We start from the raw sequence: 243793 nt of genomic DNA, 5'->3' as shown, positions 1-243793 counted from the left end.
AATGTACTTAAAATAACATTTACTATTTTTTCTTCAACTTTTATTTTAAGTTCCAGGGTACATGCACAGGATACGTAGGTTCGTTACATAGGTAAATGTGTGCCATGGTGGTTTGCTGCATAGATCATCCCATCACCTCAGCATCCATTATTCTTCCTGTTGCTCTCTCTCCCTCCACCTCCCACCAATGACAGGCTCCAGTATGTATTGTTCCCCTCGAAGTGTCCATGTCTTCTCATCGTTCAGCTCCCACTTATAAGAGAGAATATTTGGTGTTTGGTTTTCTGTTTCTACGTGAGTTTGCTGAGGATGACGGCTTCCAGCTTCATCCCTGTCCCTGCAAAGGATATGATCTCATTCCTTTCAGTGGCATTAAGTACATTCACATTGTTATTCAACCATCATCACCATAAATCTATCTTCAGAACTTTTTCGTCTTCTCCAGCTGAAACTCTATGCCCATTAAACTATAATTATCCATTTCCCTCTCCCCTAGTCCCTGGGAACCACCATTCTACTTTCTGTCTCTATGAATATGACTATTATAGGTACCTCATATATGTAGAATCATATAGCATTTGTCCTTTTGTGGTTGGCTTACTTCACTTAGCATAATATCTTCAAGGTCTACCAATATTGTAGAATGTGACAGAATTTCCATCTTTTTTAAGGCTGAATAATATTTCACTATAAGTTGATGCCAAGTTATGTTTATACATCCATTCATCAATGAACATTTGGGTTGTTTCTATATCTTGACTATTCTGAATAATGCTGCTATTAACATGGCTTTAAAAATATCAGTTCAAGTCCCTGCTTTCATTTATTTTGGGTATATAACCAGAAGTGGTATTGCTAGACCACATGGCAATTCTATCTTTAATTTTTTGAGGAACTGCCATACCATTTTGCACAGTGGCTACACCATTTTACACTCCCACCAGCAAAGAAGGGTTCCAGTTTTCCCACATCCTCACCAATACTTGTTATTTTGTTTGTTTGTTTTTTCATAAGATACCCTAGTTGGTATGAAGTAGTATCTTATTGTGGTTTTGATCTGCATTTTGCTAATGATTAGTGATGCTGATTATCTTTTAATGTGCTGATTAGTCGTTGATATATCTTCTTTGGAGATATGTCTACTTAACTCCTTTGCCCCTTTTATAACCAGGTTGTTGTTTATTGTTATTGTTGTTGTTGAATTGTATTATTTCTTTATATATTTGGAATATCAATCTCTAATCAGATATATGATTTGAAAATATTTTCTCACATTCCATAGGTTGCCTTTTCACTCTGTTGATAGCATCTTTTGATGCAGAAACCTTTTTTATTTTGATGAGGTTCAAGTTATCTATTTTCTCTTTTGTTGTCTGTGTTTTTCATGTCATATCCAACAAATCATTACCAAATCTAATATGAGGCTTTTTCCTATGTTTTCTTCTAAAAGTTTATAGTTTTAGCTCTTATGTTTAAGTCTTCAATCCATTTTGAGTTAATTTCTATATATGGTATAATGTAAGGATTCAATTCATTTTCTTGGATGTGGATATCCAGTTTTCCCAACACTATTTGTCAAAAAGACTCTACTTTCCCCATTGAATGATCTTGGTACTCTTGTCAAAACTAATTTAGCCATATATGTAAACATTTATTTCTGATCTATATGTTTCTACTCTATTGTTCTAAATGTCTGTCTTTATGCCAGTATCATACTGGTTTGATTACCATTGCATAATGTACTGTAAGTTTTGAAATTAGAAAGTATGAGACCTCCAACTTTGTTTGTCTTTTCAAAGATTACCTTGACTATTTAATGCCTCTTAAAATTACCCAAGAATTTTGCAATGGATTTTTCTATTCCTGCAAAAAGCAAAAAACATCCATGGGTAAACAAGGTACCCTGGCACATGCCTGTTGTCTCAGTTACTGGGGAGACTGAGGCGGAAGGATCACTTGAGCCCAGGAGTTTGAAACTCCTGGACAACATAGCAAGACTCTGTCTCTAAAAAAAAATTAAAAGTAACACCATTGGAATTTTGATAGGGATTGCATTTAATCTGTAGATAACTTTGGGTAGAATTGACATCTTAGCAATATTACCTCTTCCAACCTATGAACACAGGACATATTTTCATTTATTAGTGTCTTCTTTGATTTCTTTCAGCAGCAATTTGTAGTTTTCAGTGTACAAGTCTTTCATCTCCTTAAGTTTATTTCTAAGTATTCTGTTCTTTTTGATGCTATCGTAAATGACACTGTTTTCCTAATTTCCTTTTAAAACTGATTTTAAAATTAAAGCTAATTCTGTACACTGATGTTATATCTTGCAGCTTTGCTAAATTAGTGTATCTCTTCTTAACACCTAGATTCCTAATGTCTATAGCCTGTAACATAGTGGGTACTCAATAAATGTCTATTGAATAAACAAAGAAGTCTCTTGAAAGAGCCTCCCTCTTGCTACTGCTAATGGTGCTTCTCATGAGAATGCTCATTCCAATGATGTTGTTTCACTAATGAGAAAAGCCTTCTCCCAGATATTGTAATACTCTTTGTTATTGGAGCCCTACAGTAGCATTACTCATTTCTAGAATCCATAGAGCCTCTCAGTCAGGATTCAAATGCAGCTTGTATGCACCAGTACCTGTGTCTGTTATTTAACAACATGCCTATTGTTAAAACATTGAAATACTTCCATACCTATTGATAAATAATGACTTCTTTCCATATCTCAAGTGGCCCCACTACTAGATTTATCATGTGGTAAATTGCTTCGGTAATGATGTGACTGATGAATCACACTTGTCTATGTTCTCTCTCTTATGTGGTTTCCTTCCACATTGACTCTGGGCTTGGCCATGTGACTTGCTTTTGCTAATGGGACATCGGCAAATGTGATGTGAGCAGAGGCTTGAAATGGTTTGTGTATTGGAGTTATTCATTGGAAACTAGCCACCATATGAAGCAGCCCAGGCTATCCTACATAAGCTATATGACCCAGACAACAGACAGAAACCAACTATAAGACATGTGAGATCATTTTAGACCACACAGTCCCAGTAAAGCTAATAGCTGACTGTAGCCACATACATGACCCCTGCAAAATAACTGCTCAGCCCAAATCACTCAGACCCGTAGATTTGTGAGCAAATAAACTAATCATGGCTTTAAACCACTAAGTTTTGGAGTGGTTGCTTGTGAAACCAAGCTAACTATAAATGAACAAAACTACTCCCTCAGGCTCCAAAGATGCGAAATAACAGGAAGTTCACAGCATGCAAATGCTGGTTACTCCATACCTGAGACAACAGCATTCACTTTTAGGAAAAATATACAGAAACATCTCCCAACTAATTGAAAATATATTCTGCCTGTTTGAAAAATTTCAATTACTAATCAGGTGGTAGATTTTTTCCCCTTGAAGGAGATGAGAAGTTATCTTCAAAGACTTTCACTTTATGATTTATTGCTTCAATCTCCCTTAGAAGACAAATAAATATTTAATTCTAACAGGAGCTTAATTCTTTTTGTACTTTCACCTCCTATCTTCTCAATTATAAAGAGAAGTAAATCTTACTTGCTAAAGAATTACATCTCTAAGGTCACCCTTTAAACTTCCAGCTAAAATAATTAGTACTCTACTTCTTTCATGTTTAAATGGTGCACATTTCTCAGTGTCTTCAAGGGGGTGACACAGCTAACGTTTCTTAAATCCACAATTCTGCTTTCATGAAATCAACAAAGGCCTTCTGTAACTTTCTATGAAGACAAAAGATTCAATTTCTAGCCACCTAAAGAAAGAATAGCTTTCCTGTGCCAGAGAGATTCAGAATTCCTTGAATCGATTGTCATGAGGTCTGGTAACTTTTTGACAACCTAGGTTTTCTTTGCTCAAGAAAATCTAAAGCTCTAATAAACCAGTCAAGTGACATTTCCCATAGAATACAATCTTTAGAGACCATAGAATCAAGTTAGAATGACAAAAATGTGACTTTTCTCTTCCATGTCCAAGATCTTTTATCAGAATTGAAACTGTTTTTGCTTCACCATTATTTTTCAACAAAATGTGTCATACTCTCAGGCTTTTTTTTTTTTTTTTTTGCCTGGGATCATTACTCAATTGATTTGTGCTTATTGCTAATGAGGCTGCAATCTTCATGTACTCAGTCCCAGTATGGGCCAGTTGGCTTTCCATAGAAATGGATTGCACCCTTGGCTTCAGTGCCAATCTCACCCCTACCCTCGGCCAGATCACCTTGCACTCAAGAAGGATAAGTCATATTACAGCTACATATGTGTGAACATTCCCATCATGAGAACAACTCAATCTTTGTTTAGGGGTGTAATGAGGTTTGCCATCACTTGAACAAGATTTAACTGGAAAAAAAAGGTTCTAACTTGAATTTGGTGTTCTGGTATGAGTCCATATAGAGCACATTTACAGTGTTTTAGAGCGATGATGAGCTGCTATAAAAAACAATACTAAAAATATAATGATTTTATTTTCCTTGTACTAAACATTTTTTAAAAACCAGTTTGTTAAGGTATAATTGGCATGTAAAAAGCTGCACTTATTTAATGTATACAACTCGATAAGTTTGGGGATAAGTAAACACCTGTGAAACCACCACCACCATCAAGGCCATATTCATATCCATTATCTCATGAAGTTTCCTCCTGCCCCTTTACTCTGTGTGTGTGTGTGTGTGTGTGTGTGTGTAAGAACACTTAATATCTACTCTCAAAAAATTTTAAGTATACAATATTGTTAGCTATAGGCACTATATGTATAGTAGATCTTGGAACTATTTATCTTGCATAACTAAAATTTTGTACCCTTTGGTCATCATCTCCCAATTTCCCTCTCTGCCAGCCCGTGACAACCACCATTCTACTCTCTGCTTCTATGAATTTGAATATATAGATTCCATATATAAGTGAGATCATACAGTATTTGTCTCTGTGTTTGACTTATTTCACTTAGCATAATGTCCTACAGGTCCATCTATGTTGTCTCAGATGGCAGGATTTCCTTTCTTTCTAAGGCTGCAGAGTATCACATTTTCTCTATTCATTCATCCATCAATGGATACCGTATCTTGGCTATTGTGAAAAATGCTGACATTAACAGGGGAGTACAGGTACTGCTTTGAGATCCAGATTTCCATTCCTTTGGATAAATACCCAAAAGTAGGATTGCTGAATCATATGGCAGTACTATTTTTAATTTTTTGAGGAACCTCCATACTGTTTTCCATAATGGCTATACCAATCAACATTCCTGCCAACAGTTTACCAGAGTTTCCTTTTCTCTACATCCTCACCAACACTTGTTATCTTTTTTTTAATAAGAGCCATTCTAACAGGTATGAGGTGATATTTTATTATGGTTTTTATTTACATTTTCCTAATGATTAGTGACGTTGAGCATCTATTCATATACCTGTGGCCATGTGCATGTCTTCTTTGGAGGAATGTCCATTCAGGTAATTTGGTCATTTTTATTATAAACTGACAGTTATAGTTGTATATATTTATGATATATAAAGTGATATTTATAAAGGCAATGTGGAATCAAGTTAATTAACTCTCCATTGCCTTAAATACTTATCTTTTTTTATGACCAGAACATTTGAAATTTACCTTTGTAGAGATTTTGAAATGTGTAATATACTATTATTAACTATATTTACCATTCTGTGCAATAGATAACAAAAAAAATTTTATTCCTTCTGTCTAATTGAAGCTTTGTACCCTTTAACTCCTCACTCTCCTTTTCCCCAACCTCTAGCCTCTGGTAACCACCATTCTACTCTCTGCATCTATGAGTTTAATTGTTTTAGATTCCATATATAAGTGAGAACACGCAGTATGTGTCTTCCTGTGCCTGGTTTATTTCACTTAGCATAATTCTCTCTAATTCCATCCATGTTGTTGAAAATGACAGAATTTTTTTTCTTTTTAAGGCTGAATAGTATTTCATTGTACATATATATCCCACGTTTTCCTTTTCAATTCATCTGTTCATGGAAACTTAGGTTGATTCTATAACTTGGCTATTGTGAATAATGCTGCAATGAATATGGGAGTACAGATATCTTTTTGACATACTGATTCCAATTCCTTTGAATATATACACAGTACTGGAATTGCTGGGTCATATGGTAGTTCTACTTTTAGTTTCTTCTTAGCAACCTTCATACAGTTTTCAATAATATCTATACTAATTTACATTACCACTAACAGTGAACAAGGGTTCCCTTTTCTCAACATCCTCACTGATACTCGTTTAGCTTTCAGTCTTTTTTTTCTACAACTTTTAAGTTCCCGGGTACATGTGCAGGATGTGCAGATTTGTTACATAGGTAAATGTGTGCCATGGTGGTTAGCTGCACAGATCAGCCCATCACCTATGTATTAAGCTCAGCATCGATTAACTATTCTTCCTGATGCTTTCTTGCCCCCCAGCCCCCATGACAGGCCCCAGTGTGTGTTGTTCCCCACAATGTGTCCATGTATTCTCATCGTTCAGCCCCCGCATTTAAGCGAGAACATGCGGTGTTTGGTTTTCTGTTCCTGCATTAGTTTGCTGAGGATAATGGCTTCCAGCTCTATCTATGTCCCTGCAAAGGACATGATCCCCATCCTTTCAATGGCTACATAGTATTCCATGATGTATATGTACCACGTTTTCTTTATCCAGTCTATCATTGATGGGCACTTAGATTGATCCCATATCTTTGCAATTGTGAATAGTGCTGCAATGAACAGTCACGTGCATGTGTCTTTATAACAGAATGATTTATATTCCTTTGGGTATATACCTAGTAATGAGATTGCTGGGTCAGGTGGTATTTCTGCCTCTGTATCTTTGAGGAATAACCACATTGTCTTCCACAATGGTTGAACTAATTTACATTCCCACCAACAGTGTAAAAGTGTTCTTTTGTCTCCACAGCCTTGTCAGCATCTATTATTTCTTGCCTTTATTGTGAATAATAATTATCATTCTGACTGCTATGAGATGGTATCTCACTGTAGTTTTGATTTGCATTTCTCTAATGATCAGAGATGTTGAATTTTTATTCAAATATTTGTTGGATGCATGAATGTCTTCTTTTGAGAAGTGTTTGTTCCTGTCCTTTGCCCACTTTTTAATTGAGTTGTTTGTCTTTTTCTTGTAAATTTGTTTAAGTTCCTTGTGGATGCTGGATATTAGACCTTTGTCAGATGCACAGTTTGCAAAAATATTCTCCCATTCTGTAGGTTGTCTGTTTACTCTGTTGATAGTTTCTTTTGCTGTGCAGAAGCTCTTCAGTTTAATTAGATCCCATTTGTCAATTCTTGCTTTTGCTGCAATTGCTTTTGGTGTTTTCATCATGAAATCTTTGCCCGTGCCTATGTCCTGAATGGTATTGCCAAGATTTTTTTCTCGGGTTTTTATAGTTTTGGGTTTTACATTTAAGTCTTTAATCCATCTTGAGTTAATTTTTGTATAAGATATAAGGAAAGGGTCCAGTTTCAATTTTCTGCATATGGCTAGCCAGTTCTCCTACCACCATTTATTAAATAGGGAATCCTTTCCCCATTGCTTATCTTTATCAGGTTTGTCAAAGATCAGATGATTGTAGGTGTATGGTCTTATTTCTGTTCCACTGGTCTATGTGTCTGTGTTTTTACCAGTACCATGGTATTTTGGTTACTGTAGCCTTGTGTAGTTCGAAGTTGGGTAGTGTTATGCCTCCAGCTTTGTTCTTTTTTGCTTAGGATTGTCTTGGTTATTCAGGCTCTTTTTTGGTTCCATATTAATTTTAACATAGCTTTTTCTAATTTTGTGAAGAATGTCAAGGGTAGTTTAATGGGATTAGCACTGAATCTATAAATTACTTTGGGCAGTATGGCCATTTTCATGATACCGACTCTTCCTATCCATGAGCATGGAATGTTTTTCCATTTGTTTGTGTCCTCTCTGACTTCCTTGAGCAGTGGTTGTAGTTCTTCTTGAAGAGGTCCTTTACTTCCCTTTGTAGCTGTATTCCTAGGTATTTTATTCTCTTTGTAGCAACTGTGAATGGGAATTTATTCATGATTTGGCTCTCTGCTTGCCTCTTGTTGGTGTATAGAAATGCTAGCAATTTTTGCATATTGATTTTGTATCCTGAAACTTTGCTGAAGTTGTTTATCAGCCCAAGAAGGTTTTGGGCTGAGACAATGGGTTTTCTAGATATGAGATCATGTCATCTGCAAACAAAAATAATTGACTTCCTCTTTTCCTATTTGAATACCCTTTATTTCTTTCTTTTGCCTGATTGCTGTGGCCAGAACTTCCAATCATATGTTGAATAGGAGTGGTGAGAGAGGGCATACTTGTCTTGTGCCAGTTTAAAAGGGGAATGCTTTCAGGTTATGTACATTTAGTATGATATTGGCTATAGGTTTGTCATAGATGGCTTTTTTTTAATTATTTTGAGGTACGTTCCTTCAACAGCTAATTTATTGAGAGCTTCTAACATGAAAGAATGTTGAATTCTATCAAAGGCCTTTTCTGTGTCCATTGAGATAATCATGCGTTTTTTGTCTTTAATTCTGTTCATGTGATGAATTACATTTATTAATTTGCATATGTTGAACCAACCACGCATCCTGGGGATGAAGCCTACTTGATCATGGTGGATAAGCTTTTTGATGTGCTGCTGTATTTGGTTTGCCAGTATTTTGTTGAGGGTTTTTGCATCGATGTTCATCAAGGATATTGGCCTGAAGTTTTCTTTTTTGTTGTATCTCTCCCAGGTTTTGATATCAGGATGATGCTAGCTTCATAAAAATAAGTTATGAAGGAGTCCCTTTGTAGGTGACCTGGTCTTTCTCTCTGGCTGCCCTTAACCTTTTTTCTTTCATTTTGACCTTGGAGAATCTGATAATTATGTGTCTTGGGGTTTATCTTGTCATGGAGCTTCTTACTGAGGTTCACTGGATTTCCTGAATTTGAATGTTGACTTGTCTTACTAGGTTGGTGAAGTTCTCCTGGATGATATATCCTGAAGTATGTTTTCCAACTTGGTTCTATTCTCCTCATCGCTTTCAGGTACCCCAATCAGTTGTAAGTTTGGTCTTTTTACATAATCCCATATTTCTCAGAGGTTTTATTCATTCCTTTTCATTCTTTTTTTTTTTTCTATTATTGTCTGCTTATCTTATTTCAGATAGGTAGTCTTCAAGCTCTGAGATTCTTTCCTCCACTTGGTCTATTCTGCTTTTGAAACTTGCAATTGCATTGTGAAGTTCTCATGTTGTGTTTTTCAGCTCCATCAGGTCAGTTATGTTCCTCTCTAAACTGGCTATTCTGGTTATGAGCTTCTCTATTTTTTTTTTTTTTTTTTTTTTTTTTTTTTTTTTGAGACGGAGTCTTGCTCTCTCGCCCAGGCTGGGGTGCAGTGGCCGGATCTCAGCTCACTGCAAGCTCCACCTCCCGGGTTTACGCTATTCTCCTGGCTCAGCCTCCTGAGTAGCTGGGACTACAGGCGCCCGCCACCTCGCCCGGCTAGTTTTTTGTATTTTTTAGTAGAGATGGGGTTTCACCGTGTTAACCGGGATGGTCTCGATCTCCTGACCTCGTGATCCACCCGTCTCGGCCTCCCAAAGTGCTGGGATTACAGGCTTGAGCCACCGCGCCCGGCCAATGAGCTTCTCTATTATTTTATCATAATTCTTAGCTTCTTTACATTGGGTTACATCATGCTCCTTTAGCTCAGTGAAGTTCATTATCATCTACCTTCTGATGCCTACTTCTGTCAATTTAGCCATCTCAACATCAGCCCTGTTCTGTGCCCTTGCTGGAAAGGTGTTATGATCATTTGGAGGAGAAGCCACTCTGGCTTTTTGAGTTTTCAGTGTTTTTATTTTGAGTCTTGCTCATCTTTGTGGGCTTATCTACCTTTGATCTTTGAGGTTGCTGACCTTTGAATGGGGTTTTTGTGGGCCTCTTTTGTTGATGTTGTTGCTGTTATTGCCTTCTGTTTGTTTGCTTGTTTTCTCTTAACAGTCAGGCCACTCTTCCACAGGGCTGTTGCAGTTTGTTGGAGGTCTGCTCCAGACCCTAGTGGCCTCAGTTTTTCTTGTGTCTGGAGGTATCATCAGTGAATGCTGTGAAAGAGCAAAGATGGAAGCCTGCTCCTTACTCTGGGAGCTCCATCTCAGGTGGGTACTGACCTGTTGCCAGCCTGAACACTCCTATAGGATGTGTCTGGAGACCCCTGTTGGGAGGTATCACCCAGACAGGAGGAACAGGATCAGGGACCCATTTAAAGAAGCAGTCTGACTGCTTTTTGGTAGAGTAGGTGTGCTACATTTGGGGGAACCCTTCCTCGTCCCAACCACCTGGACTCTCCAGAACTGGCAGGCTAGAACAGTTGAATTGACTGAACTTCAGAGATGGCAGCTGCGCCTCCCCCTGGGGCTCCATCCCAGGAAGAGACCAGAGTTCTGTCCATATAACCCTGGCTGGAGTTGCTGAAATTCCCAAAGGGAGGGCCTGCCCAGTGAGGAGGGATGGATTGGGGTCCCAATTAAAGAAGCAGTCTGGACACAATCTGGTACAGCAGCTGTGCTGCCTTGTGGGGGACTCCTCCTCATCCAAACCTCCTGGACTCCCCAGAGCTGGCAGGCTGGAATGGCTGAGTTGACCAAACCACAGAGATGGCAGCTGCCCCTCTCCCCAAAAATGTGGTTCATCTCAGGCAGTCTCCAGCCTGTTGCCACTGACTGACTGGAATTCCAAGCTAGTGGGTCTTAACTTGTGAGGCGCCCTGGTAATGGAGCCCACAGAATGATGCTGCTTTTCTCCCTGGTTTCAGTCGTCTTCCTAGGGGAATGTACAGACAGAGCTTCCACCTTGCTAGGATTCCAGGGGCCAAAGTATGTAAAATTCCTGGGTCTCTGTGTGTGCCTGAGTGGCTGCTCTGCCAAGACTCCACAGCTGTATGTATTGGACCCAAGGCCCTGGTGGCATGGGCTCATGAGGGTATCTCCTGATTTGTGGGTTGCAAAGATCTGTGGGAGAAGCATGGTTTCCCGGGTGGGGTCGCACAGTCACTCACCACATCACTTGGCTGGGGTTGGGGATTCCTTTGGCTCTGTGCCAATCCCAGGTGGGCCATTGCCCCACCCTGCTTTTCTTCATTCTCTGTGGGTCAAGTTATCCATCTAGTCAGTCCCAATCCAAGAACCTGGATATTTCAGTTGAAGGTGCTGAATTCACTCGCCATTTTCATTCCTCTCCGTGAGAGCCATGGACCACAGCTGCTTCTAATTGGTCATCTTAGTCCCTCCCTCAATCTTTTTAATAATAGTCATTCTAACAGATGTGAGATAATATCTCATTGTGGTTTTCATTTGAATTTCCCTAATAATTAGTGATATTGGGCATTTTTTCATATGTCTGTTGGCCGTTTGTATGTCTTCTTTTGAAAAATGTCTATTCAGGTCGTTTGCCCACTTTTTTAAATTGAATTATTTGTTTTCTTTCTATAGAGTTGTTTGGGTGGCTTACATATTTTAGATATTAACCCCTTATCAGATGTATGGCTTGCACATATTTTCTCCTCTAGGTTTTCTTCTATTAATTATTAGGTTGATGCAAAAGTAATTCTGGTTTTGCCACTAAAAGTAATAGTTGCACAGTTTCAGGTCTTATGTTTAAGTCATTATCCATTTTTATTTTGTATATAGTGTGAGATAAGCATCCAATTTCATTCCTCTGTATACGAATATCCACTTTTCACAATACCGTTTATTGAAGAGACTGCCCTTTTCTTGTTGTGCATTCTTGACACTTTTTTCAAACGTCATGTGTGGGTTCATTTCTGGGCTCTCTATTCTATCCATTGGTCAGTATGTCTATTTTTATGCCAGCAACATGCTCTTTCAATTACTTCAGCTCTGTAGTATAGACTGAAATCAGGTAGTGTGATACCTCCAGCTTTGTTCTTTTGAGTCGGGATTGCTTTTGCTATTCAGAGTTTCTTGTTGTTCCATGTGAATTTTAGGATTGCTCTTTCTTTTTCTGTGAAAAATGTCACTGGAATTTTGACAAGGAGTGCATTGAATATGTAGATTGTTTGGGGTAGTATGAACATTTTAACAATATTAATTCTTCCAGTCCATGAACATGAGATATCTTTCCATTTATTTATATCATCTTCAATTTATTTTGTTAAATGTTTTATAATTTTCAGTGTACAGGTATTTTACCTCGTTAACTATTTTCTTAAGTATCATTTTTTTTTTTTTTGCAGCTATCATAAATGGGATTGTTCTCTTGATTTCTTTTTTGGAAAGCTTTTCGTTAGTCTTTGCCCAATTTTTTTAATCAGGTTACTTGTTTGTTCACTAAACCGTAGTAGTTGCTTATGTATTTTGGATATTAACCACTTATCAGATATATGGTTTGCAAATATTTTCTCCCATCCCATAAGCTGTCTTTTCATTTTGCTGATTGTTTCCTTTGCCCTGCAGAAGATTTTTAGTTTGATGTAATCCCACTTGTTTATGTTTGCTTTTTTTTACTTGTGCTTTTGGCATCATATCCAAAAAAAATATTGCAAAGATCAATGACAAGGAGGATTTTCTCTATGTTTTCTTCTATCAGTTTTATAATTTTAGGCCTTAAGTCCTTAAACTATTTTGAATTTATTTGCATCTGTGGTATAAGACATAGGTTCAATTTCATTCTGTTGCATATGGATGATATCCAGTTTTCTCAACACCATTTGTCAAGATTATCCTTTCCCCATTTTGTGCCTTTGTCAAAATTGTTAACTGTATATATGTCTGTTTATTTCTTGGCTATCTATTCTGTTCCATTGTTCTATGTGTCTGTTTTTATGCCAACATCATACTGTTTTGATTACTATAGCTTTGTAATAGAATTTCGTCAGGAAGCATGATGCCTCCAGCTTTGTTCTTGCTCAAGATTGCTTTGACTATTTGGAGCCTTTTCTGGTTCTATATAAATTTTAGGATTTTTTTCTACTTCTGTGAAAAATACCATTGGAATTTTGATATGAATTTCATTGGATCTGTAGATTGCTTTGGGTGGTATTATTTTAACAATATTAATTTTTTCAATCTATGAACATGATAGATCTCTACATTTATTTTTGTCTTGTTCAATTTTTTTAGCACTGTTTTATAGTTTTCAGTGTACAGATCGTTCACTTTCTTGATTAAATGTATGCTTTCACATTTTATTCACTTTGATGTTATTGTAAGTGAGATTGTTATTTATATTTCCATTCAGATAGTTCATTGTTAGTGTATAGAAATTCAACTGATTTTTGTCTGTTGAGTTTGTATCCTGCAACTACTGAATTCATTTATTTGTTCTGTTTTTGGTGGAGTCGTTACAGTTTTGTAAATACAAAATCATGTCATCTGCAAACGGAGACAATTTTGCTGCTTCTTGTCCAATTTGGATGCCTTTTATTTTTTTTTCTATTTCTTGCCTAGTTGCTCTGGCTAAAACTTATAGTATCATGATGAATAGAAGTGGCAAAGTAGTCATCCTTGTCTTCTTCCTGATCTTAGAGGAAAAGCTTTTAACTTTTCACCATTGAGTATTATGTTAGCTGTGGGTTTGTCATATATAACCTTTGTTATGTTGAGATACTTTCCTCCTATACCTTATTGGTTGAGATGACAGGGGTGACTGGTGAAAGAGGCTGAGTAGGGTCGACAGAACGGGTCATTCTATCCACTTGATTATTAAAATTATCTTCTTCTGAGGTCATCCATTGGTGTAAGCTTAGGTTATTTATTTATTCTTTTTTCTTTTATAGGTGTTTATCACTATAAACTTCCCTGTTAGAACTGTTTTTAATGCATCCCATAAATTTTTGTATGTTGTGTTTCCATTTCATTAGTCTCAACACGCTTTTTTGTTTTCTAGTTTTTCCTTTTGATTTCTTCTTTGGCCATCGGTTGTTCAGAAGTGTATGGTTTAATTTCAACATATTTTGTTAACTTTCCTTCTGCTACTGATTTCTAGTTTCATACCATTTTGATCAGAAAAAAATACTTCATATTATTTTAATCTTCTTAAATTTATGAAGTCTTATTTTGTGGCTAATGTATAATCTATCTTGGCAAATGTTCTGTGTGAACTTGAGAAGAATGTGTATTCTTGCTGCTGTTGGATGCAATATTCTGTATATGTCTTTCAAGTTCATTCAGTCTACAGTGTTGTTCAAGTCTTCTATTTCCCTATTGCTTTTCTGTCTGGATGGCCTATCCATTGTTAAAAGTGGGGTATTGAAGTTCCCTACTAATATTGTATTGTCATCTATTTCTCCTTTCAATTATTTGTGTTTGCTTTATTTATTTATGTACTATGATGTTGGGTGCATATATTTACAATTGTTATATCGTCTTGTTCAAGAGACCCATTTGTAATTATATAATGATTTTCTTTTGTCTTGTGACACTTTTTGACATAGTCTATTTTATTTAATATTAGTATAGCCACCCCCACTCTCTTTTAGTCACCACTTACGTGGAATATATTTTCTTTTTTTTATTATTATACTTTAAGTTCTAGGGTACATGTGCACAACGTGTGCCATGTTGGTGTGCTGCACCCATTAACTCGTCATTTACATTAGGTATATCTCCTAATGCTATCCCTCCCCACTCCCCCAACCCCATGACAGGCCCCGGGTGTGTGATGTTCCCCACCCTGTGTCCAAGTGTTCTCATTGTTCAGTTCTCACCTATGAGTGAGAACATGCGGTGTTTGGTTTTCTGTCCTTGTGATAGTTTGCTCAGAATGATGGTTTCCAGCTTCATCCATGTCCCTACAAAGGACATGAACTCATCCTTTTTTATGGCTGCAGAGTATTCCATTACATAGAGTGGCTAAATAAATAAAAAATCAAGATCCAACTGTATACTGCCTACAAAGGACATACACTGACCTTAAGGACACACATAGCCTAAAAGTGTCTTTTAATTGGAGAAGTTAATCCATTTACATTTAAAAGTAATTATTGCTAGTGAAGGACTTACTATTGTCATTTTGTTCACTGTTTTCTGACTTGTTTTGTAGTTACCTTGTTTCTTTCTTCCCCTCTTGCTGTCTTCCTTTGTGAATCAATTATTTTTTAGTGGTGTGTTTTGATTACTTTCTCCTAATTTTTTGTGTATCCACCACAGGTTTTTTCATTATGATTACCATGAGTTTTACATAAAACATTTTATAGTCATAACAGTCTATTTTAGGCTGATAATTTTGATCTCATATAAAAACTCCACACTTTTACTTATCCCCTCACACACATTTTATGTTATTGATGTCATAATTTACATCCTTTTAGATTGTGTATCCATTAACCAATTATTGTAGCTATAGTTTTTTTTTAATTTTCTTTTAACTTTTATACTGGAATTAAAAGTGATTTATGTACCATTATTATAGTATTAGGGTACTATGAGTTTGACTATGCACTTACTTTACCAGTGAGTTTTGTACTTTCACATGGTTTTATGTTAGTAATTAGCATCCTTTTGTTATAACTTGAAGAACTCCTTATAGCATTTCTTATAAGGGAGGTCTAGTGGTGATGAACTCCACCAGCTTTTGTTTGTCTGAAAGAATCTTTATCACTTCCTCATATTTAAGGATAGCTTGGACAGGTAAAGAATGCTTGGTTAGGAGTTTTTCTTTTTATTTCAGCACCTTGAATACATCATCTCACTCTCTCCTGCATGCAAGGATTTTGCTGAGAAATCTGCTGATAGTATTATGGGAGTTCCTTTCTATGTCATGAATTGCTTTTCTCTTGCTACTTTCAAACATTTCTTTTCCCTTTTCTTTTTTTTTTTTTAATTATACTTTAAGTTCTAGGGTACATGTGCATAACGTACAGGTTTGTTACATATGTATACTTGTGTCATGTTGGCGTGCTGCACCCATCAACTCGTCAGCACCCATCAACTCGTCATTTACATCAGGTATAACTCCCAATGCAATCCCTCCCCCCTCCCCCCTCACCCCTCCCCATGATAGGCCCCGGTGTGTGATGTTCCCCTTCCCGAGTCCAAGTGATCTCATTGTTCAATTCCCACCTATGAGTGAGAACATGCGGTGTTTGGTTTTCTGTTCTTGTGATAGTTTGCTGAGAATGATGGTTTCCAGCTGCATCCATGTCCCTACAAAGGACACAAACTCATCCTTTTTTATGGCTGCATAGTATTCCATGGTGTATATGTGCCACATTTTCTTAATCCAGTCTGTCACTGATGGACATTTGGGTTGATTCCAAGTCTTTGCTATTGTGAATAGTGCCGCAATAAACATACGTGGGCATGTGTCTTTATAGCAGCATGATTTATAATCCTTTGGGTATATACCCAGTAATGGGATGGCTGGGTCATATGGTACTTCTAGTTCTAGATCCTTGAGGAATTGCCATACTGTTTTCCATAATGGTTGAACTAGTTTACAATCCCACCAACAGTGTAAAAGTGTTCCTATTTCTCCACATCCTCTCCAGCACCTGTTGTTTCCTGACTTTTTAACGATTGCCATTCTAACTGATGTGAGATGGTATCTCATTGTGGTTTTGATTTGCATTTCTCTGATGGCCAGTGATGATGAGCATTTTTTCATGTGTCTGTTGGCTGTATGAATGTCCTCTTTTGAGAACTGTCTGTTCATATCCTTTGCCCACTTTTCGATGGGGTTGTTTGTTTTTTTCTTGTAAATTTGTTTGAGTTCTTTGTAGGTTCTGGATATTAGCCCTTTGTCAGATGAGTAGATTGCAAAAATTTTCTCCCATTCTGTAGGTTGCCTGTTCACTCTGATGGTAGTTTCTTTTGCTGTGCAGAAGCTCTTTAGTTTAATTAGATCCCATTTGTCTATTTTGGCTTGTGTTGCCATTGCTTTTGGTGTTTTAGACATGAAGTCCTTGCCCATGCCTATGTCCTGAATGGTATTACCTAGGTTTTCTTCTAGGGTTTTTATGGTATTAGGTCTAACATTTAAGTCTATAATCCATCTTGAATTAATTTTCGTATAAGGAGTAAGGAAAGGATCCAGTTTCAGCTTTCTACTTATGGCTAGCCAATTTTCCCAGCACCATTTATTAAATAGGGAATCCTTTCCCCATTTCTTGTTTTTCTGAGGTTTGTCAAAGATCAGATGGCTGTAGATGTGTGGTATTATTTCTGAGGACTCTGTTCTGTTCCATTGGTCTATATCTCTGTTTTGGTACCAGTACCATGCTGTTTTGGTTACTGCAGCCTTGTAGTATAGTTTGAAGTCAGGTAGCGTGATGCCTCCAGCTTTGTTCTTTTGACTTAGGATTGTCTTGGAGATGCGGGCTCTTTTTTGGTTCCATATGAACTGTAAAGCAGTTTTTTCAAATTCTGTGAAGAAACTCATTGGTAGTTTGATGGGGGGATGGCATTGAATCTATAAATTACCTTGGGCAGTATGGCCATTTTCACGATATTGATTCTTCCTATCCATGAGCATGGTATGTTCTTCCATTTGTTTGTGTCCTCTTTTATTTCACTGAGCAGTGGCTTGTAGTTCTCCTTGAAGAAGTCCTTTACATCCCTAGTAAGTTGGATTCCTAGGTATTTCATTCTCTTTGAAGCAATTGTGAATGGAAGTTCATTCATGATTTGGCTCTCTGTTTGTCTGTTACTGGTGTATAAGAATGCTTGTGATTTTTGCACATTAATTTTGTATCCTGAGACTTTGCTGAAGTTGCTTATCAGCTTAAGGAGATTTTGGGCTGAGACAATGGGGTTTTCTAAATATACAATCATGTCATCTGCAAACAGGGACAATTTGACTTCTTCTTTTCCTAACTGAATACCCTTGATTTCTTTCTCTTGCCTGATTGCCCTAGCCAGAACTTCCAACACTATGTTGAATAGGAGTGGTAAGAGAGGGCATCCCTGTCTTGTGCCAGTTTTCAAAGGGAATTTTTCCAGTTTTTGCCCATTCAGTATGATATTGGCTGTGGGTTTGTCATAAATAGCTTTTATTATTTTGAGATACGTTCCATCAATACCGAATTTATTGAGCATTTTTAGCATGAAGGGCTGTTGAATTTTGTCAAAGGCCTTTTCTGCATCTATTGAGATAATCATGTGGTTTTTGACTTTGGTTCTGTTTATATGCTGGATTACTTTTATTGACTTGCATATGTTGAACCAGCCTTGCATCCCAGGGATGAAGCCCACTTGATCATGGTGGATAAGCTTTTTGATGTGCTGCTGGATCTGGTTTGCCAGTATTTTATTGAGGATTTTTGCATAGATGTTCATCAGGGATATTGGTCTAAAATTCTCTTTTTTTGTTGTGTCTCTGCCAGGCTTTGGTATCAGGATGATGTTGGCCTCATAAAATGAGTTAGGGAGGATTCCCTCTTTTTCTATTGATTGGAATAGTTTCAGAAGGAATGGTACCAGCTCCTCCTTGTACCTCTGGTAGAACTCAGCTGTGAATCCATCTGGTCCTGGACTTTTTTTCGTTGGTAGGCTATTAATTATTGCCTCAATTTCAGAGCCTGTTATTGGTCTATTCAGGAATTCAGCTTCTTCCTGGTTTAGTCTTGGGAGAGTGTAAGTGTCCAGGAAATTATCCATTTCTTCTAGATTTTCTAGTTTATTTGCATAGAGGTGTTTATAGTATTCTCTGATGGTAGTTTGTATTTCTGTGGGGTCGGTGGTGATAACCCCTTTATCATTTTTTATTGTGTCTATTTGATTCTTCTCTCTTTTCTTCTTTATTAGTCTTGCTAGCGGTCTGTCAATTTTGTTGATCTTTTCAAAAAACCAACTCCTGGATTCATTGATTTTTTGGAGGGTTTTTTGTGTCTCTATTTCTTTCAGTTCTGCTCTGATCTTAGTTATTTCTTGCCTTCTGCTAGCTTTTGAATGTGTTTGCTCTTGCTTCTCTAGTTCTTTTAATTGTGATGTTAGAGTGTCAATTTTAGATCTTTCCAGCTTTCTCTTGTGTGCATTTAGTGCTATAAATTTCCCTCTACACACTGCTTTAAATGTGTCCCAGAGATTCTGGTATGTTGTATCTTTGTTCTCATTGGTTTCAAAGAACATCTTTATTTCTGCCTTCATTTCGTTATGTACCCAGTAGTCATTCAGGAGCAGGTTGTTCAGTTTCCATGTAGTTGAGTGGTTTTGATTGAGTTTCTTAGTCCTGAGTTCTAGTTTGATTGCACTGTGGTCTGAGAGACTGTTTGTTATAATTTCTGTTCTTTTACATTTGCTGAGGAGTGCTTTACTTCCAATTATGTGGTCAATTTTGGAATAAGTGTGATGTGGTGCTGAGTAGAATGTATATTCTGTTGATTTGGGGTGGAGAGTTCTGTAGATGTCTATTAGGTCTGCTTGCTGCAGAGATGAGTTCAATTCCTGGATATCCTTGTTAACTTTCTGTCTCGTTGATCTGTCTAATGTTGACAGTGAGGTGTTGAATTCTCCCATTATTATTGTATGGGAGTGTAAGTCTCTTTGTAAGTCTTTTAGGACTTGCTTTATGAATCTGGGTGCTCCTGTATTGGGTGCATATATATTTAGGATAGTTAGCTCTTCCTGTTGAATTGATCCCTTTACCATTATCTAATGGCCTTCTTTGTCTCTTTTGATCTTTGATGGTTTAAAGTCTGTTTTATCAGAGACTAGTATTGCAACTCCTGCTTTTTTTTGTTCTCCATTTGCTTGGTAGACCTTCCTCCACCCCTTTATTTTGAGTCTATGTATGTCTCTGCATGTGAGATGGGTCTCCTGAATACAGCAGACTGATGGGTCTTGACTCTTTATCCAGTTTGCGAGTCTGTGTCTTTTAATTGGAGCATTTAGTCCATTTACATTTAAGGTTAATATTGTTATGTGTGAACTTGATCCTGCCATTATGATATTAACTGGTTATTTTGCTCGTTAGTTGATGCAGTTTCTTCCTAGCCTCGATGGTCTTTACATTTTGGCATGTTTTTGCAATGGCTGGTACTGGTTGTTCCTTTCCATGTTTAGTGCTTCCTTCAGGGTCTCTTGTAAGGCAGGCCTGGTGACAAAATCTCTAAGCATTTGCTTATCTGTAAAGGATTTTATTTCTCCTTCACTTATGAAACTTAGTTTGGCTGGATATGAAATTCTGGGTTGAAAATTCTTTTCTTGAAGAATGTTGAATACTGGCCCCCACTCTCTTCTGGCTTGGAGAGTTTCTGCCAAGAGATCTGCTGTTAGTCTGATGGGCTTCCCTTTGTGGGTAACCCGACCTTTCTCTCTGGCTGCCCTTAAGATTTTTTCCTTCATTTCAACTTTGGTGAATCTGGCAATTACGTGTCTTGGAGTTGCTCTTCTCGAGGAGTATCTTTGTGGCGTTCTCTGTATTTCCTGAATTTGAATGTTGGTCTGCCCTACTAGGTTGGGGAAGTTCTCCTGGATGATATCCTGAAGAGTGTTTTCCAACTTGGTTCCATTTTCCCCCTCACTTTCAGGCACCCCAATCAGACGTAGATTTGGTCTTTTTACATAATCCCATACTTCTTGCAGGCTTTGTTCATTTCTTTTTCTTCTTTTTTCTTCAGGTTTCTCTTCTCGCTTCATTTCATTCATTTGATCCTCAATCACTGATACTCTTTCTTCCAGTTGATCAAGTCGGTTACTGAAGCTTGTGCATTTGTCACGTATTTCTCATGTCACGGTTTTCATCTCTGTCCATTCATCTATGGCCTTCTCTGCATTAATTATTCTAGAGTTATCAATTCTTCCACTTTTTTTTCAAGATTTTTAGTTTCTTTGCGCTGGGTACGTAATTCCTCCTTTAGCTCTGAGAAGTTTGATGGACTGGAGCCTTCTTCTCTCATCTCATCAAAGTCATTCTCCGTCCAGCTTTGATCCATTGCTGGCAATGAGCTGCGTTCCTTTGCAGGGGGCAATGCGCTCTTATTTTTTGAATTTCCAGCTTTTCTGCCCTGCTTTTTCCCCATCTTTGTGGTTTTATCTGCCTCTGGTCTTTGACGATGGTGACATACTGATGGGGTTTTGGTGTGGGTGTCCTTCCTGTTTGTTAGTTTTCCTTCTAACAGTCAGGATCCTCATCTGTAGGTCTGTTGGAGATTGCCTGAGGTCCACTCCAGACCCTGTTTGCCTGGGTATCAGCAGCAGAGGCTGCAGAAGATAGAATATTGCTGAACAGCAAGTGTACCTGTCTGATTCTTGCTATGGAAGCTTCCTTTCAGGGGTGTACTCCACCGTGTGAGGTGTGGGGTGTCGGTCTGCCCCTAGTGGGGGATGTCCCCCAGTTAGGCTATTCAGGGGTCAGGGACCCACTTGAGCAGGTAGTCTGTCCGTTCTCAGATCTCAACCTCCGTGTTGGGAGATCCACTGCTCACTTCAAAGCTGTCAGACAGAGTCGTTTGCGTCTGCAGAGGTTTCAGCTGCTTGTTGTTGTTGTTGTTGTTGTTGTTGTTGTTTAGCTGTGCCCTGTCCCAAGAGGTGGAGTCTACAGAGACAGGCAGGACTCCTTGAGCTGCTGTGAGCTCCACCCAGTTGGAGCTTCCCAGCCGCTTTATCTACTTAAGCCTCAGCAATAGCGGGCGCCCCTCCCCCAGCCTCACTGCTGCCTTGCCGCGAGATCGCAGACTGCTGTGCTAGCAATGAGGGAGGCTCCGTGGGCGTGGGTCCCTCCCGGCCAGTCGTGGGATATAGTCTCCTGCTGTGCCCGTTTGCTAAGATCCTTGGTAGAGCGCAGTATTGGGGTGGGAGTTACCCGATTTTCCAGGCGTTGTGTGTCTCAGTTCCCCTGACTAGGAAAAGGGATGTCTTTTCCCTTTTCTTCCCTTTTTTTTTTTTTTTTTAAAGAGAGAGGGTCTTGCTCTGTTACCCAGACTAGAGTGCAGTGGTGAATTTGTTTGGTTATTTTTTATGGTTTCTATATCTTTGTTGACGTTTTTATTTCTTCATGTGCTATTTTCATAGTTCACTGCAGCCTTGAATGCCAAGGCTCCAGTGATCCTCCTGCCTTGGCTTCCCGAGTAGCTAGGACCACAACTGCATGCCACAATGCCTGGCTAATTATTTTTTTCTTTTTAGAGATGGGATCTTGCTGTGTTGCCCAGGTTGGTCTCAAACTCCTGGTCTCAAACAATCCTCCCATCTCAGCTTCCCAAAGTGCTGGGATAACAGATGTGAGCCACCACATATGGCCCACTTCTTTTCTCATAACTTTTGCTAATTTGATTACAATGTGTTTTGGTGAAAACTTTTCACATTCAATCTATTTGGAGTTCTTTCAGCTCCACAGATCTGGATATTTATTTATCTCCCCCTCCCCCACCCCAGATCTGGGTAGTGTTTTTGTCACTTCTCTAAATGAACTTTTTGCCCTTTTCTCTGCTCCTCCTGGAACTCCCATAGTGCATATATTTGGTTTTTTTGATAGTGTCCCATGGTCCTGTAGGCTTTATTTTTTCATTTCTTTTTTGTTTTGTTTCTGTGACTAGATAATTTAAAGTGATCTGTCTCCAAGTTCACTGATTCTTTATTTTGCTTGATCACATCTGCTGTTGGAGCTCTCTATTTAGTTTTTCAGTTCAGTCATTGTGTTCTTCAGCTCCAGAATTTGCTTCTTTTTTACATTTTTTCTTTGTTGACCTTCTCATTTGTTCATGTATCATTTTCTTAATTGATTTAGTTGTTTATCTGTGTTTTCTTATAGCTCACTGAGCTTCTTAAAAACAATTATTTTGAATTCTTTGTGAAGTCACTTGTAGATCTCCATTTCTTTAGAGCTGGTCCCTAGTGCTTTATTTTGTTCCTTTGGTGGTGTCATAATCATTGGATCTCTTGTGATCCTTGTAGGCTTATATTGGTGTCTATGTATTTGAAGAAGTAGGCACCTTTTCAAGTCTTTACAGACTGGCTTTGTCAGGGAAAGTCCTCCATCAGTCATTCTGGCCAGAAATTCTGGTTGAATACACAGGTGGGGACTGTAGGCCTTCTGCAAGGGTCTGCCTGTAAACAGTCAGGCCTGGATAAAACTGGTTCCTGGGTCTATGGGGCCAGCTTGGCACTGGGGTCCACTGGTGCAGGCTTGAAGCATGGATCCACAGGGGGAGACCTGGGTCTGTGGTGGCTTCCCTGATGCTGGGGCAGAACTGGGCTTGGAGTATAGGCCCACAGGGGCCAATTTGCCACTGGAATGTGTCTAAAGTCTGGGTCTGTGGGGACCAGCCTGCATCTGGAGTTGGCCTGTGGTCTCTGTCTGCAGAGGGCAGACTGGTGTTTGGGACCACTGGTGCAAACCTGAAACCCAAGTTTTCAGGGGTCCTCTTGATGCCAGGGCTAGCCTAGTGCTGTGGTGAGCCCAGAGCCTGAGTCAGCAAGGGTGGACCTGGAGCCTAGGTCTGCATGGACTGGCTTTTCACTGGATTGGGCATGGTGCCCGGGTCCATTGGGGTAGAACTGTTGCCAGAGCAGGCCTGGAACCTGGATCAATGGCAGCTGGCCTGGCCCTGGGGTGTATCTGGAGCTTTTGTCTACACAGGTTGCCTGGTGTCTGGGACCACTGGTGCAGGCCTGAAATGGGTTCGTAGGGGCCAGCATGGCACCAAGGTCCACAAGGGCTAGCTTGGAGCCTAGGACCATGGCAAAGTCAGATGCTCACTTCGCTCTCTTTTCCTGACAGGAGAGCTCCAAAACAGAGAGGATCTCTTTTAGCCCTGTGCTACACAGGCTATGGGGAGAAGTCACTTGGGTAGAGTAAAACTGTCTTTCCTACCTTTACCAGTGCATCTTTTCTCATTTCTGTGCTCTACCCAGGTGCTATAATCCCTCACATGGAATCCAGAGCTCTCATGAAGATATTTTTGTGCATGGATTTGTGAAAATATATATATCTCAATATTTGCAAGGTAAGTATTAATATATTATCAAGGTAAACAAGGCAGCTCTGCTCCATGATTATTTAGGAGTCTGGATTTCTTTCACGGGTCTGCCCCTCCATCCCTTAGATCATGGATGTGATCTGCTTGGTCAAAGTTAGGTTATCACAGGTTGCAGTGTGGAGAAAGAATATTCACTTTGTTAAGACCTTGAAGTAGAACACATCACTTCCATTCACTTTCCACTGGGGAGAGCATAGTCAAATGACTAAATCTACTACACAAGGGACTGTAGTAGCTATAGCTATGTGCTGTGTTCCTAGGAAGAAAGGAAGAACATATCTTGGTAGTCAACAAGCAGTCTTTGGAACAGATGGAAAGTCAAGAGCATCCCTATTTTGCTATTTGCATACTCAAAACATTCCCTGAGAAGAGTTATTCCCAAATTGCTGGGATAGCAGCACAAGTTCTATGATTGCATGTAATTTTTCAAGCCAACACTCATCACACAACCAAAGTCACAAACTAGAAAAAGGAAAGTGATCAGTCTACTCAAAGTCACAGACATGAAAAACATTAAGAATGAACAACTGCATTGTTTCATCCTGAATATATTAATGCCATGATCCTATGGGGGTACAGATTTTACTAGGCAGTGTTTGTACCTTTTCCTAGCTCCTTTGTAATAGCAAAAAGAGAAGCTATGGAGGAATAAAGAGAAGATTAGTAAGTTCTTCTTCTGACCCGACAAGGACATCTCCTATCATTAAGCTTCAGAGGTTCTGGCTTTATGTCCTCTCCAACATTCTTCTCCTTCCCTTATCTCCCACCAAACCGTAGCCTGTCATGAAAATGTGATTGGCTTATTAAACAAAAAACAGTACACTTTGTATGTAGCATTGGTTCAATTAAAAACATTTTTCACCATGTTGACTGTTCTCTTGACTAGTTCCCTTGCATTTTCACTCTGGTCGTCCTGTATGCCCCTTCATCCTTATTTCAGTAAGCAGAAATGGGGCCTTACCCACATGGCCAAGGCATCTTACCATTTTATTTGCATTCTGAACCCTGCGTGACTAAGTCAACTTGCAGTTCCACCAACCATCTGACCACTAACCAGTTGCAATTAATACTGAACACATCCCTGTAACTGGGTGTGTATTCCTCATTCACTAGGTACAAATAATCATTCATGTGTCAAAGTCAAAATATTGAGCAATAACGCATCCATGACTTGGGAATTCCTGAAGCTTCTCTGAGGCAATGCTTCCAAGGACACTAGCCTATTCGTCTCTGACCTCTTCTCCCTATACATTGGAGTCCTTGTCTTTATACTTCCGGTCCCTAGGAGGCTATTAGAAGAGACAAAAAGAGTTCATACCCATTCACTCATAGAGTTATCCCATACTAGCACCACAATCACTGAGGCAAAATGGAGGACACACCCTTCTCCAGCACCCTCCAGCTCAGCAGTTACAGGATGTCTCATCCCCTTTAAGGATGTTCTTTCCTGTTTTCTGGGCCACAGTGTCCTTATCTGTAAAACTGAGTATCAATAGCACTTATCTTATAGAAATATTTGATAATTAACAGAAACTTTAAATAATATTGATACTCAATTTAACCAGCTCCCTATACAAAAATGGTGCAGGAGAAAAAAGAGGGTCATTGGCACATATTAATAGCCACTTACACACTGGCATGAATCACTGAACCCAGGCCATCTGGCTTCAGAGACTAGGCTCTTAAACGCTGTACACTGTTTCTCATGAATTCATTCATTCAACAAAAAATGAGCACCCATTATGTGCCAGACATAGTTCTAGATGCTGGGAACGTAACAGAGAATAAAGCAAATTCCCTGCTTTCTCCGAGCTTCTGTTCTAGTGGAGGAGATAGGCAAGAACCTAATAAACAAATACTGTAAAGAAAACTGAAGTAGGAAAAGGCATAGAGGGTGACAAGGTTTTTCAGATTTATGCAACATTTCAAAATCCTTTTGAATTTACTCATTATTCCAGACACAAAGTCCATACAGGGTTCAATCAGCTTCAAGTAGGCTCAATGTGACACTGTCTTGCCACAGATGCACCTGAGGCTCTTGCTTCCTGCCCCGAGGCTTCTCTGATTTCTGCTACTGATGTCTTCAAACAATAATTTCTGAACAAAGGGCCCTTCATTTTCATTTTGCACTGTGCCCCACAATTTACATAGCTGCTCCTGCATCAGAGATGGTGAGCTGATGGAGAAATGCTTCCCTCTCTTTTTTCTTTTTTAAGACAAGGTCTCACTCTGCCACCCAGGCTGGAGTGCAGTGGCACAATCTTGGCTCACTGCAGTTCCAACTTCTCTGAGGCTATTTGGTGTGCACCTGTACTCCCTACTACTTGAGAAATTGAGGTGGGAAGGTTGATTGAGATGCCCGGCAAATTTTTGTATTTTTTGTAGAGACAAGGCTTCACCATTTTGCCCAGGCTGGTCTCAAACTCCTGGGCTCAAGTGATCCTCCCACCTTGGCTTCCCAAAGTGCTGGAATTACAGGCATGAGCCACCAGGCCTGGCCTGCTTCACCCTTTCAAATCACCAGAAAGTATACAGATGCTCATGTCATAAGTTGTCTGAGATGTCCAGCAGGATTAAGAAAACAGTTGCCCATAACTGTGGTCAACTCTATAACTCATCTTTATATTGGCTTTCTCTTCCTTGTTTCACCTCCCTTGTTCTTCATACATGCTTCCAGAGATGACGTTCCCAAATAAATGACCTGCACAAAAGTTGTTACCAACTCTTAAGCAGAGACCTTTAGATGGTGGATGATTTATGTAGATACCTAGAGGAAGATAATTGCAGTCAGTGGGAATACTAAGTGCAAAGCCCTTAAGGTAAAGCATATCTGGTATGTTTGAGGAGCAGTGAAGAAGTCACTGTGGCTGGAGTGCAGTGACAAATAATAGGTGAGTGTATGAAGATGTAATAGGTGACAAATAATAGGTGAGAGTAAGAGATGAAGTCAGTGAGGTCATGGATGGGCTTATAGCTCACATAAGAATAGTGGCTTTTACTCTGATAGAAATGGAAACCTGTTGGGGGATACAAACAGAAAAGTGATATGATCTAACTTAAGCTTTGAAAGGGTCATCTGGCTGCTGTGTTGATTGTAGAAGACAAGCATAGGAGCAAGGAGAACATTTGGAACACTATTGAAATAGTCCAGGCAAGAGAGAAGATGGTGGCTTGAATCAGAGTGGTAGCAGTAGAGGTGGTAAGAAGAGATCAGATTCTGAATGTATTTTGAAGCAGTGCCAAAAGATTTGCTGATAAATTGGATGAAGGCTGTAAGAGAAAAAGGGGAGATGAAGATATCTACAAGGTCCTAGGCTGAGTAATTAAAAGGATGAAATTGCCCATTAACTGAAATACAGAAGATTGCAAGAGGATCAAGTTTTCTGGGAGTATCAAGAGTTTGGACTTTAGATACAATAAATTTTAGATGCCTAGTAAGCAACAAAATGGAGATGTCAAATAGGAGCATGACTACATAAGTTTGAAGCTCAGGAAAAGACATGGCTTAGAGACATAACAGAAAGCAGGTCCCTGAGGGAATGGAAGACACAACAGTGGTGATGGTCCAGATAGAAAACAGGATAATCTGGAGAACAGACAAGAGTGCCCAGAGAAGGAGAGCAATAGGATTCATGGTTCCAGGTAAATCTCTCTATGTCTATTTTCCTTCTTTCCCTTGCCCCCCAAAAAATGACTAATGAGTAAATTAAAGTAGCCAGCTAAAGAAAGAGGCGTCAGTACCACAGAGGTAGCCATTCACTCTGTATACACTTGCAGTCAACCTTATAAAAGGTCACATCTGGTATCTGAGACTCTCTGATATGAGGATAGCCAATTATGGCAGGCCTATGTAAATAAGCCAAATCAGCTTTCTTGGAAAGAGCACAGCACTGCAAGACACATGCACTGGGCTATCGCAACCCATAGATGAGCTATTACCCATGAGCAGCATCCATTTTTGCCCACTAACCTTGATACTTCTTCACAACCCCACCCCACCCCCCGCCAACAAGAAAATTTGCTAACAAAGCATTGAAGAATGTACCAAATACTGCACAGGAGAGATGGAGAAAATACATTTACATCACGAACAACTTCATCAATCCCCATTTGACATATTTCCAGTTCTCAGTTTCTCTCTCCAACCATCCCACCAATGAGATATTTTTTCCTTCACCTACCTCTGCCTAGCCTCACTAAACTTCCCTACTCCTGGCCCTCTCATTCCTGCTCCAACTTAACTCCAGCTTCTCCAAACTTGTAACTCAGTTCATTTTAAGAACAAAGAACCATGAAAAGAAAAAAAGGATCATCTGGTTACCATGATCCCTTGGGTGTATTATATAGGGGGAGAGCATGTTCTCTTTTGCACTAAGGGCTGACGGCATGTCAAAAAATACAGTCTCTAATGTCCAGTATCCAACTGATATGTAAATGAATCATTGTAACTCAGTGCCATAAGTGGTATGATAGAAGTAAGCATAAGTACTATGAGACCATAAAGGAGGGTCACCTAATCCAGATTGAAGGGATAGTAGCCAGGGAAGTCATTTCAATTTTTTCTGAGCACCTACTGCATGCCAAACTCTGTACCAAACACTAGTGGTATCAAAATAAATCCTACACAGCCTTTGCCTCCAAAAAAGGCATTACTATTTGATGCCCTTTCTTTTCTGGTGCCCTATGCAGGTTCTTAATCGCCTATGGGGTATCTGTCTTCTGCCTCCTGAGGCTGTCCTCTATTTCTGCGCTCAGTTTCTCCATCTTTCCATTGGAGGAATCTGACCAGAGTTTGGCAGAAGCAGGATCACAACCTGGGGTTTTGGTTCTTACTATATGGGACTTAGAATGTCTTAGAAGCTGGGAAGTGTTGTTTCAAACACTTTGTTCTCGTTGCTAATTTATCAACCTAAATGTTTAGTAGAAATAGGAGGCCAGCGGCATCGTACAGGCCTCTAGACAATTATGCAGTTGGCTGGCTCATGCCTGTAATCCCAGCACTTTGGGAGGCCAAGGCAGGTGGATCACCTGCGGTCAGGAGTTCAAAACCAGCCTGGCCAACATGGCGAAACCCTGTCTCTACTAAAAATACAAAAATTAACCGGGCATGGTGGGGCACACCTGTAATCCTAGCTACTCAGGAGGCTGAGGCACGAGAATCACTTGAACCCAAGAGGCAGAGGTTGCAATGAGCTGAGATCACATCACTGCACTCTCGCGTGGTCCACAGAGTGAAAAATCTGTCTCAAAAGAAAAATAAGAGAGAGAGAGAGAGAATTCCAAAGTTGATTTCCCTGTTTATTTTTTCCTGCCCCAGTCTCTACAGTCAGTGCTGAGACCAAAGAAGTCTTATCTTCATTGCATTTCCTTGGAACCACAGTGACATTCAGTGGCCACAGGAGGTTGAAAAGAAGTGTCAGAGAAAGCACTTGTCTGTATGCTACAAGATGGAGTAAGGTGACTTTCCCAGCAATTTTCTCATTTGAACTGCCATGATCTGACCAGCTCCTGTTGTTACTGATGAAAATTTAGCATAGGGCTAATAAGCTACAGGCTGGACCCAGCAAAAGACAACTGCCTAACACAGACTATTTGTCTTGACTCAGTTGCCTTTATAGACAAAAGAATAAACCCAAAAAAACACTTTAATAGTAATTTTTCATCTTGCTTCCTAGATAATGCTTTCTTAATACAAAAGAATTGGGAATAAAAATCTGGAAAACACAAAATGCTAAAATCATTCAACTCCACCATCCAGAAATAACCCTCATTAATATGTTTATTTCCTTCCTGTCTCTCTCTGAATAATAAACTGTTTATTACTCAACACACAGTGATTTGGTGTCTGCTTTTTACACTTAGTGATATACCATGAACAGTTTCTTATGTTATTCTTTTATATCATTATTTTAAACAGTCAAATAGTATCCCAACATATGGATGAACTGTAATTCACTTATGGATATATCATAATTAGTTAACCAAGTCCATATTAAGAAATTCAGATGGTTTTTAAATTTTCAACACTATATTATAGGAGTTTATATATATATATGTGTGTGTGTGTATGTATATGTATGTGTATATATGTGTATATATATGTGTGTGTATATGTGTGTGTGTGTGTGTGTGTGTGTGTGTGTGTGTGTGTGTGTGTGTATATATATATCTTGTATCTGATTATTTCCTTAGGATCATTTCCTGCAATTGTAACAACTAGGTTAAAGAACACACACATTTAAGACTTTTGGAATATGTTGGTCATGCACGGTGGCTCACACCTGTAATCCCAGCACTTTGGGAGGCCAAGGCGAACAGATCACTTGAAGCCGGGAGTTCGGGACCAGCCTGGTCAACATGGCAAAACCCTGTCTCTACTAAAAATACAAAAATTAGCCTGGAGTGGTGGAGCACACCTGTAATCCCAGCTACTCGGGAGGCTGAGGCATGAGAATCTCTTGAACCTGGGAGGCAGAAGTTGCAGTGAGCTGAGATCGTACCATTGCACTCCAGCCTAGACGACAGAGCATGATTCTGTGTCAAAAAAAAAAAAAAAAAAATTCTGGAGTTGATTTCCCTATTTATTTTTTCCTGCCCCAGTCTTTACAGTCATTGCTGAGACCAAAGAAGTCTTATCTTCATTGCATTTCCTTGAAACCACAGTGACATTAAGTGGCCACAGGAGTTTGAAAACAAGTGTCAGAGAAAGCACTTGTCTTTATGCCGCAAGATGTGCAGCAACTTACAAGAGTGAGACCCTGTCTCAAAAAAGAAAAAGACTTTTGGAATGTTATCCTTCAGAAATATTATTATACTAATTTATTCCCCCAACATATAAATGTTAACATATGTATATAACTTTCATATACTCCAAAGTGTTTATTTCCTCATATCCAGGTCAACATAGTGTATTATCATTACGTTTATTATTTATCAATGATAGGCAAAAAATAGAAAAATTTTTAAATGGCATGATGTTGTTTAATCGTATTTTTTATTATCACTGAATCCGAACTGCTTCCATTTTTTCCATTGGCTATTTGTATTTGATCCTTTGTAAATTGCCTGTCCTCACATTTTGCCCATTTTTTTTTCTATTGGAATGTTTACCTTTATTCTTTATTGATTTGTAAAAATTATTCATTCCTTTGTCATATGATACACATTTTGTCAACATGTGATTGTCATTCTAGTTCTTTGATTACAGGTATGTGCCACCACACCAACTAGTTTTTGTATTTTTAGTAGAGACAGGGTGTCCTTGCAGGAAGAGCATTGTAAAATGTGGCACCAAGGACAGAAACCATAAAAGAAAACATAGATTTAAATATATTAAAAGAATGCAATCACATCATTCACAGCAACATGGATGGACCTGCAGGCCATTATCCTAAGTGAAACCACTCAGAAACAGAAAATCAAATACCATATGCTCTCATTTATAAATGGGAGGTAAACAATGGGTACACATGGAATAGAGGGGTGGAGCAATATGGCGGAATAGAAAGCTCCACTGACTATCTCCCCTGTAAGGATACCAAGTTAACAACTATCTACACAGAAAAAATACCTTCAGACTGGGTGTGGCGGCTCACGCCTGTAATCCCAAAACTTTGGGAGGCCGAGACAGGCAGATCACTTGAGGATAGGAGTTAGAGACAAGCCTGGCCCATATGGCAAAACCCTGTCTCTTCGAAAAATGCAAAAATTAGCTGGGTGTGGTGGCACATGTCTGTAATCCCAGCTACTTGGGAGGCTGAGGCACGAGGATCACTTGAACCCAGGAGGCAGAGGTTGAAGTTAGCTGAGACTGCATCACTGCACTCCAGCCTGGGCAACAAAGCGAGACTCTGTCTCAAAAAAAAAAAAAAAAAAAAAAAAAGAAGAAGAAGAAGGAGAAGGAACAGGAGCAGGAGGAGGAGGAGGAGGAGGAGGAGAGGAGGAGGAGGAAACAAACACCTTGATAAAAATAAAAAATCAGGTGAGCACTCACAGTACCTGGTTTTAACTTCATATCACTGAAAGAGGCACTGAAGAGATGGAAAAAAACAGCAGCAATCCCATCATCAAATAGAAGTGGTATATATGTGATCAGGCTCAAGCAGGTCCTGAAAGCACAAGTAAGTTAAATGAGGAAGTGGCTCAAATGCCAATGATCTCCACTCCTGCCACCCTGCCTTCTCTTCCCCAGCCTGCACTGATGGCCTCATGGGGAGTTCCCTATGATCAGTTGACAGAGGAAGAGAAGACTACGGCCTGGTTCACAGATGGTTCTACACGATATGCAGGCACCACCCGAAAGTGGACAGCTGCAGCACAACATCCCTGAAGGACACCAGTGAAGGGAAATCTCCCGAGTGGACAGAACTTTGAGCAGTGCAGTTGGTTGTGCACTTTGCATGGAAGGAGAAATGGCCAAATGTGCGATTTTATACTGACTTATGGGCTGTAGCCAATGGTTTGGCTGGATGGTCAGGGACTTGGAAGAAGCATGATTGGAAAATCAGTGACAAAGAAATTTGGGGAAGAGGTCTGTGGATGGACCTCTCTGAGTGGTCAAAAACTGTGAAGATATTTGTATCCTATGTGAATGCTCACCAAAGTGTGACCTCAGCAGAGGAGGATTTTAATAATCAAGTGGATAGGATGACCCATTCTGTGGACACCACTCAGCCTCTTTCCCCAGCCACCCCTGTCATCGGCTAATGGGCCCATGAACAAAGTGGCCATAGTGGCAGGGATGGAGGTTACGCATGGGCTCAGCAACATGGACTTCCACTCACCAAGGCTGACCTGGTTACGGCCACCGCTGAGTGCCCAATTTGCCAGCAGCAAAGACCAACACTGAGCCCTCAATATGGCACCATTCCTCAGGGTGGTCAGCCAGCTACCTGGTGGCAGGTTGATTATATTGGACTTCTTCCATCATGGAAAGGGCAGAGGTTTGTCCTCACTGGAATAGACACTTACTCCGCATATGGGTTTGCCTATCCTATATGCAATGCTTCTGCCGAGACTACCATCCGTGGACTCATAGAATGCCTTACCCACCGTCATGGTATTCCACACAGCATTGCCTCTGACCAAGGCACTCACTGCATGACTAAAGAAGTGCAGCAGTGGTCTCATGCTCATGGAATTCATTGGTCTTACCATGTTTCCCATCATCCTGAAGCAGCTGAACTGATAGAATGGTGGAATGGCCTTTCGAAGTCACTATTACAATGCCAACTAGGTGATAATACTTTGCAGGAATGAGGCAAAGTTCTCCAGAAGGTCATGTATGCTCTGAATCACCATCCAATATATGGTACTGTTTCTCCCATAGCCAGGATTCATAGGTCCAGGAATCAAGTGGTAGAAGTGGCACCACTCACCATCACCCCTAGTGATCCACTAGCAAAATTTTTGCTCCCTTTTCCCATGGCATTACATTCTGCTTGCCTAGAGGTCTTAGTTCCAAAAGGAGGAACACTGCCACCAGGAGACACAACAACAATTCCATTAAACTGGAAGTTAAGATTGTCACCCAGACACTTTGGGCTCCTCCTACCTTTAAGTCAAAAGGCTAAGAAGGGGGTTACAGTGTTGGCTGGGGTGATTCACCTGGACTATCAAGATGAAATCAGCCTACTACTCCACATAGGAGGTAAGGAAGAGTATGTATGGAATACAGGAGATCCATTAGGGTGTCTCTTAGTATTCCATGCCCTGTGATTAAGGTCAATGGGAAACTACAACAGCCCAATCCAGGCAAGAATACAAATGACCCAGACCCTTCAGGAATGAAGGTTTGAGTCACTCCACTGGGAAAAAAAAATCCACGACCTGCTGAGGTGCTTGTTAAAGGCAAGGGAAATACAGAATGAGTGGCAGAAGAAGGTAGTCATCAATACCAGCAATGACCACGTGACCAGCTGCAGAAACGAGAACTGTAATTGTTGTATTTCCTCCTTCTTTTGTTAAAAACATGTTTTTGTGCATGTATACACTTGTACTAAGAAAATATCTTCATTTTATTTCCTTTCTCCTTTATCATGTGACATAAGATTTATCAACTTCACATCAGCATTTAAGTATTGTTAACTTTATGTAATAGTATTTGGGTTGGGGATTGGTGTGTTTCCAGTTGTACTAAGGATAGTTGTATTATGTTAGGCATAATTATGACCTTATTATTGTATTTATTTGAAGATTAGGTACAATCTCAGGAGATGTATATGGGTTCAAGTTGACAAGAGGTGGTTAATACTGAGTGTCAACTTGATTGGACTGAAGGATACAAAGTATTGATCCTGGATGCCTCTGTGAGGGTGTTGCCAAAGGAGATTAATATTTGATCAGTGGGCTGGGAAAGGCAGACCCACCCTTAATCTGGGGGGCCACAATCTAATCAGCTGCCAGCACAGCTAGAATATAAGCAGGCAGAAAAATGTGAAAAGAGAGACCGGCCTAGCCTCCCAGCCTACATCTTTCTCCCATGCTGGATGCTTCTTGCCCTCTAACATCAGACTCCAAGTTCTTCAGTTTTGGAACTTGCACTGGCTCTCCTTGCTCCTCAGCCTGAAGATGGCCTATTGTGGGACCTTGTGATCATGTGGGTTAATACTTAAACTCATATATGTGTGTGTGTGTGTGTGTGTGTGTGTGTATACATATGAGATATATATATATGAGTTATATATACATACTCCTATGTGGAGTAGTAGGCTGATTTCATCTTGATATATATATATAAACTCATATATATATATATTCATTCCATTAGTTCTGTCCCTCTAGAGAACCCTGACTAACACACTAATGAAGTCCACAGCTCCTATTAAGAGGCATTGTCCAGATAGCTATGCTCCTCATATTCTGGTAACCACTCATATTAGGTTGCTGCAAAAGTAATTGCGGTTTTTGTCATTAAAAATAATGGCTTTTAATGATAAAAGTAGCTTCCTCTACTTGCCTATTTGGACATAAGATGCAATAACTTCTCCACTGCTGCTAGCCCTAAAGTCCTTGTACTATTCTTTGCTGATTTCTCTAAACATTCCCATACCTTTATTAAACTCTTCTCAACCTACTCAGATTGTGCCAACTATTTCTAGCTGGAATCTTTACTGATACATACACATTTAGATGGACATTATGTCTTTAAAGATGTGGGCTTGCACTGTGGCCCTGCTAGAGATAATGATTCTAAACCCAGGTACAACAATGTCTTCCCCCTCTCTCCCTTAAATGAACTAACAGTGTTATCTCAAACCCCAAAGTATATCAAAGTCTTCTAAAAAAGAAACTAAAAATAAAAACAAAATCAAGAAGCAAGTATGAAAGAGTTTTCAAAAAGTGTTAAGCAGAGTCCAAAAATTTTTCATCAGAAAAAATACACAGTATTGCAGAGTTAACAAAAAGCAATATTTTTTAGTCAATCCCTACTATCTCAAAAAGCACAAGGGTAAAGATCTGTTAAACTTGCTGTACCCAGGAGATCTTACACCTAACTGAGAAAGTCACAGATGATCACAACATAGTCATCCCTAACCCTATTTCTCCCCTACCCACTCTACTGCTGCAGAAAATAAAAGACCTTAGCCGGTTCCTATTTTAGAACTGCAGATGGATAAAGAACAGACACAAAATGAAAAATGTATTTTTTCAGAATTAGCATCATCATGAGGTTTCACTGTACTTTCAAATTCAGATGATACCAGGTGGCAGGTCCAGTGCAAGGGGGATCTTGAGAACCTTCACTGACAAATATGGTAGGGCAATATCTTGGTTTCAGCTGGACTTTGGTTTGAATGTGTCCCCTAAAGTTCATATGTTAGAAACTTAATCCCCAATATAACAGTGTTGGGAGGTGGGGCCTAATAAGTGGGTAGAGCCCTCATGAATGGATTAATGTCAATATCAGAGGAATGGGTTAGTTATTGCAAGAGTAGGCTTATTATAAAAGCAAGTTCAGCCCCCTTTACTCTCTTGCCCTTCTGACTTCCACCATGGGATGATGTAGCATGAAGGCCCTCACCAGATGCAGACCCTTAATCTTGGACTTCCCAGCCTTTAGAACTGTGAGAGATATTTTTTTATTTATAAATTACCTAGTTTGTGATATTCTGATAGATATTCTGATAGAGCTACACTAAATAGACTAAGTAAGACAGGATGTGATAACAAAATATCATAGACTGAATGGCTCAAACAACAAACATTTATTTCTCACACTCTGGAAGACGGAGGGTCCAAGATCAAGGCACTGGCAGATCCAGTGTCTGGTAAAGGCCTACTTCCTACTTTGCAGATGGCTGTCTTTTCATTATATCCTCACATAGTGAAAAGAGAGTTAGCTAGCTCTTCTTAAAGGACTCTTTTTAAAAGGGCACAAATCTTATTCGTGAGGGCTCCACCCTCATGACCTAATCATCTCCCAAAGGTTCCACCTCCAAATACTATCGCATTGGGATTATATTTTCAACAGATGAGTTTGGGGGGACAAACATTCAGTCCATTGCAGACAGTGTTATAGATACTGTGGATTGGTTCACTCATCCTTCATTCCCATTTCCTTCTAGTGCACCTTCTGTGCTGCAAAGACTAGAAAAGTGAAAATTGCATTTCACAGACTCTTTTACAGCTAAAATTCTCAATGTAAAATTGCTTCTATTAATTAGGTACATTTTTGTGAGATTTGGAAAGCAGAAATAATGTCAAGGCCACTTTCTTTCCCCTTTTGGACTCTCTTACCCTGGCAATTGAGGTCATGTAGACATGAGAATGTTCTGCATCTGTGTGCCAGCAACTAGTCTCCAGCTTCCTGGGTGTCAGCTCTGGTGCTATATTCTTGAATTCAAGCATTCCAGTCGTGGTCTCAGAGATAGGAGCCAATTGGTGGATCAGTTCTATAAGATTCTAGGAGCTATTTCTTCAGGCCCAGCCTAGAGCCTACTTTTCCAATCCTCCCAAAGAGTTTTAAAAATATCTAATGTCCTTATTAAATGCCTTTCTACTTAAAATACTTAAAGTCATCTCTGTTTCTTGCACTGAATCCTGACAGATACAGGCAGGAAAATTCAGGGTCTACAATTTTTTACTAATTCCCCTCAAGATCTGAGTCTGGGAAAATATGGCTTATAGACAGGGGCCTTTTAGATAACAGTTGGTTAACAGACAGGAAAAATTTTTTATCCATCATCAGACTAAGTCACAGATACTGGCATCCTTCCCTTGGTTGATGCCAATACTAAATGTAAATACATGGGTAGTAAAAGGGGCAGAGAGGAAGAGAGCTGTGAAGGTAGCACTAAGGGCCTACTATGTGTTAGAGACTGACCTAAACATTTTCACACATACTCATTTAATTCTTAACAGTTCTGGAAGTTAAATACAGTTATCCCCAATTAATCCAACCCTTTACATACACATTTCTGGGTTTAGTGTGTTCATTACCCTTGAGTTTATTTCGCTGTTAAAATAAAACACCTAGCTGGGCACAGTGGCTCATGCCTGTAATTCCAGCACTTTGGGAGGCCGAGGTGGGTGGATCACTTGAGGTCAGGAGTTCGAGACCAGCCTGGTCAATCAACACGGTGAGACTCCATCTGTACTAAAAATCAAAAAATTAGCCTGCTGTGGTGGCACCCACCTGTAATTCCAGCTACTCAGGAGGCTGAGACAGGAAAATCACTTGAACCCAGGAGGTAGAAGTTGCAGTGAGCCCAGATCGTGCCGCTGCACTCCAGCCTGGGTGACAAAGCAAGACTCCTTCTCATAAATAAATAAAACAAAATAAAATAAAAATAATTTTTTAAAAATACCTTACCTAGCTTGGGGATTCAGATGGTGAGTGGGTCTAGATTCTAAGCCACTCTGTGAGGACCTCAGTTGTAGAAGGTTGCAACTTTCTATCAGGTGCTCTGCAGGTAACATAACTTGGTTTCAGTCTTTGTGTCTACTTCTTTCTGTCTTGCTAACAACTTATAAATTTCCTTTGTGTCATGAGTCAAATGTCCTGGGGAAATAAACTATACTTGTTCATCTTAAGGCTGGGTCAGCAGATAAGAGTCAGCTGCCAGCATTTACATGGGCAATATCCCTCAAAGACAGGCACCTATCCCTAGTGCAATTAGCTGTGACTGAGAGAAGTTCCAGATCCTGGTGGCTACTCAGTAGGAGGATGGATAGGGAAGACTAGATTTTGGCATCTCTTGAAAAATCAGACTATTTGGAAACAATGACCCTACATTTCCACAGGCAACAGGGGTAAGGAACCCCCTTAATATTGTAATTTGAAGCTTATCACTTATTTATGTTAATTACCTGACTTTTTTTAGAGATTTGAGTTTGAGAACTCCTAAATTCCTTCCAGCTTTAATCTTCAAGATTCTGTATTCTTCTGGATTCCTTTACACTGAAAGCATTGCAGATTGACATGGGCTTCATTGAACAAATAATTTGGAAATGAGCCAGAAATGCACTTTATTTATCCACCAATTTCATTTTCTAAATAGGAACTCTACATTTCCATACTATAAAGTCATTTATTCTCCTCTACTAGAATTGCTATAATTCTCAATATGCCATGTATTATCATCATCCTGTCAGAATGAAAATCTCACAGAGAGCCTGTGAAGGTCTTATCAAATCAAGTGGAAGTGAGTAAAGACAGTAGAAAAAAATAGAACAATTATATATACACTATTAAATAATGCAAAGGATGAGGATTCAACTAGTCTCAGATTTTTAGAAGCAAGGTTTGCAATTAGATATTTTGTTGACTCAATAGCAAATTATTAATTCATTAAATGATTAAACCATTTATCAAAACTGTGAATGACAAAGCAATCAGAGACTGGGATAATCAGACTCCAAGTCTGTTCTTTGTGTAAAATTCAAAGGCACCCAGCACAATACAATTTTGTACTTAATGCCATTCATCTAATCAGCATATTTCTGCTCCAATGTGAGATCTTTGTTTGAACATGATATGCGACAGATATGGAAGCCACAAAAATTTCATTTATATAATCATAACAAGCACGTTATCATGGTTGTCAAAATTAATTAAACCTAATTCGCTCTGTTTTCTAAACTTAAAATTGACACAAAACATTTTTGTGAAAGGCAAAAATACTAAAGAATCACAGAAATAAGTATAAAAGTGAAACTTTTTAAATGCCTACTTCTTCTTTAGGTTAGAGAGCTAACTAATATTATGACAGATTAGATCCCCCAAACATTTTAAAAGATCAATTGAATACAAACATTCACTCTGTGAACATCTTAACCTTTGGTTTCTTTTAAGTAATAATGAGTCCCCCTAGTGCAATTACAATAAAAGTCAACTTGTGAAACTTCCATTAACACACCACTTCTCAGGAAAACATGCTTTTCTAAGACAAGGGACACCTTTATTTCAGATTACACGGTCATCTTGATCATCCTCCAGTTAGAGCAAGAGTTCTACCTACAAAAGTGCCTCTCAAACTATAGTGTACATCAGAAACATTTGGAGAGCCCATTAAACATGCAGATTATGGGGCTTCACCTTGATCTTGATTCAAAAGGTCTCAGCAAGGTCTGAAAAACCTGCATTTTTAACAAGTATCCTACGTAGTTCTGCTGTAGCTGATCCAAGGACTATACCTTGAGAAACATTGACCTACACGATATTTTCTTTCTCCCTTTGCATTATGTTGTTTTGAATCATTGCATTATCAATCTTTCCAGTATCTCTTTTGAGTGCTTTTTGCACACCCTAATGACCTCCACTAATTCCCTGGATCTCACCACATCTCATTAGCCTGAACAGGAAGAAGTTACAATTTCTACGTTTTCTTTGCCCAGATTCATCCCTTTCAGGCCTTCACACATGTGCATCTCCTTTGAAAGCAACAATTAGCTGTATCCTTCTGGAAAGCTTCCAGTCTTCCCTAAGCCAATCAGATTCCCTAGGTTTCAGAGCAGGAGCTCTTCAAGTAAATACATAGGTGCTGCTTCTTTCACTCAGATCTCCCTGCTACCTAGGAGAGCTCCTCTATGACTTTGGTGCTCTCAACACTACTCCACAGAGTGGACCAAATAAAACAAAGGACAAAGAGTTCAATCCTGTCTGTTTAAAGTCTTATTAGCAGCTGCAGGAAAAAAAAAGTTGCCAGTAAAGAGCTAGAATTGTCTTTTCTTGAAAATTCACAATTGTCTATTGACATGAATTAGCCAAGTTATCACTGAGCCCTCATACTACAGAGAGAATATAGATATTAAACTACCACCTGGGAACCCACTTAGGGAGGTTTTCATATAACCAATTCCTGAGCCCTGGCATAGACTAGGATTTCTCAGCTTTGACACCATTAACATTTTAGGCTGGGTAATATTTGTAGTGAAGGGATGTCCTGTCCATTGTAGGATATTTAGAAGCATCACTGGACTCTACCTACTATATGCCAGTATCACAACACTCCTTTCTCAGTTGTTACAACCAAAAATATTTCTAGACATTGCCAAATGTCCCCTGGAGGAGGAGGAACAAAATTGCCCTCATTTGAGAGCCATGGTCCTACACCAATTAGATCAGAATTTCAAGGAGTGAAGCCTGATATTCTTTAAAAGCCCCCCTGATAATTCCAATGTACAGCCAAGGTTTAGAGCCACTGCCTTATGCAGATATCTGAGCCTCAGTTTTCTCATCTGTAAAATGAGTATGATGAGGATATCTACTTCACAGTTGTTCTAAAGATCAAATGAGATAATATGTGGTGGAAATGTTTTATGCATCATTAAATAAATGTAATATTTCTCCCATCTATTATGAAACCTAATCCAGGTGTTGTCAGACTAAGCCTGGATGCCAAATCCTATTTATTATCTGCTTTTATATAACCTGTGAACTTGTGGTTTGTACTTTTTTCTTTTTTTTGAGACCGAATCTCGCTCTGTCTCCCAGGCTGGAGTGCTGTGGCATCATCTCGGCTCACTGCAAGCTCCGCCTCCCAGGTTCACGCCATTCTCCTGCCTCAGCCTCCCGAGTAGCTGGGACCACAGGCACCCGTCACCACACCCGGCTAATTTTTTGTATTTTCAGTAGAGACGGGGTTTCACTGTGTTAGCCAGGATGGTCTCGATCTCCTGACCTCATGATTCGCCCGTCTTGGTCTCCCAAAGTGTTGGGATTACAGGCGTGAGCCACCGCGCCCAGCGGTTTGTACATTTTTTTAATAGCTGGCCAAAAATCAAAGTAAGAAAATTTTTCAACTCATGACAATTATATGAATTTCAAATTTCTGTATCCATAAATAAAGTTTTATTGAAACACAGGTATACCCATTAATTTATAGATTGTCTATGGATGCTTTTACATTTTAAGTTCAGTAGTTATGGCAGAGATTTCATAGCTCACAAAGCCTAAAATTTTTACTATCTAGCCCTTTACACTGAAAGTTTTCCCCATTCCCTAATCACAATTTAAAATATTCAAGCTAGTTTCTTTTCCTGGCTCTCAAGTCCCTTTCAAATCTGCTTGGGAGGGCTGCCCTGCTCTCCCCAGAAAAGCTTCAATTATGTAAGCAATAAATCTTTTCATACCCTCTTGGTATGTGTGTGGCATCATCAGTCCTGACATCCAAACCAATTTTCAGGTGGGCATCCATTCTTTTTCTTCAGGATGGTCACAACACAGGCAGAGGGAGATTTGAACAGAAGACAACATAATGGCTAAAGCAAGATGCTATGCTGCTGACTGAAGATGGAGGGATTATGAGCCAAGGAATGTAAGAAATTCAGCTTCAGATGCTGGAAAAGGCAAGGAAACAGACTGTCCCCTAGAGTCTCTGGAAAGAGTGGGCCCTGCTGATAGCTTGATTTCTGCCCAGTGAAACTCATTTCAGACTTCTGACCTACAGAACTAAAGAAGAATAAATGCCTGTTGTTTCAAGCAACCAAATTTGTGGTAGTTTGTAACAGCAGCCCTAGGAAACGAATACAGTGTGTAAGACTACTGGTGCCTTAGTACAAATTGAAGCAGTGCCACAAAATAGTACTAGTAGGCATTGTGTTTGTTACCACCATATGCTGTTTTATTAAAAACGTCAGTTGCACTTGTCTTACATGGAGCAGTGAAAAGTATTGATGTTATAAATATTGACCCTTGAGAATACAGTTTTTAAATATTTTGTATGACAAATGGAAAATATGCATAAAGCACTTCCGCTACATCTTGAAGTATAATCACTGCCTCAAAGACAAACACTTGTGCAATTTAAAAGCAACTCTTCATGAAACACCATTTGTAGTTAAAAGAATTACTGACAGACAAACTTTGGTTATTCAGACTTGGGTTTTGGGCAGATGTTTCTCTAAAATTAACAAAGTGAGGTTGTCACTTCAAGGAAAACAACTGACAGCATTATTTGTCAATTACAAATTCAAGTTTTTGTGTAAAAATTAGAGTTTTAGAAAACTTGTAGTAGATACTACTTACTTCAAAGTCTGATAACTAGGCTTGTTCTCTCCTTTTGAATCAGAGGCCACTGCTGCAAACATGCTCTACCAGATCCTCAATCAAGCCAAGAAGTATCTGAGCATGATTCTCCTCTTTGAGTTTATTGGAGATGGAGGTACTAGAGCAGCACTGTATGTCTTGCATCCAGCATTGTTCAATCCAGATGTTACTTGGAACAGAAAGAATAACCCAGAGCCCTGGAACAAACTGGGTCCCAATGGTCAATACAAGTTCTACTCAGTTAATGTGGATTACAGCAAACCAAAGAAAGAAGGTCTTGTAAAACTGCTTTAGAATGAAGGTCCTCCAGAAGCCATCTCCAATTTTCCACTTAACTAGGAAATTGTTATCCTCCAAAAGCATGAAATCAGGTTGATGTGTTGTGTAGGAGGTTACTCTCATTAATAAATATTTGAAACTTACAAAAAAAGGAAACAAAACTTGTGTCTGCAACCATAAGCTGCACAGCTTTCTGAAACATACTTTCCTGATAAGATCAATGGTGATAGTAACAAATGTGATATTTTTAATATTGTATCATGAAATATGTCAATATTTTGAAAGGTCTGCATAACTCAGTGAAGCAATATTTTTAAAATAATCACTGCATGATGCTACAAAATCATGCATAGGTAAAAATTCCATTCCAGGTGAGGATAGGCAAATGGATTTTTCATGTATAAAAACACAAGCAGTTCATTGATACAGTTTCAGTTTGCATTTTGGAACTAACCTCCAAGAAACTTCCAAATGTCCAATTTTAGTATATCAAAAACCATCCACAGTTATCTGCATAGACTACTTTAAAACTCCTGTCTTTTCCAACTACATATATGTGTGAGATAGGACTTTCTATATTTCACCCAGAACAATATATCACAGAAGAGTGAATGCAGAAACAGATAAGAGAATCCAGCTCTTTTCTACTAAGACAGAAATCAAAGAGATTTGCAAAAAATAAAAGCCCATGTTACTTTTCTCACTAAATGTTTTTGTTTTGAAAAATATAGTTATTTTCATAAAATAATTTGTGCTAACATGTAATTGATGTATTATCACTTTTAAATGAATACATAATTAAATATTTTTAATTTCCATTTTAATTTCTAATACAGTAAATAATAATATATTTTACTCAGATAAACAAAGGTTCTTTGGGGTCCTCAATAATTTTTAAGAGTAAAATTAAACAGTTGGAGAACTACTGCTCTAGAAAAACTCAGGCCCGGGCACAGTGGCTTACACCTATAATCCCAACAATTTGGGAGGCAAAGGCTGGCAGATCACTTAAAGTCAGGAGTTCGAGACCAGCCTGGCCAACATGACGATACCCCGTCTCTACTAAAAATACAAAAATTAGCCAGGCATGGTGTCACCCACTTGTAATCCCAGCTACTCAGGAGGCTGAGGCAGTAGGATCACTTGTGCTCAGGAGGCAGAGGTTGCAGTGAGCCAAGATCATGCGCTACTTCACTCCAACCTGGGTGACAGAGCGAGACTCTGTCTCAAACAAAAAAAAAAAGAAAGAAAAACTCATATGCTCAGGAAAACATGTTTGTGGCAGCTTTGTTTGAAACAATGAAAAGACAAAAACAATGTAAATATTCAAGAAGAGGTGAATGAATAGGTAAAATGTATGTATTCATAAAAGGTAATATGTACTGTTGAAAGAAGACTTACAAGTATTAACATGGGTGAATTTGACAAACATAATGGTGAGGAAGTTGTCAAATTCTCTGTAAAGAATGATAGATTTATATACATTTTTAAACTTTTATATAAAGTCAAAAGATACTCATTAATGATACTAGATTTTTGTCTATGTATATATATATATGTAGTAAAATTAAATACATGAAAATGAATGAGAAGAATGTCCACCAACTTCAGGATATGGTTCTTCTGAGAATGAAGAGAATGATTAGGAAGAAGTACAAATTAGACTTGACCTCTATCTATATTTTATTTATTTAATAAATAAAATGATTCAAAGCAAGTATAAATTATTAACATATGTGAATTCAGGATGATAGGTACATGGAACTCTCTTTTATTAAATTCCCTTCCATGTATGTTTTGACAGTGCTGCCCTCTCTCAGTTCATATATCAGTCATGAGGTCTCCAGAGAGAAGAGTGAGAATTCCACAAAACAGAGTGGGTTTCAGTGGCAGTCTCACCTCTTCACCATCTTTCAGAAGATTGCCATAAATTGTTGTTTATCTGCAACTCATAAGAGGATTTTAAATTATACTATCTAGTTTTAAATAAAACTGTCCTTAAAACGTGGATAAAGAGCTTGAATAGATTCTTGCAAAGAAACTAATTGAAAATAATTATGCAAATGGAAAGCTGGATAAAGAGCCAAGACCCATCAGTATGCTGTCTTTAAGAGACCCATCTCACATGTAAAGACACACATGGGCTCAAAATAAAGGGATAGAGGAAAATTTCCCAAGCAAATGGAAAACAGAAATAAGCAGGAGTTGCAATCCTAGTTTCTGACAAAATAGAATTTAAATCAACAAAGATCAAAAAAGACAAAGAAGGCCAGGCACATGACTCATGCTTGTAATCTCAGCACTTTGGGAGGCCAAGGCAGGCGGATCACCTGAGGTCGGGAGTTCGAGACCAGCCTGACCAACAAGGAGAAACACTGTCTCTACTAAAAATACAAAATTAGCCAGGTGTGGTGGCACATGCCTGTAATCCCTGTTACTCGGGAGGCTGAGGCAGGAGAATCGCTTGAACCCGGGAGGCAGAGGTTGCAGTAAGCTGAGATCATGCCATTGTACTCCAGCCTGGGCAACAAGAGTGAAACTCCATCTCAAAAAAAAAAAAAAAAAAAGACAAAGAAGGGTATTACATAATGGTAAAGGGTTCAATTCAACAAGAAGACATAACTGTCATAAACATAAATTCACCCAATCCAGGAGCACTCAGACTCATAAAGCAAGTTCTTAGAGACTTAGACTCCCACACAATCATAGTGGGAGACTTCACACCCCACTGTCAATAGTAGACACATCATCAAGACAGAAAATTAACATAAAGATATTCAGGACCTGATCTCAGCTCTGGATCAAGTAGACCTGATAGATATCTACAGAACTCTCCACCCAAAATGACAAAATATACATTCTTCTCATCACCACATGGCACTTACTCTGAAACTGATCACATAATTGAAAGTAAAACATTACTCAGCAAATGTAAAAAAAAAAAAAAACTGAAATCATAAGAAACAGTCTTTCAGACCACACCACAATCAAACGAAGTCAAGATTAAGAAATTCACTAAAAATTACACAACCACATGGAAATTGAATTACTTGCTCTTGAATGACTCTTGGGTAAGTAATGAAATTAAGACAGAAATCAAGAAGTTATTTGAAACTAATGAGAACAAAATGACAATGTACCAGAATCTCTGGGAAACAACTAATTCAATATTAAGAGGGAAATTTACAGCACTAAATGCTCACATCAAAAATCTAGACAGATCTCAAGTTAAGAACTTAACATCTTAACTAAAAGAGCTAGAGAACCAAGAGCAACAAACCCCAAAGTTAGCAGAGACAAAAAATAACCAAGATCAGAGCAGAACTAAAGAAGATAGAGACATGAAAAACCCTTCAAAAAACCAACACATCTAGGAGCTTTTTTTTTTTTTTTTTGAAAAAATTAATAGCTCTCTGCCATCTCCACAGCATCTTCCACCCACACCACTGCCACAGCTCCCCACACTCACACCACTGCTGCCACATCCACCCTCAGCGCCACCACCATGAGGGAGATCGTGCACCTGCAGGCTGGCCAGTGTGGTAACCAGATCCGGGCCAAGTTTTGGGAGGTTATCAGTGATGAACATGGCATCACCCCACAGGCACATACTATGGGGACAGTGACCTGCAACTGGAGAGGATCAACGTATACTACAACGAGGCCAGAGGAGGAAATTATGTTCCCAGAGCAGTGCTGGTGGACCTGGAACCCAGCACCATGGACTCTGTCCTTTCCAGCCCCTTCGGTCAGATCTTTCAGCCAGACAACTTCATGTTTGGCCAATCTGGAGCTGGCAACAACTGGGCAAAGGGGCACTACATGGAGTGCATGGAGCTGGTGAACGCTGTCCTGGATGTGGTCCAGAAGGAGGCCAAGAGCTGCGACTGCCTTCAAGGCTTCCAGCTGATCCACTCGCTGGGGGGTGGCATGGGGTCTGGGATGGGCACGCTGCTCATCAGTAAGATCCACAAGGAGTTCCCAGACCACATTATGAACACCTTCAGCGTGGTGCTCTCACCCAAAGTGTCAGACATGGTGGTGGAGCCCTACAATGCCACGCTGTCCGTGCACCAGCTGGTGGAGAATATGGATGAGACCTACTGCATTGACAATGAGGCACTCTATGACATCTGCTTCTGCACCCTCAAGCTGACCACCCCCACCTACAAGGACCTCAACCACCTGGTGTCGGCCACCACGAGCAGAGTCACCACCTGCCTGTGCTTCCCGGGCCAGCTGAACACCAGCCTGCACAAGCTGGCCATCAACATGGTCCCCTTTCCTTACCTGCACTTCTTCATGCCTGGCTTCACGCCCCTGACGAGCCGGGGCAGCCAGCAGTACCGGGCCCTGACAGTGCCTGAGCTCACCCAGCAGATGTTCGACACCAAGAACATGATGGCCATGTGCAACCCGCACCACAACTACTATCTGACTGTGGCTGCCGTGTTCCGGGGCCGCGTGTCCATGAAGGTGGACAAGCAGATGCTGAGCGTGCAGAGCAAGAACAGCAGCTACTTCGTGGAGTGGATCCCCAACAACTTGAAGACAGCCGTGTGCAACATCCCGCCCCGTGGCCTGAAGATGGCTGTGACCTTCATCGGCAGTAGCATGGCCTTCCAGGAGCTGTTCAAGCGCATCTCCAAGCAGTTCAAAGCCATGTTCTGGCCCAAGGCGTTCCTGCACTGGTACACAGGCGAGGGCATGGATGAGATGGAGTTCACTGAGGCTGAGAGCAACATGAATGACCTGGTATCTGAGTACCAGCAGTACCAGGACACCACAGCCGAGGAGGGCAAGTTCGAGGAGGGGGCCGAGGAGAAGGTGGCCTAGGTTGCTCCCATCGCTTCCCATCTGTCCCCTCGAGGCTTCTGACCTTTGATCCCCTAGGACCCTCCATCTCTGACCCCTAGAGCCCTGCTTTCCCTCCAAGCCTGACTCACCCCTGACCCTAAGACTTTGCCCTGACCCTAACAATACCTTTGGAGCTCGCTTTACCTCTGGCTACTTCATCTCCGACCCTGACTCCCCTTTGATCCTTGAGCCCTAATTTATCTTTGACTCCCTTGAGCTCTTCCAACCTTGACATTCCCAGGAGGAGCCCCGCTTCACTCCTTCTGACTCCAGAAACCGCTCCTTTAACTTTATGGGCCCTCCTTCACCCTGACCTCTGCTTCACCTTTGACCTCTGCCCCCCATGAATCCCATTTTACGTCTAGACCTATAAGTCCTGGTTTACGTTTGACCCCTCCCTCTGAGCTGCCCTTCACCTCTGACCTTGCCTCACCTTTAACTCCCCACCTGAGCCCCAACTCCTACCTCTGACCCCAACTTCTCTTTCACCCATGAATCCCCTCTGATCCCAACTTCTCTTTCACCCCCTACGAACCCCATTTTACCTCTACACCTGTAAGTCCTGGTTTACATTGGACCCTTCCCTCCAAGCTGCAGTTCACCTTTGACCTTGCCTCACCTTTCACTCCCACACAGCCCCAGCTCCTACCTCTGACTCCAGCTTCTCTCTGGTTCCCACAGACCCCATGCATCCTCCCTGCCTCACTCCCCTCAGCCCCTGACGACCTTAGCTTATCTGGGAGAGAAACAAGGCCTAGTGCCTGTAAGGAAGAGAGGTTGCCCCTGCCCTCCCTACCTGCTTCCCTGCCTCGCCCTAAATAAATAAATTAATTGTTAAAAAAAAAAGAAAAGAAAACTTAATAAAATAGATAGACCACTAGCTAGACTAATAAAGAAGAAAGAGAAGAATCAAATAAACACAATTAGAAATGATAAGGGGGTTATCACCCTGACCCCACAGAAATATAAACAATCATCAGAGAAAACTATAAACACCTCTATGAACATAAACTAGAAAATCTAGAAGAAATGGACAAATTTCTGCAGAGATACATACTCCCAAGACTGAACCAGGAAGAAACTGAATCCCTGAATAGACCAATAATGAGTTCTGAAATTGAGGCAGTAATAAATAGCCTACCAACCGAAAAAAAAAAAGGCCCAGGACCAAATAGATTCACAGCTGAATTATAACAGAAGGGCAAAGAAGAGCCGGTACCATTGCTATTGAAAATATTCCAAAGGATTGAAAAGCAGGGACTCCTCCATAACTCATTTTATGAGGCCAGCATCATCCTGATACCAAAACCTGTCAGAGATACAATAAAAAAAGAAAATTTCAGGCCAATATCCTTGATTAACATCAATGCAAAAATCCTCAACTAAATACTGGCAAACTGAATACAGCAGCACATCAAAAAGCTTATTCACCATAATCAAGTAGGCTTCATCCCCTAGAGGCAAGGTTGGCCCAACATATGCAAATCAATAAGTGTGATTCATCACATAAACAGAACTAAAGACAAAAAACTCATGATTATCTCAATAGATGTGGAAAGGCCTTCAATAGAAATCAATATTCCTTCATGTTAAAAACTCTCAATAAATTAGCTACTGGAGGAACAGACATCAAAATGATAAGACCCATCTATGACAAACCCACAGCCAATATCATACTGAATGGGCCAAAACTGGAAGCATTCCTCTTGAGAACTGGCACAAGACAAGGATGCCCTCTCTCTCCACTCCTATTCAACATAGTATTGAAAGTTCTGGCCAGGGCAATGAGGCAAGAGAAAGAAATAAAAGGTATTCAAATAGGAAGAGAGGAAATCAAACTATCTTTGTTTGCAGATGACATGATCCTATAGCTAGAAGACCCCATCATCTCAGCCCAAAAGCTTCTTAAGCTGATAAACAACTACAGCAAAGTCTCGGGATACAAAATCAATGTGCAAAAATTACTAGCAGTCCCGCACACCAACAACAGGCAGGCAGAGACCCAAATCAGGAATGAACTCCCATTCACAACTGCCACAAAAAGAATAAAATACCTAGGAATACAGCTAACTAGGGAGGTGAAGAATCTCTACAAAGAGAATTACAAACCACTGCTCAAGCAATTCAGAGAGGACACAAACAAATGGAAAAACATTTCATGCTCATGCATAGGAAGAATCAATCAATATCACAAAAATGGCCATACTGCCCAAAGTAATTTTTAGATTCAATGCAATTCCCATTAAGCTACCAGTGACTCTTTGCAGAATTAGAAAAAAGAAAAAACTACTTAAAATTTCATGTGGAACCAAGAAGAGCCAGTAAAGCCGAGACAGTCCTAAGCAAAAAGAATAAACCTGGAGGCATCACACTACCTGACTTCAAACAATACTACAAGGCTACGGGAACCAAAACACCATGGTAGTGGTACAAAAACAGACACATAGACCAATGGAACAGAATAGAGAACTCAAAAACTAAGACCACACACCTACAACCATCTGATCTTTGACAAATCTGACAAGAACAAACAGTGAGGAAAGGATTCCCTATTTAATAAATAGTGCTGGGAGAACTAGCTAGCAATATGCAGAAAACTGAAACTGGACCCCTTATTTATACCTTATACAAAAATTAACTCAAGATGGATTAAAGACTTCAATGTAAAACCCAAAACTATAAACACCCTAGAAGAAAAGTATATCATCCATTTTGCAACATACAGAGAATTAATAAATGTAGGCATTGACTATCAACACCTGCTAACATCACAGAAAAAAGAGACTGCAAGACATAACACACATTCTGATAGAAGAACAAAATGCCTCCAATAAAGTATTCTTGTTAAACAGAGAGAAAGTGGGACGGATGGAGAGGAGGGAAGAAGAAGGAAGAAGAGGAGGAGGAACAGTGACGATGGCAACAATGACAAAAGAACATGTTAAATTCATCATACGTGGGAAAATCCAAGCTATGGGAAGCTCTTCAGGACAAATGACCTAGTTTCTGCAACAAATAAATAATTTCAAAAAAAGAAAGATAACCTATAAATTAAAATACTTAAACACTATCAATTAATTATAATGCAGACCTTATTTAGATGCTAACTCAAAGAAACTTTTTAAAATTAGGTACTCAAGGATATCCCTGAAGAACATTAATGTGAAAATCCTCAATAAAATGCTGGCAAACCGAATCCAGAAGCACATCAAAAAGCTTATCCACCGTGATCAAGTCAGCTTCATCCCGGGGATGCAAGGCTTGTTCAACATATGCAAATCAATAAATGTAATCCATCACATAAACAGAACCAATGACAAAAACCACATGATTATCTCAATAGATGCAGAAAAGGCCTTCAATAAAATTCAACATCCTTTCATGCTAAAAACTCTCAATAAACTAGGTATTGATAGAATGTATCTCAAAATAATAACAGCTATTTATGACAAACCACAGCCAATATTATACTGAATGGGAAAAAACTGGAAGCATTCCCTTTGAAAACTGGCACAACAGAAGGATGCCCTCTCTCACCAATCCTATTCAACATAGTATTAGAAGTTCTGACCAGGGCAATCAGCCAAGAGAAAGAATAAAGGGTATTGAAATAGGAAGAGAGGAAGTAAAATTGTCTCTGTTTGCAGATGACATGATTGTATATTTAGAAAACCCCATTGTCTCAGCCCAAAATCTCCTTAAGCTGATAAGCAACCTCAGCGAAGTCTCAGGATACAAAATCAATGTGCAAAAATCACAAGCATTCCCATACACCAATAATAGACAGAGAGTCAAATCATGAGCAAACTCCCGTTCACAGTTGCTACAGAGAGAAAAAAATACCTAGCAATACAACTTACAAGGGATGTAAAGGACCTTTTCAAGGAGAACTACAAACTACTGCTCAAGGAAATAAGAGAGGACACAAACAAATGGAAAAACATTCCATGCTCATGGATAGGAAGAATCAATATCGTGAAAATGGCCATACTGTCCAAAGTAATTTTTAGATTCAATGCTATCCCATCAAGCTACCAATGACTTTCTTCACAGAGTTAGAGAAAACTACTTTAAATTTCATAGGAACGAAAAAAGAGCCCATATACCCAAGACAATCTAAGCAAAAAGAACAAAGCTTGAGGCATATGCTATCTGACTTCAAACTATACTACAAGGCTACAGTAACCAAAACAGCATAGTACTGGTACCAAAACAGATATACAGACCAATGGAACAGAACAGAGGCCTCAAAAATAACACCACACATCTACAACCATCTGATCTTCTACAAACCTGACAAAAACAAGCAATGGGAAAAGGATTCCCTATTTAATAAATGGTGGTGGGAAAACTGGTTAGCCATATGCAGAAAACAGAAACTGGGCCCCTTCCTTACACCTTACACAAAAATTAACTCAAGATGGATTAAAGACTTAAATATAACACCTAAAACCATAAAAATCCTAGAAGAAAAGCTAGGCAATACCATTCAGGACATAGGCATGGGCAAAGACTTCATGACTAAAACACCAAAAGCAATTGGAACAAAAGCCAAAATTGACAAATCGCATCTAATTAAACTAAAGAGCTTCTGCACAGCAAAAGCATCATCAGAGTGAACAGGCAACCTACAGAATGGGAGAAAATTTTTGCTATCTATCCATCTGACAAAGAGTTAATATCCAGAATCTACAGAGGACTTAAACAAATTTACAAGAATAAAACAACCCCATCAAAAAGCTGGCAAAGGATATGAACTGATACTTCTCAAAAGAAGACATTTATGCAGTCAACAAACATGAAAAAAATGCTCATCATCACTGGTCGTTAGAGAAATGAAAATCAAAACCACAATGAGATACCATCTCACGCCAGTTAGAATGGCAATCATTAAAAAGTCAGGAAACAACAGATGCTGGAGAGGATGTGGAGAAATAGGAACAGTTTTACACTGTTGAAAATCGGTTCAACCATTGTGGAAGACAGTGTGGCAATTCCTCATGGATCTAGAACCAGAAATACCATTTGACCCAGCAATCCCATTACTGGGTATATACAAAAGGATTATAAATCATTCTACTATAAAGACACATGAACATGTATGTTTATTGCAGCACTGTTCACTATAGCAAAGACGTGGAACCAACCCAAATGCTCATCAATGATAGACTGGACAAAGAAAATGTGACAAGAATACATCATGGAATACTATGCAGTCATAAAAAAGGATGAGTTCATGTCCTTTGCAGGGACATGGATGAAGCTGGAAACCATCATTCTCAGTGAACTAACACAGGAACAGAAAACCAAACACCACATGTTCTCACTCATAAGTGGGAGCTGAAAAATGAGAACACACGGACACAGGGAGGGGAACATCACACACCTGAGCCTGTCGGCGGGTGGGGGGTTAGGGTAGGAATAGCATTAGGAGAAATACCTAATGTAGATGATGGGTTGATAAGTGCAGCAAACCACCATGGCACCCATATACCTATGTAACAAGCCTGCACGTTCTGCACATGTATCCTAGAACTTAAAGTATAATTTTTAAAAAATAGTAATAATACTAAAAAAGAAAAAAATACTCGAAAGAAATGAAAGCTTATGTTCACATAAACGCCTATATTCAAATGTTTATAGTAGCATTACTCATAATACCCAAAAAGTGAAAACCACCCAAATGTCCCCATCAACTGGTGAATGGCTAGATAAAATGTGGCACATTCATACAATGGAACATTATTTGGCAATAAAGAAAAATGATGTACGGTACTGATCCATGCTACAACATAAATGAACCTCGAAAATATTATATTGAGTGAAAGAAGTCAGTCAGAAAGGATAATATGTTGTATGATTCCATTTATGTGAAATGCCCAGAATGAGTAGGTCTATAGAGACAGAAAGTAGATTGGTGGTTGTCTAGGGCTAAAAGGATGGTGGAATTGGGGAGGGGTGACTGCAAATAGGTAAATAGTTTCTTTTGGGGGTGACAGAAATGTTTTAAAATTGATTATGGTGAGGGTTGCACAACTCCATGAATATGCTAAAAGCCATTAAATTGTACACTTTTAGTGGGTTAATTATATGTGAATTAAATCTCAATAAAGCTGTTTAAAAAATTATGACATTTATGAAACCACTGGAAATTTGAACATTGGATATATGATGGTAATAAATTGTTGATATTTTAGCTGAAAGTGATCATATGCCTGTTTTTAAAGAATCCTCATCTTTTACAGACAAATATTGAATTATTTATGGTTGAAATGATATGATGTATAGGATTTGCTTCAAAATAACTCAGTCATGAGTAGTGTGTGGCAATATAGATGAAACAAGATTAGCCACGAGATCATTATTTTTGAAGCCAATGATGTGTATATAAGTGTTCACTATACTATTCTGCCTAAATTTTTGTTTGAAATCTTCTCATTAAATTTTACTTCAGTGATTACAATAATAGCCCAAAGGGAATGATGTTGGGTCATTGCGAACTAAAGTCATTCTGTGAGTTGGTACTTGTGTTTTACCTGAAAGGAGAAGATAGTCTCATTGCCAATCATCCTTGAACAATAACAAAGACTAAAAAGGTAAGCTTTTGATTGGCTCCTTCCCATCTAAAGAATGTGATGGGGCCTGATGTGGTAGTTAAGGTACTAATTTAACTAATATATCATTTGTACTCCTAGAGTGGTGAAGACTGATTACACACACAAACACAGACATCTAGAAGAATCTAAAGCAAAAGGCTAATAGGACACAAAATGTACAAATCATTCAAAATGATTGATAAATTGGACCCTGAAAGACACAATTAAGAGAGTGAATAAGTAAGCCAGCAAGGTAATTGACCTTACATGGAGATTAGATGAACTTAGAGAGCTGAGGGAAATACAGGGGTAGAGGAAGCAGTGGGAAGAGCTCTCTGGCCACTCTTAGTCCCTGGGGAAGCTATTTCTGACTTTGTCTCACAGGGGTCCTTGGGGAGAGCTGCCAGTGGAATTGGGGAAAAACCACAAGGAGAGGTTGTGAACTGAACTTTGTAACAATTTCAACCAAACAAGAAGTTTCCTAGACAGAACCTGGGTGAGAGGGCAAACCAGGAATGCAAACACAGTACAGAAGTTGTGACATGCTGGGAGCCACAAAATCTGAAAGTCCTGCTTGCTTTCCCAGTGCAGAGGCCTGTATCCTGGGGCAAGTCCTCAGCCCTGCTCACCCACTACCTGGAAATAAACTCAGTGCTGTTGTGGGGGGCACAGTGGGAGTGAGACTGGCCTTTTGGGCTGTGTGGGAGCTAGGTGAGGCCTATTACTGCCAGCTTTCCCCCCAGTTCCCTGGCAACCTGCATGGTGCAGGAGAGTCAGCCATAATCCCCCTGGGAATATAACTGCATTGGCCTGAGAATCACACCCCCATCCCCCACAGCAGCCACAGCAAGCCCCGCCCAAGGAGAGTCTCAGCTCAGACACACTGAACCCTGCCCCCACCTGATGGTCTTTCTCTACCTGCCCTGGTAGCCAAAGACAAAGGATATAATCTCTTGAGGGCTCTATGGCCCCAACCACCACCTGAGAAACTTATCCAGGTGACCCTAGGGCAAGCTTGTATCCTCCCTATACTACCACAGCTGATTCTTTCCTGAAAGCACCACCTCCTGGCTGGAGGCCAACCAACATAAAACTAGCACAATAAACAAAAATACAGCCAAGGACCCTCACAGAGTCTGCTTCACTCTCCTGCTACCTCCACCATAGCACGTGCTGGTATCCATGGCTGAGAGACCTGAAAATGGATCACAGCACAGGACTCTTTGCAGACACCAGCCCAGAGCTCAGTAGCTCTGCTGAGTGGCTAGATCCAGAAGAGAAATAACAATCACTGCAGTTTGGCTTTCAGGAAGGCACATCCCTGAATACCCACATCCAGGGAGCACTCTGTGGGATGAAAGAATCTGAACAGCAGCCCTTGACCCTCAGATCTTCCCTCTGACATAGTCTACCCAAATGAGAAGGAACCAGAAAAAAAACAATTCTGGTAATATAACAAAACAAGGTTCTTTAACATCCCTAAAATATCACACTAGCTCACCAGCAATGGATCCAAACCAGGAAGAAATCTCTGAATTGCCAGAAAAAGAATTCAGATGGACAGTTATTAAGCTACTCAAGGAGGCAGAAGAGAAAGGTGAATACCAACTCAAATAAATTTTAAAATGTTACAGGATATGAATGGAAAAATCTCCAGGGAAATAAATATCATAAGTGAAAAACAATCAAAACTTCTGGAAATAAAGGACACACAGAGAAATGCAAAATACACTGGGAGGTCTCAGCAATATAGTTGAATAAGTAAAAGAAAGAATTCAGAGCTTGAAGACAAGGCTTTCAAATTAACCCAATCTGACAAGTCAAAGAAAAAAAGAATTTAAAACATGAACAAAGCCTCCAGGAAGTTTGGGATTATGTTAAATGACGGATTCTAAGAATAGTTGGTGTTCCCAAGGAAGAAGAGAAATCTAAAAGTTTGGGAAGCATAGTTGAGGAAATAATCAAGGAAAACTTCCCTGACCTTGCTAGAGATCTAGATATCCAAATACAAGAAGCTGAAAGAACACCTGGGAAATTCATCACAAAAGATCATCATGTAGGCACATAGTCATCAGGTTATCTAAAGTCAAAACAAAGGAAAGAATCTTAAGAGCTGTGAGGAAAAAGTATCAGGTAACCTATACAGGAAAACTTATCAGATTAACAGATTTCTCAGCAGAAAACCTAAAAGCTAGAAGGGATTGGGGTTCTATCTTTAACCTCCTTAAACAAAACAATTATCAGCCAAGAATTTTGTGTCCAGTGAAACTAAGCTTTATAAATAAAAGAAAGATAGTCTTTTTCAGACAAATGCTGAATTAGCCACTACCAAGATAGCACTACAAGCACTGCTAAAAGCAGTTCTAAATTTTGAAACAAATCATCAAAATGCACCAAAATAAAACCCTCTTAAGGCATAAATCTCACAGGACCTATAAAATAATAACAAAATGAAAAAAAACCCAAGGTATTCTGGCAACAACTACCATGATAAATAGAATAGTACTTCACATCTCAATTGTAACACTGAATGTAAATAACTTAAATGCTCCACTTAAAAGATACAGAATGACAGAACGGATAAGAATTCATCCAGCAAGTATCTGCTGTCTTCAAGAGACTCACCTAACTCATAAGGATTCACATAAACTTACAATAAGGAGTGGAAAAAGATATTCCATGCAAATTGACACCAAAAATGAGCAGGAGTAGGTATTCTTATATCAGACAAAACAAACTTTAAAGCAACAGCAGCTTAAAAACACAAAGAGGGACATTATATAATGATAAAAGGACTTGTCCAACAGGAAAATATCACAATCCTAAATATATATGCACCTAACACTAGAGCTCCCAAATATATAAAATAATTACTACTAGACCTAAGAAATGAGATAGAAAGCAACACAATAATAGTGAGGGACTTCAACACTCCACTGACAGCACTAGACAGGTCATCAAGACAGAAAGTCAACAAAGAAACAATGGACTTAAACTATACCCTAAAACAAATGAACCTAACAGATATTTACAGAACATTCTACCCAAGAACTACAGAATATACATTCTATTCATCAGCACATGGAACATTTACCAAGATAGACCATATGATAGGCCACAAAACAAGTCTCAATAAATTTAAGAAAACTGAAGTTATATCAAGTACTCTCTCTGAACGCAGTAGAATAAAATTGGAAATCAATAATAAAAGGAACCCTCAAAACCATGCAAATGCATGGAAATTAAATAACCTGCTCCTGAATGATCATTGGGTCAACAATGAAATCAAGAACGAAATTAAAAGTTCTTTGAACTCAATGATAATAGTGACAAAACCTATCAAAATCTCGGGGATACAGCAAAGGCAGTGTGAAAAAAAAAACAAAGATGAAAGGTCATAGCATTAAATGCCTACATCAAAAAGTCTGAAAGAGCACAAATAGACAATCTAAGGTCACACCTCAAGGAACAAGAGAAACAAGAACAAACCAAACCCTAACCCAACAGAAGAAACAACCAAGATCAGAGCAGAACTAAATGAAATTAAAACAAACAAACAAACAAAAAAATACAAAAGAGGGGCCAAGATGGCTGAATAGGAACAGCCCTGGTCTGCAGCTCCCAGCAAGACCAATGCAGAAGGCGGGTGATTTCTGCATTTCCAACTGAGGTACCCAGTTCCTCTCACAGGGACTGGTTAGGCAGTGGGTCCAACCCATGGAGGGTGAGAAGCAGGATGGGGTGTCACTTCACCCGGGAAGTGCAAGGATCTGGGGAGCTCCCTGGCTGAGTGAAGGGAAGCCATGAGGAACTGTGCTACCCACTGAGTTACTATGCTTTTCCCATGGTTTTTGCAATCTGCAGATCAGGAGATTCCCTATGTGCCTACACCACCAGGGCCCTGGGTTTCAAGCACAAAACTGGGTGGCTGTTTCAACAGACACTGAGCTAGCTGTAGGAGTATTTTTTCATACCCCAGTGGTGCTTGGAACCCCAGCGAGACAGAACCATTCACTCCCCTGGAAAGGGGGCTGAAGCCAGGGAGCCAAGTGGTCTCGCTCAGCAGGTCCTACTCCCACGGAGCCCAGCAAGCTAAGAACCACTGGCTTGAAATTCTCGCTGCCAGCACAGCAGTCTGAAGTCGATCTGGGATGCTCCAGCTTAGTGGGGGAAGGGGCGTCCACCATTACTGAGACTTTAATAGGCGGTTTTCCCCTGACAATGCTAAGGAGGCTGGGAGGTCTGGGCTGGGCATGGCAAAACAGCTGTGACCAGACTGCTTCTCTAGATTCCTCCTCACTGGGCAGGGCATCTCTGAAGGAAAGATAACAGCCCCAGTCAGGGACTTACAGAAAAAAAACTCCATCTCCCTGGGACAGAGCACCTGCAGGAAGGGGCGGATGTGGGCACAGCTTCAGTGTATTTAATCATTCCTGCCTGCCGGCTCTGAAGAGAGTAGCTGATCCTGACAAGAGGGATTCTCCCAGCACAGTGCACCTGCTCTGCTAAGGGGCAGACTGCCTCCTCAAGTGAGTCCCTGATCCCCGTGCCTCCTGACTGGGAGAAATCTCCCAACAGGGGTCAACAGACACCTCATACAGGAGCGCTCTGGCTGGCATCAGGCCAGTGCCCCTCTGGGAGGAAGCTTCCAGAGGAAGGAGCAGGCAGCATTCTTTGCTGTTCTGCAACCTCCACTGGTGATACCCAGAAAAACAGGGTCTAGAGTGGACCTCCAGCAGACTGCAGCAGACCTACAGAAGAGAGGCCTGAATGTTCAAAGAAAAACTAACAAACAGAAAGCAATAACATCAACATCAACATAAAGACCTCCCACACAAAAGCCCCATCCAAAGGTCATCAGCCTCAAAGATCAAAGGTAGATAAATCCATGAAGGTGAGGAAAAACCTGCACAAAAATGCGGAAAATTCCAAAAAACAGAATGCTTCTTCTCATCCAAATGATCGCAACCCCTCTTTAGCAAGCACAAAACTGGATGGAGAACAAGATTGACAAATTGACAGAAGTAGGCTTCAGAAGGTGGGTAATAACCAACTCCTCTGAGCTAAAGGAGCATGTTCTAACCCAATACAAGGAAGCTAAGAACCTTGATAAAAGATTACAGGAACTGCTAACTAGAATAACCAGTTTACAGAGGAATATAAATGACCTGATGGAGCTGAAAAACACAGCACGTGAACTTTGTGAAGCATACACAAGTATCAATAGCTGAATTGATCAAGTGGAAGAAAGGATATCAGAGATTGATGATCAACTTACTGAAATAAGGTGTGAAGACAAAAAGGAAAGAACAAAGCCTCCAAGAAATATGGGACTATACGAAAAGACCAAACCTACGATTAAGTAGGGTCCCTGAAAGTGATGAGGAGAATGGAACCAAGTTGGAAAACACACTTCAGGACATTATCCAGGAGAACTTCCCCAACCTAGCAAGACAGGCCAACATTCAAATTCAGGAAATACAGAGAACACCAAAAAGATACTCCTCAAGAAGAGCAACCCCAAGACACATAATCGTCAGATTCTCCAAGGTTGAAATGAAGGAAAAAATGTTAAGGGCAGCCAGAGAAAAGGGTCAGGTTAGCTATAAAGGGAAGCCCATCAGACTAACAGTGGATCTCTCAGCAGAAACCCTCCAAGCCAGAGGAGACTGGGGGCCAATATTCAACATTCTTAAAGAAAATAATTTTCAACCCAGAATTTCATATCCAGCCAAACTAAGCTTCATAAGTGAAGGAGAAATAAAATCCTTTACAGACAAGCAAATGCTGAGGGATTCTGTCACCATAAGGCCTGCCTTATAAGAGCTCCTGAAGGAAGCACTAAATATTGAAAGGAAAAACTGGTACAAGCCACTGCAAAAACATACCAAATTGTAAAGACCATCAACACTGTAAAGAAACTGCATCAACTAATGTGCAAAATAACAAGCTAGCATCATGATGACAGGATCAAATTCACACATAACAATATTAACCTTAAATGTAAATGGGCTAAATGCCCCAATTAAAAGACACAAACTGGCAAATTTGATAGTCAACATCCATCAGTGTGCTGTATTCAGGAGACCCATCTCACGTGCAAAGACACACATAGGTTCAAAATAAAGGGATGGAGGAATATTTACCAAGCAAATGAAAAGTAAAACAACAACAACAAAAAGCAAGGGTTGCAATCCATCCTAGTCTCTGATAAAACAGACTTTAAACCAACAAAGATCAAAAGAGACAAAGAAGGCCAGTACATAATGGTAAAGGGATCAATTCAACAAGAAGAGCTAACTATCCTAAATATATATGCACCCAATACAGGAGCACCCAGATTCATAAAGCAAGTTCTTAGAGACCTACAAAGAGACTTAGGCTCCCACACAATAATAGTGGGAGACTTTAACACCCCACTGTCAATATTAGACAGATCAACAAGGCAGAAAATTAACAAAGATATTCAGGACTTGAACTCAGCTCTGGACCAAGTAGACTTAATAGACATCTACAGTACTTTCCATCACAAATCAACAGAATATACATTCTTCTCAGCACCACATAGCACATATTCTAAAATCAACCACATAATTGAAAGTAAAACACTCCTCAGCAAATGCAAAAGAATGGAAATCATAACAAACAGTCTCTCAGACAACAGTGCAATCAAATTAGAACTCAGGATTAAGAAACTCACTCAAAACCACACAACCACATGGAAACTGAACAAGCTGCTCCTGAATGACTACGGGGTAAATAACAAAATTAAGACAGAAATAAATAAGTTCTTTGAAACTAATGAGAAAAAAGATACAACATACCAGAATCTCTGGGACACAGCTAAAGCAGTGTTAAGAGGGAAATTTGTAGCACTAAATGCCCACAACAGAAAGCGGGAAAGATCTAAAATTGACACCCTAATATCACAATTAAAAGAACTAGATAAGCAAGAGCAAAAAAAATCAAAAGCTAGCAGAGGCAAGAAATAACTAAGATCAGAGCAGAACTGAAGGAGATAGAGACACAAAAACCCCTTCAAAAAAACCAGTGAATCCAGGAGCTTGTTTTTCGAAAAGATTAACAAAATAGATGGCCTTCTAGCTAGACTAATAAAGAATAAAAGAGAGAAGGATCAAATAGACACAAAAAAAATGATAAAGGGGCTATCACCTCTGATCCCACAGAAAGAAACTACCATCAGAGAATACTATAAACACCACTATGCAAATAAACTAGAAAATCTAGAAGAAATGGATAAATTCCTGGACACATACACCCTCCCAGACTATACCAGGAAGAAGTCAAATCCCTGAATAGACCAATAACAAGTTCTGAAATGGAGGCAGTAATTAATAGCCTACCAACCAAAAAAAGTCCAAGACCAGATGGATTCACAGCCGAATTCTACCAAAGATACAAAGAGGAACTGTTACCATTCCTTCTGAAACTACTCCAAACAAGAGAAAAAGAGGGACTCCTCCCTAACTTATTTTATGAGGCCAGCATCATCCTGATATCAAAACCTGACAGAGACACAACAAAAAAGAAAATTTCAGGCCAATATCCCTGATGAACATTGATGTGAAAATCTTCAATAAAATACTGGCAAACCGAATCCAGCAGCACATCAAAAAGCTTATCCACCATGATCAAGTCGGCTTCAACCCTGAGATGCAAGGCTGGTTTAAACATATGCAAATCAATACACATAATCCATCACATAAACCGAACCAATGACAAAAACCACATGATTATCTCAATAGATGCAGAAAAGGCCTTCAATGAAATTCAATATCCCTTCACCCTAAAAACTCTCAATAAACTAGATATTGATAGAACACATCTCAAAACAATAAGAGCTACTTATGACAAACTCATAGCTAATATCATACTGAATGGGAAAAAACTGGAAGGATTCCCTTTGAAAACCTGCACAAGACAAGGATGCCCTCTCTCACCAGTCCTATTCAACATAGTATTGGAAGTTCCAGTCAGGGCAATCAGGCAAGAGAAAGAAATAAACGGTATTGAAATAGGAAGAGAGGAAGTCAAATTGTCTCTGTTTGCAGATAACATGATTGCATATTTAGAAAACCCCATCATCTCAGCCCCAAAACTCCTTCAGCTGATAAGCAATATTAGCAGTCTCAGGATACAAAAATCAAAGTGCAAAAATCACAAGCATTCCTATTCACCAACAATAGACAAGGAGAGAACCAAATCATGAGTGAACTCCCATTTACAATTGCTACAAAGAGAATAAAATACCTAGGAATTCAACTTATAAGGGACGTGAAGGACCTCTTCAAGGAGAATTACAAACCACTTCTCAAGTTAATAAGAGAGGACGCAAACAAATGGAGAAACATTCCATGCTCATAAACACAAAGAATCAATATTGTGAAAATGGCCATACTGCCCAAAGTAATTTTTAGATTCAATGCTATTCAATCAAGCTACCAGTAACTTTCTTTGCAGAATTAGAAAAAACTACTTTAAATTTCATATGGAACCAAAGAAGAGCCCGTATACCCAAGACAATTCTAAGCAAAAAGAACAAAGCTGGAAGCATCATGCTACCTGACTTCAAACTATACTACAAGGCTACAGTAACCAAAACAGCATGATATTGGTACCAAAACAGAGATATCCACCAAAGGAACAGAATAGAGGCCTCAGAAATAATACCACACATCTACAACCATCTGATCTTCTACAAACCTGACAAAAACAAACAATGGGAAAAGGATTCCCTATTTAATAAATGGTGGTGGGAAAACTGGTTAGCCATATGCAGAAAACAGAAACTGGATCCCTTCCTTATACCTTATACAAAAATTAACTCAAGATAGATTGAAGACTTAAACATAACACCCAAAACCATAAAAATCCTGGAAGAAAACTTAGGCAATACCATTCAGGACATAGTCATGGGCAAAGACTTCATGACTAAAACACCAAAAGCAATTGGAACAAAAGCCAAAATTGACAAATGGCATCTAATTAAACTAAGGAACTTTTGCACAGCAAAAGAAACTATCATCAGAGTGAACAGGCAACCTACAGAATGGGAGAAAATGTTTGCAAGGTACCCACCTGACAAAGGTCTAATATCCAGAATCTAAAAGGAACTTAAACAAACTTACAAGAAAAAAAATCAACAACCCCATCAAAAAGTGGGCAAGGGATATGAACAGACAATTCTCAAAAGAAGACATTTATGCGGCCAACAAACATATGAAAAAAAGCTCATCATCACTGGTCACTAGAGAAATGCAAATCAAAACCACAATGAGATACCATCTCACGCCAGTTAGAATGGCGATTATTAAAAAGTCAGGAAACAACAGGTGCTGGAGAGGATGTGGAGAAATAGGAACACTTTTACACTGTTGTTGGGAGTGTAAACTAGTTCAACCATTGTGGAAGACAGTGTGGCAATTCCTCACGGATCTAGAACCAGAAATACCATTTGACCCAGCAATCCCATTACTAGGTATATACCCAAAGGATTATAAATCATTCTACTATAAAGACACACGTACATGTATGTTTATAGAAGCACTGTTCACTACAGCAAAGATGTGGAACCAACCCAAATGCCCATCAATGATAGACTGGATAAAGAAAATGTGTTACATATACACCATGGAATACTAGGCAGCAATTAAAAAGGATGAGTTCATGTCCTTTGCAGGGACGAGGATGAAACTGGAAGCCATCATTCTCAGCAAACTAACACAGGAACAGAAAGCCAAACACTGCATGTTCTCACTCATAAGTGGGAGTTGAACAATGAGAACACATGGACACAGGGATGGGAACATCACACACTGGGGCCTGTTGGGGGTTGGGGAGCAAGGGGAGGGAGAGCATTAGGACAAATACTTAATGCATGTGGGCCTTAAAACCTAGATGATGAGTTGATAGGTGCAGAAAACCACCATGGCACATTTATGCCTATGTAACAAACCTGCAGGTTGTGCACATGCATACCAGAACTTAAAGTAAAATAAATAAATAAAATAAAAAAGCATACCAACAAAATTCTAAACAATTAAATGCCTAATACAGAAATGCTTAATAAAGTTGGAAGCATAAACTTCTTTCTGGACTATGCACACTCACCTCACTCAAGGAATAGTAAAATGATCCAACCTACCATGTTGGACAAGGGTAGCATGGTAGGTTTCAAGTGACAGCCAAGACTCCAGAGGAATCCTTTGGCTTTGGAACAAAGAAAAAATAGACTCCCGCAGTGTTTTGCTGCTTGAGTTCTGCCCCTTCTCATCCGGAGAGAAAATACAGATTGCAAGTCATGACTGTCTAACATTTGAAAACTTGTGAAACATATTTTTTTTTTTATTTGAGTTTGAAAATCTGACGTGGGCACCAGAGTCATGATGGTAACTAGATTTCCAGGGTAAACAGCTAGTAGATATGATTGGACACCTGTCTTTCAGTTAGAGCCTAGAAGTCTGTTGGTGTCCTGGCTGTGATAAGACTGTATCTGAAAGCCTGTAAAAGTTTCAGAAAGGTGGAGTAAAAGATTTGCAGGGATTTTTGTCAGTGTTTCTTTTGTTTAAGTAAATTCTGTGGGTTGGGAATCATAAATCTCGTGAGTAAATGGAAGAGAAACTAATGGCCCACAGCAGTATGTCGTGTGTCTGAAGAATGGTGAATATTCTGATTTTTTAAAATCATTAGGATGGGAATTTTTATTTTTCCCTATAGTGAATTTTACATATATATTTGTCTCTGCCTCTGCTTTTGTCCCCTGGCTAAAGACAATTCTCTGTGTGTATTTAAATGAGAAAAGCCTTTACTCCCTCCTTATAGAGGAAAAGAAATTAGCCATGAAGTATAATCTGTTTGTAATTGTAACCCTTTGTCTGTATCTGGCTTCTGAGGAAAACATTTTTGGAGATTAACTTATCATAGGAATCTATCATTTGTGAACACTAGAGATATCCAACCCAAAGAGATCTACCGTCAAGGTTGGAAAAACATATAGACTTGAAATAGATTCTGCATTGTTTAGAGAACAGAGAATTTTGACTTCTATAGCATTTACTTGGCTTGCATAACAATAATATGAATTATTTTATGTGTATTTAAAACTTTGAACTGCACATAAAATGAGAATACAATAGCATATAACAAAATATAGAAAATAGAGAAAAAACATTTTTTAAAACTTCACCTATAAACTCCTGCTTGGGCAATCTCTAGCTTGTCAAAGAGTTTATATGATTCTTCTACTGTATGAATGTGAAATATTTTCTAAGAAAGTACTTTAGAACATTTCTGCCTACATACAGAGGGAATTAATAAATTTGATTATGAGGTCTTAAATTTAAGAGATTTTGTTCTGTTTAGCTTCTTGAGACTAACAAGTACTTACATAAACCTGAAAGAAAAGAACTCAAGAATTTCCATACAAAGAAGAAATTGGACTTCTGATGCTTTAAATGTATTGGCCCTTTAAGAAAAACTTTTTCACACACACAAACTGCCAATTCAGAAACTGAAAAGCTGAAGTAGTCAAATGGTTGGAGACTAGGTTCCAAAGAAAGAAATGAAAATGAGATATCAAGCTAGCAATTACTAATCATAAAAAAGCACTATTCAAAACTTCTGCGAAGCATTTTAATATTTTTAAATAAATGTAAAAGAATATATGGTTCCAAGTTCATCTAATATTCCTAATCAAGCTGAATCCTCCCACAAATCAGAGTGATTTGATAAATTTGGTTTTAGAAAAAGCTAAACGTCTTCTCCCAGAGTTTATGACAGTAAAGAATATAACACAAGTGTAATAGTGCATGAGTGGAACAATTTTTAATTAAAATGAAGAAATACAGAAAAAGTGAAAAAAAAATTGTCACCAAAAGAGACATTTATTTTTAAATGTCTTTTTCATTACATAAATGTATTTGTTCTTCATAGCATTTAGATTACAAGGAAAAATCCAGGCAATAAAAAGGCGTATGCTGGTAAGACTAATTTTAAAAGCTGTTTATGGCCGGGCGCGGTGGCTCAAGCCTGTAATCCCAGCACTTTGGGAGGCCGAGGCGGGCGGATCACAAGGTCAGGAGATCGAGACCACGGTGAAACCCCGTCTCTACTAAAAATACAAAAAATTAGACGGGCGCGGTTGTGGGCGCCTGTAGTCCCAGCTACTCCGGAGGCTGAGGCAGGAGAATGGCGTGAACCCGGGAGGCGGAGCTTGCAGTGAGCCGAGATCGCGCCACTGCACTCCAGCCTGGGCGACTAAGCGAGACTCTGTCTCAAAAATAAAAAATAAAAAAAAATAAATAAAAGCTGTTTATGGGCAATCATGATATCTGCATATAGAGAAATCTAATTTCTTCCTTTTTGATCTGTATGTTTTATTTCCATTTCTTGCCTTATTGCACTACCGAGACCTTCCAGCCTTATGTTGAATAAGAGCAGTGAGAGCAGACATTCTTGCTTTATTCCCAGTCTTAGCTGTAAAGTATTCAGTCTTTTGCTGTTAAGTATTAAGTTAGCTATAGTTTTTTTGTAGGTGCTCTTCAGCAAGTTGAGGAATTGCTCCTCAAATCCCTTTTATGATTTTTTGAGCATTTTTATTACAAATGAGGGTTGAATGTTGTAAAATGCTTCCTCTGCATCAACTGATGTCATCGTGATAGTTATTCTATTTAGCTTGTTAATTTGGATAATTGCACTATCGATTTTGAAATATTAAAAGAGCTTTGCATTCCTAGAATAAAATAAACAAAAACTAGTGTTTAAAGCCTTAAATAATGTTATCTGACATTTGGTATATGTGTTTGCATTTTAATATGTATATATGGGCCGGGCGCGGTGGCTCAAGCCTGTAATCCCAGCACTTTGGGAGGCCGAGACGGGCGGATCACGAGGTCAGGAGATCGAGACCATCCTGGCTAACACGGTGAAACCTCGTCTCTACTTAAAAAAATACAAAAAAACTAGCCGGGCGAGGTGGCGGGCGCCTGTAGTCCCAGCTACTCCGGAGGCTGAGGCAGGAGAATGGCGTAAACCCGGGAGGCGGAGCTTGCAGTGAGCCAAGATCCGGTCACTGCGCTCCAGCCTGGGCGACAGAGCAAGACTCCGTCTCAAAAAAAAAAAAAAATGTATATATGGACGTCTGTTAAAATTACATGATTGGTTTTAAAAGCAGAAGCTTATATATAGTAGGGGACTGGTAACTCAGAAAGACAAGTGGTCTTTGAATTTATGGTTTGTTCTCAACTGTGAGGGTGCAAATTCTTACTATTTACTTTCTGCATGTTCTACTCAAATGGCAAAATCTGTTTTACTCACCCTACCCAAATACAATCTCTCAAAAAGGTCTGTTAACTTTCTTGGTTTTGCAATAATTTTGCATACTCTAGATTTAAAACTGCAAACTATTCCAGTTAATTAAACAATTATAATAAAACAATAGAACAATAAGGGCTTCTACAGGTATAAAGTAGCCAAAATAATTATTCTTTATGTTACTTTTTCTGTTATTACAAAGTATCATTTTCCTGATTAGTAACACAGATAAAGCTGCAGCATTTTCTTTCTGGGGAAACTGTGTTATTGACTGAAAATTCTCGTCAATGCTGTCCTTCTCTGAGATGGAGCACAAATTTAGAGATCCAATGTAATAACATCATGAAGATTTTTTAATACCCATTTTATTGTTGGCACTTCCTATATGACTACTAGGTATCTCCTCAAAGACCTGCTTCTTCATTTTGTAACCAATTGCAAGAGGGATGCTAGAAATAATTAGGTATGTTTGATTTCCTTTAAATTTTTCAGCCATTATATTTTCAAATATTTTTCTGCCCCTTATTCTCCCTTCTGGAATATCAGTTACACATATATTGGACTGCTTGATATTCTCCTCATTTTTCTTCAATCTTTTTTCTGTTATTCAAATTGGAGTGTGTGTGTAAAATCAAGCCCACTGATTCTTCTGCCAAGTCCAATGTGTTGTTGAGCCCATCTAGTAAATTTATTTCAGTTATTGTATTTTTCAGCTTTATAATCTCTATTTCCTTGTTATAGTTAACATACTTCTGTCGAGATGTTTCTAATTTATTGATACCACATTTTCCATTAATTCTTTGGGCCATTTATAATAGATGTTTTTAATTCTTCATCTGCTAAATCTGGGCCCACTCAAAGTCAGTTTTTATTAACTGCCTTTTCCCAGGTGCCTAGGTCTCACTTTTCTGTTTCCTTCAACATCTACTAATTTTTGTTTTAAAATTAGACATTATAGACAATGTTATAATAAATCTGGATTCTGATGTGTTCTTATGATTACTGGGATCTTGTTCAAGTAGGCAGTTAACATACCTGAATTCAAACTGACTATGTCTCTTGAGGTATGTAGCAACTGATATGTCTGCTCGGTTCTTATGGCCTACCTCTGGCTTTAGCCTGGCCTATCCACATGGAAGGCACATGTGGTATCTGCTATGTGCCTGTATAATTTGACAGTCAGCCAAGAATTTGGGCAGAGATGAAACTCAGTCTCTCTGTAGTTTCCTCGCTTCTAAGGTTTCCCACCTAGTTTACTATTTGTCCTGCCAGCCTTGGGCTCTGTTGTCTGATACTTCAAGCCCATAGGCTTCAGCTTTCTTCTGCTCCATCTGAGTGCAAATAAGAATATACATTCAGACTTTTTTTTCTTTTAAAAAAAAACGTACTTTTACATATATACCCAAGATAATTAAAAAACAAGTACTCCAATAAATACATGTACACACATGTTCATAGCAACACTACTCACAATAGCCAAAACGAAGTAAGGGACTAAATGTCCATCAATGAATACATAAATAAATTGTGGTATATACATACAATGAAATATTATTCAGCCACAATAAAGGAATGAAATACTAATACTTGCTGCAGCATGGACAAACCTCCAAAATATTATGCTAAGTGAAAGATTCCAGACAAAAAGGTCATATATTGTATGAAGCCACTTACATGCAATGTCTGGTATAGACAAATTCATAGAAACAGGATACAGACTGGCAGTTGCCAGGGTCTAGGCAGTAGGGAATAGTGAGGAGAAACTGCTTAATGAATACAGAGTTTTACTTTGGAGTGATGGAAATGTTTTTGAACTAGATAGAGGTAGTAGTTTCACAACATTGTGAATGTACAATATGCCACTGATTTGTCAACTGTAAAATGGATTTCATATTGTGTGAACTTCACCTCAATAAATTATTTTTAACTTTTACTTTTTTTAGTTAAACCAAACAACATACCCAAAAAAGCAAATGAACAGAACTTGCTCCATGGTTGAAGTATAGATTTCTCTCTGTTCCTTACATGTTTTGTGTCAGGCCTCATGAATCCACTCTTGCACATGCATAGTCTAGCCATCAAAAGGATTTAGACAGAACTATTTGGAATTTGAGTCTCACTCTTTCTATGATTATTTTGCTTCCAGAATTTCTCCCTTTAAATTTCAAGCTGATTGTCCAGCCCTGAAAGGTACCTTGAGCCAACAAGGCTGTTTTTCTACTGCTGCTTTTCTCAGCCATAGCCATAGGGGTCAAGAAATGTCTTCAGACCAGAAAACTACAAACTCACAATTCTTACCCTGTGCAGTTGCAGTTTTCTTTCTTCTGTCTGCTTTTGTAGTCTTTCCAGTGCGTTTAACAAGCTTTTAAAAATGTTTCATAACTGTTATCTATGAAAGGGTTCCTGTGACCACTTCATTCCTCCATAATTACTGGAAGACTCTATATTTTAAAACTATATCAACATTATTATAAGAGCTTCCTCATCATCAAATCCACAATATGAGAAAAGTTTCCAAATAAAAAGAGAAGCTCCAGCTCCACCAGGTACTTTTTATAGGTCAAATATTCTTAATATGAATGTCTCAGCTATTTTATTCCTCAGGATAGATAAAAGCATCATCAAGCTTATATGCAGTGTCAAATAACTAATTTTCTTGGTATTAGCTTTATTTAAATATACATTGGAAGTGCACAGTTCAATGGTCCTTAGTGTATTCAGTTTTTCAACCATTACCATAATCAATTTTAGAACATTATCACCGCAAGAAGAAACCATATACCTTTAGCTATGACCCTGTAACTCTCTTATTTCCCCAGACCTAGGCAGCCACTAAACTACTTTCTATCTCTATAGATTTGTCTATTCTTGACATTTCATATAAATTGAATCATATATGTGGTATTTTGAGAATCTGTTTAGTGTTTTCAAGGTTAGCATAATGTTTCCATAATTTTTTCACTTAGCATAATGTTGTCAAGATTCATGCATGCTGTAGTGCATATCACTACTTCATTCCCTTTTCTGGTTGAATCATATCTCATTGTATGAAAATATTACATTTTATTTATTCAATTGATGAACAACTAGGTTTCTATTTTTTGAATATTAAAAATAATGCTGCTATGAACATTTGTGTACAAGTTTTTGTGTGGATGTGTGTTTTCATCTCTCTTGGGTATATACCTAGAAGTGGGATTCATGGGTCAAACGATAACTCTATATTTAACTATTTGAGAAACAGTCAGATTGTTTTCCAAAGCAGCTGTACCATTTTATGTTCCCATCAGCAGTATATAAGAATTCTCATTTCTCAACATGCTAGACTTTTTTTTTTTTATTATTTGTCTTTTTTATTCCAGCCATCCTAACAGGTGTGAAGTAGTATCTCATTGTGATTTTGATTTGCATTTCCCTGATAGCTAATAATGTTGATGTGCTTATTGGACATTTCTGTATCTTCTTTAGAGAAATAGCTATTCAGATCCTGTGCCCATTAAAAAATTGGGTTATGTATCTTTTTATTATTGACTTTTAAGTGTTCTTTATATAGATACAAATCCCTTTTCAGATGTATGATTTGCAAATATTTTCTTCCATTCTATGAGCTGTCTTTTCACTTTTCTGATAGCATCCTATAATGCATGAAAGTTTTTACATTTTCCTTTTTTTTTCAGACAGGGTCTCACTCTATCGCCCAGGCTGGAGGGCAGTGGTGAGATGTGGGCTCACTGCAACCTCTGCCTCCTAGGCTTAAGGGATCCTCCCACCTCAGCCTCTTGAGTAGCTGGGATGTACCACCACACCCAGCCTTTTTTTTTTTTTTTTTTTTTTTGGTATTTTTTGTAGAGACAGGGTTTCCCTGTGCTGCCCAGGCTGGTCTCAAACTTCTGGGCTCACTCAATCCACACGCTTCGGCCTCCCAAAGTGCTGAGATTACAGGCATGAGTCACCAAACCCAGCTAGTTTTTACTTTTGATCAAGTCCAATTTATCTATTTTTTTTCCTTTTTTGCTAATGCATGTGGTTCATATCTAAGAAACCACTGACAAATCCAAGGTCACAATGACATATTTCTATGTTTTCTTGTAAGAGGTTTACAGTTCTGTTACATTTGTTTTGCTTTGTTTTTTTTTTTCCTTTTTGTGGAGAACGGGGTCTCGCTATATTGCCCAGGCAGGTCTCGAACTCTTGGGCTCAAGCTATCCTCCTGCCTCTGCCTCCCTAAGAGCTGGGATTACAGGCATGAGCCACGGCACCTGGCCACACTTGGGTCTTTGATCCATTTCAAGTTCATTTTTGTATACAGTGTAAGATAGACATACAACTTCATTCCTTTGCATGTGGATATCCAGTTGTCCCAGCACCATTTGTTGAAGAGATCATTCCTTCCCCCATTGAATTGTTTTAGCTTCCTTGTTGAAACCAATTGACTATAAATTTGAGGGTTTATTTCTGGATTCTCAATTCTATTCTATTTATCTGTGTCTATTCATATGCCAGTACCACACTATCTTGATTATTGTTGCATTGTAGACAGTTTTGAAATCAAAAAGCATAAGCTCTCCAACTTTGTTCTTTTTCAACATTATTTCAGCAATTCTGTGTCCCTTGAATTTCCACATGAATCTTAGGATCAACTTATCAATTTCTACAAAGAAGTCAGCTGGGATTCTGACAAAAATTGAGTTAAACCTACAGGTCAATTGGGGAAGTATTGCTATATTAATACTAGTAAGTCTTCTAATCCAGTAATATAGGATATCTATTTATTTAGATCCTGCATAATTTCTTTCAATAATGTTTGGTAGTCTTAAGAATGTAAGTTTTGTACTTCTTTTGTTAAATGCATTCCTAAGTACTTTAATCTTTTTGATGCTATTGTTAAAGAATTGTTTTCATAATTTCAGGTTTGATTTGCTCATTGCTACTGTATAGAAATATAATTGATTTTTGTATATTAATCCTTTATCCTCTAACCTTGCTGAAGTTGTTTATTAGTTTCAGCAGATTTTTTGTGAACTCCTTAGGATTTTCTATATTAAAAAAATCATGCCATCTGCAAATACAGTTTTGCATCTTTCTTTACAATTTGGATGCCTTTTATTTCATTGTCTTGTCTACTTCCATGCCTAGAACTTCAGTACAGTGTTGGCTAGAATTAGTAAGACTGGACAGTCTTATCTTGTTCCTACCCTTAGGGAGAAATTTTGCTGGCTTATTACCTTTGTTTGCTCATATCATATGTAAACTGTGGGTTGACTGCAGGCCAACCCAACAAGAGGCCAAGCCAGACCACACAATCAGCTTAAATCTCTACTTGGATGTGGCATATGTCATAACTACTCACATTCTATTAGCCAAAGCAGGTCAATCAAGGCCAAAATTAATGAAGCGGGGACCTGTATTGTCCTCTTCTCACAAAAGGCATAGCAGGTCACCAGGCAATGAACAGGGATATATAATACTCTTACAAGAAAGGTAAGAAATAAATAACTGAACAAATACCATCATGGACCCTATGAAACCTATGGCTAATTTCCACTACCACTAAGAGTAATAGAAAATTAACTAAGCAATAAATTCAATTAATGGACCAGGTGTGGTGGCTCATGCCTGTAATCTCTGTACTTTGGGAGGTCGAGGCAGGTGGATAGCTTGAGGCCAGAGGTTCAAGACCAGGCTAGCCAACATGGTAAAACCTTGTTTCTCCTAAAAATACAAAAATTAGCTGGATGTGATGGTGCATGCGTGTAATCCCAGGCATGGGATTACATGCCTGGAGAAACTGAATACAGGAGGTGAGAAACTGGAGAATACAGGAGGTGAGGGATTACCATGTCTAAATAATCATTCGCCCACAGTAAAAAATAAAAATAATAAAAATAAAAATAAAAGTAAAAAATTAAAATTTAAAATAAAAAGAGTTTGAGACCAGCCTGAGCAATATAGCAAAACCTTGTCTCTACAAAAAAAGACACGCCTGTAATCCCAGCACTTTGGGAGGCCGAGGCGGGTAGATCACCTGAGGTCAGCAGTTCGAGACCAGCCTGGCCAACATGGTGAAACCCCGTCTCTTCTAGAAGTACAGAAAATTAGCCAGGTATGGTGGCACATGCCTGTAGTCCCAGCTACTCAGGAGGCTGAGGCAGGAGAATTGCTTGAACTTGGGAGGCGGAGGTTGCAGCGAGCTAAGATTGCACCACTGCACTCCAACCTGGGCGACATAGCAAGATTCTGTATAAAAAGAAAAAAGAAAAAGAAAAGAAGGAAAAATGATGCTTTCATGACTTGTTATCATAGCTGTACTTTTTATTTGCCTTTTTTGGTAGAATGTGTGTATAAATTTATGGAGTTCAAGTGTAATTTTGTTACATGCATTGATTGCATAGTGGTGATGTCAGGGTGGCAAAACATTTTCTAATAGGCCTGTCAGCCACCTCTCTGAAGATTTGTAACTTTGACCAACTATCCATAATTAATTATGGTCCAGATGATTTTAGTCTTGTAACACTAGAGGTTAACGCACAGAAAACTATTAAGATGTGGTTTAGATTTGGGGGGAAGTTTGGTTTAGTAGATAACCCAAAAATTTTCAGTTTATTGCACAATAAGACATTAGCCAAAGTTGAATGTAACTTAGTAATGTCACTTTGGCTTTTTTCCCCCAACTGACTACATGAATCCCTGCTTTTCAAATGCTCTTTGAATCAGCATTCTTCTGTATCTGTTCTTTCATTGATTGGTTAAATAAAACTTTAACATGTGCTAACAGATGACTTTGCCTGAAATTTGGGCTCTTATAGACATCATAAAACCTTGAACCCCTCTCCCTCCAACCTCCCACCCATCCTCTGTGCTTCCATAGCACCCCGTACTTTTCCTATCAAAGCAGTATTCAAACTGCATAGGAATTGCCTATTAATTTATCTCCCTCCCTTACCAGACTGTGAGCATCTTGACAGAGATCTTTCCTTGCTTGATTGTAGATCCCCAAGACCAACTGCAGTGTCTCAAATCATACACGATCAATCAGCGTTTGTAGAACAAATGATTGTTCTGTCATTGTTGCAAGGTGATGACCAATAATTAGATGAATAAATGAATCCAGAAAACCTGGTGTCTAGAATGCAGGGGAAATTATCACAATAGACATAATAGTTAAGAGAAAAAAATTAGCTGTTCCTTTTAGGAAAGCCAATATATGAAATTCAAATTTAGGATACAAGAGTGCACATTCATTTTCCTAAAACTTCTTTGTTTCAAGGAATAATTCACTGGAGTTATATCCCCTTCTGTGTTTAAGTACCTCTTATTAACTACCTGACTGGGTTAGTTTTAGAATCTGCTGACAAATGAAGATCAGAAGTGAAAGTGTGAGTCAACGAGAAAACTATTTGATTTGTGCTTGTGCACCCAAGACAGCTTTCCAGGAATGTACTTGTTGTGTAAAGTGAACCAAGAGTAATCACATAATGAAGTAGTTTTGCTTACAGGATAATAGCTCTTTGACCTCTAAATGCCTTGGGAGGTGAGAATAACTGCTGTGTCTATGCTTCATCGTAGCGCCTAGAAGAATGCTTGCTATCTTACCTCACTTTCACCCTGTCCAGGCCCAAAGTGTTCTCCCATCCTTTCTCAAACGAGGACATATTGTTAATATTTAACTAGGCTACATGAATCAGAAGTTTAACAAAACGTCATTTGCTACTTTCATTTTAGCATATGTCTCGCTTAAGTCATTGAACGTGTTCTCCAAATATGGTGGATAAACGCAAGCTGCATTAACTGAACTAGGGTTTAAAAGTGTCTTAAGAAAGCTTTCTGACTAAACATAAAAGCAAATTACTTATTTCGTACCTCAGTGACTTTAATGCCTCACAAAGGCAGAGAGTGCATGTTGGACATCAATTTGTTACTTTGACAAAGATTTAAGACTATATTTAGGCCAGCAGGCAAAGTCAGAACTCCCCTGGACATATCCTGCAGGGAGCAATGGGATGTGGCCCTTGAAATACTCCTAATGACCATCTTTTAATATACTGATTCTAAAATGATTAGAAAGGATTACATGAAAGGTCCCCAGGCTGATGTCTTCTATTACACAAAATGTTCTTTCTTCAAAGGTTAGCATATTCTTGTTTCCAGGACAGTAGACATCAATATTTCTTGTCTGCCAACAAAATTGAAGGGTTAGAGACCCTGGGAAAATTTGTCATGTAAATTGCCTCAATTAGTGTTATTTTAGTTATAAAGAAAAAATGTATTTGAAAAATTAAAACTCCAATCTTTTGTTTTAATGGAGACAGTGTCTCTGTTGTCCAGGCTAGAGCACAGTGGCACAATCAGAGCTCACTGCAGCCTTGACCTCCTGGGCTCAAGCAATCCTCCCACCTCAGCCTCCTGAGTAGCTGGGACTATAGGCATGTGTCAACCATGTCCGGCTAATTTTTTTTATTTTTTGTAGAAACCGGGTCTTGCTATGTTTCCCAGGCTGGTTTTGAATTCCTAGGCTCAAAGGATACTTCCACCTCAGCCTCCCCAAGTGCTGGAATTAAGGCATGAGTCACTGCGTGCAGCCTAACTCCAATGTTTTTAAAAGTTGCCCTAAGCTGATGTCCTTCCCCAAATAATGACTTCTACCACCAAAATAGAAGAGTATTTCCTTCAGCCAATACATTTTCTGTCAAAAATAATTATACCAACCTTGAAAAGAAAAAAAAAATCTGCTATTTGTCCAGAGTTATAGAAAAGGAGTGACACTCATTTTTGATATAGAGACCAACCTGCAAATCCATTTACTCAGGCTCCCTAGTGGGGAAAGCCTGTCTGATTAGCTTAATAACCATCTCTAATTTATCGATGAGCTGTATTCCAAAACTTATCTGTAAGTGAACTGTTTGAGTAGAACATATTTTCCCATAAAAACAAAGGGTGGTTTGAGTTTTTAGACCAGCTCCCAGAAGCCTATGACCTCAACCATGGGACCACTAGCACTAGTCTGTATTCTGGATCCTAAGAGCAATAGGCTGCAGTGCAGGAGAGAAGAGGAAAAAGGTCTCCTTTCCCTTCCTTTCACAGAGCAATTTGGAAAAAAAAAATTCCCAAAAGGCCAAGCTGAGGTGTGGCACCCTCTGTTCTGCTAATATTCCTCTCCCGATGTCTTTAACCTCTCTCAAGTCCCTTAAAGCTACCATAACCCTGAACGTGTATTGGGGAAGAGGAGTATGGTAGGCTGAGCAACAGGTATTAGGGACTCAGCTATGATGGACTGTGTATAAGACATGGACACCAACTCTAGATAAACTGAGATACAGAACAAGGGCTCTGTTTATGGAACTTGGATGCACAGGTACAGTTAGCCATAAGAGGCAGAAGAAAAATCCTACCACCAAAACCTGCACCCAAAGTTGAAGCTGTACCAGCAGCAAGGCTAATCCTGAGCTGCTGAGACACTTGTATAGCACTTTTCATACTCCTCCAGCCCAGGGACAGTATTGAACCCATGGTCTAAGTTTGGTGCTCAATTTAGAGGAGGCTAATGGTCCAGGTGAGATGAACTAAAGATCCATGAGGGCAATGAGTAAAGCGGGTAATAATGATGTTTATCTGATCAAAAAGATTTCTATTCATTTGGAGGAAACGACAAATTGTTCATTCTTTCAATAAATATTTATTGAATACCTACAATATGCCATGTACTATGTTAGAGGCTGGCATTACACAGTCCCTGCTCTCATGCAGCTTATATTCTAGATGAATGTGGGAAGAGTTCAGAGGGACCAAACAAATTCTCAGTGAAAATGAAAAAGAGGGAAAAGCACGACTGCTCCAAAGCCACTACTGCTTAGACTTCCAAACAAGCCACCTCATGTTTTGGAGATAACTGTAAAGTATGACCTAGTCAACTATTCAAGAGTCGAATAGTTAAATATCATTTGGGACACATTTCATCTACACTGAAACTGAGGTAAACCAAGCAAATACAAAACTCAGAAGTTTAACTTCACAAATCAGTCCAAGGTAAAACCAACTGGGCTAGGTCCTTTTTGGCAACTTTCCCACCTCTCCTTTCACCTTCGAGGAACCATCTGGGCTACCCATTGTGGCTCCCTTCCCAGGATCAGGCTTTGTCCTTTTCACTGACTTTTGCCTATGTACATTTACCTGCCCAACCTCCCAAGGCTTTCCTAGGAATAGGAAATAGGAGCATGATGGGGTATCATCAGAAATCATCCATATTTCAGTGCTAGTGTGAGAACTGATGGCCCCCTCACATAATACCTTACCTCAATGAATATGGAAATCTCCAGAAGTCTCTGTAAAGTGCTTAACTATGAGAATTTCTCATACCACAGCTAGCTAGTAGATGTTTTAGAGCTAAGGCCTTTAGAGGCCCACTCAAACCACACTTGTACAACAACCTGCACCTTACATGTGCATACATAAGCAGATCTAGAACCCAAAACCTTTGAAGAGTTGCTATCCCAATGAGTTCTCCATCTCCTAATTTTTAAAAACTAGTATTTCTCAAGCTCCACATAAAAATGTGTGCCAGGCCTCATCTAAACACTTTGTATAAATGTCATTTAATCCTCAGGACAACCTTATAAAATGGTTATTAGCCTCATTTTATAAATGGGAAAACTGAGGCACAATCCATTTAAAAGAAGGCAGGAAAAGAAAAAAAAAAGAGAAGATGCAACAAACAGAAAGTAGCAGGATGCCAAATGTAAACACAACAATATCGACAATTACATTAAATGTATGGTGTAAACTTTCAAACTAAAGGCAGAGATTGTCAAATTGGATTAAAAACCAAGAAACTCATTTTCAAGAAAAAGAATAGAAAATATACTATGCAAATACAAGAAAAAGAAATCTGGAGAGGTTATATTAATATGAAAGTAGAATTTAGAATAAGGAGTATTACTAGGGATAAAGAGGAATATTTCATTTTGATAAAGGGGTCAACTCACCTAGAGTATATAATCTTAAATGTGTATATACTTAATAACAAAGTTTCAAAATACATGAAGCAAAGAAATGACAAAACCAAAAGAAGAAATAATACAAATCCACAATTGTATTTGCAGATTTCAACATGCTTTTCTTAGTAATTGACAGACCAAGCAGAAAATAAATTAGCAAGAATACAGAAGACTTGGAACACCACCAACCAACTTGACCTAATTGGCATTTATAGAATACTACATCCAACAACAACAAAATGCACATTCTTTTCAAGGGCATGTGGAATATTCACCATAGAAGACCAGCTACTAGACCATAAAACAAGTCCCAGTAAATTTGAGAGGATTTAAATAATTCACAGTATGTTCTTTGACCACATAAGACTAAATTAGATAACAACAGAAAGACATCTGGAAAATCTGCAAATACTTGAAAATCAAGCAACACACATGGGTCAAAGAAAAAGTAAACAGAAATTGGAAAACATTTTGAGCTGAATGAAAATTATAATGTCACACATCAAATTTGTGGGATCTAGTTGGAATAGTGATTAGAGGGAAATTTATAGCATTAAATTATTAAGCATTTATACATACACCCCTTCACCATCAGTTTGTTTTGCAAGGAAAAACAAGGAATGAAGGACAAAATCCAGTCCTAAACACAAGTCCAATAATATAAAAGTGAACTGCTACAGATAAAGTTAAAGGAGGTGTAAGTGGTATCAAAAAACGTTCTGAACTTGAAACTGCTTATTTCAGTAGCAGATGCTTGCTGACAATATACAGCTAATCTAACAAGAGGTGAGATCCAGAAAGGTCAGTAAAGGAACGCTGGAAAAGTCAGGGGGTCCGTGAACAAGAGTAGCATGGGCTAGCAAAGTTGATAAACTCTGATACCAGGACAGAGGCTATTGCTATCGATTTTACAATATTCCTTTCTAGGCATGGGTTGTCTCTGGGACATAATATACTTATCACCTCCAGAAATAAGAAGTCTCTGAGTTCTGTCCAAAATTAAGAACAGAGATGTGGGGATTGTGTGATGGTTTAACTCTGTAATTCCCAAATGTTATCCTTACTTTGGAATCACCTGAGGAACTGTTTGTAAAAAATACTCCAAGCCACCACTCTAAGAAAATCTGATTCAATATACTTGATGTGGGGACCTCCAAAAGTTTCTCAATTCATTCTAATAATTCTCAGTGTGGAAAGTACTGGTATAAATACTACCACTAATAACAACAACTGCTACTAGTTATTGAGTACCTGCCAGGTACTAGGTCCTGTTTTAGGTACTTGACACGTATTGTTAGATTTAACTCATTAGCAGAAGGGCATTGTGAAGATCAAGCGAGAAAGTGTAAGAAGCTTCAGTGGAGTTCATCCCCACTCAGAGGAATAGAAATGGATAAGGAAAGTCATCTTGACATAGAGACAACAACTTTTTAATTACCTGTAAAGATATGAAAAGTGTGATTAACACTGGTTAAAGCAATAAAAGACTGATGATGTCAGGGGTTTTTTTAAGACCAAAAAAGGGGGAAAATATTGAGACAGCATGGAAAAGTACCCAAAGAGGTAGAGACCATTTGTCTCTCAAATCTGATCAATTCCTGGGCTAGTATAACAAATTGGCTTCAAAGATTCTGCATAATACCAGAATTGTTCAGAATTCCAAATTCAACATTCACTCTCTGCCAGTGCCAACTTAAGAGTTAAACGAGACCCCAAAAGACCTATACCCTCTAGGTCTAAGTAGAAATCAACTGGCTTCCTTAAAGCCCAAATCCTTTATAAAATTTTCCTAGATGAACCTGTTGTGGACAAAAAACTTCTCAAATCACACTTAGTCTGAGGTAATTCTTACTGAGTATTCACCAACTCTTAAAATGTACCACCTGGTCCCCAGCTGCACGTGGTATGGATACCTTACTCATTTTACATATTGTTTCTTGCTTAGCATGTTTGTCTGTCTTACTGATGTCTTGGATCAATTATTCCAGAAAGCAGAAAAGATGCTGTATAATAGTACCTAGCAATGGCATATCCAATTACAATTCAGAAGCGTTCTTTGATAATGATGATATATGCAATAGGAGATAAGTACTATTACATACCACATGAAATTAGGATCAAGAAAGCCTTGAACAAAGTACAGTATCATTCTGGTTAAAATATAAGAAAATTTTGTGAGGATAGAGGTAATAATAGCTGTCCATTGGTCTGATACTCGAGCCCAAGGACATCTAGCTGTCATCTAACAAAAATCAGAGGTCAGACTAAGCTAGAGGTTAAGTGCCAGGTCATTTTCTAGCTCCTAACCATGAAATGAAGGCTGTTTCTCATCTGCAATTATGTATTTCTCAAGCTTATGTGCCCTGTGCCCAATCAGAATCATCTCTGTTCCCTCTCCTTCCTCTGTTAACCACATCCATTTAGCAACACATCAAAGGAATTAAGCTTTTTAAGCCTGATCCATTTAGAAATGGCCATTCATTACAGCTTAAAACAGTACCTAAGAATCAGGAACAAAACCAGAATTTTTTACATTAAGGTTTATTTTCTCAGGTTGCCACACTTCCTTTAATCACTACTTCCAACATCCCTCCTCTTGTTCTTATGTCTACTCGTGTCTATAAATAGAAGAAAATCTGTGTTCGATTAGCATGAATTACCATCTTTTAAGCAGCTCCTTTTTTTATTCTCAGCTCTGGACCCAATAAAATCTCCTTGGCCCTGAAAGATAGTGTCTGTAGAAATGTTACTTCAATTTTTAAAACTTAAACATTTACGAGGTGGGCGGATCACTTGAGGTCAGGAGTTCGAGACCAGCCTGGCCAACATGGTGAAACCCGATCTCTACTGAAAATACAAAAATTAGCCATGCATGGTGGCACGTGCCTATAATTCCGGCTATTCGGGAGGCTGAGGCAAGAGAATCACTTGAGCACAGGAGGTGGAGGCTGCCATGAGCCAAGATCGCACCACTGCACTCCAGCATGGGCAACAGTGAGACCCTGTCTCAAAAAAAATGAAAACAAACAACTTAAGCATTTAAACCACATTTCTGATAAGTAGTGAGATAGAACATTAAGCAGTTACAGTATTACAAGCTTCATTCTATCTAAGAGGCAGCCTTAGAGATAACCATCCATAAAAATGAAACAAAGGGCAGGCAAAGCTTTTACACTAAACAGGTCTTGTTCATATTACTTGCATCATGGGAACCAAACAACAGTTGCATGAGTTTCCTAATCTTTACAAACATAAAAAACAAGGCTATAATAAATCCCAGTGTACAAACCCTGTCCCAAATATTTAAAAATGTTTTCCTGGACTGAAACAAATCATCAGAGACCCGCATGCCTGGACCGCATGTTCCAGTGTCATTGTAGAATAACCTTACTAGAATGAACTAAGGTGTTGGCCATCGGGTAATACTCAAGATCATTTACAAGGCACATTCCTTTGTTTTATCCACTGAAAAGACATGACTGCTTTGTGAATGCAAAGAAGTTTCTTTCTTGGACTCAGGAAGGGGAACATCACACACAGGGGCCTATCATGGGGAGGGGGGAAGGGGGAGGGATTGCATTGGGAGTGATACCTGATGTAAATGATGAGTTGATGGGTGCAGCACACCAACATGGCACAAGTATACATATGTAACAAACCTGCACGTTATGCACATGTACCCTACAACTTAAAGTACAATAATAATAAATAAATTAAAAAAAAATAAAATAAAAATAAAATAAAATTCCCAAATTTTCTGCAAAAAAAAAAAAGAAGTTTCTTTCAGGCCTCGGTGCCAGGAAACATTCTTCTCCGCTGCAACTAACTTTATATTTGATGGACACTAGTTCCTATAACTAATCACATTACCTTCTCTTTGTGGCCTGCCAGTTTCTCCATGGCCCACTTATACACGACATTTTGGGGTAATAGCTTCAGTTAGGTTATTAATTTCACCCAGAAACAAATTTTCTCATTTAAAGATACTGCACTGTTTTTTTCATAAATCATTTTTGGATCATAGTACAGTAGAAATAAATCAATCACATAATTGTCAAAAAAAAAAAAAAAGGCTACTAGGATGTCTGCCCATGTTTGGCTAAAGTGCCTCCTTAAAAGAGGAAATGGTCCTATACCATGGACCAGTTACTTTCCAACAAATTGCAAATCACTTCTAGATTATTTGCCAAGGCAAGGAAGGCTGCTGCTCTAACTTTAGCCCCTACCATATAATCCAAGGTAGATATACAGACAACTGTCTTCCACCTTCTCACCATCCCCCCAAAAATTCAGCATTAGTTATAAAGGTCTCAAACACCTTTGGAACAAGACCCAGAAAAACAAACGTACCACCTTAGGCCTATTTTCTTGAGAATCTGGCAAAAGCTATAGACTCAGAAAAGTGTACATAACACAAACTTGTACCCAATTTCTGGGATTCTGGAAGGCCCGTAAATATCCCCCAAGCTCATTCATGAGCCTTTAGTCAAGAACTCCTTTCTAGAAAATGGCAAGCTAGATGCCACCCACTAGAACGAGAGAGAGAGAGAGAGAGAGAGATCCTGCATATTACTTTCATGTAAAAGGTTCAAAGATGGGTTGGGAATCAGACACATTACTCGATAATAAAATATTCATACTGTGATAACTGCCTCAAAATGTCCTGCTTCGTTCATCTTCACTCCATAGTCACTGTGTAATCAGTAGTAAATTCGGCCTCACCCCAGTCTCCTTATCCAGGTTTATTCTTCCTCAGAGGACCTCCCTCCAAGTAACATGATTTGTTGTCTGCCTCCACTGACTAGAATGGAAGTTCCATGAGGACAGGGGTTTGTTTTGCTCATGGCTGCACCTCTGATACATAAGAGGCACTCATATATTTCAATAGGTTTTTGGGGAACAGGTGGTGTTTGGTTACATGAATAAGTTATTTAGTGGTGATTTCTGAGATTTTGCTGCACCCATCACCCAAGCAGTGTGCACTGTACCCAGTATGTGGTCTTTTATCCCTCACCCATCTCCCACCCTCAAATATTTTTTAATGAATACCCTATAGGACTCTCTACTCTTTATAGAAGGGGTTGGCAAACTATGGCCTGCAGGCCAAATGTAGGCTTCCACCTGTTTTGTAAATAAACTTTTACTTAACTCAGCCATGCTTATTCACTTACATATTATTTATAACTGCATCAACAATACAGTGGCAGAGCTTAGTAGTTGCAATGGGAACCACATGGCCTGCAAGGCCACAAATATTTACTATCTGGCCCTTTACAAAAAAAGTTTGCTGGCCCCCTATAGCATTCATTTGGAATTCAATCTAGCATTCCAAACTAGATTGGAAGCACTCTCGAGACCGGTCTTATACTTCTTTGGACCTAGAACAGAGTAGATGCCCTAAAATAGCTAGCACTATACAAACAGATTTCCTACTTCCAATATATATTATTTTTACATAGTTAATCCAAAGATAGTATTTTCCATCATCAATGCATTTCTAGCAAGGCCAGAACTGATTACCTGTGTTTGATGATTTGGGGCAACAGGAAGAAGGTATACTGATGCTATCTAATTAGTAGTAAACTTTCTAGTTCAAAATCACAATCATGAAACCTTTAAAGTATGAATGCATATTTAACAACTGGAAAGTTCTTTCTGATATCTTTCAGACAAATAATTTTGACATAAGCCATAGTTATTTTCTCAAAGTCAGAAGTCACTCTAACAAAACATCTATTTTTATGTCAGGCACATTATAAGCACTCAACAGTCACTGAATACATCACCCTCCCATAAATATTCTGCTCATCGATTTTTGCAAATTACAATTACCTGAAAAGGGTATCAAGATTTATACCCTTTTGCCAATTCATTTAAAATATGCTCAGCATTTCTCAGTTCTTTAAAAAAGTATATCCTTTTTGTCATTCTCTGAAAATTTTAATTTGCATAGGTATTGTTTCCAAGGAACTGAAGAATAAATGGACAAATCCAGGCATGATATCAGTCCACTGTTTACTCCAACTATAGAGGTAATCAAAGAGGATATTTTCCTATTATCGGATGATATGTCATTTGAAAATAATGTAGCCCACGGAATAAGAACTGAGAAGGGCTAGGAACCTTAATGAATTATCTTTGCTATGTCATTTTGAATAAGCAACAATATACACAATAATATACAACCATTTGAGAAAACTATTGTTTATTTAGAAAAAAGGTTACACTGGTAGAATTCGGTAGATAAAAAAATTCTCTTTTAAAAATGTCACTGTGAAACTTTTCCAGACGAAAGTTTAGCAATACAAAGCTCCTATAGCTGTAGAATTAAAACAATTATGTTTTGATCCCCCCGCCGCCAAGATTTGTCTAACATAATTACAAGAAAAAATGGCAAGGGACAAGTGAGCGCTGGTACCTTTTTCTTTTTTAAACACGTTTAATGTTGTACATGTACTATATAAAATGATTCCTAAGCATTTCATAAGACAATGCTCCCATTGCTTTTAGTGACTAATATTAAGAACAAGCCAAATAATAAATTAAAACTGAGTTTTAAAATGAGGTAAAATCAAAATGGTTCAACAATTGTTTATTTTCAGTTTCAAACAATAAAAAGGAAGCATTTCAGAATGGAAATAAAAACTGAACCCAGGCAATATTTAGTTAAACTAAAGTAAAACTCTGTACACAGGTAACCTTATGCAGCACATTGTGCTATAAGTATGGAACAGTTAACACTTTCAGCCATTACTGAAAATAAACATGTAGAAACTAAGCAACAAGTTAAAATACAGTAATGCACAACTTAACAATTTTAAGTTTTCCACATGGAGCAATAAAGCAGATAACTGAATAATTTAAGGAGATGCAAATGGCCCTCTTCATTCTTAATTCTTGGCAATTTACTCAGGAAAATAAATTTCTGGTCGCAGCTGAACAGTTCCACTCCAATCTCACCTGAAAGAAACAAAGTGATTATATTGATAGAGAAGAAGGAAGGAAGGAAAGGAGGGAGTAGGGGAGGGACAGTTAGTCAAAGGAGGTAGGAGAAAAGGAAGGGAGAAGGAGAGAAGGAGAATGAAAGGAGGGAGGGGAGAAGAAAGGAAGAAGAGAAGAAGGAAGGAAGAGGAAAAGGTAAGGAGGGAGGAAGGTTTAAGAAAGAAAGAAAAGTTAATGAGTTCCATCAGTAACAAAGACTTGAGTCCCCAGAAAAGGATGAAATATTTGTGTGTTTCTTTTTGTCCATTCTTAGAAACCATTAAAGATAAACACACTAATGATGACTTAAAAAAAAACCTGAACATTGTGTGCATGTGGGAGAGAGGGGTGGGGGTAGGGAGAAAAAAACGGAGCAACAAGTAAAACTTTCCACAGGGGCAAGCAATAGCTTATCAAAAGTAAATAGAAAATGTAGCAAAGAAAAGTAACCTATTTTACATGGTCAACAAAAAAAGAAAAATGACATCACATTTTTCACAAGGACACAATTTTAATAGTAACTTATATTAAGATGCAGTGTCTGCTAAATTATAAAAATTGCTTTAAAAATATATTGACTTAATTATACTCATTTCCTTTCCTTTATGTATTGACATTTTTCAAATACTTCATATTGAAATAATTTCAAAACATGATTATTACAACATGTGGCAAATATCTTCACATCTGCCTTCATTCAAATTTTAAGCTAATGCTTAATGCATTAAACTTTATTGATGAAAATACTACATTCACATATTTCTTAAAACCAGGGCTAGAAGGGTCCTTAGAAAATAATCACACTTACATGAAATGCTGACAAATAATTTACATATCATTTCTACACAGCATTCTGTTCACACCATGTATAATCTTGACATTATCAATAACTGTGGATACATTTAATGTTGAACTTACAATTTAATACTTAAAAGCCATTGTTCCTGTCCATTAATTGCTGAATGGATAAATAAAATGTGGTACACACTCATACAATGAAACATCATTTAGCCATAAAAAGGAATGGAGTTGATACATGCCACAACATGGATGAGCCTTGAGAACATGATGCTAAGTGAAAGCCAAACACAAAAGGCCACAAATTATTGCATAATTCCATTTAAATGAAATGTCCAAAACAGGCAAAATCATAGAAACAGAAAGTACATTACTAATTTCCAGGGGCTGAGGAAGGGAAGAATTGGGAGTGACTGCTAATAGGCATGGAGTTTCTTTTTGGGGTGATAGAAGTGTTCCAGAATTAGACAGCAGTGATGCTTGCACAACACAGCGGATATACTAAAAACCACTGAATTGTACACTTTAAAATGGCAAATCTGAGGCCGGGAGTGGTGGCTCACGCCTGTAATCCCAACACTTTGGGAGGCCAAGGTGGGTAGATCACCAGGTCAGGAGATCGAGACCATCCTGGCTAACATGGTGAAACCCCTATCTCTACTAAAAATACAAAAATTAGCCAGGCGTGGCGGTGCACGCCTGTAGTCCCAGCTACTCAGGAGGCTGAGGAAGGAGAATCGCTTCAACCCAGGAAGGAGGCAGAGGTTGCAGTGAGCCGAGATCGCGCCACTGCACTCCAGCCTGGGAGACAAGAGCGAGACTTGGTCTCAAAAAAAAAAAAAATAAAATAAAATAAAAGGCAAATTTGAAGTTATATGAATTTTATCCCAATTGTTTAAATTGCAAAAAAAAGTCAATGTTCCAATTAAGAGCATCATGGTATCACAGTGTGGTCATAACTAGGAGAATAAGAAATGGGCTCTCAATCATAAAGGTGTCACATTACAAGAATTACTTGGCAAGGGATATCTTGGTGACACATTTAAGGGCACATTAAAGGATAAAATTGCTGTTGCTGTTAAAATATGTCAACAACATCTTCCCCAGGAACTGAAATTAAAATTTTTACTAGAAGCCAAAATCCTCAAGCAATATAATCATCCCAGTACTGTCAAACGTATAGGAGTTCGCACACAAAGACGGCCTATCTACATCATTAAGGAACTGGTTCCAGGAGGCGATTTCCTCTCCTTTTCTGAGAAAGAAGAATGAACTAAAACTCAGTTAGTGAAATTTTCATTAGATGCTGATTCTGGATGGCGTATCTCGAGTAAAAAATGTATACACAGGGACCTTGCTGCAAGAAACTGCCTGGAGGTGAAAATAATGTTCTGAAAATCAGTGACTTTGGAATGTCTCGTCAAGAGGATGGTGGTGTGTATTCATCTTCTGACTTAAAGCAGATTCCCATTAAATGGACAGCACCAGAAGCTCTTAATTATGGGAGATATCGTTCTGAGAGTGACGCACGGAGCTTTGGCATCCTCCTCTGGGAGACTTTCAGCTTAGGGGGTCTGTCCATAGCCTGGAATGACAAATCAGCAAGCACAAGAGCAAGTGGAAAGAAGATACTGGATATCAGTCTCTTGGCAGTGTCCAGAGAGTATTTTAACAAAATAATGCTGAGGTGTTAGGATTACAAACTTGAAAACCGCCCCCAACTTTACTGAACTTCAGAAAGAGCTAGCTGCCATCAAGAAGAAAGTTGCACAGTGATGAAACAGTGCCAAACTCAGCCTTCAGGACTCTATTTTCAGCAGAGCAGTATTTCTCTTCTCATTAACATTTATACCACATTACCTGCAACATTCTCCCATTAACTATTTTTTAAAAATATGTGCTGCTTTAACCATTGTAAATAAGAAAGTATAAGTTCTAAATGTAAGGGATCACACAGATCTATCTTTTTCACATCTAGGACTGTTGCTGTTTCTCAAAAATTTTCTACTCCAGGCTCAGTTCATAGTCTGCTCTTCTCCATCACAGACACCTATTGGTGCTATAAGCTGTATTGGTAATATTTGTAGGGAACATCGCCAACAGAAGATGGCCTTCCTACTCTGCTGAGACAAGATTTTATCTGTGAACACCATTTTATATTGGTAATTATCTGGACCTCCTAAGTTGTTAGTTTTTTTTTTTCTTTTTCTTTTTGGCCAGAGATAGGTCCTGTTTTGTTAGTAAGACTGCCATTTCCCTATGTTTCACAATGCCATCCTATGCACAAAAATCCTCAAAGAGTTGAGGCAGCTGATTTTAACTGATGTTATAGAGAGCTGTGACAAGAAGAATCAAGTTTGAAAAGTACGGTGGTCTGGAGAAAGGAACAGCTAGGGTGGTCATCAAAGTAGAGAAGAAAAGGCAAACATAAAACCAGCCTTCTTAACAGAGGTATGCCTTTATAAAACACATACACGCTTTTTAATTTTATGATCAAATTCACCAAAAAGGTCCTAAGAAATATTTTAGTAGTTTATATAGATTCTTCATAAAAGAGCCCTCTGGATGGCAACCAAACAATTTTTAAGAGAAACTATAAAATACAAGCCCACCAAAATAATATATTATTTTTGGTTAAGTGTCTTCACTTCAAAGGAAGCATCCCAGAACTGCATTCCATGCATTTTTACTAGTGTCTGAAACTGTCAGAATTTCATTCTCATTCTCTCATTCTTTGCACATAAACCCCAGGTAGAAAGGCATATACGGATGCACTTGACATTTAAAAAGTCAAACAAATATTGATAAGGAAGAAAAAAGTTATGAGGAGAAAGACATGGGGACAGCTATCCTAAATCCACTTTACTCCTTCATTTACCCTTATACTGCAACCTAGGAATTCTTATAGCAAACAGAGTTCCTGAGATGTTCCATGTGGATAAAATGTAACAGAGTTAAGATGTGGATTCTGTTGAGCTGCATCTTAACTGCACGCAGGGATGCTTCTCAGGATAATTATGTGCCTAGGGGAAAGACACACTTAGGGCAAATGTTGCATGGAAGCCTTTTATAAGTGCTCATGCCTATGTCAAGATTTTTAAAAACAGCATATAAATGAATATTTGCTCTACTGTAAGTGGAACAGTAAGGAAACAGAAAATTTCTCCTGCCCTCTTCAACTGTTTGGTGCCTATGAATATCAGTGCACAAAACCTATACTCAGTATTTTTAAGTATAAAAGATGATAATGAAGAGAAAAATGATTTGTGTTTGTCATTTTCAAACTCCTAACAAGAGTCTAGTATACATGTAATGGTTACTACATACAGACCAAAATGAGAGCATACTAAATCTGCCCTCAAAAAATGTGCTGCAGCAAATAAGCAAGCTCTTTTAATCAGTATAGGTTTCTCGGTTCCTCTCCTATAAAATGGTGTGTTTGGTAGCAAAAAAGTCAATGTTGCACTTACACAGAGATATTAAATGTTTCTCTGGCATTGATGTGAACATTGATGAGTTCCCTATCCCATACCCTATCCCAATACCTATCGTCAACATCTAGGAATAAGCCTCAAAATGGCAATGCTTATTTTAACAAGAAATCTTTGGGAGCTTAGGAGGTCAGTTTCAAAGTATGAGCTGAAGGGAAAACAACAATACAAAAGAAAGGCTTAGAGCTGGAATTACAAAATCAATTGTCTACAGAGGCCAAGAACATAATGAAAACAAAAGAAACGAGCTGAGTGGGGACTGACTGAGGTGAACTCTTTTTAAAAAGGCCCTTGCTCTATTCTAAATGGGGGGGGCAGCACCTAGACAAGTGTAGCTGAAACCAGGATACAATGTTGCTATGCAGAAATCAGAACACAATGTTACCAGATGTTCCAGTCCTTCAAGAAAAACTGAAATTTGGATTTTGTCAATTCTGATTTTTAAAAACAAACAGATTTTTAAAATTTTGAAATATCGTGTGAGGTTAAGAAGGTGCATTTGGCTGGTGGTGGTGGCTCACATCTGTAATCCCACCACTTTGAGAGGCAGAGGGCAGGATTACTTGAGCCCATGAGTTCAATACCAGCCTGGGCAATATAGTGAGACCTCGTCTCTACAAAAAAATTTTTAAAAAAAGAGGCCTGGCGCAGTGGCTCAGACCTGTTATCCCAGCATTTTGGGAGGCCAAGGAGAGCGGTTCACTTGAGGTCAGGAGTTTGAGACCAGCCTGGCCAACGTGATGAAACCCCGCCTATGCTGAAAATACAAAAAAATTAGCCAGGCGCAGCGGCACATGCCAGTAATCCCAGCTACTTGGGAGACTAAGGCATGAGAATCGCTTGAAACCGGGGTGTAGAGGTTGCAGTGAGCCAAGATCGCACCACTGCGCTCCAGTATGGGCGACAGAGAGAGACTCTGTCTCAAAAATGAAATGAAATGAAATGAAATGAAATGAAATGAAATGAAATGAAATGAAATAATGAAATGCAATGAAATGCAATGAAAAATAAAATAAAATAAGAAAGTACATTTAACAAGCCACATTCTGCCCAAGGGCTGATAATTTGCAACCTAGGATTTAGAGGATAAAAATTAGGTTACACATGTGAGACTAGAAGGAATGGACCTGCAAAATATATTTGGCCTTCTTGGAATGGAAGATGAGAATAGGAATGTAGTAGATTAAAAATACAGATTATGAATAAGTAGTGCTAACTGCTATGTTCTTTAAAATCAAAGTCCTACATCCAAAATAATAAAAAGCAAGGAGACTGAGCATCTCAAGGCCTGGGAGCAAATGTCAGCTTAGCATAGCATCTGGTTCACAAAAGGACTTTCAAAAGTTTGCTGAACTCAACATCCCTGAGTTGAGGATCACATATATCAAATTAAAATTGAGAAGCCAAAGGGTGGTGGTTCTCAGAGGATAATTTTATAAGCAGGAATTTAAAAAAAACAAAGTTACAGCAGGAAGAAAGGTTAAAGGCAAAGGAACTAGTAATCTTCAAGAGACTAAATCAAGGAGAGGCAAGATGAATTTGGACAAAGACTTTAAGGGAAATAGACAATGCAGAGAAGGAACAGAGTTTTGCAACCAAATATAGAAGACAAGAGAAGATGACAGAAGACTGGAAGGAATTTAATTATGGTCATATTTATATACTGTATCTTATTAATTCTTAAGAGACAGAGTCTTGCTCTGTCACCCACGCTGGAGTGCAGTGGCATAATCATGGCTTACTGCAGCCTTGAACTCCTATGCTCAGGAAATCCTCCAGCCTCAGACTCCCAAGGAGCTGGTACTACAGGTGCATACTACCATGCCTAGCTAAGTTTTATTTATTTATTTATTTATTTATTAGAAATGGGGTCTCGCTATGTTGCCCAGGCTGGTCTCAAACTCCAGGTGCATACTACCATGCTTAGCTAAGTTTTATTTATTTATTTATTTATTTATTTATTTATTTATTAGAAATGGGGTCTCGCTATGTTGCCCAGGCTGATCTCAAACGCCTGGCCTCAAGCAATCCTCTTGCCTTAGCCTCCTACAGTGGGATTACAGGCATGAGCCACCATGCCTGGCCTTGTATCTTAATTCTAATGTGATTGTTTTAACGTTTGTGAAAATCAGGATGATACTTACAAATCAGTGTGTTACTTCTCTACCAACCCTCCTCAAGAAAACTGTTCTAAAAACAATAATGAAATCTTACAAGTAATGACATCTTTCAATCATGGAAATATGACATATGTAAGAGCTATCCTTTCTAAAGAACAGAAAATAAAAGGGGAGTGGGGGAGGGCAGCAGATTTCAAAGTAGCCTGTAAAGAGATGGTTCCAATCAGAAATGATAACATTCTAAAAGAAAAGGAAGAAAAACAGACCTGACCAACCCTGGAATGTATCCAAATAGAAGGCAGCAGTCAACAACCAGAAAAAGAAACTATCGGCAAGGCACGGCGGCTCATGCCTATAATCCCAGCATGTTGGGAGACCAAGTCACACAGATGGCTTGAGTCCAGGAGTTTCAGACTAGCCTGGGCAATATGGCGAAACCCCATCTATACTTATAATTTTTTTTTTTTTTTTAAATAAACTATCGGTTGGGTACAGTGGGTCACGTTTGTAATGCCAGCACTTTGGGAGGCCGAGGCAGGTGGATCACCTGAGGTCAGGAGTTCGAGACCGGCCTGGCCAACCTGGCTAAACCCTGTCTCTACTAAAAATACAAAAATTAGTCGGGCATGGTGGCGTGTGCCTATAGTCCCAGCTACCAGGGAGGCTGAGGCAGGAGAATCGTTTGAACCCAAGAGGGAGAGATTGTAGTGAGCCAAGACTGCACCACTGCACTCCAGCCTGGGTGACAGACCGAGACTCCATCTCAAAAAAGAAAAGAAAAAGAAAAAGAAACTATCAGCCAGATGGCCCAGCACAGTGGCTCACACCTGTAATCCCAGCACTTTGGGAGGCCAAGGCAGGTGGATCACCTGAGGTCAGGAGTTCAAGACCAGCCTGCCCAACATGGTGAAACCCTGTCTCTACTAAAAACACAAAAATTAGACAGGCATGGTGGTGCATGCCTGTAATCCCAGCTACTCAGGAGGATGAGGCAGGAGAATCTCTTGAACCCGAAAGGCGGAAGTTGCAGTGAGCCAAGATTGCACCATTACACTCCAGCCTGGTCAAAACAGCACGACTTCTTTGTCTCAAAAAAAAAAAAAGAAACTATCAACCAGAGTCTCACAGAATTAAGAGTCTACCCAAGAAGAAAGTATCATACAAAGTTGTCAATGAGGAATTCAACAGGATGGACATCCAGCTAGATGTACTTTTAAAAGAACATCTGAATCTAGAAGCTTTGCTATAAGACCACAAGCCAAATATCTAACCCTGACCAGTTTTGTTATCCCTTTGTTCCTAAGAGATTATACAGAGGAGTAAAATACAAATTCATGGTCAGTGTAAGAAAAACTCAAATCTGTAGCATAACCTTCACATACAAAAAAATAATATTTAGGTACTGAGTAAAGAGAGATATATAAAATCACTGTGAAAGTTGTCAGTGACAATGGCTGGCTCACTCCTCATGAAGATATGAAAGGTGGGCTTTTTGTTTTTCTTTTAATAGGGAGACCACATGTGACAGCAAAATGCCAGATTAAAAGAAAGGTTAAAATGAGGATTAAGAGTTTATGGCTCACCAGAGAAGATAGTTGTCAAGGTTGGAATGGGGGTAGGAGCAGCTAGAATTCAAGAATTAGCAGTAATATTTCCTTTTAAATCTATTAAATTCTAAATGTTCTTTTTTAACTCTCATTTACCCTACTTGACCCTACTCTACTTACATAACAAGCACCAAAAAAGCAGGAAAAGCACACCATTCATCATGTGTTGACTATATGGCAACCTCTCAAATCCCTGCTTTGCAGCCAAAATAAAGATGACAAAATCCATACCTTTAAGCCCATACCCTTATACAGAACTGGCTCTCAGACATTTCTCACTTATAATTTAAACACTGGTAAATAGCCTTGCTTATCTATCTGGTCTCATAAAAGATTAGAAGCATCCAATAATATTAGGGGGGAGGTATAGACAAGCAAGTATACTTAATATATTAAGGAGGTATAGACAAACAAGTATACTTAATATATTAAGAAATGATAGCTAACATGGAAGCAAGAGTCGGCCGGGCACGGTAGCTCACACCTGTAATCCCAGCACTTTGGAAGGCTTGAGGCAGGTGGATCACGAGGTCAAGAGTTCAAGACCAGCCTGGCCAACATGGTTAAACCCCATCTCTACTAAAAATACAAAAATTAGCCGGGCGCGGTGGCAGGCACCTCTAATCCCGGCTACTCAGGAGGCTGAGGCAGGAGAATCGCTTGAACCTGGGTGGCAGAGGTTTCAGTGAGCTGAGATCGCACCACTGCACTCCAGCCTGGGAGACAGAGTGAGACTCCGTCTCAATCAATCAATCAATCAATCAATCAATCAATAAAGGCAGAATCAACAGCCTCAAAATACAGCTGTCTGGAACCATTACATTTAGGGGGCAAATTGTCCTACGTACTTCAATAATACCAAGGTATCACCAAACAGTAACTATTCAGATTATCTTAAGTGCTCAAAAAAGGCAATATTAGGGTCTGAACACTGTATCCACTGTGATGGAAATACAATTTATTTAAGATGGGTAAAATACTTTTTAAATCTCACATAAATCATAAGTGCATTACCTAAAAAAAAAAGTTACACATTGTAGATTCCAGAACTAAAAACACAGACCATATTTTCTGTTGCAAAACATGGGCAGTGGTTAAAAAAAAAAAAAAAACAAGGCACAAAAACTTAAAAATCTTTGGATAACACATCAGCATGAGAAAGCAAAAGGAACAGAAAACACTAAAGGATAGAAAGACCGAGGTTTGAGTGTTGGCTCTGTTGACTAATATCTTTATAACCCTCTTCAACTTAACCTCTCAGAGTCTGTTTCTTCACCTGTAAAATGCAGATACCACCACCATCATTTACAAGGCTATAAGGACTTTAAAAACATAATTAATTATCCAGAGAAGATGGGAATAAGTGGTGAAGATAAAGCCAGATGTTCTTAAATATATCTTGGTGCTTAAAAAAAATGTGTGGCTAATCAGCAAGCTTAAAATGAAAACAGCTTAAAAATAACTCTGAATCTTGTTTTGCTTCTATACCCAAAGACTTGGTCATTATATGTAGGTGAAAAAATCAAGTAGTTGTAGCTTGTAAAATGCATCTAGTTTTTCAACACTGTCAGACCTCGTTTTATGTTTCTATCATTAAATGAAAAGGTGGTGAGAGAACACTCACCTTGATGGAAAGTCTTTATTATCTGTGCTTGTCCGAGGACTTATGAGTAGATGACAAATTAAGGGAAAACAACTTTTGGGAATGGCGGAAAGAAGAACATCTCCCCTTTTAGTACAGCACCTCAGCTTGCAGGCCTAAATGGGCTCTGACCAGCCTGGTAGCCTCAAACTCTACCAGCTCTGCTTGTCTGCCTCATCATTTTGCCCTTCTATTCCCAATGTCCCCGGCCCTAGGCACTCTCTGTTCCCTTTCTTCCTCTCTGTGATAATATAACCCGAAGGACTATAAATCCCTTAGTGGCATAAAACTCAGTCACCAAAGAAGTATTTTTAAATATCAAGAACATCAAGTATCCCACTTCCAGATTTCATACATTTTGAGAGAGTTAATTGGAAAGACCATTTCAAAACTAATAAGCCCTTAAGCATTTAAACCACATACTAAAAGAGTACAATTGTAAACATGACCAGTATCAAAGCTTTCCATTATACTGACTGAAAACATCAAAATGAAAAGGATATTGTTTCTTCTCTTCCTTTCCTCCTGAACTGTCCCGTTTCTCTTTCTTTTCTATCTTTTCTTTATCATGCCTGGACTCCTATAAGAAATGGTAGAATTAGTTGGGGAAGGGAAAACCAAATATAAAAGCCAGCTCAAAACCCCTTTTCATCACCCACAAGCTATAATTTGTCTTCAAAAACTTACTTAATATGACACCAAAAGCATAAGCAACAAAAGGAAAAAAATAGATACATTGAACTTCACCAAAAGTAAAAATATTCATTCATCAAAGAACACTATCAAGAAAGTGAAAAGACAACCTATAGAACTGGAGAAAAAATTTGCAAATCACATATCTCATAAGGATCTAGTATCCAAAATATATAAAGAACTCTTACAGCTGAGCAACAAAAACACAAACCCTCTAAATAAAAAATGGTCAAGGTATCTGAACAGATTTCTTGAAACATAAACAAATGGCCAATAAGCACATGAAAATATGTTCAACATCATTAGTTATTAAGAAAATGCAAATCAAAACCACAATGAGACACCACTTCGCACTTACTGGAATGGCTATAATAAAAAAACAAAAACAGAAAATAACCAGTGTTGACAAAGATGTAGAGAAATCTGCACCCTCATACTTTGTTGGTAGAAATGTAAACTGTACAGCCACTGTCTAAAAGAGTTTGGTGGTTCCTCAAAAGTTAAACATAGAATTACCATATAACCTAGAAATTCCATTCTTGGGCATGTACCCAAAATAATTAAAAACAGGTGTTTGAACAAATACTTATAGCCCCACACAAATGTTCACAGCAGCACTACTGACAATAGCCAAAATGTGGAAACAACTCAAAAGTCTATCAACTGACAAATGGATAAGTAAATGTGGTATATTCATATAATGAAATATTACTTGGCTATAAAAAGAAATGAAGTAAATGACACATGCTACAACATGGAAGAACTTCAAAAAAACATTATGCTAAATGAAAGACATCAGACACAAAAGGCCACATTATTGTATTATTTCATTTATATAAAATATTCAGAATGAGTGAATCCATAAAGAAAATAGATTTATGGTTCCCAGGGGCTAAGGAGAAGGGGAAAATGGGAGTGACTGTTTAAATGGGTATAGAGTTTTCTCTTGGAGGTGGTAAAAATGTTTTGGAACTAGGTAGAGATGATTACACAATACTGTAAATATACTAAACGTCACTTAAATGTATACCTTTAAAATGATTAATTTTATGTTATTTGAATTTTACCTCAATTAAAAAACACCTAAAAGAACAGCCTATCTTTTAAAGCATAGAATTAAAATGTTCCTTATATAATTTTCTAAAGCTGTTTTTATGAACTATGAATAAAAGGCATATATTTTCAATATATATAACAATGTTTTATAAACAATTTACACTTTAGTAATGGTTTGCTTATTACTTTATGGCAGATGCATGAGATTCATTTTAAATGTCAACCATTAATATGTAAGAGAATGTATCTTATACTCAATTTTTAAATCAAATACAAGTTTCAAACAAATGAGTTTATTAGGAGAAAACGTTACAAAAATGTTTCAAATCACAATCAAGACTTTTTGACGCTATGATGGTCAGAGAGAATACACGTGACCGTATTTTAATCTCAGGAATAAAGAGAAACTAAAAGCAAAGAGTTGGTGGAGAAAAAAGAAAATGCAAAGAACAGCTGAAACTCAATCAACAGAAGTAGGTGGGAATGGAATGGAGAGGGGAAAGGAATCTCAGAGGTATACTAACTCTACCCTCCTAGTAATCTGGGACTGAACTGACTCAAATTCCCCAAACACATAACCTGCCCTCCCTCAATACCTCTTCTTCCCACCCCTAAATAATGAACAAAAGACTGTATGACTAGGAAAAAAATTCAATATTTGCTAAATTTTCAGAGTTGATTTTTTTAAGATAAAGCATATTATTCCTTTATTTTCCTAATTTACCTTTTTGCCACCGGAGGAGATTTTATCCATCTTCTCAGATTTAAATGAATCACTGCCTTTTTCTTTGCCTGAAGATTTTGACTTATTTTTTTCCTTGTCTTTCTCATTTGGATAAGGAGATTCACAAGGACTTTCACTTTTATGTTTTGAAACCCCCACTAAAATTACAAAAGAAAATCATGAAAGCCTTTTCCAATTCACTTCGATGATACCTTCAAAGATATGAATAAGTCTACCTACTTGTTCCATTCTCCTCTTTACGTCGCTTGGTTAAGTCCGGTGGCACTTCACGGTCGTTGTTTGAGTGATCCTAGAACCAAGAATTGTGAACTACATTGACCAAGGGCTTTTGTTTTTGTTTTAAAATATTACTTTTATATGAGAAGGGCATAGCTAACTAGCAATGGAGAATATTTGCAGTAGTTTCACACGCTTGATAAAAATGGCATGAAAGACAAGCAGAGCTGATAGAGATTATTAGGCTGAAGATCCTTATTAATGTAGAAGATGCAAATACTTCGGGGTAAAAATATCAATAAAATCATGAAAAAACAGACAACTATGGAACAAACTAGTATTTTTTAAAAGGCAACATACACACTGGTGTACATGACAATGAGCTTTCCAAACTAGTTTAAAAAAAATTACAAACCCTTTTCCGCTCTTTCCTGTCCTTTTCATCTTTTTTCTCTCTTTCTCTGGATCTTTCCCTTGACTTGTCCAAATCTTTCTTGTCCATTTCTCTCTCCTTACTCTTGGACAGTGGTGGAGGAGTATGATTAATGTAGAGCTGTTAAATCAAGGCAATATTACTAAAGATTATTAGTTTTCCAGTATTGGCATCATTTGTTTGTTTATTAAATGAAACACAATTGGGAATTATACCCAAAGTCAAAACTGGTCAGCTATCTGGATTACAAGAGGTAAAATAAAAGGGCATGGCACAAATTATACAAAGCCTTCAATTCTTGGCCTTATAAAAATTACCATTTAAACTCCATCAGTTCATTTGTGCCTCAACTGAGACTCATTAGTAAATTCACAAACTAGAGTATTCCTTATAGCTCTATTGTAAAGACCTATAACCACCATTACAAGAGTCCATATATGAACAATAGTGACTGGACTTTCTCTATTGTCAAAAAAAAAAAAGAAAGAAAAACACCTCTACACAATCATGAAAATTTTAAATAGTCTTACCATCCACTGACAGGAAGTCAATAATGGCAATGGGCAAAAGTATAAATATAAAACCTAGCCATGATTTTGCTAATAATTCTTTTCTGCCTCAGTGTGAACCATGCAAAGATTATCCCAAATTATTTTTACAAATGTAAAGGCTGCGTGTTCTGTACTGCTGAAAGCACTCCAATTTCTATCAAAATAATCACAATTAACTGTGAAATTTGTCTTCCTGGTTCTAAATACTTCAGAAAGCCATCTAGTCAGCTGAGGATGATTAAACAATTCAAAAGACTAAAAAATAATGAACCAATATTCTCCTCTGCCTATCCTTTCTCTGCCGAAAGGACTATATGCAATAAAACAGCAAGTCATCAAGGGTATTCTAACTAAATAATTAAGAGATAACCCTTCTTAGGTGAGTTGTAAATATGGAAATATGCTGTAACATAAAATATTTAGGAAGTAGTCAGGAAATAATCAGAAACCTAACCTTATGGCATTTATATCTGTGCTACAAGCCTATGTTTAATTTAAGACATTAAAAGTATTATGCAGCAGAATACTGAATATAACTCATTACACAACTATACAATGCTAGATATACCTTAGGAACAAATAGAATAGTTAGTCAAAAGTCAAATATTTTTACATGAAGAAATCCTTTGGTATTCAAAGGAATACATGAAAAATGAAGACCATCAGTTTGATAAACACTTATTTTTTAACACCACCAAACATTTTCAATTCAGTTGGCTCAGAAATACTGCCATAGCAATGCAGAAGTAGATTCTTTAAAATTTCAATGTTTAAAAGTTGATAAACTGAAATAGACAAAATGCTTATTAATAAAGAGCAAGAGAATGATAGTCATAAAAGCACTTATCTAAAAGATACTCTTGCTGGCTAGAATGCCTTAAATGACACCAAGATTTTTCTAATCATGAGGTTTATTCATATCTTAACATTATTTATGAAAATGATTAAGACAAAGGAAATATGACTGCAATACTCAAAGAAGACTTCTCTAAGTATTAACTTTTTCCCAATAAAAGCAAAAAAAAAAAGTTTGTAATCACAAATCCATACATACACACACACATACACACAACCCTTGTTAATAATGAAGTTTTGAACTGTGCTTGCTTTCTTTCTGTACTGCAAGGAATTGAGAAATTTTTCTAGAACTTCTGGCATTAATGTTCAAATACTTCATTCCTGACATAAAAAGTCACATAGCTCAACTGATACACAATCAGAAATTCTTAGTTCGGAATGCACCCAATTCAATTCCTTCTTTAGAATAGTTCTGATCACAATACTCTTTTTGCATAAAAAGAGTTTCTCATTGCCTAATGAATTAAATGCATACTCCTTAGTTTAGACATTCCAAACTCTCCACCATCTTTTCACAATTATATCCTGCTATAGTAACCCAGTGCACTCTATGCTGTGGCTATCACCGCTCCCTAACATCTGTCCTTTCCAGCAGTTCTCATTACTAGAACGGTTGTTCAGTTTTATCTTAACTTCCTAAAACTCTACTTAGCCTTCAAAGATGGCTCAAAGTCATCAGTATTCAACCATTTCTCAACTCTGCAACTCACTTTCCATTATTTCATATTTACTTTTTTTATGACAAGTGCTCCCTATTAACTTCATGTCACACATTTTTGTCCATAACAGTTTCCAGTATGGTAGGAGAGCTAAGGCGCCTTTCTACTTTTACATACTTCCTAGTACCTTGTACACACAGTGAGTACTCATAAGTTTGACAAATAAAATTAAGGATTCATTAAATGGATTTGTATGTAGCATGGCTAGGTTTTGTTCTTGATTGGCTTTTATTCTTGACATTGGGATCATTAAGGTCCAAAAAAGAATTTGACTGATTTTCAAAATCTGTTTCAGAAAACACTGCTCCATTGACTTTATTAAAGCTTCACTATATTACATAAAGATGGCCTCACTTTTAGGCTTGGGTTTGGCTGTAAATCCTCATTTTAAGATGGTGAACAAATTAAAAGCTAAATTCTCTCTTGAGGTGGTTACTGATGCCCTCCTAAATTACAGAAGGGCTGCTTAGTGGAACTTGCTTTTTTTTTTTTTTTTTTTTTTTTTACCCTTTCTTCATCAAAAGTAGCTGCTAGAATTGCTACATCAAAACACAATTGATCAAAACTAGAAATACACTATTTGAAAATTAGGGATAAAGGGTAAACTGACAGAAGAGATTTGGATACTAAGCTAGATTTTTCTTCTTTTAGCTAATCTCATTTGAAAAGCTAAAATCCAAGTATTGCTTTTACCACAAATTAGAAAGTAAAAATAGCAAATAAATAATAAAGAGAATCCCACAGACAAAGCATAACTAAAAAGTCAAACTAAAGCGGGGAGAGAATCTTATAGGTACAAGTGACAAGATAACATGAAAATAGATGCATATCTTCCAAACCCTCTAGAAAGTAAAAGCTACCTCAGAAACAGGCTAAAGATAATCAACTTTGGAGATCACTCAAAGTCCAATGAATTTGTTTTTCTAAGACATTCATATACTATTAAACTTTCTAGACACATAAAAATGCAACATCAGCTACTATGCAAACCAGTACTTTGCATGCTTTACCAAAGTGCAAAGGCTTAAGAAATCACTTCAAATATTAATTGAATACCTAAACTTACTGCCAGGCACCATGCTAAGCACTAAATATCTGAAAAGTAGTAGAAGTCACATAATTTTTAGAAGCATATGTATATGCCATTTTCAAATTTTTCTGGTTGCATGTGGAATAAATCTATTAAATTTTAAAGGCCCACAAAACACCATTTTTTAAAAGGGGGGATGTGGGAGATTGAGCTGAATCACTGTAATTTTTAAAAACCAAAGCAAACACACTAAAGGAGCTAGAAAAACCCTTTCAACTATTGTTGAAATGGGTGGTGCTAGGAATCAAGGAACCTTAATTTTAGTTCATGTTTTGATACTAACAAATTGTATGTAACTGGGAAAGCTAAAGAACTTTTAGTCTCTCATTTGTCAAAAAGACACTATCCACCTGCCCTGTCTACCTCACAACACTATTAAGAGCATGAAATGAGACAGTACATATTTTCAAAAGGCCTTTTCACAAATGTGAGGAACTATCATTGGTTAGAAAATTCAGTTAATTTTAAAAGCAGGTTACAAACTGCTTCAAAGTATGTTTCAAACAAATATTCAGAAGGTAACACTGTTAGCCCATTAATTTAAAATAGCCCATACAAGCCACTGATGGTTAAGACTGACATAAACAATTTGAAACTGGTTATAAAAACCTACTATATTGCAGTATGTATTTAAGTTAGCCAACAAAAACTTTACATTAAATGAAAGTTCTATAGATATCAAAATTGAAATGGAATATAAATTAAGTTTTCCAAAACTATCCTAAATAGGAACATCATTTTAAATAATAATTCCATGTAATAAAAAATAGCAATATATAATTCCAACCTGATATCAACATTTTTGTAACTCCTACTAGGTATGGAGAACTCTGTTAGTATTGTGACGTTATGGCTAACATCAAAAAAACAAAAATACGTTGGACGTTTAGAATTTTCAAAAATAATGTCATTAAGTTGATGTCGTGTCTAATGTGTTATTTTGACTTGTTCTTCAATAGCATATTACAGAATAATCCCAATATCTACTTCAAATAAAACATTCATTCAAATCAGGAAAAAAAAAAAAAACTAACTAAATGGAAGTCCTCCTGGGATAGCTGAGACTTTTGATTAATACAGTATATTCTAAAAAACAATGCTACAACTTTAGGACACAGGTACACTGGCTAATATAAACTTAAAAATTAGTGCTTATTTCCCCAATATCCACAGACATTTCATTATAAATCTATACATCTAAAAGCAGTTAGTAATGTCAACTGGCTCTGTTTCAAAATTTCATTTGGTCCACCAGTAAAGAAATCAAGCTTAGCTGATTTCTATTTTAATCATGGTAAGCAATATTTATGCTGAAAAATAGGCTTTATTCTGCTAAGCAGATTCATTTGCTTGTAGCTTGTAAGAGGAGGCAAAGTAGAAAATCAAAGAAGGATATACGTTTTATAACAAAGACAAAACAACATGAACAATGGACAATTCAAGTATACTGAAATAAACTCTGTAATAAGATACATAAACTGCACACTATTTTTAGTAGCAGAATATTCAAGAAAGTAGAATAGGTAAGAATCAATACTGACATGTAAATGCAACCACCAAGTATTCCCCTCCAGGGGAATGATTCTTTCACATTAACTGTATCTCCTGATATTGTGCTACAACTACCAAAAAGGTACCTCAGCAGAGGATATATAAAGAATTTTTATAGATTGAGATGAGTTCCATTTTTAAAACAGATATGTGAATGCATCAAATTTATTTTTTGGTATTTTGGGTTGTCTAAACAGTCAGACAGCCTGGCAGATTTATTTTGAAAAATTAAATAAACCCAAAACAATCCAATAACCTCTTCCCTGAATGTTAAACTTATTTCCAGATTTTGAAGCATAAAAGGAGGATGTATAACACAGCAAGCAAGGAGAGATGATAGAAATGTTGCTACATTACACACATTTTATAACAATCTCATTAAAAGGGATCATTGTCGTCTGTTGTTTCAGTTTTAACATTTAATATTTTTGAAGGTTATTCAATGTAAGCAGAGTACTTTATCCCACTGATTTCAGCTTACTGAATGTGCTAGATGTGAGGACATCTACTAAATAAAATAAGTAAAGAACATTTGGTTTACTTAGGCATGATGAGTTTAAAAGACTCAAACCTTTGCTGAAGATTCCTTGAGTTCGATGAGACTGTCCTGTAGAAAATGAATGGAGATGACAGGTGAGCTGGCATAGTTCTCAGAACCCAGAGGAACTTTGGGAAGTATGGCTGTAACCTGGAAATAAACCAGCTACTTCTTGTGAGGATAAATTTCATGATGTCATTATCAATATGAATATCAACAATTAAAAAAAATGTAATGGAATTGTAATGTTAAAAACTAAATTAAATGTACTCAATGTAAGAAATAAAAATCTTTCTCTGCTCAGAATTTAAAAATAAATGTCAATGCCACATTTTTCATATCTCTCTACTTAAGCTATATGTAACGTAAGAGGTTTAAGAAAGCAAAACAGTTTTTTCTCCACAAAAAATTTAAAATACTGGAAGTCACTGTGGAAGAACAACATTGCCTTATACTTTTCATAGTTTTTCTTTAATTGGGAGGATTCACATTTTACTTTACTTGTAACTCTAATATAAATATATATATTTTAAATCCTAGCTGGAAAATTCAGTGGCATTGTATTAACAAGAAAACAAAATATATAAGAGTAATCACTTCTTTTTTTTTTTTTTTTTTTTTTTGCAAAGTGCCTATCATGGTGAATCTCAAATCTCCCACACACAAAGAAATCATTAAAAAAAAAAAAAAAAGAAAAAGAAATCAACTACGATATTCCACCACAGTGCTCTTGATGAAGAATTAATAACTTACAGTTTTTTAAAAGTTCAACGTACTGCAAATTCAAAGATTCCATGAAATTAGATGACTTTAGAATTAAAATTAAATATGGAGCAAGGAATGGCTACCCTGAGTCTTCAAGAAGGCTACACCCACGATTTTGTGCTGCAGTTGAATGCCTGGGGTTTCTCTTTGCTGGGTGGTAGGATTGGATGCCACATCTGCTTTTATCGTAACGCAAGGTTCAACTTGTTGGGAACCCATTGGGTATAAACAAACCTCCAAGGGAAGATAAACAGAAGCTGCATGCTCACTGAATATACACAACTACAGGAGAACTGATCACCAAGGAGACTTTAAAATGGAACTCCTTTCAAGACTCCTTCTTAGAAGGCACACATCGGTATGATGCTCATCAAGAAGCTTGAATTCAGAGGTAACTTGTTTATCCTGTATCATCCAGGAAGTCTTCAGTGCTATATATTCTTCAATATGCTGAAAAATAGGCTTCATTCTGCTGAAAAGATTCGTTTGCTTGTAGCTACCATTGCACTCCAAAAAAGACTGCTTAAAGCAGTTGAGGCACTTCTGGGTAAAATTTCTCTTGCACTTTGAAACACTACAAAATTAGTGCTAAGTCCTTGAAGTTTTAACATTTTTATAATAAAAATACTCAATAGAAAAAAAATCAGTCCACCAATATAGAAAAATTCATTTTCTAATGCAATATAAAACCTCCAGTGGCTCCAGTGAATGCTTGGCATAAGACTTGAAGGAAGTCAGGACACTGGTATTCCAAACAGGTGAGCCTAACATGGACGCTGCCTTCCTCAGGCTATACTAACCTTTACTGTGGAGGAATGTGATGGAGAAGGGTGGGTATCAATTTTGCGGCGTTTTTGTTCTGTTAAGACAAAAAGAAATAGTCAGAATAAGGTATATTTCTAGTTTTCCAAACACTTAAAAAAAAAAAAAAAAATTTGCATGGCAATCAAGTTCCCCTAGCAAAATCCCTATATAACCTGCCCAAACAAGGAGACAATAACCAACTATACATTAAAATAACAAAAGGTAAGAACATATAAAGAAAGGTAAACTTGCCCCTTTCAGGCTCTGGAATATCTGATCGGGGAACAGGTGATTTCAAGGACCCAGAAACTGGCGTTTTTTCTCCTCCTTTAACATTTTCCTTTGATTTCATTTCCTTTGCTATATCTCTTTCTCTGGATGGCTCCTTCTCTCTTTCCCTTTCTTGAGTTGATTTTGATTCTGCGTTGGGGACAGTGGTCTTAAATTTCTCATCTTTAGTTTTTTCTTCCTTCTTGAATTTTTCTTTCTCTTTGTCAGACTTTGGTGTTCTTTCCTTGGTCTCTCTTGCTTTTTCATCTTTATTTGGCCGCTCTTCCTTTGGTTTTTCTTTACCATCTTTACCAAGTACCCTGGCCTCTGGAGTAGTAGCTGGAGTCTTTTCTTTTTTCTCTTTTTCTTTCTCTTTCCCTTTTTCTTTGTCATTTTCTTTAACAGCTTTGTTGCTTTAGAACAAAAACATGGGATTTAAACACAAATAATCATAAAATGTATCCCTTGTCTGATATATGATAAAATATATCATAAAGGGTTTCTGACTAACTTCAAAAATATTAGAACTAAGGGCGAGTCCTTCAAAAACTAAAGGACAACTTTAAGACAAGTAAAAAGGAAGAAGTAATGGTCGGGTGCAGTGGCTCATGCCTGTAATCCCAGCACTTTGAGAGGCTGAGGAGGGTGGATCACTTGAAGTCAGGAGTTCTAGACCAGCCTGGCCAACATGGTGAAACTCCATCTCTACTAAAAATACAAAAAACTTAGCTGGGCATGGTGGTGGGCACCTGTAATCCCAGCTACTCTGGAGGCTGAGGCAAGAGAATCACTTGAACCTGGGAGGCAGAGGTTGCAGTGAGCCAAGATCACACCACTGCACTCCAGCCTGGGTGACAAAGCAAGACTCCATCTCAAAAAAAAAAGGAAGTATTTCTTTATCCAGTAAATCATAAACAAATTCATGAATTGCAGATTTAAAAGAATTATTAGCTGGGTGCGGTGGCCCACACCTATAATCCAGCACTTTGGGAGGTCAAGGCAGGCAGATCACATGAGGTCAGGAGTTTGAGACCAGTCGATCAACATGGCAAAACCCCGTCTCTACTAAAAATGCACAAAAAATTAGCCAGGTGTGGTGGCACACGCTTGTAATCCTAGCTACTAGGGAAGCTGAGGCACAAGAATCGCTTCAACCCAGGAGGCAGAGGTTGCAGTGAGACGAGATCACGCCACTGCACTCCAGCCTGGGTGATGGAAAGAGACTCTGTCTCAAAAAAATAAAAAAATAATTATTAAAATCATCTCAGGTTCTTTTTTGGCATACATGTATAACCTATGAGAATAAACGGTAAAAACCAAAAATATATCCCACAAACCAACCAAGGGAACTACTATCAGGAAATGGATTACTTAGCTGGATGGATCACTACTTAAATTAGTGTAGGCTTTTCTTATATCTGTCCTTACTCAGATTGTTCACAGCAATCACTCTAACCTAAACTATTTTTTTTAACTTCATACCTACATTCCCCTGAGTATCCCAGCAGGAGAAACAAAGTTGTTATACAAGCATAATTCTACAAAACATAATTAGGATGTAAAGCATATCAGCAAAATAGGGTACATAAAAAATTTCAAAGTCCAACATAAATGACTTTTCACATTACTCAACAACCACTCCCCTTCTACTCATGAGGATTCATATAAGAAATTAGAATTATGAGGGCCAGATGCAATGGCTCATGCCTCTAATCCCGGCAGTGTGGAAAGCCAAGGCTGGTGGATCGCTTGAGGCCAGAAGTTTGAGACCAGCCTGGGCAACACTGCAAGACCCCATTTCAAAAAAAATACATAAATATCATTTTTAAAAAGAATTTAGAATTATGACACATGGCACAGTGTTCCTACCTGTTAGAGCCACTATTTCCATTGCTTGAATTCCCTTTAGGTGTGGTGCTAGAAGCTTTATTAACAGCTTTCACACCACACTGAGATCTCTCCCTTGATTTATCTGAAATAAAAGTAAGGTTTTATTTAACAAGCCCCTAAATGTAAATAAGCTACAATTTCACAGCAAAATGATTAGAGAATAATTAGAAAGAAACAGCAGGCTGATTACTTCTTAACGTTTATATACTCCTATCTAGGGAATAAAAAGTAATACTAAGCCAGCATTGTACTAATTCTGTGATATTAAACATTTTACTTTGTTGAAATAAAATATATTACTTATAAGTTTCTACAAATAAACATACCAGTCTCCTCAGTACTGCTTTCATCCGATTTAGATGCACTTCCTATTGATGATGAAGAAGGCCCACCACCAGGCCCATTTTGCACACTGGCAACTGCATTCCTCGGAGGGGGGTCTTTGTGATGAAACTCATTTTCAGGTATCATGTATGACTTTCTACTTTTCAACTGCCCAGAGTAGCTGAAAGTCGCACAAAGTGTTTAAATATACAAACACAAATCAAAAAACATAAACATGAGGTTTTTAAGAATTAGCAAGTTATTCATTCTACTATGTAGTTCTAGAGAATTTAAAAAATACCAATTTTTAGTAAGTTCTTGAAGGTTTTTATAGAATGCCCAACTTTCTTAAAAATTACAATTTCACTATAAACTAATCCTTAAACTAAGATGGCTTTTTTCTTTTACTCTTGAAGATCTGTTAACTATGATGATAAAATTATATTTCCTCCCAATCAAGAAATATTATATATGACTTTTGAAACTATCATCCAGTATAGACCGGAAGTTGATAATCAGAAGTGGTAACTCTCACCAGCCTGTGGGAACATGATCGCATAATCTCCCATAATCTCCTGAAGGCAGAAGATAAACTTCAACACTGTAAAACATTTTAAAGTCTTCAGAATCCTTCTGTCATCTAGTCTTGTAAATCACATTAAAATATAATTTTGTTACCCCATAGCCAATGCATATAGATCTGGCCTCTTCTCTTTTTCTTCTTGGCAGATTTTGTGTACTCTTCTTTCCAAAGCTTGACCCAGATTCAAAACTTTTGGGTACCAAGGAAGTATTTTTGTTAGCACAATCAAGATATTCCTGATGTGAGTATATTCGCCTGTTTCAAGGCAATGTACCGATGCCTACAACAAACATTTTCAGATCCATTATTATAAAAGTACAAGTATAAAGAGAAAAATCTGCCTTTGAAAAACCCAATTTTTTTTTTTACCTTGGTTAGTTTGTAATGCCATTTATGTACAACATGTCGAAAATTTTCATAGTCTAATTGATCAGCCTTATTTCCACCATCAAAACCAGTTGCCCGTAATATGGTAAGGAATCCTGGATAGTTTCCACATTCCTAAGGAAACAATGTTTGTCACTTTTAAGGAAAAATTATGATCCACAAAATCGCAGAAACTGAAACTTAAGTAGACTAGATCAATGTTTCCATATAAAACCATCATGCGTATTTTGATAAGTAGTCACAAAAAGTTCAACTTATACAAAGATATTAATTTGGAACGTCAGTTTGAGAGAGAATAAAAAACTATACAGAACTTTTTAATAATGAATTAATTGTGCTTATAAACACGGTTTTACAACTGAATCTTAAACTCAGCTTCTCTTTTAAAACTCAACAATCTAGACATTAATGGATGTGGTCATTATATACATGGGTAAAATATAAGGGTTTTTATTAATCATACCTTTTCATATGTGGCTCTATCACTATGCCACCTGGTCACAGTCTCTAACATGCAGCACAGAAACCTTCCATATCGACTGGCTTCATTTTCAGTACAGCTTGCAACTGTGTAAATTATGTCAGAGAAAACCTACAGGAAAAAAATGTTTAAAAAATATAAACAAATCAAGGTCAAAATCATTTAAAAATATTAGAAGATTCTCTTATAGCAAGTCATAATAAACAGGTAAGCTTAGTCGAAATGTATATTCCCTTTATATAATGACACTGCAGAGACCTTTGGAGATTTTGGCTTTTGTGGAGAAATAGTGAATTCATAAAACAACCACCCAAAACAAGAACTTTTATATAGAAAGCTGATTTACAGTGACGGGGGGAAAAAAAAAAACTGTCATTATTATTACATAATAGTTTTTTTTATTACATAATAGTTTCTTAACCACTTAGCCATACATATTACTGGGTTTATGGGGAGAGTAAACAGAGGAGATGCTAATAGAAATTAAAAATAGGCAGCTGACATGCTGTAACAAACATTATGTTTTGTGGGGGTTTTTTTGTTTGTTTGTTTTTGAGATAGAGTCTCACTCTGTCACCCAGGCTGGAGTGCCATGGTGCGATCTCGGCTCACTGCAAGCTCTGCCTCCCGGGTTCACGCCATTCTCCTGCCTCAGCCTCCCGAGTAGCTGGGACAACAGGCACCCGCCACCACACCTGGCTATTTTTTTTGTATTTTTTTAGTACAGACGGGGTTTCACCGTGTTAGCCAGGATGGTCTCAATCTCCCGACCTCGTGATCCACCCGCCTCGGACTCCCAAAGTACTGGGATTACAGGCATGAGCCACCGTGCCCGGCCACATTATGTTTTTAAACCACAAAATGTACTAATAAGAAAAAAGCTAAATGCAAAATGTAAATACGACCATACTAAAAAGTTTCCCTGCTTTTATATGTGTGTGAAGGTGTAAACTTTTGTTTTTTTGTTTTTTTTTTTTGAGAAGTGAAGGTTAAGAATGGAGAAGAAAGTTCTACCTATTATGATACAACATGTAAACTCAAATAGTTAATAGTTTAACCTTGAGTGACTATTACATATCAGGTGCTTTTTATGTGTAGTGATTCATTTAATCCTCACAACAATCTTATGAAGCAGGTACTTATGCTTTACAGATAAGAAAACAGGCACAGAGAGGTTAAATAACTTGCCAAAGATCATACAGCTAGAAAATAGTAGATCTAGGATTCAAGTTCAGACACTTGGTTCCTGAGTTCATGCTTTTTAACCAAACACACAATAATACCTCTATAAATTATAATGTTAGCTATCTTTGTGTGAGAATTTTTTAAAGGTTGCAATAAAAACTTACTCGATCATAGCAAAGAAGTGTGGAAAAATTTGGAGTTTTCTGTTGATGTACCAATTCAACAAAACGAGCACAGTAAACGGCATCAATTGCTGAAAAAATACATCGAGGAAATATACACAGCTGTAGAAATTTTGTGATGGTCTCATTTTTGGTAGATTCTAAAAATAAAGGAAGAATATATTAAGTGGTAAACTTCTTCCTCAAGTGCCTCAAAGCCACTAAACATGACAACATATTACCCTTAGTGTAGAGAATACTATAAAACCACAAACTATTTATAGTTTGTAACCAAATGTCATGCCTGGTCATGATTATCATTTTTACTATGTGGACTTTTTTTCTATCTTTCTCCAGAAATATGTTTTATACAGAAAAGTTGAATGACAAGCTGCCAATATGTAGTTAAAAGTTAATTAACTTCACCAGCAAACTATATCAGTTCCTCTAGTGAACGTGAAGTTGATTCTGCATTAACAAATAACCAAAGAATGGGATAGAGAACACTGAGTTGAAATACAAACATAATACACTGTAACACCTGTAAAGTTATAATGTTTTGTTTTCTGCAATTCACCAGCATCGGGAATGTAACAATTCCAACAACTTACTTGCTAAAAGCCAGTTGTCCTTTTCCAGTTTCAATCTCTGTAGAACTCTCTGTACATGTTCCATCTGTTTCTTTTCTTCTTCAAGAAGCTTGTCCTGAAGGGCAGTACAGCGCTCCTTCTCTTTTTTCTTTTTATTTGGGGGCTACAAAGAATAAATCAGATACTTTTCTAAATATATGCACATTACCTTTCTTCTTTTAACTGAAAAGTTTAAAGAGATAAAGGCTGACAGTTTATAACTACTTTAACATGAATATAGGTCCACCTGAATGTGCTTTTATCTTCATTCAACACACTCATAACACTGTCATGGCATCTTCACACACCATCAAAACAGGCTACATTTGCAACACTGATACTATCAGTCTCAGGCATGGTGTCATCTTTGACTCTTCCTTCTCCTTTATACCAAGACTGGTTTACAAGCCTTGTACACTGCCACTACCTCCATCAGTCTATGCTCTCACAATAGACTGCCTAAAAAGCCACCTAGCTGGTCTTTAGCCTAATGCTAGTCCCTTCCCCTATCAAAAGCATCTTTCACACTGCTGTCATGAGTAATCTGTTTTAAGTACCATTTTTTACATTACTCCCCTGCTCAGGAATCTAAAATAGCCCTCAATTTTACCAAGTCTATTTTTCTCCCTGACTTCCAATGCCCTACATAATCTGGCCCCATCATATTCATATGTATCACTAAGTATATTCACTATGTGAAAGTGAATCAGTAAACGTGATCTCCCTAAACCTCAATGTACTTCCTGTCTTTGCTGGAACCCTATGGTGACCTCCCTATCTGCTTCCATATTTCCAAACCTAATCTACCTTCAAGGCCGGTCCATTTCAAGACTCAGCTTTTCAACAGTCTTCTCCTAAAGCACTCACTTCTTGAGAACTACTGATCTTGCTATTAGAGTCACACGAATCACTTTAAGTTACCAGCATAGTCATCAGTAGAAAAGGACACTCAAATAATTTTTGATTAATCATAATCTCCACCTAGTCACCAACCTCCTGGCCCTCCACTCAGAATAACTATTAAACCCCATTTAAGAAAATATTATATAGCAACAAGATCACTGTTTTAAGGAACCAGAGCTAAAATAATTTCAAAATATAGGTGAGACCATAAAGTTATTGCACTTGAACTACTAGAACAAAAACCTACCATTTCCTGATTGTCATCAATTGCTTTCATCTGGACTTTAAGTTTATTGACTTCTCGTTCATAGCTGGTGTGTGGAACTGCAAGGTCATACATTGTCAATGACCAGAATGTGGCATAGAATTGAGGGCTGATGTCATCCCAGACTTTGGAAACATGTAAGGAGACCACTGCTTCATGGACAGGCGCCATCACCATCTCACATGATGTAATGTACTTATGAACTTTATGTTGCTGTTTACTTCCCTTTTCTGATTTTTTAAGTTCATCATACTTTGACTGTAGATAAAAAGTAAAAATACATACATACATACATACATACACACACAACATAATTTATAGCTTTGACTTTCATGGTATAAAAATCTATATTCCCTTCTAAAGAATCAAAAGATGACCAATCTCAAAACTGTTATAGAAATTCTAGTTTCTTACCAACAACATTTATTTTAAGATAAATCATCTCTGGAAGATATTCCAATCTTTAGTACTGTGTGCCAACTAGGAGATAAGGGCTCTTATCTAATCTGACCTGTTGAGTAAAGTGAACAGGGTATATGCATGTCCCCCTCTTCCATTCCTCCACCCTACTCCCTCTTGCTGCTGTATCAGGGATTGAACATGTAGGGTTTCCAGTCCTGCTTTTGAGATATTCAAGGGAACAAATAGAAGGTCTTAACATGAGAAAAGAGGAAGAATGGAACTAATAACAGTCAACTAGGACAGAACGTAGTATCACTACATGTAGACCCTACCAACTGTTAAAATTCGTCAATTAAAAAGCTGGATCAAGAGATTGAGGAGGGCAGATCCCTTGAGGTCAGGAGTTCAAGACCAGCCCGGCCAGCATGGCAAAACCCCATCTCTACGAAAAATTAGCCAGGTGTGGTGGCACATGCCTGTAATCCCAGCTACTTCGGAGGCTGAGGTGAGAGGATCACTTGAACCCCAGAGGCGGAAATTGCAATGAGCTGAGATCATACCCCTGCACTCCAGACTGGGTAACAGAAGGAGACTGTCTCAAAAAAGAAAAAGAAAAAAAAAAAAAGCTGGATCAACATTAAGAAAAGTTACAAGAAATTTGTTTTAAGACTGCTAAGTAGGGTGACCAATTGTCAGGGTTTTCTGGGGATTTGGGGGTTTCTGGGGATTTAATACTTCAGTGCCAAAAGTGGGAACATCCCAGGCAAACCGGAACCAACTGGTTACTCTATTGCTAAGCCAAATAAATTTTTCTGTGAAAAGCTTTGGTATATTGAAGTTTAAAGCATGTGAGAACTGATGCTGCAGCTTCTTTTGCTTAACTGATTTAACCTAATTTGGGGGAAAAGTCAGAAGAATGCCATATTCTTAATTTTGTGAGGAAAAAAAATTGTTAGTACAATGGGAGGGGCTGTAGAGATATGTGTATGCCAAATATATTATACATATATATACACACAAAAAAAATACATATATTCTCTATATATGAAGATAACATATATGAACATATATACACATATATATGAACATATACACATATATATGAACATATACACATATACATGAACATATACATGAACATATACATGAACATATACATGAACATATATACATATATATGAACATATATATACATATATATGAACATATATACACATATATATGAACATATATATACACATATATATGAACATATATGAACATATATATGAACATATATATGAACATATATATGAACATATATATACATATATATGAACATATATATATGAACATATATACATATATATGAACATATATATATATATATGAGAGAAGATAACACAGAGTTGCTGCTATTGTTTCACATCCTTCAGTCTCTTTAGGACGAATGAGCTCTCATGCAGAAAATTTTGTTTGGGTTAGGTATCACCCTTAATACGAACCTAAAGGATGTCCTAAAACTAGTTACTTCTTTATGTTAGAAAATGACTTAAATCATTCTATTTGTGCTAAACACATAACCCAAAATGAGATGATCAAAGGTTCTGCTTCCAGTTCTACACTGTGATAGGCAAAAGAGTCTCAGCTCCTTACAGCTCAGTTACCTGCCTTCCTTCCTGACTGCTCAATTTTACAATTGTTCTAGAATTTTACAATTGTTCTAGAAGTGGGAAGATTTACGCTCCGTTACTCCCATTTTAGAGAGCATGCTGACAACCACTGAGACCACATAAGTGACAAAGTTACAAAGAACATTAGTTATGAAAAAGGAGTCCCAATTGCATCAGAAACCTGAGGGAATAGCAGTTGGGAAAACAGAGAATTTTTTTTAATTTAGAGGACAGGTCTTATTGAAGGTAACTAATATGAATCTAGATGAGCAGAATGACTTCTAAGGTTCTAACAAAACGGGATAAAATAGGGCTGATGCTATCTGCATAAAAGACAGCCTAGCTACCTGTTCTGGGCAAGATCTAGGATATGAACTAGGTAAAAGCCTATCTTTCAGAACTGTGTCTCAAGGTGGACCACAACCTCAACAGTTAAAACTAAAAATTAGTTTCTCGGTATGAGAGGGTTACATGATAGCTCCAGTCTCCCTGCTCTGGGTCTGAATCTGTGATTTCTATTGTTAGGAACCCCATAGTCACTATCTAGTTAGAAAAATAGGCTTGGTCAGAAAAGAAGGCTATACTTCATATTTACCTAGGATGAATATGTTCTTGTCTAAAGTCAGTTTAACTCCCACTTCAAGTTCACACCTTCAGTCAAATGAAGAGACATAACAGTTCTGCATTTCAAATCGCCTGGGGAGCTAGACTTATGGAATAGAACTGATATCTACAATTATTGCTGTACTTCTCACTATTGTTCAAAAATCTCATCTCAAGAATCTGAGCAGGCCAGGCACAGTGGCTCATGCCTGTAATGCCAGCACTTTGGGAGGCCAAGGCAGGCGGATCACCTGAGGTCAGGAGTTTGAGACCAGCCTGGCCAACATGGCAAAACCCCATCTCTTCTAAAAATACAAAAATTAGCTGGGTGTGATGGTGGGCACCTGTAATCCCAGCTACTTGGGAGCTTGGGATAGGAGTTGAACCCAAGAAGTGGAAGTTGCAGTGAGCTGAGATTACACCACTGCACTCCAGCCTGGGAGACAGAGCGAGACTCCATCTCAAAAAAAAAAAAAAAATCTGAGCAGCGTTTGGCTGAATTATCTCCAAGAGAGCCTGCTGATAGTCAATTTATAGAGGGGACATAGCAGTCACCTCTTCAACAGCGGTTTTCACTCAAGAAGCAAAAGCAAGGATCCCAGGGCAGCTTGGATGCCCATCCAGTGCAACCACAAGGTTGCTGGGAAACCCCTTTTCCAGAGAGTGGCATGTTGCCTACAGATACAAGATTTATATCTGACTTGGCTAGAATGACCTGCTCCATTTTCTGACCTGGCAAAGTTCAGCCAACCTCAGACAATCAGGTGTTCCTGTTTGCTAGGATTCCATATTGCTGATTAGTGTGTTCACTTAGCACAGGGCAGGTCAGAATTCCTAAGATGAAGCAACTCTCCCACCTCTGTCTGTCAAGAAATCAGGTACTCTCTTGTACAGCTGAGAATGATCTACCATGGGGTGTGACAACAGTAAGACATTACACAAAGACAGCATACAATTCTCTGGATTGAGAGGATCTAAAGGGGAAGAAGCTAGCCTAACACCACTCCCTTATTGTCTTTTCCCCTTCAGAGTGTATACATAACACAGGAATTCCTGCATAGTGCTAACAAAGTGATAATTAAATCAAGTAACAGTTAGGAAAGAAGTGGGAGACTGTAGCAGTTGATATGTAAACACTAACAGCAGATGTTTGATTAAATGATTAGACTCCAAATTTCTCATCACCTTTTTTGTATACCTCTACCACACAGCTCTGTACCCCTATTGGAAACAAAGAAGGAATCCTAGTTTAAGGGCCAAAACCTTCCCCCAAAATCTGTAGTGAAATGTACTTACAGATAAAATAATTAAGAAATAATTTGGATCGTTCTTGAGCGGCAGAAAAGACACTTGTACTTACCGAAATATGATGCGCATACATTGGCCTAGACAGGAAAAATGCTGCATCATGGGGTGTATGAAATTCATTACAGAGTACATCAATTGAAGGCACTCGCTTTATATAATCTTCTGTGCTCAGATTAGATGCTAAAAACCCACCAAACTGCACCAGGGTATCATGACACTAAATTTAAAAAATAAGACAAAATCAACATATTTTCCAAAGTGATTAAGAAGTCATTTCAGGAATATTTTAACAATTAAGAATCCAAATTTTATAACTTAAAAGGACTTTAGAGACCATCTACAAGTATAATCACATGACCATATTACGAAAAAAGATGCCAAGGCCCTGACAGGTTGACTAATCCAAGGCTTTACTAGCCAACTAGGTCTCTTAAATGTCAAGCTGTTGTTCATCACTTTTAGTGGAATATATTTACCTAAATCAAATAAGATAATAACCATAGACAAACAGAAGTCAATTCCTTTGCCCTTAAAAGAAGAAAACTTTATTTACAGAATATATTTATAAATATTAAGTACCAAAACTTAAGATCAGCCCACAAAATGTGTTTAACTATCATCAACTACAACGCAAAGAAAAAGAGAGATAGCAACCCAGCCTGGGCAACATGGCAGAGCTCTGACTCTACAAAAAAAATCCAAAAATTAACCAGGCATGGTGGTGCATGCCTATAGTCCCCAGCTACTCGGGAGGCTCAGGTAGACTGATCACTTGAGCCAGGGAGGTAGAGGCTACAGTGAGCCGAGATCATGCACTGCACTCTAGCCTGGGTAACAGAGTGAGGCCTTGTCTTAAAAAAAAAAAAAGGAAAAGAGAGCGAGCATGCATGAGTGAGCAAGCAAGCAAGCATCTATTCTGTTATGACTGAGATTTCCAGAGATCAGGAAAGATATAGATGCAAACAACTTGAAGTTGCAGGAATTTAATGATGTAATATTTAATTAATTGACAGCCTTACACATATCTTGGAGCTATCTCTTAAATATCATAATTTACATAGAAATAGGCCCTATTTCCAGAATGTCTTTCACATTAGATTAGGATGTCTCATATTCACATGATGTGCAAAAATGACATTTTTCAAATTATAACACATTATCTTCCTTTAACAGGATTAAAAACATGTACATAAACATAAAAGCCACTTTAACTTGCCTGGTCGTAGAGCTTTCCCACAAGTTTCAAATGTTTCTCTCCACCTTCCTGAAAGATTACCCCATTTCTCTGCTGAGCCATAAGCAGACAGAGAGGAAGGGCAAGATCATGGTCCAATAGAGCATCCTTTAATCTCTGAGAGGATTTTTTAGTGTTTCTGATCTGACCAAAATAACCACCCTGCACAAGAAAAGACACAAATTTACCACTGTACAGTACATAACCCATGCTAATTTGAAAAAACGCAGAAAAAAGTTGAGTTAGAATCCTTAATATAAAAAACTCCTACATTCCACATTCCTTCCCTTACACAAATTTATTTCAGTGACTATTACAGACTACAGTCACTGGCTTAAAAGCAAATGTCAATTGAATTTAAATTTTTGCAAATTTTCCATTTTCCACCTTGCAGTCCGTCATAAAGGATTATTCGTTATTCAGTATGGCACAGATTCAACAGAGCAACTAAGACTTAAAGGAGTGAGGATATCAAAGATCACAGAAGATTTAGTAATTATTTGGTAATTTTATTTATTTATTTATTTATTTATTGAGACAGAGTCTCACTCTCTTGCCCAGGCTGGAGTGCAATGGCGAGATCTTGGCTCACTGCAACCTCCGCCTCCTAAGTTCAAGCAATTCTCCTGCCTCAGCCGCCCAAGTAGCTGGGATTACAGGTGCCCACCACTACGTGTGGCTAATTTTTTGTATTTTTAGTAGAGGTGGGGTTTTGCCATATTGGCCAGGCTGGTCTCGAACTCCTGACCTCAAGTGATCCACCCACCTCCCAAAGTGCTGGGATTATAAGCGTGAGCCACCACGCCCGGCCTTATTTGGTAATTATTTTCCTTATGGATGCATTTCTTACTGTCTTTTTTTTTTCTTTTTTATTATACTTTAAGTTCTAGGGTACATGTGCACAATGTGCAGGTTTGTTACATATGTATACATGTGCCATGTTGGTGTGCTGAACCCATTAACTCGTTGTTCTCGTCGTTTACATTAGGTATATCCCCTAATGCTATCCCTCCCCCGTCCCTCCACCCCACAACAGGCCCCAGTGTGTGATGTTCCCCTTCCTGTGTCCAAGTATTCTCATTGTTCAATTCCCACTTATGAGTGAGAACATGCAGTGTTTAGTTTTCTGTTCTTGCGATAGTTTGCTGAGAATGATGGTTTCCAGCTGCATTCACATCCCTGCAAAGGACATGAACTCATCCTTTTTTATGGCTGCATAGTATTCCATGGTGTATATGTGCCACATTTTCTTAATCCAGTCTATCATTGATGGACATTTGGGTTGGTTCCAAGTCTTTGCTATTGTGAATAGTGCCACAATAAACATACGTGTGCGTGTGTCTTTATAGCAGCATGATTTATAATCCTTTGGGTATATACCCAGTAATGGGATGGCTGGGTCAAATGGTATTTCTAGTTCTAGATCCTTGAGGAATCGCCACAGTCTTCCACAATGGTTGAACTAGCTTACAGTCCCACCAATAGTGTAAAAGTGTTCCTATTTCTCCACATCCTCTCCAGCACCTGTTGTTTCCTGACTTTTTAATGATCGCCATTCTAACTGGTGTGAGATGGTATCTCATTGTGGTTTTGATTTGCATTTCTCTGATGGCTAGAAAATTTTTGCAATCTACTCATTTGACAAAGTGTTAATATCCAGAACCTACAAAGAACTCAAACAAATTTACAAGAAAAAAAACAAACAACCCCATCAAAAAGTGGGCAAAGGATATGAACAGACACTTCTCAAAAGAAGACATTTATGCAGCCAACAGACACATGAAAAAATGCTCATCATCACTAGCCATCAGAGAAATACTTGCTGTCTTTTATACTTTGTTTCAGCTTTTTTAAAAAGTTGAAGTAATTACTGTATCTCAATTTCAAAAGGGGGGTAGGGGTGGTTGTGAAAGGAAGGTATGTATGGCTTTGACATTTAGTTTTATAAACTTACATATTGTTTGGATTCTTTACTATGACCATGCATACATTATGAATTTTAAAAGTTGATGAACAAAAATAGCAATTCTTACCTCAGCTTTTAGCTGCTCTCCACCAGTCATAGCCTCTAGTTGCTCCATTGTCATTTCCTCTGTAATTTCTATTCCTGCCATTTTTTGCACCACTTCTTTCAATATAAGCAGGTCAAAACTATTCAAAAAGAAAAAAGAAACAGTCTATAGTTAGAACTTCAAATATAAAAGTAACAATATATTGTAATTAATATACTGAGAAACCCTAAATTATTTGTATATAAATATGGGGGAAGGGGCGGAAGCAGTTTTTAACTGCATTCCTAGAACTATATTGACAAATACTTGGTGTGTAAGTTCATTTTAACTTTTACTTGGAAATAATTTCAAATTTACAGATTGGATGGAAAAATAAAAACAGTACAAAACTCACCCATATATCCTTTACCTCAACTTCACCTGGTAACATTTTTACTCCTGCTTGATCATTTGCATTTCCTCTCCCTCTCTGGAGCCCCTTTCTACATACATAGTCAGACACTCAATTTTTTAATCATTTGAGGGAAATTTATATATCATGGCCTTTTACCCCTAAAATTTCTAAGACTGCATTTCCTAAGAGAGCTGTTCTCTTAAATAACCACAGCACAGTTATCCATTTTAGTACATCAAACACTGATAAAATACTTAAATCTACCATTGATATTTCATTTTATCAGTTGACCCAATAAAGTCCTTCACAGCATTTTTTCTCCTCCAATACAGGATGGCCAAAACATTTTTGATGGTATAGAGCCATTTCTAAATAATCCGTTTACTAAAAAGGGACAAAGATGCAGCATGGTCACATACACTTGGAAGAGAGGCAGGGAAGGAAGGAAAAAAAGAAGTTCTAAGCTGTGATATCCGAGCCAAAGATGACAATTTAGTGGCCAGCCCAGAGCACATTTCAGTAATGTGCCAACAGTTACGCTTTTTAATTGTCAAAGTTTAGGACTACCAATGAAAATAATATCTTACGTCCTCCAAGATCTTCTTTAATTAGTTAATCTAAACAAAGTAAAAACATTCTTTCCTAAAAACTCGAGATGTTTCTCCAAACGTAAAGTCAGACATACCCAAGACACAAGCTAATAGACAAAAGAACCATTTTCTAAGATTCTTATTAAGGGTTTGTTCTCTCAACTTGCCGTGCTTTCCTTAGTTGCTTTTTTTTGTTTGTTTTTTTTTTTAAAGAAAGCCCTCATGAAAACTACTATATAACTACCAATGAAACAGTTTATTTTTTCTTCAAACTATGTTTTAATTAGATGGTCACAAAAACTGTATTCATAGTACAGAAAGCTGAGTTACAGATTTTAAAAATGATATATGTTATTCCGGCCTATAGATAAAGAAGAATAAAAATATATAGAAATGGCAGAAAGATGAGCATAAGGGATGTGCCAAAAAAAAAACATAAGTTTAAATATTTTTTAAGTTTTCCCTAAGCCAAAATAAGAATCTGTCAATAATTACTTAGGTAATACTTGTTTGGAACACCAAATAGCTTTTAATGCTTTGTTTGTTTGCTTTCTACCAGAAAGCTTCTGAAAACAATTTCAGGTTCTTTGATTCTAGTCAGTCTACTTCTCATGAGGTTTAATATACATACATACTAATTCAAACTCTAAGCACTGATATTGGCCCAAAATAAAATAAACTTCAGTATTTATAAAGCAAAAAGGACATTGTCCAAAAGGTATGGAAGCCTTATGTATCTCTAAAACTCAAATTCAAAAATTATGCTTTAAAGGTATTATATACACCCTCAAAATAAACATGTTCCTACCAGATGTTCAATGTGATACAGGTCAATTACTGCATACTGACCTAGTGCAGTATGTTTTGTTATAGGAAGATACACAATATATCATATTAGGCATTTACTCAAAAGCCCAATAGGCAGTCAAAATAAATGAAAGTATATTTTTAGTGCATTAACATATATAGCCAAATAGTACATTTATTCGTGAAAAAAAGTGTCTATTTATGTATTATCACTTAACTAAAGAATTTCATGTAAATAAGTGAGCAACTATTCTACTTGAGCCTACAACCAACAAGTAAGTAGTCTTTCAGGATAATAGGAGTCTCAATAACCCCAAACCACCAGAAGTACTCTATTGAATTTCGTTATGTATAATTTGCTATGAATACCTTTTGCCCGCCTTTAGCTGATTGGCAACATACTGAAGAAGACCAGCAAGATCAATTGGATATTTACGAAAAACTGCACCACAGAAACTAGCCAGACCTATATGAAATAAAAAAGGAGTAAAAACAACTCATAAAACAAAATGCACAAGTATCATTTCAACTAAACCTCTAAAATAAAATGAGATAGGAATAATTGTATTGCTGATGCTGTTGAATGGAGTTTCATAATAATAACAATAACCAATATTTATTGAGCATACATATGTCAAGCACTGTACCAAGCACTTTATCATGATTATCTCACTTAATCCTTGCAACTATTATCCTAGGTTGGTATCACCTATTGATGAAGCAAATTCAGAACAGATATGTCATGTAACTTGCTCACGGTCACATAGTACAAAGTAGAGCAGTAAGTCAAATCTTTGCAGCCTGATTCCAGAGTTTGTGAAACTAAGATATAACAAAATCTTGCAGATCACTCAGTAAACTCGAATAAATGACAAAATGCCAGCCCCCGAATGTGAGTCAAGGAAAAAAAAAAATCTCTTTTTATCTAAGAACATGCTACTAGTCGTGGAGGTGCAAGAAAATAAAGTATTACCAGACCTAGAAGCAGACAAGAGACCAATTTTAACCAATGGTCCTTATCATACCATGAATAGGGAGGAGACTCCAGCCAATACAAGAGTAGGAGATGCAAGTAAAGTCAAGTACTCTGCAAGCTATTCCACAACTATTTGCTAAGCACCTAAATGATATTGGACAAAACTCAAGTCCTGCCCTCAAGGAGCTGAGTCTAGCGGAAGATACAGAAAAGTAAACAAATAACTATGATGAGCAAAATGCTCCATGGGAATATAAAAGAGGAACACCCAATTCAGACTTGTGGGTGGGAGCATTAACAGAAAAAGCTTTCCAGAGGAAGTGACCTCTAAGCTGAAATCTAATGAATAAACAGAACACGGAGTGGGCCATGAAGGGTATTCCAAGTTAAGTGAATAATGGGCAAAAGTTCATGGAAAGTACAAGAAGTTCAGTATTAATGGAATCTAGAATATTGGGAAGCAGGGAAAAGATGAGGCTAGAACAGTGCAAAAGGACCTGATTTCAAAAGAACTTACTTGTATGACTTATTAAACATTTCGGACTTTAAAGGACAATGGGGAGCCACTGCAAGATTCCGCTATCAGATACAATAAGTTGAAAGAAAGGGAACTGGCTGCTAGAAACCAAAGGTACAAGAATTAAAAAGAAATATGGTTAGTTTTTTTGGTTAAACTAAGTCAAGTTTTTGTTCTTTTAAGATGACTGGAACCTCAGGATGGAATGGGAAGAAATGAGACTAGCTCCCTTACGATCAACTCCTATAAAATAATGTTAGTTAAAAAGGAGATTTTCGGCTAGGCATGGTGGCTCATGCCTGTAGTCCCAGCACTTTGGGAGGCCAAGGTGGGCAGATCACTTGAGGTCAGGAGTTCGAGACCAGCCTGGCCAACATGGTGAAACCCTGCCTCTAACGAAAATACAAAAATTAGCTGGGCATGGTGGCGCATGCCTGTCATCCCAACTACTAGGGAAGTTGAGGCAGAATTGCTAGAACCTGGGAAGCGGAGGCTGCAGTGAGTCGAGATCACACCACTGCACTCCAGCCTGGATGACAGAGCGAGACTCCATCTCAAAAAATAAATAAATAAATAAAAAGAAGAAGATTTCATCTCCCCAGTAATGCTTACCCAAATTCTATCACAGTCAATAATGGTCTCTTAAGTTAGGAAAATAAATAAGTACCATATCAACCTCCTTAAGTAGCCAAGGACTCTGTAGAACAAACTCAGTAGCTAGATATTCTCAACAACTCTTAACGAATAGGCTTCTAAAAGTCTCTAAGCGTAGGTAATAAAACACATAACATGGCAGTTACCACAGACAGTATTTTCATTTTCTCAAAAATAAAAATACTTACTCTGAAGCCAGCTTGAGATGGTTGTGTCATCATGTTTCATTCTTTCCTTTTCTGGATTAGCTAAAGCTTCAATGATACAATCTTTCATACATTAAGAAAAAACTTAAGTCATTACATCTCTAATAAAGACCCTTAAAACATAAATATGCCACACCATAGGGGCAAAATTGTTGGTCATTACAAATTATTTTTCTTTTTTTTCCAAGACCAGGGATGTTGCTAAAACTAATTATTGAAAAATACACTCATTGTAGTACCAACATTCCTTCTTTAGCCTCCTTTCCATCTTTCAGCAATCAAGATAGATTCCATCAATATCAAGATGTCTGGTAAGCCAGTTGGGTGCAGTGGCTCATGCCTGTAATCCCAGCACTTTGGGAGGCCAAAGTGGGTGGATCACTTGAGGTCAGGAGTTCAAGATCACCCTGGCCAACCTAGTGAAATCCCATCTCTACCAAAAAACAAGGAAATTAGCCAGGTGTGATAGCACCCGCCTGTAATCCCAGCTACTTGGGAAGCTGAGCCAAGAGACTCACTTGAACCCAGGAGGCGGAGGTTGCAATGAGCCGAAACCGTGCCACTGCACTCCAGCCTGGGCGACAGAGCAAAACTCCATCTCGCAAAAAAGAGTCTGGTAAGCCTCATGTCTCCCTTTATACAACACAAAGACACACACACACTCTCTCTCTCTCTCTCTCTCTCTCTCTCTCTCTCTCTCTCTCACACACACACACACACTACTGACTGACCAAACTTCAGATCAGCCACCTGAATCAACCTCAGATGGTTACCAAACGAAAACAGAATGAAAATAAAACATTTACCATATGATCTATTAAATATGAAATCTACATATTACTTCATTTGAAAGGATACAGGCCAAGACATCATAATTCAATGAAGTGAGGTATTTCAATGAATCTACTACAGGTGTTATTAAGTTATCATACTTTTGTATTTGTGACAAGATCTGGAAAACAGCAACAAATAATAGAAGGCATTAACTGATCAAAGGATTTCTACTGTGCCAACTAAGTAATGGCTACACTTTTTATTTTTCAAAAGAAATAATGCTTATAATTAAAGTGGTTCCCTATATAAATATTTAAATAAAGTGGTTTCTGTATAAATATTTCATATTTATATAGAAATTACTATTTTATCACTGGCTTAGAAAATATTTTCTTAGGCTACATTTTTCAGTTAGAAAATAATTCCAATTCTATAAAAAAATGACAGTGGTAATCTGACTGGAATTGCAATGAATCTGTAGATTCCTTTGGGCGGTATGGACATTTTAACTATATTGACTCTTCCAATCCAAGAGCATGGAATGTCTTTCCATTTGCTTTTAGCATCTATGATTTCTTTCATCAGTGTTTTACAGTTCTAATACAGATCTTTCACCTCCTTGGTTAGATATATCTCTTGGCACTTTTTTTGTGACTATTGTAAATGGGATTGTGCTCTTGATTTGGTTTTCAGCTTGAACATTATTGGTGTATAGAAATGCTACTGATTTTTGTATGTTGATTTTGTATCCTGAAACTTTACTATAGGTACACACGGACATAAAGATAGAAAGACACTGGGGACTCTAAAAGTAAGTGGGGGCGGGGGGGGCTTGTCAAGGTTTGAAAAACTACCTACTGGGTACTATGCTCACAATTTGGGTGAGGAGTTCAATAGAAGCCCAAACCTCAGCATTATGCAATACATCCATGTAATAAACCTGCACATGTACCCCTTGAATCTTAAAAAAATTAATTAAAAAAGGAAATAACTCCAGTTGGCCTAAAGCTGAATTTTGGAATGAAAGAGTCTAGTCTCTCTCATGTGTTTTAGAAATCTCTAAATATTGGCCAGGCATGGTGGCTCACGCCTATAATCCTAGCACTTCAGGAGGCCAAGGCTGGTGGCTTACCTGAGGTCAGGAGCTCAAGACCAGCCTGGCCAACATGGTGAAACCACATCTCTACTAAAAATACGAAAAATTAGCCAAGTGCAGTGGCGCACGCCTGTAATCCCAGTTACTCGGGAGACAGGCAGGAGAATCGCTTGAACCCGGGAGGCAGAGGTTGCGGTGAGCCGAGATCGGATCACTGCACTACAGCCTGGGTGACAGAGCAAGACTTCATCTCAAAAAAAATAAATAAATAAAAATAAATAAACATTGCAGTGATAGTATTACATGTAAATCACAATGAAATGTCATTTGAATGTTTCTAAAAGCTAAAATCAAGTAATAAGTCCAGAAATCAAAATGTGGTATACAAAATAACATTATATATACAAAATATTATATTGCCTATAATAGTAGCACTGTTACTATTAATAGAAAAATAGATCAATGTGTTACATATATTGTGTAGTAATTTTGTTTTTAGTATAACCTTAAGATGTTTTCATTTTCTAACATCATTCTATTTCCACCTGAGCTGATTTAAAGGCAACAAAAAGAAAAATCCCTTAAAATAATATTAACCTCAAAACATACATAATCAAACAAAATGGTTGGATTGCTGTGGCTCAACTTCCCAATTTGTCTTCCAGAAGGCTTCACATTTTCCTTGGTTAGGCGCCTACAGAGGAAGAAAAAGGTGGCAGGGATCATCTTAAGTAACATTCCTTGTAATGTTGATAGCTTTGTTACATCATCGTGGGGGAAAAAGCAATTATTCCCCAAATATCGAAAACGGATTAATGCAAACAACCACATTCATTACATCCTTTATGGCAGGATTTGGGCTATTTTGGTTAGGGATTCTCCCAGAGGGTATTGAGATTTTATATTAAATGCTTAACATTTATAAAATACACATTTCCACTTCATAGTAATAGTCTGATAATCAGTAAAACTCTTAATGTACTCTGCAAGTACGTAAAACTCTTCTTACAAAGAATCAAAATTATTTCAGATTTAGGAGGACTCATTTATCAGTTTAGGGATTAAGATATCAAATTTGGTGTCAAGCAATGAAATGCCTCATGCCATCTGGCTCAGTGACTCTAACACAGCAATAGGTAATGCTGCACTCCTCAATATGTAAAGTTATCTGCTTTTCATATTCAAGGTAAACAATGTTTTGAAACTAAATTCTACTCCTTTCCTTCCTATTTCTTCCTTTGCTCATCATCCTTTTACCAGCATTCTTCAAATTTATATTTATTAATTCTTAGAGTTCAAAACAATTATTATACAGAATCTTAAATGTCTCTGCTGAGATTATTACATAATAAATCTAGAGACTTGAAAAGGCTACAAGTGACAGGAAGGACGCTTTCTAGGATGAAAATATAATGAAGTAAATTATGAATTCAGTTTATAATTCAGGAGATGTGACCATTATCCAAGTGACAAACTTGCTATAATTAATTTCTCATGACAAAACTGGCCCCATCAATCAAAATTATTTCATCATCAACTGCTGCCCTTTCCAATTCTCCATATCCCAGTTTTTGTTTCATAGAAAAGAGAGACCATTAGTTTTAACAGTTAGCTATACAGTATTTTGTTCAAATTTCCAACTTACCACTACCTGTCCCTATTTCTAACCCCAATATTTCAGGTGCCTCCCTTTATTTGCCAAGGTCAACCCCTCCTCTCTCTGTTTTTTATTCCATTCCCTTCTGCCTCCATCACCCTGGAGGGACAAACAAACAAAAATTAAAGAAATATTTTCTTGTCTTTGTCTTCCCCTCAAACCACCAGTGTCTAGCATATGGAACACAACAAACATTTGTAGAAAGAATTATTAAATGCCCTATAGCAAGCTCATGTTTTAAATAGTATTCAAAACTCATTAAATTCTACAAGTAATAAATTAATACATTATATGCTTAATGTAAAAACTTCAAACAGTAACAAAATCATATTGTTTAAGCTTGGTAAAATAGTTTTAGCTTATGAATATAACAAAAATCCAAGTATATTAAAAATTCTGCACATATTATTCTGTAGTAAATTATATTTTTATTCATTCATATTAATACCTACGATGACAGTCAAAGTACTAAGCATTAGAAAAACAAGGAAGATTGTGTCTCTCAGCCTTTTGGCTAAGGTCAAGCGTAGAAATATAAGGATGAGGCCGGGTGCAGTGGCTCACACCTGTAATCCCACCACTTTGGGAGGCCGAGGTGGGTGAATCACAAGGTTAGAAGTTTGAGACCAGCCTGGCCAACATGGTGAAACCCCGTCTCTACTAAAAATACAAAAAATTAGCTGGACGTAGTGGTGGGCGCCTATAATCCCAACTATTTGGGAGGCTGAGGCAGGAGAATAGCTTGAACCCAGGAGGCAGAGGTTGCAGTGAGCCAAGATCGTGCCACTGCAGCACTCCAGCGTGGGCGACAGTGCAAAACTCCATCTCCCAAAAAAAAAAAAAGGATGAATAACAGAATAACAGTTCCTGCTCTCAAGCCTGGTCCAGTGAGGGAGACAGATTTAAAATCATTTATTAAATTTCAATATTCTTAAAAAGAGCAATCAACAGAATAGTACTTATATGCTATTGATAATCTAAAAGGTGGCTGGGGTGTGGTGGCTTACATCTGTAACTCCAGCACTAAGACTAAGAGGTCAAGGTGGGAGGATCACTTGAGGCCAGGAGTTCAAGACCAGCCTGGGCAACATAGTGAGGTCCCATTTTTACAAAGAAAAAACAATATTAATATAATAATAATAATAAGGGGGAAAATATATTCGTACTGACTTGCATATACATAAGAATATATGGAAGGATAAATAAGAGACTAAACAGTGGTTACTTTATTTTCCTTGGGGGGAAGAACTGAGTAGATGGAGGATGGGGTGAGACTTTTTGCTGTATGTATACCTTTTATATTTACTGAAACTTAACCCATGTAAACATATAAACTATTCAAAACATTAGATAATTAAAAACAGAAAAACAATCATATCAATGTACCTAGAGGTATGATAACATTATATGCATAAAAAATAGCGGTGGAAATAAAGATCGATTGTGCTTGGCAGTTTATGCTAGGGAAGCCTTCACTGGAAGTAACACTGGAGCTCACTCTCCAAGAATGAGGTCACCAGATGGAAAGGGGGAAAGGAAGGTAAGGGAAAATCTGTACCAACAGAGGAAACAAAAAGTATATACAGGGGAAGAGAAGCTAAGGAGAGAGTGGTACATTTAGGGAAACATTAGTAGGCTCAGCACATCTGGAAGTAGAATTGGCAGGAAAGGAGGTTGTATGCAGGGAGGGACAAACCAGGGAGGACCTCTTATTTATATCACCATGCCATAGAGCCTAACATATACCTTCAGGTAAAGTCAGTCACCAAAGGATTTTTAAGTAAGAGAATATACAAATCACTGTAATACGCCAGATAAAAGAACCAAGGGAGTGGTGGCAGAGACAGCGGATGAATTTAAGGTATTTAATAATGCTTAATGTATTATTAAACAATCCATGCAGAGCACTTAGTTCAATGTCTGGCACATATAGTAAGAGCTCCCCTAAATATTAGCTGATGTTGTTAAGCTAGAAATTGTACCTGGAGAACTCTTAAGTCCAGAAACTCTTTCAGATCTAATATCGTCTCCTGCCAAGCAAAACTCCCCCTAGTGAAATCATTTACTCTCATCTATCCTCCCATAGCACTTTATTCATACTGTATAACATGTATAACCTATTAAACTAGATTGTTTCAATATAATTCATAGGCTCACAGGGAAAAAAAAATAGATTGTGATCATGCACACACCTGTTTTCCCAGTAGACTGTGACCAGAAACAGTATCACTGGGCAAAGACAACATTTAACAGATATTACACACTGTTAAATCTCAATAAACTGAAAACGAACTACTTTTAATTAGAATACCATACCACATGAATTTAAAAAAGGAATGACAACTGACAATAGCCTCATTGAAAACACTTGCAATACAGCAATGTAATTAAGTATCTAAACTAATACGAATCTGAAGTATATGATTTTCATAATTAAACTTCAAATAATCTACTGGGAAGTAGAACATCACTCTTATGTTTTTAATGATATGAAAATAAAAGTGTACAAATTTTTTTAAAAAAGAAATTTCTCAAAAGTTGACTCCCTGCAGAGATAGTTCTGGATAATTTCATTAGTTCTTCCTAACAGATTAAAAAAATTTATTATGGCAACTTTCAGCAGAGGAAACTGCTAGAACTTTTACTACCTTGCACAAATCACTAAAGGTGAGCAAAGGCCACAGCAGGCTGTCCTTAAAAAGAAGAAAACAAAACGCTCATCCAATAACATGATGCATGTATTAAAGAGGATTTTCATTAGATTTTTATCCATATGTAAACAGGACAACTATGAAAACATTAACTTGGTAGTCAAAATGAGCTAAAACCACAGTTAATAGTCATTCCATCTGTAGTATATAAATCAGCTATACCATTCACAACACATAGGCTTTCTCAAAACTGAGGCTCAGACAAGCTACCTGAAAGAAAATAAATGAGCTCCAGATATAATTTAGATTAATATGAAAAATAAATTAAAACTTACTTCATGATATATTTGGCTCTGTCTATTGTCTGAGCTTTAACTTTTACTAAAAGTGGGTGACTGTTATAAGTTTCATTCTTCCACTGGCCATACAGACGGTATCTTAAAAAACGATGAGATGAAGAATTAGGAAAAGTTAAACACTTAGAGGTTAATATACTAGAATTACTAATAGTTAAAAACATGAAAATAATATGTATTTACCTATGCTGATATGGAAATGTTTTAAACATTCCCCATAGTTCCTCAGACATACAAGCATTGCAGTCCATCAAAGAAAGAGATGGAAGTAGTACCTGGTCAGTAATGCTAAGCAAACAGCTAAGGATAACTTCCTAAAAGAAAGAAGGAAAAGTTATTTCGGTAAGAGGTCTATATTAATATAATCAACAATAAATTTATGACAGCCTTGGGAAAATTACTGTTTCTTAATCTCGTAACACACAATATCCCATTCCTCACCCACCTTTTTCACAATGCTTATTTATGTTTCTCCATCTAAGACATAAAATGGGGTGAGGAAAGGAAAGGGGTAGCAAAGGAATGAGGAACTTTTCTCTCTCTTCGTTTTTCAACATATTAATCCTCAGGGGAAAAAATGTTAATCTTAAAAGATAACTTTGCATAAGCTGCCAAAAACTATAATCAGCATCTACATTATAAAACAATTACTCATACAGATGATTAAAGCTTGTTCACAGTAAAATTAGTAGTATACTGTACCAAGACAAACATTAGACACATTATTGGATTTTTCTAGTCTCTTACCGTTTTTTCTTTATCTTCTTGTTTGCTTCCATCAGACTGAAACTATAATTTAAAAAAAGAAACTAATAAAATACAAAATGGCTAAGATTATGGTGTCACAATTTAGGTTCTAATTTGAAAAAAACTTTAACTTGCACATGATTCTTACTTTTTACAAATATGTAGATTTTAAATATAGCCTGTTAACCTTTTTAAATTTTATCTATGTTTCTAACCTCTAAGTCATACTTGATATCCATGAATTTTAAGTGTCAATTTTTATAAACCAATTCTTTTCTCAACCTATCAAACCAACGCATCCTAAAATTGATCTAAGTATTTATTATAAAAATGTAGTGAGGGCTGGGCATGGTGCTTCATGCCTGTAATCCCAGGACTTTGGGAGGCCGACGTGGGCAGATCCCCTGAGGTCAGGCGTTTGAGACCAGCCTGTCCAACATGGCGAAACCCCGTCTCTACTGAAAATACAAAAATTAACCAGGCATAGTGGCGCGCACCTGTAACCTCAGCTACTCGGGAGGCTTAGGCAGAAGAACCGCTTGAACCCAGGAGGCATAGGTTGCAGTGAGCCAAGATTGTGCCATTGCACACCAGCCTGGGCGACAAGAGCAAAAAAAAAGAAAAAAAAATTGTGGCCAGTACAATAATTTCATTATAATACATTTGCATTTTTCCATCCAGAGATTATAGTTTTTCTTCTACGGAATTAGTATAATCAAACACTAAAGCAACAAAAAGCAAAAACAAAGCCAAATTAAACACAAAGAAATTTAAAACTATCTTTTAATTCACCACTCCCAAAGTCCTCACTGAAAGATAAGCCCAAAATACCAATAACATTACTAACAAAGACAAAACCATTGCTTAAACTGTACAGACTGAATGAAAAATCCTGGGTCTGTATTATATAAACAATTTGTAGATTTGCAGATGAGCCCCTAAAGTGATGTTTGACAAGGATGTCTATTAATTCAAAATTAAACAGTGAATGATATTTGTGTGAATGTAAACAGAGACAGGGGGTGGAGTCTGTAGAAGACAAAAAGACAACTAAAGTACTGACAACCAGTGACAATCTAGATTTCTGACAAGAATTTAGCTCAATATCAAGTGAGAAAGAGGGAAAAGCTAATATGTGGATAATAAGCTTCTTATTTTCTTGGTAGATAAGGGTGTTTTGTGTATGCATACATTTTCACACTTCAGTAATGGATGTTACCACAGGAAAAGTCTAACCGTTATACTATATTTTCACATAACACTAATTCAGGGCCTGCCATGTTACCTTTATGGGAAAATACATACACTCAATTTGTTTTTAATTGGCAGGTTAAAAAGGTATGGTTCCTTTCACAGAAATAATTTATTAAGTCAACATATATCCTGGTAAGCAAAAAGGAACTGGGTTACAGAGGAGTGGCCTGGCAGAAAAAAGCCAGATGGTTTGGTTTGGTTTGGGGGTGGTGAGGTGGCACACACATAATTCTGGTGGCATATAGGATGTACATTGGGAAACAAAAATACAGGTATCCTGTAATTGGAAAAACTAGGTTTATGGTATATTATGTCGGGGATAAAGACAGTTAAGCTCCTCCTTTCCTGGTATACTATAATTTAAACAAACCTAATAAAGCAACACACAGTTTTTTTCCCACAGAAATAAAACATTTTATTTACTAAGTTGTCCTAATTCCCTTTCTAGGTGACTCTTATGAGTTTCAAGCATCTATTCTCTAGATTTCATATCAATTTCAAGCATCAATTCTCTAGATTTCATAAGCAGGAAAATTTGAAAAGGGGAAAGAAATATAGGAAGCAAAATAAAACCAACTAGAAGAGCAGTAAAAGACCTTCCTATCAAAGTCGAATTATAGCAAGAATGTACAAAATTAAATCAAGAAGTACATGCAAATAAAAGGAATTTTCTTGTTTGGTAGGAAAATACATTCTACTCCCTTAATACTTTTTCTCTTAGTTTAATTTGCTTTTTAATTCAAAGCAACTGTAAGATTCTCACACAACACTATAAGTTTTATTGAATGCCAGCTAGATGGGAGGGAGACAGAAACAGGGAGGGAGAACAAGAGACATGCATTCATGCATTCATTCATTCATTTACTGACTAAATTCCAGGCATTGGGAATTCAAATATGAACAGGACAGAGTACTGGCACCTCTTGAAGATCAAAAACTATACTTGGGCCAGGCATGGTGGCTGATGCCTGTAATCCAAGCACTTTGGGAAGCCGAGGCAGACGGATCATGAGGTCAGGAGTTAGAGACCAACCTGACCAATATGGTGAAACCCCATCTCTCCTAAAAATACAAAAAACTAGCCAGGCATGGTGGCACATGCCTATAGTCCCAGTTACTCGGGAAACTGAGGCAGGAGAATTGCTTGAACCCGGGAGGTGGTGGTTGCAGTGAGCCTAGATCACGCCACTGCACTCCAGCCTAAGAGCAACAGAGCAAGACTCCGTCTCAAAAAAAAAAAAAAAAAAAAGGTTTTGAAAATGGAAAATAAAACCTGCAGATCTATGAAGATCAAAGGGGAAGTTTAAAAAAAAGCTGTATCAATTGTTGAGACCTGGCAAATTATTTAAATTTCATCAGCCTAATTTCTATGAACTCTCAGAAATCATGGCTTCGGTGGCTGGCAAGGTGGCCAAATAGAAACAGCTCCAGTCTGCAGCTCCCAGCAAGAAGGTGAATTATTTCTGCATTTCCAACTGAGGTACCCAGCTCATCTCAGTGGGACTGGTTAAACAGTGGGTGCAGTCCACGGAGGGTGAGCCAAAGCAGGGTGGGGCATCGCCTCACCCAGGAAGTGCAAGGGGTCGGAGAACTCCCTCCCCTAGCCAAGGGAAGCCATGAAGGACTGTGCCGTGAGGAATGGTAGATTCTGGCCCAGATAAGCTTTTCCCACAGTCTTCACAATCCGCAGACCAGGAGACTCCCTCTGTGCCTACACCACCAGGGTCCTGGGTTTCAAGCACAAAATTGGATGGCCGTTTGGGCAGACACTGAGCTAGCTGCAGGAGTCTTCTTTCACACCCCAGTAGTTCCTGGAACACCAGCGAGACAGAACCATCCATTCCCCTGGAAAGGGGGCTGAAGCCACAGAGCCAAGTGGTCTAGCTCAGTGAATCCCACCCCCACGGAGCCCAGCAAGCTAAGATCCACTGGCTTGACATTCTCGCTGCCAGCACAGCAGTCTTAAGTCAAGCCGGGACAGAGGCTTGAGTAGGTGGTTTTCCCCTCACAGTGTAAACAAAGCCACTGGGAAGTTCAAAGTGAGCAGAGCCCACTGCAGCGTCCCAAAGCTGGTGTAGCCTGACTGTCTCTCTAAATTCCTCCTCTCTGGGCAGGGCATCTCTGAAAGAAAGGCAGCAGCCCCAGTCAGGGGCTTATAAATAAAACTTCCATCTTCCTGGGACAGAGCAGCTGGGGGAAGAGGTGGCTGTGGGCACAGCTTCAGCAGACTTAAATGTTCCTGCCTGCTAGCTCTGAAGGGGACAGCGGATCTCTCAGGACAGCGCTCAAGCTCTGCTAAGAGAGAGACTGCCTCCTCAAGTGGGTGATTGACCCCTGTGCCTCCGGACCAAGAGACACTTCCCAGCAGGGGTTGACAGACATCATACAGGAGAGCTCTGGCTGGCATTTGGCAGGTGCCCCTCCAGGATGAAGCTTCCAGAAGAAGGAAAAGACAGCAATCTTTGCTGTTCTGTAGCCTCCGCTGGAGCTACCCAGGCAAACAGGGTCTGAAGTGGACCTCCAGCAAACTCCAGCAGACCTGCAGCAGAGAGGCCTATTAGAAGGAAAAGTAACAAACAGAAAGTAATAGAGTCAACACCAACAAATAGGACGTTCACACAAAAACTCCACCCGAATGTCACCAACATCAAAGACCAAAGGTAGATAAATCCACGAAGATGAGGAAAAAACAGCACAAAAAGGCTGAAAATTCCAAAAACCAGAATGCCTCTTCTCCTCCAAAGGATCACAACTCCTCAACAACAAGGGAACAAAACTGGACAGAGAATGAGTTTGAGGAACTGACAGAAGTAGGCTTCAGAAGGTGGGTAATAAGAAACTCCTCCAAGCTAAAGGAACATGTTCTAACCCAATGCAAGGAAGCTAAGAACCTTGAAAAAAGATTAGAGAATTGCTAACTAGAATAACCAGTTAAGAGAACAAAAATGACCTCATGGAGCTGAAAGACACAGCATGAGAACTTCCTGAAGCATACACAAGTATCTATAGCCAAATCGATCAAGCAGAAGAAAGGATATGAGAGACTGAAGCTCAAGTTAATGAAACAAAGCGTGAAGACAAGATTAGAGAAAAAAAAATGAAAAAGAACAAACAAAGCCTCCAAGAAACATGGGACTATGTGAAAAGACCAAACCTACGTTTGATTCGTGTACCTGAAAGTCACAGGGAGAATGGAACCAAGTTGGAAAACACTCTTCAGAGTATTATCCAGGAAAACTTCACCAATCTAGCAAGACAGGCCAACATTCAAATTCAGGAAATACAGAGACCACCACAAAGATACTCCTCGAGAAGAGCAACCCCAAGACACATAATCATCAGATTCATCAAGGTCAAAACAAAGAAAAAAATGTTAAGGGCAGCCAGAGAGAAAGGCCAGGTTACCCACAAAGGGAAGCCCATCAGACTAACAGCAGATCTCTCAGCAGAAACCTTACAAGCCAGAAGAGAGTGGGGTCTAATAATCAACATTCTTAAAGAAAAGAATTTTCAACCCAGAAGGTCATATCCAGCCAAACTAAGTTTCATAAGCGAAGGAGAAGTAAAATCCTTTACAGACAAGCAAATGCTGAGAGATTTTGTCACTACCAGACCTGCCTTATAAGAGCTCTTGAAGGAAGCACTAAATATGGAAAGGAAAGACTGGTTACAGCTACTGCAAAAACCTACCAAATTGTAAACACCATCGACACTGTGAAGAAACTGCATCAACTAACAGGCAAAATAACCAGCTAGCATCATAATGACAGGATCAAATTCACACATAACAATATGAACCTTAAATGTAAATGGGCTAAATGCCCCTAAATTAAAAGACACAGACTAGCAAATTGGATAGAGTCAAGACCCATCAGTGTGTTGTATTCGGGAGACCCATCTCACGTGCAAAGACACACATAGGCTCAAAATAAAGGGATGGAGAAAGATTCACCAAGCAAATGGAAAGCAAAAAAAGCAGGGGTTGCAATCCTAGTCTTTGATAAAACAGACGTTAAAACAACAAAGATCAAAAAAGACAAAGAGGGGCATTACATAATGGTAAAGGGATCAATGCAACAGGAAGAGCTAACTATCCTCAATATATATGCACCCAATACAGAAGCACCCAGATTCATAAAGCAAGTTCTTAGAGACCTACAAAGAGACTTAGGCCCCCACACAATAATAGTGGGAGACTTTAACATCCCACTGTCAATACTAGACAGATCAACGACACAGAAAATTAACTAAGACATTCAGGGCTTTAACTCAGCTCTGAACAAAGCAGACTTAATAGACATCTACAGAACTCTCCACCTCAAATCAACAGAATATACATTCTTCTCAGCATCACATCACACTTATTATAAAATTGACCACATAATTGGACGTAAAAGACTCCTCAGGAAATGCAAAAGAATGGAAATTATAACAGTCTCTCAGACCACAGTGCAATCAAATTAGAACTCGGGATTAAGAAACTCACTCAAAACCACACAACTACACGGAAACTGAACAACCTGCCCCTGAATGACTACTGGGTAAATAATGAAATTAATGCAGAAATAAATAAGCTATTTGAAACCAATGAGAACAAAGAGACAACGTACCAGAATCTCTGGGACGCAGCTAAGGCAGTGTTTAGAGAGAAATTTATAGCACCAAATGCCCACAGGAGAATGTGGAAAAGATCTAAAATCGATATCCTAACATCACAATTAAAAGAACTAGAGAAGCAAGTGCAAACAAATTCAAAACCTAGCAGAAGACAAGAAATAACTAAGATTAGAGCAGAACTGAAGGAGATAGAGACACCAAAAAAAACCTTCAAAATATCACTGAATCCAGGAGCTGGTTTTTTGAAAAGATTAACAAAATAAGACTGCTAGCCCGATTAATAAAGAAGAAAAGACCCCGGTGTGTGATGTTCCCCTTCCCGAGTCCAAGTGATCTCATTGTTCAGTTCCCACCTATGAGTGAGAACATGCGGTGTTTGGTTTTCTGTTCTTGTGATAGTTTGCTAAGAATGATGGTTTCCAGCTGCATCCATGTCCCTACAAAGGACACAAACTCATCCTTTTTTATGGCTGCATAGTATTCCATGGTGTATATGTGCCACATTTTCTTAATCCAGTCTGTCACTGATGGACATTTGGGTTGATTCCAAGTCTTTGCTATTGTGAATAGTGCCGCAATAAACATACGTGTGCATGTGTCTTTAGAGCAGCATGATTTATAATCCTTTGGGTATATACCCAGTAATGGGATGGCTGGGTCATATGGTACATCTAGTTCTAGATCCTTGAGGAATCGCCATACTGTTTTCCATAATGGTTGAACTAGTTTACAATCCCACCAACAGTGTAAAAGTGTTCCTATTTCTCCACATCCTCTCCAGCACCTGTTGTTTCCTGACTTTTTAATGATCGCCATTCTAACTGGTGTGAGATGGTATCTCATTATGGTTTTGATTTGCATTTCTCTGATGGCCAGTGGGGAGGGGGGAGGGGGGAGGGGGGAGAGATTGCATTGGGAGTTATACCTGATGTAAATGACGAGTTGATGGGTGCTGACGAGTTGATGGGTGCAGCACACCAACATGGCACAAGTATACATATGTAACAAACCTGCACATTATGCACATGTACCCTAGAACTTAAAGTATTTAAAAAAAAAAAAAAAAAAGAATTGTGGGCAGATGATGCAACCAGGCAGTTCACAAAAAAAAAAAAAAAAAAAAGAAATTCAAATGGCTATTAAACATATAAAAGGATGCTCAACCTCACTCAAAATAAAAGTGCAGATTAAAACTCTAAAAAAAGAAAAAGAAAAAAGAATCAAATAGACACAATAAAAAATTATAAAGGGGATATCACCACTGATCCCACAGAAACACAAACTACCATCAGAGAATACTATAAACACCTCTACGCAAATAAACTAGAAAATCTAGAAGAAATAGATAAATTCCTGGATACATGCGCCCTCCCAAGACTAAACCAGGAAGAAGTAGAATCCCTGAATAGACCAATAACAAGTTCTGAAATAGAGGCAGTAATTAATAACCTACCAACCAAAAAAAGCCCAGGACCACACAGACTCACAGCCAAATTCTACCAGAGGTACAAAGAAGAACTGGTACCATTCTCTCTGAAACCATTCCAAACAACAGAAAAAGAGGGACTCCTCCCTAACTCATTTTACGAGGCCAGCATCATCCTGATACCAAAACCTGGCAAAGACACAACAAAAAAAGAAAATTTCAGGCCGACATCCCTGATGAACATATATGCAAAAATCCTCAATAAAATACTGGCAAACCGAATCCAGCAGCACATCAAAAAGCTTATCCACCACAATCAAGTCAGCTTCATCCCTGGGATGCAAGGCTGGTTCAACATACATAAATCAATAAACGTAATCCATCACATAAACAGAACCAATGACAAAAACTACATGATTATCTCAATAGATGCAGAAAAGGCCTTCGATAAAATACAACACCCCTTCATGCTAAAAACTCTCAATAAACTAGGTATCAGTGGAACATATCTCAAAATAATAAGAGCTATTTATGACAAACCCACAGCCAATATCATATTGAGTGGGCAAAAGCTGGAAGCATTCCCTTTGAAAACCAGCGCAAGACAGGGATGCCCTCTCTCACCAATCCTATTCAACATAGTATTGGAAGTTCTAGTCAGGGCAGTCAGCCAAGAGAAAGAATAAAGTGTACTGAAATAGGAAGAGAGGAAGTCAAATTGTCTCTGTTTGCAGATGTCATGATCGTATATTTAGAAAACCCCATCGTCTCAGCTCAAAATCTCCTTAAGCTGATAAGTAACTTCAGCAAAGACTCAGGATACAAAATCAATGTGCAAAAATCAAAAGCATTTCTATACACCAATAATAGAGAGCCAAATCATGAGTGAACTCCCATTCACAATTGCTAAAGAGAGAATAAAATACCTAGGAATACAGCTTACAAGGGATGTGAAGGACCTCCTCAAGGAAAACTACAAACTACTGCTCAAGGAAATAAGAGAGGACACAAGCAAATGGAAAAACATTCCATGCTCATGGATAGGAAGAATTAATATCATGAAAATGGCCACACCACCCAAAGTAATTTACAGATTCAGTGCTATCCCCATCAAGCTACCAGTGACTTTTTTTCACAGAGTCAGAAAAAACTTTAAATTTCATATGGAACCAAAAAAGAGCTCATATACCCAAGACAATCCTAAGCAAAAAGAAAAAAGTTGGAGGCATCATGCTACCTGACTTCAAACTATATTACAAGGCTACAGTAACAAAAACAGCATGGTACTGGTACCAAAACAGATACATAGACCAATGGAACAGAACAGAGGCCTCAGAAATAACACCACACATCTACAAACATCTGATCTTTGACAAACCTGACAAAAACAAGCAATGGGGAAAGGATCCCCTATTTAACAAATGGTGTTGGGAAAACTGGCTAGCCATATGCAGAAAACTGAAACTGTACCCCTTCCATACACTGTGTACAACAATTAACTCAAGATGGATTAAAAGACTTAAACGTAAGACCTAAAACCAGAAAAGCCCTAGAAGAAAACTTAGGCAATACTATTTAGGACAAAGGCATGGGCAAAGACTTTATGACTAAAACACCAAAAGCAATGGCAACAAAAGCCAAAATTGACAAGTGGCATCTAATTAAACTAAAGAGCTTCTGCACAGCAAAAGAAACTATCATCAGAGTGAACAGGCAACCTACAGAATGGGAGAAAATTTTTGTAATCTATCCATCTGACAAAGGCCTAATATCCAGAATCTAGAATGAACAAATTTACAAGAAAAAAACAACCCCATCAAAAAGCGGGCAAATGATATGAACAGACACTTCTCAAAAGAAGACATTTATGCAGCCAAAAAACATATGAAAAAATGCTCATCATCACTGGTCATCAAAGGAATGCAAATCAAAACCACAAGGAGATACCATCTCACGCCAGTTAGAATGGTGATAATTAAAAAGTCAGGAAACAACAGATGCTGGAGAGGATGTGGAGAAACAGGAATGCTTTTACACTGTTGTAAATTAGTTCAACCATTGTGGAAGACTGTGGCGATTCCTCAAGGATCTAGAACCAGAAATACCATTTGACCCAGCAATCCCATTACTGGGTATATACCCAAAGGATTATAAATCATTCTACTATAAAGACACATGCACATGTATGTTTATTGCAACACACTTCACAACAGCAAAGACTTGGAACCTACCCAATGCCCATCAACGATAGATTGGATAAAGAAAATGTGTCACATATACACCATGGAATATTATGCAGCCATAAAAACGGATGAGTGCATGTCCTTTGCAGGGACGTGGATGACGCTGGAAACCATCATTCTCAGCAAACTAACACAGGAACAGAAAACCAAATACCATATGTTCTCACTCATAAGTGGGAGTTGAACAATGAGAACACAAGGACACAGGGAGGGGAACATCACACACAGGGGCCTGTAACGGGGTGGGGGGCTAGGGGAGGGATAGCATTAGGAGAAATACCTAATGTAGATGACAGGTTGATGGGTGCAGCAAACCACCATGGCACGTGTATACCTATGTAACAAACTTGCATGTTCTGCACATGTATCCCAGAACTTAAAGTATAATTTAAAAAAAAAAAAAAAAAAAAAAAAACTACACTTGCCTGTGAGCAACTGAATTTTTAAGTTTGAATAGGCAGGGCGCAGTGGCTCACGCCTGTAACCCCAGCACTTTGGGAGGCTGAGACGGGCAGATCACAAGGTCAGGAGTTCATGACCAGCCTGACCAACATGGTGAAAACCCTTCTCTACTAAAAAAAAAAGACAAAGATTAGCCGGGCATGGTGGCATGCGCCTGTAATCCCAGCTACTCAGGAGGCTGAGGCAGGAGAATCGCGTGAACCTGGGAGGCAGAGGTTACGGTGAGCCAAGATTGCGCCACTGCACTCCAGCCTGGGCGACAGAGCTAGACTCCGTCTCAAAAAAAAAAAAAAAAAAAGGTTTAATAAAACTAGACACAATTACGCCCATATAGGCCATTAGGTGAATGGCCCAAAACAAGTTCCAAAATTGCCCTATAAAGACACAGTAGCTGATCCAGCTGCATAACTGTACAGGACTCACAAAAAATATATAGGTTTATAGGTTTATTAGGAGGAGGGTTTTTGGAGAGTCATGGAATAAATGGAAAAGTTGTAGACATAACTAGATAATTTTTTATTAATAACGACTTATTTTGAGTATCTCTGCCCCTTAAACATTTCAAACACTACTCAGGACTATGTCTCAGAAGAGAGGAAAAAAACACAAGATTTTTGAAAAGACTGGAACCTGAAGCTGTCTGTGTGAATTAAAACACTATTTTCAACTTCCCCCTTCTTCTCATTCTTACTACAATTTATTTAGTACTCACTGTGTGCCATGTACAGACTAAAATCTTCGCATTTATTTCTTAAAACTACTCTATGAAGAATCTTGGGTTTTAAGCTACATAACCAAGACAGATTTTCAATTTTGAAAACAAATAAGTGGAATGAAGCAGAATCACAGACTCCCCCTCCTGTAATAGCTGACAAAAAAACAAAAAGTAGTAAACATCAGCCTCGAAGTTCTAAAGCATTTGTTTTATAAACTACAGTTTTGAAACTACTGGTCTAAGGTACATTCTCCTCCTACCAATCCAAATTTTTATTACGAAAAATTTCAAATTTACATAAAAACTGAAAGGATAGTATACTAAACACCTATATATACCTACCTTCTAAGTTCAACAGTTAACATTTTGCCCTTTTTTTGGCAGACCAAAAAAATTTGCAGGCATGACACTTTTCTCAAAATAATGCAGGATGTCTCCTAAGAATAAGGACATGCCTCCACATTACCACAAGATCACTATCTCACCTATTTCCTAATGTCATCTAATACCCAGTCTGGGGTATATTCTGCCTGCCTAATTTCAGGTTTTACCAAGCTTTATTTGTAAATCAATTTAGAACACTTTGGCTTTTACCAAGGGCCAACATATGAAATAGCCACATAGTCTTTCTAGACAAATGAATTACAATGGCAGAGTAAAACATAAACACAGAATCTCTCTACCCCAATTCCTAACACAATAAATAAAATGTATTTTATTTATAAGAATCGCTTGAACCCGGGAGGCAGAGGTTGCAGTGAACTGAGCTTGCACCACTGCACTCTAGCCTGGTGACAGAGCAAGACTCTGTCTCAAAAAAAAAAGGAACTTACGGCTGGGCACGGTGGCTCATGCCTGTAATCCCAGCACTTTGGGAGGCCGAGGTGGGCAGATCATCTGAGGTCAGGAATTCCAGACCAGCCTGGCCAACATGGAGAAACCTCATCTGTACTAAAAGTACAAAAATTAGCCGGGTGTGGTGGCGGACGCCTGTAATCCCAGCTACTCAGGAGGCTGAATTAGAAGAATAGCTTGAACCCGGGAGGCAGAGGCTGCAGTGAGCAGAGATCGTGCCACTGCACTCCAGCCTGGGCAACAAGAGCGAGACCCCATCTAAAAAAAAGAGAGAGAGAGAGAGAGAGACAGGAACTTATGCTATTTACTTCTAGGAGGGAAAAAAGACAAACAAGATTCTGTGACTGGCTGGGTACGGTGTTTGACACCTGTAATCTCAGCACTTTGGGAGGCCGAGGCAGGTGAATCACTCGAGGCCAAGAGTTCTAGACCAACCTAGCCAACATGGCGAAACCCCGTCTCTACTAAAAATACAAAAATTTAGCCAGGCATGGTGGCACGTGCCTGTAATCACAGCTACTCAGGAGGCTGAGGCATGAGAACTGCTTGAACCCAGAAGGCAGAGGTTGTAGTGAGCCAAGGTCATGCCATTGTACTCCAGCCTAGGTGACAGAGCAAAACTCTGTCTCAAAAAAACAAAAGGTGGGGAGTCAGGCGTGGTGGCTCACGCCTGTAATCCCAGCACTTTGGGAGGCTGAGGTGGGCGGATCACCTAAGGTCAGGAGTTCAAAACTAGCCTGGCCAACAAGGCGAAACCCCATCTCTACTAAAAATAGAAAAATTAGCTGGGTGTGGTGGTGCATGCCTATAGTCCCAGCTAGTAGGGAGGCTGAGGCAGGAAATCTGCTTGAACCTGGGGGTGGAGGTTGCAGTTAGCCAAGATCATGCCATTGCACTCCAGCCTGGGTAACAAAAGCAAAATTCCACCTCAAAAAAAAAGGGCAGGGGGCAATATAAGCAGAAATATGGAAATTTTAAGGAAAAAAACAAAAAGAAATCCTACAGATCAGAAACACTGTAACAGAATGAAGAACGCCTTTGATGGTCTTACTAGGAAATAACACAGCTGAGGAGGAAAAATTTCTAAGCTTGAGGATATCTCCATAGAAGCCTGCAAAATTGAAAAGCAAAGAGAAAAAAGGCTCATAAAAGGCAGAACAGAATATCCAAGAACCGTAGGACTACAAAACTGTAACATATGCATAATGGAAATAGCAGAAGAGAGGAAGGAAGAGAAGAAATATTTGAAGCAATGATGACAGAATTTCCCCCAAACTAGTATCAGGCACCAAACCACAGATGCAGGAAACTCAGAGAACACCAAGCAAGACAGATGCAAAAAATAAATAAATAAATAATAAAACAAAACAAACTACACCTAGGCATATCATGTTATAACTACAGAAAATCAAAGAAAAAGAAAAAAATCCTAAAAGAAGCTGGGTGCGGGGGAGAACACCTTGCTTATAGAGAAGCAAGGGTAAGAACTCCAACACATTTCTCCTCAGAAACTAAGCAAGAGTGGAGTGAAAGATTTAACGTGTTAAGATTAAAAAAACAAACAAAAAAAAAACCTAGAATTCTCGACCCTGTGAAATTATACTTTAAATGTAAAGGAGAAATAAAGACTTTCTCAGACAAAAACTGAGGGAATTTGTTGCCAGTAGACCTGCCTTGCAAGAAATACTAAGTAAGTTCTTTAGACAGAAAGAAAATAATATAGGTCAGAAACTTGGACACATATAAGCAAACAAAAAAAGAAACACTGAAGTAAGATTAAGTGAAGGTAAAATAAGAATGTTTATTTTTCTTATGCTTAACTAATATAACAAAAATAATGGTTTGTTCAAAAGAATAGCAACAATGTATTTGATTACATATGCATATGCATGCGTGTGTGTGTGTGTGTGTGTGTGTGTGTGTGTGTGTGTGTGTAAGCAAATGAATGACTTCAGTGATGTCGGGAGGAAAGAATTAGGATTATGCTGTTATTGTAAGGTACTCACACTACCCATGAGGCAAAATAGTGTGTTTGAAAGTGGACTTGGATCAATTGTAAATGTACATTGCAGACTGTGGGGTAATCACTAAAAAACTTAACCAAAAAAAGGCCAGAAAGGGCAGGAAAAGAGCGGAAGACAAAAACAGGAACAAAAAACAGGGGCAAAAACTAGAAAACAGTAAGAAAAATGGTAGATACTACTATTAATCCAAATACATCAATTACTTCGAACACTGACAGTGTAAACACACCAATTAAAATACATAGATTGTCAGAGCAGATCAAAAACCTAGGTCCACACAAAAACTTGTACAAAGATGCTTACAGCAGCTTTATTCTTGATTGCCACAACTTGGAAGCAACCAACATGTCCTTCAGTAGGTGAGTGGATAAACTGTGATACATCCAGACAATGAAATATTATTCAGTGCTAAAAAGAAATGAGCTATCAAGCCACGAAAAGACATAGAGGAAACCTAAATGTGTATAATTTTACTAAGTGAAAGAAAACAATCTGAAAAGGCTACATACCGTATGATTCCAACTATATGCCTTTCTGAAAAAGGCAAAACCATGCAGACAATGAAAAGCCCAGTGGTTGCCAGGGGTTGTGGGGAGAGAGGGATAAATGAGCAGAGCACAGAGGATTTTTTAGGGCAGTGATAATATTCTATACATTTGACGAGATCCCTAGTATGTACAACACAAAGCAAATCCTGATGTAAACTATGGACTTTGATGTGTCAATGTGGGTTCATCCCTGTAACAAATGTACCACTCTGGTGGGAGATGTTGATTACAAGGGAGGCTATGCACATATGGGGACAGGTGGCATATAACAAATCTCTGTGCCTTCCTCTGGATTTTGCTGTGAACTTAAAATTGCTCTAAAAAATAAAGTCTAAAAAGTGTATAGGTGCTATCAAAAACATTTGAGTATGTCAGATGAGCATGTTAGTGCTCTACAATTAAAGAAAATGTTATTATAGCAAAATGTGTCATTTTATATGAAACAATTCTAGAGCCACCAAACTCCTCCACCGCTTAAGACTAGAACAAGAATCCTCAAAGTTTGGTCTTTGGGCCGGGAGCATCAATATCACAGAAGAACTTACTAGAAATGCAGATTCTAAGGTCTCATCTCAAGACCTACTGAATCAAAAACTCCAAGGATGGGGCCCAACAATCTATTTTAACAAGTCCTCGGCCGGGCGCAGTGGCTCACGCCTGCAATCCCAGCACTTTGGGAGGCCGAGGCAGGCGGATCACGAGGTCAAGAGATCGAGACCATTCTGGCCAACATGGTGAAACCCCATCCTAAAGTACAAAAATTAGCTGGGTGTGGTGGCGCATGCCTGTAGTCCCACCTACTTGGGAGGCTAAGGCAGGAGAACAGCTTGAACCTGGGAGGTGGAGGTTGTAGTGAGCCGAGGTTGTGCCACCACATTCCAGCCTGGCGACAGAGCTGGAATGTCTCAAAACAAACAAACAAACAAAAACAAGTCCTCTGGATGATTACGATGCATGCTGAAGCTTGAGAATCACTGTACTAGGAGTTAGTCCTATATACTACATACCTCAAATTTAAGAAACATATATACACATAATCAGAGAAATAAATTACAAATAACTATAGGGCTAGAAGATAATTCTGTTAAGTGATATCCGGTATAAGTATATAAGCCTCTTTTTAAAAATATGCCTAATTTGTATATATAAGCAACCCTAAGCTTATAAATGAGATTTGTTAAAGAAGTGTAATTGTAAATAAATTATTTGGAACTAAGGTCATATTCACCCTTTAGAAGCAATCTTAAAAATCCTGCTTGAATTCCAAGCTAGACAACAAAACCCTTTTAAATGCAGAACAAATGATTTGTCACAGCAAAATCTTTTATGGGTAAGAACAGATCAAAATTCTAACTCAGATAACTATAAATATTTACTTTTCCATCACAAACTTAGTAATGAGAAAATGCAGATTTCTTCTTACACTGGTCTCTATGGTCAAAATTAACATTTTTCTCTTCCCTTCTGCCCTTCATCTCTGCAAGAATAGACTGGAGTTAATGCAGGAACCTGGCACAACTAGGGCAGAATGGGTGTACAGGATGAATGCAATGGAGAAGGCAAGAGGGGAAGTGTGACAGCTCTACCAAGTGTGTATCTTGGTAATAATATTGTATATGGTTATGTACAGGACTTCCATGAGTTGGAGGTTTGGTCTCCTGCTCACAAGTTTCATACTTGTAACCAAACAAAGAATTTCAGAACAAGAGACCTGAACATTAAGATTTTCAAGTAAAAAGAGCAGCATTAGGTAGGTGAAAGTATGAGGAGAAACAGGCTGTTTATATAGTCTCAAAGTATTATATCTTCCCGCAAGACGTATCTTAATAACAAAGGGAAAAAACAGTAACTGTATAGTGGAGAAACCTGGCAGAGATCACCTTAACCAAATGATAAAGTTAACATCACTAGCAATGGAACAAAGTGACTTCATGTGCATCTGATATGATGCACTGGAAAAAATACAGCCCTTCTGTTTCTTGAGCAGGCACTAGCTAACATGAATCATCCTTTTCAGACAATAAAAATCAAGAGTGAAACATTACTATATTTCCTAAATTTCTTTAAATTTTTTTATTGGTACAAATATTTGTACATATTTGTGGGGTATATGTGATAATTTGTTACAAGCAATCCCATTACCAGGTATTTATCAAAAGGAAAAGTAATCAATATATCAAAAGGATACCTGTACCCTCATGTTTACTGCAATACTACTCACAACAGCAAAGTTATGGAATCAACCTATTAAGTGCCCATCAATTGATGAATGAATAAAATGTGATGTATATATACACAATGGAATACTATTCAGCCATAAAAAAAGAATGAAATCATATCATTTGCAGCAATGTTGATGGAACTAGAGGTCTTTATGTTAAGTGAAATAAGCCAGGCACAGAAAGACAAATATCATATGTTTTCACTCATGTGAAAGCTAAAAAAGTGGTCTCATGACTGGGCACAGTGATTCACGCCTGTAATCCCAGCATTTTGGGATACTAAGAAGGTCAGATCACCTGAGGTCAGGAGTTCGAGACCAGCCTGGCAAACATGGTGAAACCCCGTCTTTACTAAAAATACAAAAACTAGTTGGGCTTGGTGGCGGGCACCTGTAATCCCAGCTACTCGGGAGGCTGAAGCAGGAAAATTACTTGAACCCAGGAGGCGGAGGTTGCAGTGAGCCAAGATCGCACCACTGCACTCCAGCCTGGGCGACAAGAGCAAAACTCCATCTCAAAAACAAAACAAAACAAAAAAAAAAAAGTGGTCTCATGGAGGGAGAGGCTAGAATGACAGATAACAGAGGCTGGGGGTGAGGGGGAATAAACAGACGTTGATTAATAGGTACAAATATGCAGTTAGATTGACGGAATGAATTCCCATGTTCAATAGCAGAGTAGGGTGACTACAGTTAACAATGTATTGTATATTTCAAAATAGCTAGAACAGAGGACTTAGAATGTTCCCAACATTTAGAAATGATATACTTTCATTTCATATGAATATTACATAAAAAGCAATATATATAGTAATAATTAACTACTTAACAGATTTCTTTAGAGTACCTTTACATAATTTAAATTTGTGGGCACTAAAAACAACCTACCTAGGCAACATAGAGAGACTTTGTCTCTACAAATATTTTAAAAAATTAGCCAGGCATGGCAGCATGCACCTGTGGTCCTAGCTACTCGGGCTGCTGAGGCAGGAAGATCCCTTCAGCGTGAGAGATCAAGGCTGCAGTGAGCCATGGTGGTGCCACTTACACTCCAGCCTTCATGACAAAGTGCAACCCTATCTCAAAAACAAACAAAAAAAACTACCAGCTAAGTATAAAAAGGCAAGTCAAATATTTCAGATGTCAAGAAATTAATATACAATAGCCATTAGTATTTCTATACAGTTACTGTTGTCGAAAATTCAAATTAGATATAATCACCAAACACTGAAGACACCCTGCATTTGTGCTTTTTAACAACGTCTAGATGTTTTTTCAGTTGTCATGTTTCACAACTTTAAAGAAACTATGTATAATTCTTTTCAGCTTTAAAACCTTGGGCTGGGCAAAGATTTCTTAGAGCATGAAAAGCAAACCATAAAAGAAAAATACTACTAAATTGGAATTAATCAAACGTTAAAATTTTTTTGCTGTTAAAAAATAGTTAACAAAATGAAAAGGCAAATCAGACTAAGAAAAAAATTTCCAAATATCACATGTCTGGTAAGGCCTTGCATCCAGAATAAAGAACTCTTACAACTCAATAATAAAAAGACAAATAATCCAACTTAAAAATGTGCAAGAGACATGAACAGACATTTCACTAAAGATAACTATAAATGGCAAATAAGCACATGAAAAGATGATCAACATCCCTAGTCACCGGAACGAAATTAAAAGTTCAGCGAGACACCACTACATACCCACTAGAATGACTAAAATTTAAAAGAGTGACAACACCAGGTGTTGGTGGGAATGTGGAACAATTAGAAGTCTCATACAACAGCTCTTAGGAATGCAAAATGGTACAGACGCTTTGAAACAGTTTGGTAATTTTTTATGAAATTAAACATATAGTTACTCATATGACCCATCAATCCCACTCCTAGAGACACAAAAACACATGCCTCCCAAAAGACTTGTGCAAGAATATTGAAAGCAGCGCTACAATAGCCTCCAAGTAGAAACAACCCAAATGCCCATCAACTGGTGGCTACACTCCGGTACATCTATGTAATAAAATATCACTCAGCAATAAAGGAAACTACTGACACATGCAACTTGGATAAATCTCGAAAGCTTAAATGGAAGAAACTAGACAGAGAAGAGTATATACCATATGATTCCATTTATTAATTAAGATGTAGAAAAAGCAAAACTATAGTGATGGAAAGCCTATCAGAGGTTGCCAGGAACAGCAATGGAAGGAGGGAACTTCTATATCATGATTGTAGTAGTGAACATACAACTGTATGCATTTGTCAAAACTCATCGAATTGTACACTTAAAATTGTAGAAGTTTACTGTATTTAAATTATACCTCAAAGTTGATTTTTTAAAAAAGCATAAATGTTTACGTTAGGATAATAACTAGAATGGAGTATGAGAAAGACTCTAGGTTGCAGGTACTATTCTATTTTTTGATTTGGGTAGTGGACATATGGGTGCTTAGTTTAGGGAAAGTCACTGAGCTGTATTTTTCCATATGTATGTTTTATTTCAATAAAAATCTTACTAAAAAAAAAAAAAATGGGTCCTCAACAGTCTGAGGCTGAAAAGACTTCTTACACATAGCAGCAATGATTGAAAACTACACTCAAGAAAATGACTAGATGGTAAGCAGAGGAAAAGAATGCAAGGTAACCACTAATTATAAGGGAATTCAAAAAGCGGCCACTTGTCTGAAGTACATTTTCCTATGTGAGGGACTTAACTAATAATCTAGCTAGATTTGGGTTATATTAATATATACAGTTATGCACCATTTAACAATGTTTCGGTTGATGGACCACATATACGACCAGGGTCATATAATACTATACTAGAGCTAAAAAATTCCTATTGCCTAGTGATATCATGGTTGTCCTAACAACTTAGTGCAAGGTATTACCTTTTATATGTTTAGATATGTTCAGATACACAAATACTTAACAGTGTATTACAACTGCCCATAGTATTCAGTATGGTAACATTCTGTACAGATTTGTAGCCTAGGAGTAACAGGTCATACCATATAGCCTAGGTTATGTAGTAGGTCACACCATCTAGGCTTGTAGAAGTACACTCTCTGACGTTTGCACAATGACGAATCACCTAATGATGCATTTCTCACCTGTCGTTAAGCAACACGTGACTGTATATGGTTAGGACACACTGGAATTTTCCACAAACCTCACTCAACATAACCCTTTATTAACTGAGGTTCATATTTTTATTTCTAAAGATACTCATAACACAAGTACACTCAGAACATTTTCATTTCAAAATTTAGGTTTGTAAGAAAAATCTTACTTACCTCCTTCATAAATGACTTGCCTATGCGCACCACTTTTGCAAATAAAATGGGATCGTGAGAAAGGTGAGGACCAAGGTAACAGAACATATTGAACACGTCTCTCCTCAAATCTTCAAAGCTCTCAGCTTGTTTTGGTGCCCTCTTGTTTTGCAAAGCATTAACAGGTGAGCCTTTAGCACCTTTAGGAACACCAACTCTATTTTAAAAAGTAAAATAAATAAATAAATACATATATATAATAAATATAACTATATACACACACACTACAATATCTATCATTTTAAGTTAACAAAGTTATCTTAATCAGCGAAATGTTTTCTTGCTCATATTTGCTTTCTACATTTCAATTGTGCCTAACTTTATTATACCAGATAATTCTCAACTGGTAGAAACACATAAAAACAACAGTCATTAGAGAAAAAAAAAAAAATCAGAACTCAGAGGAGAATGTTCCAAATTAACTGCTTAATCAGAGAAGTGCGGATTTCAAGGAACATCTAACATACACCAACTGAATCTGCTTTTAAACTTGGCCAGTATCGTGAACTTGGATGTGGGAATGGGAAACAAGGGATGGACCTAAGATACACTGAAAGATGAAACAGAAAAATATGGATATAACAACACTGATTCAAGTCAACTGACATTGACATTTCTCAATCTGGATTCCACAACCTAGAGTATGTAGAATGTGGTGGTAGGGAAAGTGAGTCACGTAATTAAAGAGGGTCACTTCAGGAGATCACACCCAGAGTTCCCACCTGCTCAGCAGGTGTCCCACTGTGGAGTCACAGGGGTCACTCTCTAAGAAGCCTGCATGGTCCACGGCCCATGAGGTGACACTGACGGCGGCAACCAGCAGCTACACAAAAGTCACAAGGCTGAGGCTTTTGAGGCAGGCTCTGATCTATGGGGCTGTAGCCAGAGCTGCTATCAATACTGCTCCTACGTATCCTGCAAGTAGGCAGAAAGCTAAAGGACTAGACGACATAGTAACCAGGGATGATAAGAGAGGCTGCACTAGTAATTTCCAGAACAGCAACCTATATGCCAGGAAAGGTAAGGGAATCAGAAAGGCAATGTCCTCACTCAGAGCCACTCAGCCAGGATAGAGAAAAATTACACTAAGAAAAAACTTCAGGAATTCTTCTTTGCCCCTCCCAACCACTGAGAGGAGGAAAAGTCAAAACCAGAAGAATGGGGTTTCAACTCTCAATGGAACAAACGTAACCTAGAAGTCTAACTTGTAGTTTTTAGACTACACTGCAGCACACATTCTAGAACCCCTGGTGTAGACGTTAGAAGACAAGCCACTGATTAATATATATCAGACTGATACACTCTGTGAATAGTTCTTATCTTTTGATAAAAGGTACTATAATACATGCTTGGTTTGAGGAGATAAGATAAATACAGAATTTGTTGTAGTCCTAAGCTATTTCTACCTCAATGATTAGTAAAGTATACAGATACATACCTTCGGTAGAGAGGCTCAATAGTTATATGAATGAGCTTGCAAATAGCAAGGGCTATTAGCTTGTGTGAAGCTGCATAGTATGGAGGCATCTGATCCATAATGTTCTGTGCATGTTGCCAATCACCAATCTTTAATAAGGCTTCCAACAAGCCAAGTTTTTGGTTATCAGGTGGCTAAAAATGAATAGTCAAAACTAAGATACTCAGGATACAGACATCAAGAAATCTTAATACTTCATCACTTAAAAAATTGACCTAAGCAACACATCAAAAATATTTGTTATTCATGGGAAATTAAACAATATATTCCTGAAAATACAATCAAAATTTTTAGCTATTGAAAAAACATCAGGGCCAGGCGCAGCAGCTCACACCTATAGTCCCAGGAACTTGGGAGGTTGAGGTGGGCAGATCACTTGAGCTCAGAAGTTTGAGACAAGCCTGGGCAACATGGCAAAATCCCATCTCTACAAAAAATACAAAAATTAGCCAGGTGTGGTGGTGCATGCCTGTAGTCCCAGCTACTCAAGAGGCTAAGGCGGGAGAATTACTTGAGTCTAGGAAGCAGAAGACTGCAATGAGCTGTAATCATGTCACTGAACTCCAGCCTGGGTGAAAGAGTGAGACCCTGTCTCAAAAATAATAATAAATTAATTTTTAAAAAAAACAGACACAGGCATTACAGTTTATAGACTTGGAATTAAGTTCTACTTAATGTTATGTCGTGCCACAGGAAACCAGAATTCATCATCTATGAGAATCCCTTTAGGATTTGAGGGCCACTAATACACAGAGGACAATTAAAGTCAATACCTCTTGTGATTTTACTTAGAAAACATTTTGAAATTTATACAAGAAAAAAATATGACAGCTTCTCTTAAAAAGGAGCCATTCAGATTAAAAATAAAACCACTGGAGCAAATGATCCAGAAAATGAGGTTTCAGCAAAATGAAAACTAAGAAATTATTCTTCCATAAATGACTATTTAGAAGTTAAATTTCATAATTCAAAATCCAGAAGACACTTAATCTTACTAGAATGAATTACATACCTTCTCTACTTTCTCCTCTTCTTTTTCCTTTTCTTTCTCTCGCTCATCCATTTTTTCAGAAGACAACACAACCATCGTAAGCTTTCTAACAATTTGCTTAGCTTCTGCAATTTCTCGTTTATGTTCATCCATAATGCAATTATCAGCTGGAAGAAGCTAAAAATGGTACATTAAAATTTCATAAAACAGCTAATACCAACTACCTGTTCACATAAAAAGCAAACACTATTCTCAATTGATAAAACTAAAAATAAGAAGTCTAACTTATTCATGACCATTTGCCTTCTAAGTAAATTCCAGTTATTTTCTTATAATTTGACAGAATTAAGTACCTGAATTCTGTACCCCTTTTAAAATCAAGTCGCAGCTCAAAGTTTCACATCTTCTGTCTGATAGAGTCCCTAAAGTAATATAATACCACAACAGTGATGTTTTCCATTGAATTTATTAGTTTACCCAAGAAAATATATAGCAGTTCCATTAAAAACATTACAAATTTCCCCATTAAAGGCTAAACTCCAAATTAAATAAAGCATTGCAATATGGATCCAATACAGGAAAGGTGAGCTACTGAATAACATGAAGAGATAAATTTAAATCATCTAAATGAAAAATTTTAGGTAGAAAAATTATTAGTAACTTGACATCTCACTTCTTCTAGAAGCTTATTTAACTTAAGTCACAAGCCAGTTACTAGTTTACTGCAAAAGGAAAAGTACTATGTGCATAGTCAACCCTCCATTATGAAAAAGGCTCAAGTATCTCAAGTACAGTCACCTTGTATGAGTGAAAGATGATTAATGTAGACATTTATAAAATAACCCTAACACAAAGAAAAATTCAGGCAACAAACCATTACTTAGTAGTTTCTGCTAGTCACTATAAACTATAAAAGAAATGTTCCTGCCCCCTAAAAATGCATAATCTATTTCATTAATTAGGTTTAACATAAACAGTAAATGAAAATAATAATGAAATATTAAACATTATAGATTCCATTCCATTAATCAAAAAAAAAAAAAAAAAAAAAAAGGAAGGAGAGAAAAGTCACTATGGACTGGTGCAAGGAAGTAAGCAAGACTTTTTCTCATTCTGTATGTTCTCCCCTGGCAATCAAACACATTTTTATTGCTGTACTTATACACCTGGCACAGGTCCTCTTGTTTTATTTTTTATTTATTTATTTATTTATTTATTTATTTATTTATTTTTTTGAGTCAGTTTCGCTCTTGTTGCCCAGGCTGGAGTGAAATGGCACGATCTCGGCTCACCGCAACCTCCACTTCCCAGGTTCAAGCAATTCTGTCTCAGCCTCTCGAGTAGCTGGGATTACAGGCATGGGCCACCACCCCCGGGGTAATTTTGTACTTTTAGTAGAGATGGGATTTCAGCATGTTGGTCAGGCTGGTCTTCAACTCCTGACCTCAGGTGATCTGCCCGCCTTGGCCTCCCAAAGTGCTGGGATTACAAGCGTGAGCCACCGCGCCCGGCCATAGGTCCTTACCTTTTACCCAGACAATTACAACTCCCTCTAATGGGCAAACTGTTTCTTCTTATAGTTCTCTCAACTTTTATTTCTGTGTATTTTGAGAATATGTCATTAGATACATGTAAAGTTAGAACTGTTTTTATCTTCCTAGTGAGCACAATCTTGTTATTATGAAGTAGCCCTCTTTGTCTCCTTCTGCCAAAAAGTCTATTTTGTCCAACAATAATAAGTTTGCTGATATATTTTCTCATCCTTTTACTATCAACATTTCATTATCCTTAGGTTTAAGCTGTTTCTCATAAAAATAATAAACTCATTTTTAATTCCATTTGACAATCTTTGTCATATTAACAGGACCACTTAGTCTGCTTACATTTACTGTTAAATGCAATCATAATGAGTAATAAATCTATCATCAATTTGTACTTTCCACATATGCCGGTCTATACTTCCCTGTAAAGTCATACCTAGGTTTTTAAATTCTCCCTTTTCTGTCCAATTTTCCATATTCTCAGTTTCTACATCACATCTCTCCTTTAAATACTAAATGGTTCTCCACTCCCAACAGAAAAATCCAGATTCTTTACTATGTCACTTAAGCCCTTAGCAGTTTAGCTATTCCATCCTCATTCCCCCCTATATATCACCCTAGGCTCCAACCACTCTGAGCTTCCTGACAGTCCCATAAAGGGATAAAAAAGCCCTTTCAAATCTCCTGCCTTGGCTGGGCATGGTGGCTCATGCCTGTAATCCCAGCACTTTGGGAGGCTGAGGCAGACAGATCACCTGAGGTCAGGAGTTCAAGACCAGCCTGGCCAACACGGTGAAACCCCATCTCTACTAAAAATACAAAAATTACTTGGGCATGGTGGCGTGCACCTGTAATCCCAGCTACTTGGGAGGCTGAGGCAGGAGAATCGCTTGAACCGGGAGGCGGAGGTTGTAGTGAGCTGAGATCGCACCACTGCACTCCAGCCTGGGTAACAGTGAGACTCTGTCTCAAAAAAACAACAACAACAACAACTCCTCCTGTCTTTATACTCAGTTAATTCTACTTACAAAGTTTTCTACCATTTCAGCCTAGATGACCCTACTTGTCTATCAAGATCCCAGTTCAACATAACTAGTTTGGGAAAGTCTTCCAAAAGCCCCCCAAGACAGATATGGTCACTATCTATTCTGAGCTTTGTGAATATCTCCAATAGAGTACCTATTAAATAATGCAAAATTTTTTTTTCCTTTGCTAGACTATGACTGCTTCCAAGGTAGAGACCAAGTTTTACTCAACTCTGTAGCCACAGTATACAAAAATAGGCAATGATGTTAATAAAGTGATTTCAAAGGCAGTGAAGATGATATCACCTTTGGACATATTTGTTTTAAAATAATAGATATCCTAATGCAAAACCTAATAGAAGAGGAATTTATACACTATTAGCCTAGATTTTCAAACTGATGGCTAAATTTTTGTTAAACTAGAGATCAACTGCCACAATCATGAACTCTTCTACATCCTGGGTCCAGCAATAAAAGCATAATAGTAGTCATTTAGTGCACACAAATAACACAAGAAAAATATTTTTTAAATATACTAAACATAAAAATACACTAATGAAGTTCCCCATTCATCCTGAATGCCTAAAATTAACAGTTTAGAGAGAAAGCAGTATATAGGTAACTCCGTATTTCTCATCATTTGTAGATAATAAAAAGGCTTAAAAAACCACATTGGTTAGAACTTGGCCTCTCTCCCCATGAGCTACTCCTTGATGACAGTTAAGAACTTGAACTTCATATCCAAACTCAAACTCCGTAAAGGTGACCAAAAAGGTATGTAATTTTCATAGACTGCCAAAGAACTAAATTCATTCACTTTATAAAATAAACAAAAAGCAACAATGTAGTGGGGCTTCAAAGAGTAAGACTTGAGAACCTAGAACCAACCCAATCCTGGGGGTGCTATGTGGCTACCTACTCCTCTTCCCTACCCTTGGGACAGACAACCAAATATTCTTAGCAGCCCACTTGACTTACATGTACATAAAGATCATCTAAATCAATAAGATTAAATTGCAGAAGTACTGCTGCAACTCTGTATAAAGATGATGGTGTCTCGCCATTTGGTTCCTAGAAATATAAAAAAAAGTTTCCACTTAGTGCAGAAAGGACAATTAAAGCAACATCCTTCACCTACCAATAAGTAAGAACAATTAGATCAAATACTCTAGGCCAAGAAAGTGCTTCACTGCTCTTCCTTATCTTACCAAACATCTGAATTCAATACAAGGATTATTATGCCAACATCCCTTTTCACATTGGAACATCTTCTGAAGAACACAAGGAAAGTAATTTCAAAAATGGACACAATTTACAGTGCAGGTTAACATTTAAATAAAATCTCACAACTGAATAGAGTGATATTTTATAATGCACAAGATTTAGTCTGCAGTTCTGTTTATATCTGTGTTTTCTTTTCTGTTCTTTGTGTGTTTTTTGGTTTTAGGGGTTTTTTTTGATACAGGGTCTCACTCTGTCACCCAGTCTGGAGTGCAGTGGCATGATCATGGCTCACTGCAGCCCTGACCTCCCAGGCTCAAGCGATCCTCCCATCTCAGCCTCCTGAGTAGCTGAACTACAGGTACATGCCCCCACACTCGACTTTTTTTTTTTTTTTTTTTAATAGAGATGGGGTCTCACTACGTCGCTCAGGCTGATCTCGAACTCCTGGGCTCTAGTGATCCTCCCACCTCAGCCTCCCAAAGTGATGAGATTACAGGCATGAGCCACCACGCCTGGCTGATACATGTGTGTTTTCTTAACTTGCTTTTTCAAATTAGTTCTCAGTGGAGACGCAGAGAGACAAACTGACAAGTGCAGAAGAACCATCAGCGTTTGCTTTATATTTTTCTTCCTTTAATTTTATTTCTAGGGTTTTATACTAAGTATATCTGGCTGTCAGTTGATGTTCCCCACAAAACAGGTGTACGTAAATATTACAGATGAATAAATCGATGTTTTAAAGTACAGAATGTCAAAGTCAATTCCAGGCTAGCCATGAGGACCCTACATAGAAACATAAGAATCTTTGAATGCTATGAATTTTCAAATCTAATTTGCATACTGCTGAGGTCAGATGAATGGAACAGTGACGTGAGAATAACTGGCAATAACTAACTGGCCAAATGTAAATAAAAAGCAAACAATAACAATACACTATGTTCTTTTTATACTCAATACTGAAAATGAGACCTTTGTATGTAAGGTTCTTCCCACAATTGTGAAATTATGCAAATAAAATACAAAGCTAACCAAACTAATGTTTATCATTTATAGAAGGCATTGTTTCACTCTATTTTTAAAAAACAGATGAGATGTCTTCAATGTAACAATAGTTTCCTAATTCTAATTTGTTTGCAGGCCAGGCACAGCAGCTCAAGCCTGTAATCCCAACACTTTGCGAGGCCAAGGTGGGCAGATCACCTGAGGTCAGGAGTTTCAGACCAACCCGGACAACACACTGAAACCCCGTCTCTACTAAAAATACAAAAATTAGCCGGGCGTGGTGGCAGCCACCTATAATACCAGCTACTTGGGAGGCTGAGGCAGGAGAATCACTTCAGCCCAGGAGGCGGAGGTTGCAGTGAGCCAAGATCATGCCACTGCACTCCAGCCTGGGTGACAAAGAGAGACTCCATCTCAAAAAACTTTTTAAAACATATAAAAATAAATGTTTATAAATGGTTATTTAGTATCAAAACATTTTCCCATAAAAACCAATTGTTGCCAGGGTTTCAAAACAAACTCACAAAAGCTTATTTAACTTATTGACAACCTCTCCTCCACTACCTGACTTGAATGTACCAGAGCCATGTTCATTACTCCCTTCATTCTTGTTTAAATAAATCACCACAATATGCCCCACACTCTCATCCACATACTGTTATGCACAATCCCTGTTCTGTCCCATCATACCTTTCCACATCCTTGAAATACTTCCACAGAATCATATGGAATTCATGATCCATCCTCAGCAAAATTCCCTATATCCAAACCTCTCATCTAAAGGTTCTTTTCACCATGGTGCTCACACAGAACCTGGTTCACCCTGAGAACAGCACTGCCATTGTAACCCAGTTAAATGGTAGCTGTTTTCCTCAGACACCTCACACTACCAGGCCTAGAGGTGATGTGGCAGTTTTCTTTTTGCTTTTTATTGTTGCTTCCAGGCTATTCTCCCTCTATCCTCCCAGCTTTGAATTTCATATCACTCACTACTCCCTCACTATTGTTGCAATCTAGTTTCAATCTGTTGTGGTCAGAGATGATATTTTGTATGATTTTCAACCGAGACTTGTTTTGTGGCCTAATATATGGTCTATTCTAAAGAATGTTCCATGTGCATTGAGAAGAATGTAGATTCTGTTGTTGGGTGTAATGTTCTATATATATAAAAAGTCTAATTGGTTTATAACGTTGTTCAAGTCTTCTATTTTCTTACTCATCTTTTGTCAAGTAATGGTTAGTTGTTCTAACCATTAATGAAAGTAAGGTATGGAAATGTCCAATAATTACAGAACTATGTTTCCTTCAAGTCTGCCAATGTTTGCTTCAAATACTCTGGGGCTCTGTTGTTTGGTACATGTATGTTTATAACTGTTATATCTTCTCAATGGGTTATCCATTTTATCATTATGTCTTTCATTGTCTCTTGTAAAAACTTACTGTCTTAAAGTCCACTTTGATATTAGTATAGCCACCCCAGGTCTCTCCAGCATAATGCTTGCACAAAGTATGTTTCCATACTTTCAGTTTCAAGCTATTTGTATCTCTAAATCTAAAGCAAGTTCCTCATACACAGTACATAGCTGGATCATGATTTTTTATACATTCTGCCAAACTCTTGCCTGTTAATTGGTGAGTTTAATCCATTTACATTCAAAATAATTATAGATAAGGATGAACTTTATCATTTTGCTAGCTGTTTTCTGTCATATTTTTGTTCCTCATTTCCTCTATCACTGCCTTTTTTGTTTGATTTTGTGTGTGTGCACCATTCTGATCCCCTTCTTCTCTTTTCTGTTTAGTTTTTAATTATTTTCTTAGTGGTTCCTTTAGGTATAATAATTAACATTTTAAACTTAAAACAACCTAGTTTGAATTAATACCAACTTCACTTCAATAGTGTACAAAACCTCTGCACCTATACATCTCTGCCCCTCCCCATCTATTGTTAGTCACAAATTACATTTTTATAGTATGCCATTTGACAGATTTATAACCTGGGTGATGGGATGAATTGTACCCCAAACCTCAGCATCACACAATATACCCAGGTAACAAATCTGCACATGTACCCTGAGTCTAAAATAAAAGTTTAAATTATTTTTTTAAAGATTCATAATTATTATTTTATGTATTTGTCTTTTAAGTCATATAGGAAAAAAAGGAGTTACAAACCACAAATGTAATAATACTGGCTTTTATATTTTACCTAGAGTTACTTACAGTGTTCTTTCTTTGGCTTGGCTTCTTCTGCCTGCTCAAATCTACTGTTGAACCTCTACAGTGAAGTTTTTATTTCAGTTATTGTACTTTTCAACTCCAGAATTTGTTTGGTTCCTTTTCATAATTTTGTATCTCTTTATGGATGTTCTCTATTTATTTGGTGAGACAGCACACTCCTGGTTTCCTTTAGCTCATAAAGCATTTTAAGACTATTGATTTAAATTCCTTATCTAGGCCGGGCACAGTGACTCACACCTGTAATAATCCCAGCACTTTGGGAGTCTGGGGCAGGCGGATCAATTGAGGTCAGGAGTTCAAAACCAGCCTGGCCAACATGGTGAAACCGTCTTTACTATAAAGACAAAAATCAGTCAGGCATGGTGGTGTGCACCTGTAGTCCCAGTTGTACTCAGGAGGTTGAGGCAGGAGAATCACTTGAACCCAGGAGACAGAGGTTGCAGTGAGCCAAGATTGTGCCACTGCACTTCAGCCTGGGTGACAGAGGGAGACTCCGTCTCAAAAAAAAAACTGGACATATTTAATATTATGTAGCAAGTATGGAGATCAGATTATTATCCACCCCCAAATGCCCAGAGGTTGGTTGATGCTGCTCATTGTGGATTTATTGTTGTGTGTGTGTGTTTAGTGACTTTTATAAACCCTTTTTGTAAAGTCTGTATTCTTCATCACGTGTGGCCACTTGAATCTATGTTCTGTCAGCTTAGTGACCAACTAGTATATTGACAGTTTTTTTAAAGACCTGGAGCAAAAATAAATAGGAAAAGAGAGTACATTAGAAGACTACTCAAAGTTTGGCCAGACCATTCACAGCTCTGCCTCGGTCTTCACTTCCTGCCTACTCAGACCCAGAAGAGAAAGCTTAGGGTCTCCTGGGTGACAGAGGGAGACTCCACCTCAAAAAAAAACTGGACATATTTAATATTATGTAGCAAGTATAAAAGATTTAAAATGGTACACCTGTGTAGGACACCCACCAAGAATAGAGCGTGCAGGACCAGAAGTTGCTCTGGGTAAGTTAGCGAGTGAATATGAAGGTCTAAGACATTGCTGGACACTACTAACACTATATTTTATAAACACTATATATTTAGGTTAAAATTTTTTTAATATTTCTTTCTTCAATAAATTAAAATAAATTAAGCTTAGCTTACTGTAACTTTTTTACCTTATAAGCTTTTTAATATTTTTTAACTTTTTGACTTTTTTGTAATAACGCTTAGCTTAAAACACTTTGTACAGCTGTACAAAAATTTTTTTTCTTTATGTCCTTATTCTATAAGCTTTTTTGTATTTTTAAGACTTGTTGGCCAGGTGCGGTGGCTCGCACCTGTAATCCCAGCACTTTGGGAGGCCGAGGAAGGTGGATCACCTGAGGTCAGGAGTTCAAGACCAGCCTGACCAACATGGTGAAACCCCATCCCCACTAAAAATACAAAAAATTAGCCACGCTTAGTGGCAGGCGCCTGTAATCCCAGCTACTCGGGAGGCTGAGGCAGGAGAATGGCTTGAATCCGGGAGGCGGAGGCTGCAGTGAGGCCGAGATTGCGCCATTGCACTCCAGCATGGGCAAGGAGAACAAAACTCCATCTCAAAAAAAAAAAAAGATTTAAGCTCTTTAAACATTTTTGTTAAAAACTAAGACACAAACACACACATGAGCCTAGGCCCTACCCAGGATCAGAATCATCAATATCACTGTCTTCCATCTCCACATCTTTTCCCACTAGAAGATGTTTAGGGGCAATACCACTCATGAAGTGGTCATCTATGATAACAATGTCTTCTTCTGGAATACCTCCTGAAGGACCTGAGGCTCTTCTTGAGGAGGTGTCACTCTTTTCAGAAATATGTCCATGCCATGATGGTTTGCCTGTCACAGATTTGCTTGTAAGTAGATAATGCACCATGTACATTCCTCTCTATTAATAAAAACCTTGGTCAGTGTTGGGGTCCATGTTTTCAAACCTTTTTTTTTTTTTTTTTTTTTTTTTTTTGAGATGGAGTCTTGCTCTGTCGCCCAGGCTGCAGTGCAGTGGCATGATCTCGGCTCACTGCAATCTCCACCTCTCGGGTTCAAGTGATTCTCCTGCCTCAGCCACCCTAGTAGCCAGGATTACAGGTATGCACCATGCCTGGCTAATTTTTCTGTTTTTGGTAGAGACGGGGTTTCACCATGTTGGCCAGGCTGGTCTCGAACTGCTGACCTCAAGTGATCCACCCGCCTCGGCTTCCCAAATTGCTGGTATTACAGGCGTGAGCTACCGTGGCCGGCCCATGTTTTCAAATTTTTTAAGGAGCTTGCTGAAAAGCTTCTGCTAAACCCTTTACTGTGAATTTTCTTGGGGGTTGTTCTCCTGTAGTTTCCTTCTTGGGCCTCTTTTTCAGCTATGTGTTCCTGTTTCATTATAATCTTAACGCAACCACTGTCATATATGTGGTCCATTGTTGACCGAAACATCATTGTGCAGCACATAACTGTACTTCCCTACCTCCTCTCCTAACCTCCAATACCTCCTCTCTCATCCTCACAGCTGATGTCCTTGTTCTCAGTAAGAAAATTAGATCAATTGGACTTCTACAAACTCCCAATCACACCTACCCAACTATACCTACATATATTGCCTTTATACCTCTTATGATAAACTCTCTATCCTCCTATAAAATGTTAATCCACCCACTTAAGCACCAAACTCCATTTTCTCTATCCTCAAGAACACCACTCCAAATAATTCTCAACTCTCTCCCCTGTATCACCAGCTCTCCCCTTTCCACTCAGTCGTATCCATCAGCATACAAACACGTTCTCTCTCTCATCTTAAAAAATCTCTCAAGCCCACTCCCTTGCCATCTACCATCCCATTTAGTCTGTACCCCTTTGTAGCAACTGCTTGATAAAGTTGTCAATTGTCAATGTCTCCAATTCTACTCTTCCCATTATCTCTTAATATCACCCAATTCCACCAAAACTGCTAGTTTTGACCTCCCTCCAACGGTCAATTTTCAGTCCTTCAATGACCTGTCAGAGGCATTTGACAGTTAATCATTCCTTCCTCTGTTTAGCTTCCAAAATGCCACATTCTCTGTTTTCCTCCTACTTTACAAGTTGTTCGTCATCTACATTATTTGCTGGTTCCTCGTCTTCTCCTAGACCCTTAACACTGGAGTGCCCCAAGACACAGTCCTTGGCTCTCTTCTCTTGCCTCTCAGTATACAACCCTTAGTGATTTCATCCAATGTCATATCTTTAAATAGCATCTACATGCTTTTGATACCCACATTTCTATTTCTGGCCCAGTCTATTCTCTTGAACACCAGGTCCATATATCCAATTATTTACTCAGATCCATAAATTGATTATCTACACTTGGATGTCGAAGAGACATCTCAAACTTAACATGCACAAAGTGAATTCCTAATTCTCACTTCCAACACTCCAAACCCAATCCACCTGAAATTTTCCCTAAGTTGGTGACAACACTATCTTTTTAACTGCTCAGTCCAAAAAACTTCAGCATAGTCCTTAACTCTACTTTCTCACATCCTGTATCCAATCCATCAGCAAACACTATTGCTTTACCTTCAAATACATTCAGAATCTCATTGATATCCACTGCTGCCACACATAGACTGATCCGCTGAAAATCTAAGTAATCACACACACACACACACACACACACTTTCTCTCTCTGTCTCTCTCTGTCTCTCTCTCATCACAGACACACACACACACCCGACTCACGTCACCACTGGAGGTTGCTATTAAAGAAACTCCTTACTCTGATAGCTCGCAATTAGTGGGAACATATTAATCATTTGTCCTGCCTTTCCAGTAGGAACTGTATTTCAAGGAAAGCAAACAGCCTGAGTTAGTAAGGGAAAACTCTTCTTTATTAGAAGAATGACAGCTAATAAATATATAGGGCATGATAAAATTAGTAAATCATCAATTTGGAAACCCTAAAGGGAAAGCTGGCTCAAGCAAAGGTCATCCATGGATTCTAAACCATTTAACGTAAAGTTGATGAGAAACTGGATACTCCCAGGTTGCCAAAGTATCAACCTGCAGATAATTTGTTATTGAAGGGAAAGACGGTGGGGATGGGGGTAGGGGGAGTGCCATTGTATAACTGAGGGATCAGACTGTCACAAACTTACTGAACCATTTAAAGACAGTCAAACATTAGATGTTACATAATATCACAATCTATAAAGTATTTTTGCCATTAAATATTTTACCTGAACATAATCAAGTCTTTAGACCTCACTCCAAGTATATAACAAATACAGGAAATAAAGAACAAATAAGATGAAAAAGCAATTAGATAAATCCAAAAGATGGGGTCTTCTAGGAATAGTCTCATCAATAAGTCGACGCCATGAAAAAATGGAGAAGGTGGGGAACTATTCTAAATTAAAAGAGAAGGAGAATCTTGACAATCAAATACAACATGTGGTCTTTGATTAGATCATTATTTGAACAGACCAGTTGTAAAATGCATTTTGGGGACAATTTGGAAAATATGAATACAGTCTAGGTTTATTATATGACAGTAATCTAGTTATGTTATGAAATTGATCCTGGAGGATCACCTGAGGTCAGGAGTTCGAGACCAGCCTGACCAATGTGGAGAAACCCCATCTCTACTAAAAACACAAAATTAGCCAGGCATGGTGGCAGGCGCCTGTAATCCCAGCTACTCAGGAGGCTGGGTCAGGAGAATCGCTTAAGCCCAGGAGACGGAGGTTGCAGTGAGCTGAGATCGCACCATTGCGCTCCAGCCTGGGCAACAGGAGCAAAACTCCATCTCAAAAAAGAAAAAAAAGGAAAATGCCCTTCCTTTTAAAAACTGTAAACTATAGTATTTAGGAAGAAGCTTTCATGATATTTGTAACACAAATTAAAATTTTTAATATGGCAACATGTTAATAAACTCAATTGTAAATAATGGGGTTATAAGTATTCATTATACTATTCACTCTTTTCTACATTTGAAAATGTTCACAATAAAATAAGAGAGAAACAAAATGTAAAGCTAAGTTAGATCACATCACTACCCTACTCAAAACCCTCCACTGGCTTCACACAGTATCAAAATCAAAAACCTTGCACTGACTCTGTGATCTCATCCCCTGCATCTCTGACCTCATCTCCTACTGTTCTACTCAATCACTCTGATACATCCACACTGACCTCCTTACTTTTCTTCAACATGTCAGGCATGCTGACACCTTAGGGCCACTGCAGTGACTGTTCCCTTAGCCTAGAGGCTCTTCCTCAGACATCTACACAGTTTACATCCTCATATCCTTCATGTCTTTGCTTAAATCTCATCTTTTCAATGAGTATTCTCACTATTCTAGTTAAAATTGCAACCTACCACTCCTGATCTTATCTTGCTCTCTATTTTTCCCCATCTCATTAATTATTTTCTAACATATAATTTACTCAGAATGTAAACATCAAAAAAGTAAGAATTTCTGTTTACAGATGAAGCCTTAGTACCTAGTATTCTACCTTGCACAAATATAGATGCTCAATCTCTATTTCTTAAATGAATGAATTTGGGTATGTATAATAGGGCTGAACCATGGTACTACCATTACTATTACTGTGTGTTGAATCCAGAAATCAAAGGGCAATACAGATGAGACCTATCACCTCCTCCTCCTTTCCTGTAACGACAATCCAGACAAGTTTGTCTTCTGGTACCTTCACACTTTCTTGTACTCCCTTCCTGTGCTGTCTCTCATGCTGTCCCCAAGTCCTCTACTGTACAAGTGGAGTATCCCTCATCTAAAATGCCTGGGACCAGAAGTGTTTTAGATTTGGGAATTTTTTTTTTTTTTCAACTTTTGGAATATTTGCATACTGGTTAAGCATCCCAAATCTGAAAACCCAAAATCCAAAATGCTCCAATCATCTCCTTTGAACATCATTCAGTGCTCAAAAAGTTTTGCATTTTGGAGCTTTGTGGATTTGGGATGCTCAACCTCTCACTGTCGTTGATACCATAGTGTAATACTAGCATTAAGGGGGAAAAAAAGAAGCCTATTAATCCAAATAAGACCCAGCTGGTCAAAATATGAGTTGGAGAAAGGGATTGTGAACATTTTCCGGTAGTGATGGGAAAGGGGGATGGATGGTGGAATTACGCCAGGGACCAATACACAGATTGGCCATACATGCTTGGGAGCCAACTCTCAAGGTTACATCACCTAAGCAGTTCCTGATTTTCACAGCTTTCCTTACTTTACCTTCAAGGCCACAACTTTTCAAAAATATCTGACATTTCTTCCCCTACCCTCCACGGCCCTTAAGAATGCAGATTCTCACAATGACAAGACTTTTTTTTTTTTTAAAAGACAGAGTTTCGCTCTTGTTGTCCAGGCTGGAGTGCAATGGCGCGATCTCGGCTCACCACTACCTCCACCTCCTGGGTTCAAGCAATTCTCCTGCCTCAGCTTCGCAAGTAGCTGGGATTACAGGCATGCACCACCACGCCCAGCTAATTTTGCATTTTTAGTAGACACGGGTTTTCTCCAAGTTGTTCAGGCTGGTCTCAAACTCCTGACCTCAGGTGATCCACCTGCCTCGCCCTCCCAAAATGCTGGGATTACAGGCGTGAGCCACCACGCCCAGCCCATAAGACAGTTCTAACAATAGAAACAAAGGGATGGTATTACATAGAGCAATATGAGGGTTAGTCATTCCAAGAACAAGTTATTTCTAAATTAAGTATTTCTTGGCTGAGCATTTCTTATATAAGAAAAATGGTCATTGTCTACAAAAAAAAAAAGGATTATTCAAATACTGTCAACCCCCCCGGGTATATTTTAATTCAGCTCAAAAAAGTTATATTATTTATAAGGAATGTTTTTATACAAAAAGATTTTAATTCTAAAACTTACATTCAACTAACTTGATGTTATGTAGTAGGTCATCATTATTCACTGTCATATGCTCTCAAACCTACAGTCTCCAAAGCCCTAATTTATATTTTAATTAATCATGGACAAGTTAAATTTCAGCCAACCTGTCACTAAAGCAGTTGGCTTCATGTACTCAAGCCCAAAGCAATCATGGTGGCTCTTAAAATCTGATAGAATGCTTGAATCTCTTTCCCAATACCAACAGTGAACATTCTGAGACGGAGTTTCGCTTTTATTGCCCAGGCTGGAGTGCAGTGGCACGATCTCGGCTCATGGCAAGCTCCGCCTCCCAGGTTCAAGAGATTCTCCTGCCTCAGCCTCCAGAGTAGCTGGGATTACAGGCACCCGCCACCACGCCCAGCTAATTTTTTTTTATATTTTTAGCAGAGGCAGGTTTTTGCCATGTTGGCCAGGCTGGTCTCAAACTCCTGACCTCAGGTGATCTGCCTGCCTCAGCCTCCCAAAGTGCTGGGATTACAGGCACAAGCCACTGTACCCAGCCTCCACTGCTCATTTTTGAACAAAGGTATTGTGCTCCTGCCCAAAAACCCTACCATGTCTCTTGTTTGGTATTGAAAAGCTATATGCTTTTAAACTCTTGTCTGCTTTCTCTTCTGTCTGCTGCAGCATCCCAGATCACAGAAAATAAAAGATTAGCAAAGGCAGTAGGTACTATATCATTTAAGAATACTAAAAGGAATTATCTTATTAACCTGACCTCACACTCCAAGAGTACAGAAACAGACACTCCTCTACACCAGAGTAACCTCAGTGCCTAGCAAAGAGCATAATCATAAACATTCAATGAATGCTTTCTGACTAGCTGACTATCCCAGGCAAGTAAACAAATTAGCAGAGTTATACCAAAAGGTAAATGGAGGCCTTATTACATTAAAATCCTCCATGCTATCAAGAGAATTGTCTTCCTAAAACATAGATCACTCATTTATAATTAGTGAGCATTTACTATAGGCTAGGCAACAAACTAATCCATAGGAATTAGTAAAACATAGAACCTGCCCTATATGGTTTACAATCTGGCAAAGGAGATAGATACAATTTATTCTAAGATAATCTGATGGGTGTTAGAAGTTATGTGTCAAGTTTTACGAGAATACAGATTAAGAAGTGACTAATTCTGCATGGGTAAAGAGTCAGCTAAGCCTTTACAGAGCAAGCAGCATTTGCTCTTAAAGAATAAATAGGAGTTCACAAGATGAAGAAAGGAGAAGTGAGAGGGTTGGGTAAGAATAGTTTTTTAGTTATAAAGAACTACAGGAATAAAGGTTCACAGCAATATCTATATCTAAGTTCAAGAAATGGCTAGTCACTTAATATGACTAGAATATTAGATTTAAGAAAAAAAAATAACTATAAAGATAAGGCCAGAAAGAACAATGCCAAATTGTGAAGAGCTATTTCTGCCACACTTAGAAGTTTGAATTTCATCCTACAAGTAAAGGTTTTTGACCAGTGAAGTGCCTCAGTTAGGTCTCTTTTAGAAATCAACAGTAACAATAATATGAAAGATGGATTGAAGTAGAAATAATCAGAGACACAGATTAGCTTGACAGCTATTTTAGTGGCTTAAGCAAATGATACAAGATGTGCCTTGAATATTTATTCATGTCCCTAAAAAATTCCAATAGCCATTGTTTATAAAATAAAATTCTTGATCTAAGCACAGTGGCACATGCCTGTAAGTCCCAGCTACCTGGGAGGCTGAGGTGGGAGGATAACTTCGGCCCAGGAGTTTGAGACTAGTCTGGGTGAGATCCCATCTCAAAATAAAAAATAATTAAATAAAAATAAGATTCTAACTCTTAACACAGTATTCAAAGTCTGTGACCATCCAAAGTACACATACCTTCCCAATTTCATTTCCTGTCCCTTCTTTTCCCATCTTACAACCCAGCCACATTAGACTATGAACCATTCCTTCTATCTCTTAAATATATTCACACTGCCACATCTTTATTCTCCCATTGTTTGTTACTTACGCAGAGAAAATCTTAATGAACTCCTACTCATCCTTCAAGGACCAGGTTTAAAAAAAGATACATCTACAAAGTCTTCCCTGACTCCACCTCTCCCAAGGCAAAACTTAATAATGCTTTCCTCTAGGCTTTCACATAACATCATTCATACTACCAATATAGTACTTATCCCATTGCATTGTTAGCTATCCATTTATCTATCTCTTCTGCTAGAATGTCTGAGATGAGACCAATCATTTACAAATAAAACAAATTAAATTATACAAACAAGATTAAGAAATTAATCTCTAAATATACATACATACACGTTTTTCTTTACCTGGTAAAACTTGAATTTGAACCCAAGAATATGACACAGTGTTTGCGGTTCACACATACTCATGTAAGATTCTAACAAAGATATAAAGAAGTCGTCGTGTTCTGGCCTGCATTCAAACACTTCTAAAATGACATCCAAAACTCTATTGGGATCCAGATTAAAGCATCCTGCAACAGATGAGACATACAAAAATTTAAAAATGATTATACATCATTTCTAGTGAAGCCATTAACTTTCAGGGATAACTCATATAGCAAGATAAAAATGATTTTAAAAACAACTTCCTTTACAAATTTGCTTCCCCTCTCCCAGAAGGAAATAAATCCGCTACACATTTTTGCAGATGAGAATGTGACTTTCCCAGAATCACAGAACAGGTTAACGACAGACCTGGGTTGGTATAGTCCTGGACCTGTGATACCAGTCAAATAAACATTCCTCTATGCCACACTTTGCCTCATCAGTTCTTGATTACTCGAGCTACTGAAACAGGTCCACATTATTAATTCTTGGAAAAACACGAAAATCAAACAATGCATTTTACAAATTAAGCAACTAAAGGGGTTTTTTTTTAATGTTTTAGGCAGAAGTATTTGGAATATTGATAAACAGTTAAAAGTCCAGGTTCACAAAAGTGGACAATCATTTTTAAAATCATTTTTTTATTTTATCTTACATATACTACAGAACTATAAAATATAACACTGATTTATATCCATGGCTTTTAGTAGCATTCTAAAGGGAAAAGTGGTATTCTATTGATACTTATAGATCAAAGAATACCAAGGGAGTTGGAGGCTCCTGGTTTACGTCAGTTCCCACATGCCTTTCATCAAGCTGAATGGGATTCTAGTATTTTAAAATATGTATATTTCATTAAACACAGTCCCTAAATGCAAGCTAACCACTTCACTGGGCCAAAAAATAAACACTGATTTCTTCTAATACTGGAGGAGAAAAGAACTGTGATAAATTTAGGGACGTATGTTAGATCTAAACACTTATACCTTATGGATGAGTTAGGGGATTTTTCCAAGAAAATTCTTATATAACCTATTCCTGTCCAAACCCTTTTGTAAGATGGTATCTCCAGTTACTTCTATTAACTCCACACTTATTCATATTAAATGCTATAAAACTAATGTCATTTCATTTTTCATACTACCTTAGCAATCACTTAGAAAACCAAATCCTCCAAATGCAAGTTTTCCCTCTTTTTATGAGATCCAAACTTAAGAACACATTTTCTTCTGCTTCTCATCATACTAAGGAAAAGGACTAAGGCAGTGAGCATGTCTTACTCAAAAAAAGTTCCATATTTTCATAAACTCTCCAAAAAGACGTTTCCCTGAAGTTCTAGGAAGAAAACTTCTAAATATTTTTATCTACCCCTGTACTTCCAAAAAGTACGGCCTATGAATATAAAAGTGATTCCAAAATAGCAATTAAGATCCTTAAATGCTGCTGATAGCAATGTAAAATGGTACAACCACTTTGTAAAATTGGCAAGTTTCTTTAAAATTTGAACTTACACCTACCATATGACCCAGCCTAGGCATTTACTCAAGAGAAATAAATGTCTATGTCAATACAAAGATTTGTACGCAAATGTTCACAGCAGGTTTATTTGTAATATACAACACTCCTCAAATGTCCATCAACATATAAATGGATAAACAACTTGCCGTATAGGATAAGTGGAGTAAGGATAAGTACAGTGGACATACTCAGCAATAAAAAGGGAAGAACTATTGATACAGGCAACAGTATCAAAGAATCACAAAATAATTATGCTGAATGAAATAAGCCAGACAAAAACAGTACACACTGTATGAGTCCATTTATAGACAAATTCTAGAAAAAGCAAATTAATCTACAGTAACAAAAAACAGATCAGGCCGGGCACGGCAGCTCACGCCTGTAATCCCAGCATTTTGGAAGTTCAAGGCGGGTAGATCACTTGAGTCCAGGTGTTTGAGACCAGCCTGAGCAACATGGCAAAACTCTGTCACTACAAAAAATTAGCCAGGCATGGTGGCACATGCCTGTAGTCCCAGCTACTCAGGAGGCTGAGGCGGAAGGATTACTTGAGCCCAGAAGGCAGAGGTTGCAGTGAGCCAAGAAGAAGAAAATTGAGGGGGAATGGGAGAAATCTGCACTATCTTGTTTGTGGTGTTGTCACAGATGTATATGTATGTTAAAACTCAAAGTGCACACCTTAAATATGTGCATTTTATTGTATGTCAATGAAGCCTGAACAAAGGTGAAAAATGCCTTCACACTGCTGTAACACTGATGATGTATTATGGAAGTAAGATCTAGCAAATTCTCAAATCATGTAACTTCTCCTACATTAACTAAATATTAAAAAAATCACTAAATAAAAATGAATTAACACTCTATCATAGAAGACAAAAGAGACACTGAATATAATTTTTGACAAACTGGCTGGCTTGTAATTACCCATTAAGCTACATACACAAAACTCATAAAGAACAGAATAGCAACAAGTTAGATTAAAATCTTTTAAGTGCTTCATTCACATTGCTTTTAAGTTTACATTTTCAGTATGCTGAAATGTGAACCACTAGCATTATATTTTATTTAACAGCATTACTCCATCAAGGCTATTCTATCAGTGACCTTTACTGTCAACTACCCACTTTCTTTCTAGGTGCAATTTAATGCAGTAATCTGAAACAAGAGTTATGCACTTTTATTTATAACATGTATCACCTTTGCATCTTTCATTACAGAAAATCTGGCTCATGAGTTTTCTATTACTATCTCAGGTGCCGTAAGTCCAATTAATTTTATCCATCAGATAGAAAAGGTAGCCAATTGAAGGTTTAGAAAACTATTTTCATTTATTTTTATGTATTATTATTTTTAGAGACAGGGTCTCGCTCTGTTGCCCATGCTGGAGTGTAGTGGTGCATTCATAGCTCACTGCAACCTCACACTCCTGGGCTCAAGTATCTTCCCATCGCAGCTTCCCAATTTGCGAGGACTACAGATGCACACCAACACGCTTGGGTAACTTTTTTGTAGAGATGGGGTCTCACTATGTTGCCCAGGCTGGTCTCAAACTCCTAGTCTCAAGTGATCCTCCTGCCTTACCCTCCCCAAAGTGCTGGGATTGCAGGCATGAGCCACCATGCCCAGCTGAAAATTATTTTTAAAGTCTTAGTGTTTTAAGTAACAGTTAAACTAGTTCATATACAGTGAGACTCTAATAATAATCAGTAAGTTTGAAAATCCAAAATGTTTCCCTAATGGCAGCTGTAATAGAATACAAGCAGTCTTGTATGCAAACATCTTAGAAAGGCTTTTGTCCAGCCCAAGCACTGATAGTCATGTGATCTTTAGAGAGATCATAAACCTAGCTCCCTAACTTTACCACCAGCTACATTAATATACACACAAACTTATATATATACATATATATATTTACATATACATACATACACACACACACACAAACACACACACACATATGCCTTTATGCCTTTTGAGGAACAAACAAGAAACCATATTTAAAGAGAATAAGTTGAAAAATAAAGAAACTGCAAATCTACAACGGCCATAGATTCCCTCCTTCATTTAAATAAGTATTAAATAACTACCCACCATGTGCCAGGTGCTTGTGATTCTCCGGGAAAATAAAGAGAGGAGAGAGGGGGGATAAACACACAGGCAAGAGAAAATTTCAGGGGTAGTGGAAGGAATGTGCATTATCTCGTTTGTGGTGTTTTCACAGATGTAAAAGTCAAATTGTACACTTTAAATACAAGCATTCTACTATATGTCAATGAAGCCTCAATAAAGCTCAAATTTTAGAGCGATTAGTAAAATGGTTACGCTACCCTTGAGGAGAGTTCACACCTTTTGAATGATATATCTTTGAAGAAATGCACTAAAAAGCAACTGGAGTTTCCCCAAAGATAGAAAAAATGGCCAGTATGTTACAGCGACACCGACTAGGGGCAAGAAATATGGTCAAACTGACAATGACCATTGTAGAAATTAGGCCAAATTGAGATCTTAACAGGAAAATAAAAGACCAAGAGAGTATTGCAGACATAACTAGGAGAGATGTCCAGCCTATAAATTTCAGGCAAGAAAACGGAATTATAGCCTCAATCATCATGTTCATAAGAGAATGGACCTTAGGAGACAAAGAAAATCATGTTTTTAACAAAATGAAATGATCTATCATGTAGAAAGAATTTCTTTAGAAGCAAGCTAATAAAAATCTATGCTAGACTATTTCTAAGAAACACTATTTGCAAAAAAAAAAAACCTGCACATGTCAAAGCAAGAACCAATGAATAACAAAATAAAAGTATGATCTAAAAAACAGTAAGAAGGCCAGGCACGGTGGCTCATGCCTGTAATCCCAGCAATTTGGGAGGCTAAGGCAGGTGGATAGCTTGAGCTCAGGAGTTTGAGACCAGCCAGGCCAACATGGCAAAACCCCGTCTCTACAAAAAATACAAAACTTAGTGGGCATGGTTGTGTGTGCCTGTAGTACCAGCTATTTGGGAGGCTGAGGTGGGAGGATGGCTTGAGTTCAGAAGGCAGATGTTGCAGTGAGCCAAGACTGTACCACTGCAATCCAGCTTGGGCAACAGAGCCAGACCCTGTCTCAAAATAAAAATAAAATAAATAACAACAACAAAAAACCCCTATAGTTGGAAACACCAATTGCTGTCTTCTTTTTCATACTACAAAGGGAAAACTTCTAACATATAGCCAAGAAACTTCAATAATGTAAAAACTTAAGTAAAGAAGGCAGCCAACTTCCCTTTCAAAGAAATAGGAGAAAGGTGGCATAATAAGATGTGTCTAAGCTGAATGGACCCTATATTCAGATTGAACCAAAGATAAAATACTAAGTACACTCAAAATCATGTAGTCAAAGGGGTAAAATGTCCCATAATCTATCCAAAACTAAAAATCGTTTGGCTTAAGGATTTATCTTGTTTTTAATGTTACTCTGGTCACTTGAGAGACTGAAAAGGCAAAGACTCTCACTCTACCCTTCCCTAGCCAAATCTGTACCCTTTGACACCAGGCAACAAATGAAGGTCTTGAGGTTTGATGAAGAAAGCTCTGGTTCTGCGAGCGAAGGTAAAGGGGTTAGAGCCTACGCCAGAAAGGTCTTGGACCACTAAAACCTAAAACCAGGAAGAACCATTTTCACTCTCTAAAGCTACGCTCAAATAAGCTAGCTCCGTAATTAGTTGTTAGCCAGAACTTTTGATTTAGAGCAAGAATCAGCACTATGGCTTGTGGGTTAAATCCATTCAGCTGTCTGTTTTTGTAAATAAAATTTTATTGGCACACAGTCACTTTATTTATGTACTATCTATAGCTGTTTTTACACAACAATGGCAGAATTAAGTAGTTACAACAGAAACCATACGGTCCACAAAGCCGAAAAATATTTACTATCTCACCCTTTATAGAAAACACTTGCTTACCACTGATTCAGAAGAAAGGAAAGAACACTTAGCAACCACTTGTTTTTATTATATATACTTAAAGTGTACAGCATGATGCTCTGATTTTTTTGAAGGGCATCCAAAAGAGTTCTTACAGTTTAGTTCAGCAAACAAAGGAGTCCACCTGTGATATCCTTTCCTCTATTTCTAAAAGATTTTTTTTGCCATCTTCAAGCAATGGTCACTTGTATGGTGTCTATGACTTGGCAGCTCAACAGTCTACTGTTCACTATTCATTACTATTTAATAAGTTGTTCAAATTTAGTGTCAGATCACAATCACCATGCAGATGCACAATGGTTCTGCTTTCTTGCTTGCACATGCACTAAATAGCCCCAAGTTATCTGGCAGAATATAAAAATTTTGATGTGCCAGAATCTTTTAGGAGCAAATAACTGCCTTTTTTTTTTTTTTTTTTTTTTTTTTGAGACACTGTCTCACTCTGTCACCCAGGTTGGAGTCCAGTGGCGTGATCTCAGCTCACTGCAACCTCCACTTCCTGGGTTCAAGTGATTCTCCTGCCCGAGCCTTCAGAGTAGCTGGGATTACAGGCACGTGCCACCATGCCCAACTAATTTTTGTGTTTTTAGTAGAGACAGGGTTTCACCATGTTGGCCAGACTGGTCTCAAATTCTAGACCTCAGGTGATCTGCCCACCCCGGCCACCCAAAGTTCTGGGATCACAGGCTTGAGCCACTGCATCCAGCCAAATAACTGTCTTTTAACTAAAGGATGATAAGTAAGGATTTATCCTGGTCAGACCAAGTACCCTGAAAGTATGTGCACCTAAAATGTATACTGCCCAAACTAGGTATCAGTTTCTGACACTGGCTGGTGAAGGAGGTGTCAGAAACTACCTGTCTAGACTGTTCCTAAACAGAAAACAATGGGAATAAACACAGAGAAACCCATCCAAAGAGGCCATGAAAAATAGGATGCTGGTCAGTGAGCTGTTCTGGACAGATAAGACAAGGCCTGGATGAAGTATGCACTAAGAGGGACTCCAATAAATGCTAACAACATTGAAAGAATACTCATTGGAACTGAAGTTTCAACCTCTATTTTCACATCAATGAAAAGTTTCATTCAGGCCGGGTGTGGGGGCTCACGCCTGTAATCCCAACACTTTAGGAGGCTGAGTCAGGCGGATCACTTGAAGCCAGGAGTTCGAGACCAGCCCAGCCAACTTAGTGAAACGCCGTCTCAACTAAACACACACACACAAAAAAAAATAGCTGGGCATGGGTGGCCCACGCCTGTAATTCCAGCTACTCGGGAGACTGAGGCACGAGAATCGTTTGAACCTGGGAGGCAGAGGTTGCAGAGAGCCAAGATCGTACCACTGCACTGCAGCCTGGGCAATGAAGCGAGACTCTGTCTCAAAAAAATAAAAGTTTATTTCTCAGACAATTAAAGGGAGGAGGAAATCACCTAGTCAGAGATAAATAAACACTGAGACAGGGAGATGAACTTTCTAAAATTCTCCATGTCAGGAAAAAGAGGCTAAGAGTCAGTATAGATTATACAAGAATAGAGGAAATATTCATTCCTTTTATACCCAGTATTTATTTATCACCTACATACCAAGTATTAAGGATAAGGTACTGGCCAGGTGCGGTGGCTCACGCCTGTAATCCCAGTACTTTGGGAGGCCGAGGCGGGCGAGTCACGACATCAGGAGATCGAGGTCATCCTGGCTAACACGGTGAAACCCCGTCTTTACTAAAAAACTACAAAAAATTAGCCAGGCGTGGTGGTGGGTGCCTGTAGTCCCAGCTACTCGGGAGGCTGAGGCAGGAGAATGGCGTGAACCCGGGAGGCGGAGCTTGCAGTGAGCTGAGATCATGCCACTGTACTCCAGCCTGGGCAACAGAGCAAGACTCCGTCTCAATTAAAAAAAAAAAAAGAAAGGATAAGGTACTAAACAAAACCCTAGTCCTCACAGAGCTTACATCACAGGGGGAGGGGGAGGGGGAGGAGGTACAGAGCATATTATATGGTGATATGTGCAAAAAAGAAAAATAACCAGGGAATAATAGGGAGTTTTGACAGGGGTGGGCAGGGAAGGCTTCACTAAGAAGGTGACATTTGAGTACTACTTGGTGGGTCAGAATATAGGTTTAGCCCAATAAATCAAATTGTTTATACTCATAGACTGTCCATATACTTCATGAGCTTACAACTGTGTTTGTTACGCTGTTTTTCAGAAATAGGATCATAGCCTGTTCTCCCTGAGAGCAAAGTTCAAGAAAAGTAAGTAGTGTACATTTTCTAGTAAGATAAAAGCACACCTTCAAGAAAATCCCTCTTTGAAATGTTCCCAAAATAACGAAGGAACGAAAAGGTATAAACTCACAAGAAATAGAAGAAACAGATGTCAACAAAAAAGGATATAAAGTAAAAAAAAAAAAACATAGCACAGAATTTTTATGTGGGGAATACTATCTTAAGTAAGTACATGACAGGATACAAGGAAAGACAAACTTATAGCAAAGCAGCACTGACAAGCTTCTCAAGCTAGATCAAAAAACACTCAGGAAAGTGTGGTGCCTACCCTAGAAAGAACAGAAAGGGGCTGGGCACAGTGGCTCAAGCCTGCAATCCCAGCACTTTGGGAGGCCAAGGCGGGCGGATCACCTGAGGTCATGAGTTTGAGACCAAACTGGCCAACATGGTGAAACTCCATCTCTACTTAAAATACAAAAATTAGCTGGGTGTGTTGGCAGGCTCCTGTAGTCCCAGCTACTCGGGAGACTGAGGCAGGAGAACTGCTTGAACCCCGGAGGCAGAGGTTGCAGTGAACTGGGATTGTGCCACTGCACTCCAGCCTGGCCGACAGAGTGAGACTCCATAGAAAGAAAAGACAAGACAAGCCAAGCCAAAAGAACGAACAGAAAGGAACTAAGGAACCACCACAGGAAGGTTTCTAAAAATGAGTCACGGCCACACAGGTAAGCAAGAGTCCCACAGCCCTAGGGGGCCACCCATCTTGATGTTAAATTGACAACTGGAAGAAACAGCAAAGAAACTACATCAGCTGCCAGAACTAGATTAACTTCAAAGAAAAGGGTATTTAAACAAAAGGCTATTTAGTCGGGCACAGTGGCTCATGCCTGTAATCCCAGTACTTCGGGAGGCCAAGGCAGAAGGATCGCTTGAGCCCATGAGTTCAAGACCAGCCTGGGCATAGCGAGACCCCATCTCTTAAAAAAATAAATAAAAATTTTAAAAATAAACTGAAAGCTACTTACTTGCTGGTAAGAACAAGGGTGATTATAGTAAATCTAGTTTTAATTGGATTCCTACACAAAGCACCAGAGGAAGGAGATAAGGATTGGGACACCTTCTCCCTCTTTCGTAGTCATATATAAACTCCAAAAAACAGAGAAAGAATCAAGAAGCTGATGATAAGCACCCCTAAGATGTAACTAGTGAGGCACAAAATATGACTCCTCTGGTAGGTCTCAAGACCCAGGTACCGCAAAATCTTCCCTACGATAGCACAACACCTAGCAAATAATAGAAAAAACTATTTCCACCTTAGGAAAATCGAGATTACCCTATTTTTCTGGTGCTCATTCATCTTTTCCACAGAAGTCAACTACTTCTGGGCCGGGCGCGGTGGCTCAAGCCTGTAATCCCAGCACTTTGGGAGGCCGAGACGGGCGGATCACGAGGTCAGGAGATCGAGACCATCCTGGCTAACCCGGTGAAACCCCGTCTCTACTAAAAAATACAAAAAACTAGCCGGGCGAGGTGGCGGGCGCCTGTAGTCCCAGCTACTCGGGAGGCTGAGGCAGGAGAATGGCGTGAACCCGGGAGGCGGAGCTTGCAGTGAGCTGAGATCCGGCCACTGCACTCCAGCCTGGGTGACAGAGCGAGACCCCGTCTCAAAAAAAAAAAAAAAAAGAAGTCAACTACTTCTTCCAAATGCTCAATGCAAATAAAAAGAAAAAAGTAATGCTACAGGAATTCTACTTAAAGGGTAGGGAGAATAAAAACTTTCCTGTTACACTTTTACAACAGCTGTTGCACTTACTTTAAAAGGCTATTATAAAGATAAAATATGCATCAAAGTCCCTTGTAAAGTTATTTTGAAAAAAGTTCAAAATTACACATCTGTAGGTTTCAAAAGTTCACTGAAGATTTACTGTATTAAAGTTTTCATGTTTGCTTTTCGGTCCTCCATAAAATGGTTGAGAAATACTTAAAAATAGAAATACCAGAGAAACGTAGGGCACTGTATCAGAACAGTCCATTCTGTTCTTTGTCATCCATTGTCTTTTGAAAGCGTTGGCTTACCACTCAGGATCCCCTCCACAAAAAAGAAAGACTAGACAGAGCAGGACCTAATATTAACATACAAGTAATAGTGACAAAAAGATTTCTCACAAATATCATGCTAAATTTTATAATTACTGATAAAACATTAAAAGTAAAAGCTAAACACCTCTCCCATTCCTTAACCAGAAAAAAAAAGTATATGGAATGCACTCATTTTGTCTTTATGGATATTCTCCAACAATTAAAATAACTTATCTTAACAACACATACTATACAGATATATGTCTTACCTATTAAAGATTTGATATTTTCTAAGATTAAGTCACTAGTAATACTTCCAGATAAATCTTGCCCCAATTCGGCAATCAGCTTGGCATAACCTTCATTCTCTTCTCTTAACAAATTGAATTTTTGCTGCTTATAACTGAAATCAGATAAATACCATTAAGGGGATAAAATTAATCTCAATTAACAAGCTTGCACAGAGTACTGTATTCTCACTGAATTTTCTTATCTCCAACCTACAACAATCGTAAGAATAGTTGTTTAAAGTTTACTTCTTTGTGTGCCTTTTAGAGTAGAAAACAACAGTGGTTCATATGAGAACCCCCAATATTAATTACACGGGGAAAACCAGTAACACAAGAAAAGGATATTGTTAATATCAGGGAACAATAACATATCACTATTTCCATCTCTAAGAATACACCCCGAGTATAGTCATAGTCATAAATCATTTTATTGCTAATGATGAAAGCATGAGTATTATTTTAACTTTGAATATGGGCAAAAGTAACATTGGTTTTACACAGGTAAAGGTCACTGATGACTCAATAATATTAGGCTACTTTTAGAAGGCAAAAAACACAAGACATGCTAACCACAAACAAAAAAACAGTCTTCAAAGTCCCCTTAGAAGCCACTAGCATTCAAAATATGAATGAAAAAACATACTCAGCTACTTGATCTGAAACGTAAGATACGTGTACTTACAAGAGTTTTGTCTTGATTTTAACTGACTTTTGATTGAATTGCTGTGATTGTTTGATAAGCCCTAATGATTCCAGTGTTTCTGGATCCAGGCGTTCCTTTAAAACTGTGTCTGAAACTAAATACTGTATTAAAAAATATTAAAAGTCATTTATTCCTTAGCATTGCATCCACAACGTTAAATATATTCAAACTAAAGCTTCCTAAATAAGAATACAAAAATAACATTATATAACAACCTACAATTTATAAAAAGGCTTGGAAGTTCAATTTAACAAATATTATGACTCCAAATATTGAAATATTTTATAAATAGCTTTCAAAAAATTCCCTACAAAATTATATGCATGTTGTATATTGCCTATAAATGACAAGAACTACAGATGAAATTTTCAATATGATTGCATTTGGCTTAACTGGATTTTCACCTAATACAGCACTTAATAGCCTCCTACTTCAAGTTAAATTCTAGTATAGCAAAGACAAGCACCTTCTTCCAGGTCTGAACCATGGCAGTTCTCCCTGGTTCTAAATTTATGAACACAAATGGTTTACCAGACAACAATCATGGCGAGTTCTAGAGTTTATCATTTTTAAACTACCTCTACTCTTTTACTCTTTGCTTACCAGTTTATGAGAAAAAAAAATCCATTTAAAAGCTGTCTACAATCATTTCTACTTACTTTATAAATGCTTACCTTTTTCTTAGGAACTTACTAGGTCAGGAATATCACCAAAGGTTTTAAATGTCTAGATAGTTTGAGTGATATGGATATGGTTACATGCTTATTTCATAGAAACAGCATGTCTAATTTCACAAAACATTCCATTTCAAAACGCAAATCTCACCTTATGAGAAAAGTCAACTGAATGTCAATATCCTCCTCCATTAACATGACTAACTTCTATCGCAGCTGTTTAATGCAGATTTTTAAAAGGGAAAAATATTTTTAAAAACTTACCAAACATGCTAATACCAACTGTGTAAAATAGTCTCTCTTGCTTTTTTCTTCTAAACAATTTGTCTCAATATCTATAATGATGAAGACGAAAAAAGTTTGATTGATTTTTCTACACTGCCCAGCACTAAAGTAAGATAATTATTTAAAAACTAATTTCAAAATGCCTCAATCTGAATTTGGAAAAATTCAAAACTATGGTAACATGAAATATTATATGAATGCTTTAATTTCTCCTAAAACTGGAGGTTGACCCTGTGACCTATGACAGATCCATAAAATGGTACATCAATTACACTGGAGCTGCCTGCTATGGCACTGGAAGCAACAAAGCTTCATAAAAAATTGTTCGCAAAAAACGAAACACTCAAAGTTTAAATGACTACTTGTCAGAGATGCTAAAAAGAAAAAAAAAAGATTATTTTAGGTGGAAAGTTGAATAGGGTTATAACAAAGATTTCTTCTAACTCTAAAGATCCTAATACTCATGAAAATCAAACCCATGACTTTCGCCACCCTGGTCAAATTACTATGTCCTAACCAAGCTACCTGGCCACCAACCTTATGAAAAGACAGTATTAAAAAATAGTTCTGGCCAGGTACAGTGGCTCACGCCTGCAATCCCAACATTTTGGGAGGCCAAAGCAGGTGGATCACCTGAGGTCAGGGGTTCAAGACCAGCCTGGGCAACATGGTGAAACCCCGTCTCTACTAAAAATACAAAAATAAGCTGGGCGCAGTGGCACCCATCTGTAAGTGCAGCTACTAGGGAGGCTGAGGCAGGAGAATCACTTGAACCTGGGAGGCGGAAGTTGCAGTGAGCCGAGATCATGCCACTGCATTCCAGCCCGGGTGACGGAGTAAGACTCTGTCTCAAAAAAAATAATAATAAAATAAAATAAAATAAAATAAATAACATCTTATCTTGAATTATAATTCTAGTCAGTAAATAGAAATTATTCAAAATTTTTATCTTCCTACTGAAATATTTAAAAACTGAGACTGTGAGTTTCAGTAAATTATTCAGAAAATTTGTCAAAAATTTTTCTGATCTGAAGTGTGGAAGAAAGAAAACAGTGCCAAATGCCAAGCACCAAAAATTTCAACCAGCATTGGCAGGATTACAAACAAGGCTAATCTCAGGATTACTGCTTTAACTGATTATATACTATTAACCTAATTTTACAGTCAACTCATAATTTAGAATATGCTATAAAGAGAAGCACTGGTTTTAGTGAAGTAATAAAAATTGTCCTCTACACGCTCTACTGCCAACATTGAGAATCAAAAGAGAAGGGGATTTTTCATCAAACATATCCACATTTTCCTGGCCCTTGACTTTCCCTTCTTGGACAGTTGCCATTTCTACATATCCTGGCCACTGTAGCTAAGCATGCAGTTAGCTCATGTGTATTAAGGAAATTTTAGGGTGTAATTTATGCAATGTAAATTACAGTATAATCTCAATTTCTCATTAAGAGTTTTAACCCATGTGTACCTCACCAATCCTTTTCAGGGACTCCCAATTGTTGCCCTGCTATCTGGTTTTCTGGTCCCTCCTCAGTCTAGAACTTTAAAGATACTGATTTTAAGGGACCGGGGCTAAACTGAGTTCATTCTTTTACCCAACATCTATCTATACTCCAGGGCCCTAAAGTCCCTAAGATCTACCTCTCAAGGTCCCTAAGATCAGAGGCAACGGATGGCAGATTCATCCTGTTCAAGTCAAGTCTCTCTCCTCTCAGCCACCTAACCTGATTAAGACAGTTATCCTCTGAGGGTTTGTGAACCTGGAATGAATTATTTTAGCTCATTAATCTTAATTCTTAGAATTGGATAAATTACTTAAATGTCTAACCATTCTCTTGGGTTCTGACAATGTTAGGAAATGCTTAATAGGGTCTCAGTAAATTTCTTAGCTGAACTATCTCAACAATCAGTACAGGACTCTATTATCCCAACTGTACCTTCCCTGGTTTCTTTATTCTTTTTGCTCTAACTCATTAACACCATTCTAATAAACTCATTTATTATCCCTGACTCCTCTACTTCGAATAAATTCTCTTTAATTTCCCCTGATTTTAATAAAAAGCCCTCAGCTATTTCCAACTCTAGTGCCCAGTATCACCAATTACCTACTCTAGCCCAGAGGTCCCATCAGCATACCAAGTTACAGCAGACTCCCCCTTTCTATAGCTCTCACGTCCCCTCACCTTCATATGATTAGTCTATTAAAGTCGCTATCAGCCGGGTGCGGTAGCTCAAGTCTGCAATCCCAGCACTTTGGGAGGCCAAGGCAGGCAGATCACCTGAGGTTAGGAGTTCGAGACCAGCCTGGCCAACAGGGCGAAACCCTGTCTCTATTAAAAATACAAAAATTAGCTGGGTGTGGTGGTACATGCCTGCAATCACAGCTACTCGGGAGGCTGAGGCAGGAGAATCACTTGAACCTGGGAGGCGGAGGTTGCAGTGAGCCGAGATCATACCGCTGCATTCCAATCCGGGCAACAAGAGTGAAACTCCATCTCGGGGCGGGCTTGCGGGGGCAGGGGGGAGTTGCTATCTTAACCTGGAAAGCGCAGCACTAATTTCCCTTATAACTGTTAACATTTAGAATGACAACATGATGTAATAAAAAGATAACAGGCTGTGGAGCCAAAGGGACCCAGGTTCAAATTCTGCCTTACTGGCTTGTGTGGCCTTGAAAAATCACCGCTTCACTGAACCTCATTTTTCTGATCTGTACACCTACCACCATTACAGGAGTTGATGTAAGGATTAAAATAAAAATTAAATGCTTAACACAATGCCTAGAACATGGAAGGTACTCTAAAAGCAGAACTTAAATTGTTGTTATTATCATCATCATCATCATCATCATCATCATCATCATCATTATTATTAGAGGTAGCTCACATTCTTACTCTTATTCCCCAGCCTTGATCTGGGGTCACACTTTAATCATTTTTTTTCTGCCAAGGGTGAGGGTGGGTGAGTGAGGGAGCAGGTGAGGGAAATCCTCTTCCCAAGTTTGCCATCATAATCTTGCTTATAAAAATGGACTGGATAGGCCGGGCACTGTGGCTCACGCCTATAATCCCAGCACTTTGGGAGGCCTAGGTGGGCAGATCACTTGAGGTCAGAAGTTTGAGACCAGTCTGGCCAACATGGTGAAACCCCATCTCTACTAAAAATACAAAAAAATTAGCCAGGCGTGGTGGCATGCGCCTGTAATCCCAGCTACTCATGAGGCTGAGACAGGAGAATCACTTGAACCCAGGAAGCAGAGGTTGCAATGAGCCAAGATCGTGCTACTGAACTCAGCCTGGGTGACAGAGCAAGACTCCATCTCAAACAAAAAATGGACTGGATAGGCTAAGAGAAATTTCCCAAGAGCAACCAAGCATCATCTTCATGAATTCATGTTACTAGTAAAAGACAATGACTTGTAACAATAATTCATATTACTAAATAACTACGAAGGGAAAAATATAACCTAATAAGTCAATAAAGAAATTACTCGGGCCAATAAGCTGATAATTGATGATTACCCAAAGAAAGATATACTCCTGACACTATCAAGGAACAATAGCTTCCACAAAATGTTACCTACAAATCAGTCTTACAGTTTTACAAATTTATAAATATTTTTAACTGAAATTTGTTTCATGATATATTTATTTGCAAAAAAAAAAAAAAGGTAATATCTTTAGTGCCTCACTAAAAATTTTAGCTTAAAAGGTTCTTTGGTTGGCTTAAATCAATCCAACAGATAGCATGAACATATGAGTAAAAGGGGGCACTATTAATAATTAGCCAGTGAAAACAAAACTGGGACATGTGCTCATCTCATCAACGGTCTTCTCTTTTCATTTATCACTCCCAGTCCACATACATGTTGACCTACTCCCAACATTACTGGGAACTTATGAAATCTGAAACTTCCTGAAGGATCAAGCACCAGCATTTACATTTGTCAAGAACAAATTCTAAATTCTCAGTAAGACATTTAAGTAATGTATCTAATTCTAAGAATTAAGATTAATGAGCTAAAACAATTCATTCCAGGTTCACAAACCCTCAGAGGATGTCTTATTTTAAAGTGAATATTGGCTGGGTGCAGTGGCTCACACCTATAATTCCAGCACTTTGGAAGGCCAAGGTGGGAGGATCACTTGAAGCCAGGCATTCAAGACCAGCCTGGGCAAAATAGCGAGACTCTGCCTCTAAAAACTAACTAAATAAATAAAATGAATACAATAATGTTTGGCAACATCTTCTATTAGATTCAAAGTAACAGAAAGCACAAGACTGGGCCTAGTGCCGTGGCTCATGCCTATAATCCCAGCACTTTAGAAGCTTCAGGTGTGCAGATTGTTTGAGCCCAGGAGTTCCAGACAACCCTGGGCAACACGGTGAAATCCAATCTCTACTAAAATATATACATTTTTTGTTTATATTTATATATATACACACATATATTTATATTTATATATTTGTTTATATATAAATATATGTTTGGTGTGTGTGTGTGTGTGTATGTATGTGTGTGTATATATATATTAGCAGGGCGTGGTGGTGAAATAGGAGGATCACTTGAGCCCAAAAGGTTGAGGCTGCAGTGAGCCAAGATCACACCACTGCAGTCCAGCCTGGTCGAAAGAGTAAGACCGTGTCTCGAGAAAGAGAAGAAAAGAAAAGAAAGCACAGGACTGACTGATGGGAAACCTGTGCTCAGTTATTTTCATCTAGATCTAAAATTGGAGAAAAAAAATTATAATAAACATTTTTTAAATCCATGCCATGGGACACTACATTTCATTCTAAGTCACAGAAATACTCCTTTTTTTATCTTGCATGAATCCGTATTTATTCTGGAAAAATAAAGAAGTTGCTATTCCCAAAGCTGGTTTCTCATCCTCAAAACAAAAGTACTTTTGATTACTTTGGCTCTTCTTGCTCTTTCTAAAATTAAGAAGAATCAAAAGAGTACAATAGCAAAGTATTTCTTGAGTGTCCTAAGTATGAGATTCTGACATCATTCATTGAAAACCTGCATTAAATAAGATTATTTGGTTACCAAAATCTCAGAAAACTTGGCCTTTTAACTTGAAATAACTTAATTTAGCTCAAATTTATACAAATCTACACTGTCAAAAACTCAAACAATCTGAATTATACCTCTAAAGCTTGTTTATAACATTATGACATTTGACTTATATTGCTATATTCTCTACAAAGAATCAATTTGCTTCGAGATTTGCAGAAACATTTGTAAAATTCTTAGTTTAAAACATTTTATTTAACAAACATTTGACTTACCAAACAGCACATTACAGGTGAAATAAAGGCTTAATACCTACCTAATATGCAGAATACATCAGCAAGAATGGAGGGCATATCCTCACGAAATTCCTAATTTTAAAAATATAATTACAGTAAATAGCAAAAAAGCACACAGCAAGTATTAGGGTTTCATAATAACACTCTTCTGTGAAACTTAGAAACAAAAAACGGCTGGGAGCAGTGGCTCACACCTGCAATCCCAGCACTTTGGGAGGCCAAGGAGGGCAGAAGACTCGAGCCCAAAAGTTTGAGACCAGCCTGGACCACGTGATGAAATCCCATCTCTACAAAAAAAAAAAAAAAAAAAAAATTAGCCAGGCATGATGGCGCACTAGCTACTCCGGAGGCTGAGGTGGGAGGATCATTTGAGCCTGGGAGGTGGAAGCTGCAGTGAGCCAAGATCGCACCACTGCACTCCAGCCTGGGCAACAGAGGAAACTCTGACTTTAAAAAAAAAAAAAAATTTATTTCCAGGTGAAGCTGAAAAAATTTTTTAAAAAAACCAAAAACCCCATCATTATATTGACAAATATTAAAATTCTTCAAGTAAACTTTCATAACAAAGAGGAAGATAATGTTTGCAAAAAATGTTTACGTCTGCCATGAAATAACTTGATTAAAAAACGGAAACCTAAACAAGCACTTTGGGAAATATTAAAGAGCACAAACGAGTAACATTTTTCCAATGAGGTTTCATTTTAGAAATCACATGAATTTAGAGTACCTCATACCTACCTAAAGGAAGACTGTTAAAAATGGTACATTTTTCACCCAAGACTTTAAATGTTGTGCTCATGCCTGAGTCAACATTTGATCTATGCAAAAATCATAATGGTATCAGAAAAACAGAAATCTTGAAAATACAAAACCAGCTAAAAAGCTAAAAGCTGGTTTGGGGGGGTTGTTTTTTAGTTTCAGGAGGTACATGTACAGGTTCGTTACATGAATATATTTCGTAATGCTGGGGTTTGGATTTCTATCGAATCCATCATCCAAATAGTGAACACAGTACTGAATAGGTAGTTTTTCAACCCTTATTCCTCCTCCTCCCTCTCCCCTTTTTTAGAGCTCAATGTTCTCTTTATTTTCTTTATTCACTCTTGTAGCCTTTGGGGAAAATGACCCAAAATCGGGCCAGGCACAGTGGCTCACACCTGTAATCCTAGCACTTTGGGAGGCCAAGGCAGGCGGATCACAAGGTCAAGAGTTCAAGACCAGCCTGGTCAACATGGTGAAACCCTGTCTCTACTAAGAATACAAAAATTAGCCGGGTGTTGTGGCATGCGCCTGTAATCCCAGCTACTCGGGAGGCTGAGGCAGGAGAATTGTTTGAACCTGGGAGGCGGAGGTTGTAGTGAGCTGAGACTGTGTCATTGCACTCCAGCCTGGGTGACAGAGCAAGACACCGTCTTGGGGAAAAAAAAAAAAAAAAGAAAGAAAAAGAAAAGAAAAGAAAAGGACCCTCCTGTTTCTGAATAAAAACTTCAGTATTATTCTAGACTTGTCTCTTGACTTTCTACTCCCACACTCAATTTTAGGGCTATTTTCCATTAGAAGGGATCATAGTTCACTTATTGCAGTTAACAGTTTGCTGGCAGTACAGCAACCCTAAAATTAGCCTATTTTCAGAAACTAAAGGAAATTCTAAAGAAAAATCTGGCAGCTGCAAAGAAATGCACAAGATACTCTTCTGTGGGTAAGATACTGGACAGTGTATAGTACTAAGAGAAAGCCATGACAAAGACAATTAAGCAGCAGAAGTATCTATAAAAACATCATTAAGTATTCAAAAGAAAGAAGCTATGTAAGAACCAAACATACATACATAAAATTCACTTGAACTATCCATTTTCAATAAATGGAAAAAGAATCAGAATCAGATCCCATAAACAAACTAAAACCTATACCAATGCTCAATTTACAAAATGAAATAACCTTGTCAATCAGATTTTAGCCTCAAATTTCTTAAGGGCTCTGAACTCTGGTTACGTCTATTTAAATGCAAGTACTCAGGCCACTTGAAGATCAGAAATATAGTAAGATAAGAGTTTTCAAAAATGAAAAATTAGTTATTTAAGAAAGATTGGCAGCAACTGAATTTTTTTAACATTAAAAGAAAAAAAAGGAAATAGACTACTCCAGCATGAACTAATGCTGTTGTTATCAGTTGGAGATAATTTAGAGACAAAAGGGAAACTCACTGAATTCCTACTGCTCAAATACACCCCAATATGGGGTGGAAATCACAACAGCTAAACTTAGAATTTCCTTAAGACTATCCCTGGGAAAGCACAAAAAACATACAAATATTACCTCCCCTGACAGAAAAAAAGGCTACAGAAGATTAAAGAAACACAGTAAGAGAAGTTCAGATTGAGACCAAGAAGCTTCAATTCCCACACCTTAATAAAACCTATTATAAAAGCTATTCTGAATTTTATTTATATACAAGTTCATTATAAATGTATATATACATACACACACACAAGATAATTTTATTCATATACAAGTTTAAAAACCAGCTTAATAATAAAAGAACAGCACACCACTCATAAAACCTCAAGCTTAACTACTGGTTTACAATGTGAAAGCCCATCTTCCAATTCAAATGCCAAACCACCATGAAAAACATTTGGTCTGAATCTAACTTAAATTCTCCAAAGAAAGAGTGAAACAGAATAACCATGTAAAAGGGTTTTTTTTAATCTAGTCAATTTTTTTTAAACCATAAGTAAATGAAAACTGGCACCAAGTGAATGTTAGAGCCAAGCAATAGCAATTTAAAATAATTTAATCCTCAATTTTTAAAATATATTTAATTTCTAAACATAACTACAAACAAAAAAATGACTTATATTGAGAGAAAAATATTTTAGCCAATTTATGTTTTTAGAGTGGCGTTTTTAATTAAGGATCCCTTAATTTCTTTTTTTTTTTTTAAATTATACTTTAAGTTCTAGGATACATGTGCACAATGTGCAGATTTGTTACATATGTATACATGTGCCATGTTGGTGTGCTGCACCCATTAACTCATCATTTACATTAGGTATATCTCCTAATGCTATCCCTCTCCCCTACCCCCACCCATGGATACCTTAATTTCATTACAGCACAGCCTTTTTTTTTTTCCCCTACCAGCTTACCTGATATTTCCTACTTTAGTAACAACCAGATAAAAAGATTAAACTATCTGTGTTCCTGTCTGGCAAAAACGGCTTACCAATATCATCTTAAAACATCCACTACTGGCCGGGCGCGGTGGCTCAAGCCTGTAATCCCAGCACTTTGGGAGGCCGAGACGGGCGGATCATGAGGTCAGGAGATCGAGACCATCCTGGCTGACACGGTGAAACCCCGTCTCTACGAAAAAATACAAAAACCTAGCCGGGCGAGGTGGCGGGCGCCTGTAGTCCCAGATACTCGGGAGGCTGAGGCAGGAGAATGGCGTGAACCCGGGATGTGGAGCTTGCAGTGAGCCGAGATCTGGCCACTGCACTCCAGCCTGGGCGGCAGAGCTAGACTCCGTCTCAAAAAAAAAAAAAAAAAAAAAATCCACTACTGGCCGGGCGCGGTGGCTCAAGCCTGTAATCCCAGCACTTTGGGAGGCCGAGACGGGCGGATCACTGGGTCAGGAGATCGAGACCATCCTGGCTAACACGGTGAAACCCTGTCTCTACTAAAAAATAAAAAAAACTAGCCGGGCGAGGTGGCGGGCGCCTGTAGTCCCAGCTACTCAGGAGGCTGAGACAGGAGAATGGCCCGAACCCGGGAGGCGGAGCTTGCAGTGAGCTGAGATCCGGCCACTGCACTCCAGCCTGGGCGACAGAGCAAGACTCCGTCTCAAAAAAAAAAAACATCCACTACTCCCTTCCATAGTTTTGAGGGGAAAAAAGAAAAAAAAAAAGAAAATTTTAAAAATCCATCCACTACTCTAATTTTGAATAAAATACAAGTTATAAACTTCAGGGATCTTTGTGTCAAAGCAAAAGATATATAACAACTATTAACTTAAAAATATGTATATACATACTTACACTAATGTCATTAAGAACATTAGATGCCTGTTCATGCTTTAAATTTCCTTTAATTACATGATATGACAACTCATAGAGAGCTTGCTGGAAATCTGTTGAACATAAGAGAAATAAATGTAAGGATACAGTCTCTTGAACATGAAAAGTAAATCTATATATTTCCTACTTCTCAGAATTATTATAAACATCAATAATGAAAAAATATAATTCTAACGCTTTTCCTCTAGCACTTTTTTCTTTTTCACAAAAACATAAAATTAAAAGGTTAGAAAAATGTTAACCACCTCTCCACTACTATAACTACAGCTTGAGCATTTCTTTCCAGTTTTTTCTGTATGTCTACAGATTTTACATATTTAAATTCACCATGCACATCATATAGCATTCTGATTCCCCCCAAAACACTTTTAAAGCATTTTTTCATGCTACTCAAGTCTCTCTAATTATTTTCAATGAACTCTAGCGAGTGGATTTAAACCAATCATTCTCCTCACTAGTAGACTTCCGATATATTCTCAATTCAATCTCAGGGCTATAGTGACAACAGATAAAGAGTAGCAGTAAATATACTACCGAGTTTTAACCATACCCTAGAGTGAGAGAAGTTTCTCCCCAAATCTAAAATCTCTTTGTCCCATAAAAATCTAACAAAAAATACATGTATAAAATGGTAGTTCTATGATAACTGTCAACCACAAGTAGCAACATTCACTATTAATTACCACAGTCCCCTTTCCTGAAGAAAGATATTTTGGTTTTGGAATGGGTAGTTAGTGGCCAGGTGAACACCTCCTTCTGGTCATCTTTTTTTTTTAAGTCCCATGTACTAAAAACTCTACCTCCTTCCAATCATGAGAAAGTAGTTAAACAAGAAGCTTTAAAGATGCTAATGTAAAATAAAGTCTATTTATAATCTACTTTTGAGCAGAAGCAAATTTTTTTCAGAACCAAACAGCAAGTTAAAAAATCAAATATTTTAAAAATCTTCTTAGCCAGGTGCAGTGGCTCACACCTATAATACCAGCACTTTGTGGAGCCAAGGCAGGAGGATGGCTTGAGCCTAGGAGATCGAAACCAGCCTGGGCAACATAGGGAGACCTCATCTCTACTAAAAAAAGAGAAAAAAAATTAGCCAGGTGTGGTGGCGTGCACCTGTTATGCCAGCTACTTGGGAGGCTGAGGCGGGAACTTGAGCCCAGGAGACTTCCAGAAGTTGCAATTAGTTGTGATAGCACCACTGTCTCAAAAATAAAATTTAAAAAAAACTTCTCCCCTGCTATGACTCCTAGCCACAAAAAAGAACATAATAGAAATCAAAATGTATATAAATCCCCCCTTAATGAAAATACTATTTTGCAGTAAAATTAACTTGTTCATTAAATCATTTGCTATTGCTATTGCTAATAATTATTCCAAGTATTTATGAAGAATTATTTATTAAATATATTCTGCCTATTTTACAACTATATCTTCATTGTGCTTTTAAATAAACAATATAAAAACAAAGGAAAAAATTTCTATTTTTTGGTATCGTAGGTATAAGAGGTCAACTTCATGCTTTGTATTTCCATGAATAAAATGCTTTACAACAAACAATACTTATTTAAAATTTTCCAGACAATTAAGGTGGGGTTTTTTTTTTTTTTTTTTTTTTTTTAAGCAATCAGAGGAACAAAATAGCCAATTATCAAAAACTAAGGTCCCGTGAGAATATGTCCTCTGGTACTCATAGCGAACCAGGGAAGTCTAATCTTAATCACAGAAGGAGATTAAAATAGAGAACAAGTGACCTGGGTCATTTTGCTGACACTAAAGTGACATAAAAACAATCATACTGTGATCCACACAGCAGCAACGATAGTTCTCAAATCACAAGTTTTCTTTTTTTCTTTTGAGACACAGTCTCGCTCTCCAGGCTGGGGTACAGTGGCGCAATCTTGGCTCACTGCAACCTCTGCCTCCTGGGTTCAAGCGCTTCTCCAGCCTCAGCCTCCCGAGTGACTGCAATTACAGGCGTCCGCCACCAAGCCCAGCTAATTTTTATATTTTTGGTAGAGACAGGGCTTCACCATGTTGACCAAGCTGGTCTTGAACTCCTGACCTCAAGTGATCTGCCCGCTTTGGTCTCCCAAAGTGCTGGGATTATATGCGTGAGCCACCACGCCTGGCCTAATTCACGAGTTTTCTAAATGCCTATTTAAGAATGGTTGGGAACTCCTACTGTGTTTTATCCATAGAAACTGTAAGTGGTGGTTTAAAACTATCAGGCTAGTTCCACAGAAACCTATAAAATCTATATTGCGGGTGAAAAACTTTACATTTACAATGAGGAGGAAAACTTATAACCCTTATAGTTATCCACAAAAAATTCAATAAAATATTTTATCTTAACGCTAACACTTCAGAAAGAGTAGTTTTAAGAATGGCCACCAGAGGCCAGGCACGGTGGCTACACCTGTAATCCCAGCACTTTGGGAGGCCAAGGCAGGCGGATCACAAGGTCAGGAGATCGAGACCATCCTGGCTAACACGGTGAAACCCTGTTTCTACTAAAAATACAAAAAATTAGCCGGGCGTGGTGGCGGGCGCCTGTAGTCCCGGCTACTTGGGAGGCTGAGGCAGGAGAATGGCGTGAACCCAGGAGGCGGAGCTTGCAGTGAGCCAAGATCGCACCACTGCACTCCAGCCTGGGCAACAGAGCAAGACTCTATCTCAAAAAAAAAAAAAAATTAAAAAAAAGAATGGCCACTAGAAGGTACTTCTAGAGATTCTTAGTTTTTGCAGGGTTTGAATGTTGAAGACACCAATTCTTGGTTATGTCTAATAATATTACTAGTACTACTCATGTTTGTTTTTTTTAAACAATAATGTACTGTTTATTTTCAAATAGCTAGAAGGGATTTTGAATTTTCCCAACACAAAGAAATGATAAATGTTTGAGGTGATACACTAATTATACTAATTTGATCATTACACATTATATACACATATCAAAATATCACACTGTACCCCAATTACTCATGTTTATTAGCCATCCTTACAGTGTTGTTTCATTGGCAGTGGTTGGGGTGGGGGGAAGGTGATTTATAAAAGAAACAAGGAGAAGCAGTGTGTGCAAGGGAAACTGCCTGCCTGAAATGAAATTAATTCAAAGGAAGGGCAGAAAGAGAAAGGTCAGAGGGAACACTGCCCAAACACAAACCCCTAAGACAGAAAAGAGATTCTGAAGGAATGATATTCAGTCAGTTTCCTGCTAGGACAACAAACTGGAGCCCCTCAAACCAAAGCCTGACTGTTGACAGAGATCAGCCAAGGAGTGAGTATATGTGTTAAGGAAACAAGCAAGGGTAAGAGAAGGAGAGCACTGGCAATTCTGCCAATAAGGCCACACTCATAACTATTTCTGGTTTCACATGTGAATCAGAACCATGCAAATAAACAATAACCTAATAGTTATTAAAGATCCAGAGTCACATTGTTACACTATTTACACTATCATTTATTGAAAATTCTTCTATTTTATCCACCTAATGTTTCTATTAAACAAGATCAAAGTTAACTGAGATGTTAAAAACTGATTTTAAACACGGGGAAGAAAAAAGATAAAGTACCCAAGTATTTTTAGAAAGGAGTCTTTCTGTACATTCTTACACTTCAGACAGTCAACTAACTTAAACAAGAATACATTACTGTCTATCAACCTCAAAAATCTTTTGAGTGATCATGCAATTTTATAAGCAGGATAAACAAGAAAATAATTTGGGGATGGCAGGCTAGGAATGTTAATTCTTAAAACAGGTCTTACCCATATGACAGGGTAAAAAATGGCTTTTTCATTTGTTAAAAAAAACATTTTTCACTCACACATCCAAATGTTCTTTTTATGAGACAAGGTCTGTCACCCAGGCTGGAGTGGTGTGATCTTGGCTCACTACAACTTCTGCCTCCCGGGTTCAAGCGATTCTCGTACCTCAGCCTCCTGAGTAGCTGGGATTACAAGCGCACGCCATCACACGCGGCTATTTTGTTTGTTTGTTTGTTTTTTGGTTTTTGGTTTTTTTTTTTTGGTAGAGATGGAGTTTCACCATATTGGCCAGGCTGGTCTCGAACTCCTGACCTCAAGTGATCTACCCACCTCAGCTTCCCAAAGTGCTAGGATTACAGGCATGAGCCACCACACCCTGCCCAAATGTTCTTTAAAAAGTATATTCTCAGCTATGCAAGGTGGCTCATGACAGTAATCCCAACAATTTGGGAGCCTGAGGCAAAAGGACTGCTTGAGGCCAATATGAGACCAGCCTGGGCAATATAGCAAGATACCTCATCTCTACAAAAAAATAAATTAAAAAAATAAGGCTGGGCATGGTGGTTCACACCTGTAATCCCAGAACTTTGGGAGGCCGAGGCGGGAGGATCACCTGAGGTCAGGAGTTCAAGACCAGCCTGACCAACATGGTGAAACCCCATCTCTACTAAAAATACAAAATTAGTCAGGCATGGTATCACATGCCTGTAATCCCAGCTACTCAGGAGGCTGAGGCAAGAGAATCGCTTGAACCCAGGAGGCAGAGGTTGCAGTGAGCAGAGATTGCACCATTGCACTCCAGCCTGGTCAACAAGAGTGAAACTCCATCTCAAACAATAAATAAATAAATAAGCAAGGAGCGGTGTTGCACACTTGCAGTCCCAGCTACTTGGGAATCTGAAGTGGCAGGATCGCTTGAGCCCAGTTTGAAGCTGCAGTGAGCTATGATTACACCACCACTGCATTACAGCCTGGGCAATGGAAAGAAACCCTGTCTCCTTTAAAAAAAAAAAAAAAAAAAAAAGACAGAAAAAAAAAAGAAAATATATTCTCTCTTATGAAAGTTATAACTTTTGGTGGAACAAAAATAAGCATATATATATATGTAAAATTCTGTTCTTAATCTTCTATTCACAAAAGCATAATTTAAATGACCATAATACATTTTATCTAATGCTTTTGCCTTCAAATAGAATATCAGTTATAAAAATGTATTTTCTAATCTAAAAAAATACTGTGGGTTTTACCCCCAACAATACTACAAATGTAAATGCTTTACACTTACTAGACACAATCGCTTTTAGTTTTGTCCCTCCTTTGCCAAATCCACATGTCTAATTTTAAATTAATAAAACGTTAAATAGTAAAATCTTTTGAAACTAAAGATACTGGAAAATTATAATATATACTATTTAATTATATAATATTTTATTTAATAAATCATATCTGTGATATGCAATAAACAACTCCTTTGTTTGAATGTTTTCCATGACAACTGCCTTTAACAAGATCCCCAGACACCACCTGAACATAACCAGCTGTAGTAAAAACACTGAACCTCAGTTTCTGGAAATTTTCTAGTGCAAATAAGATCAGAACAATTTTTCTTTCCATGCTATCTTTTCTGTCATATTTATGATTGATACAGCTAACAACTGCTGAAATTTAGCTAAATATACCAAGCCCCAATTACAAAAGTCAAGCAATATCATATCATTATAATGCAGGTCAAATAACATCGGTATACAGAGATATATATAGTCTTACTGTAATTACAGTTTTAATCCTGACTATAATATAACCATGTAAAACCTTTATGTAATGTGAACTATCTTACACCTTTTGTTTTCATACCTAACAATGAATAGAAAGCAGACAGTTACTAATTTTAATCAAGCCAAAAATAACTAAGATACTTTTAAAAATCTTACCTCTATACGTCGAACTATCATGGCTTTTATTTTCACTGAGGATCCGACATAAATGCAAACTAGAATAAAATAGAAAACATTTCAATTTCCACCATAACATGAGATGATGCTTATAGAGCAAATTATATCAACTGGCAAGTAAAAAAAAAATTTTAATCAGGCATTTATTCTGCCTTTCATATACAAACTGTACCACTGGTAACTCATAGAAGATTAAAACTATCTCTGTAGTAATAAAGAAGGAATTATGAAATTAGAATATCACCATTTTAAGATCCCTAATTAATTACAGAATCTAGGCCAGGCGCGGTGGCTCACGCCTGTAATCTCAGCACTTTGGGAGGCCGAGGCGGGCGGATCACGAGGTCAGGGGATTGAGAAAATCCTGGCGAACACGGTGAAACCCTGTCTCCACTAAAAATACAAAAAAACTAGCCAGGTGTGGTGGCGGGCACCTGTAGTCCCAGCTACTAGGGAGGCTGAGGCAGGAGAATGGCGTGAACCCGGGAGGCAGAACTTGCAGTGAGCCAAGATCACGCCACTGCACTCCAGCCTGGGCGACAGAGCGAGACTCCGTCTCAAAAAAAAAAAAAAAAAACAAAAACCATTACAGAATCTAGGCATCTACCAATGGCTGCTCACATTACAAAAAGAGGCCAGGCACGGTGGCTCACACCTGTAATCCTAGCACTTTGGGAGGCCAAGGCGGGAGGATTGCCTGAGCTCTGGAGTTCAAGACCAGCTTGGGCAACACAATGAAACCCCGTCTTTACTAAAATACAAAAGAAATTAGTTGGGCGTGGTGGCATGCACCTGTAATCCCAGCTACTAGGGAGGCTGAGGCAAGAGAATTGCTTGAACCCAGGAGGCAGAGTGAGCCAAGATCGTGCCACTGCACTGCAGCCTGGCAACAGAGCAAGACTCCGTCTCTACAAAAAAAAAAAAGAAAGAAAGAAAAGAAAAGAAAAGAAAAAGAGACTATGAAACATTATGTGCCTCCAGATTCTGATGAAAGAAAATACCATGCAGGTTGGGCATGGTGGCTTACACCTGTAATCCCAGCACTTTGGGAGGCCAAGACAGGCAGATAGCTTGAGCCCAGAGGTCAAGACCAGCCTGGGAAACATGGTGAAACCCTGTCTCAACAAAAAATACAAAAATTAGCCTGGCATGGTGGCTCACGCTTGCACTCCCAGCTACTCGGGAGGCTGGGGTGAAAAAATCATCTGAGCCCAGGAAATTGAGGCTGCAGTGAACCATGACTGCTCGCTCCACTGTACTCCAGCCTGGACAACAGAAAAAAAAAAAAGAAAAAGAAAAAAGAAAAAAAGGGAAAAAAGAAAAGAAAGCATCACCCACCTATGAAATTGTCTGGGGGGGGGAAGTGTAAATCAAAATCTGATCAAGCCATCTAGATCCAACTACCAATTTACATAAAAAGACCACAGAGAAATATATTAAGAGATACCATAGGGATACAGTCACCAAAATTCAAACTGTGGGAAAATCTAACAGAGAGTGACCCAATCTCTTGAACAAACAAATTGCAAGGAAAAATATAATAAAATATAAAAGAAGAGTACAAGAGAGGAAAAGAGGAACAGAAGAGCTACAAGACAGAAAAACAATTAACAAAATGGCAGTAGTTAAGTCCTTTCCTGTCAGTAATTAATTACCTTAAATGTAACATCTAACTCCACATTCAAAAGACAAAGTATCTAAATTGATTTTTTTATTTTTTTTTTTATTTTTTTTGAGAGGGAGTCTCGCTCTGTCACCCAGGCTGGAGTGCGGTGGCCGGATCTCAGCTCACTGCAAGCTCCGCCTCCCGGGTTCACGCCATTCTCCTGCCTCAGCCTCCCGAGTAGCTGGGACTATAGGCGCCCGCCACCTCGCCCGGCTAGTTTTTTGTATTTTTTAGTAGAGACGGGGTTTCACCGTGTTAGCCAGGATGGTCTCGATCTCCTGACCTCGTGATCCGCCCGTCTCGGCCTCCCAAAGTGCTGGGATTACAGGCGTGAGCCACCGCGCTCGGCCTAAATTGATATTTTTTAAGACAAGCTATTTTTTTTAAAGCTGTATGCTGTCTACAAGAAACTTCTTTTACATTTAAGGACACAGACAGGCTGAAAGTGAAAGGATGGATAAAGATAATCCATTCAAATGTTAGCCAAGAGAGAACAGGGGTGCCTATGCTTATATTAGACAAAATATACTTTGAAAATATAACAATTATAAATATATACACATACCACATCAGAGGACAAAAGCATATGAATATATGTGACACAGAACTGAAGAAATAAATAGACATCAACACAGTAATAGTAGGGAATTTCAATACACTACTTTCCATAGAATATCTAGACAAAAGATCAGTAAGGAAACAGAAGACTTGAATAATACTACAGACCGAATGGATTTAACAGACCTATCCATAACATGCCACCCAAGATAAGGAGACTACATTCTTCTCAAGCACACACAAACCTTTTTCCAAGCTCTAACATGTGATCTAACCTTCTGATCACATTAGATATCACAAAAAAATAACACATTTTAAAAGACAGAAATTCCAAGTATCTTTTCCAAACACAATGGAATAAAACTAGATATCAATACCAGAAAGAAAACTGGAAAGTTCACAAATATGTAGAAATTAAACACATTCTTGAACAACCAAAGAATCAAAGAACAAAATCAAGAAGGAAATTAGGAATTATCTTGAGACAAATGAAAATGAAAACATAAATACCAAAACTTACGAGATATACCAAAAGCAGTTCAAAAGAGGAAATTTGTAGCAATAATTTTTTTTTTTTTTTTTTTAAAACACAGTATCTCATTCTATCACCCAGGCTGGACTGCAATGGCAAAATCTTGGCTCACTGCAGCCTCAATCTTCTGGGCTCAAGTGATTCCCCCCACCTCAGCCTCAGCACCCACCCCCAACACCCCATTAGGTGGGACCACAGGTGCATGCCACCATGCCCAGCTAATTTTGTATATTTTGAAGAGATGGGTTTCACCATGTTACCCAGGCTGTTCTCAAACTCCTGGGCTCAAGCAATCTGCCCACCTCAGCCCAACAAAGTTCTGGGAATACAGGCGTGAGCCACCAAGCCAGCACTATAAATGCCTTTTTTTAAAAAAATCTCAAATAAACCACCTAACTCAAAACTTCAAGGAACTAGAAAAAGTAGAATAAACTAAGCCCAAAGTTAATAGAAGGAAGGAAATAATAAAGATTAGGGCAGAAACAACTGAAATCGAGAATTAAAAAAGAAAACAAAAATCAGCCGGGTGCGGTGGCTCACACTTGTAATCCTAGCACTTTGAGAGGCTGAGGCAGGCAGATAGCTTGATCTTAGGAGTTCGAGACCAGCCTGGGCAGCATGGCAAAACCTTGTCTCTACAAAAAAAACACAAAAAATTAGCTGGGCATGGTGGCCCACACCTGTAGTCCCAGCTACTTGAGGGGCTGAGATAGGAGGATCACTTGAGCCCAGGATGTCAAGGCTGCAGTGAGCCAAGATAGTGCCACTGCACTCCAGCCTGGGTGACAAAGTGAGAACTTATCTCAAAAAAAAAAAGAAAAAAAAATCAATAAAATTAAAAGTTGTTTTTTAAAAAAAGATTAACAAAACTGACAAATCTTTAGCTAGACATTTAATAAAGAAAAAGAAAATGCAAACAAAATTAGAAACAAAAGAAAAAACATTACAACCAATTACACAGAAACAAAAAGGAATACAAGAGGCTAGTACACCATAATACCAGAGCCAGACAAAAACATTACAAGAAAAGAAAATTACAGGTCAATGCCTCTTATAAACACAGATGAAAAAATCCTCAATAAACACCAGCAAACGGAATTTAACAGCACATTAAAAAGATCATTCACCATGATTACAATGGATTTATCCCTGGGAAGCAAGGATGGTACAACATACACTAAATGTGACACATTACATTAACAAAATGAAGGATAAAAATCACTTGATCATCTCCTTAGATGCCGAAAAAGCGTTTGACAAAATTCAATACCCTTTTATGATAAAACTCTCAACAATTAACTAGCCTGCGTGACAGAGCAAGACTCCCTATCAAATAAATATACATACTAACTATAGAATGAATGTTCCTCAACACACACAAAAAAAAGACCATAAATAACAAGCCCACAGCTAACATTATATTCAATGGTGAAAAGTTGAAGGTTTTTCCTCTAAGATCAGGTACATGCCCACTCTCTCCATGTCTATTCAACAGAGTACTAAAAGTCCTTGCCAGAGCAACTGGGCAAAAAGAAGAAATGAAAGTTATCCAAACAAGAAAAGTGAAATTGTCTCTGCTGACAAAATGATCTTATATTTAGAAAATCCTAATGACTACACCATAAAATTGTTAGAAATAAATATGCTGTATCCATCAAGGCAAAAAAAATTTTAAAAAAAGAAATAATAAATAGGGTTAAGTTACAGGATATAAAAATCAACACACAAAAATAGGTAGTGATTCTATATGCTAACAATGAACTACCTGAAAAATAATTTTAATTCCATTTAAAATAGCTATAGCATTGCAAGAATGGCAAAAAGAGAAAAATAATAATAAAAATAAAATAGCTACAAAAAATAAAATACTTAGGAATAAGTTTAACCAAGGAGGTGAAAGATCTATACACCACAAACTATCAAATGCTGATGAAAGAAACTGAAGATGACAAATAAATGAAAAGATATTCCATGTTCATTGATTATAATAATTAAGATTGTTTAAATGTCCATGCTACCCAAAGAGATATAAAGACTCAATGCAATCTCTATCAAAACACCAATGACATTTTTCACAGAAACAGAAAAATCCTAAAAATTTATATGGAACCAGAAAAAAAACGAATAGCAGCCAAGGCAATCTTGAACAAAAAGAAAAAAGCTAGAAGTATCCCACTATTTGACTTCAAGCTACAGTTGGCCCTCTGTATCCAAGGGGGATTGGTTCCAGGACCATCTGCCACACACACCAAATTCACAGATGCTCAAAAGTCCCTTATATATGGCATATATACAGTCATCCTTCTGTGTCCACAGGTTCCGCATCTGCGGATTCAACCAACTGTAGACAGAAAACACTTACAGTCAGTCCTCCATATCCACAGCTTTTGATTTGTTGTTGGTTGAATCTGTGGATGCAGCCAACCAACTAAATGTAAGGCCAGCCAACTATATATTACAAAACTAGGGTAATTAAAACAGCATGGCACTGGCATAAAAATAGACACATCAACTAACGGAATAGAATAGAGAGCCCAGATACTAATCCATGCATTTATAGTCGATTTTCAACAAAGGGTACCAAGAACACATTATGGGGGAAAAGGCAGTCTCTTCAATAAAGAATGCTGGTAAAACTTAATATCCACATACAGAACAATGAAACTGGACACTTACTTCACACCATATACAAAAACCAACTCAAAATGAATTAAAGACTTAAATGTAAGACCTGAAACTATAAAAATCCTAAAAGAAAAAACAGGGGAAGAGCTACACAACATTGGTCTGGGCTACAGTTTTTTAGATTTGACCCCAAAAGCTCAAGTGATTAAAGCAAAAATAGACAAATGGGATTACATCAAACAAAAAAAGTTTCTATGCAGGAGGCCAGGTGCAATGGCTCATACTTATAATCCCAGCACTCTGGGAGGCCAAGGCAGACAGATAACCTGAGGTCAGAAGTTCAAGACAAGCCTGACCAACATGGAGAAATCCTTCTCTACCAAAAATACAAAAATTTTCCGGGCATGGTGGCGCATGCCTGTAATCCCAGCTACTCAGGAGGCTGAGGCAGGAGAATCGCTTGGACCCAGGAGGCAGAGATTGCAACAAGCCAAGATCGCACCACCGCACTCCAGCCTGGAAAGCGAGACTCTGTCTCAAAAAAAAAAAAAAAGTTTCTATACAGGAAAGGAAACAATTAACAGTGTGATGGAGACAACCTATGGATTCGGAGAAAACACTTGCAAGCCAAACATCAAATATGGGTTTAATATCCAAAATATATAAAGAAGTCAAGGGGCCGGGCGCAGTGGCTCACGCCTGTAATCCCAGCACTTTGGGAGGCTGAGACGGGCGGATCACGAGGTCAGGAGAGCAACACCATCCTGGCTAACACGGTGAAACCCCATCTCTACTAAAAAATACAAAAAAATTAGCTGGGCGAGGTGGCGGGTGCCTGTAATCCCAGCTACTCGGGAGGCTGAGGCATGAGAATGGCGTGAACCCAGGAGGCGGAGCTTGCAGTGAGCTGAGATCAGCCACTGCACTCCAGCCTGGGCAACAGAGTGAGACCCTGTCTCAAAAAAAAAAAAATTAAAAAATTAAACATATTCTCAAAATAAAAGAAAATGGTGATGCCAGCCAGGCACAGTGGCCCATGCCTGTAATTTCAGCAATTTGCAAGGCCGAGGCAGGAACATTCGTTGAGGTCAGTTGGAGATCAGCCTGAACAACACAGCAAGACTCTGTCTCTACAAAAAAGAAAAAAAGAAATAGGCATTGTGGTGTGAGTCCTAGCTACTCGGGAGGCTGAAGTGGGAGGATTGCTTGAGTCCAGGATTTCCAGGTTATGATGAGCTATGATTTCACTACAGCACTCCAGCCTGGGCAACAAAGCAAAATGCTATCTCAAAAACAAAAAATAAAAAATAAATAAGCCTGGGTAACAAAGAGACCTCGTCTCCACAAAAAATAAACAAAAACTAGCCAGGCATGGTGGTGCAGGCCTATAGTCCCAGCTACTTGGGAGGCTGAGGTGGGAGGATCACTTGAGCACCAGAGGTGAAGGCTGCAGTGAGCTGAGATCACGCCATGCACTCCAGCCTAGGCAACAGAGTGAGACCCTGTCTCAAAAAAGAAAAAAAAAAAAATAGGCCAGGCCTGTGGCTCACACCTCTAATCCCAGCCTTTTTGGAGGCCAAGGCATGAGAATTGCTTGAGGCCAGGAGTTCAAGACCAGCCTGGGCAATCCAGCAAGACTCCATCTCTACAAAAAAAATTTTTAAATTAGCAGGTCATGGTGGCACATCCCTATAGTCCCAGCCTCTTAGGAGGTTGAGGCAGGAGGATCACTTGAGCCCAAGAGTTCAAGGTTACGGTGAGCTATGATTGCACCACTGCACTCCAGCCTGGGTGACAAAAAGCAAGAGCCTGTCTCTCGAAAAAAATTAAATAAAATAATGCAATTGTTATGAAAAACAGTATAGAGATTCCTCAAAAAATGAAAAGTAGAACTACCATATGATCGAGCATTCCTACTTCTGGGTATTTATCCAAAAAAATTTAAGTCAGGATCTCACAGAGATAGCTGCATTCCTATGTTCACTGCAGCATTATTTACAATAGCCTAGGGGTAGAAACAACCTAAATGTCCACCAACAGAAGAGTGAATAAAGAAAACGTGTTGTATATCAATGAAAGCAAACATTATTCAGCCATAAAAAAAAAAAAGGAAATCCCATCGTGCTACAACGTGGATGAACCTTAAGGACAGTGTACTAAGGTAAGAAGCCAGTCACAGGACAAACACTGTATGATTCTACTTATATAAAGTATCTAATGTAGTCAAACTCAGAAGTGAAAAGTAGAATGATGGTTGTCAGAGGCTGCAGGAAGGGGAAAATGGGGAGTTGGTATATAAGGGATACGAAGTTCAGCTCATAGAATATGAAAAAGATCAGATCAAAAGATCTGCTAACATTGTACTTAGAGTTGACAACATTGTACTGCTCACTTAAAATTTGCTAAGAAGGTAGATTTCATGTTGGGTGTTTTTTTTCCACAATAAAAAAGTTACTTAAAAAGTTGTTAATTTTGTTAAATCCTGAACCCTAAGAACATATTTTGGTTTTTTTGTTTGTTTGTTTGTTTTTTGAGACAGAGTCTTGCTCTGTCACCCAGGCTGGAGTACAGTGGCACGATCTTGGCTCACTACAGCCTCTGCCTCCCAGGCTCAAGCAATCCTCCCGCCTCAGCGTCCTGAGTAACTGGGATTACAGGTGTGCACAACCATGCCTGGCTAATTTTTGTATTTTAAGTAGAGATGGAGTTTCACCATGTTGGCCAGGCCAGTCTCGAACTCCTGACCACAAGTGATCTGCCCACCTTGGCCTCCCAAAGTGCTGGAATTACAGGAGTGAGCCACTGTGCCTGGGAAAGCATGTCTTTTTTTAAGAACACATCCTTTTGGCTGGGTGTGGTGGCTCACACCTGTAATCCCAGCAGTTTGGGAGGCTGAGGAGGGTCGATCACTTGAGGTCAGGACTTCAAGACCAGTCTGACCAACATGGTGAAACCCCATCTCTACTAAAAAATACAAAAATTAGCCGAGCATGGTGGTGCATGCCTGTAGTCCCAGCTACTCGGGAGCCTGAGGCAGCAGAATCGCTTGGACTCAGGAGGCAGAGGTTGCAGTGAGCCGAGATCACGCCACTACACTGCAGCCTAGGCGACAGTGCGAGACTCTATCTCCAAAAAAAAACAAAAAAAAATTAAAAATTAAAAATAACACATCCTTTTAATAGCCTATGTGATGAAATTTAGAAGTTTGCATAAGTAATTTCTGCCACACACCCAAATACAACCACAGTATTTGTCTACAGGTGACGCACCTGTGCGACTATTAGAATTGTAAGCTGAACCAGCTTGATTTTATGAAACACCATTTTTTACTTGAAAGAAAAACAAACTACGGTTATTCAGACATGGGTCTTCCACGTGCATTTTCTCAAAAATGAACCAAGTGAGCCTGTCATTTCAAGGAAAACAGCAGAGTATTTGCTGCTGATGATATGCTTTTACACTGTTGGTGGGGGTGTAAATTAGTTCAACCATTGTGGAAGACAGTGTGGCGATTACCCAAGGATCTAGAACCAGAAATACCATTTGACTCAGCAATCCCATTACTGGGTATATACCCAAAGGATTATAAATCATGCTGCTATAAAGACACATAAACACATATGTTCACTGCAGTACTATTTACAATAGCAAAGAATTGGAACCAACCCAAATGCCCATCAATGATAGGCTGGATAAAGAAAATGTGGCACATATACACCATGGAATACCATGCAACCATAAAAAAGGATGAGTTCATGTCCTTTGCAGGGACATGAATGAAGCTGGAAACCATCATTCTCAGCAAACTAACACAGAAACAAAAAACCAAACACCACATGTTCTCACTCATAAGTGGGAGTTGAACAATGAGAACACAAGGACACAGGGACGGGAACATCACACTGGGGCCTGTTGGGGGTTGAGGAGCAAGGGGAGGGAGAGCATTAGGACAAATACCTAATGCATGCGAGGCTTAAAACCTACATGACGGGTTGATAGGTGCAGCAAACCACCATGGTACATGTGTATCTATGTAACAAACCTGCACATTCTGCACATGTATCCCAGAACGTAAAATTAAAAAAAAAAGAAAGACAGTTGTAACACATGCAGTATAACCCAAAAAGGGCTCAAATACAGACTATAATAAGAACCCCTACAAATCAGTGAAAGAAACTCAAGCAACTCAACAGCAAAAAAGGCAAAAGATATGACAGAGACCTTTCACAAAAAGAAACAAGAACTCCAGGCCAGGCGTGGTGGCTCATGCCTGCAATCCCAGCACTTTCGGAGGCCAAGGCGGGCTGATCACCATAGGCCCGGAGTTCAAGACCAGCCTGCCCAACATGGTGAAACCCCGTCTCTACTAAAAATACAAAAATTAGCCGGGTGTGGTGGCACACACCTGTAATTCCAGCTACTCAGAAGGCTGAGGCACAAGTATCGCTTGAACCCGGAAGGCAGAGGTTGCAGGGAGCTAAGATTGCGCCACCACCACACTCCAAACTGGGCGACAGAGCAAGACTCTGTCTCAAACAACAAAAAATAATAATAATAAGTACTCCAAATGACCAACAACATATAAAAAGATGCTCATGAAAATATAAGCCACAGTAAAATTACATACATATTTACAAAAAATTTAAGTCTGACAATATCAAATGTAGTGACAATGTGAAACAAGGTCAACTCATACACTGCTGGTGGGAGTGTACACTGAAATAGCTTGGCAATATCTAACAGAGCTAAAGTGTAACCTATAACCCAGAGATTCTATACCTAGTATATACTCCACAAAAACACATGCTTGTATACACCAAAACTGTTGTATAATGTTTCTATTGGCACTGTTAGTAATAGCCAAAAACTAGAAGCAACAAAAATGTTTATCAACAAGACAGCATAAAAATAAACACTGGTATACAATGGAGTATCTTGCAACTATGAAAATGAATGAACTAGGCCGGGCGCGGTGGCTCAAGCCTGTAATCCCAGCACTTTGGGAGGCCGAGACGGGCGGATCACGAGGTCAGGAGATCGAGACCATCCTGGCTAACACGGTGAAACCCCGTCTCTACTGAAAAATACAAAAAACTAGCCGGGCAAGGTGGCGGGCGCCTGTAGTCCCAGCTACTCGGGAGGCTGAGGCAGGAGAATGGCGTAAACCCAGGGGGCGGAGCTTGCAGTGAGCTGAGATCCGGCCACTGCACTCCAGCCTGGGCGACACAGCGAGACTCCGTCTCAAAAAAAAAAAAAAAAAAAAGAAAATGAATGAACTAAAAAAAAAGGAAAATCAATGAACTGCAAACATACAATATGGATGAATCTTAAAGTCATAACTGTTGAGCAAAAGCAGCCAGATACAGTAGGATAAATATTCAATTTCATTTATATGAAGTTCAAGAAAAAATTAAACATATTTGGTAATGACACTGCAAAGAAAAGCAAGAAAGTTCCTTTGAGCTGAAGATGCAAGGTTAAAAAAAGAGAAAAATCAAGAAAGAGGAAAACCATAAATGTCAGGATAATGGTTACTACATGGGAGGTGGGAAAGGTTTGATTGGGAACAAATGGTATGTTGCCTTAACCTGGGTGTAAGTTACATGGGGGTGCATCTTACAATGACTCTTTAAGCTCTATATTGAGGTTTCATGACTTCCCTGTATTTTTGTTACATTTCATAATTTAGAAAAAAAATTCTTCCAAGGTGCACAAGGCTTTAAAGAGAGCCAATGAATTCATATAGAAGAGTTTCTTACTCTTTTGTATCTAGTAATCCTTTTTCTAGTCAATGAAACAATTTTAAGACTTAACAGAACCTGTTTATATATCATGTAATCCTTTTTCTAGTCAATGAAACAAATAATTTTAAGACTTAACAGAGCGGCCGGGCGCGGTGGCTCACGCCTGTAATCCCAGCACTTTGGGAGGCCGAGGCGGGCGGATCACAAGGTCAGGAGATCGAGACCGCAGTGAAACCCCGTCTCTACTAAAAATACAAAAAATTAGCCGGGCGTGGTGGCGGGCGCCTGTAGTCCCAGCTACTCAGGAGGCTGAGGCAGGAGAATGGCGTGAACCCAGGAGGCGGAGCTTGCAGTGAGCTGAGATCAGGCCACCGCACTCCAGCCTGGGCGACAGAGCGAGACTCCATCTCAAAAAAAAAAAAAAAAAAAAAAAAGACTTAACAGAACCTGCTTATATATCACATCTAAGGCTAAATAAGATGCCAGATTACAATCATCCACAGAGAGATTATCTACTTTGCAGATTACACGTAACCTTGCAGCTCACCTCTGTGTCTTCTGACTGTGTCAATACTGTATCATCAGGATGAGCAGGGTAAGGTTATTAAAAGTCAGCAGAGTAAACTTTTGCTAGTCAACAATTCACTTCCAGGTTTCACAAAAGTATGTTCAAAACCAAAGAATAAAAAGGCAATGGAAGCCGGCAGCTGTGGCTCACACCTGTAGTCCCAGAAGTCTAGGAGGCTAAGGTGGGTGGATCATTTGAGGTCAGAAGTTTAAGACCAGCCTGGCCAACATGATGAAACCTTGTCTCCACTAAAAATATAAAAATTAGCTGGATGGCCGGGCGCGGTGGCTCAAGCCTGTAATCCCAGCACTTTGGGAGGCCGAGACGGGCGGATCACGAGGTCAGGAGATCGAGACCATCCTGGCTAACACAATGAAACCCCGTCTCCACTAAAAATACAAAAAAATTAGCCGGGCGTGGTGGCGGCGCCTGTAGTCCCAGCTACTCGGGAGGCTGAGGCAGGAGAATGGCGGGAACCCGGGAGGCGGAGCTTGCAGTGAGCCGAGATCGTGCCACTGCACTCCAGCCTGGGTGACAGAGTGAGACTCCGTCTCACAAAAAAAAAAAAAAAAAAAAAATTAGCTGGTTGCGGTGGTGCGCACCTGTAATCCCAGTTACTCTGCAGGCTGAGGCAGAAGAATCACATGAACCCAGGAGGCAGAGGTTGCAGTTAGCTGAGACTGCATCACTGCACTCCAACCTGGGCAACAGAGCGAGACTCTGTCTCAGAAAAAATAAAAATAAAAACTAAGGGCAATGGAGAGCATTTACTAAATTAAATATTTAGTTTGAAAATGTCAGGCCAGGCATAGTAGCTCACGCCTGTAATCCCAGCACTTTAGGAGGCCAAGTTGGGTAAATTGCTTGAGCTCAGGAGTTCGAGACCAGCCTGGTAACATCACCTGAGCTCAGGAGTTCAAGACTAGCCTGGGTAACGTGGTGAAACCCCGTCTCTACCAAAAACACAAACAATTAGCAGAGCATGGCGGCACGCGCCTGTGGTCCCAGCTACTCAGGAGGCTGAGATGCGAGGATCGCCAGAGCTCAGGAAGTTGAGACTGCAGTGAGCCAAGATCGTACCAGTGAGCCATGATCGTACCACTGCACTCCACCCTGCACTCCAGGGTGACAGAGCAAGATCCCATCTCAAAAACAAAAACAAAGAAAGAAAATGTCATTTAGCTATTAAACATTTCTCACTAAAAAAAAATTATTCTGAGAATACCTTATGAATGGTAAGCTGGTGTAAGTTTGGTCCCAAGCACTTTCAACTACTTCCCTGGAGACTAGACAGGCCTTCTAATGGGTTGAGAAGAGAACAGTGGTTGGTTAAGAACACTGGTTAAGGCCGGGCGCGGTGGCTCAAGCCTGTAATCCTAGCACTTTGGGAGGCCGAGACGGGCGGATCACAAGGTCAGCAGATCGAGACCATCCTGGTTAACACGGTGAAACCCTGTCTCTACTAAAAAATACAAAAAACTAGCCGGGCGAGGTGGCAGGCGCCTGTAGTCCCAGCTACTCGGGAGGCTGAGCCAGGAGAATGGCGTAAACCCGGGAGGCGGAGCTTGCAGTGAGCTGAGATCTGGCCACTGCACTCCAGCCTGGGCGACAGAGCTAGACTCCGTCTCAAAAAAAAAAAAAAAAGAACACTGGTTAAAGCTGGGTATGCTGGCTCATGCCTATAATCCCAACACTTTGGGAGGCCTAAGTGGGAGGATCACTCGAGCACAGAAGTTCAAGACCAGCCTAGCCAACAAGTGAGACCCCATCTCTACAAAAAAAAAATAACAGGCCGGGCACGGTGGCTCAAGCCTGTAATCCCAGCACACAGAAGTTCAAGACCAGCCTAGCCAACAAGTGAGACCCCATCTCTACAAAAAAAAAATAACAGGCCGGGCACGGTGGCTCAAGCCTGTAATCCCAGCACACAGAAGTTCAAGACCAGCCTAGCCAACAAGTGAGACCCCATCTCTACAAAAAAAAAATAACAGGCCGGGCACGGTGGCTCAAGCCTGTAATCCCAGCACTTTGGGAGGCCGAGACAGGCGGATCACGAGGTCAGGAGATCGAGACCATCCTGGCTAACACAGTGAAACCCCGTCTCTACTAAAAAACACAAAAAAACTAGCCAGGCGAGGTGGCGGGCACCTGTAGTCCCAGCTACTCGGGAGGCTGAGGCAGGAGAATGGCATAAACCCGGGAGGTGGAGCTTGCAGTGAGATGAGATCCGGCCACTGCACTCCAGCCTGGGTGACAGAGCGAGACTCCATCTCAAAAAAAAAAAAAAAAAAAACAGAAAAAAAATATTAGCCGAGTGTGGTGGCGCGTGCCTATAGTACCAGCTACTTGGGAGGCTGAGCTGGGAGGATCACTTGAGCCTGCAGGTCAAGGCTGCAGTGAGTGGTGATCCTACCACTCCAGCCTGGACAGCGTGGGGAACAGAGTGAAACCCTATCTAAAAAAAAAAAAAAACCACTGATTAAGCTTCTATTTTCCCAAAATATGTTAAACCTAAGTTTATCTGGAATATAAAACAAAATCAATCTTCCTTCCAGTAGGCAACATAGAAATAATATCTGCTTCAGATTAGCATCAGAAGATATAACCTAAAAATGCCATCTAGGTCTTTTGCGGAGAGGAGATATATAAGTATATCAAGATTGCTTCAATATTTACTATGAAGTATTAAAACAATTCCTTCTTTGGGTTCCTATTTCCCCTATAGGGTCAATTCCCTTTAGAATATAATAGCAGGAGCCAGGCACAGTGGCTCACACCTATAATCCCAGCACTTTTAAGAGGCCGAGGAGGGCAGATTACTTGAGGCCAAGAGCTGGAGACTAGCCTAGCCAGTATGGTGAAACCCTGTCTCTACTAAAACTACAAAAATTAGCCAGGCTTGGTGGAGCATGCCTGTAACCCCAGCTACTCGGGAGGCTGAGGCAGGAGAATCACTTGAACCCAGGAAGCGGAGGTTGCAGTGGGCCGAGGTCGCACCCCTGCACTCCAGCCTGGGCGACAGAGTGAGACTCTGCCTCAAATAATAATAATAATAATAGCAGGAAGCACCATGTCTTTGAAAGAAGAATTTAAGAGAATAAAGTAACTCATCTTTCCCTTTGTACTCAGGCTACTAAAATGCAATTTCAAATATTCCTTCATATAGAAAAAGAGAAAAAATAAAAAGAGGAAAGGAAAAGGAAAGGATGAGAAAGAAAGAGAAACAAAATAATTGTTTAAAATTCTTCCTTATTCACTTGAGCCTCGGAGGTCAAGGCTGCAGTGAGCCAAGATCATGCCACTGCACTCCAGCCTGGGCAACAGAGTGAGACCCTGTCTTAAAAAAAAAAAAAAAAACTTCTCCTTATAACAATGCATTTGCTTCCTCACATTTCCAACAGTTTTATTTCTATTTAACAATCTTAATGCACATCTTTTGCAAAAAGCCTTTCCAATGGTTGGGGGGAAGAGGTTGCGTCAGTGTTGCAAACTCCTACCTAGACTAATGGTACAGTCATCATTACATAACTTTAAGAAATAACTGAAATATAATTCTATATTGTCAGTCACCAGGCTACAAACATGTTCATTAGGACACAGATGACAATGTCATCATGAACTATTAGAATCTCAAAGATTTGCTCAAGTTGCATATGGAACCATTGAAAGGTTATTACAACAAGGCAATTTGTTTGCATAATAGATACTTATATTTCCCTAGTATAAAAGAGGTATTCCTTTGGCTGGGCGCAGTGGCTCATGCCTGTAATCCCAGCACTTTGGGAGGCTGAGGGGGAAGGATCACTTGAAGCCAGGAGTTTATGACCAGCCTGGGCAATATAGCAAAACCCCATCCCTATACATACACACACACAAAAAAAATGTTTTTAATTAGCCAGGCATGGTGGCATGCTCCTGTAGCCCCAGCTATTCAGGAGGCTGAGGCAGGAAAATCCCTTGAGCCTGGGAGGTCAAGCCTGCAGTGAGCCGTGATCGTATGACTGCACTCCAGCCTAGGTGACAAAGCAAGACCCTGTCTCAAAAAAAAAAAAAAAATTAGTTAAAAATAACTTTTTGGCCGGGCGCGGTGGCTCAAGCCTGTAATCCCAGCACTTTGGGAGGCCGAGACGGGCGGATCACGAGGTCAGGAGATCGAGACCATCCTGGCTAACATCGTGAAACCCCGTCTCTACTAAAAATACAAAAAACTAGCCGGGCGAGGTGGAGGGCGCCTGTAGTCCCAGCTACTCCAGAGGCTGAGGCAGGAGAATGGCGTAAACCCGGGAGGCGGAGCTTGCAGTGAGCTGAGATCCGGCCACTGCACTCCAGCCCGGGCTACAGAGCAAGACTCCGTCTCAAAAAAAAAAAAAAAAAAAAAAAACTTTTTTAATAAAAAAATAAAACAGGTATTCCTTAGTTATAACAAGAAACTAAAAACAAACACTAAGAATTTTCCGCCAACAAGTAGATGTATCTATGCTCTTCTCCCTAAGTGATTCACTAACAGAAGCCCACCAAGGATTCTTAAAGAAACTGTTTCTGAACGTTACATTTGTCTTACTATACACCTGCCTAATGGTTTTAGGTCACTAACCTAAATTATAGGGAAAGGAACAAACAAAACTACCTCTAATAGTTGCCCACTTTAATATGGCTTAAAAATAATCAAATTTTCTGTCTTAGTCCAAATTGAAATTATTTTAATCCCTTAATAACTTTCAAATACTTGAGTTTACCATTTTTCCACTTTTTAATTTATTTTTTTAAATAAAAATAGAGACAGGTTCTCGCTATGTCACCCAGAGCTCTCCTGGGCTCAGGCGATCCTTCCTCCTGCCTCAGTTGCCCAAGTAGCTGGGATTACAGGTGTGTGCCACAGTGCACGCCACCACCACCTCACATGCCACCATGCCAGGCATTCGTTTTTTTCCACTTTTAAAATTGTTTAGTGCTATTATGGAGATGCTGTCTCAGGTCCCTGAGAACGAGGACAGAATCTACTTTCTGTCAAAAGATGTATGGAAAACTGAATAAAATGTCTGAGGTTCCTTCAAGGACTTAAAAGGTATTTTGTGAATACTTCTTAACATGGGTATACGGCTTTTCATCTTACTTGTTCCCATTTTCCAGTAAAAAGGAAACAGAGTCACAAGCTTAAATTACTTGATTATGCTCACATCGCAAATGTGGCTTTCATATATAAAAAGCTGATGCTATTTACGCTTCACTTAATTCTTTAAAACAAGACAACAAAAAGGTTAAATGTAGTTAAGCAAAGTGCTACCTCTATTATCATTTGTAGAACAGAAACAAAACCCACAAAAATGAATACTGGGACAATATAGTTTTATCTTGTAGAAACATGCATTTAAAAGAAAAAGAAACAGGAAATGTTAAAAAAAAAAAAAAAAGAAAAGAAAAGAAAAAGAAAAAAAGACAACAGGAGTTGCCGCACTTACAGCAGGAAAAAAGCACAAGTATATTGACAGCACTCACCCTACCTAAACATTAAAGCATTACAGAATATATATATATATTTTTTTTTTTAACAAACAAGGCAGTAGCCTATACAACCTCCTGACATTGCTTCAACATTTCTTGAAGAATGTTTCTCTTCCCAGGAAAACAGACTAAGACTTATACTTAGTTTATGAATACAGGTCGAAATGGGAAATTAAATACGAAATGAAAACTGAGACATCAAGAAAAGGTTTCAGATAAAGCTTTGGCTGAATTTGGAGCAACTTTGCGAGGAAAAAAAGACTCAACCACCAAGACTAAAATTTCTTAGAATGATTATAACCCTCTACCTAGAATTCTCCAAGAAATTCAGATCATATGGCATGTTTTGAACAACCAAATGTACTTAAATAAGTTCTAGAATGTTTAAAATAATGTCGTAGCAGCAGAAGAAAAAGAGTAGCAATCAAAACATTTGGCAATTAAATTTTAAAACTTTATTATAACTACCATTAATAAGGTAAGACCTAACAAAACTTTCTAATTGAGATACCTAAAATAAGCTATTCAAACAAACAGATGATATTCAACAAACATAAGCATTTCAAAATTAGACTAAGTATTAACATGAGGCTAGCATCTTCAGATTAAGAGCTTCGAATATCAATTCTCCATTAAGGTTGCTTGTGATAAAGAAATGTTGAGCTCACTGTGTTAATGATTTCTATCAAAACCAGAATTCTCCACCGGATCTACCAGTACATGCAAGTTTATTAGCTTAATCATGGCAAGTTCTACGTCAATATAAAATAATCAAGAAACTAAAACTAATTCCAAAATTAAGTGATCAAATACATATCTTTCAGAATTTGGAAGAGTTTGCATTTAGATATAAGTATTATTGGAAATTACAATTACATTTTGGTAGCCCTCCTTTGCCCTTCTGAGCCCTCTTGGAAAAGGTCATTCTTTAAGAGTTCTATAATTTAGCATTAAAAACATAATTGGTATCTGGAAACATAATGGGATATCTAGGTATGCGATGGATGGACCATTCAGATAGGCAAAATACAGTTTTACTTTTCTCCCTAATTACCTAATAAAACATTCTTCAAAGCCAAGACCTTCCATTTAATAGACAGTTGTTTTTCATGGCATACAATTAAGAATTTGCCCTATCTGAAAGTTATAAAATATCCCATACATCTCATATGTTGCTTTCAACACTAGTTGACAACCACCCCCAGAAAAGATTTATGGTGGTAAGAACTGACAGACAAGAAATGAATTAACAACCTCATGAAATACATCACATTATTTTTAAAAAAGGTAATTTTCAGTCAAGTTAAAGCTTATCTGCTAATTTATCTTGTTAAAAAGGAAAAATTCACCCAAGGTATAATTTTAAATATTGGTCATATTCTAAACGCCAAATCTATAAATAGATTCACTAATAATTTGGTGGCACACTACCTTCATTTTTAAATTTTCCCGTTGCTCTTTTATATTTCAGAGGCTGTTTTCAGACAAAGGAAAAATGTTTTTTGTAATATATTTGCACCACCACGTATTCTGCCTAGTAATATGAAAATGCTAACACCTATCTTTAAGAAGATACAAAAACTCCAAAGACATGCTATATGCAACAAAGTTTTCATAGAGGAAAAACAGGTCAAATAAACTGAAACTAAGTACTGAATGGTGATGTGTTTAACTATTTAAAATAGCTTATTATGTTACACAATTGTAAACTCTCTTCCTGTAACAGAATGCAATCATAAAACTGACTATACTGATTTGGATCTACTATAATTCAATCCACATTCCACAAGTCATGCAATAACTACATACATGTAAGTTCTAATAACAGTTTTTTTGTTGTTATTTTTGTTTGGTTTGTTTTTGAGAAAGAGTTTCCGCTCCCCTTGTTGCCCAGGCTGGAGTGCGACAGCTGCGATCTCAACTCACCGCCACTTCCGCCTCCCGGGTTCAAGCGATTCTCCTGCCTCAGCCTCCCGAGTAGCTGGGATTACAGGCATGTGCCACCACGCCTGGCTAATTTTGTACTTTTAGTTGAGACAGGGTTTCTCCATGTTGGTCAGGCTGGTCTCGAACTCCTGACCTCAGGTGATCCACCCACCTCGGCCTCCCAATGTGCTGGTATTACAGGCGTGAGCCACCTCACCTGGCTTCTAATAACAGTTTTGAAGCAGCTCTTCAAATATAAGAACTATGACAGGTAGCATGTATTATATAAATACACATAATGTGAACCTAAAATTCCATTTTTTCTAGGTATTTCGACCTCCTACATCACTTTTTCTCCAACCATTACCAGTCAGAAGCCAAGCAGAATTTCACCTTGTAGCCCTAATACCACTCATTCTAAGGTGGGAGCAATAACAGTAAAACTGTTGGGAGGCCGAGGCGGGCGGATCACGAGATCAGGAGATGGAGACCATCCTGGCTAACACGGTGAAACTCCGTCTCTACTAAAAATACAAAAACTTAGCCGGGCGTGGTAGCACGTGCCTGTAGTCCCAGCTACTCGGGAGGGTGAGACAGGGAGGCTGAGACAGGAGAATCGCTTGAACGCGGGAGGCAGCGGTTAGTGAGCCGAGATCGCGCCACTGCACGCCAGCCTGGGCGACAGAGCGAGACTCCGTCTCAAGGGGAAAAAAGAAAAGCAAAACTGTCAAAAAACAGTAGCTGAAAGGAGGAAGCTGAGCAATCTACAAAGATAACAGCCCCTAAATAAATGAGCTGGCTTTAAAAGTAAACAAAACAGTGAATTGCTTTACGAGTTTTGGTGGATTACCCTAATATGGATGAAGATGATGGTCTGGCTGGGTAACTTCCCATCTTGCCTTCCCCAAACTTGATGGCTATTTGTCAACTAGCTATCAAACGTGATGGCTATTTGTCAACTAGCTAACAAACTTGATAGCTATTTGTTAACTAGCATGTACGAGGATTTGTAAAATGTTCATTACAGTTAAAAACGAAGGTTTATCAAATAGTCTTCTCTGACAATTAATAAACCAATAAGCACTCTAAGCATATGCTGGGGGGAGGGGGTGGGCGTGCGTGGAACCGAAAGAAATATGAGACATAGTCCCTATCTTTCAAGGGCCTCTCAATTCATTACAGTGCAAGAGTAAAAACACATGAAGGAGTCAGAGACCAATTAATTGCTAACCAGAGTGGTACAGACTTTAAGTGCATGAGCTGTCCTGAGAAGTTTAAATATCTAAAGGTTGGAATAATATTACTTTTAATAGCTATCACTTGAGCACTTACTATAAGCCAAGTGCTTTACAGGCATTATTTAGTCTTCACAACAATCCTTTGAGTAGAGTACTTATTATTCCCAATTTACTCAAGGGGAAACAGTCCAAGTGGTTAAGGAACTTACCCAAGGTCACTCGGCTAGTTAAGTGGCTAAGACAGCCGCTTATTTAGGGAATTCTAGCGCTCACACTGTTAAGACTTCATACAGCAGTGCGGGGGGTGCGGGGGAGGAAGCCACATAGGCTGGCACTATTACAAGCGCGGGATCCGGCAACGCGTTCCTCGTGTTTCGTTCCAAGTAATGAAGTTACAAAGATCTGAATCTTTAGCATGAGCCACGGTAAACTGGCTACTAGAAATGGAGAGGGGTGGGCAAGGACGACAAAAATGGCTAACAAGAGTTAATTTCATCCAGGGTTGAGCGTTAGCATCTAAAAGCGATCCAGAGAAGGAAATGAGAAGCTGTTATTAATATGTTTTCTTAAATCTGAGGTTTGCTTTGCTGCTTAAACGACTTTTTTCAGGGAGAGGGGAGGAGGGAGCGCTCTAATGTGGGGGCGAGAAGACTAGGGGTATGGCAAATTACTGTTTTCGGCGTTACGGGGGAAAAGTTTCACGACTAAAGGAAACGCGTTATCCTAGGTACTCGAGAAGCTTGGAGAGTTGCCAGAATTAGTTGCAGTCCCAGGATAAAATGGGGTTTAGGGAACATTTAATGACGAAAGTTAAATCCCACCCTAAATAGCTCTAAGGTGAACAGACGGAGCAAAGAAATGTCTGTAGTTCTTCAGGGAAAGCGGCAATCCCTGCCACACTTCCCCACGGCGCTACGCGAGGCCGGGACAGTCAAGAGACCGCTCCCCGGGAGGACGAGAGGTGCCAAACCGGGTTCTTCGCGGCGCCCCGGGCTTCGCGGCAGCGGGCGAAGAGGAGGGGAGGGAATCCGGGACGGTTCGCCCTCCTCGGACTTCAGGCAGAGGAGGCGCCAAGCTCCAAACTGCGGAGTCCAACGGGTGCAGAGTGAAGAAATGGGACAGAGAGAGATGGAAAGTCCGAATCGCCCCAGCGCAGCCCCATAAAGATAAAGGAGCCCAGTGAGATCAAGCGAAAAGGGGGACACAAAAAGAGACCAAGAGGGAGCGCAGAGACCTGCAGGGGCGGAACAGGAGTTCTACTAAGAGGCTAAAGAAAGCCGAGCTACCGCAGGCAGTAGCGATTTCTGGGAGGCCAGGGAAGGAAAGAGGTCCGCGGCGGTTAACAGCACCTCTCCCCGAGTTCGAAACTCCTAGCCGACCATCCACGCCCGCCGCCCGGGTGGGGGAGGGGGTACATCTTCCCCCCCCAACCTCCCACCACAGGTGAGAGTGCAGCTGACGCCCTGGCCCGGCCCGGCAGTGCGCCTGCCTCCGGCCCGAACACTCACAATTCGCCTCTCCCTGATTTCTCCCAGTTCTTTATCCACTCTGCAGGAACCACCACAGCCGCGGCCGCCATCTTCCTCTCACTAGTAGCAGAGGCCCGGATGTGTAGCACGCGAGCGAAGGGTCAAAGGGGAGCACCGCCCACGAGGAATGCCGGGAGCTGAGAGTTCGTTTTTCGATTTCCCGCCCCACTTTCCTCCCCACCCAGCGGAAACCCGAGGCCCGGCAGCCAACGACGTGGAGACTCGCGGGCTCCTTTGCGAAGTTACTCCGCGGGCTGCGCCGCCCGAAGCCCTCAGCCTTTCTATTAGAACAGAAAAATGCCATCCACGGGCCAACAAGTAGACCTTATCTTCTTCCATAGTATCTACCCCAACCACTAATACAAACACGCATTTTTCAAGCACCTAATATGTGCTAGACACTGGGGATAGAGAAATAATACAGTCTTTGGGAAAGACATAAATATAAGCAGATAAATTACATTACGCCCTGCTGACTGCTGAGATAAAAGGAAATAATCGGGAAGGTGGTAGCCATTGTCTGTGTGCCAAGCATTACGCTAATGCGAGGGATACGACCTAACCGTGGGAAACATGGATCCACGAGTTCTGACACGCTGCGTTGGCCTGCTATCATTGTTACCTTAGGCTAAACTAGGGACTGTAAGTACCATGAAAAACAAAATGGGCCGCGCACGGTGGCTCACGCCTGTAATCCCAACACTTTGGGAGGCCGAGGCAGGTGGACCACCTGAGGTCAGGAATTTGAGACCAGCCTGGCCAACATGGTGAAACCCCGCCTCTACTAAAAATACAAAAATTAGCCGGGCGTGGTGGCACGCTCCTGTAATCCCAGCTACTCGGGAGGCTGAGGCAGGAAAATCGCTTAAATTCGGGAGGCGGAGGCTGCAGTGAGCCATGATGGAGCCACTGCACTCCAGCCTGGGCAATAAAGTGAGACTTCATCTTAAAAAAAAAAAAGACAAACACTGTATTATTCCTTAATCTACAGATATTTCAAATTTGATCTTTTTTTCTTTTCTTTTCTTTTCTTTTCTTTTTTGAGACAGGGTCTCACTCTATCGCCCAGGCTGGAGTGCAATGGCACAATCATGGCTCACTGCAGCCTCTACCTGCCTGGGGTCAAGCTACCCTCCCACCTTAGCCTCTTGAGTTGCCGTGACTACAGATGCACACCTCCAGGCTCTGCTAAATTTTTTGTATTTTTCTAGAAACAGTTTTTCACCACATTGTCCAGGCTGGTCTGGAACTCCTGGCCTCAAGTGATCTGCCCACCTCAGCCTCCCAAAATGCTAGCATTACAGGCGTGAGCCACCCTGCTCACCCCAATAATACTTTTTTTTTTTTCATGACACAGTCTCAGGAAGTCCTGACAACATGTGCTCCCACCCCACCTCCATAATGCTTGTTATAGCAACAACAAAAAAAATTTTTTCTGACTGCGTATCAGTTATCACATCTCCATTAATCTGGAAGAATTCCTCAGTCTGTCTTCCACAACCTTGACATTTTCGAAGAGTGCAAGCCAGTAATTTTGTAGACTGTACCTCAGTATTTGTTTGTCTGATGTTCCTTCACGATTAAATTAAGTTTATGCAATTTTTTGACATACTACAACATCGTGTTTTTCTTTTTTTTTTTTTGTAATTTTAAAATACTTTATTGTTAATAAATGCTAACAGTCATCTTAGCCCTCAGAGAGTTATAACCTTTTTGCTGGTCAAGGGTCTTGTCTCAATGTGGATGGCTGCTGTTGTGGCAATTTCTTTCTTATTTATTGTTTTAAATTTAATTTAAAGTTCTGGGATACATGTGCTACATGTACAGGACGTGCAGGTTTGTTATGTAGATAAACGTGTGCCATGGTGATGGGAAAACACCCACTGACGTATTTAGAGTTAACACCTCTGGAACCGGGTGTGGTGGCTCACCCCTGTAATCCTACCACGTTGGGAGGCTGAGCCAGGTGGATTGCTTGAGCTCAAGAGTTGAAGACCAGTCTGAGCAACAGAGTGAAACCCCATCTCTACAAAAAATACAAAAATTATTTCAGCTTGGTGGTGCACGCCTGTAGTCCCAACTACTAAGGAAGCTGATGTAAAAGTGTTGCTTGAGCTGGGGAGGTTGAGGCTGCCGTGAGCTGTGAGCATGCCACTGCACTCCAGCCTGGGTGACAGAGCAAGACCCTGTCTCAAAAGAGAAAAAAGAAAAAGAAAAAAGAATATACCTCTGGGCATGCTGGCTAATGCCTGTAATCCCAGCAGTTTGGGAGCCTGAGGCAAGAGAATCTCTTGAGGCCATAATTCAAGACCAGCCTGAGCAACATCAACAGACCCTATCTCTACAAAAAAAAAAATTTTTTTAATTAACCATAAGGGGTGGTGCACACTTGTGGTCCCAGCTACTCAGGAGGCTTAGGTGGGAGGATCCCATGAGCCCAAGAGTTAGAGGCTGCAGTGAGCCATGATCTGGCCACTGCACTCCAGCCTGGGCAACAGAGCAAGACCCTGTCTATTTAAAAAATTAATTAAAAATTTTACATTTTAAAAATAAAGAACAACCACAGAAGTATTTAGAGTTAATGGGGCATTATTTTACAACTTACTCTAAAATATTTTAGAAAAAAAGTAATAAGGCCGTGCACAGTGGCTCACACCTGTAATCCTATCAATTTAGGAGGCCGAGGCAGGCAGATCACCTGAGGTCAGGAGTTCGAACCAGCCTGGCCAACATGGTGAAACCCCATCTCTACTAAAAATACAAAAATTATCTGGGTGTGGTGACCCATGCCTGTAATCCCAGCTACTCGGGAGGCTGAGGCACCAGAATTGCTTGAACTGCTTGAACTTGAGAGGTGGAGGCTGCAATGAGCTTAGATCGTGCCACTGTACTCCAGCCTGGGTGACAGAGTGAGACTCCGTCTCAAAGAAAGAAAAAAAGTAATAGGATGATTAAGCAAATGTAAACTATTAACTTTAGGAATCTGGATTGAAGGAGTTCTGTAAATACCATCCCAAAATATGCTGTTTTAGTATGCTGATTACTTTAAACTTAGGGCTCTTGGGGAAGAGCAAATGCAGGGAGAGGCTTTCTCTGAACTTCCTCAATCTGCCTAAAGACAGATCCTCAAAAACTAACTCAGTTATCATGAATCTCCTCCCCAGGAATCTCACCAACCAGAGAAAATTAAACAGGAGAGGAGACTGGAAGTCAATGCCATGCCCAGACAGACTTTGTCACAGTCTGTCACCTATTCTGAGGGCCCACTCATCTTTTCCCAAAATCATTTATTCTATCCTAAGTTCCCTATATCCTCCCTCCTCTCGCCCCTATGAAAAGGGTATATAAACCTCTAAATCTACTGGGTTTGGGGCTGTTCACTTTTCTTTCATGACATACCCCCATGCATGTAATGAATTGTTATACGTTTTCTCCTCTTAATCTGTCTACAATCAGTTTATTTCATAGACTCAATTATTGAATCCTCAGAGAGTAAAGGAAAAGTTTTCCCTACCCTGCAGGGTGAAGGAATGAAGGACATATAGGGATTCTCTGTTCCACTTGTGCAATGTTGGGGCTCAGAAGCTGATACCCTGAAATTCAGCACTTTGACATGCTGAACTGAAGAAGCCTCAAGGCCTCTTGACCTTTTCCACTCCCCACTGCCTCACCCCAAACCTTTATCTGGCTAAGATTCAGACCCACCAAAAAGAATAATTGTCTACTTTTCCTTTCCCTGTAGGACCAAGAATGCAACCACACCTGAAAAGACTCTTTCACAAGATAATGTACAATTAATCTCTGTTTCCTGATCCACTCATTCGTCCCAGTAATCCACTCAACAGAATTTCTCGTCTCCACTCTCCCAGAATCTGGTTGACCAAGACCTGAACCACATTGTGGGGTCGGTGATCACTCTGTGGTTCTTCCCATGTATACACGTTAAATTAATTTGTATGCCTTTTCTCCAATTAATCTGCCTTTTGGTAATTGTTTTTTCAGTGAACTTTCAGAGGATGAAAGGAAAGTTTTCCCTTGACCCCTACAGCAACTTTTCAAAATAAAAGGTGTTTTTAAAAAAACACATGTTTGGCAGAAAATACAGACAATCCAAATGAAGAAATCCTACCCTATATATGAACTTTAGAGCTAGTATCTTCTAAATATGGCAAGTTTTGTCAGATGAACCAGGTTCACTTGCATTGAAAAACTATTTAAGTTATGTGCTGTATTCAGAACTGGTTCTGGGAAAATGCTCCATTGTTTATGGTTGTTTTTCACCAGTTGTATCTAGTCTTCTAGTGTCCTGTCTGACTTTGAAATTCTAAAGCCACGCACTAGAAAATATCCACCTTTCAATTTCAGTGATTTCTGCTTGTAAAAACCTTCTGCCATTTCGAGGGGGGTCAAATATAGTGCCCTCTGATCTTTTCATGTTTCCTTATTATGGACAATTTAAAATGTATACAAAGCAAACAGAATGATACAATGAATCTTCGTGTACCATCATCCCCCCGGAAAACTTTGAAGTCATTATTACAAGGTAGCTTCTGTGATACAAGAAGCACTATCTTGCTACTTATGTATACTTCTCTGTGTAATCTACAGCAAGGGCTTTCAACCTGGGTCAGATACATTTTTGTGGGAATAGGGGGGATGGGGGCTAGGGGGCAGGGGTCCTCTGCATTGTAGAATGTTTAGCAACATCACTGTATTTGACTTACTAGATGTCAGTATCAGCCTCCATACACACACACACACACACACACACACACACACACACACACCAGTTATTACAACCATTTGCAGACATTGCTAAAATTCTCCAGAGGGCAAAATAGTCCCCTTTTGAGAACCATTGAGCTACAGTATTCTCCTGTACTGTGATTTACCTTGCCACGTATCACAGTGATTTCTTCTTCCAAACATTGAACTGTGCAGTATGCATAGTAATCAATATGTCACAGTTGTGATATGACCTGAGTGCAATGATGCCCTTTGAGGCCTGGTTTTCTCTTCTTCCAGAAACTGCAGAACTATTTTTACATGGTATGATGACTCCTTTAGGAATTACTCAGAGCTAATTGGCTTTTTGATCTATAAGATTGCAAAGCTATGAAATCTTCTGCATCCTTGTTGTTGGCTTGCCTGCTCTTTGCTATCTGCATCTGGTATTATCTCAACAGCTGGGGGGATTTTTCTCTGGTGATCTCACAAGCTCATGGATACCAATGTGCTATTCAGGGACTGAGGGCTGTGGTGGAGGCCAGGGATTGGGTAGTTTCAATGTTGACAGTCTGATGCATGGAATGATAGGTCGATTTTAGGTTACTGTAAGGTCAAGCAATCTTATAACCTACCATCTCAGTAAAGACAAAGAATGGGACCAAAAAGGAAGCACATAAAAGCAAAACAAGACAAAATAACAAAATAATTAAAGAATGAATGCAAAGGGTTTTTTTGAGATTTAAAATGAAGAAAAGTTCTTTAGAATAAACTACCTGATAATTTCTGCATTTTATGCTAAGGCTGTTTATGCCAAACCAATCTACTGTCTCCTTCCCGTCTACAGTGCTCCTTTGGTGAAAACAAAGTCTTTTCTTTTTTCCTTTGTCTTTCTTTCTTTCTTTTTTTTTTTTTTTTTTTTTTTTTGAGACAGAGTCTCAAAAAATAAAAGCGCAGGCTGTAGTGCAATGGCACGATCTCGGCTCACTGCAACCTCTGCTTCCCAGGTTCAAGCGATTCTCCCACCTCAGCCTCCAGAGTAGCTAGAGTTACAGGCACCCACCATCATGCCCGGCTAATTTTTGTATTTTTGTAGAGACAGGTTTCATCATGTTGGCCAGGATGGTCTTGAACTCCTGACCTCAGGTGATCTGCCCACCTTGGCCACCCAAAGTGCTGAGATTACAGGCATAAGCCACCACACCTGGCCAGAAAAAGGTCTTTTCGTTATCTGTGCCAGGTGGTAGAGTTAGACCTTCAGGTGGGAACTGGAATCCCACAAAAGAGGCAGAGAGGGAAGAAGGGTCATGCCATGCCCAGACATACTAATACCTAGTTGATGATTGATTTCTGCAGCTAACCACTATGGCACGTTTACCTGTGTAACAAACCTGCACACCCTGCACATGTACCCCAGTATTTAAAATAAAAATTGAAGAAAAAAATTAGCTGGGCATGATGGTGTGTGCCTGTAGTCCCAGCTGCTAGGGGGCTGGGGCAGGAGGATCACTTGAGCCTGGGAGGGGTGGCAGAGAGGTTGGTCCAGACCCCTGTGAGGGAGAGGTTTGTCAGGGTCACAGGGAAAAGATGACCACAGTTTGGCAAGTGAGAGGTGAGGTGTTAGAACTACCTGTCTTCTAGGTGTAAATAGGGCCCAGATTATAAAAACTCTCATTGTCTCCTCTTAGTTTTTTATTGTCGTTTTCCCTGCCCTTCCATTTCATTTACCTCTTCTCTCCTACTTCAAACTCACACAGTCAGGCTCCAGAGCCCACTTTTTTTTTTTTTTTTTTTTTTTTTTTTTTTTTTTTTTGAGACAGGGTCTGGCTCTGTCACCCAAGCTGGAGTGCATGGAGTGCAATGGCGTGATCTCATCTCACTGCAACCTCCACCTCCCAGGCTCAAGCCATCATCCCATCTCAGCCTCTCAAGTAACTGGCACCATAGGTGTGTGCCACAACACCCGGCTAATTTTTGTATTTTTTGTATAGACAGGTTTTTGCCATTTTGCCCAGGCTGGTCTTGAACCCCTGAGCTTAAGTGATCCACCTGCCTCAGCATCCCAAAGTGCTGGTATTACAGGCAGGAACCACCATGCCCAGACCAGAGCCCACATTCTTAACTCTACACTGCAGGAGTTTGAACCCAGATTCTACCACTTAGGTGCATGACCTTTAGCAAATTAATTGACTTCTCTATACCTCTGTTTCTTCCTCTATCAAATGAAGGTAATAGTATCCACTGGGATTGGAGGAGTCCAAATGACACACTCCTTTTCTTTGTCCAAGTTCTAAATCAATTAAAAAAAAAAAAAAAGAGGAAAGGATGAAGTATCTAGGAGAATGTGGTTAAATCTCCAAGCAACTGGGCCTCCTAATAGTAAACTCCTGAAATAGACTGACCCACCAAGTCACATGCAGCACTGGACAAGAGCAGAACAGAGCAGAACAACTACTCTCTTCCCAAGATTATATAGAGAGGTAAAGGCTGGGCTACACATGCCCAGTTTCTTTTTCCAAAAAGGATCCATCAAGTAAGTCATGCCTCCTGAAGGAAGGCAGTTGGAGGAAGGGTGGAGAAATTAAGGAGGCAGAGAGCAAAGGGAAGGGAACTAATATTAATCTATAGAGAAAGACTTTTCACCCTCACCAGAATGATACATCTCTATGTGCACTGCATGGAGACTGTTTGTATAGGCCAACAGTCTTTGTTTGGGTGGGAGCTGTATGGTACACTAAGCTTTGTCATATGCATAGGCTCTCTCTTAGGTCAGGTTTAACAGATACACACCTGACCTGGTGCAGTGGCTCACGTCTATAATCCTAACACTTTGGGAGGCCGAGGCGGGCAGATCATTGAGGTCGGGAGTTCGAGACAAGCCTGACCAACATGGAGAAACCCCGTCTCTACTAAAAATACAAAAATTAGCCAGGCGCGGTGGTGCACGCCTGTAATCCCAGCTACTTGGGAGGCTGAGGCAGGAGAATCGCTTGAACCCAGGAGGCAGATGTTGCAGTGAGCTGAGATTGTGCCATTGCACTCCAGCCTGGGCGACAAGAGCAAAACTCTGTCAAAAAAAAAAAAAAAAAAAAAAAAAAAAAGATACATACCCTGAAATGAAGATTTGAGCATAAGTGGCTTATTAAGGAAGTGCTCCCAGGAGAAACAGGTAAGGGAGTGAGGAAAAGAGGACAGAAGAGAGGATGAGACCAAGCATGGGTGCAAAATGAAGTGCCAGCCTCTGCTTGATCCTGTCAGGATATATATGGAACATAGATTATTCAGGATTTGTCCAGCTTGAGGCAAGGGAGCTGGCAAGAAAGCTTTCATACTTTCACAGGAGTTGGCCAGTTGGCTACAGGCTATCCCAGCAGAAACATAAACTCCTAGACACTTCCAGCTCTCCACATATTTACAGCAATAAGTTGCTCTTGTAGCCCAATGGCAGTCTGCTAAAGGAGGTTGATGGTGCCAGACTTTAAAAAGAAAATCACACAGGACAGGAGATGAGCCCACAGAACTGATTAGAAGGATTCAAAATATCTAGACCTAGCCCTATGCATAGGCAGGGGTTGTTTGCTAATGGACTCCACAGTAGTGTGGATATGTTCTTTAATGTGCTTAGGACCTGTCTTTGGTATGCTGAACATTGTTATAAACTGTAGTCTGTGTGGGACTATCTCCTAGAATGCTGGATATTGGTAATGTATTTTTTAAAACTAATCTTAGTTAAGTTAAATATAAATATTAACATTTCTAGGATAACCACTACAAACATAAAAGTGTATCTTTCAAACCAGCAAAGGGGAAAAAAATGAAAGAAAGAAAGGAAAAATCAATCAATCCAAAGACGACAAGAAAATAGGAAAAATTTTTGGAAAAGTGGCAGAATAGAATAAAGGAAGATTTAAACCTAAGTATATCAGTAATTGCATGAAATACAAATGAACTAAATGTTCCACCTGAAAAGCAAAGATTATCAGTCTGGGTTTAAAGAACTCTAGCTTTTTTTTTTTTAGACAACGTCTGGCTCTATCATCCAGGCTGGAGTGCAGTGGTGTGATCTTGGATCACTATAACCTCCACCTCCCAGACACAAGCAATCCTCCTGCTTCAGCCGCCCGAACAGCTGGGACATCACACCCAGCTAATTTTTGTATTTTTTGTGAAGACAGCCCAGACTGGTCTCATCAAACTCCTGAGCTAAAGCGATCTGTCCACCTCGAGTTCCCAAAGTGCTGGGATTACAGGCGTGAGCCACTGTGCCTGGCTGAAATCTAGCTATTTTTAAGGGGCATCCCTAAAACACAGGGACACAAGAAGTTTGAAAGTGAAATGATGGGGCAAATACACCAGCCAAATACTAAGATCAACAAAAATTAAGCTGTTGTAACTTAATTTCTTTTAATTGTCTTTCAATTTCTTCTTGATATTAAGGTAAAAATCAGATAAAATAAACATTAAAATAAAAATAAGGCTGGGCACAGTGGCTCACGCCTGTAATCCCAGCACTTTGGGAGGCCGAGGCGGGTGGATCATGAGGTCAGGAGATCTAGAACATCCTGGCTAACTCGGTGAAACCCCATCTCTACTAAAAATTCAAAAATTTAGCCGGGTGTGGTGGCGGGCGCCTGTAGTCCCAGCTAGTCGAGAGGCTGAGGCAGAAGAATGGCGGGAGTACGCGAGGCGGAGCTTGCAAGGAGCTGAGATTGCTGCACTCCAGCCTTGGCGACAGAGCGAGACTCCGTCTCAAAAGAGAGAAAGAGAGAGAGAGAGAGAGAGAGAGAGAGAGAGAGAGAGAGAGAGAGAGAGAGATAAACAAAAGAAAAGAAAGAAAGAAAAAGAAGGCTGGGCGCGGTGGCTCACGCCTGTAATCCCCGCACTGTGGAGGCTAAGGGTGGTGGTTCACATGAGGTCAAGAGTTTGAGACAAGCCTGACCAACATTGTGAAACTCCATCTCTACTAAAAATACAAAATTAGCCACGCATGGTGGTGCATCTCTGTAATCCCAGCTGCTTGAAAGGCTGAGGCAGGAGAATCGCTTGAACTCAGGAGGCGTAGGTTGAAGTGAGCAGAGATGGCAACATTGTTCTCCAGCCTGGGCAACAAGAGTGAGACTCTGTCTCAAAAGTAAAGAAAGTAAAAGAAACATAATTACTATGTTTAAGGAGGGTTACTATGTATTCACAAAGGTTTCAATTGACTGGGAAAATATAACAATCCTAGTCTTGAATGTACTCAATTACAGTTTTGAAACATGTGAAGCAAAAATTAACAGAACTAGCAGAAGAAATTGACAAATTCACCACCACAGACAGGGTCTTTAGTTCATGTCTCTCAGAAATTGACAGATGAAGCAGACAAAATAATCAGTGATGATGTAGAAAATTTGAACAAATGAATATGCTTGATCTGGTAGCTATACATAGAACACTGTACCTAGCAACTGGAAAATAAACATCCTTTACAAGAACACATGAACAGAAGTAGAGGGAGGGAGTGAAGAAAAGAAAAAAAAGAAAAACAAATAAGCAGGGCCGTGTTCACAGATCAAAGGGACCTCGTCAAAGGGGAAAGTGGGGGCCAAACTCCATGCCATGCTCCACTTACCAAACCACATGTTCAAGTGTGGTACTGCATTTAGCTGGAAGATAGAGCATATTTTCCTAATTCATACAAAGGCAATGTGTCATCCTGGTGGTCCAGCACATCAAACATATAAAAAATTAACCATATACTAGGTTTAAAAAAAAACAAATGTCAGCCAACTGCAATGGCTCATGCCTGTAATCCCAGCACTTTGGGAAGCAGAGGCTGGTGGATCACTTGAGGTCAGGAGTTTGAGACCAGCCTGGCCAACATGGTGAAACCCCTTCTCTACCAAAAAAAAGAAGAAAAAAAAATAGCCAGGGGTGGTGGCACAAGCCTGTAATCCCAGCTACTCAGGAGGCTGAGGCAGGAGAATTGCTTGAACCTGGGAGGTGGAGGTTGCAGTGAGCTGAGATTGCGCCACTGCACTCCACCCTGGGTGACAGAGTGAGACTCTGTCTCAAAGAAAAAATAAAAATAAAAATAAAAAAATTTTTTAAAAGTCAACAAGTTTCAAAGAATCAATCTTAACCAGTTCACATTTTCTGACCACAATGCAATTAAATTGTAAATCCATAACAAAAAGATAAAGAAAGAAAATTATAAAAAAGACAATGACCATCTTTGGAAATTTAAAAACATATTTTGAAATAAATCGCAGGTCAAAGAAAAAGTCAAAAGTTATAAAATACTTAGCACCAAATAATAACAAAAATATTACATATCACAACTAATGGCAGAAATTATGGGTTGCAGCTAAAGTGATGTTTTAAAAAAAATATGCTCTTACACCTTTGTATTATTAAAGAAAAAAGGTTGAAAATTCAAAAGCTAAGCATCCAATAACAGAGTAAACAGAGTAAATGAAAATAGAAATAAAGAAACTTTAAAATAGCAAATATTCATAAAATTCCAGAATAAGCAGGGGGGTTTTTTGTTGTTTGTTTGCTTGTTTGTTTGTTTTTCAGACAGGGTCTTGCTCTGTCACCCAGGCTGAAGTGCAGTGGTGCAATCTTGGCTCACTGCAACTTTCACCTCTTGGGTTCAAACGATTCTTATGCCTCAGCCTCCAGAGTAGCTGGGATAGTTTTCTTGTATTTTTAGTAGAGACAGGTTTTTTGCCATGTTGGCCAGGCTGGTCTCTAACTCCTGGCCTCAAGCGATCCACCTGCCTTGGCCTCCCGAAGTGCTGGGATTATAGTATTGAGTCACCATGCCTGGCTAAGAATAAGCAGGTATCTTTAAAAAATTAATGAAAAAGAAAATATCCATGATAAATGATCAATAAAACAAAAAATTGATTGGTTGAAAAGTCTAATAAAATTGACAATCCTCTGGCAAGACTGATCATAAAAAGAAGAGAGAAGGTACATATAAACCAGTACTAGGAATTATATCACTGGGTTCATGACAGAAAGCAGATGATATACTCAAAAGGAATAATTAAAGAGAGTTTAATGAAATGACCATGCACAAGGATATGGGCAGGATTAAGGGAAACCTACAAGAGGTGGTGAAGCACCTCTGGGATAGCAACACTAGAAAACATTAGCACTCCTAAGCCTCAAGGGGCAAGGGGAGGGAGTCGTTTACCAAAAACTAGTGAGAGCTGTAGCAGTAACTGTAAGGAAAGGAACACCCAATGGGAACTGTGGATTTCTGTAGAGAAATATAGCCACTACCAATTCATATCCCAGCAGGGAGGGAGTCTGGAAAATACCCCAATCTTTCTCTCCTTCACCATCTGATCTCCTGCTGATACCTCCCATGGGCTAAAGGACAGAAGAAGTCACAGTGCAAAAAATGCTGGTGAATGCAATTTTTGTGGGTCAGGGGACAGAGCAGGGTGGAGAAAGGTTAAAAGTGGATCTTGAAAGGAAAAACAGAATTTCCAGTACTGCCCATTCCTTTTGTCCCCTCTACATCCACTCTTGCTTTTTGTCTGGATGAAAAACTCTTGTACTCAAAACAGAATGTGCAAAGTCCTATCAGCTACTGTATCATTACAGGGTGATGTTGATTCATTCATACTCCCACATGAAATCTAAAATATTAGCCACCACCAGTGGTTTTTACATAAAGTAGAAGAGAAAGGAGGAGCTATTAACATAAGCATAATAGCTACAATCCCTGCTTCTAGAACGGGAAGCAAGCCTTCACTTGATAATCATACCTCTTTTTTCTACCATTCACTCCATGTTTCCCTTATCCTCTTCCAGCATCTCAGCAGGACAGGATACATTACCAGATGAAGTTCCTGAAACCTTTATCCCCACTGAATCTGGGTCCTTATAATCTTGCCTTGATTGAATTACCAGTTTTCATTGACCAATACTATTGAGCAAGAGAATGATGAGAGGAAGCCCACTGAAAGCCCCTGGTTCTAGACACAGTCCTTCTTCTTTCATTGTGTAGTGGTCAAAGTAGACCACCCTGCTCAGTAGTGACTCCTTATTTGCCCCCTGTTCATCATGCTGCTATTCGACGGATTGAGGAGCATAAAATGGCCAGAGAGCAGGGTGTCAGCTTCTCAAATATCCGAATCCTGTCACATTCCCTGGTGGAAGCATTTCTCCTGCACTAGAACTTCCTAACCCACTGAGTCCAAGATCGAGACCATCCTGGCTAACACGGTGAAACCCCGTCTCCACTAAAAAATACAAAAAATTAGCCGGGCGCAGTGGCGGGCGCCTGTAGTCCCAGCTACTCGGGAGGCTGAGGCAGGAGAATGGCCTGAACCCGGGAGGCGGAGCTTGCAGTGAGCCGAGATCGCGCCACAGCACTCCAGCCTGGGAGACGGAGCGAGCCTGTGTCTCAAAAAAAAAAAAAAAAAAAAAAAAAAAAAAAAAAAAAAAAATGTAGAAATGGAAAGCAAGTATTTTTTCAGTGAGAGGGGTCACTCCTACCTCTACTCCTTGAATCTTGGACCCATACATTATGGCGACAATGGAGAGAATATGACATATTGGCCTATGATGTAAAGCACGTAGTAGGTTCAATAGGACAGAATCCCAAACTTGCTGGGTGCTGCCACCCAGTTGGTGTCATTACTGAGCTTTCAGCAGGAAATTTCACCATTCTAAGAAATAAAAATAAAATCCTGGCCGGGTGCGGTGGCTTACGCCTGTAATACCAGCACTTTGGGAGGCCTAGGCTGGTGGACCACCTGAGGTTAGGAGTTAGATTCCAGCCTGATCAACATGGTGAAACCCCATCTCTACAAAAATACAAAAATCAGCTGGGCATGATGGCGGGCGCCTGTAATCTCAGCTACTCGGGAGGCTGAGGCAGGAGAATCACTTGAACCCAGGAGGCAGAGGTTGCAGTGAGCCAAGATCGTGCCATTGCACTCCAGCCTGGGCCACAGAGCGAGACTCTGTCGCAAAAAAAAAAAAAATTAAAAAATTAAAAAATTAAAAATAATAAAATAAAATCCAGGCTGGGCACAGTGGCTCACGCGTGTAATCCCAGCACTTTGGGAGGCTGAGGCTGGCGAATCACAAGGTCAGGAGTTCGAGACCAGCCTGACCAATATGGAGAAACCCCGTCTCTACTAAAAATACAACAAAATTAGCCAGGCTTGGTGGCAGGCACCTGTAATCTCAGCTACTTGGGAGGCTGAGGCAGGAGAATCACATGAATCTGGGAGGCAGAGGTTGCAGTGAGCTGAGATTGCACCACTGCACTACAGCCTGGCTGATAGTGTGAGACTCTGTCTCAAAAAATAAAATAAAATAAAATTCTATGCCCCCCACCAACTCCTGCAACCAACTAAACCGCCCCTCTCTAGGCTAAGTGGGTCCCAGAGAAACTTTCAAAACTTAGTTCCCAGCCATAATGGGATAAGAGATAGGACACGCCTCATTTTACCCCGTCCCTCGCTAACTGCCATTAAGCTTTCTTCCCTAAGAGTTAAACAGAAACCAGCGCTTTTGAAAGATTTGCTCCACCACTGATATCAACCAACCACCTGACACATGATGCTGCCCCTCCCTTTTGTGGTTTGATACAACTGCCTAGAATTTCTTCCTGATCAGAGACCACTGACCGTGGGGTAGTTCTGACTAGTCTACAGAGGCTGCACACAGAGGAATTTCATGTCCTCTGCTTCACTTTTTGATGTGTAGAGCCTAATTGTAATACATCTAAATGTTAAGTCTCTATCCCAATGTGAACATGGGACTCCTGTTGCCTACATGTTAGCTTACTACACATGCCTGTGCCTCTCCTTCATGAATAATCATAGCTCCTCTTATAACCTGTCGAATGTGTATATTTAGCCAATCTGCTTCGCTTCAATTCCTGTTCCCTCTATTCCTCCCTTGATGTGTCCAGCTAGAGACTTTGCTTCCCAGCGTGCAAGATTGCCAGCCTGCAGGTCACAACCCCCTTTTGAGAAACAAAACTCTCAGCGGCCGGGCACAGTGGCTCACACCTGTAATCCCAGCGCTTTGGGATGCCGAGGTGGGTGGATTACCTGAGGTCAGGAGTTTGAGACCTACCTGGCCAACATAGTGAAACCCTGTCTCTACTAAAAATACAAAAAATTAGCCAGGTGTGGTGGCACGTGCCTGTAATCTCAGCTACTTGGGAGGCTGAGGCAGGAGAATGGCTTGAACCCAGGAGGCGGAGGTTGCAGTGAGCTGAGATCGTGCCACTGTACTCCATCTTGGGCAATGGAGTGAGGCTCCATAAAAACTCTCCTTTCCAAATGTATAAACCTCATCATTTTTCAGTTGATGTGATTCTTCAGTTGACATATCAAGACAGATGTTTTTGCATGATGGGACACAGGATAAGATCAATGAATTCCATGGAGATGAGCTTATCACATTTTCTTCATCCTAAAATAAAATGAGTTCCTTTGTTGGTGGCACTGTTCGGTGGGATGCCATGTTGATGAATAAGGCATTCCATGAGTCCACATAGTGGTGCTGGCAAAAACACTGCAAGTATGAAAAGCAAATTTGTATTCAGATTATGTATCTATTCCTGTAAAGACATTTTGTGCCTTCTCCTATGATGAAAGGAGTCTAGTGTAACTAACCTCCCACCAGATGACTATCTGGTTCCCTGTGGAATGGAATCACACTGATGCCTCAGCCTTTGGTCTCTGCTGATACGCAGATTGCCCATTAAACAGTGATGCTAGAGAGATCAGCTCCAGTGAGAAGAACCTGCTGTCGAGTCCACATATAGGCCCCATTCCAGCTGCCATGACCATTTTGTTCAAGGGTCTACTGAGCAAACATTAAGGTAGCTGAAGGAAAAGGTTGGCTAACATCAATAGAATAGATCATCTCATCCACTTGATTGCTGAAAGTCTCCTCTACAAAGAATGCCCTCTGGGGACAATTGCGAGGAATACAAACACCTTCACACTCTGGCCTACTCTAAGAGGCCCATCCATGTATCTCTCTCCTAAGCCTTCTCATCACCAAATTCTTACCTTGTTCTTTTCACACTCTTCACTAGCCAGCCAACTTGTTAGCCTCTGCCCATGAATCTGTATAGATCAGTATATGAGGACATTTCTCTTTCCTTCAATGTAAACAATCAGATGTCATATTTGGGAAGATTTTCCTATACCTCTGTCTTTAGGGGCCATTCCTGAGTGGGGCTATAAGACAACTGTTGCCCACTTCCAGCAGCTGCAAGCCAACTATGCAAACACATCCATAGACCCACAGACCTACATTTTCTTGCTTTCTTTTTTTTTTTTTTTTTTTTTTTTTTTTTTGAGACTCAGTCTTGCTCTGTAGCCCGGGCTGGAGTGCAGTGGCCGGATCTCAGCTCACTGCAAGCTCCGCCTCCCGGGTTTGTGCCATTCTCCTGCCTCAGCCTCCTGAGTAGCTGGGACTACAGGCGCCCGCCACCTCGCCCGGCTAGTTTTTTGTATTTTTAGTAGAGACGGGGTTTCACCGTGTTAGCCAGGATGGTCTCGATCTCCTGACCTCGTGATCCGCCCGTCTCGGCCTCCCAAAGTGCTGGGATTACAGGCTTGAGCCACCGCGCCCGGCCCATTTTCTTGCTTTCTTAAATGGTCATAGAGAACTCTCTTTGAGGCTGTATGTATGGACTTATGGAGAAGTAGTTGCAAGTACCATGAGAGTCTGAGCCACTTACTCATTCAGTTTAATTCTACCTTCCCACTTTTCTAGGATTCAATATTATATGCAATTTATATTTAACAATGGAATGCTGCCTGCATATGGCCATTTGATGATTGAATGGGTTAGATAACACTCAGTTTAATGATGGACAGTTCAAGTCACAAAATCTCTTCATGTTCCATAGTCAGAAATTCAGTCATGGCCAACAGTGATGGCTCACACCTGTAATCCCAACACTTTGAGATACCAAGGCAGGAGGATCACTTGAGGACAGGAGTTTGAGACCATCCTGGGCAAGATAGTGAGACTCTGTCTCTACAAAAAAAATAAAAATTATCTGGGCATGGTGGTGCACACTTGTAGTTCTAGCTACTTGGCAGGCTGTGGTGGAAGGATCCCTTGAGGCCAGGAGTTCAAGGTTCCAGTGAGCTATAATTTTACCACTGCTTTCCAGCCTGGGCAACAGAACAAGATCCAGAAAGAAAGAAAGAAAGAAAGAAAGAAAGAAAGAAAGAAAGAAAGAAAGAAAGAAAGAAAGAAAGAAAGAAAGAAAGAAAGAAAGAAAGAAAGAAAGAAAGAAAGGAAGGAAGGAAGGAAGGAAGGAAGGAAGGAAGGAAGGAAGGAAGGAAGGAAGGAAGGAAGGAAGGAAGGAAGGAAGGAAGGAAGGAAGGAAGGAAGGAAAGAAAAGGAAAAAGGGCCTAGTAGCAAACCAGGTGCTGCCTTTTAAATGGAGAATAATTGTCAAGCAAGGAAAGTGTAGTCTTGGCCAGGTGTGGTGGCTCATACCTGCAATCCCAGCAGTTTAGGTGGCTGAGGCAGGCAGATCACTTGAGCTCAGGAGTTCGAGACCAGCCTGTGCAACATGGTTAAACTGCATCTCTACAAAAAATACAAAAAGTAGCCAGGGGCAGTGGTGTGCACCTGTAGGCCCAGCCACCCTGGAGGCTGAGGCGAGAGAATCACTTGAGCCTGGGAGGTGGAAGTTGCAGTGAGCCAAGATTGCACCACTGCACTCCAGCCTGGGCAACAGAGCCCGACCCTGTCTCAAAAAACAAAAAGGGGAAGTATAGCCCTACTTCAATCGCCTAAGATTCTGTGCTGTGAGAATTTTATTGGGCTTCACAGAACATTTCTGCCACACTCTTCCAAAACCATTCGGTCTGCTGAGTCATAAGGCCCAAGCAACAGGGCAGCCTAGATTTACTGCAGAACCTTTTCTTACTTCAAATCCCACTCAAAACTGGCAGCCTTACAGGTTACTCAGTAAATAGGCCAGAACAGCATGCCCAAATATGGTATACATTGCCACCTAAATCTAAAGAGGCCCACAGAGGATTGGTTTCTTTCTTTGCGGTGGGCGATACAAGGAAAAACAATTTGTCTTGTATTTAAGAGGAGGTATCCTGACATGCTCCAGACCACTGGACCCCTAGAAATGTCATCTATTTAGCAAAAATCAGAACTTTCACAGTATTCGTCTCCTAGCCTGTGACCACTAGTCAATTAGGGTGCTTGATTGTTGCTGCTCATAGGCATCGTTATCATTATGTAATCAATGTAATAGACCAGCATTATGTCTGTGGGATGAAAAGACAGCAGTTCCCTTTGAAATAGAGTATGACAGAAAACAACATAGTTTAAGATAGCCCTGAGGTAAGAGAATGAGGATAAACTGTTCCTGATGATCTTTGCTGATAACATTTGCTAGGGAATTAGGTGCCAGAGGCGATGTTCATTTGCTCCAGTAAATGGGAACCACAGCCGTGACCGGCATCATTACCTGACTAACAGTAGCTCACAATCGTTTTCCAAAACCTATATGGCATTTTCCATAGGCCAAACGGGTCAGTTAAACAGGGGTAAGTAGTTGGAATCTTCACATTTCCATTTTTCAAATCCTTGGTTTTGGTTCCAATCTCTTGCATTGTGTCAGGGATTTGGTATTGCTTTAGTGGTAGGGGTGAGAGGAGGAGGTACAGTTAAAATGGTTACTATTTGCTACTTCCCTATAATAAGAGCTTTCCCTCTGTGGATATGTGGGTCAGAAAAACAATGTGTGGTGATTCTGCAAAGATGGGTGCAAGTTCCCACTGAAATTGACTCACACCAAGACTTTATTTAGCACCTGACTCAATAAATCCCCACTCTGGTGGTGGACGACAGTGGCAAACTATGTCTATAAGAATTAGCATCAATTCAGAGACAGGATCTAATAATTTTCAACAAGTTCTGGGTATTTCCTTTTTCTTGGTCATAGTCCTCTAGTAAATGGCCACAGGTCCCAGTCTGATGGAGATTTAGAAGATTTGCAATATACATCTGTGATAGCATCAAAGCAGAGTCCTTTCTCAGAGAGATCCAGCCTCCCTCTTAATCAATGGGCTCCAGATCTGTGAACTGGCTTAGTAGATCTGGGAACAGAGTAAGAGTCAAGGAGTCTGCAAAGTTTCTGCCTATTAGACCTAGAATTTTTCTGCTTCTGAAAGTCATATCTATTTTATTCCAAAGGAATTCCATAAATAATCAACCACTGCAACAGATGGAGGCAAAAACACTCTATTGTCATCCTATCCCTGCACTTTATTATGTTACTTGCACCCACCTTAGTTCTCAAAGTTAAGTACCATCACATGCACTGTACCCTTTTGGACCCTATTGTTCCCACTGAAGCTTCTCCCACCATCATCCCTGGCCTACAAAGGATATTCTGTGGAGCTTTTCAATAATACTAATGCTCATTTCATCAGTGTATTTCTTGATGCCTTATTGAAGAGAGTGCCCTCCCAGTAGGGTGACCAACTTGTCCAAATTTTCCTGGGACTGTACCGCTTTTAAACTGAAAATGTCACAACCTAAGAAACCTGTAAGTCCTAGGCAAATCAAGAGAGTGGGTCACCCCATCACCCAGTTCTTCTGAGAATATAATTGCAAGTAGGCACTGAGCAGGTGGCATATAATAATCCCACTTTAACATTCCCTTCCCCTTGGGCATTTGAGCATCTAGGCTACACTAAGATCTTTTTGTGGTTTTGTGTGTATGTGTGTGTTTTCTGTCACCCAGGCTGGAATGCAGTGGCATGATCTCCACTCACTGCAGCCTCCACCTCCTGCGTTTAAGCAACTCTCCTACCTCAGCCTCCCAAGTGGCTGGGATTACAGGCCTTCACCACCTCACCTGGCTAATTTTTGTATTTTTACTAGAGACAGGGTTTCACCATGTTGGCCATCCTGGTCTTGAACTCCTGACCTCAGGTGATCCACCCGCCTCAGCCTCCCAAAGTGCTGAGATTACAGGCGTGAGCCACCGTGCCTGGTCATAAAAGGTTTTTATGCAGGGGAAGCCTGGTACCTTTAGACAAGGAATATAGGGCTGCTTCTACAGGCAAGGAAGGGGAGTTGGAAGTTAAATTTTTCTCGACCTCATCTGTTTATGCCCAAATAATTCCATCCAATGTGTTAGGGTCCTATTCCTTCTCCAGAAGTGCCTTTAACTTAGCCTGAGTCCTGGCAAGCCTGTACCTTTAACTGATGCCGCACATCTGCAACATTTATAATCAGTCCCGGCTGGGTGCGGTGGCTCACCCCTGTGATTCCGGCACTTCGGGAAGCCGAGGCGGGTGGATCACCCGAGGTCAGGAGTTCAAGACCAGCCTGGCTAACATGGTGAAACTCCATTTCTACTAAAAAAAAAAAAAAAAATACAAAAAATTAGCTAGGCATGGTGGTGCACACCTGTAATCTCAGCTACTCGGGAGGCTGAGGAAGGAGAATCACTTGTGGTGCCATTGCACTCCAGCTTGGGCAACAAGAGCGAAACTCTATCTCAAAAAAATAAAAAAATTATAATCAGTCCCTGAGTGTGATCTTCGGGCATATCTGTCCTGCAGCTCCAGGAAAATTAAGACTACTTTAATGCTGGCATTGTGGCTCTTTGATTTTCCATTGGGGTATGAGGTGTGCATTCAAGTCTTTCAATTTGTCCTCTTTTCAATGTAAGTTCTTTATGGTCATCAGAAACAGCCTTAGCCACGTTAGCAATCACCATTGTCACCATAGGGACTAAGTGCTCTAGCCATTTCATTTTGCAAAGCTTTGTCTTACAATTAATTGCATCCCATTTGAAGCCACCATGGGTGATAATTTAAGTAATCACCATTCAATTCATGCCACACATTAAAAATGTCCCATTTCCTCTAGCAAAGAGGTCATCAAGCCGATAGCATTCTTTAGGAAGAAGAAGCAGAAATTAGGAGTGCAGGGAGTTTACTGGAAAGTGAAACTCATGAAGGAAAAGGGGATCAGTAATGAGAGGTCTAGACACTCAAAAAAATTAAACTTAAGTTAAACACAGGATTTCAACGTTCTTTTTTTTTTTTTTTTTTTTTTGAGACAAGGTCTCGCTCTGTTGCTCAGGCTGAAGTGCAGTGCTGTGATCATGGCTCACTGCAGCCTCAACCTCCTGGGCTCAAGCAATCCTCCCTCCTCAACCTCCTGAGTAGCTGGTACTTACAATGCATCCGGCTAATTTTTTTATTCAGTCAGTGGTTCTCAAACTTTAGTGTGCACCAGAATCCCTTAGAAAGCTTATTAAAATCCCTTAGAAAGCTTATTAAAACAGACCGCTGGGCCCTACTCACAGGGTTTCTAATTCAGTAGGTCCAGGGTGGGTCTTGAAATGTGCATTTCTAACAGGTACCCAGGGGATACTCCTGCTATTGGTCTAGAGACAATATTTTGAGAACTGCTGCCCTAAACATTAGAAGTGGTTCTTAAAAGCCTGGGCGTGGTGGCTTATGCCTGTGATCCCAGCACTTTGGGAGGCCAAGGCGGGTGGATCACCTGAGGTCAGGAGTTCGAGACCAGCCTGATCAACATGGTGAAATCCCGTCTCTACTAATAATACAAAACATTAGCTGGGCGCTTTGGCAGATGCCTGTAATCCCAGCTACTTGGGAGGCTGAGGCAGGAGAATCGCTTGAACCCAGAAGGCAGAGGTTGCAGTGAGCCGAGATCGCACCACTGCACTCTAGCCTGGGCAACAAGCGCGAAACTCCATCTCAAAAAAAAAAAAAAAAAAAGTGGTTCTTAAAGTGAGATACTCCAGCAACCTAAATCCGAATCACCAAGAACCCTGGCCTCCTGAGGTGTCAGTTTTAAAGGAGAAGAGATACAATAAGCAATTAAACTAATAGAAAGAAAATATCATAAAAATAAAGTGGAGCAATGAGATGAAGAGTGATAGGGAATGCTATTTTAGATAGAGTGGTCAAATCAGGCATCTCTAAGAAGAAAACATTGGACAGAGACCTTAATGAACAAAGAGCAAGCTATTAATTATAATTCATGTCAATATGTTAATATGTGAGGGAAGAGTATCACAGGCAGAAAGAAAAATCAGTGCAAAACCCATGAGACAGGAATATGCTTGGTATGTGTTCCTGGAATAACTCAAGGCCAAGAATTTGATTCTTTGTTCTTTCTGGTTCTTTGTGTTTTTTTCTCCCTTGGGCAATAAGCTTCAGTTTATTCTCTATCTCATAAATAGGGTCATACAATACATGCTGTTCTGCAACTTGCATTTTCCGTTAATGATAAATCATGAACATCCTTCCATGTCACTACATTTAAGATCTGCCTCATGGCTTATAACGATTGCATAGTATTTTATAATATAAATGCACTAGGGATTTATTCAGGGGAAAAAATATATTATTATTATTATTATTTTTTTTTTTTTTTTTGAGACAAAGTTTCACTCTTGTTGCCCAGGCTGGAGTGCAATGGCACGATCTCGGCTCACTGCAAGCTCTGCCTCCCAGGTTCCAGTGATTCTCCTGACTCAGCCTCCTGAGTAGCTGGGATTACAGGCACATGCCGCTATGCCCAACTAATTTTGCTCAACTATAACTTTTATATATATATAAATGAAATAGGGTCACACTACAGCCAAGCTAGTTTCAAACTCCTGGTCTCAATCAATCCTCCGGCCTCAGCCTCCCAAAGTTCTGAGATTTACAGGTGTGAGACACTGCACCTGGCCTCAATTATTTCTTTCTTTTTTTTTTTTTTTTTTTTTTGAGACGGAGTCTTGGTCTGTCGCCCAGGCTGGAGTGCAGTGGCCGGATCTCAGCTCACTGCAAGCTCCGCCTCCCGGGTTCACGCCATTCTCCTGCCTCAGCCTCCCGAGTAGCTGGGACTACAGGCGCCCGCCACCGCGCCCGGCTAGTTTTTTGTATTTTTTTTAGTAGAGACGGACTTTCACCGTGTTAGCCAGGATGGTCTCGATCTCCTGACCTCGTGATCCGCCCGTCTCGGCCTCCCAAAGTGCTGGGATTACAGGCTTGAGCCACCGCGCCCGGCCTCAATTATTTCTTTAATCAGTTTCCCATAGATGAATAAATTGTTTCCAGGTCTTAGCTATGACCTCAAAAATGCTGTAGCAGGCTGGGCGCAGTGGCTCACACCTGTAATCCCAGCACTTTGAGAGGCCGAGGTGGGGGGATTACTTGAGGTCAGGAGTTTGTTACCATTCCTGGCCAACATGGTGAAACCCTGTCCCTACTAAAAATACAAAAACTAGCCGGTCGTGGTGGCATGCGCCTGTAATCCCAGCTACTTGGGAGGCTGAGGCAAGAGAATTGCTTGAACCCAGGAGGTAGAGGTTGCAGTGAGCCAAGATCACGCCACTGCACTCTAGCCTGGGTGACAGAGTGAGAATCCATCTCAAAAAAAAAAAAAAAGAAAAGAAAAGAAAGAAATGCTGTAACAGGCATGTGTATATGTGTGTGTATGTACTTGTTCATGCATTCCTTTACGCATTATAAGTTTATTGAGTCGCTATTATGTGTTTGGTGCTGTATTATGTGCTGAAAATACAATGACTAACAAAACAGACATGATTCTTGCTCTTATGGAACATATAATCTACTGGGGAGAGTATCATACCATTAGTACCTAGTAAAAAACTGTCTAAAGTTCTAGCAAGGTATGGGAGACACTGTTGTTCAGTGACCCAACTCTCACTCCCAGTCCCATTTTCCCCAGCCTCCTCCCAGCTAGAATACTGGCTAAAGAGACACAGCGGGTTGTGGTAGGCAATATAATGGCCTCCAAAAGATGTACATGTCCTAGTCTCCAGAACCTGTGAATATGTTAGGTTACGTGGCAAAGGAGAATTATGAAGTAAGTTTGCAAATCAGGTGACCTTAAAATAGGGAGATCAGCTGGAATTATTCAGGTGGGTCCAAAATAATCACAGGGGTCCTTAAATGTGGAAGACAGCTGGCAGCAGAAGAATCAGAGAAGGAGATGTGATGATGAAAACAGAAGTCAAAGTGATGTAGGCTGGGCGCAGTGGCTCACACCTGTAATCCCAGCACTGTGGGAGGCCAAGGCAGGAGGATCACCTGAGGTCAGGATTTTGAGACCAGCCTGGCCAACATGGTGAAACCCTATCTCTAGTAAAAATACAAAAATTATCTGGGCGTGGTGGTGGGTGCCTATAATCCTAGCTACTTGGGAGGCTGAGGCAGGAGAATCGCTTGAACCCAGGAGGTGGAGCTTGCAGTGAGCCGAGATCTTGTCATTGCATTCCAGCCGGAATGACAGACCAAGACTCCATCTTAAAAAAAAAAAAAAAAAAAAAAAAGTCAAAAGCTATGTGATTGTGATTGCTGTTGCTGGCTGTGAAGGTGAAAGGGAGCTACCTGTCCAGAGATATGGGCACCCTTGAGAAGTCGGCAAAGAAAAGGAAACCAATACACCCCTAGAACCTCCAGAAGGCACACAGGCCTGCAGACACTATGATTTTAGCCCAGAGAGAGCCATTTCAGACTTCCAACATCCAGAACTGTGAGATATTAAACTTGTGTTCTTTTTTTTTTTTTTTTTTTTTTTTGAGACGGAGTCTCGGTCTGTCGCCCAGGCTGGAGTGCAGTGGCCGGATCTCAGCTCACTGCAGGCTCCGCCTCCCGGGTTCACGCCATTCTCCTGCCTCAGCCTCCCGAGTAGCTGGGACTACAGGCGCCCGCCGCCTCGCCCAGCTAGTTTTTTGTATTTTTTAGTAGAGACGGGGTTTCACTGGGTTAGCCAGGATGGTCTCGATCTCCTGACCTCGTGATCCGCCGGTCTCGGCCTCCCAAAGTGCTGGGATTACAGGCTTGAGCCACCGCGCCCGGCCAAACTTGTGTTCTTATAGCCAGTTTTGGTGGCTCACACATGTAATCCCAGCACTTTGGGAGGCCAAGGCGGGCAGATCATCTGAGGTCAGGAGGTCGAGAACAGCCTGACCAACATGGAGAAACCCTGTCTCTACTAAAAATACAAAAATTAGCCGGGCGTGGTGGCACATGCCTGTAATCCCAGCTACTCGGGAGGCTGAGGCAGAAAAATCGCTTGAACTCGGGAGGCCGAGGTTTCAGTGAGCTGAGATCGCACCATTGCACGCCAGCCTGGGAAACAAGAGTGAAACTCCGTCTCAAATAAACAAAATAGAATAAACTAACTAACTAACTAACTAACTAACTAACTAACTAACTAACTTGTGTTCTTTTAAGCCACTAAGTCTATGGTAGTTTGTTATAGCAGTCATGGGAAACGAATGCAGGGGTTCTTTCAGAAAACTTTTGCTTTCCTGATAACAGGCACCATCTCTCCCTCTTCTTTCTTATTTTTGTCTTCAATGTGGAGCTGTAAAAGTCATCTAGCGACATTGAGGAAAAGGCCAAAAGAACGGTAAAGCCATCAGCCCTAACATTGTTGAGCTGCTGAACAACTGCTAGCAGCTCCTGATCTCTAGCTTTCCAGTTCTGTGAGAAAATAAACCCAGAAATCCATTTTTTAAAGCCATTGTAGGTAGATATTCTGTTACAGACAAAAACACCTCTGAGTGATAAGAATGTAAAAGTATGAGGCTATGAGAGAATATAACAGAAACTTGGACTGGTAGTTATGAATAATGTGGGTAGTAGAATTTTCCAATTTTTATTTCTTCTTCTTGTTCTATTGACTGATTGACTGACTGCTGCTCAACATCCAATCCCTCTCCCTATTTGGGGAAGAATCCCCCAGTATGTACAGCTTTGTAGTACTGAAACTCCTACTTCAAAATCTAAATGAGAAAATCTTCCATCTAGCTGCTCCATGGCAACCAGTGTACAGGCACAAGCTCACCTCAACCAGAAAAAGGGAACAAGGCTATTTAAAAACAAATTTAACAATTCTGGCCAGGTACGGTGGCTCATGCCTGTAATCCCTC

The 243793-nt window shown here is 39.0% G+C and overlaps 1 protein-coding gene, 1 long non-coding RNA gene and 3 pseudogenes across 11 annotated transcripts; 3 read left to right on the top strand and 2 right to left on the bottom strand.

Annotated features, from left to right (window-relative positions):
- Positions 1–221: 221 nt before the first annotated feature.
- Positions 222–75894, bottom strand: LOC139360902 (uncharacterized). Its single transcript, XR_011618485.1, has 3 exons — positions 75601–75894; positions 74473–74652; positions 222–337 (listed from the first exon to the last, which is right to left on the bottom strand). It is a non-coding gene; the product is annotated as an uncharacterized lncRNA (long non-coding RNA).
- Positions 42505–42759, top strand: LOC139360866 (cytochrome c oxidase subunit NDUFA4 pseudogene; annotated as a pseudogene).
- LOC105468431 (tubulin beta-4A chain pseudogene) lies at positions 46250–47580 on the top strand (annotated as a pseudogene).
- An 8814-nt stretch (positions 75895–84708) lies between the features above and the next one.
- On the bottom strand, positions 84709–218197 carry LOC105468432 (THO complex subunit 2). 10 transcript variants are annotated; one of them, XM_011718576.3, is made up of 39 exons: positions 218089–218197; positions 196201–196259; positions 190465–190556; positions 186445–186496; positions 181085–181155; positions 180126–180247; positions 179423–179556; positions 169342–169508; positions 156604–156696; positions 153081–153236; positions 152030–152202; positions 150553–150748; positions 130893–130934; positions 130329–130459; positions 130125–130226; positions 126079–126175; positions 124470–124563; positions 123594–123674; positions 121628–121724; positions 119489–119606; positions 117438–117617; positions 116274–116438; positions 112239–112514; positions 111071–111212; positions 110463–110620; positions 109096–109224; positions 108615–108746; positions 108341–108525; positions 107665–107843; positions 107318–107420; positions 105431–105861; positions 105175–105233; positions 103643–103759; positions 98285–98422; positions 97873–97942; positions 97633–97790; positions 95663–95739; positions 95142–95187; positions 84709–87884 (listed from the first exon to the last, which is right to left on the bottom strand). In XM_011718576.3, exons 1-38 carry the CDS (start codon positions 218157–218159, stop codon positions 95160–95162), a joined length of 4875 nt encoding a protein of 1624 aa, XP_011716878.2. In that variant the 5' UTR covers positions 218160–218197; the 3' UTR covers positions 84709–87884; positions 95142–95159. The 10 variants fall into 10 exon arrangements, 9 of the variants coding, with proteins under 9 accessions (XP_011716878.2, XP_011716879.2, XP_070945422.1 ...); XM_011718577.2 differs by having other exon boundaries at positions 84709–85480; XM_071089321.1 differs by having other exon boundaries at positions 95142–95182; positions 95664–95739.
- LOC112424405 (tyrosine-protein kinase Fer-like) lies at positions 85601–87883 on the top strand (annotated as a pseudogene).
- Positions 218198–243793: the final 25596 nt, after the last annotated feature.

Source organism: Macaca nemestrina, chromosome X, assembly GCF_043159975.1.
Source record: "Macaca nemestrina isolate mMacNem1 chromosome X, mMacNem.hap1, whole genome shotgun sequence".
Lineage (NCBI taxonomy): Eukaryota > Metazoa > Chordata > Mammalia > Primates > Cercopithecidae > Macaca > Macaca nemestrina.
Note: the sequence above shows the minus strand (reverse complement) of the source record. Positions and strands in the feature narration are given on the sequence as shown.

Coding starts and splice junctions, on each gene's coding strand:
- LOC105468432 (XM_011718576.3), bottom strand. CDS start 218,159: ATGGCGGCCGCGGCTGTGGTGGTTCCTGCAGAGTGGATAAAGAACTGG. Junction 130,227..130,328: donor ACATTTCCATATCAGCATAG/GTAAATACATAT, acceptor TCGTTTTTTAAG/ATACCGTCTGTATGGCCAGT. Junction 107,844..108,340: donor CTATATGCATTGGCTATGGG/GTAACAAAATTA, acceptor TGCGACTTTCAG/CTACTCTGGGCAGTTGAAAA.